General features: G+C 37.3%; 1 protein-coding gene and 1 pseudogene across 1 annotated transcript; both read right to left on the reverse strand.

Annotated features, from left to right (window-relative positions):
* Nucleotides 1–45,301: 45,301 nt before the first annotated feature.
* Nucleotides 45,302–213,097, reverse strand: TUBGCP3 (tubulin gamma complex associated protein 3). Its single transcript, XM_036757300.1, has 22 exons — nucleotides 212,664–213,097; nucleotides 186,373–186,480; nucleotides 168,155–168,222; nucleotides 157,572–157,649; nucleotides 155,984–156,201; nucleotides 146,902–147,074; nucleotides 143,160–143,278; nucleotides 142,020–142,145; nucleotides 133,001–133,069; nucleotides 132,289–132,421; nucleotides 122,747–122,913; nucleotides 109,735–109,845; nucleotides 108,721–108,829; nucleotides 105,624–105,813; nucleotides 103,087–103,222; nucleotides 102,504–102,572; nucleotides 98,140–98,275; nucleotides 76,420–76,508; nucleotides 76,119–76,250; nucleotides 66,717–66,857; nucleotides 50,602–50,718; nucleotides 45,302–46,438 (listed from the first exon to the last, which is right to left on the reverse strand). Exons 1-22 carry the CDS (start codon nucleotides 212,737–212,739, stop codon nucleotides 46,280–46,282), a joined length of 2,724 nt encoding a protein of 907 aa, XP_036613195.1. The 5' UTR covers nucleotides 212,740–213,097; the 3' UTR covers nucleotides 45,302–46,279.
* A 4,298-nt stretch (nucleotides 213,098–217,395) lies between these two features.
* On the reverse strand, nucleotides 217,396–218,001 carry LOC118845541 (annotated as a pseudogene).
* Nucleotides 218,002–288,358: the final 70,357 nt, after the last annotated feature.

The raw sequence follows: 288,358 nt of genomic DNA on the forward strand, positions 1-288,358 counted from the left end.
CAAATCAAAGTCAACCGCAAGTCATGTCATCATTTCCCTAATGTCATGGTTCTCTTTGAAAACGAAGGACAAACACAACCACCACCACCTCAGGACAAGAGTCAGTAGCAAAGATTGCCCCAGGGTGTGGTGGCACATCACCCATAAGCTGGATTTAAGCTTGGTCTTAGGTGTGAAAAATCTCAAGAAAATGAGTCAAGAAAATATCGATATTTGCTTCAACAGAAGCACCAATCTAATTTCTAGTTACAATTTGAGAGTAAGAAACAAGCTGAGTCTCTCCTACCACAATGGAATCAGTACCTCAATGACACCAAACACTATACAGTGTCTGTATTGATGGAGTCTATGAAGCATAGTCTACCAAAATATTTAGCTTCACGATCTGCTGCCATGTGGGCTTAAATAAAGACTATGCACACAGATTCTGCCCCAGGGAGAGTTGTGTTACATAGTTCAAAGTAATATATACATAGAATTGCAAAAAACTTTAGAGGCTGCCTACCCCAAACTTTTAGTTTTATAGATTAGTGAATTAAAGCTTGGGGTAAGTGACTCATCCAAGGTCACACAATGTAAGTGACAGAAGAAGCCTGGGAGTGTTGGCTGACTATAAGCTTGCTCTAAATCAATAGCGTGACTAGGCTGCTTAAAAAAATTAAATTTAAATAAAATTTAAAATCTAATGTAATCAGAGGCTGGATTGAAAGATGGGAGGAGCCAATATGGGTCTGGAAAACAGGGACTTGCATGAGCTCCCCACCAGGTCCCTCCAAAAACCTATAAAAATGGCTATGAACAAATTCTACAACTGTAGAACCCACAAAAGAGCAGAGGGAAGCAGGGATCCAGCCCAGGACAGCCTGGATAGTCGCTAGATGAGGTCTATCGCGCACGGAGCAGAGTGGAGCCCAGAGGGGAGCGGAACCCAGCATGGATGGCGGCAGGACCAACCAGACCAGGAGCCAGGTGAAACAGGCCCTAGTGCCCTGAATCAGTGAGCTGTGGCAGTTACCAGGCTTCTCAACCCACAAACACCAAAAACAACAGAGAAGGTTAGTGGGGAAAGCTGCTGGGACAGAGTGAAAAGACTTCGTGGTTCGGCCACCACCCCAGGGCAGCGGGGATGGTGCAGCTACGGAACTACAACTGCAGTTGCTTCTGGCCCCAGGCCCACCTGGTGTGAGGAATTACCTGGCGGATCAGAGCAGGAGTGCAGAGCCTGCTTAAGATTTGCAACAGGTCTCGGTTGGATGTTCTTGGGGAAGGAGGAGTGCTGGTGTGGAAGAGCTGGCTGTATAGAAATAGCTCTGAAATCAATGGTGCATCCCCTCAAGTTTGGAACAAAGTACTCTTTACAAGCAGCCATACCCGAACGAAAAACTCAAGGGTCAAGTTAGTTGGTTGAGAATATGGCCAGGCAGTGAAAATGGAATCAGATTCAGTCTCAGACTTTGGAATCTTTCTTTCGTGACAAAGAAGACCAAAACATACAGCCAGAAGAAGTCAACAAAGTCAAAGAGCCTACATCAAAAGCCTCCAAGAAAAACATGAACTGGTCTCAGGCCTTGGAGGAGCTCAAAAAGGATTTGGAAAAGCAAGTTAGAGAAGTAGAGGAAAAATTGGGAAGAGAAATGAGAATGATGAGAGAAAACCATGAAAAACAAGTCAATGACTTGCTAAAGGAGACCCAAAAAATACGAAAAAAAATATTGAAGAAAACAACACCTTAAAAAATAGAATAACTCAAATGGCAAAAGAGCTCCAAAAAGCCAATGAGGAGAAGAATGCCTTGAAAGGCAGAATTAGCCAAATGGAAAAGGAGGTCCAAAAGACCAATGAAGAAAATACTACCTTAAAAATTAGGTTGGAGCAAGTGGAAGCTAGTGACTTGATGAGAAATCAAGATATTATAAAACAGAACCAAAGGAATGAAAAAATGGAAGACAATGTGAAACATCTCATTGGAAAAACCACTGACCTGAAAAATAGATCCAGGAGAGATAATTTAAAAATTATTGGACTACCTGAAAGCCATGATCAAAAAAAGAGTATAGATATTATCTTTCAAGAAATTATCAAGGAAAACTGCTGTGATATTCTAGAGCCAGAGGGTAAAATAGAAATTGAAAGAATCCACAGATTGCCTCCTCCAAAAGATCCCAAAAAGAAATCTCCTAGGAATATTGTTGCCAAATTCCAGAGCTCCCAGGTCAAGGAGAAAATACTGCAAGCAGCCAGAAAGAAACAATTTGAATATTGTGGAAAAACAATTAGGATAACACAGGATCTAGCAGCTTCCCTATTAAGGGACTGAAGGGCTTGGAATACGATATTCCAGAGGTCAATGGAGCTAGGATTAAAACCAAGAATCACCTACCCAGCAAAACTGAGTATCACGCTCCAAGGCAAAATATGGATTTTCAATAAAATAGAGGACTTTCAAGCTTTCTCAGTGAAAAGACCAGAGCTGAATAGAAAATTTGACTTTCAAACACAAGAATCAAGAGAAGCATGAAAAGGTAAACAAGAAAAAGAAATCCCAAGGGACTTACTAAAGTAGAACTGTTTTGTTTACATTCCTACATGGAAAGATAATGTGTATGATTCATGAGACCTCAATATCATAGTAGCTGAAAGGAATATGCATATTTATATATGTGTATGTATATATATACATATGTGTGTGTCTATGTATGTATATATATGTATATATATATGTATAGACAGAGGGCACAGGGTGAGTTGAATATGAAGGGATGATATCTAAAAAAATAAAATTAAACTAAGGGATGAGAGAGGAATATATTGAGTGAAGGAGAAAGGGAGAGATAGAATGGGGTAAATTATCTCCCATAAAAGTGGCAAGAAATAGCAGTTCTGTAGGAAGGGAAGAGGAGGCAGGTGAGGGGGAATGTGTGAATCTTCCTCTCATCGGATTTCATCGGAGGAGAGAATGACATACACACTAATTGGGTATCTTACCCCACAGGAAAGAAGGAGGAAGGAGATAAAAAAAGAGGGGAAGATAGAAGGGAGGGCAGACAGGGGGAGGAGGTAATCAAAAGCAAACACTTTTGAAAAGAGACAAGGTCAAGGGGGTAGGATAGGAAGGAGCAAAATATAGTTAGTCTTTCACAACATGAGTATTGTGGAAGGGTTTTACATAATGATACACATGTGGCATATGTTGAATTGCTTGCTTCTTAGGGAGGGTGGGTGGGAAGGGAAAAGGGGAGAGAATTTGGAACTCAAAGTTTTAAAAGCAGATGTTCAAAAAAAAGTTTTTGCATGCAACTAGGAAATAAGATATACAGGCAATGGGGCATAGAAATCTATCTTGCCCTACAAGAAAGTAAGGGAAAAGGGGATGGGAGAGGAGTGGGGTGACAGAAGGGAGAGCTGACTGGGGAACGGGGCAATCAGAATATATGCCATCTTGGAGTGGGGAGAGGGTAGAAATGGGGAGACAATTTGTAATTCAAACTCTTGTGAAAATTAATGCTGAAAACTAAAAATATTAAATAAATAAATAATGATTTAAACTCAAAAAAAGTGTATGTGCGTGCACTTTTTTTTCACTCAGAGAGCCTGGTTGTCAAACATTTACCAGCACACCCCTGTATTACTAAATAAGCATTACTTGCCCTCAGCAAGAGCATAGTTGAAGTGAACAGAAGGAATAAGCCCTTACATAGCAGCCATCATGAGCCAGGAGCTGTGTTAAGTGCTTTACAAATATTATCTCATTTGACTATCACAAAACCCTGAGAGAGAGAGGTGCTGTTACTATCCCTATTTTACAGTGGAGGAAAATAAGGTAAAGAGCCTGAACCCTATGGTCACACAGATTGTATCTGAAGTGAGATTTGAACCCAGATCTTCTTAACTTCAGGCACAGTACTCAATCCACTGTCCCACATAGCTACCACATAGCTACCTATTGTTGTTGTGTGGTTTTGCCTTTCATTCTCAAAGAGGACTATGACATCAGGGAGATGATGACATGACTTGCAGTTGACTTTGATTTGAGTGAGAGAGGGCTGTGCAAGGTCACCAGCCTCACTTTCTCCTCCAGGGCCATCTGGGTCCAGTGGTCTGATATCAAACACTCGGGGAGGCCTGGTGACTACAGGCTATATAATAATAAATGTAATATTACATAAGGTCTATAATGATATCATAATAGTAATAATAATGATAGTAACCCACATCTATATAGCAGTACTTTAAGGCATATAAAGTATTTTGTATCTGTTATCTCATTTGAGCCTCACAGGACCCATTGGTCCTGTGACCATCAAATGACCATCATGCCTCACACTTCATAATATTCTCCTCTGGATCAGCGTAATCTCAATACCTTCTCCACACTCCATTCTCTCTTACACATACCCTTATTCTACTTCACTCTCTGTAGTACCTCAGGCTTCCTCAGAAACACTCAAGAGCCAGATCTCACAATGCCATTCCAAACAAGAATTATGAACATCAGAAAGAATGTCCTGATGCTTTTTTTATAACGGGATAAATAACTATTTTGACATCTATAAGCATTGAATACAGAATTAGAAAGCACTAGGTTCAAGTCACTCTAAAAGTCTATACCACAGATCTAAGGGACTACAGAAACCATCCAGCCCAACCCTCTAATTTTAAAAATTAGATACTGAGACTCGAGGAGGCCGTGTTAACTTGCACAAGATCCCATAAGTAGTAAGCATCCATGATGGATTTTGAACACAAGTCCTCTACATTCAGAACCAATTCTCTTCTCACAGTATCGTGCTCTGACACCTCCTGACTGACTGATCCTGGACAAATTGATCAAGCTTTCAATATCCAAGGAAATCCTCTAAGACTACAAATTGAAGCAGCGGAGCCAAGATGGTCTCATGAAAACAGCGTCTTACCGGAGCTCTCTCACAAGTTCTGTCAGATTCATATAAAAAAGTGAATCTGAGCAGATTTGAGAGAGTTAGAAACCGGAGAAGTCTGAGTGGGGCAAATTTCCGAGCCAGGAGAGTCTGAAAGGCTGAAGGAACGAATCTGTGGGCTGGGAGAGCGTTCGGGGTGCGTAGCTGCTCCAGACGGGACCAAAGCGGAAGCGGCCGTGGGAGACAGGCTGGGGGAAAGCCGGGTGCCCCGAAACCAGCAGAGATCCCCAGGCCTCCCAACACAGGATGGCAGTCTGTGGAAGCAACGAGAGGCAGCGCAATGCCACCGGCTGTGAAACACTAACTCTTGAGGCTTTCGGCCCGAAGGAATGAAATGCAGCTTCTTGAACTTCCGGGAGACATAATGGCCAGGTAAATGGCTCTAATCCCTCCCCTCCCCACCCAGAGAATTCCTCGGAAAAAAAAAAGAATGCTGGAACAGAGGAGAAAGAAGTGGGGCTTCAGTGGCCGAGTAGTGGGAGTACCTGAGTCCCAGAGGGGCAGAGCCAGCAGGGGTCAACACCAAGAGCCCAGACGCACTCTTGCTCCCCCAGGGGAAGTGTAAGACTACGAATTGAAGAGTGGTTGCCTTGGTAGAGAGTTTCCATGCCAGGGGTTCCTTACATCAATAAAATTGCAGATCTGAACAAAAAAAAACATTTTTTTAAATTGTGAACACTGCTCTTTGCCTGGACCAGCTATCTGCCTTTCCTTTGGAGTGGCTTTAACAAGGTTCAAATAATCAGATATACATAGATAAATAGGATACATGGTACAATGTGAGAGGGGTAAAAGGAAAATGCAAAGTTCCTTGAGACAATTTGAATAGGAGGAGATCACTTTCAAGCGGACATATGAGAAAAGACTTCATGGAGAAGAGGACATGGGAGCTGGGCTTGAACCTGAAAGGATTTCCACAGGTAAAAATGAGAAGGGAGTGAACTACAGCCACAGGTGAGGACATGAGCAAATGCCCATTGACAAGAGAATTTCTTTGTTGTTTACTTGTGTCCAACTCTTTGTGACCTCATTTCTGGGTTTCTTGGCAAAGATTTTGGGGTGGTTTGCCATTTCCTTCTCCAGCTCAATTTACAGATGAAGAAACTGAGGCGAACAGGGTTAAGTGACTCACCTAGGGTAACACAGCTAGTGAGTGTCTAAGTCCAGATTTGAACTCATGAGGATAAGTCTTCCTGACTCCAGGACCAGCACTCGATCCACTGCATCATCTAACTGCCCCTGACAGGAGAATACGGGACAAAACTGGGAAATTGCTCATGAAAATGCTGGTACGGAATAACCAAAATTGCTGGTTCCCAAGTAGGTAAGCTAGTAAATACGACCTTCAATTTCTCTGTTGGCTGACTGGCAAGTAATATCTCATCTCTCAGTGAGGGTTGAGGCCTTAATTAATGGGCATTTTCAAATCCCCTGGAAATCCTGGCATAAAAGACATTATACAGTAATAGTGCCAAATATTAAACATGAACATGTAGATAAAGCAGGCAAGCTAATGACATAGTTGATAAAGCATCTGTAGTGGGACGGCCAAAAGCCATATCCTCTGTTGGAAATGAGGCAGGTTTGGCTGTTGCATCTCCAAAGGAAATTAATAAAAATATTTGCAGATTATTATGAAAAACATATTAGCTACGGAAGTGCTAGGGTTTTTTTTTAAAGGAATAAATTCTCTATGAGCGCCCAGTTTACATAGGATATCAAGATGGAGTCAGCCCAGATGCTGATACAGAGTAAAGAGATACTGCCAGCTATTAAATATTCATCCAGGATGTGCTCAAGATGAAACGGTCAACAAACATCGCAGATTTATGAGTGTCTCTAGCTAGCCCCTACTTGCCACTACTTGGACCATCAGAGACCCTACTGTCTTCCATTCATTTTGCAATTGTGACTCCAAGTGGCAAGCTCCAAGGAGTTTAAAATCAGGACTTAAAATTACCTCATCCACTTATTTCACCTTTCAATTTATATTAAGCAACATGATAAGTATGAAATGTGAATTGAGAGGGAATTCTCCAGCTTTCTGGATCTGCATCAAAATTATCAATGAGAAAATAGACCAATGGCCCATTGCAAAGGTGAGAAACCTGCAACCTTGAGGCCACGTGGGGCCTTCTAGGTCCTCAAGTGTGGCCCTTTGATGGAAGGGGCTGCACTTGAGGACCTAGAGGAGCAGGGGTGGGGAACCTGTGGCCTCATCCATAGGAATTGTGTTACTATTCCAGGCTCTAATTACAGCTGTTAGGACCCTCAATACCAAAGCAGACTTTGCTACTCTTATTGTACTGAGAGCTAACCCTCACACAATAGCCTGTGAAAGTATAAAGGCTTGGTGCAAATAGTTTTAAGCTAAAGTAGAAATATTCTTAAGCCAAGGCTCTGCTTTCATAAAAACTTTCTATGTTTTCTTTAGATAACTGTCTCAAACACAGACTTTGATATTCAACAAGGTGTTACGCAAGTCTAACAAAAATCTCATACAGGAATTCCCCAAGAGCAATGGAAAATGTTAACTTAATGATGACAAGGGCTTTTACTGGTTTTTTGTATCCACATAACCTAACATATTGCCTGGCACCTGGTAGGTACTTAATAAATACTTGTTAAATGGATAGATGGAAGGATGGATGGATGGACGGATGGATGGCCTGCAGTGATCCAGGGTTAGTGGGCTATACAATAACAGAGAACAGGTAAATACAGAGCAGATTAGATGCTTATTGCCTCCATCTCTAAAACAGATTGACTTCATCCTTCTAAGAGTATTATAGCTAATTGGTCTTTGACATGGAATGACTGCTTACTATTTTTCCTCTTTTCTGTAGAGGTTACCCAGGTACAACCCAATTTCCTACTTTTTACTATGTGATTTTCAGTAAGTCACTTTCCCTCTTTGAGACTCAGTTTCCATATTAGCAGAAAGAGAATATAAGACTAATCTTTTCATCTTTAATAATCTGTGAGTTTATGAGATACAGTTATGCTCTCAAATATATAAGCTGACTAGCATCCACCCACTTCTCATATGCATAGCCGAGGACTCCCATTTTTTGGACAGTCTATCCTGTTCATAGGCGTTTTCCCTTTTTTCCCAGGACACAGATTTCTCACCCTTATTTCTCCCCACCATAATAACAATAGCCTTTTTTGTTCCCATATATGAGAAATCTATAAGCTATATTCCTACATAAAAATGATCCAAGGCCCGTAGTCCAGCAGCATATTTACTTATTGAGCTCTGTGCCCTTCACAGAGCTAACTTCCGATGTAAAAAGTCTCTGATCTCCAAGAACTTTCCATCTCAGGATGAGAACACAACAACAAACAGGAAAATATAAACAAAATATAGAACAACAGATAACATTTACATGGGCAGCCAGGCGGGCAAAGTGGACAGAGTGCCGGGGCCAGAGTCAGAAAGATGCATCTTCCTGAATTCAAATCTCACCTCAGACACTTCCCAGCTGTGTGACCCTGAGCAAGTCACTTAACCCTGTTTGTCTCAGTTTCTTCACCTGTAAAATCATCTAGAGAAGGAACTGGAAAACTACTCTACCATCCTTGCAAAGAAAACCCCAAAGAAGGTCGTGAAGAGTTAGACACTACCAGACAGCAACAACTTCGCAAAGTTTTACAAATATTTTCTTATTTTTTCTTATTTTCATTTATTTTATTAAATATTTCCCAATTATATGTAAAAATTGTCATTTTTTAAAACCTGAGTTCTAAATTATCTTTTTCCCTCCTATACCTTTTCCCTTCTCAAGGCTAGCACTTTGCAAATATTCTCTTCTTTGATCTTCAAAACCTCTTTGAGACAGGTGTTCTTGGAAACTGAGGCTGAAAGATATTAATCACAAAGTTAGTCAATCACTGAAACTCATTTGAACTCAGGTCTTTACAATTGCAAGTCCAGAACCCTACCCACTGAACCACCTGGTCTCTTCATAGCATAACTATAAATGGTGAATACAACTGATTTTTTTTTTGTCAGCTGGTATGAGCACGCATTTACTCTTTATTGTAGGTAACATCAAAGTTGCCAAAAAGTTGTATCTACCAATTTTTATTTCAATGGTTAAGCCAAGTATGAAACATAAAGAATGTATTCAGATCAACGTTCTCCATCCCTTAACCTTGTTTAAAAATGCATCTCGTTTCAGCAGTGACAAGGTAGAAGAAGGCCATCAGTTCAAGTTCAGAGAAGTCATGTTGTGACCTGATGTGAAGTTTCATTTGATGCCTAATTTTTCATCAAATTGTAAAACTTAACATTATGAGTCCCACTGAACCTATTCCAGCCCTCTTCATCTACCCCAAAGAAATTGGGGCAGTTGAATGGAGCTGATTCAGACCCAACAGCCTCATCCGAATGCACCACTGCGCCCTAATACTACATAGGCTAGAATGACTGACCTTTGCCCAGCTAAAATGCTCTTTGGATGCTGCAAGCTTTATTTTTTTATCCAACCCCCACTACCATCCCTATGACTAACAACTTCCTACCTTATCCCTGCCACATAGGAGAAAATTATACCTAACTCCCACCTCCTGCTCTCTAATTCCCAACCTCCTCATTCATTTCCCACTTGAACCCTACCCACCCATTCATCTATGCCCTCTAGAATTCCTATTTCGTAGTGACCAATCTTCCTTTCAGCTTGGAACTCTTTCTCTCACATTCCTTCTATCCATTAGCCATCACTGAGACATGACTTTCCCTTGATAACATAGTATCCCTGACCCTCCTCTTCATCACTAACACTACCTTCATCTGTACACGCAGATCCAGTGGTCCTAGAGGGGAAATCAAAATACTCTCTGCTCCCCACTGCCACTTCTAAATTCTACTTTTATATCATTCAGTAAGTCCTCATCCTTGAAAGGACACTATCAAAATTTTCTACCCAATCCTAATTATGGTGGTAGTTGAATATTGGTTCTCATATCATTTTCCCTCCTTTTTCAAAGAGTTCAGTAACTAGTTCACTATCTTTCTCTCCTCCTCATATCCTCCCCTTATAGTAGGGGACTTCAACAGCAATACTGATGCTCCCCAAAAGTACCCAGCTTCCCAACTACTCAGTTGTCTTAAATGCCAAAGCCTACTCTGCCATGTTACCTCAACCACAAAAAAGGAATGTCATATGCTGTGTATCACCATCACCATTACCAACACATGCTCCATTTCCTTCATTAAAAACTCTGCCATTCTCCCATCTGCCATAACTTACTATCACGCTCTCTCTGCCTGTGTTTTACACTTCCTAAATCCATTCTGAACCCTCATAGAGACTTCTGCTCCTTTACCTCTCATCTAATGGCCTCCTCAGGCAATTACCCCTGCTGAGACTTTACCTCCTCCTCTCTCCAATCTTGATTTTATACTGAGCCAATTCAACATCACACTCTCGTCCGCTATTGAATCATTTGTCTTTTTGTCCTATCATCTCTTGCCAAACCTCAGTCCTGGATCACTCCTGCTGAGCACCTCCACTCCTTCTCAATTGCTGATGAACAGAGGTGGAGAAAACCACACAACCCTCCTTATCTTACTATGGAGCAGGGGTGGGGGGAGAAGGGAAAGGAAAGTTTGGAAAAGTCTTTATGGGTGAGTGAGATAGGGAATTGTCCTCCATGGAAGAATAAAAAGATCGGCTTGCCGCAGTAGGACCAGTTGAAGTTGGGTAATTAATCTGCGTGCTGAGGGAGTACATTATGAATTGAGTTCTCCAACTTTGGTTTTCCAAGCCAGTCCTTTTATTCTTTCCTAGTTGATTTTGCATCTCATTCCCCACAAAAGTTTTTGCAAACCTTCTCTTCTTCCTTCATGCCTCCCAAGCCTCTCCCTCCTCATCTTTTTAGCCAAGGACCTTGTCTCTGAGAATTACTGAAGAAGAAGAAAATCACCGAGAAAAGTAAAGCTGTCTGATGTGATCTCTTCTCTTCATCTCCAAATCCCTAAATATCTTTCACTGTCTCCTCCTTTTTCCCAGTCTCTAACAATGAGGTGGCCTTTCTCCTTGCTAAGGTCAACTCCTCTACGTGCACCCTTGATTTTCTCTACCTCCTGTCTTGACCAACAGATCGCAACCTCAAGCATTCCCTGTATCAACACTGGCCATTTGTCACCTTTGGCTAGAATGAATGTCCTATGACCTAGTCAGACTGACCTCTTTCTCCCTCATACATTACACTACATTTCTCTTCTCTGTGTCTTTGCACTGGCCGTCCTCCATCCTTCATGGCCCCAAGAAGGCCTTCCTCACTTCTGCTTCATTGAATTCCTCTGTTCCTTCAAGATGCAGCTCAAACACCACCCTTCTACATGAAGCCTTTCTTATATTTAACTACTTTGCTATTTATTTTCTTTATTCTCTCTCTCTTCTCTTCTTTCTTCTCTTTCCTCTCTCCCTCCTCTTTCTCTCTCTCCTCTCTCTCTCATTTTTATTTCTATTACATTTATATATATATATATATATATATATATATATATATATGCATGTATGCATATGTATGCCTTTGTTGTGTAGAAATTGTTTCATGCATTTTAATTGTATTCCCAGTGCTTAGTACAGTGGTCACTTGGTCATTGTTTGGGCTCTGATGGTTCAGATTGAGACCTGTTAAGGACCTTAGCTTGAAAAGTCCAAGGTCCCCCACTGCATCCTGGGCCATCTGCAGTTGTCCCGATCTATACCTGGCCACTGAATTCAGATGGTTCCGGAGGAGAAATTGAGGCTGGTGACTTTGCTCAGCCCTCTTTCACTTAAATCCAATTCACTTACATGTCATGGCATCACAGTCCTCTTTGAGAATGAAAGACCAACAACAGCTTTTCTTCACCTACCCTGGTATAGACATCTATACCCTGATAATGCAAGGCCAGCAGCTATGTCAGGTAGACATCAGACTGAAGGACTTAGAACACCTGAAATACAAACCAGGGGAGCAGATGGTCAGTCCTCAGAGGAATCCATGAGAGATTATATTAAAATAATAGTGACCATAGGTGTAGAAGGAATGTGCTCTAGACTCCAGAGCTAGAAGTAAACTTAAAGAAGGAATTCTTTATTCTATTTGGTGTAATGGACCCCTTTGGCAGTCTGGTGAAATCTAGTCTTCTCAGGAAAATGTTTTTAGATATATAAAATACACAGGATTATAAAAACTTAATATATAGGATTACTAATTATATTGAAATTATCAAAATATTTTTAAAAATAAAAGTGAGTTTACTAATCATAGGTTAAAAACCCCTTTTGTTATTGTTAGAGATGATAATAATAATCTTAGAGGTGATAATCATAGTAGTAGCTATCAGCTAGGTGGCTCGGTGGATAGACCACTGGGCTTGGAATCAGGAAGTCTCATCTTCATGAGTTCAAATCTGCCTTCAGACACTTATTGGGCAAGTCACTTAACCCTATTTGCCTCAATTCTATAAAAATGAGCTGTAGAAGGAAATGGCAAACCATTCCAATATCCTTGCTAAGAAAACCCCAAATGGGGTTGCAAAGAGTTGGACATGACTGAATAACATCATTTATAGAAAGTCTTGAGTTTCACAAAGTGCTTCTTATAGGTCAACTCATCTGATCTTCACAACAGCTCTGTAAAGTAGCTATGATTAGTATTCCCACTTTACAGAAGAAGAAACTGAAGCACAGACAGGTGAAGCCCAGGGTACAGAGCTGCTGAGTGTTTGAGACAAGGTTCAGACTCAGGTCTTCCTAACAGTTAAGTCTTAACACTCTATCCACTCACCATACCACCTCGCTGACTGATAATCTAGTCCTGCACTTTCATATTACAAATGAGGAAACTGAGTCTCTTCTGGACTCAGGGAATGCCATCACACAAATGGAATTAGATATAGCAGGACATTTTTCTGGCTTCAGTAACCAAGAAGGGATATATTCCTACATTCCTCACCTCAGACTCTTCATTCAGCTTCTTACAAAACAAAACTAGGCCCAAGGTTTGCGAAGAACTGAGGGCAAAAAGGGATGAGAAGGTGTCCTCTATAGGAATGTTCAGTGACATGGTCTTTTGGGATATTGTGATCCAGATTTCGGCATTCTTCCCTCTGTCTAGGATTTTTTTTTCCCACAGTCTCTCTCCTGATTTTGAGAGCACCTGTTCAGACAGGTTGGGAGACTCATTCATTTTACTGTTGCTGTGTTCCTGGTGTAGCAAAAAGAGCATTTCCCTGAATTGGGAGTTAGTAGCCTGGGTATGATAATTGTGATTTTTATATTGTTCTGTGTCATAGTTATAATGATATGACTCCAATATGGAATCACATAGGCTGAGAGGTCCTAAAGCATATAGAAAATGACAGACAGTTTTGTACTTTTTCCCACTATCTGACCTATCCTAACCCTGTGTCAAGCAGCTAATGAACTCAGCTTCTGATTGAACAAATATCGTAGTCGACTCTTCTTCTACTGCTTTGGCTAGTCAACTCAAACGCTCACCCAATTTCTGGTCTGGAAAAAGAAACTCCTCTAAGCTTAGCCTGCTATTGAAAAGTGACCCCAGGAATTTTTCCTAATTTCTAATCAGACCACATCTGCATCTGATTAGGAATATGTCCTCCCACATCCAGCATGGGTTACCTGTTCTCAACCATGCCCATTTTTAGGTTCTACCACTTCCTACTTGAATCCTAACTTTGAGCATGTACTTTTCCTGATGTGAGCAGGTGAGTTTCTTGCATCCATGAGGACAAACCTCTGTCTGCCTGTATTGTCATATAGTGTATATATGTTTGAGTTGGTTTGTTTGTTTGGTGTTTTTTGCCTTCTTGCTATGCTGCATAATAACAAAGTTCCTGTTTATTCTAGCTTTCAGAGTTTTGATTTTCCATAAATCCCCAAACCCAAGTTTTTGCTTTAACCCAAGTCATGAAGTCAGATAATGTTCTATCTAGTCTTGGCTCAGCAGAAAAATGGTCATGCAATCTTGGGCATGTATGAGGACATTGTTCCAGATGCTCTCTACACTTGGTCCTATGACACTTCCTCTCCTTTCCCATCTACATTTTCCATCAAACGTTAAAAAAAATTTAACAGTAACTAACAAACACAAATATCCTATACAAAAAAAATCACAAAGAGGTTGCATATGAAACCATGAATTTGTTTTATAGATACATATATGATATGTTATATAAAATATAAATATTATTTATATTTGCCCTGTTTTGATTTTTTTCTATGCATTTTTGAGGGGAGCAGCTAGGTGGCACAGTGGATAGAACACTTGGTCTAGAGTCAGGAAGACTCATCTTCCTGCATTCAAATCTGGCCCCAGACACATACAAACTGTGTGACCCTAGGCAAGTCATTTAACCCTGTTTGCTTCAGTTCCTCATCCACAAAATGAGCTGGAGAAGGAAATGGCAAACCACTCCAGCATCTTTGCCAAGAAAACCCCAAACGGGGTCACGAAGAGTCAGTAACAATAACAAAAATACATTGTTTTCAGTTTATTGATGTTTCTTCCTTCCTTTCTTTCTTTCCGCCTTTCCTTCCTTCTTTTGCAATTCTGTCATTAAGCACTAACTCACCCTCCATTCCTAACAAATAGAGCCAAGCAAAACAGACAGGAGGTATGGCATAGTGGAGAGACAAGTGGCCTTGGAGTTAGAAGGACTTGAATTTAAGGATGACCTCTGACACATATTGGCTCTTTGACCCAGGGCAAATCTCTTTAGAATGCTCTGAACAACTCTCTAAGACTCTAAATTGTAGCATAGGTGGTGACAAGCATTGGTAGAAGAAGATTTCTTACCAGAGGGTTCCCTATGATAATGAAATCATAGGTCCCAAGCAAAATAAACCAACACATTGGCCATGTCTGAAAATGTGTCTTATCATGCTCCTCTAGTCATTCACAGATTGTTGCTCTCAAAGAGGACCAATGATATCAAGAGGATGATGTCTTAACTTGCAAGTGAATTGAATTTAAATGAGGCAGGGCTGTGCAAAATCATCAGCCTCATTCTCTCCTCCAAAGCCATGAGGGTCCAGTGGCAAGATATAGATCAGGATGACAGGCTACCAAAAGGTGGGGGTATACTTCATCAGTTTTCCAAAGTTATGATTAGCTACTGTATCTTGAAACACTTCTCATTAAACAAAATCTAGAATAGGAAAATCTTTTTAAGCAGAAGTTGCTCTGATTATAAGTTAAACTGTAGATTTAAGAAGCAATACTCTGCTGGTCTCTAAATGCAATCTGCAGTCTTAGAAAGATAAATGACACTTGGTTTGCCCTCACCCCACCCATCTTTACCGTTCACTGAGCATCTCACTCATGGACTCTGGAAACAAGTCCTAGAAAGGTCTAATGGTGGTGCTGCATTATTCTGCAGTCTTTTTACCGTGATCTGAATTCCAGAGACAGGATTAAGCAAGAAATGGATGAACTAAATATTATATGAAAACCCTTTCTTGGATTCTGACCCAAAGCAATCAATACTCTGAGCTAAAGCCTCCATGTGGGACAAAACATTAAAGAAATGGTTCTTGCCCACTAGCATCTCTAGGACTCAGGATAAAGAGTGCATTCTTTTTGTATTAAATGCATTAGGAAAATGAAATAGGCAACACGACATTAAGATGATACATGAAGCCACTAATAGAATGGAGTAAGAACGTATCATTTAAATAGGCATTTTCTTAGTACAGTGTTCTGAGAGACCTCACCATTCTGGTTCCTAGCCTAGCTATAACATGACAAGGTCAATAGTAGCCTATGGCAAAAAGATCAAGGGACCTCCCCACCTTATCCAGGTCATGTCCATTCCATACATGAGGATAACAAAACAATCTGGGACCACTGGAGGCAGCTGATAGACATTGAGTGTTATGACACATGGTGTTATTTCAGCTTGTTTGGATAAAGATGCATGCTATGGATTGGCATTTTGGATGTTAAGTTTCAAACATGGAAAACTATGGTTTTCAGACAAGTTTAACAAGAAACAACGTAAGTGTCTCAGGAACCATCTAGAAGTACATAACCTATGTTTCTCTTCTGTTTTTCCATAACTGTTCTGTTCCTGCCTCCCTGACCCTGGGAAAATTCAGAAGTTTGAATGATCAAAGCTCTGAGGATTTCATTGAAAGTCAACTTCAAACATGACCCAGGAGCTCTATAACAAAAGATAGTAGTACTCCTGTGTCTTACAGTTGTCCTCAAACCTCTCTTTGTTACACCAAAGAAGAAAAAAATCCCCGGCCTAATCACACCTTCCATATGAAATCATATTTGGGGTTAGGAGGGACCTTAGATTAAAGATCACCCAATTTAACCCATTCATTTGGTAGAGAACAGGAAATTCAGTGGATAGAGTGTAGGATCTAAAGACAAGGAAACATGAGTTCAAAGGGGACCTCCGACACTTACTGGTCATGTGACTCTGGTAACAGGTTCAAGTGACTTGCCCAGAGTCACACAGCTAGTAAGTATCTGAGGCCAGATTTAAATTCAGGTCTTCCTGACTCCAGACCTGGCGCTCTGTGCCACATAGAAGATGCTTATTCCCTCCCTTTCCCAAAGTGATTTGCCCAAAGTCACATAGCTAGTAATTGGCAAAGCAAAAATTTGAATTCAGGACTTCTGACTCCAAATCCAGTTTCTTTCCACTACACCTCTGTGCTTTCTTATTATTGATAAATTTCAACCACCCTTAGAAGGTTCTTCCAGTGGTATATATCATACCAATCTAATAACTACTGGCCCTTCACTAGAGCCTAAGAATCTTAAAGAGAAAGCAGCTCAAAAGACATGGAAATCTCTTAAAAACAAAATCTCTTAAAAACAAAAAAGTCAAATGATTCCAGTAATTATGTTGACAAGCTGGAATATGACCAGAGGAAAACAATCAGGATGGTAAGGGGATGGAGCATGTTTAACATACAAAAAATATGTATTCCCAATGTGCTAATTCACTGCAGATAGGACTATAAATTGGTCCAACCCCTTTGGAAATCAATCTGGTAATATAGGAATAAAAGAGATACATCCTATGACCTATTTATCCTACTTTTATGTTTATATCCTTAGGAATACTGGAATGAAGAAAAATCTGCCAGTATAAAAATATTCCCAGCAGCCAACTGGAAGTAAACTATGTGACCAGTGATTGGGGAATGACTGAATAAATTGTAATACATGAATGCAAAATAGTATTATTGGGCCTTTGAGCGGAGAGGCAGGAACTGTGATTTTACTCCTATGAGGCAAAAATAGAAATTCTCTCTCCAGATCTCAATTGATTCTCGCTTGTCAATTGTAATCTTAGAGAGGTGTCTGGGGCACTGACCGGTTCGTGTCACACAAGCACTATGTGTCAGAGAGAGGACTGGAACTCAGGGCTTCTTGAATCCAAGGTTAGAGACTACTTACCTAATTGCACCATAAGGAATGACAAACATGAAGAATGAAAAATAATGTAGGAAGACATGAAATGATGAAGAATCTAGAAAGCAGAATTAAAAGAACAACATGAACACTGGCTACAATTAAATAAATGAGGACCAGTTCAAACAGAAATATGACCCATTAAATAAAACTATATACAGTGTTAGCTGGTTAAAGTATTTAGCCATCATTTCCTTTAACAATTAGTAAACCACAGAAACATGCAATTGTAAGTCAATCACTGATTTTAAATTATTGTGATCAATTTTCTGTGCTCTCACCTGGCCACTTTCCTTTCAGATGCAGTTCAAACACCATCTTCTGCATGAAGCCTTTCCTGATCCCCCCAACTATTAGTATCTTCCCTTCCAAACTCACATGTATTTAGCTATTTTGTATTTATTCTTTTTATATTTATTTTGTACATATACATACACATATATGTATATATGAGCCAACAAGGACATATACATATATGCATGTATGTGTATATTGTCCTTATATGTATTATTCATCACTTATATACATATACACATACGTACACATACACGCGTGTATGCACATGTGCATATACATATACATGAATATGTGTGCGTCTATAACCTTGCTGGCTCCCCCATTAGAATGTAAGCACATTGCAAGTATTCATTGGTCTCCATTATGTTTGTGTCCTCAGCACCCAGTATAGTGCCTGGCACATAGTAGCTGCTTAATAAATGTTTATAGTTTGATTGATTTTAGAAGAGATGCTCATTCAGGTATGAGTTGGATTACATGCCTCTGGGGTCAATGAATCAATCGATAAACATATATTAGGGGCCTACTAAGTACACATCTATTAAATGCCAGGCACTATACTGTACACAGAACCCTGAGCTTACAACTCTGAGATTCTGTGATTATCAGCCTCTCTTGAATAATAATAGCCCACTTTTATGTAGCTTCTCATAGTTACAAAGCACTTTACATACATTATCTCACTGTAACAGTCTAGTAACTGCTGTTTTATAAGGCTGGCCCTGAGTCACAAAGTTAAATGATATACTATAGCATCCATTTAAGGTAAGAAGTATGTAATAAATTTTAGAAAGATTTCCATCAAAATCAGTTCAAATTTAAAAAAAAAAGGTTTCCACACTTAAAGTAATGTTACCATTATCTAGAAGCTCACCTATATGGAATACCTAACTCATTTCCCTACAATGATAGGATGGCAGGGGAAAGGGGGGAGTTTATGTTTATTCTACATATCCTTACTGCCTCTAATTCCCATAGACTTCCTTTCCCCAGAGAGAGATAAAGGTAGTTTGGGTTGTTTTTTTTAGTGCCTTTCTCCAGCATTCAGATGCTACTCCAATAAACATCACTTACAACACATCTCAGCAGTAAGGATCTTCCTTCTCTCCACTGAAATCTGCCCAAACTTTTAAATCTACCCCTACCCCTTTTCCCCCACTCTCTATAGACTACCAATGAATGAACCAGATTAGTGCCTTGACTTTCCTTCTCTCGGCACATTTCACATTACAGCATAAACAAAACCTATCAGGGTCTCATATGTGAGATGAGATCTCTGGATGGGAAACAGCCGACGTCCAGCTCCTTGTCAGCCCATGTTAAGCTTAGCTCTAGTCAACTGGTCTTACAATAGTTTTTGCTGCACTTTTATTAAAACCTAAATCAGTTAAAGGCATAGACATATAAATTTATTTTTCTTCTTTAAGAGACACCTGGCAACACGTCCACAGAACAGTATCATAATCACTTAGCCAAATTTCCATCCCATTTTACTCAATTTTCTCGAAAGCAGAGGTACATTTTAGGAGAGTGGCTGGATTATTGTGTAATTCATACTTCTCCCTCCTTTTTTTCCTGTCACAACCACCCTCCACAAACACTCAAGGCATTTTCACTAGCTTAGCTTTTGGAAATAGAGTTTGGACTTTTAAAAATGTGGCTTTGTCGTACTGTTGGCAGAAGCACAGACTTGCTGGTGTGGAAGCACTCTCACCTTGGAGGTGTGCCCCATGTGCAGGGCTCTTCTGCTGGCATTTGAATCCCCAGCACTCAGCACAGTGTCTAGCATGTAGCAAACACTTAATGATGCTCTATCTATCTATCTATCTACCTACTTATCTACATATTGATCTATCAGTCTACATATCTATCTATTTATCTATCCACCCATCTATCTACCTACCTACCTATCTACATGTCTATCTATCTACCCATCCATCCATCTACACATCCGTCAATCTACCTACTTCCCTATCTACCTATCTCCCTATCTGCATATCTATCTATCTATCTATCTATCTATCTATCTATCTATCTACCCATCCATCCATCTACACATCCGTCAATCTACCTACCTCCCTATCTACCTACCTCCCTATCTGCATATCTATCTATCTATCTATCTATCTACCCATCCATCCATCTACACATCCGTCTATCTACCTACCTCCCTATCTGCATATCTATCTATCTATCTATCTATCTATCTATCTATCTATCTATCCATCTATCTACCCATCTATCTACCTACCTTATTTCCCCATGTATAAGACGCACCCCTTTTCAAAAAATTTGGCGTCCAAAAACTGAGTGCATCTTATACAGTGGTTGTAGATTTTTTTACTTGCATTTCCCACTTTTTTGTCCTTTTCTTTGTGCTCATTGTTTTGAATTTGTTACTGATATATTAGGTTACGTTTTGCCACATTCTGCCCAGAACTGGCTCAGAAAAGATTTTCGTACAGTGCTGAATTCAAGTTAAAAGTGATCCAGTTTGCAAAAGTGAATGGAAATCATGCTGCTGAACGTAAGTTTGGTCCTCCTCCAACTGAGAAAACAATCTGAGACTGGCTATGGGAAGAAGAAACCCTACTGAAAATGCCATGGCAGAAGAAGGCCATGAGAGGCAAGTCAGCAAAATGGCTTGATTTAGAGAGGGAATTGAAGATATGGATTGAAGAGCAAAGGGCAATTGGAATTCCTGTGTCCACAAAGATGGTTCAGCATGAGGCAAGAAGAATCGCTAATGAAAAAGAAGTTACTGATTTCAAAGGAGGACACAATTGGTGCTACAGGTTCATGAAACAGAATGGATTAAGCATGCATACATGCACCGGACTTGCCCAAAAGATGCCTGAAAGCTATGAGCCGATGAATAAAACCTGAGTTCAGTAACTTTATGCAATACATTTTTTTTCAAATTTTGGGCCCCAAAATTAAGGTGCATCTTATACATGGGGAAATATGGTATCCATCTATCTATCCATCTTTCTACCTACCTACCAATCTACACATCTATCTACCTACCTATCTACATATCGATCTACCTATCAATCTACGTATCTAACTATCTATCCACCCATCTATCTACCAATCTATCTATCTACCCATCTATCTACATATCTATCTATCTATCTATCTATCTGTCTGTCTATCTATCTATCTATGTTATCTTGCCCATTAGAATGAACAGCTCTTTTGAAGACAGGGAACGCTTTTGTCTTTCTCTGCAATCCCAGTACAATGCCTGACACATAAGAAGAATTTAATAAATGCTTTACCATTCATTCATCTTCTCCAGTGAGATAGGAAGACCAAGTACAGAATAATTCAGTTTGAAAGTGCCCTTTCACTTTCAAGAGTATAGCAGCCACCTCTGCTTTTCTCTTTGTCTTCCCATTCTTAGAAGTCGTAGGAGCATTTATCCAGTTTCACATTTTAGAAGTTGAGGAAATTGGAGCCTAGAGGAAGCGAGAGAATTGTCTAAAGTCCCATAGCCAGTTAGTGGCAAAGCTACATGCATGTCTTCTGGCTTTTGGACTGGCACTCTCTCCGCCACACCAAACTGTCCAACTATCTGCCATCAGAATAAATCTTCATGTATCATTAATTCCACAAACATCTGAACTTTTCTTTGTTTATGGAAAGGGCTAATGAAAAATGTACACCAGTTCTGGGAATAATGTAATCTACTGGTTCCAGAATAGAACCCATGCCTCTGGAAGATCCCCAGTTGTAACTAATTAGTTTCTAATCAAAAAGACCACTAAAATTGTAGTGGCATTGAGTCATCATGTCTGCTTTATGTCTTTTACAAGAGTTAGGGATTGAGGGAAAGGATTGGGGGGAAGATTCCTAAAAATATTTGTTTAAGTCAAGATGGATTTTTTACATCAGCCATACAATTCAATGACCTAAAATGAAAAGTACAAGGTAGTTCTTGTAAGACATTCAATAGGTCTTTATCCTTAAACTGACTGTGTTCTTCTGAGGACAATTAGCAAAAGGCTGGTAGCGTTTTGGAACAGCAGGGAGATGACAAGCTGAAAACACAAATTCCCCAAGAAAAATAACATTACTGGTGCTTCAATGGAGCTTTAGCAGATACAGCATGAATTGAATGCATAAATATCAGAGGAAAAATGTCGTTCTAATACGTAATCATTCAAGGCACTCTAGACAGCTACATTTCTTCTTCATCTCCTTTATCCTATAGGCACTGAAATGCAACTTTTCTCCCTTGTAAGTTTTTTTCAGTCTACAAATAAATTCCTAATTCCTAAATACACAATCTCACAGTTTTTAAAACTTTGGTCACAAAATTGGACATCAGGAAGCCTCACATAAACTAAATCTTCATCATTCAGGAGCAGTTTTTTCTTAGGAAGCTGAAACAGTGTCCTGTGATTTTCTGTTTTTTTTGTTTTGTTTTGTTTTTAGCGGGAAGTAATATATTTTTGATGATACTTCTCTGTCTTCTCCACCTAAATTATAGTTATCGAAGTTGTAGTTATCAGAGGTATATGAGGTACTCAGGGAAGACAAACCTCACAGGTGTGAGGGCTGTTGAGACTTTTTAAGGCTGCTTATCCACCTTTAATGTCTACCTGGTACTCAACTCTCATCCATGACTCCAAGAAGCTGTACCATGCACAGTAGCCGCACCATGGTAAAAATTATCTCAGGAGAAAGGCTAACTCGGGTTGAGGGTAACTGATAGGCCTCGAACCCGTTGGTAAATTCGGAGGAGATGTCAACCCCAAGTATATGAAGACTTCCCCAAAGTGGAATGGGCAGATGAGAACAATTTGTTCCAACAGTCATGACAGTGGCTGAAGTAGGAGCTGTGGGGCACTTAGAGTTTGGTCAAACGTTGAAGACACCAAGATCATCCACTGCACCCTGGGGCCATTGCCAGTCATCCTGACTTTTGTCCTGCCACTGGACTTTGATGACTCTGGAGAAGAGAGTGAGGCTGATGACTTTGTGCAACTCTTCCTTACTGTAATCCAATTCATTCACTAGTCAAGATACCACCCTGTGATGTCACTGCTCCTCCTCAAAAATGAAGGACAAAAACAACTTATAATTATCATGCTGGATAAATCTTAAGCATTCATAAGAGGACATGATCATGATATTTTTGAATTGAATAAGTCTTCAAAAGTCCTCGAGTCACATACCTGTCTCTTCTTCCTCAACCTCATTCTACCTTGTGTGTTGGGTGCCTTGATGCTACTCATCTTAAGTCAAATGTGGGCAGGCAGAGGTTCCCAATGTCCCACACCAACTCCAGACATTAATCATAGTTTGTATAGGGATAGTGATGATGAAAGGATCAACCAAGGTGTCAATAGGACCCCAACAAATACTTAATATGAGAGTGTAGTGAAGAAGTAATGGATTGAAGTCCAGAAACCTGCCTTTTAATTCTGACTCTGTAAATAAATAGCTTTGTGATCTTAGCAAAACTCTTCATCTCTAGGTACCCCGGTTTGCAATGGAAAATGAAGGAGGTAATGGACCTTACCAGCTTCAATAAACTATGATTTTTAAAGTAGTTTTAGCACTTACATGAGAATCTGACCAGAGTGTGATCACATAATCATCCTGAGATGGAGATGAAGACATCATTTCACAACGTATCTGGGCAGAGGGGCAGGATGTCAGATATATGAGGGCCTCATCAGGGTACACACAAAGAGATCAATTTCCCAATATACCCAATATAGAAAAGATGAAGATGGATTTATTTCCAATTGCATTGAAAGGAATGAATGAGATGACAGAGCATAGGAAGCAATGTAGTGATTACCCTCTGCAAGCTTCTCCAAACAAACCTAGAAAATGTACCAGAACAAACCTGATAGGAAAAACCAGAAATTGTCAAGTGGTGACTCCTTTGTCAGTAAAGGGAGATAGACAGGGAGCTGTGTGGACTCCAGACTCTGGGCTGGCCCAGGAGCATATAAGCAGAACACTCCAGTGCCCAAGGAGAGGCTGTGGACCAGTGCAAGAGGAGGTTTCAGATCCATTCTGGAGCACCCTCAGACCAACACCAGTCACTGTGATGGGCCAACTACCCAAGCCTGGACCACAGATCCAGGGTGGAATGAACAGGGGGAAATGGTATTCTCAGTTAGGGAGGCTTTGAGCTATGTACGTTGAAAGGAGGAAGTTCAGAAGCCAGCAGCAGAGTACAACTTATAGCTCAGGTGCAAAGCCAGGTCTCATTTCAAAAGTATTACCTAGTTTACAGAAGTATAATTTGGATAGAATCTCAGACCAAAAGGAAGTCTACAATTCTACCACTCTGCACCAACAGAGCCTTCCAGTTGGTTGATAGGGACAGAGTTCAGCAGAGGTCTACTCTTGTCCAGACTCCAACCCAAGTCAGGAACTTGCAGGGGTTAGACCATGAAGGGAAGAAATCAGATTCTTCCTTGGATCAGACCACTTTGGGACCACTGAGAGTTGCAGGTCCCCAGCCCGTCTTTGAGATCCTGGAATTATACAATACTCCATACCTCAAGAAAGCAACAGGATCATCCCAGACCTTCCCTTTAGAAGGTCTATAGAATTCAGTCCTAAAATCAAGTCCAAAGTCAGGAAGTAGGCTAGAAAAATAGACAAATAAAAAAAGAACCACACCATAACGAGCTATTATGATAAGGACATACAAGACACAAACACAGAAGAAAATGACTCCAAAACATCTACGAGAATTGCCTCCTCAGAATAAAACACAGCTGGGGCACAAACTCAACTAGAATTCCTGGAAGAAATGAATCAAGAATTTAGAATAAAGTTTTTGAATGTTTTTAGAAATGGAATGGAAGTTCTTGAGGAAAAAAAATGGAAAATAAATGAGAGGTATGCAAGAAAGAATTGGAAAAGGAATCATCAGCTTGGCACAAGAGTATAAAATATTTCCCAAAAAACACACTCCTAAAAAATTAGAATGGACCAAATAGAAGCCAATGACTCCATGAGGCAACAAGATATATTAAAACAAAGTCAAAAGGCTGGAAAAATAGAAGAAAATGTTAAGAAATCTCAAAGCAAAAACAAATGATCTGGAAAACAAATCAAGGGGGAAAATTTTAAGAATCATTGTACTATTTGATTCCATGAATAAAGAAAAAACCTAGACCTATTTCAAGAAATCTTTTTAAAAAAAGGCCTAGAGTTCTTAGAACATAGGGCAAAGTAGAAATAGAAAGAATCCACTGGGCATCTTCTGAAAGAAATTCAAAATAAAAACTCTTAGGAAAAATACAGCTAAAATCCACAAGGTTACAGGTTAAAGGAGAATAATGCAAGAAAGATTTTTTAAAATATAGCCAGAAAGAAGGAATTCAAGTACCAAGGAGCCATAATCAGGATCCCAAATGATTTGGCAGCCATCATTCTAAAGGAGCAAAGAACTTTAATATAGTATTCCATAAGGCAAAGGATATGGGCTTACAGCCAAAAAATAACTTACCCAGGAAAAAAGAGTACAGAATACTGCTACAGGGGAAAAAATAGATCTTTAAAGAAATAGAGAACTTCCAAGCATTCCTGATGAAAAAGACTAGAGCTCTGGAAAATCCTTCAAATAAAAACACAGATGAAAAGATATATAAAAAGGTAAACATGAATGAACAATGACAAAAGACTATAAACAAGAATAAAGTTCTAATATTCAAATGTGGAGCGATGATACCTGCATCCCCTCTGCCATATCATCAACGAGGTTCATAGAAGGAGTCTAGTTACAGAAGCTCTGGGAATGGTTTTGTTATATCATGGTGATCTTAAGAAAAGAATGGAAAGAGAGAGGAAGAGGACTGCACTGGAGGAAGAGAAAGGAAGGTTAGGGAAAATTATCCCAGAGAATAAGGGTGCATCTATACAAACCAGGAGGAAGGAGTAGGGGAAGTGGCTTACACTTTAACCTCATTCATCTAAATTGCTCAAAAGAAGGAAGAACACACACACACACACACACACACACACACACACACAGAATTGGATACAGATATACATTTCACTGAACAGGAAAATAGGAGGGAAAGGGGAAATGGTGGGGAAGGGGAATTAGAGGGAGAGTAGATTAAGGGAGGCATTAATCCTAAGCAAAAAACATTCTAAGGATGTACAAAAATATTTATAGCTCTTTTTGAGGTGTTAAAGAATGAGAATCTGTCCATAAATTGGAGACTGGATAACCAAATTATAGTATGTAAATATATAATGGAATATGATTATACTGAACTCTTAACAGGATAATGACCAACCAGGATCCCAGAGAGCTAATGATGAAACATGCTACCCACTTCGTGACAGAGAGATGAAGGACTGAGAATGCAAAATGAAAGAAATTTTTTTAGGACATGGTCAATGTGGAAATTTGTTTTGATTGACTTATACATGCTTGAAACAGGGCTTTTGTTTTTCTTGCTTTCTCAGTAGGAGGGAGTGGGAGAATGCTGAACTTTGTTTGAAAATAGGAATAAAATTTTTAAAAAAGGAATTAATGCTAAGAGTCTGAATGTGAAAGAATGAATGCTAAGTGATGGTGGATTAAAAATATATTAGGAAATTCTTGGTACTTCTCCAAAGCCTGAATGTATGTTTGCCACTCTGCATGTGTAGACAAACACATATACAGACTTCGGAACTGGTCTGCCCCTAAATTTATGTAAGTATGTGTCTGTATGAATGTGTATTGAGACATAGAGAAAGACCACAAGATATAGAGAATAGAGAGCTAGCCTCCAAGTCAGGGGAACCTGGGTTTAAGTCCTGCTTTGACACATTCTAGCTGGGAAAGCCAGGGTAAGTCACTTAACCTCAAAGTGTCCCAGATACCTCTGAGGGTGTAAATTACAGAGCAACTGTTGAACTGCATTGGTAATGCTTATTAATTTTTTAAAATGTCATTAATAAAAGACTAGATTAAAAAAAAGCAGTGGTCCAGGCATGAGCTCAACTGTCAGTCAACCAGTCCAGTCAGACAGTCAGAGGGATTTACTATAGCACTATACAGTTTTCTTCCAAGAATTTTCTATTTCTTACCAGCCATCATTTTGCATTTACACTTTCACTTTAGCTCACTACTTTTCCAAATATTTGAATGGTATGTTTGTTTGTCAATCCGTAAGTATATGCAAACACACACACACACACACACACACACACACTCACTGGAACTGATCTGCTCCTTTATTTTTGTAGGGGAGTGTACACGTCTCATCTAGGACATACCACAGAAAGGATGCAGGAGCAACAGAAGGTTGATGTAGATAAAAGTAGGAGACTTCTCTTAGATGTTGTATATTCCCTGAACATGCGACATTCCAAAATCAAATTACTCAGATTTTAGCAGGTGCTAGAAAGTCAATTTGGTGGCACCAAGAGCATAGAGCACAATTAGGGTTAGACAAGCCCCCCAAGATCAGAAGGGCGGCTTTTGGCTGCAGTGATTAAAGGGGCAGGGTGTAACTGGGGAGCCCATGAACGATGCTAAACTGGTCTATGTGATATGGGAAATGTACATGAGGAAATGCTATGGGTGCACTGAGTGCCGCCCAAGCAAGGAGAACTCTCTGCCCATCACTCAGAATTGGTATAGCAAAGCTGACCCTGATTGACAGAAAGATTATTTAGATGAAACCAAAATTGGTCCTGCCTGGCTACAGGAAATCAAGACATCCCCTCAGCAGTGAACCACGGAAATTAGATCTCAATAAAAGCTCAAGCCAAGTTTGCTAGGAGCTGGCTGGCAACACAGAGCCATTCCCCCTAGAGCAGCCAAAAGGTTCAGGACCAGAGTTTGAGGTTGGCCCCTTTAGGAACTATGCTGGACAGCTAGACAAGCTGAGTGGTATTTTACAGCTCCATTAGACAAGATACAGGCTAGTTTACCTGGAGATGGGGAATCAGAATTTGTTTTTCAGAAACTAAAATCCAATCAAACAGAATCAACAATACACATACATACACATTGACAAATGCACATTCAGAACTTTGTAGAAGTACCACAAATTTCATAACTAATCAATGAAGAAACAATGAGACTGAGTTCACTGCCAAAAAAAATCCACAAAAAACCCCAAAAAACTAGCTCCTGTCTCTATCAATCTTTCTTTGATCCTTATCTCCTAAATTCACAGGACAGCAGACCACGGTGACTATGAGGCTAGGTGAGAGATCCCAAGTGACAATTATATTCTAGTGTTGTTAATAATATTTGAAGAAAACAGCTCAGTGGCCATGCAGAGGGTAGTCTGCTGTGAACTTAGGAATCGTATCCATCTTTCGGTGTAATATATAGAAATCATGTTGTTGTTGTTGAGTCGAATCTGACTCTTCATGACCCCATTTGGGGTTTTCTTGGCAAAGATACTGGAGTGGTTTGCCATGTCCTTCTCCAGCTCATTTTACAAATGAGAAAACTGAGGCAAACAGGGTTAAGTGACTTGCACAGGGTCGCACAGCTAGTTAAGTATCTGAGGCTGGATTTGAACTTAGGTCTTCCTGACACCAGGCCTGGCACTCAATCCACTGTGCCACCTACTTGCCCCCATAGAAACAATACCCACATGTAATATCCGTGTTTTCATGGGTTGCCTATACATACATGCACACATGCATACATATACATATATAGATGTGACTCACGGGTTGCATGGATAGATGTGATCTTAAGTCTAGGACATACCACAGAAAAGATATCTTTAAGAGGAGAGACAAGGGCAAGCACACTAGCTGGGAGCAGAGACAGGAGGCCCCTGTGCTGCTGAGGCAGGGCTGTCTCTTCTCAAGTCTCCAGGCCAGAATTACATGTATCTGCCATACTTCAAACATTTCTGTTCAATAAGCATACTTGAGTCTGGACTGGAAGGAAAGTCAATTCCCTGGTCATTTTGAAGGAGGAAGGTATCCCTAAGCTTACACTCACCAGTTTAACTCCTTCCCACCAAACACTGGTTCTTCCCTACCACCAGAAAGAAAGGATCAGAAATAGGGAATAGCTAGCATTCAAGAAACAGCAAATAGAAATCAGAGAAGTTATACAGATTAGAATATATCAAAGAATACACAAGAGTGAATACATTCTTCTGCAGGACAGAGAGGAGGTCTTAGCTCAAACCAGGAGAGATAGAAAAATTTCACCCACAGGAAGTCCATTCTAGTGGTCTCTAGAATTTTAAGCAAAACCAGGGACATGATGAAGGTGATTTCCCACTTGGGTCTATAATTCCACAAGGCCAGGGACATGATGAAGATGACTTCTCACTTAGGTCTATAATTCCACAAGACCAGGGACATGATGGAGGTGATTTCCACTTAGATCTGTAATCCCACAAGACCAGGGACATGATGGAGGTGATTTCCTGCTTAGGTCTGTAATTCCACAAGACCAGGGTCATGATGAAGATGACTTCTCACTTGGGTCTATACTTCCACAAGACCAGGGACATGATGGAGGTGATTTCCACTTAGATCTGTAATTCCACAAGACCAGGGACATGATGGAAGTGATTTCCCACTTAGGTCTATAATTCCACAAGACCAGGGACATGATGAAGATGACTTCTCACTTAGGTCTATAATTCCACAAGACCAGGGACATGATGGAGGTGATTTCCACTTAGATCTGTAATTCCACAAGACCAGGGACATGATGGAGGTGATTTCCCACTTAGGTCTGTAATTCCACAAGACCAGGGTCATGGTGAAGATGACTTTTCACTTAGGTCTATAATTCCACAAGACCAGGGACATGATGGAGGTGATTTCCTGCTTAGGTCTGTAATTCCACAAGACCAGGGTCATGGTGAAGATGACTTTTCACTTAGGTCTATAATTCCACAAGACCAGGGACATGATGGAGGTGATTTCCTGCTTAGGTCTGTAATTCCACAAGACCAGGGTCATGATGAAGATGACTTCTCACTTAGGTCTATACTTCCACAAGACCAGGGACATGATGGAGGTGATTTCCACTTAGATCTGTAATTCCACAAGACCAGGGTCATGATGAAGATGACTTCTCACTTAGGTCTATACTTCCACAAGACCAGGGACATGATGGAGGTGATTTCCACTTAGATCTGTAATTCCACAAGACCAGGGACATGATGGAAGTGATTTCCCACTTAGGTCTATAATTCCACAAGACCAGGGACATGATGAAGATGACTTCTCACTTAGGTCTATAATTCCACAAGACCAGGGACATGATGGAGGTGATTTCCACTTAGATCTGTAATTCCACAAGACCAGGGACATGATGGAGGTGATTTCCTGCTTAGGTCTGTAATTCCACAAGACCAGGGTCATGGTGAAGATGACTTCTCACTTAGGTCTATAATTCCACAAGACCAGGGACATGATGGAGGTGATTTCCACTTAGATCTGTAATTCCACAAGACCAGGGACAGGATGGAGGTGATTTCCCACTTAGGTCTATAATTCCACAAGACCAGGGTCATGGTGAAGGTGACTTCTCACTTAGGTCTATAATTCCACAAGACCAGGGACATGGTGAAGGTGACTTCTCACTTAGGTCTATAATTCCACAAGACCAGTGTCATGATGAAGGTGACTCCTCACTTAGGTCTATAATTCCGCAAGACCAGGGACATGATTAAGATGATTTCCCACCTAAGTCTGTAATTCCACAAAACCAGGGACATGATGAAGGTGATTTCCCATTTAGGTCTCTAATTCCATAAGACCAGGGACTTGATGAAGGGGATTTCCCACTTGGGTCTATAATTCCACAAGACCAGGGTCATGGTGAAGGTGACTTCACACTTAGGTCTATAATTCCACAAGACTAGGGTCATGATGAAGGTGATTTCCCACATAGGTCTGCAATTCCAAATTCTTCTGCTCTTTCCTCTCAGGAGTATCTTCTCTCCCTATGTGTCTTGAGGAATCTTTGGAACCAACTCAGTCAATCCCTCGTGCAGGTCTGCAATATCACATTCAGCATTCTCTCCACTAATCCAAAGTCACATCTCCCTCTGCATATACAGCAGCATGCAAAATGCCTCAGGCTTCTGTTGAAGCTGGATTATATGGATCAAGTTGTCTGGGCTTCCAAAGGAAATTATGAGTGTGTCAGGAAGAAGATGGTGTGTCCAGGCCCAACAAACTTAATATAAATAAGGTAATAGATCTAGAATCTGAAGGGACCTCAGAAACCATCTTGTCCAACTCCCTCATTTTGCAGTTATGGAGACTGAGGCATTGGATTTGGGTTTTTTGTAGAACTAACTAGAGACTATTCATGGGCAGTTAGGTAGCATAATGAATAGAATGCCAGGCCTGGAGTCAGGAAGACTCCTCTTTCTGAGTTCAAATCTGGCCTCAGACACTAGTTGTGTGACCCTCAGCAAGTCACTTAACCCTGTTTGCCTCAGTTTCTTCATCTGTAAAATAAGCTGGAGAAAGAAATGGCAAATCGCTCCAATATCTGCCAAGAAAATCCCAAACGGGGTCGTGAAGAGTCAGACGTGACTGAAAAATGACTCAACAACTCCAAGAGACTATTCAGAGCATTGGCACAATATTTCAGAGAGGAAGCTGGGGTTCTATGTCTAAATACTTATCATCCATTCCTCCTGGGGAGAGGAAATGACAGTGCTTGCAAGCAGAATCATGGAAGCACTGAAAGGTATAACTTGGAGATGGATCTAGGAAAGTTCGACTTTGGAGATTTTTCCACTGACCAAGTAATGGACGATTCACCTGAGGAAAAAATTCAGCATGAGGGCCAGTGAATTCTCACTACCTGAATGGATGTAGGATATGCCCAAGAAGTGATAAACACAGTCTATCTCAACACCTCCGCACTTTTTCAAGGGCAGTCTCAAAAAATTGGTTTTGATTATTGATATTTCACAACATAATTTGAGGTTTAGAAGCTTCATTCTTATTTTTTTCTTTATTTCCTTTGATATTCTAGAGTAGACCTTTTATTCCTCCAAATGAATTTTGTTATTATTTTTTTTCACTCTGTAAACTCTGTATCCCTTTGGTAGTTTGTATAACACTAAACCTGGAAATTAACTTTAGTAACTTGTAAAATTTTTTGAAGTGGCATAGCCTAGACATGAGAATAAAACAGTCCCACAGCTATTTAAGTTAGACATTTATTTCTTTAAGGAGACTTTTGCAATTAAATCTGCTCAGCTATTGAATATGTTTTGTTTTATGCAAATGTTTTATGCATTTTATAGTTATTTTAAATAGGATTTTCCTATTATTGCCAAGATTTTGTTATTATTAGGTAGAAGTGCACTTGGTTTTGTGAATTTATTTTGTAGAATGCTATTTTGCTGAAACTACTAATTTTCTCAATTAGTTTCTTTGCTGTTTCTTCAGGATTTTCTAAGTAAAAGGTCACATCATCAGTGAACAGGGATTGCTTTGTCTCCTGCTTGCCTTTTTTATGTCTTTAATTCCTTTCATTTGCCCTATTGCTACATAGTATTTCTACAATATCTAATAAGATCTTGGGAAGTGGGCATCTTTATTTTATTTCTGTATTGACTAGAAAAGTTCCTAGTGTTTCTTCATTACACTTCTGTTTTATAGAAATACTTTTCTGTCATATAAAAAAGATTTTCTGTACCTATATTTTGTAAAGTTTTTAGGATGAATATTTTACTTTGTCAAATGATTTTTCTACATTAAATGAGAGAATTGTGGTTTTGGATGTTTTTATTTTTAATATGATTGCTTTGATTGTTTTCCTAAGGTTGAACCATCTTTTTATTCATGGTATAAAACTGACAGTTCATTGATCATTATTAATTTTTTGGATAAATTGTTATAATCTTTCTGCCAGGATTTTATTTTAAATTTTGAATCAGTATTCCTTAAGGTTATCAATCTCTAGTCCCTTGCTTTATCTTTCCCTGATTTTGGTATTAGGGCTACATTTGTTTCATAAAAGAAATATGGGTAGGATGTTTTCTTTCTCAGTTTTGGAGAATAATTTGTGTTGAGTGGTTAGTAATTGTTCTTTAAAAGTTTCTTAGTATTCTGCTGTAAATACATTTTTACTAATAATTGTTTCCCCCGTTGTTAGTTCCTGTATAGCTAGTTCTAGGTGATTTCCTAAGACTGAATTATTTAAAATCACTATTTGGTATTCTGTTAATTTGGGTGTTTTATATTTTTGAAAGTGTTTTCTTCTGGGTTCACAGTTTTCTGGATGTATAATGGCATAGTAGGTTCTGATTAAGTCTTTTATTTCCTTTAAATTCACTGTTCACTCATTTTAAAATTTTGTGTATTTTCTTCCCTCTTCTGATTAAAATCAGGTAAGCTGAATGGGGGGGAGGGTAGAAATGGGGAGAAAATTTGTAATTTAAACTCTTGTGAAAATCAATGCTGAAAACTAAATTAAAAAAAGTGAAACTTTGTTTAAAACAAATCAGGTAAGCTAACAGTTTATCAATGTTGTTATGTTTTTCAAAGAAAGAACTTTTTATTTTGTTTATAAGTCTTGTGAATTTTTTGGTTTCTGATTTGTTTTTCTTTTACATTTATTTTCATGTTATTTGTTGCATTTATAATTTTAAAATGCCTATTCAGTTAATTAATCCTTTTTCTTTTTCTTTTTTTTTTTTTGCAGGGCGGAAGGCAGGGCAATTGGGGTTAAGTGACTTGCCCAAGGTCACACAGCTAGTAAATGTGTCAGGTGTCTGAGGCCGGATTTGAACTCAAGTACTCCTGACTCCAGGGCCAGTGCTCTACTCACTGCGCCACCTAGCTGCCCATTAATCCTTTTTCCTATTTTATTAGTGTACAGTTTTAGGTATATAATTTTTCATCTGACGATTGATGTCGCTATATAACAGAAATGTAAGTTTTTCTATGTTGTATGTTTCCCATTACCATTGTTTTTCATATAATTATTTACATGATGTATTCTTTGGCCCACTCATTATTTAGTTTTATTATTGTTTCCACTTAGCATGTGTGTGTGTGTGTGTGTGTGTGTGTGTGTGTGTGTGTATTCCTTGATTACTATTTTTTAATTGTTATGGTCTATAAAGGATGAATTCAAAATTTCTGCCCCTTATATTTCTTTGAAATTTCTTTACATAGTCTCCTTTTGTTAAAGTACCACATGCTACTGAATATATATTTTTCAGTGGTCCCAATAAAAAGGTTTAGCTCTAAATTCTCCAACAATGGGTTCAATTCTGTGTTCCATTTTGTTTATATTTGTTTGATTTATCCAACTCTAAGAAAGGAACATTATCCTAGCATTATTTGAATGACTATCTATGTCTTTTTGGAATTCAATTAATTTTTCCTTTATGGATTTTGATGGCGCCCTATTTGGGGCATATAAGTTAGATTGGGACAGCTAGGTGACATAGTGGCTAGAGCGCCAGGCTTGGAGTCAGGAAGACCTACTTCAAATCTGGCCTCAGATACTCCCTAGCTGTGTGACCCTGGCCAAGTCACATAATACTGTTTACCTGTTTCCTCATCTATAAAATGAGCTGGAGAAGGAAATGGCAAACTTCTCCCCATTTTGGTGAAGAAAACCTCAAATGGGGCCATGAAGAGCTGGATATGACTGAAATAACTGAACAAAAGTTTAATATTGATACTGTTTTATTATCTATAATCTATAACGTCATGTCCTTGTTTATCTCTTTAGCTTGTGAACATTTTTTTTTTGCTTTGTCTCATAAGAGTATTTCAACTCCTGTTTTTTGAGAATCATATGATCCACAGTAAAATTTGCTCTTGGCTCTCATTTTTATCCTGGGTATGTTTGTGCTTTTAAGAAGTGTCTCTTATAAGCAACAGATTGCAGAATTGTTTTCTAATCCAATCTTTCATTCTCTTTCATTTCAATTTTTTCCATTCATTCATATATATTATGAGTTAGATTGGTGTCTTCTATTTTAAACTCTGATACTGTTTTTATTAGTATTTTTGTTCCCCTTCCTCTTTTAAGTCAATACATATGATTACAATACAATACGATCCCTATTAGCTTTTATTCTACTTTGATGCAACTCTATCGTCACATTGTCTCTCCCCTCAACACCCCCATTTGTCAACTATTCCCCTAGTTTTGTAGTTTTACTTCTTTGATCTATTTTTTTTCATTTATTTTATTTAGTTATCTTATTCTTCGCTCTTTTTCCTTTATTTTTTCCTCTCACTTAGGGGGTTAGTTTGAAATCTCTCCTCTCTGCACCAACTTTTATTTCTTAAGGTTTTGTCAAAAAAAAATAAAAGAATTTCTTTATCTTCTTTATTCTCTACCCTTTCTACCTATTATTAATTTTAATTCTTTGATATATGATCCATCTACTTATTTATTCCTTATTCAACCTTTTTGTATTCCTCATAGAATTCAAACTTATAAAAAATCAAATTTGAAGTCTTCTAGCCAATTTCTATGCTATTGTTTTTTGGGTATTTTCTATTGTGCCTCACTCTTGGAAGTATCCATATATGAAACAGATAATGGGGATTTGCTGTCAAATTTCACTTTCTGTCATCCCCAGGATCTTCCTCTTTCCCATTTACCATTAACCCTTATCTTTTAATTCATGGCCTTCCAGACTTGTGGGTACCAGTTGCCTCCAAGACCTTGCTTTCCCTTCTTCTGAGGCAGGATATTGTCCATGGAGGAAGAACATTCTCTCAGAGGAAGTGTTCTCCCTGTATATCAACTATCACCAGATTAGACTCATTGTAAAATCTCTCTCTCCCATTACGGTCATAGTGGGATACCCTTCCCCCATTGAGTTGAGACTTGCATCTTTCATTCCCCTTTTCCAATTTCTCCCTTTTGATAGTTCATTTATAGGACTCTTTCTTGATGAGAAAATACAAGAGTTATATTGCTTTTATTGTTCGTTCATGGACTTGATGAAGGAATGAAAGATGGCGGGAAGGAGAGAAGGAGGGAAGAAAGGAAGGGAGAAAATGAGGGATGGTGGAAGGAAGAAATCCCCATTATACAGTTGAGGAAAAGGAGGCATGTAGAAGTTAAGTGACCTACAAAGGGTCACAAGACTAGTGTCTGAAGCCAGATTTGAACTCAGGTCTTCCTGATTCCAGGCTCTGCACTCTATCCATTGAGCCATCTAGCTGCCTTTAGATGCAAAAAGTACATCACACATTCCCCTATGTCCTCACTTTCCCTCTCCCTCCTTTTACACCCTCTCATTGTTCTATTTTGTCACACAAAATATGTTGATTCACCTATAAGGCAGTTATGGGATTTGGTCCAAGATATGTGAGACCTCTTCTTCCACCCATTACTTCTCCAGTTTCTTTACATTCTGCTTTCAACAAGCACATTAAAGGAGCCATGAATTGGTACAACTAATTCTGGAAAACAACTTAGAACTGAGTCCAAAAAGTTGCTAAATTGTGTGCACTCTTTGACCCAACAATACTACTAAAAAGCCTATACCCCAAAGAGATCAAAGAGAAAAAAAGATCCTACGTACAAATCTTCAGCATCTTTTTTTTTGTGGTAGCAAAGAACTGGAAATGAAGGAGGCACTCATTAATTGTAGAATGGTTGGGAAAAAAATCTGAATATAATGTAATACCATTATTCTGCAAAAAATCACAAAAGGGATAATTTTGGAGAAACTTGGGAATATTTGCATGAACTGATACAAAGTGAACAGAACCAGGAGAACAGTTTATACAATAACAACATAGTAAAGACAAGCAACATTGAATGACTCAACAACTCTAATCAAAACAAAGACCAGGAATGGTTCCAGAAGACCTATGATGGAGAATGGTACCTGACAGATGAGTGATGGACTCAATAGGTGGAATAAGATATACATTCTGGATACGACCAATGTAGTAATTTTGTTTTGTTTCACTATATTTATTACAAGAGTTTTCTTCTTTCTTTTGTTTTCTCAGCTGAGAGAAGTAAGAGAGAAAATAACGGTTCATTAATTTGTTTAAAGAAAATAAGTTCCACATTTATCTCTATCCCATTACGTACTTTAAAAGGAACTCTTAATAGTTTATCTGTTGAGATTTTTTTTTAAATTCCAGAGATGATCTTTTTTCTTTAAAAAAATAATCACTAGAGATGGAGTAATTTATTTATTCTTTCCTTTGTAGTTGTCTTTATTTACCTTTTATGTATTTCTGTTGTTTGGGGTATTTGTAATTCAAATACTCTGCTCTCTTTCTCTCTTGGTAAGAAAGCCCCAAACGCCATTCTTTTTATTGAATGTCTTTTTTTATTTATTATTTGGCTCAGCTTTGCAGAGTACATCATTTTTAGTTGCATCTTGAGTTCTTTTGCTTTATATTATAGTCACATATTATGCTTGCAACATATATTATATATATTGTGTTGTTATGTGTTATTCCATTACCTTCCACAGTTTGAAGTGGGTAGCATTGTATTACTAGAGTTTCCTTTACATTATATTTGAAGGTCATTCTCTTGGTCACTTGAAAGACATTTATTGTTCATCATTAGAACTGCTAAATTTAACCACCGTGTATCTTAGAGTTTGAAGCATAGGTTGCTTTTGTTTTTTGGTGTCTTTTTTTAGCTTGGAAATGATCTGTGGATTCTTTAAATTGCTAATTTGACTTCCAGGTTATATGAGCAACAAGGTAGAAAACTAGAATTTGTTGTGATCCCCACAACCTCTTAAACCTCTCCAAAAGAGAAATTATGTGCCAAAGATAAAACAACTTCGGCTGTCTCCATGGTCTAGGATATCCAGAATCTAAAAGGTTAAAAAAAAAAACTGAAATCCATAAACTGATGCTTACTGACCTTATGAGTTCACTTAGCATCCCTCCTCTACCTCCTGCACTACTGGCAACAAGGGTGAACTAGCAGATCCAAGGACTTGACACAGGCTTACAACAAAGCCTGCCTCCACACCCCAGTCCCCTCCCTCCTTCTTTCCAATGTCATAGAAATCCTAGCTTGTGAACTCTGGGAATTTGCCTTGGTCAGGAGAGTCAGGCAGCCACAGCCCCTCAGAACCAAAAGCCCGCTGGAGGCCATAACTCCATAGCACTAGAGCTGAAAGCTCCGAACCACCAGTGATATAGGCCAAGGAACCAAGGAACAGAGGGAGTGGGATAGGACATCAGAACAGGACACTGTGTTTCAGTTGGCGGGTGGGGTTGAAGAGGGAGGTGTGTAGAAGACTAAGCTTGAAAGAAAGAGTAAAGCATCCATCTGTGGCAAAATTGGACCATCTAAAAGTTAACTGAGATGCAAATTATTGCCCAGTATGGGAGAAGGCCAAGACACTTTGAGATCCAGTTCCCAAGAAAACCACAATCAGAGAGGGGGTAGTAAATAAGTCAGTGACAGAGGAGAAAGTAAGGAGGAAAAACTGAAATTACCAAATATTTCAAGAACAAGGAAACTCAAAGACCTTTAACATAGAGATAAATTACCAGGAAAAAAAGGTAACAACTGAAGGCAATATGGCCTCTAGATCTAACAAATGAGTTCACACATCTGAATAAATACTGCAAAACAGGAAAATGATCTAACACTCGATGAGTCAGAGGACTCAGTGGAATTTGAGGAGAGGAACCACAACATATTGCTCCTGAGAGAAATGAGAATTATGAAAACAGATTTATAGACTACACAGCAAAAATAATAGGCAGAATAGAAAAACAGAAATCTGCAATGGCAAGCCCCACCAAAGAAACAAAAGAAAGAATAATAGTTTAGGAATGCAAATACACGTAAGTGAAGGATGATTTAGAAGAAAAGCAAAAAACCAGTAACATTAGAAGAAAATATAGCTACTGTGCAAGCAAAACATACTAATCTCAAACACAAGATATATAGAAACAACGTGAATATCACAGGTCTCCCAGAAGAACATGACAGGACAAAACAAAATAAAACCAAAAAGCCCTTAAGAGTATAATGAATAATGCAGAATTTCTGAACATAAAAAATGAAATGGGGGCAGCTAGGTGGCACAGTGAGTAAAGCACTGGCCCTGGAGTCAGGAGGACCGGAGTTCAAATTCGGCATCAAACACTTGACACGTGTACTAGCTGTGTGACCTTGGGCAAGTCACTTAACCCCAATTGCCCTGCCTTCCCCTCTCCAAAAAAAAAAAAAATTAAATGCCAATAGAAAGAATTCACAGATTATCTCCAGGAAAAAAAAACAAAACAAAACAAAACTCAAGGCTGTAAACTGCAGGACACATGGTGGTTAAAATTAATAATTCCATTCAGAAACAAGTTCTGCAAGCAATTAGGACTACTACTTTGTTTTCTGCATTCAGAAATTCTGGGATTTTTTTTTCATTATTCCCCATATTATGGCATTTCAGCTTATATGTTCTGGGCAACCTGTGATCCTTAAGTTGTCTTTGCATGTACTTTCCTTTAAATCAGTGACTTTTGCTTCTACAGAGATGATGTGCTCTTTTAGTAGTATTGACTTTTGCTTTTGTTCTTTCAGATTCTCTTTCACTGAATTATATTTCTAGGTCAAATCTCTGGTTCTCTCATTTGCTTCTTTGGAGACACACCACTGTGTATCCAAATTTTACACAAACATCCACAGATAGATAGACAGACAGATAAAGGCACAAGCATCCTCTTATCTCTTTTTGATTTCTCTTTTAATGGTGGGTTGAAATCCCCCAAAAGTAATAATTCCATAAAAACTAAGCAGAGCCTCAAAGGAAAGGAACTGAATTTCCAAGAGGGCTATATGAATACCGGAAGAGTAGGACTGTGGGTATCTCATGCCCAGATCTCTTCAGGAATGCACTTATATCAACTTTTTTTTTTTTTTTTAGATAATACTCCACAATTTTCTAACATCTTCCTTAGTGTTTTTTCGAAGCGCCAAGCTTGCTCTTTAGACCTTGAACATCCCTCTCCTATCTCTCTGTTGTGCAAAGAAATTGTGTCTGCTAACTAAGGTGGTTTTCTGGGCTTTCTTCTTGGGACCATTTTACATTTATAAATTTCTCTATGAAATGGTCATTTCTTGTCACTTTCCGCTTGGAATTAGAGATCCCTCCTTTCCTGGCTAGGTTTTCAGGAATGTGGACTTACATTGGGACCTCAAATTTGTAATTTGTGTGTCATCAACGATGACGTGTGATGCAACAATTTATAGGACAACTGGTTTTAAAAATCACAAATTGGCTTGTAAATCATGGAGAATTTGGTTATGCTGAAATATTTATCAGGGAATATGGCTGAAACTAATCGTTTAAATGAAATTTGGAGATCAGGGCTTTTAATGACACATGATAGACAATTACCACAGATATATTTAATTGGGGGAGGGGTGCACTTTATGGCAACTAGGTGCCTCAGTGGGTAGAGTACTGGGCCTCAAGTCAAGAAGACCCTAGTTCAGCTCCGGCCACAGACACTTAACAGCTATGTGATTCTAGGCAAATCACTTAACCTGTTTGCCTCACTGTACTAGAGAAAGAATGGGAAACCACTCCAGTATTTCTGCCAAGAAAACCCCACGGATAGGGTTGCAGTGAGTTAAGACATGACTAAACAATGCTTAAACTTAGTTCATAATATAAATTAGTTCAATTTGAATTACTTTCAAATTTGGATAATGGAACTATATAAACGAATTTTAAATGATACAAAACAATGATATATATGAACTCAACATATAAAAATAGTTCTATAACATTTACAAGTTCTTCCCTGATAATTGAAACAATAGTGTTTAAGCATAAAGTAAGTTCTCAGGGGGGTTTTTTGTTTTTGTTTCATTTTTGTGAATGCACGATTTTGGAATGCTGAAATAAAACTCACCTTTAGATTTCTAGGAACATAGTCCGGTTTAGTTAAACGTATGAATACATTTTACATTTTTATTTTTACTCATCAAATCATCTATGAGAGTATGGATTGGTCCAAAGGCCCCGGACCTAAAGGCAGCTAATGGAAATCAAGTGACTTAATGGCATCTTTTCTATGTAGTACCTCGTTTCATTTTCATTGAACAAAACCCTACAAACAGTCTTAGTCCATCAACATGAAGGAGTACATCACAATAAATGATAGGCGATACTGGCCAATGTCACTGAAGTTAACCTAATTATTTATATAACAGAAAGGAGTGTCTAACAGCTTTTAAAGAACTTTTCTTAAAAAGCATAAATGCCTTAAGTCTTAACTTACATTAATCCTCCTGCATTTATTAAGTGTCTAATAGTAGCAGGCATTGTGGCTAGGTGCTGGGAATATAAAGACAAAAAATAAGGTAATCCTTACCTTCAGGGAATTTACATTCTACTGTAGGGATACAACATTCACAGATAAATACAAGATACCTAAAAAATAAACACAAAGGGTGTTTTGTTGTTGTTCTTTTGTGGGAGTGGGGTGGTGGGAGGGCTAACAATAACCATGCTTTGAAGGGAGATAGGGATTCTAAGAGGCAGAAATTAGGGAGCAAATTCTAGGCACTGGGTACAGTCTGTGCAAAGTTATCTAGACAGGAGATGGAATGCCATGCAGGCAACAGCAAGTAGCTACACTTGGTTAGAATATAAAGCGTATGAAGGAAAGTAATGTGCAATCACCCTGGAAAGAAAGGCAGGATCTAGATTATTATTATTAAATGACAGAGAATGTTTATATTTTATCCAAAGGGCAATGAGGAGCCCCTGAAGCTTCTTGAACAGGAAAGTTACATGGTTAGACCTGTGCTTTAGGAATTGCAATTTGGAAGGAAAGAGAATGATTTGGAGAGGGGAGATCCTGGATGCAAGCAGACCAATTAGGAAGTTACTGTTATAATCCAGATCAGAGGTGATGAGGGTCTAAATTTGGGGTATTGGGGGTATTTGTGGTGTGAACACAACAAATGCAGATGTAGAATTTAGGTTTAATATATAGAGTAGAAGAGTAAAGAATCAAGGATGATTCCTATGTTGCAATTGTGGATTACTTGAAGAATGATGTTGCACTTGATAGAAGTTGGGAAGTTTGGGTGGGTTCAATGGGAAAGAGAATGACTTTGGTTTGGGATCTAGCTATTTTGAGATGCAGTAAAATTCAAGACAAGCAGTTGACAATGTGAGAATGGAACACAGAGAGATGAGGAATGGATGTGTTGATTTGGGAGTCATCTATACAGAAAGGATAGATGAATCTATGAAAACTAATGAAATTACTTGGAGAAAGTGAGTGAAGAAAATAAGAGACCAGTGCATAAATCTGGAATATAGCAATGCATAGAAGGCGGGATATGGATGAAAGTTCCTCAAAGGAGACTAAGAAGGATCAGACAGAGAGGATCAAAGAAGGAGTGGTCAAGGGTTCATGATTTAGGAGTAAAGGCTGATACTATAAGTAATTTGGGAGAGCAAGGAATAGTTTACTTATCAGGTTTATGGGAAAGAAAAGAATTCATGACCCAACAAGAGTTAGAGAGCATTACAAAATGCAAAATGGATAATTTTGATTAGGTTAAATTGAAAGGTTTTTGTACAAAAAAAGCCAATGAAACAAAAATTAGGAGAGAAGTAGAAAATTGGGAGAAAATCTTTACAACTAGCTTTAGAGGCCTTTACAAGGCCTCATTTCTAAAATATACAGGGAACTGAGCCAAATATATAGGAACACAAGCCATTCCCCAATTGAGAAATGGTCAAAGGATATGAACAGGCAGTTTTCAGAGGAAGAAATTAAAGCTATCTATAAGCATATGAAAAAATGCTCTAAATCACTACTGATTAGAGAAATGCAAATCAAAACAACTCTTAGATACCACATCTCTCCTGTCAGATTGGCTAAAATAACAAAACAGGAAAATGATAAATGCTGGAGAGGATGTGGGAAAATTGGAACATTGTTACATTGCTGGTGGAGTTGTGAGATGATCCAGCCATTTTGGAGAGTAACTTGGAACTATGCCCAAAGGGCTATAAAAATGTTCATACCCTTTGACCCAGCAATACCACTTCTAGGGTTGTCTCCCAAAGAAATCACACAAGCGGGAAAAGGACCCATATGCACAAATATATTTATAGCGGCTCTTTTTGTGGTAGCCAAGAATTGGAAATCAAAGGGATGCCCATCAATTGGGGAATGGCTGAACAACCTGTGGTATATGAAGGTAATGGAATACTATTGTGCCATAAGAAATGGGGATGATACGGACTTCATAACAACCTGGAAAAACCTACACGACATAATGCTGAGTGAGCGGAGCAGAGCCAGGAGATCATTGTACACAACCACAGATATATGGATTCTGTGAGGACCAACCCTGACAAACTTCGCTCTTCTCAGCAACACAAGGTGCAAGGACGACTCCAAAGGACTCATGATGGAGAATGCTATCTATATCCAGAGAAAGAACTATGAAGTTTGAATGTAGATTGAAGCACACTCCATGCTCGCCTTTTTTCCTTCTGTTTTTGGCTTTTTTTTTTTGGTTCTGTTTCTTCTTTCTCATGATTCATTCCATTGGTCATAATTCTTCTCCACAACTTGACTAGTGTATAAATTAATTCAATGCGAAGTTATATGTAGTAGTTATATGAGATTCCATGCCATCTAGGGAAGGGAGGGGGAGGGAGGGGAGAAAATCTGGAACTCAAAATTATGTAGAACCGTGTGTTGTAAACTAAAAATAAAAATTAAAAAAAAAAAATACTAATCCTCTAATAATTCCACCCCCCCCCAAAAAAAAGAGTATTAAGTGCTATATAGAGATTAAGCAAGATAGGTACAGAAAAAAGGTCATTGGATTGAAAAGAGATCATCCAGGCTTTGGAACAGATTTAGTTAAGTGATAAGATTGGAAGCTAAATTGCCAGAGGCCAGGGTGCAAGAGGTAACAAGTGGCTATAATGAATGTAGGCAGATTTTTTTGTAGGAATGTGGTGGTAAAAGAGAGAAGACATAAGATAAGAGGTTAAAGGGAATGGTAGGTACAAAAAAGAAAATGTTTTTAATATGGGGAGCATTGAACATGTTTGTAGGCAATGGGAAAGCAATAAATTTATAAGGAGAGACTAAAAATCTGGCGGAAACAAGGACTTCATTGACAAAAATGGTTCATGTATACCAAAATACCTATAGCATCATTTTTTGTGGTGGCACAGAACTGGAAACAATATAGATGCTCAGAATTTTTTAAATGGCTTCACAAATTTTCACATAAGAATACAATGGAATATTACTGTGCTTTAAGAAATGGCAAATGTGAAGTATACAGAGAAGCATGGACTTAGATGAACTGATGCAGAGTGAAGTAGAGATATAAATACAAGGTTATAACAATATAAAGGGAAAAACAACCATAATACATTCTAACTTGAACATTGTGAAATTATAAGAACAAAACTTGGCAACAAAGAAGAGCTATGGGAAAACACCTTTCCCAATTCTTTTGTAGGGTTGGGGATCCACAGATATGGAACACTGATTAACAAATCATTTTTGTTCAATGTATTTATTGACTGTTTTTGTCCAATTTTCTTCTTTTTAAACATTTTTGTTGTTATAAGGTATGGGTCTCTGGTGGGGAAAAGGGAATGGGGAGATAAAGGCAATGTAAAAAAAAATTAAAGGTTTTCTTAAGGAAAAAGAAAATTAGGGAAGGATGGTTAAAGACAAAAAGAGGATGGGGTATGGGGTCAAGGGCACAAGTATAGAAGTTGGAGTTGATGTTGATAAGGAGATTCTCTTAGAGTAGACCAAAAAAAGGAGAAAATAGGAGATGAGTGTTGAAGTGATTTGAAGAGTGGCGAGGGAGCTCTTATTGGATGGCCTCAATTTTTTCACTTAAGTATGAGGTGAAGTCCTCTTTGAAGAAGCAATACTGGCAACTCAAGAAGAAAAAGTTTGTAATAGCTGCTGTGGAGAGTATGACAGTGTCAAAAAGGGAAGAATAAAAGGAGGGTAAGGAAACAGCGAAGGCCCAGTTGAAATTGGATAACAAGTTTATAATGGACCATTGTATGGTTTCCAACTGTAATGTTCTGCAGCAATGGAAGTATTAGGGGAGAGGGGAGATGGTAGAAATAATCCAGTGCTGGAGTTCAAAAAGAATGAACAGGAGTTGTAGGACAATGGGGCAAAGGTGTTCAGGGGTATGGAACAGTGCAAAGCTGAACCGGTTAAATAAAGGGTCAAGATTTGGAAGTTTCAATAGCAATATATGGCACTATATTTATAATTTATCCATATTTTGGTGGATTAAAGAATTCATTCTCTATGCTATTTTTAAAACTATTGCCAAATTAAAATTATCATGCCTTCATATTTAAACTATTAAGAATTCTAAACTTCATTGAGAATTTAGTTCTGTATTGCCGTTAGTTGTGAACTTCATTCTCTAATTCAAATTTCTATTTGCAAGGAATTTGGAATAGACAAGATGAGAACAAAGAAATGGATTCTAAGGGAGAAACTACTGAATTTTATTCTTCTTTCTACATATTAAGTTTCATAAGATCTCATTTCCTGACTTTGGAGAACAAATAATAAAAACAGAGTAACATTTTAAATCTAACTTTCTCTGTTCTCCACCACATAAAGTACATAACTCTTTCCAAGACAGTCAAGAAACAGACAATATATTTGAAAGATAAACGTATTTTAATTTTCCTAAACTTTTATGTATGGAACATAATAAATGGAGACTTAAATGACTTGATATAATGATATTTTTACAAAAAAAAAGTCTCTCTAACAGTAATATATAAATATTTACAATGAAAAAATAGCCAAGCCAAAAGGATATTTTCATTATACGAATCAATTTCTTTCTAATACACATCAGAATTTTGAACACAAAATGTTTCAATCACATCTATATTTACACATAACTTCATCTGACAATTTTGAAAACTAAACTTTAATTATTTAAGTGTATTTTTGTTTTATGTTGATTCTATTAGTGTTTTCCATATTTTTGCATATGACTTTTAAAAGTTATCTGAAATAGTAAATCAAATATAAAAATGTAAACCTTGAAGCATGAAAGAAAACAAATGTATGTAAAGTTAATGTATCAAGATACAAAGGTTCTCACACAGGCAAGTACATTACAACATTAAAATCAGTATAATAAAACACTTCATGTATTTTCTTGGTAAGGACAATATTTCAGGATCTGATTGATTTATTATTAACAAAAACTGCCTCCAAAGAGGATGCTTAAAAAAAGTTAATGACATCGCACCTTACTTCAATACCCCACCACTTGTTTTCTCTAAAAGAAATTGTGATTTTTTTCGAAATGATGAATATAAATAAAAGTATAGAACTTAGAAAACTCCAACAAAACATGACATTCTTTAAATACGAAGTTTCAAAAAAATAAATTGGAATAGTGCAAACCAATCTATTAACTTAGTAATATAACAAATATGTTCAATTCCAATGTATAAACAAGATTTGCTTTTTGTATTTCTACCATGATGCCACACATTCACACGTCTGAAGTACTTATGGGCAGACGGAGCTGCAGGCCATTTGGTTTCATTCTTACGTGTGGATCTTTATGTTCAACCAAATATTTAACATCAGATTCAAAACGTGGTTTTGGAATTTGTTCACATATGGGAACTACGGCGCCCTCTAGTGCCCAAAGACATTCGAAGCCTTGGCTCTCTTGCTTTATAATGTTCATTGAAGTCCAATCTAAAGCTAAGAAACCGAAGACTCTCATCAGAACTTGTTGTCAGTAACACCAAAAACTGCTGTACGATACCCTGGAGGAAGTAGAGTAAGAAAGAGTAAACAAGATTCAGCTAAAAAGAAAACACAAAGCAAAAACAAGACAATCACACCCTTAACAATCTTCAAAACTTAGGTCCAAATTTGCAATCTTTTTTTTTGGCTTAGATTCCAGATCAAATAGAACCAAAACAGATCACAGCTTTTGTATCTTGAAAGTTAACAATGGGAAAAAAGCAGTTCAGAAAATTAACCATTTTGTTCCTTCCTCCTCACCTTAAATTCAACAACAGTAACAATGAGCAAGGTAATGAAGCAAAACATGATACAACTTAGTGGTTCTTTAGAGTTAATCTAAAATTCTGAATACAATTTTTTTAAAAAGAAACTCATAGGAGGTTAAGTGAAAAAAATCTATTGCGTAGCTGGAACTTAGTAAATATTCACCGAATGAATACTTAAGAAGCTACTATACTTACTTCAACATTTCAAGGATGTGTGATTTTTGACAGGATGAGTATTTCTTCCACCAATGCAACTCACAAATTTGATTTACTTTTCCTGAGGTGATGTGGTCAAAAAATTCACCACCATTCAGTCAAATTAGTGGTGTGCCTCTCCAAAATTAGCTAGACTTGTCCATAGACAGAAGATGTGTGAACTGTCACTGGGTCTATATTTAAAATGTTTCCAACATGATAAGATCTGCCAAAGCAAGCACCTTGCCAGAATTGCATCTGAGAACTTTGGGTCATGTCTATACTACAATGTAGTGCTGGAGTAAACTTTTAAATTCCACTTACTTCTTCACTAATTATAAAACTATAAAGCGAGTATCTCAAATTTGTAGAGGAACTAATAAAAATGTCTATCAAACAATTCACTTCAAATTATATGTACAATCACTTTTAGTCAATTATTCATATCCATTCTACAAATATTTATTCAGTATATACTTCATGAAAGTCACTGTCAATTTAGAACTAAACCTAAATCCTTGAAAAAGAGGGAAAGCAAACATCAAATATTAACATTAAAGAGACTCTAGAGTTAATGAGATGTGAAGTTTGTTAAATTTTAGGTTTCATCATAACTTTTTTATGGAACAAAGAAGTTCTTAAGAAATCCCTGAATACCATCAAGACTAATAAACTAATGGACATCCATCAGCCTAGGGCATGTTTTGTTGCCCCTAATATGTTTCTCTGATTCCCTAAGGATAAATGCCATCTGAAATGGACCCACTATTAAAGTCTTTATTAATCTTAGCTCTCATTAAAATTTGACCTATCCTCTTCATTTCTGATATGAAAATAAGCACTGAAGGTAAAACAGCATTTTAGGACATTTACAAAAATCAATGTGTGTAGATAAAACTAATCTAAAGCAATACATGTATCATCACTATATACACATATATATTAATTCAACGAATATTTATTGAGCACCTACTATTATGTGTAAATAAAAACAGAAGCATTGAGAGACAAAAAGAATGAGGCATGATCTCTGTCTGCATGGAATTTATGGGCTAGCAGGAGAAAATCTATCAAGGGTACCACCTTCCTTCCAGTCCTCCTCAACTCTTCATTCTTCTTTGAAATCCTATCACTTCTCAAGTTTTGTCCACTCTAGCTCCACAACATTCTCAAATAGATCTCTTTATACCATTCAATCCAAAACTAACCAAAGTTATATAGCCTTGCAACTTCTCCCCAGGACTACTTTAATAGCCTCTTAACTAGTCTCTCTGCCTCATCTCTCCTCTTCAATCCAAATTCCAAATAACTGCCAAATTGACTATTTCTAAAGCACAAGTCACAAGTGTCATGCCTAAAGCATGACACTACGTTGCTCAAGAAACTTCAGTGTTGTCTCCAGAATAAAAACACAAGCTTCTCTGTTTGGTATTTGTCCTTTCCAGATTGACTGTGCTTTCCAGACCTTAACATATTGCAGTTCTGACCAAACAGGCCTACTTACCATCTCCTGTACTTGAGAATCAATCTCCTGTATTTGCATCTTTGTCTAGACATCTCCCCCACCCTCAGCCCCTTCTTCAAAAGTCACCTCGAGCATCGCCTCTTTCCTGCTTAAGGCCTTTCCAATTCCCCCTTTGTTAGCTGCCTCCTAGGGCTGTTGTGAGGATCAAACCAGGTAATATTTGTAGAGTACTGAGGGCGGTGCTGACAAACGTTGTTGTTGCTTCTTCCTGCTTTCACATCTTTAGCATTTCTCTTCTTTTCTCTAATCACATAGCTATGATCCCAGTTCAGGACCTAACGGCCTCTCACACTTAGACTACTGGAACAGCTTTATGATAAGTCTCCCTGTCTCAAGTCTCTCATTTCAATCCATCAACCACATGGCTCCCAATGTGATTTTCTTAAATGCAGGCCTGACCATGCCACTCCCCTACTCATAAAACCACAGCAGAAATTACTTTTCCTTTCTCTCACTCATTACTATTTTAATCTGAGTTTTATAATGTATGCAATTATTAGTACAATAAAACATGGACATAATTTATAAATAAATAAGTGTGCATATATTGGGCATGTGTGCTCAAAATTTTTTCCTGATAGGAATACACAGTAAGAAAAGATCAGAAACCTCGAGTCTAGAACACAGGCCTTATGAAGGAGAGTAGTGAGAGACTATATTAGAGGACTTCAAAGTCAGGTTGTGCCATTTAAACTTGAACTTGGTAGATGATGATAAATCTTTTTTCAGTCCTCTTCCTGATACTCCAGAAATCACAGAGTTCCTGTAAACAATACAACACTCCATGCCAACTTGTTAGATCCCCTATGCCAAGCCACAGAGAGCAACCAAGAATAACTTACAGATAAATGGGAGAAAAAGGGATCCCCACAACTACTGCAGGATGGAGAAAAAGGTCTTCCTGGCCTTCTAAAATGAAATTCCAAACGCATTTTTCTATAGCTACACATGATAGCTGACTTTTATTGCAGAACCATACTTCATAGAATCAGAGTTTTATTTTATATTATTTTTATAATATAATAAACATTATTATTATATTATTATGAGGTAAACATATTTTTGTGATCAGGCCTAGAAAAGCTAACAACCATTTATAGACTTATTCTTATTACGGGGAAAAAAAACAATGGGAGCTTCAAACAAACAAAATATAATACAGGTAAACTATGTGCAAGTCAGTGATTGCCATATATAAAGATACAGTCAGACATACCATGTGTGTGATGAGGAAGCGAAAAGAGAAGAAGGAAAATTAAATTTTTTCCTGTGGAATACTGTTGCTGAAAACGTAGACAGTGATTTCCTATTGAGTGATGAATTTGAAATAAAATGATATGTGAAGCTCATTAAAAGTAAATCTGAATAATTTTTCTTTTTCACAGGTATGGGACTCTGGGTGTGCATTCATTTATGAAGCAATGAATGACAAATAGCTCCTGACACACTACTATTTCAAGCTCCCCTACAAGGAGTACAGAAAGGAACTTTTTCTGTGAAGGAAAGAGATTTATGAATGGTAATGATTTACAAAGAAGATTAAGACTGTAATTTGAGTGCAAGTGAGATTATACTTATTAAGATTAAGATTTTTTTTTACAGTAAAGTAGTAAACAGGACATTATAGTTCCTTTTAAAAATGGGTACAAAGACGTTTTTTAAAATCGCAAATTACTCACTACGTTAACTCCTTTACAACTGCACTGTTTATTTTAATTAGTAATATGGAGTTAAACACCAGGTATCCATTTTGAAAGTCATATTAAAAATAAATTATGTATAGAACTAGCTTATATAGACACTTCATACAAAAGCAGCCTATATTTTAAAAATAATTGTGTATTCCCCACATGATTATTATTATATGTGGTCATTAACATCTTCGCATTTTTCAACAAAAATGCAAAATGGGACAAAATAGGAAAGGGAGAGTTAAAATAAAAAAATATATACAACTAGCATAAAGGTCACCTCTCCTTTTTGTCTCTGAAATGAGGTTTTTGTGATCAGCAACTGTTGGCTGATGTGGAAGATCCAAAATAAGATTTGACGTGAGCAACTCTATCCAAAGGTAGATTAATAAACAAACTAGATTCTGTTAGAATAGCTTATTTTAAAGATGAATTGTTACTGTCAAAAATTTACTACATGACAACAAATGAAAATAATTCTTTGCTACTACTATGTCAAATACCTGGTAAAAATGTGTCAATATTCGCAACTGGGAACACATTTTTGGTATAGATTCTTCAAATTCTCTAATCCTCTTTTCTTCCTCTTCTTCCTCTGCTGCTGTGATTCCCCACTGACCCTGTAAAACACAACATCCTAAATTTCACTGAAAATTCTAATGCTGTCAAATTTAAAAAGAAAAACCACATTCTTAACAATTTTGAAATTACACAATGTGATAAGGCTCATATTATTTCAAACATTCCACCAAATAAGAATTTGCCCATCAAAGCAGTGACTTATCCAAATAACAATGCCAATATTCAAAATATTTATAGAATTCTTCCTTTGAAACTGCTATTATAAGCTAGTTTTTATTAGTCATATGAAAACCTTCCTTTATGGTCAGTCACATCTTGTTTTTGACCAAAAACATTATTCAGTGTGATCATCTAACTTATTAACCAGGTCTGCCTCTATGAATGACTTTTTTTTTTTCCCAAACCAAATCTGCTTGTTAAAGGTGTTTATATACGCTAGAAATTTTAAAGGTAGTCCCAGAAGAGGAAGTCTCAAATGTTTTGAACTATGATAGCATCATTGAAACAAGTCTATATGTATCATCTCCCCACAAGGTAACATTATTTTGAAGCACTCATCTGGAGGTGTTCTGTTATGCTATCTTATTTTTTTTTAATATTATGAACTTTTATTATGTGTAGTTTGTTTAAAAACCTGATTTTTCTCCAATTTTGTTTCTTTTTAATGGGAAACTATGAACTCTTATTATGCACAGATTTAAAAAGTATGCATTTAAATTCAACACAATGGTAACAAAACTTTGTTTTTTTCTGTACCCTCAACTGAACTCCCTTCTGTTCTTTTCTGTGCATTGTATTCTTTAAAATTAATTAATTTTTAGTTTTCAACATTCATTTCCACAAGATTTCTCTCCATCTCTCCCCTCCCCCTAACCCAAGATGGCATGCATTCTGATTAGCCCTTTCTCCAGTCTGCCCTCTATCACCCCACCCCACCCCTCTTATCCTCTTTCCCCTTACTTTCTTGTTGGACAAGATAGATTTCTATACTCCACTGCCTGTATATCTTATTTCCCAGTTGCATGTGAAAACAATTTTTAACATTTCTTTTTAAAACTCTGAGTTTCCAATTTTCTCCCTTCTTCCCTCCCCATCTACCCTCATTGAGAAGGCAAGCAATTCAATATAGGTTGTACATGTGCTGTTATGCAAAACACTTCCATAATAGTCATGTTGTGAAAGACTGTATTTTCCTCCATCCTATCCCGTCCCCCACTTATTCTATTTACTCCTTTGACCCTGTCCCTTTTAAAAAGTGTTTGCTTCTGACTACCCTTCCCCCAATATGCCCTCCCCTCTAACATCCCCTCCTCCAATCCCTTCTCCCCTACTTTCCTGTAGGGTAAGATACCCAATTGAGTGTGTATGTTATTCCCTCCATTCAATGAGAGTAAGGTTCGCGCATTCCTTTTCACTTTCTCCCTCTTCCACTCAATTTTAAAAGCTTTTTCTTGCCTCCTTTATGTGAGATAATTTACGCCATTATATCCCTCCCTCTCTCACACCTTAAATTTATTTTTTAGATATCATCCCTTTATATTCAACCCACCCTGTGCCCTATTTGTCTGTGTGTGTGTGTGTGTGTGTGTGCGTTCCCTCCAACTACCCAAATACTGAGAAAGGTCTCATGAGTTACAAGTATCTTTTCACGTAGGAATATAAACAGTTCAACTTTAAGAAGTCCCTTATGATTTCTCTTTCCTGTTTACCTTTTCATGCTTCGCTTAAGTCTTGTATTTGAAAGTCAAATTTTCTATTCAGCTCTGGTCTTTTCATCAAGAATGCTTGAAAGTCCTCTGTTTCATTGAATGTCCATTTCCCCCCCTGAAGTATTATACTCAGTTTTGCTGGGTAGGTGATTCTTGGTTTTAATTATAGCTCCTTTGACCTCTGGAATATCATATACCAAGCCCTCCAGTCCCTTAACATAGAAGCTGCTAGATCTGCTGTTATCCTGATTGTGTTTCCACAATTGTTTCATTTTGGCTGCTTCCAATATTTTCTCCTTGATTTGGGAACTCTGGAATTTGGCTACAATATTCCTAGGAGTCTTCCTTTTGGGATCTCTTTCAAAAGATGATCAGGGGATTCTTTACATTTCTATTTTACCCTCTGGTTCTAGAACAGGGCTGTCCAACCTTAGGTTTTTATTGAAACAATATACAATATATTTTGATTTGCCATTTCAGTGAGAGCTCTGCAGCTCAGCTGTTTACTAAAGCATTTATGTAAATTTCTATGCTTCTTGATGGGCCGCATAAATCACACTGTAAGCCACATTTTGGACAGCCCGGTTCTAGAATATCAGCACAGTTTTCCTTGACAATTTCTTGAAAGATAATATCAAGGCTCTCTTTTTGATCATGGCTTTCAGGTAGTTCAATAATTTTTAATTTATCTCTCCTGGATCTATTTTCCAGGTCAGTAGTTTTTCCAATGAGATATTTCAAACTGTCTTCTAATTTTTTATTCTTTTGGTTCTGTTTTACCATTTCTTATAGAGTCATTATCTTTCATTTGCTCCATACTAATTTTTTTTAAGATTTTTATTTTTAGTTTATAACACTCAGTTCCACATGATTTTGAATTCCAGATTTTCTTCCTCCCCCTCCTCCCTCCTCCTCCAGACAGCATAGAATCCAATATATATCTTCTACATATAACTTCGCATTAAACTTATTTATACAATAGTCAGATTGTAGAGGAGAATTATGACCAATGGAATGAATCATGACAAAGAAGAAACAAAAACAAAAAAAACAAAAACAACACCAGAAGAAGAGGGGGAAAAAAAACAAAAGAAGAGAAAAAAAAAAGAGAGCAAACAGTTTGCCTCAATCTGCATTCAGACTCCATAGTTCTTTCTCTGGATGTAGATGGCTCTCTCCATCATGAGTCCTCAGGAGTTGTCTTTGAACCTTGTATTGCTGAGAAGAGCTAAGTCTATCAAGGTTAGTCATCACAGAATCAATATATCTGTGGTTGTGTATAATGTTCTCCTAGTTCTGCTCCATTCACTCAGCATTATATCATGTAGGTTTTTCCAGGTTATTATGAAGTCCGTATCTTCTCTATTTCTTAGAGCACAATAGTATTCCATTACATTCATATACCACAACTTGTTCAGCCATTCCCCAATTGATGGGCATCCCCTTGATTTACAATTGTTTGCTACTACAAAAAGAGCCACTATAAATACATTTGTACATATGGGTCCTTTTTCCCACTTGTGTGATATCTTTGGGATACAGCCCTAGAAGTGGTATTGCTGGGTCAAAGGGTATTCACATTTTTATAGCCCTTTGGGCACAGTTCCAAATTGCTCTCCAGAATGGTTGGATCAGTTCACAACTCCACCAGCAATACAACAGTGTTCCAATTTTCCCACATCCTCTCCAGTATTTATCATTTTCCTGTTCTGTCATGTTAGCCAATCTGACAGGAGAAATGCGGTACCTAAGAGTTGCTTTGATTTGCATTTCTCTAATCAGTAGTGATTTCAAGCATTTTTTCATATGCCTATAGATAGTTTGAATTTCTTCCTCTGAAAACTATCTGTTCATATCCTTTGACCATTTCTCAATTGGGGAATAAATTTGGCTCAGTTCCCTGTATATTTTAGAGATGAGGCCTTTATCAGAGATACTGGTTGTAAACATTTTCTCCCAATTTTCTGCTTCTCTCCTAATCTTTGTTGCACTGGCTTATTTTATACAAAAACTTTTCAATTTAACCTAATCAAAATTATCCATTTTGCACTTTGTAATGCTATCTCTTGTTTTGTCATAAATTCTTTCCTTTCCCATAAATGATAGGTAAACTATTCTTTGCTCTCCCAAACTGCTTATAGTATCAGCCTTTCTTCCTAAATCATGAACCCATTTTGACTTTATTTTGGTATATGGTGTAAGATATTGGTCTATGCCCAGTTTCTGCCCTACCATTTTCCAGTTTTCCTAGCAGTTTTTGTGAAATAGTGAATTCTTAGCCCAGAAGCTGGACTCTTTGGGTTTGTCAAAGAGTAGATTGCTATAGTCGTTGACTTCTCCATCTTGTGTACCTATCCCACTGACCCACAACTCTGTTTTTTAGCCAGTACCAGGCAGTTTTGATGACTGCTGCTCTATAGTTCAGTTTAATATCTGGTGTGGCTAGGCCACCTTCTCTAGCATTTCTTTTCATTAATATCCTAGATATTCTAGACCTCTTGTTCTTCCAGATGAATTTTGTTATTATTTTATCCAGCTCTGTAAAATAATTTTTTGGTAATTCGATTGGTATGGCACTGAATAAATTAATTCAGGTAAAATGGTCATTTTTATTATATTAGCTCGGCCTAACCATGAGCAACTGATATTTTTCCATTTATTTAGATCTGACTTTATTTATGTGAAAAGTGTTTTTGTAATTGTGTTTATATAAACCCTGGGTGTGTCTTAGCAGGTAGACTCCCAAATATTTTATAGTGTCTACAGTAACTTTAAATGGAATTTCTCTTTCTATCTCTTGCTGTTGGGCTTTGCTAGTAATATATAGGAATGCCAAGGATTTATGTGGGTTTATTTTACACCCTGCAGCTTTGCTAAAGTTGTTTATTATTTCAAGTAGTTTTTTACTTGATTCTCTAGGATTCTCTAAGTAAATCATCATATCATCTGCAAAAAGTGATAATTTAGTTTCTTCTTTGCCTATTCTAATTCCTTCAATTTCTTTTTCTTCTCTTATTGCTACAGGTAACATTTCTAATACCAACCTGAATAATAGGGGTGATAATGGACATCCTTGTTTCATCCCTGATCTTACTGGGAATGCATCTAGCTTATCCCCATTAAAATTATGCTTGTTGATGGTTTTAGATAGATGCTAATTATAATTTTAAGGAAGCCACCATTTATTACTATGCTTTCTACTGTTTTTAATAGGGATGGGTGTTGTATTTTTTCAAAGGCTTTTTCTGCATCTATTGAGATGATCGTATGGTTTCTGCTGGTTTTGTTGTCGACATAATCAATTATGCTGATAGTTTTCCCAATATTGAACCAGCCTTGCCTTCCTGGAATAAATCCTACCTTGTCATAGTGTATTATTCTCCTGCTAACTTGCTGCAATCTTTTTGCTAATATTTTATTTAAAAGTTTTGCATCAATATTCATTAGGGAAATTGGTCTATAATTTTCTTTCTCTGTTTTGACTCTACCTACTTTGGGTATTAGTACCATATTTGTGTCATAAAAAGAATTTGGTAGGACTTCCTCTTCACCTATTTTCCCAAATAGTCTACAAAGTATAGGAATTAATGGTTCTCTAAATGTTTGATAGAATTCAACATGTAAAACCATCTGGCCCTGGAGATTTTTTCCTAGGGAGTTCATTGGTGGCTTGCTCAATTTCTTTTTCTGATCTGGGGTTATTTAGAAATTTTACTTCCTCTTCTGTTAACCTGGGCAATTTATATTTTTGTAGATATTCATCCATATCCCTAAGGTTGTCAAATTTATGGACATACAATTGGGCAAAATAACTCCTAATTATTGTTTTCATTTCCTCTTCACTGGAGGTATATCCACCCTTTTCATTTTTGATATTGGTAATTTGGTTTTCTTCTTTCTTTTTTTTAATCAAATTGATCAAAGATTTATCAATTTTATTGGTTTTTTAATAAAAACAGTTCTTGGTTTTATTTATTAAATTAACAGTTTTCTTGATTTCAATTTTATTAATCTCTCCTTTGATTTTCAGTATTTCTAAACCTGGTATTTAACTGGGATTTTCAATTTGTTCTTTTTCTAGCTTTTTCAGTTGCATGCCCAATTCATTGATCTCCTTTTTCTCTATTTTATTCATGTAAGCATTTAAAGGTATAAAGGAGACCTAAAAAATACTGAAGAAAATAACACCTTAGAAAAAATAGACTAACCCAAATGGCAAAAGAGATGCCTAAGAACTGCTTTTGCTGCACCCCATGTTCTTTGGCCCACTCATTCTTTAGAATTATATTATTTAGTTTACAATTAATTTTTATTTAATTTTTCCATGGTTCTTTATTACAAACAATTTTTATTGCATCATGATCTGAAAAGTATGCTTTGACTACTTCTGCCTTTCTGTACTAGATTGTGAGGTTTTTATGCCCCAGTACATGGTCAACTTTTTAGTATGTGCCATGTACCACAGAGAAAAAAGTATATTCCTTTTTATCCCCATTCAGTTTTCTTCAGAAGTCTATCATATCTGCCTTTTCTAAAATTCTTTTCACTTCCTTAACTTCTTTCTTGTTTATTTTGAGGTTAGATTTATCAAGTTCAGAGAAGGGGAGGTTGAGGTCCCCCATTATTACAGTTTTGCTGTCTATTTCTTCCTGTAACTCCTTTAACCTCTCCTCTAAGAACCTGCAAGCTATACCACTTGGTGCGTATATGTTAAATAATGATATTGCTTCATTGTTTATGGTGCCTTTTAGCACCACATAGTGTCCTTCCTTATTTCTTTTAGATCTTTGCTTTTGCTTTGTCTGAGATTAGGATTGCTACCCTTGCTTTTTTTTACTTTAGCTGAAGCACAATATGTTCTACTCCAGCCTTTTACCTTTACCCTGTGTGTATCCCCATTTCTGATGTGTTTCGTGTAAACAATATATTGTAAGACTATGGTTTTTAATCCATTCTGCTATCCCCTTCTGTTTTATGGGACAGTTCATCCCATTCACATTCACAGTTATGAATACTATCTGTGTCTTTTTCTCCATCCTATTTCCCCCTTGTTTATGCTTTTATTTCTCCCTTCTCCTCCTCAACAGAGTTTTGCTTTTGACCACAGCCTTCCTCAGTTTACCCTCCCTCTTGATTCCCCTCCCTTATCTTACCTTTTTCCCCTTGCTACTACTTCCTCCCTTTTGAGCACCCCCCTCCCTTTTCTTTCCCCTTTCCCCCGCTACTGCCTGTAGGACAAGTTTGATTTCTATACTTATTAGGGTATGTTATTCCCTTCTTGAACCAAATCCAATGAGAGTGAAGCTCAAATACTGCTCTTCTCCCTCCCTTCTTTCCCTCTACTGTTTTTGTGCCTCTTCATGTGAAGCAATTTACCCTTTTCTACTACCTCCTTACCTCTTCTCCCAGAACCATCCCTTTATATCTCTCAATTATATTTTTTTCATTATATCAGTTATTTTATACTGACACCCACAGCCTATGAATATCCCTTTCAATTGTCATAATAACTATACTATTCTCAAGATTGACATATATATATATATAACATATATAAAACAAAATAATCCTATATAAAGATGTAACTAATTAGACTTATTGATTAACTAGGGGTTCCCCCATGCCCCGTTTGCATTTTTATGTCTCTCTTGAGTTTTATATTTGGAGATCAAATTTTCCATTGAGCTCTGGACTTTTCTTCAGGAAAGTCTGGAATTCCCTTATTTCATTCAATGTCTATCTCCTTGCCTGGAAAATTATGCTCAATTTTGCTGGGTAGCTGATCCTTGGTTGCAGTCCAAGTTCCTTTGCCTTTTGGAATATCATATTCTAATTTATCTTGTCATATAATGTAGAAGCTGAAAGATCCTGTGTGATCCTGACTGTAGTTCCATGATATTTGAATTGTTTCTTTCTAGCTGCTTGTAGTATTTTCTCCTTGATCTGGTAGTTCTGGATTTTGCCTATAATATTTCTTGGAGTTTTCAATTTGGAATCTCTTCCAGGGGGTGATCAGTGGATTTTTTTGATGACGATTTTACCCTCTGGTTCTAGAACCTCCAAGCAATTTTCCTTAAGTATTTCATGGAGGGCAGCTAGGTGGTGCAGTCAGTAGAGCACCGGCCCTAGAGTCAGGAGGACCTGGGTTCAAATCCGGCCTCAGACACTTGACACATGTACTAGCTGTGTGACCTTGGGCAAGTCACTTAACCCCAATTGCCCTGCCAAAAAGCAAAAAAAAAAAAAAAATATTTCATGGAACATACTGTCCAGGCTCTTTTCTTCATCATGGCTTTCAGGTAGATAAATAATTCTTAGATTGTCTTTTCCAGGTCAATTGTTCTTCCAGTCAGATATTTCATGTTTTCTTCTATTTTTTCATTCTTTAGATTTTGTTTGACTGATTCTTGATGTCTCAGAGTCATCAGCTTCTACTTGCCCAATTCTAATTTTTAATGTATTGTTTTCTTCCTTTGTCTCCTTTTCCATTAGGCTGATTTAATTTTCAATGAGACATTTTCTCCATTTATATTTTGATTCTCCTTAACCACTTCACTGATTTTACTTTTTAAAGATTTGTTTTCATCAATGAATTTTTTTCCCATTTTTTTCTTTTACCCCCCCTAATTTGGTTTTTAAAGTCTTCCTTAAGTTCTTCCAGGAATGCTTTTTGGTGTGGAGACCAGTTTACTTTATCTTTTGAGGTTTCAGATATGGGTATACTATCCATACTGTCCTCTTCTGAATTGGTATTTTGATCTTTCCTTTCTCCATAATAGGAATCAATGGTCTTTGGCTTTTCAGCATGTTTTTTCATAGTGGTTTTTTTTTTTTCCTCCTGGCTTCTAAAGTGGATCTCTGTTTCTGAGGCTCAGGGCACTCTGCCCCAAGTTTCTTGTGTTGGAATCTGTGGACCTGCTCACTGGCTTTATGTTCTATGGCCTCTGGTTTCGTGAGGTGTGGGAGAGGAGTGGTCTGGCTGCTGGGAGTCTTCTCTTCCCCAGGACTGCCCTACAGCATGGGTGGTCTCAGCTGTTGTCTGTGCTAGCGTCTGCCACTTCCCCTGGTTGTGCGAAGCCAAGTCTGGGGTCCTGGCCTTGACATCTGTTAGCTCCACCCCCAGGGGCTCAGTTATTCTCGTTCTGCTGAAGTGAGGGCTGCTGGGATACTTCTCTTCCTGCACGAGTCTCCTTCCGCCACCACAGGAAGGGCCCTCTAGCCAACTTCTCTCACTACTGAAGCCCCACTTCTGGCTCCTCTATTTCTCCTGTGGGAGTATTCTCTGGGTTTATTCAAGTGAGGGATAAGAGCTGTTTTACCTGCACATCATGGCTCCCAGAAGTTCAAGAAGGTGAGTTTCAAACCTTTAGACTGTGGGTTGGAGGCCTCCGGGCCAGCTGTTCCCACAGCCACCAGCTCTGCACTGCTGTCTCCCATAGCACTGACAGACTTCCGTCCTGGCCTGAGAGGCCTAGGGCTTCATCACAGCCGTAGCCAGTATTTCTGCCCTGGGCCTGTTCCTGCTGCAGTGTTTCGCTCACCCAGCAACCTCCCAGACCAGGGTGCTGGCTGGATTCCTCTGCTGTTCCCAGGTGGTTCGGTCTGCTGCGGATTTGTGTGCCTGGCATTCCTGCCCCTCTCAGTCTACTAGTGGCTTCTAACTCTCTCAAATCTGCTCAGATTCACTTTTTTAGATGTATCTGACAGAATGTGTGAGAGAGCTCCAGTAGTTCCTTCCTTTCACAGTGCTATCTTGGCTCCACCCCTACATTCTAATTTTTAAGGACTTATTTTTTTCAGTGATCTTTTGGACCTCCTTTTCCATTTGGCCGATTCTGCTTTTTAAGGCATTCTTCTCCTCACTGGCTTTTTGGATCTCTTTTGCCATTTGGGTTAGTCTATTTTTTCTAAGGTGTTATTTTCTTCAGTATTTTTTAGGTCTCCTTTATCAAGCTGTTGACTCATTTTTCATGATTTTCTGGTATCACTGTCATTTCTCTTCCCAATTTTTCCTCTACTTCTCTTACTTGATTTTCAAAATCCTTTTTGAGCTCTTCCATGGCCTGCGACCAATTCATATTTTTCTTGGAGGCTTTTGATGTAGGAGCTTTGACTTTTTGTCTTCTTCTGGTTGTATGTTTTGATCTTCTTTGTCACCAAAGTAAGATTCTATAGGCTGAGTTTTTTTTATGCTGTTTGCTCATTTTCCCAGCCAATTACTTGACTCTTGAGCTCTTGGTAAAGGTAGGACTCTCCTTCCAGAGTGGAGAGTGCTCTATCCCAAGCTTCAGGGATTTTACACAACTGTTTTCAGAGATACTTCTAGTTACGTGTAAATTTTCAGTTCTTCTAAGGTGGTATGATCAAAGGAGAATTGTTTATTCCTCTCCTAGCCTGTGCTCTAGTCTGTGAGTGACCTCAAGCACTCTTTTCTGACTTGGAACTGTGAGGAGGATTACCTCTCCATAGCCACCGAAAGTTCTGCCACTCCAGTATTCCTCCTTACCCCAGGACCTCCACCCAGTACTGTGACCCAGATCCAAGCTGGGCAAAACAAGAGAATCCTGCCTCAAAGCCAGCAAAGAGATCCCTGTAATCCCCCTCTCATCAGTAGCTCAATCCCCCACTGTCTATGGGCCTGGAGCTCTGGAAATAGTTACTGCTGTTGCTGCCACCACTGCCTGCTGCCTCCACCGCCCCAGGGCTGGGGTCCAACCAAGTTCCTCTCTCACCCAGATCCGACAGAGTTTTCCCACTGACTTTTTACATTGTCTTTGGCATTTGTGGGTTGAGAAGTCTGGAAACTGCCACAACTGCCAGTGATTCAGTCCCCTGAGGCCTGCTCTGGCCCTGTGTGTGCCTGCACAGCCCATGCTGGACTGCTCTCAGCTCCCAGCCCAGCACAACAGACTTTTCCTGTCAACCCTTCCAGGCGGTCTTAGACTTGAGATTTGTTTCACTCTGTCATTTTGTGGGTTCTGATGCTCTAGAATTGGTTTAGAGTCATTTTTTACAAGTATTTGGAGGGGTTTGGGGGAAAGCTCAAGCAAGTCCCTGCTTTTACTCCACCCTCTTGGCTCAACTCATCCCCACGACCCCCTCTTATGCTATCTTAAAAAATAAATTAAATTAACTCTATGATACCACTGGATACCCAATTACTAACTTCATAAAGCTGGATGAAACATCAAAGGGATTCTAGTTCAATACTCTCATGTTACAGATGAAGAAAAGCAAGTTCAATGAATAAGTGAATGAAAAAGCATTTATTAAGTTGTAATTCTAGTCAATGTGCAAAGAAAGTGCTGTGAAAAACTCTGGGGGGTTGGGAAGGAGTTACAAATAGAAAAGCAAGACAGTTGTCCCTATTCTAGCACTCACATTTTAATGTGTGGTAAACAGGAACATATACTGTAGATATCAGTTTTAAGTAAAGTGGAAATGCCTAGGAACCCTTGGGGGTAGTGGCAAAGCAGCTTATGTGTCTTCTTTAGGATGACTTTGGTATCTTTGGTGTCTGATCAAGCTCTAAGAACTCCCAAGTGCAGGGGTGGGAACATGCAGCCTGAAGGCCATATGTGGCCTTCTAGGTCCTTGGGCAAAGCCTTTTGACAGAGTCCAAGTTTGACAAAATAAATCCTTTTATTAGAGCTGGCTTCAGCTGCCTTCATGGACGTTGTAACAAATTGTTCTCATCCATCCATTCTGCCGGGGGAAGCCTTCACATGCTTGGGGTAGATACCCCCCAACTCACTGACAGGTTCAAGGCCTATTAGTTACTCTCCACCTGGTTTAGACTATCCACCAAGGTGGTTTACCCATGTATAACTGATGCTTGTGCTACAACTTTCTGGAGCTATGGGGGACACGAAGGCTAGATGAGCAGTCCCGAAAAGGGCTCAGAAAGCCCTCACACCAGAGGTGCTAATCCTCCCTGAACACCCCATCCAGCTCCAGCATGGGTGGCTGATCAGCAGTCGGTGATGGTGGTGGCTAGAAAAGTGGACCATTTCTCCACCAGTGTTGCTCCCCTGAAGGATGGTGGTAGTGGTTGGGCTGGAAGTTGAGCTAGTGGTCTGAGAGATTCTACTATTGATAAAACTCTGGAACTTACCCGTCCATCTGAAGCAGTCAGTTAGCAGTTGTTGTGGCAGACTTTGATTCAACATAATGAAAAACCTAACAACTATAGCTCTCCTAAAGAGGAATGAGCTGCTGAAGGATAGCAGGCTCCCCCTCACTGGAAACCTTTAAGAAGAGACCAAGGTTACACAGGTAGTAAGAGTTAGAGGCAGGATATAAAACTAGGTCCTCTGACACCAGAACCAATGACTCCTACCCATATCCTTTTAACTGTGCTGTTACTTCCAACTAATTTATTCTTTTAAAAAATCTAAAACCAAATGACAAATACTACAATGACTAAATATAGCCTCAAAGAAGAGAGATAAGAATGCCTGTCTCTCCCTTCTTTACTGCGGTATAGAATACTTTAAGAGCGGAGTAGGAATTGTCCTTTATAATCTGGGGAGCTTTTAAAAAGGAAGAGTAAAAATCTAAAAACTCAGAATTTTTTAAAATTATATTTTGTTCCAGAATATTTCTTCTTTTTATGCCTAAATTCATTACCCTAATTTTGACCTCCAGTAGCAGCTTTTGGGTTAAATGTCATCAGGCCTATACTAGCTGGAAGGAGTCTTCTTCCTATGTTTTTGAAGGCTTTTTTTTTCCTGGTTCAAATATCTCCAGAGTATAAATGGAGGTAGCCATCAAATTGAGTCCAATGCACGTCAATATTTAAAATCTGTAACAAACAGATTAGGGCAAGGGTGGGGAAGCTGCAGCCTGGAGGCCACATGTGACCTGCTAGGTCCTTGCATGCAGCCTTTTGACTTAGTCCTAGTTTTATAGAACAAATCCTTTAATCCTGTGAAGTTTGGATTCAGTAAAAGGGCTGCACTTGAGGACCTAGAGGGCCATACGTGGCCTTGAGGCAGAGGTTCCTGTAAAGGCAATCAGTGAATGGGAAGATCTTTCCTGCCCATTTCAGTAGGCTTTGGGGGCGGGGCTCTCAGGGTCCGGGGGGGGGGCAGGGGGGGGATGGCTAGGACTGGAGCCAATGGTAGGCTCCTGAGTTCTGCTCCACGTGATGACATGAAGCCTGTGGTGGGAGGAGCTTGATGAACGGTTGGAGCAGAGCTAAGAGGCAGTTGGTGAGAGCAGTTAAGAGCTGAAGGAGAGAGGAAGCAGTCAGCTAGTTGGAACACAGCTTGGAGATTGCAGCGGAAGTGGCGGCGACGACGACAGGTGCTACAAAAAATCAGGACTGACCCTCGTGGAGACCGTAGAGTGCGGAGCAGGGGCTTGAGGCTAGTGGGTGGTCTTCTTGCTGGAGGGCCCTGACATTGGGGGGGGGGGGGAGGGGGAGGGGGTAGAAGGACCAGTATGGCTTGGCTTGCTGCCATAATGTTTTTCTGTGGCCTCTTGGTCACTATTGTGAGATGGACATACTGGTTTTGGAAGGTTCTTGCCAGGATGTCGAACTGGGGACGCTGGTCTGTGGGTCTGCTACTTTTGAGTTTCAATAAAATCTTTAACTCCTCTGCCTTCTACTTAGAGAATTCCTTATATCCTGTGATTCTGGACCATTCAGGCATATTCATGGTTATCTTTGAAGTCATGAATTCTGCCTTAATGATATAGTTCCCCACTCCTGGATTAGGGTTTGGTTTTGTTGTTGATGTTGATTATCTATGTGAGTGGATGACTCCCCTGAGAAGGAATGGGCATACGAGTCCTGTGCAGTGCACTGAATACACTAAGGTGGTTGGAGTTGTTCAGGTTGGTGTATATGTCCAGAGTCTCTGGAAGCTCTGAAAGAAGTTCATCAGTTCAGTTCATCCTCAACAGAGGGCTAAGGTAGGCTATAAAAAGGTGCAGAGTTCAAGATACTTTTAGTCTGTGAGAGAATCTTATGCTAGGAGTAGCATGGGAAAACTAAGGTTCAGATGGGGCATGAAAGCTGATCCTTAATGTCCCAGGCCACAGAAACCAATGCCAATTTCAAAAGGTAAAGGAAAGGACATAACTGCCAATATTTTTTTATTTTGTTTTACATAGACCAACCAGAAGGAGAAAGGAACAGAGATGACCGGATTGAGGTGAAAGAAAAGGCCAGAGTAGAAAGACCTTCAGATAAGGACAAGGATGCTGAAGACCTCCATCCCAAGAAGGAAACAGTCTGAGAGATCAGAAAGGAAACTGAAAAGTCTCATTCATTTGAGAATTGGCAGAGGTTCAAGACCAGCAAATTGTAAGAAAAGTCTGTTGCCTGAAGCCCATCAGGAGAGACTGTACTGAAGGGACTACAGGAAAGGTACCTGCCCCAAGCCAGAGATTTCCACACTCAAAAAGGCTTAGAGGGCCTAGAAAATTAAGACACAGTCTTGTTGGGTCAAATGGACCAAAGAGTACACTACATTCAATCTAACATTAAGACATGACCTGGAGGAAGCAGAGACAGTTAGAAATAAAGAGGAATGCAGGAAAAATAAGGCCTAGTTTTCAGTAGACCAGGACTTTTATAAACATTGTTAACACTTCTTCTGTCTACTGCAAATTATAATATGTACCATATAACTTAAACTTATGTCCATGCATTGTTTTTAGGGTACAGGGCAAGAAATATTGGAAAATGTCTGTTCCCTACCAGAACCTAAGCTGGATGATTTCCTAACCCAAGAAAAGAACTGATAGTGAGAAAAGCCAAATACCAATGAGGCAAGTGGTGGGATCGCTATTAGAATAAAAAACGTTCATGGAGTTGAGAGGTGTCCTGAATTCCAAGATATCTTAAGTTCTAATGCTATATAGATTCACTTTTCATCTTTGCATGGCAAACTAAAATTCTACCTCATTTTTAAAAGGTTGGTATGATAGAATTCTGAGAAGGGAAAGAGGTCACAGTACTAGAAAGAGAATATACAACGAAGAGTGCCTTTTGCAAGACTTCTGACTACTATCAATAAGAAGAAACAAAATGATGAATTTTGAAGTAACTAAGGAATAAGCAGTCACCATGACTCATTTTGTCACACTTTGCTTTTTTGTCGCCCTCCACTTATTTTGATATATACTTAGTTTATAATCTTTTATATGTCTTCTTGAATATATTCTTCAAATATAATCTCAATTCTCAAATCTTCAAATTTCAACACCAAAATAATAATATTTAGATAGTATTTGAAGTTTACAAGTACTTTCTTCACCATCCTATGAAATAGGTATTGTTACCTGATATAGTATTATTCCCATTTTACACATGAGGAATCTGAGGCTCAAAGAAATTATATAACTTTCCCAGGGTCACAAAGCTAGCTGTTAAATGTTAGAGTTAGGACTCCAAACCAAATCTTTTGACTTCAAGATCAGTGGTCTTACCACTAGCACCATGTTCCCTCACAATGTACACATAAATACCTACCTAATAATTCTGATAGTATTCCTAGCCTGTTAAACAATTTCTTGGATGCAACACCAGTTTCTAGATCCCCTTCTGTGTCCTAAATATGGTTACATAAAGTATACCAAACTAGTCTAGTTACACTATTTATACAAATCTATTTCATTTGAATGAGTTTTATAGGGAACCATCAACTCAGACACACTGGATCACCATGTTATCATCACACCAAATAGAATTAAATATGATAGGGGTTTTGACAGACAGCCAAACTTGCCTTATAGTATTTAGAACCTAGACTTACGAAAGGCATCCTTTTTGGGGGGAGGAGAGGGAAGATATTAAGGTCACTGTCATAAGCATAATAAGTTTCAATATTATACATATCCTGTACTTCTGTGTCTGCTATACAACAAAATTCAAGTTCACTTTACCATGCAGCTTTCTGTATTAACAATGTAATTCACTGAGTACAAAATAAAGTTTATATTGTAGCCAGTCCTAAAAGATGAATTGCAAATAGGATAAATTATAGTTGTTTTGAGTTTGCTTGCATTTATTTTAATATGACAGTGGATTTAATCTTTAAAATCACACTATTTACTAGACATTCAATATGATGATGTGATATCTAAATATCCCATGACCAAAAATTTTAGCAGGAATATCATCAGATTTATTCATGTTTATGACAATGGCAAAGGCTTTTAGAATGAAGCTCCTATTTTCAAAATCCACTCATATTTCTCCAGCATAGTATCTCTCAAAAACTAAAAAGGGCTGCAATTTGCATCAGTGTAGAGAGCACCTACACCAATGAAGTTACTAAAGTCCTCAATAATTGAAGTGCAATTTCAAACCATACCTCAATTTCATTTTGTTTCTTCTTTTCCTCAAATTGCAATCTCCTCTGTAGCTCTTCCAAAGCAGCTCTGTATATTGCATCTTGAGCATTCTGAAGTTCAATAATTTGATCAAATACAGCTCGAAGTTGATTTAAAAGGACCTGGGAAATTAAGAGGTTCAAGATTTCATTTAACTAGCAAGATCAACATGTACCCTAATATTCTTTTTTTTAAAAAAATATCAACATCAACAAAAGGGAAAGGAGAGAGAAAAGACAAATCAATGAATTTAATATGCAATTTTTAAAATCCCAGGATTCACCAAAAAACTCTAATATTAAACGTTAATAAGCATTAATAAAATTGAAAGCAAAACAAATTAAATAGGATTATTTTTAAATAATGAAACACATAAAGAGCTGGCCTTATTATTTATAAAGAGACATACACCAAATTGTATAAAAATGAAAACAGAGAATTTGAAACAATTAAATAAGAAATAAAAGAAAATAAGAGAAACCATTCTGCCAAATTATATGCCAACAAAATGGATAACTTACATGAAATGGATAAATAACTACAAAAACATAAAATACCCAGATTAACAGAAGAACTAGGTTTAAATAAGCCATTATCAACAACAAAAATTAAACAAGCCATTAAATGGACTTCCAAAGTTAAACCTCCAAGACCAGATAAATTTACAAGTACATTCTGTAAACCAAAGAGTAATTAATTCCAATATTATATTAACTGTTTTGGAAAAAAAAAGCTACAAGCAGAAACTTGCTATACCAAACTAAAAAAAATATTATTTTATCAAGTTAGGAAAAAAGTAAAATTCAAATGTAGGAAGAAAAGCTTAAGAAGTTCAAGGGAAATAATGAAAAAAGTGGGAAAGAAGGGGCCTAGCAGTGCTAGATCTCAAAGTATGTTACAAAACAGCAATCATCAAAATGATTTGGTACTGGTTAAAAAACAGAGGTCAATCAGTGTAACATATTAGGCATACAATATTCAGAAACAAATAACCCTAGTACCTTAGTGTTTAACTCAAAGTGTTTGGATACTGGGATAAAGACTTGCTTTTTGACAAAAATTGCTGGGAAAACTGGAAAGCAGTCTAGCAGAAATCATGTACAGCACATCATATGCCAAGTTAAGCTCTAAATAGGATTTCATCTTTTATATCTGTCATGTATCTAAAAAAATTTGAAGAACAAGGGAAAAAATATCTTTCACAACTATGAATAAGAGAGGAGTTGATTCAATAGTTTAAAAGTTTTGTATACAAACAAAACCAATGCAGCCACAGTAGGAAAAAAAAGAGCAATAGGAAAAGGATCTTTGCACCAAGTCTCTTATCCAAAGTAAAAAATAAGATCTTTTATCTGAGATATACAAGGGATTGATTCCAATCATAAGAAAAAGATCCATTCCCCAGTAAATAAATGATCAAATGATATAGCATTTTTCAAAGAAAAAGAAATCCAAGCTACTAACAACCATTCGAAAAAGTGTCCCAAATCACTAATGATTAAAGAAATGGAAATAAAAACTCTGAGGTTTCACCTCATACCCATTACACTGGCAAAGATGACAAAAAGTAAAAATGACAGTTATTGGAGAGGCTGTGAAAAACAGGCACTGTTAGTGGAACTGTGAAATGGTACACACAACTGTTCTGGAAAGCAATTTAGAACAACACCCGAAAAATCACTAAACTGTGCTTACCCTTTTATCCAATGATATCATTACTAAGTTGAAATTCCAAAGTAATTGAAAAAAGAGGAAAAGGACACATATGCAAAAATAATTTATAGTAGCTCACTTTGTAGTGGCAAAAAACTGTAAACTAAAGGGGTGCCATCAATTAAGGAATAGCTAAACAAATTATCATATATTTATGTAATGGAAGATTTAAGTAATAACCAAATGGATGGTTTTAGAGGAACCTGGGAAAACCCAAATGAAATGATACAGAGCAGAGTGAACAGAACCAGAAGTGTATAACAACAGTTTAAGAAAAACAACTTTGCAAGACTCAACTCTGATCAACACAATGATCAGCTTCTGATAATGAAGCAGGCTACCCCCTCCCCCACTGACACTGTGATGATGGAGTCAAGATGTAAAACAGAAAAGAAATACATTTCTGAACATGGACAATGAAGAAGTTTGTTTTTGATTCACTATCCATGTTGACTACAAAGGCTTTGCTCTTCTTTTTGTTGTGCGTACCAACACTACCCACATCCCTCACCCCAGGAAGTGGAATGGGAGAAAGAGGACAGGGATAGGTTAGCAGAAAAACAAAAAGAACAAATGAGCCACTGAAGCACCGCTTTTTTAAAAAATGCCCAGAGGATAGCATGAGGAAGAAAAGAATCACAAATAAGATACAAGTTACAAAGTGAATTTATTACATATTTTAAAAGAAAAGCAAGGTATACATAATAGAGAGCCACAGTTTCATGTACAATCTTTTTTGTTCTATGTACACGGAAATTATTTTATTTGGTGTTTACTGAGTTTAGAATTTTTAAAATTATAAAAGACAAAGGTAATATAACATTACTCAGCTATAAGCAAGAAGGAATGTTTACTTCTTTCTTGTTAGAAAGCATGAACTTATATGAAGTAAACAGAGCCACAAAAACAATAAACACAACTACAACAATGTAAATAGAAAGTACCAAAATAAAACAATTAAAACAAAATGCTGTGAAATCTTAATTTCCAAGCTTGGCACAAAAGAACTGTGAGAAGGTACTAGTTCCCATTATTGCAGAGGTTGGAGACTATGGGTTTGAACACCATATGTCAACTTTTTTTCAATGTGTTGGCTAGCTTTGTTGAACCCTAGGTTTTCAGACATCTATAGCCTGACACCTGAAAGGAAATGTTCTTAAATTCACACAAAGCCATTAGCCAATAAAAAGTGTTCTGTTGTTGTTTACAGAGCTCTGGTATGTCCACCTCTTCCCCTTTTTCATGGGTTGGTACTATATGATCCTTATAGCCATAATGCCCACAGTTCCTTTAAAGATACAAGAATAAATATGCTTCATCTATAGTTCAATTACCATTTGGGAGTGCTATGTTAGTCCTGTGGATATGTCAGTATCTCTTCTTTGTAAGACATTCTAATCTTAACAGATGAGTATTCATTTTATGAGTATTTTATCAAAGAATGTAGGCTTAAAAGCTATTTATTCAACTTGAACAACAGAATACTAATTTCACTTAAAAAACATAAAAGTATTATTAGGTGTCATTTTAATAAAACCTCCCCACCAAAAACCTATTTTTACTGTGGTACAGAGATGATTCTAAGATCTCAAAGTTGACGCCAGAATACCTCAGAAATATAACTAAGACCTGATGGCATATGACTGATAAATGAAAGTGAGTGATACGTCTATGTGGGCATTATGCTGTGGATTGCAGGAGGAAATCGTGTGAACTGGATCAGTAACAGGTCAATAGTATATATTAGGGAAGGGTATTCAGATTTGCAACAAACATTATCTTCCACCTATAACAACCCACACTTTTTCACCAACAGCTACAGGAGAAGGTAACATAATTTGCAAAGCCTGTGATCTTTCACAATCTCTCCTTAGGATCATGGGATATGGGGCTGTAATTAACTTTTAAGATCATTACTTAAAATACCTCCTTTATTAAGAACAAAACTACAGCCCAGATAGGGAAATAGGCTAGACAAGAGCAGAGGGAAGTAGCATTATATATCAAGAAGACACACTATGGGCGGAGCCAAGATGGCAGCTGGAAAGCAGGGACTTGCATAAGCTCCCTACCAGGTCCCTCCAAAAACCTATGAAAAATGACTTTGAACAAATTCTAGAATTGCAGAACCCACAAAAGAGCAAAGGGAAGCTGGGCTCCAGCCCAGGACAGCCTGGATGGTTGCTGGGTGAGGTCTATTGTGCACAGAGCTGGGAGTGGAAGGGAGCAGAGGCCAGTGTGGGGCGCGCCAGGACCAAACAGACCAGAAGCCAGGCAGAACAGGCCCTAGCGTCCTGAGTCAGTGAGTTGTGGCAGTTACCAGACTTCTCAACCCACAAACACCAAAGACAACAGAGAAGGTTAGTGAGAAAAGCTGTGGGGACAGAGTGAAAGGAGTTCTCGGTTCAGCCACCATCCCAGGGGCAGTGGAGGTGGTGCAGCTACAGAACTACAGCTGCAGTTGCTTCAGGCCCCAGGCCCACCTGGTGGGAGGAATTAAGTGGCAGATCAAAGAGGGAGTGCAGAGCCTGCTTAAGATCTGAGTCCAGTCCCGGTTGGGGGTTCTTGGGCAGGGAGGAGCACTGGTGTGGCAGAGCTGGCTGTATAGAAATAGCTCTGAAAACAACAGAGCATCCCCTCAAGCTTGGAACAAAGGGTCTTTACTCTACAAGCAGTCATATCCCGATGAAAAACTCAGTGGTCAAGTAAGTTGACTGGGAACATGGCTAGGCAGCAAAAACACACTCAGATTCAGTCTCAGACTTTGGAATTTTTCTTTGGTGACAAAGAAGACCAAAACTGCCCCGATATTCTAGAACAAGAGGGTAAAATAGAAATGGAAAGAATCCACAGATCGCTTCCTCAAGAAGATCCCAAAAAGAAAACTCCTAGGAATATTGTCGCCAAATTCCAGAGCTCCCAGGTCAAGGAGAAAATACTGCAAGCAGCCAGAAAGAAACAATTTGAATACTGTGGAAAAACAATTAGGATAACACAGGATCTAGCAGCTTCCATATTAAGGGACTGAAGGGCTTGGAATACGATATTCCAGAGGTCAATGGAGCTAGGATTAAAACCTAGAATCACCTACCCAGCAAAACTGAGTATCATGCTCCAAGGCAAAATATGGATTTTCAATAAAATAGAGGACTTTCAAGCTTTCTCAGTGAAAAGACCAGAGTTGAATAGAAAATTTGACTTTCAAACACAAGAATCAAGAGAAGCATGAAAAGGTAAACAAGAAAGAGAAATCAAAAGGGACTTAGTAAAGTTGAACTGTTTTGTTTACATTCCTACATGGAAAGATGATGTATATGATTCATGACACCTCAGTATTAGGGTAGCTGAAGGGAATATGCATATGTGTGTGTATACACACACACACACACACACACACACACACACACACACACACACACATATGTGTGTGTGTGTGTGTGTGTATGTATGCATCTGTGTGTATGTATATATAGAGACAGGGGGCACAGGGTGAGTTGACTATGAAGGGATGATATCTAAAAAAATAAAATCAAATTAAGGGAGGAGAGAGGAATATATCGAGAGAGGGAGAAAGGGAGAGACAGAATGGGGTAAATTATCTCACATAAAAGTGGCAAGAAAAAGTGGTTCTGTAGGAAGGGAAGAGGGGACAGGTGAGGGGGAATGAGTCAATATTGCTCTCATCAGATTTGACCTGAGAAGGGAATACCATACGCACTCAATTGGCTATCTTACCCCACAGGAAAGGAGGAGGAAGAAGATAAAAAATGGGGGATGATAGAAGGGAGGGCAGATAGGGGGAGGAGGTAATCAAAAACAAACACTTTTGAAAAGGGACAGGGTCAAGGGAGAAAATTCAATAAAGGGGGATAGGTTAGGAAGGAGCAAAATATAGTTAGTCTTTCACAACATGAGTATTGTGGAAGGGTTTTACATAATGATACGCATGTGGCCTATGTTGAATTGCTTGCCTTCTTAGGGAGGGTGGGTGGGGAGGGGAGAGGGGAGAGAATTTGGAACTCAAAGTTTTAAAAACAGATGTTCAAAAACAAAACAAAAAAAAATGTTTTTGCATGCAACTAGGAAATAAGATGCACAGGCAATGGAGCATAGAAATTTATCTTGCCGTACAAGAAAGTAAAGGAAAAGGGGATGGGAGAGGAGTGGGGTGACAGAAGGGAGGGCTGACTGGGGAACGGGGCAACCAGAATATATGCCATCTTGGAGTGGGCAGGAGGGTAGAAATGGGGAGAAAATTCATAATTCAAACTCCTGTGAAAATCAATGCTGAAAACTAAATATATTAAATAAATTAAATTTAAAAAAAGAAGATACACTATGTGGAAGTACACTAATGAAAGTGGGGAGGCATACTAGAGAGCATTTGGTTAAGAATCAATAAAAGGAAAAGAGAAGGGAAACTGTGGTGGTGGTACATTACAAAGCACCAGGCGAAAAGAAATAGGGTGATGATTTCCTATGCAGATGAAAGTGTTTGTATGGTGATAGGTTATCCTGGTGATAGGACTTCAACTATCCAGACATTTTTTTTCTCAATTACAGTCAAAGCACCTGACAAATTCCTAACTTTAATGCTAATTTGATCTTTTAGGAAGCAGAGGGGGAGCAACAAGGTAAAACGCTATTACATGCTTGATTTTGATCAATAAGGAACAACTGGTTGAAACAGAAATTACTGAAACTACAGAAGGAAGTGACCACTTCATCTTAGAATTTGTGATAGATTATCAGGGAAGAAGATGCCCAAGATAGTCTGACTCATTTGCTAGACCCTCTGGGACAGAAGAATGTAAGAAAGGATACTTAGCATCCCGTAGGCTAAGATTCTCTAGGGGAATGTGGCTCAAAATGGATGAGACGCTCTTAAAAATGAAATTTTGACAAAATGAAAATATATTCTAATAAGTGGGAAAAAAGAGTTGTTGAAATGTGGCAACACGGTAGCCTCACTGACCAACTCAAACTTTCAAATGACATGTATGAAATGCAAATAGGTATGTGAGTATTAATTCAAAAGAGTGGTACTATAATTACATCACGAAGGCAGAAACACAAGATGAGCTGAGATTTCTAATGAATATCAATGGCAACCAAAGGGGCTCTTCAACAAAATGTTAGGGGCAAGAAAAAGATCAAAATAGGACTGAAATCAACGCTGGAGTTGGAGGGCAGGGGGACAGGAAATGAGACAAATCTAATGGACATCAAAAAGATACCGAACTATTTTCTTCCACTTTTTTCTAAGCAGTAATTATTAAAGGTTTAGTATGTACTATTCACTGTGGTAGGCACTCTATCCAAAAGAATGATCTTCAAAACTGGAAAGGGAATAATGCCAAAGACAGGAGGATATACTACAATTGTGGGTACTTAGCAACCCTCAACGAGTTCAAGTTACTAGACTTAGAAGCACTATATTTCAAAATGTGTTGATGTTAATGCTATTGCTGAGTCACTATTTATGATCTTTTAAAACATGAAAAAAAAAGATTTTGAAGAACTATGGATGGGCAAATAATATTCCTGCTTTCAAAAAGGGAAGAAATTAGATTCTTCAAAATGGAGGATAGCAACCTTGGCTTTACTTCCTGACAAAATTCTAGAATACATGTTTGTGACCACTTTGAAAGAGAACAAACATCTCACCTTGAGCCACATCTTGAGAACACTGTGCAAGTAATCACTACAGGCTGAGAAAGACGTAACAAAATAACCTATGCTAGGATAATCTCATTATACTTTTTTTGGATAAAATTACTAGAGTAGATCAGGAAAATGTGGTAGAGTATACTTAGATATCAGCAAACATTCTCATAACATCTTTTTGAATAAGACAGAAAGATGTCAGTCAACATGTCTCAAAAATTATGAAATTTCTCTGCATTCATGCTCTATCCAGAGTTAATCTAGGTTTAGTCTAGCATCTTAAGAGATTCAGAATCAACTTGAGTCTTATCTTTTTTAGTCATGAATTTAACTGCCCCACTGATTTTTGCTGTATTTCTAAGTCAAACCATCTGTGCACAGCTGAGATTTCCTAAAGGTAGAACCCTATATTGCTATGAAGGAAGACATCCTTGAGTTATAGAATTTCACTGCAAAATTGCCTTTGTTTTTAATTAACAAGTAAATACATGTGACCAGAATATTCCATTCTTTAAATCATGCTAGATAACTGTACTATATTTTAGAGAATCTAGGTAAGATGAGCAACCTAGAAGAAAAGCAGCTTAGCAAAACATTAGACACAGTGACTAAAATAATATAAAAGGAAAGAAAAAGAAGATAAGGGAGAAAAGGAGGGAAAGGGATAGAGAAATAGAGGAGAAAAAGAGAGGAAGGAAGGAAGGGAGGAGGGGAGGGAGAAAGGGAAGGAAGAAAGGAAAGAGGGAAGGAGGAAGGGAGGCAGGAAGGGAGGGAGGGAAGGTACGCTGGAATGAGCAAGCCCAGTCCCAAAGAAGAGATAAGAAAATATACTACCCTCTTTTCTTTGCAAAAATAGGGTACATTTGTTGGTGGAAAAAGCATATTGTTAAATTCAGTTGATGTGTTGGGCTTTGCTGAAATGTTTTTCTTTTTTTCTTAGTCTTTGTTACAAGGGATGGCTCTCTGAGAAGGAAACATTTGTAAATGAAGGTAACATAAAAAACATTAAAAAATTTTAAGAGACCTGGCAAAAAGTTCTATAGCATGCTTTTTTTTTTGCATGTATGCATTTAGTTTATCTTAGAGATTATCTTCTTCCTACTATGATGCCTCATCATGGTGAAGAGATGGCACTATGCAAAGTCTGGCAAGTCCCATACCAGAAATAAAAAGGTTTCAAGAAGAGGCCTAGTGATAAACTATGTGTCTCATTAGAACAACCTAGCTAAGTTTAGAAAATCTTGTTATTAGGGGTAGCTTTAGGGTGACGAATTCCTTAGCCATAGCAATTCATGAAGACTGTCAATATGGCGCAGAGGGGTTTTCAATCTGTTTCAGTGGAGGAAGTAACCACTCTGACATAATCACAGATCTTTGGTGTAGATATCTTAACTAAATTCTATACTTCTCCATATCAAAAATGCTGACAATGAGAGAAAATGGGAAAAAGTAGATAAGGCAGTCATCAGAAGAATAAAAATGCAATCTGAAAATAAATATCTTCTATAACATGGAAACAGAGTTCTGGATGTACTCATATTAGTATTCTAAATTCTGATACAGATAACATTTTGTTTTGTTCTAGTATTGTTATTTTAAGTTGTTTTGTTCTAGTATTGCCCTTCCTAACTCAAAATCATCTTTGATGATTAATCGGTCCATCAAAGAAACTAAACTTAAAACATCCTTTTTCTATTTTGAAGAATATAATAGCATATTATTATTACACTTAAGGAGATGAATAGGTATTATTATTCTTTACCATTTTAATATCTATTTTAGACATTTTAGAGCATGTTCTTCTTGTTTCAGTACTATTGTTCCACTGCTGTTCAGTAACAGTGTAACTTGAACATCAAACTTTAGTAAAAATGTTTTAATTATTATTAATGTAGCTGCACAGAAGTGATTCTTACAATTTTTTACGTGGTACAAATCAAGGAAAGAAAGCATCATCCACATCTTTTTTTAAGAAATCTGAAATATGAGATAGAAAGCCTTACTCTGGAGTCACTGTCCAGCAGACATCTAGAGATGATGGTGTCCAAGAACACCTCATGAGCTGCAATGATGTGATCCAAATCTTGAGCCTGTTGGACTTTGTTCCAAAGTTCATCCCATGAACATTCAAGTACCTTGGAGGGTAGGGAGGAGGAGAGAAATCGGAACTGATTGAGTTGTATACTCTAACCCTTTAAAACAGACAAAATAACACTTTTTTTAGATACTTATTTCATACATATCTAGCACAACACCCTACTTGCTTAAACCAAAAAAAAAAAAAATTGGATGGTTAAATTGTACCTCAAATGTAATATAATACTGCATTTGATGAATGAAATGGACCATTTCTGATGCCAGAATGTGACACTGATGCAGCACCCCAGAGAACTCTGTAAAAGAAGCCAAAGAATTTATATGTTAAATACCAAACTCAGATGCACTTAAAACCAGCACTATAATGTCCTTCTCCCTTATGTGTCAAGGAATCACAAGCTATAAAGCTACCCTGTTCTAAAAAGGAAAAGACCTCTCTATAATCAATTTATGTGGAATACAAACTAAACAATGGCTTGACCATCTAATCAAGCAGCATCATATGATCCCTTAGGACCGGAAGTATTGTTTCCCAAGCCTAAAAGATAAGTGAAACAAAATAAAATTGTACATAACATTTAGTCATTAAAATCTTGTACCAATACCCTCCAGCTCCTTGAACAAACACTGGCCCTACTTCATAGGTTCTTTACAATTAGTATACCTACTGTGCATGAAACATTTACTATTCCCCTAGCTATTTGGAGATAAAAATGACATTTCTTCAAGGAACTGAAAAATGACCTTGCCACCGAGAGAAATACGAACCTTTGAAACAGGTTAAGGATGAGTTCAGAGTCTGCTTTTATTCTTTATACGATTATAAAACCATCAAAAGGTTTGAAGGTCACCACTGAGCAGCAGTTCTCTACTCACCACTGTTAATTTCTGGTACAAAGACCATAACAGCATATTATGTTACACTAAAGTATGTGATGGATTAAATCAAAGATAAACTCACTAGAGTAATAATTACAAGAAAATGGGTCAAATTGGACATTTTTTAAAATCCACCCACCCGATCCCTTTTTTTGTTGGCTATTCAAGTAATCAAATAGTATATACTTATATTTTTGATAAAGTTAACTGTTTAAGAAATCATTGTTCTATTATTTCTCCAACATTACTACATAACCTATATTAAAGCTAAAAATAAGTTTAAAGGAAGTGGTTTATCAGTTGTGATTCTGTTTAACAGGTACAATAAATTTTAATACTTAAATTTCAGCGGGATTTGTTAATAACTAAAGTATGAACATATATTAAAAATATTTGTGTTTGTTGATGTATCTTATTTTAAACCAGTTTTCTAAAGGAAGTGATTAAGAATCCTTACAGAGGTTTTGGTGTGCTGATAGTCTGAGTTTTGTGAGTGGTCAACAAAAGAGACATGGTCATTGCATACCCTCTGTTTATAATCTTTAACAAATAAACATTGAGACACAGGCATAAAGTATATATTCAGAACTCTATAAATATTCAACATTCACAAAGACAGAATAATAAGACTATATACATGTTCTTCGTACAAAATACAAATTGATATTTATAATGTGCATATTTAGCAAAACAAAAGAGAGAGGCAAAAAGGAAGGGAACATCATTGGGCTTCCAGGTGATCAGGCTTCATAGGAAAATGCAGAATTGTTGAAGATCCTTAAAAGACAGAAAGAGGCTGATAATATAGCAAAGAAAGTTATTTTATTCAAATATATCTAAGTAGGTATGGAAATATCTAGTTAGATAAAAGCACAGTTTAAAATTATAGTGTAGACTATACTGGTTACTTTCACGAGGATTTTTTTTCCAAGTGCTTTATAGAATCGCAAAATATCAGAGATAGAAGGCATCTTAGAGGTCAGCAAAATAATACTCTCATTTTCCTAGGTTAGGGAAAATTGAAACATTAAGAGGCAAAGTGACTTATCCAAGATCAGCAGCAAAGGCAGGACCAGAACCTGGTCTTCTTGCTTCTAGGTCAGTGTTTTTTCACTACTACAGCTGACCCCCTTACCAAAACCAGAGGTTTTATGTACCGGGAATTCTAAACATTTTAGAAATTAATTACTAGAGGAGAAAGATGCTAATTTCAGTACTCAATACTCAAGTCTTTTTCATAAGTCATAACCCACAACACAGAGCCCACTATCCTCTAAGCATATAGGTATGCCTATATAATGTTGCCCTAAGCTATGTCATTTAGCAAATTACACCATTGATGCATCATAACCAGAGCCAACCCATGAATTTATATGAGCTCACTATAATATTACACAGCTGACTGTCCATTTGCAACACTTATAATACTGTTCCTATAGAACTACTTGTCTTCTGCCATCCTCATAACATCATTTTAAATCACATCTTGTTTCCATGGGAATCAATTACCTATAGCTTCCACTCAATTCAACAAATATTAATATGCAGTGCCTACCACGTGCAAGGCAATATACTAGTGCTAAAGGTATGAAGATAAAAATGAAGAAGTGTCTGTACTCAAGGAAGTTACATTCTACTGGGGGAATGCAACAGATATATGGGAGATGAGACAAACTGAGGAGGAAAAGACCCTACCAGGAAGATCAAAAAAGCTTCCCACACAAGTTGTCACACGGACTTCAAATCCCATCCAGCTATCCAACTGAATCATCTTGCTATCAGTCATGATGCTGCACTCTCTAGACCATCAAACTTCCAGAGACCAGAACCAAGAGGAGTTAATTCACTCAGTTTGGTAATGCCTACCTTGATGTTAAATTGTCCTGATTGGTTACTGAGTGTAAATTCACATATGCCACTATAACTAGGTGACCTCAGACAAGGTCATGCTTCACATCCAGATATATTATATACATTCCAGCCATCTTTTTGCCAATTTGCCTGCCAATGCATACCTACCCTGCCTTTTAACTTCTTGCTCTGAGAACTATAATCAAAGCAATACTACCATTAAAATACTACATTTGAAGGACAAAGTCTATCAAGTGCCCTATGGATTCACTCCTCTTCCTTATAATTTCCCAGACCAAAGTATGCTTCCCTAAAACCTCTACTATGACATAGGCTCCTCAAGGGCAACAGGGATTAGCTCACTTCTGCATTTTTATCCCTAATGTTTAGCCAAGTGCATGATACACAGTAAATGCTTTTCATCCATTCTTTCATTCACTGAAGAAAAATAAGGATTCTAGGAAGTAAAGGGAGTAAATTATAAGCATGGAAGGCAGCTTTTATAAAAGCATAGCAGTGGACATTTATAGTATCATTTTATAAGTACATTAACAAATGAAAATCATCCATCACTTTTCTACCCACCTTATAGTTTATCACTATTCAAAGGTATTTTGTTAAGAGGAAAAAGGTTTAGTATTAACTAAGAAAATGGTGTTGTAGAACTGCACTATGAGAAAGAAAGGCAACAACTGTAGTCAATAGCCCTGAAGAGACTACCAGCTTCTCTCTCAGATTGATGCTGAATTCAAGTGCATACAAGTGCCAAGATGCAGGGCTTTTATTGTTTCTATTTGTGAAACCAACCTTATTACTAGTTGTACTTTTTGGAATAAGAGGCCTGCACCTGTAATTTCACCTGCATGAGGCCTTCCCATTATGGAAATTCTCTCCACCATTGCAGATCAGATCAACTACTCATCTACAGTTTAAAGTCTTAGATGCACAGATTTTCAGTTACTAGCCCATTACAAAGCTGATATCAGGGGAAACCCAGGTTTCCCAACTCTAAGGTTGCTCTTTATCCAATCAGTCCAGCCAACTAATATTAGCTTATACAGTGATACAGTGTTTACAAAGTTTCCACATTTATCACTTGATCCTCAAAACCCTATTAGGTTTGGAAAGTCAAAGGATTTTTATTCGTATTTCACAGATGAGGAAACAGAAAGGCAAAGAAATTAAGGGACTTGGCCATTGTGGCATAGCTAATAAATTAGCAAAGATTCGAAGTGGAATTTGAACCTTATGACAAGCCCCAATACTCTTTCTACTTCACTGTAAGGCATCCCCAGGAGAAAGCCAACACAAATTGTCCAGGACTATGACATGGCAGACTCTTTAATGGGTCAGTCAAGCTGTCCCTCTATTTTTCTCTTTGTATTTGTCTTCCCTCTCTTGTAAGTTGGCCTATCCAGGAAGCAGAGGAAGAGGGAAGAGAAGGTATGAGTCTTAGGCAAAGAAAGTACCCAAAAGACTTAACTGAAATCAACACTTTAAAAGGTCAGTGAAGTATGTAGTATGAGGATACCTTTGGAGTTGTTCCTTCTCTTTTAGCATATATTGGTTTAAGAAGGTACTGGCTGCTAACATGTAATGCTGTTGGTAACAAAGATTTCATTATTCACCTTCTGCTGGAATATTTATATTAAAATGTTAATTAAGTACATTTCTAGCAATGAATCACTGCTCGGGAACCATATTTTTAATGCTTTTCCATCCGGAAAATACGCGTTTATCTCTATCTCTAATGGATTTCTCTATTTATGACAAAACATTTTCTGTATTTTAGTTTTTTTGCTTATGTTATAGTCAATATTTTTTAGGTTCTCTTTTGGAGCACCTCTAATGAATAAGAGTCAAAATGGCAAACTCTTTTTCTGACCTGGAGATCAGTACACGTTTCAGTCAAAATTTCATCTTTGAGGTTCTTCAAGTCAGGTACCTCTGACTTTCCTTTCCTAATTCTATGAGGAACTAGATACAACATACATCTAACAGGTAAAAATGGATCCTAGTAGGTCACAACTACTCTACTATGAATTCTCTGTCCTCCATACTGCTGTACTACCAGTCACTCTGGGTTGCTTATACTCAATCTTTTAGCTAAAATGTTTATAAGAGAAAAATCAACACATATTATAGAATACAACCCATAAGGCTATTTCAGATGTTCCATAAGATAAAGATGCAACAGTTCCATATAAATCCATATAGATATAATATTATAATCCACAAGATTTAGGTGCAATAATTCATGAATTCACGCCTCATTTAACGATTCCAATGATCCCCGTTTTCAAAAGCTATGATAGCCAATGTTAATTCATCAATATGTTATGTCTCCTTTGAAACCATTTCAAAACATCAAGTACTAATAATACATTTTCTAGAAACATACCACTTCTTGGGGCCAAAACCTCTTCTCTATTAAGAATACAGGGAATATCTCTAATATTACATTTCTAAAGTAAAGTATCTAATACTGATAAACTTAGAGTTAATTTGTGCAGATATTAGCAAAAACAAAAAATAGATCTGATAAAATGTCATATCAAAGTACTGACATGACATTTTTTTTCTATGTAGAATTCACTGAATGCCAATGTGAGAAGTCAGGTAAAAACTACAAATAAACTACATATAGAGTTAATAGTTTAATATACTGTTGCATAATAATTCTTAGAGAAAAAAAATCCATTTTCATACCATCTCCTGATCTTCTTCAGAAAGAACCCTCCAAAAATGTTTTAAGCTTATGTTTATTTTATTTAACATTTATTTATTTAACATTTATTTTATAAAGAAAAGCTCCAAAACACAGCCAAATCATGACCTTTCTGGATTTCAGTTTCCTTACTGATAAAATTATGTGATTTTAATAAATTACTTCTAATGTTCCTTCATTCTTTCTAGTTCTAATTTCTACGCAAAGCTACCAAATGATATTTGGGAACAATTATTATGGCATCAGAAGTGCACAAAAATGATCCAACCGACAAATAACTATGCCTTAAATGCTACTAAGTTAGCATGAACTTGTAGATTTAATTCTACATGGAAAATGGGGGGGAAATGAGCTGTTTCTTCTCTGGTTTATTTGATCAAAAATTAGATAGTAATACTCATTTGTAATTCTCTCCTGCCCTCTAGGGGTTGCTTAAAGAACTTCAAATGTATTAAGTTTTTAAACATTTCAGCTAGTCCAACATGTCCTAGGTCACATTTTCATTGCTGATTTAAAATCTTAGTTTTCAAACATCACTTTATTTGATTTTGATGCATGATGCTTTTAAAACAGAGAATAAAGCAAATGCAGACCAATCTCGCAGCAGTTATAAAGAAGTAAAGGTTTATTTTTAATATTTTTATAATAAGAATTTTTTAAAAAAAATTAATCAAGGACCAATGTTATTTCCTGTCAAGCTTCATACATTATCACAGACTACATGTGAACAGAGTGTGGAAGTTGAAGGGAAACAATAACTTCCCCAGAATTACTTATTGATGGAACTTGAAGGTAGGTTCAATTTAACGAATATTCATAGTATCTGCTATGTGCAGACACTGTGAGATCAGTTGAAAGCACATGTCTTTAAAGTTCCAAGAAAAAGACCTCCATTCCAGGAACTTCTCTTATTATTTTCCCTGACTCTAACTTAAAGTATGTCAAAATTGCACTTTAAGTATATTACTGAAGACAAAATAAAAGGTTAAAATGAAGAAATAGTTCTTATATTATGTAATGTCACCTTGCAATACAATAAAAGCTCATTAACTTAAATCTCATTAGTTCAGGCTGTGTCAGTTGGGCAAATTTTGTACCATATAAAGAAATATTCTACTAGGTAAATTAATAGTACAAGTTTCCTTGGACCAGGTGTAACTTATTTAATAAAACAAATTGTTTTCAAGAGTTTTAGCAAAGTTTAAACAAATGGATATAACCAGTTATAAATGAGTCATCTATTTATTAAAATATATTTAGCAGAACTTGTAGTTGGAAACATTATTAGTGCTTAGTTTCAGTTAGTCTATATATTTCAATTAAATAAAACTTTGAAATATCCTGAGTCAAGCTTTTCACTAGTTAGGAATGTTTTTTTCCCCTCAAATAGTATAAAATAAACACAGGTTTTATTAAGTCCCTCATTTGTATTCACTTCTCAAGTAAATTATAAGATAATCAAGGCACTGGGATAATTTTTAGATTTTACTCTTGAACTTTCTATATCATTTTTATAGCCTTCCTCTGAAATATGCATAACTTCAATTGAACTTGTTCAATACAGAACAAAAGAAAAATGCAGTAAAAGTCTAAAGCAGGGTGGTAAAACTATTTTACAATTGTCAAGTACTAATAGGAAAACAAATCAGTCAAGATTACACCCAAAAAAAATTTAATCTAGATAATTCTCTTAGGAAAATATAAAACATTCAATTTACCTACTTTTTAAATTAAAGAAACTCATACTTAAATTTTTTCATTATTGCCAGGAGTAGAGAAAGAAGAAATTAAATAAGAAGGTAGAAAGAAAGATTAAAACAATGAAGAAACAGTAATGAGCAAAGGGAAAAGAAAAAATTGTAATTAAATACACACACACACACACACACACACATCCAGACAGAGGGGAAAAGAGCAGAAGAAAGGATTTAAAAAAAAAGTAGGGCAAAGGAAAAGAGTGGTATATAATAGGTTATGAGTATGAGTTATAGCTTATTAACTTCATTAGGAATGTGAACTTCAGTCACCAGTTGCTGTTTATTGCTAAAAGTAGGACTAGTTCATTACGAATGTGAGCTTAAGATTTATCAGTTGTCTTCTACTGTTCATTAATTGAATAAGATTTCAATTCCATTTAAAAATTATTAAGTAACTACTATGTGTAGGAACTGACCCATCAGAGGGAGGGGTCTATGACTGGGGGAAGAGTGAAGAAGCTACAGCAGTATGGTGGAAAAAGTCTGGAGATTCAGAAATGGAGCCAGGAGAGAAATTAGAGATTAGAGGACAATAAATCTAGAACTAGAAAGGTCTGCAGAAACCACCCAGTCCAACCCCCTCATTTTACATGCAAGGAAACTGAGAGCCCAGGGCAGCTAAGTGAATTGAATCACACTGGTGATAAGTGTCAGATGTAGGATTTGAAAACAGGTCCTTTGACTCCAGAGACAGTGTTTTTTCTATTATATTCCGCTGCACCAGAGACTTCCACAGCAATTATTTACCATGAAAACTCAATAAAATCAAGCCAAGGATCAGTGAGTCAATAGCCTTTGTCAAAATGGTGACAAAAAAAAATTTTTTTTTCTTCTAATGGCCTTTTCTCAATCTTCATCCTTCTTGAGTGCTCTACAATATTTTATACTGTTGACAATGTACTTCTGCTGGGTACCTGCTACAATTTCCTCCACAACTCCGTAAGTTCCTTCACAGTTTCCCTGGTGGACCTTCATCTGTAAAAGCATACTAACCAAGGATGACTCATAAGTTCTGTTCTAGGCCCTCTTTGTGAATTCATTAGCTCTCTCAAGGATTCAAATATCATCTCTATTCTGATTCTCAGATCTATGTGTTCGCCCTTAGTCTCTCAATACCATGCTTTATCAACATCAACCACTATGTTACCGAACATTTCAAACTAGATGTCTGTATTAGCAAGGCAATAAACCCAACATGATGATAATTGTGAACATGCCAATGTAATTCTGTATCACGGAATAGGAGAAACTCCATATAGAAGGTAGAAGAAGTAAAACATTTATTCAGACACCAGAGGGTCAAATCCTATAACCAATAAGTCCAACCCATCCAACCAGCAAGCAACTCCCAAAACCAGGAAGCTCAGCTTTATCATAACAGCAAGGAACTTAAAACACAACATCACAGCATGGAGCCTGGCCATCCCATAACCTTCGGCCCCTCTGCTGGAGCCTTCCCACAAAAACACTCACAGCACAACACACGTCTGCTCTTCCCTCAGCTCTAACTGCTCTTTCAGCATTTCCTGTGACACATTTTCCTTTTCCCCTCAGCAAGCTCCTCCTACCACATGTGACTTAGACTTCCTGTGACATAAACAGGTCTCGTGGCCTATTAATGGGTGGGAAAGATCTTCAAATCTAAATTGTTATTACAATGTCCCATAAGAATCTCAAACTCAACATGTCTAAAACTCATTATCTTTTCCCCAAGACCTGAGTGTCTTAATTATTTCACCCTCTCAGTCACCTAGATTTCCTACATTTCTCATCTTCTATCCTTCATACTGATTGTCTCTCATGCTTAGAATGCTTTCCTACCTCACTTCTGCATCTTAAAATGTGTAGCTTCTTTCAAAAAAAAAAAAAACCTAAATGCCCAAAAATCAATCCCTGTCAAGAGGTCATTCCTGGTACCCCAGCTTCTATTACTTTCTGGTCTCAGGTTACCTTTCATATACTCTGTATTCAGCTAATATTAGTTATTTAAATACATAATGCTCACCACATTAGAGTGTAACTTACATGAAAGCAGCAATGACTATCTTTTTTTTCTTTGTATCTCCAGAATTTAACAAAGTATCTAACACATAATAAGCATTTAATAAATCCTTGTTGACTGATTAATTAAGATATTTTGGAGCTTGATGTCTCATTTATTTTGTTTCAAATGCCACTAAAATTGCTATGAAATTAGAGGTGGGGGAAAGGAACAAGCATTTATTAAATGCCCACCCTATACGAGTCACTGTACTAAGTTTTTTTATAAATATTATCTCATTTGATATTCACAACAACCCTAGAAGGTAGGTACTATTAGTATCCCCATTGTACAAGTGAGAAAACTGAGGCATACATAGGTTAAGTCACTTGTCCAGGGTCATATAGCTAGCAAGTGTCTGAGATCACATTTGAACTCAGGTATTGCTGGCTCTACTCCCAGTATCCTATCTACTAGGCCATATAGCTCATCTGTCTCTAAATGGATGAATAGAATAGAAAAATTTTTAACTCTAAATGATTTGATCAACAACAGAAAAAATGAATTTTGCATGCAAATAAAAAAAACTAGAAAAGTAAAAACAAAAAACAAAAGAAATTTACAAATAACACCAAAGTAGGAATTCTAAAAATCAAATTAGACTGACAAAATGAAAGCAAAAAAGAGCCATTGAAAGCTATTAAATAAAATTAGAAGCTGTTTTAAAAAACAATACAATTGATAAACAATTAACTAGTCTGATTAAAAAGAGTAGAAAATCAAACCAGTTCTATAACAATGAAAAAGAATAACTCTTAAAAATTGAAGATAAAATAAAGGAAACATTAGAAACTATTTGACCCAATTATATGCTAACATAACTGATAACTTAGACGAAATGAATGCTTACTAAAATATAAAATATTTGGATTAACAGAGTTACATTATTTAAATAAGAATATGAGAAAGAGAAATTGAACAAGTCAACAAGTTAAGTTATACATGAACTCCCAAAGAATGGGGTGAAAAACCCACAGGACCAAAATGGATTAAGAAAATAACTTCTATCAAACATAAAAAAATTAAATTAAATATTACATAAACTGTTTACAAAAATAGAAAAAAAAACCCTTCAAACTCTTTCTGTGATACAAATAAAATTCAGATACATGAAAACCGGACAAAGGCAAAACTGAGAAAGAAAACTATAGAACAATATCCTCAATGAACATTAATATTAAAAAAAATTAAAATATTAGCAAGTAGGCTAAACCATATAATGTAGGGTTAGTCTAATATACATAAACTATAAATGTGGTAGAGTATATTAATAAGAAAAATAACCACATGAACAACATGATCACTAGATGCTAAAAAGACTTGATAAAATCCAACATGTTTCCATTAAAAAAGAAAAGAAAGACAAGGAATAAGTGGGCTTTTCCACAATATGGTAAGTAGTATCTAAGTAAAAGCAAGAGCCTTCATTACAAAGTGATGGAAAAAATCCAAAGACCTTTCCAATAAGCTTGGGGTAAAGCAATGACATCTATTATCACCACTACTATTTGATTCAGCGTTAGAAACACCAGCTATAACATAAGAAGTAAAAGAGAAATTAAGAGAATAAAATTAGAGGAGAAACAAAATGATCACTTTTTGTAGGTGACATGGTGCTCTAGCTAGAGAATCCTAAAAGGTAAAATGAAAAAAAAAATGGGAAATCCAAATTAAAGCAAGTCTGAAGTTTCACTTCACATCCATAAGATTGTCAATGACAAAACACGAAAATGTCAATCATTATAGAGGCTATGGGGGGTAAAAAAAGGCACATTAATTCACTGTTGGTGGAACTAAAAAAATAGACAGCCTTTCTGGAAAGCAATTTGAAACCATGTCAAAAAAGCCAGCATGTTCTACAAAACTGTGTCTATCCTTTAAAAACCCTTTAATACTTACCATTAGGCCAATATACCAAACAGATCTAAGAAAGAAAAAAGATCTACGCCTACAAAAATATTTATAGCAGTATTTTTTCCTAGTACTAGTAGTATCAGCAAAGAACTGAAAACTAAGTGGGGAGGTGCCTATCTACTGGGGAATCATTTAGAAAATTATGTTATATGAATATAATATCATTGCAATATAAGAAATGAAGAAATGGACTATTTCAAAGAAACCTAGGATGACTTGTATAAAGTTAAGGAGAGGAAAGTGAGCAAGACCAGAAGAACAAATTTATACAATAACATCATAAAAACAATTTGGAGAGGCTTAAAAACTGTGGTAAGTGCAACGACCAACCATGATTCCAGGGCACTGTTAACAACTCATGCTACCCACATCTTGAAAAATAAGATACACATTTTTAAATATAGACAATGTGGGAATTTGTTTCACTTGATATATTCATTACAAGGACTTGGTTTTTCTTTTTTATTTTCCAGTGGAGTCTCCTCATGGAAAAGTTCAGGGGAGGAAGAGAGGTTCCTCTGAATTTAGTTTTCTTTTATTCTAAAGACTGAATCAAGGAGTGTCTCAAATTAAAAAAAAAAAACTTGTAAAGTATGTTGCTTGAATGTCCATAGTTTAGAGTTCTATAACTTAATTTTTATTATGGTATATCATGTAAGATAAGTGACATTCTTTTTATGATGAACATAAGACTTTATATTTAAGATGACATTGCCATAGATAAGGGTGACCACAAAAGGATTATTCTCTTAACACTCTATTTATGAAAGCAACAATTCACCACAAAAAGCCAAAGTGTCATCATTTCTTTGTTCTTATATGTGTTTTCTGCATTTTTGTATACTGTCATAAATACATATGTCTATTTGTACCCGGTGATTTATGAGTCTAAAAGTTACCTTTTTAAGCTTATAGTATCATGGGAAAGAAGCTGTCAAAATATTAGTTCTTCAAGTCATTTCCCACTAGACTCCCAACTATATAAACACTCTACTTTGCATCTGCTGCTCTGCCTGGTTTCAACTCCAGGGAACAAGGAGTGCCCATCCCAGACAAGGTCATCACTTCTAATCTCACCAGCAGGCTGCTAACTCAAGTTTTAACTGAAATCACCCTCCTGAACCTCCTCTTCCCTCTCACTAGAGGACTGAAGGGTGGGATACCAAATGCCTTCCAATGCCTTTCTTTGTAAATGGTAGAAACTGACTTCTGGTTTCAACTCCAAGAAACAGAGTGCCCCCACGGAAAGTACCTCCTGGTACCTCCTCCTGCCCCACTTTCCTGCCTCCTTTTATGTGTTATCTCTCCCTTTAGACTGTAAGCACTCTGAGGGAAGGAACTGTCTTTCATTTTATTACTTGTATCACCAGCACTTAGTACAATGCCTAGCACATAATAGACATTTAATAAATAGACATATAGCAAGCAAGGCTATCTTTTAATATAAAGGAAAATAATAAAAGCAAAAATGTTAGTTCATTATCAAGATACTGACAAACTAATATCCAGACCACAAAAATTCATTCTTACTGATTGATGACTATATACTCTTACAATTGCTACAGAACTCTTATCTTTAAATGCTAAAAATAATAATGAAGTAAGAATGAAGCTTTATTCTGAAAAAATAAGACGATATGATGACAAAATATTTATATAATATAAAACTGATCTAAATCAGAAAATATTAAAGATACCAGTATGGAGAAAGAACAACAGTTCCTGTGAAAGTTTCTCTCTTAAGAATTGGTCTATTCTTCCATTCCAAAAAAAATAAAAAATGCAATGGGAAGGAACAACTACATACAAATTGAAATAACTTTTAAATGTTCATCTAAAAAAGATAATAAGCTATTCTTACTCCTGCCAACATCTGAGGAACATAAACAACTGTTAAACATGACATTCTGATGTAATACAAAAACCAAAGGGTTGCTGAAGGTAGATAGATCTTTCAAATGCTGGAGTTTCTAATGTCTCTGACAGAAGACTGATGTGACTGATATATCATTAGTACCATAAGCATGGATAAATTTGGGAAGAAGCTATACCTTGTTTTCCTCTTTTCCAATCCTGTTAACTCTGTGCTATCATAATAATTAGTCTACTCTCTTAAAACAAGGTTGGGAGTGGTAGGGGTGTTAAGAGAAAAATCAGAAAAGATCTTTTGCAGAAAGTGAGGTTTTAGCTGAAGCTTTTTTTAAAAAAATTAACTTTATGTAGGCCAAGCTAATATACTAAAAAGGAGAATTCTACCTAAATTAATTTACTTATTCAGTGCCATACCAATCAAACCACCAAAAATTATTTTATAGAGCTAGAAGAAATAATAATAAAATTCAGCTGGAAGAACAAAAGGTCCAGAAATCAAGGGAATTAACGAAAAGAAATGCAAGGGAAGGTGGCCTAGCCATACCAGATCTTAAATTATATTATGAAAGCAACAATCATCAAAACTACTTGGTATTGGCTAAGAAATAAGAGTGGTACATCAGTGGAATAGGTTAGGCACAAAAGACATGGTAGTCAATGACTATAGTAATAGACTGTTTGATAGACCCAAAGACTCCAGGCAGAAACTAGGTAAAGACCAACATCTTGCACCGTATACCAAAATAAATTCAAAATAAGTACATGATTTAGATATAAAGGCTGATACTATAAGCAAGCTGGGAGAGCAAGAAATAGTTTAGCTGTCAGATTTCTAGAGAACAGAAGAATTTATGACCAAATAAAAGACAGGGAACATTATGAAATGCAAAATGGATAACTGTGATTACATTTAATTGAAAAGTTTTTGTAGAAACAAAGCCAATGCAACCAAGATTATGAGGGAAGCAGAAAACTGGGAAAGAATTTTTATAACCAGTGTCTCTGATAAACGCCTCATCTCTAAAATATATAGAGAACTGAGTCAAATTTATAAGACTATAAGTCGTTCCCCAATTGATAAAAGGTCAAAGGATATGAACAGGCAATTTTCAGAGGAAGAAATTAAAGCTATCTACTCATATGAAAAAATGCTCTAAATCACTATTGATTAGAGAAATGCAAATGAAAACAACTCTGAGGTGCCACATCACACATATCAGATTGGCTAACATAACAAAACAGAAAAATGATAAATGCTGAAGATGTGGGAAAACTGAAACACTAATGCATTGTTGGTGGAGTTGTAAACTGATCCTGGAGGGCAATTTGGAATTACTGCCTAAAGGGCTATAAAACTCTGTATACTCTTAGATCCAGCAATACTACTACTAAGTCTGTATCCCAAAGATATCATAAAAACAGGAAAAGGACCTACATGAACAAAAATATTTATAGCAGCTCTTTTTGTGGTGGCAAAGAACTGGAAATTGAGGGGATGCCCATCAGCTGGAGAGTGGTTGAAGACGTTGCGGTATATGAATGTACTGGAATACTATCATGCTATAAGAAATGATGAGCAGGCAGACTTCAGAAAAACCTGGAAAGATTTAATATGAATTGATGCTGAGTGAAGTGAGCAGAACCAGGAAAACACTGTACACAGTAACAGCCACAGTGTGCAATAATTAACTTTGATAGACTTATCTCTTCTTAGCTATACAAGGATCTAAGACAACTCCAAAAGACTCATGATGGAAAATGCTGTCCACATCCAGAAAGAGAACTATGGAGTCTGAATGCAGAGCAAAGCTTATTATTTGCTCTTTTTTTTCTTCCTTTTCATGGTTTGTCCCATTGGTTCTAGTTCTTCTTTACAACATGACCAATGTGAAAATAGGTATAATATGAAGGCATATGTAGAGCCTCTATCAAATTACACACTGTCTTGGGGTGGGGAGAGGGGAAAGAGGGGAAGAAAATTTGGAATTCAAAATCTTATGATTGATCTGATTTTTGAATCAGTTCTTTATCTATATTGAGTATGAAGCCTTTATCAGAAAAACTTCTATTAAGATTTTTCCCCAGTTAACTGTTTCCATTCTAATTTTAACTGCACTGATTTTGTTTGTTAAAACTTTTAAATTTTATATAATCAAAACTGCCCATTTCATCTTCTGTGATTATTTATATCACTTGTTCAGTCATGAGCAACAGCTATAAAGTACAATTTCTTCCTTGTTCTTTTACTTTGCTTATAATGTCATCTTCTTTGACAAAGTCACTTATATATTTGGCATTGTCTTGGCATATGATGTGAGATGCTGGTCTATAAACCAGCTATGTTATAAGGACTGCTTCATAGTTTTCCTAGTAGTTTTGTCAAACAGTGAGTTCTTATGTCAGTAGCTAGGTTACGGGAATACCTAATAGTTGCGTTTATTGAACACTAGACTACTCTTTCTGTCTCCTCTGTATGTCATATATCTAATCTGCTCCACTGACCAACCTCTATTTTTAATCAGTACTACATGATGTTAACGGTTACTACTTTGTAGTACAGTTTGAAATCTAGTATTGCTATGCTCCCTTCTTTCTCCCTTTTTTTAATTACTTCCCTTAAGATTCTTAACCTTTTGTCCCTCTAGATAACTTTCACTGGTTTTTTTTTTATTTTTTTCCTAGCATTATGAAATAATCCTTTGTTAGTATGACTAATATGGCAGTTAAATAAGTAAATTAATTTAGATAGCATTATCTTTTAAATTATATTGGCATGACCTACTCAGGAACAACAAATATTGCTTTAATTACTTAGGCCTCTTATTTCTGTAAACAGTGTTTTGTAGTTGGATTCATGTAAGTGTGGCTTGACAGACTCCTAAATGTTTTATACATTGTCGTTATTTTGAATGAAATTTCTCTTTCTATCTACTGTTTTGTTTGAAACATAAAGGAAGGCTGAAGATTTATGAGAATTTATTTTATACCCTGAAGTTATTGTTCAAATTTGTTAGTTGACTTTTTAGAGTCTCAGTAAATCAACATAGCTACAAAAAGTAATAATTATATTTCTTCTATGCCTATGCTTATTCTCAATTTCTCTTTCTTATCTTATTGCTATAATTGGCATTTCTATCACTATGTTAAATGGCAGTGTTGATAATGATGAGTTTTATTATATCTCTGATCTTACTGAAAAAGTTTCTAACTTTTTTCATTATATATAATGTTTGCTCCTGGTTTAAGATAGATATTATTTACTGAATCTCGAAGGAACCCGGGTAAGCAAGTAGTAAGTGTATTCCAGGCAAAAGGACAGCCAATGAAAACACAGAGTCAGAAGATGGAACATCATGTGCAAAGAATAGCAGGAATGCCAGCATGGCTGGATCAAGGAATACAAAGAGGGGAATAAATGTAAGAAAACTGGAAAGGTAGGAAGGGACCAGGTTGTGAAAGGTTTTAAATATCAAACAGGATTTTGAATTTAATCCTGAAAGTAATAGAGTCACTAGAGTTTATTAAGCAGGGAAGAGTGAGAACTGCTCTGATCCACACTTTCAGAAAATCACTTTGTCAAATGAAGAGGATGGATTGGAACTGGGAGGAACTGGGGGTGGAGATGGCAGAGAAACCAACTAGATAGCTATTGCAATAGTCCAAGCCTGAGATGATAAGGGTCTTCAGCAGGATGAAAGATGTGTGAAAAGAAAGATAGGGAAACTTATAAGAAACACTGTCAAGGTAGAAACAAGACATAACAACAGATTAGATATGTGGGGTGAGTAAATGTGAAGTGTTAAAGATGACACCAATGTTGCAAGCCTGGGTGACTTGGAATATATGTGGAGCCATCAAAAGTAATGAGAAGGTTTTGAAGAGGAGATGGTTTAGGAGAAAGATAAGTTCTTTTGGACATGCTGAGTTTGAAATATCTATGGGACAACCAGTTTGGGACATACAAAAGGCAGTGACAGGAAATTAGAACTCAGAGCTGAATATACAGATCTGAGAATCATCTGCACCACAGATAACTGAACCTGTGGGAGCAGATGAGATTACCAAGTGAGATAGTATAAAGGGAGAAGAGGGCTCAGAATAAGGCCTTAGGGAATGGAATCAAGCGTATATGAAATATGTTTGCCTTAGCAAGAAGGGCCACTTCTTTATGCTGAGGAAGGAATGAAGGAGGAGATAGTGCGGGAAGGCATCTGAGTGATTCAAGGTGATGAGGAGGGCAAAAAAGAGCTCTTGTTCAATGTGCTCAAGTTTCGATAAAATATGAGGAAAGTTCCTTACCTAAAAGGGTGAGAGGAGTAACGGGTACCATGGCAAGCTTGAAGAGGGATGAAAAGGTTTGGAACAGCTACTGTGGTGAGTGGAGTGATAAAGTGATTATGAAGGTATATAAGTAGTATCTTGCTTCAATTAGTTAAGATTAGATAACATAAATTTACAGTGGATCCAGTCAGTATGGTGGTATGATTTTTCTCAGTATTTTTTCTCAGTATTACATTATCTTTGAACCCTTAAACCTGATAGGCCTTTAACCTAGTAATAAAGAGAAATTCTCAAACCCTTTCTTCAAGAAGTAATAGTTTCTTTTCCATTATGTCACATCACTATGAGATAAGGTTGTATAAGGTTTCCTTAGAGGTTTCCTGAAATACCTTATGTAGCCAAAAAAAAACTCATTAGTATAGAAAAATATATGCAAATTTTAAAACTTTAAAATAAGTTATCTACTCACTGATTTACTTGTTAACTAATAGCTAACAAATCATCGATCCAAAAGCGTGACAAACTGACGATCAAATTTATATGTGGCTTTGTAAAACTGAAAGTTAATATTCTAAGAATAATTTAATGTTATGGTTTTTGAACCACAACAAAATTAATAAAATAATCTTAAGTAGATGTGATGGAAGCAAGAGAAGGAGGAGCGGCGGAAGCAGAACCAGCAGAAGCCAAAGCAGAAGACGCTGAAGGAGCAGGCACTACTGAGAGCAGGACTGACCCCAGAACCAGCTTCCTGGAGAGTGCTGAGCATGGGCTTGAGGCCAGTGGGTGTGCAGAGCTGGCTCCAGCCACAGGGGTCTGGAAGTGGGGTAGCTCTGTGGCTGCTTCCAGAGCTCCAGCTGTGGTTGCTTCCGGCCCCAGGCCCACCCGGTGGGAAGAATTAAGCGGTGGATCAGAGCAGGAATGCAGAGCCTGCTGGAACGTGGGTCCTGGTCTGGGCTGGCGGTTCCTAGGGGAAGAGGAGCACTGGTGTGACAGAGCCTGCTGTGTAGAGGTATCTCTGAAAACAGCTACTAGGAGAGCCTGGATGGTTGCCAGGAAGGGTATATCGCATGATGCTGGAAGCGGAGAGCAGCCCAGCTTGGGCCGGGACAGACCAGACCCAGAGTCAGCCAGCCAGAACAGGCCTTGGGGCCATGAATGAGTAAGCTGTGGCAGTTACCAGACTTCTCAACTCACAAACGCCAAAGAGCAGGTTAGAGGGAAACTGGGAGATGGAATACAGAGCAGTCCCACCACCAACCCCTGGGGTGGAGAAAGTGGTGTGGCAGTGGCAGCAGCAGGATGCTCCTGAGGCTGCTTCCAGAGCTCCAGCATCAGCTGCTTCCTGAGTCCCTGGCTCACATGGTGGAAGGAATCTAGCAACACATCAGAGCGGGAGTGCAAGGAGTGCTCTGTGGGCACAAAGGCAGATTCTCTTGCTGTGCCCTGCTTGGATCTGGTTTGTGGTCCTGGTTGGCAGTTCCTGGGGGAGGAACAGCACTGCTGGGACAGAGGCTGGGGTGACAGTGGAGTAGAAGTGGCTCTGAAAACAGCAGCACTTGGACCCTAAAGCTTGGAACAAAGTACTCTCTACTCTACAAGCAGTCATATCCTGACAAAAAGCTCAAGGGTCAAGTAGTTGCCTGGGAACATGAACAGGCAGCAAAAACGAACTCAGACTCAAAATCAAACTCTAGATTGCTTTTTTGGTGACAAAGAAGATCAAAACATAGAGCCAGAAGAAGTCAACAATGTCAAAGAGCCTACATCAAAAACCTCCAAGAAAAACATGAATTGGGCTCAGGCCATGGAAGAGCTCAAAAAGGATTTAGAAAAGCAAATAAGAGAAGCAGAGGAAAAACTGGGAAGAGAAATGAGAGTGATGTGAGAAAACCATGGAAAACAAGTCAACGAGCTGCTAAACGAGACCCAAAAAAATACTGAAGAAAATAACATCTTGAAAAAATAGACTAACTCAAATGGCAAAAGAGCTCCAAAAAGCCAATGAGGAGAAGAATGCCTTGAAAGGCAGAATTAGCCAAATGGAAAAGGAGGTCCAAAAGACCACTGAAGAAAATACTACCTTAAAAATGAGATTGGAGCAAGTGGAAGCTAGTGACTTGAGGAGAAATCAAGATATTATAAAACAGAACCAAAGGAATGAAAACATGGAAGACAATGTGAAATATCCCATAGGAAAAACCACTGACCTGAAAAATAGATCCAGGAAAGATAATTTAAAAGTTATTGGACTACCTGAAAGCCATGATCAAAAAAGAGCTTAGCCATCATCTTTCAAGAAATTATCAAGGAAAACTGCCCTGATATTCTAGAACCAGAGGGTAAAACAGAAATGAAAAGAATCCACAGATTGCCTCCTCAAATAGATCCCAAAAAGAAAACTCCTAGGAATATTGTCGCCAAATTCCAGAGCTCCCAGATCAAGGAGAAAATACCGCAAGCAGCCAGAAAGAAACAATTTGAGCATTGTGGAAACACAATCAGAATAACACAAGATCTAGCAGCTTCTACATCAACAGATCAAAGGACCTGGAATACAATATTCCAGAGGTCAATGGAGCTAGGATTAAAACCTAGAATCACCTACCCAGCAAAACTGAGTATCATGCTCCAAGGCAAAATATGGACTTGCAATAAAATAGAGGACCTTCAAGCTTTCTCAGTGAAAAGATCAGAGCTGAATAGAAAATTTGACTTTCAAACACAAGAATCAAGAGAAGCATGAAAAGGTAAACAAGAAAGAGAATTCATAAGGGACTTACTAAAGTTGAACTGTTTTGTTTACATTCCTACATGGAAAGATGATGTATGTAATGCATGAGACCATTCTCAGTATTAGAGCAGATGAAGGGAATATACATATATATAGACAGAGGGCATAGGGTGAGTTAAATATGAAGGGATGATATCTAAAAAAATGAAATAAATTTAAGGGGTGAGAGAGGAATATATTGAGAGAGGGAGAAAGGGAGAGACAGAATGGGGTAAATTATCTTGCATAAAAGTGGCAAGAAAAAGCAGTTCTGTAGGAAGGGAAGAGGGGAAAGGTGAGGGGGAATGAGTGAATCTTACTCTCATCGGATTCAACTTTAGGAAGGAATAACATACACACTCAATTGGGTATCTTACTCCACAGGAAAAATAAGGGGAAGCGGATAAAAAAGGGGAAATGATAGAAGGGAGGATAGATGGAGGGAGGAGGTAATCAAAAGCAAACACTTTTGAAAAGGGACAGGGTCAAGGGAGAAAATTGAATAAAGAGGGACAGGATAGGACGGAAGGAAATATAGTTAGCCTTTCACAACATGAGTATTGTGGAAGTGTTTTACATAATGATACATGTGTGATCTATTTGAATTGCTTGACTTCCTAGGGAGGATGGGTGGGAAGGGAAGAGGGGAGAGAATTTGGAAGTCAAAGTTTTAAAAGCAGTTGTTTTTTGCATGCAGCTGGGAAACAAGATATACAGGCAATGGGGCATAGAAATCTATTCTGCCCTACAAGAAAATAAGGGCAAAGGGGATGGCGGGGGAGTGGAATAACAGAAGGGAGGGCTCACTGGGAAACGAGACAATCAGAACATATGCCATCTTGGAACGGGAGGGGAGGGTAGAAATGGGGAGAAAATTTGTAACTCAAAACCTTGTGGAAATTAGGAAAAAGAGAAGCAAAATACAGAAGCTTAAAAATGAGCATGAATTATATGTATATATGTACATATATATATATATATATACACATATATATATATATACATATGTATATGCATTTAAACAGTAAAAAAAAATTGTTAAAATTGTTTAAAAAAATAAGAAATGTAACTGATAAACTTGTAAAATATGTTCAAGATATGAACTCTAATCAACCATAAGGAGACATTTTCCAAAAAAAGTTTATTAATTTACATTTCTGAAGTAAAACAATAAATGGCAGAATGAAAATAAACCAAAAACAAAAGGTTTACAGCAAATTAGTGACCTGGATATGAACTCAGAGAAATAATCATCCACACTACTATCTATACTGACTTGCTGTTTTGTGCAGATGACAGTCCCATCTCCATGCTTCTGCACTGACTAACCTTCATGTCTGGAATATACACTCCCTCTCTGCTTACCTCCACCTCTAAGAATCCTGGTTTTCCTTCAAGTATCAGTTCTAGCTCTACTTTCTATATAAAGTCCTTCCTGATTCCCTAGAAAAATAGCACCATCTGTCTCAAAACTACATTGCATTCATTAGGTGTATACTATACTTAGATATGCACATACTGTCTTCCCTATTAGAATGTAAGCTGACTGACGACAGATATTTCACTTTTGTCTTTCAATCCCCAGAACTTAACCTAGTGCCTGGCACAGAGCAAATTTTAATAAATGTTTAATGACTTAACTGAATATTTCAGCGTAAACTAAATTAAATTTCCTCAAAAGTAGAAATAGAAAAAGAAACTAGCAATAATTTTTAACTTTAGTCATATTATTCATTCTTTTTTTAAGAATTCAGTAAAAACAGTCTGAATCAGCTGTAAAACAGATTTATCTATAAAAGAAAATTTGGTAAAACACTAGTTTATATTTTACCTGGCATATTTTTCAGGAGTTTTGCATTGCACATATGTCCTTTCCGTATGTCAGTGAGGATATATTCCATCCGTTTAGCTCGCCAAAGAAAGTTAAACACCCTTAGATAGTGACTCATGCACTCTCTAGTAAACACCTGAAAAGAACAGCACATAGTCTTAAAGTATTGCTGACATCTACAAAGACGTTTTATGTCTTAGCAGTTTTATAAAGAAAACGTATTAACATAATCTACTACAAGTAAAATGGCAGTACAACCAATATAACTATGAACGAGAACCGCATTATTAAAATCCTATTGGAACATAACTTGTTCTTCCATAAATTTGGATATCCCAAAGGTAAGATACTTTATATTTGGCTCTGGGATAGATAAATTGCCACACTAAGGCATTCATTCACCATTAACCAGAACTTACTGTTCTCATATATAACGTTCCACCTACAATAGGGATCTTTGTACAGGCTATTGTCCTTGCCTGGAATGTTCTTCATTTCACCTCTGAGAACTACAACTTCAAATATCAGTTCAAGTGCTAGATCCTAGGAAAAGTCTTTCATAATTTCCCCAATTGTTACTATTTCCTACCACCATCTACAAAATTAGACATTTTGTATTTACTTCTATGTATATGTGGTATTTTCTTCAATTAAATGTAAACTCCTTGAGGGCAAGGACTATTTTTTTTTGTTTTTCTCTTTGTATTTCTAGTACTTAACACAGTGTTTGGCATATAACAATTGCTTGTTGAACCTGAAGTGGTCAGCAGTATTTCTGTAGCAGTCAAATTTATGTCAAGGACGCAAGGTGTTTTAGTGAGAACACTGGATAAAAAGATTTGGGAGATACAGCTTCTAGTTCTAATACTTAGTCTTTCACTGGGAGACCCTGGACAAATCACTTTACCTCTCTAAACTGCAGTTTCTTCACCCAAAAAAGGTGGAAGCTGGACTAGAAAAGCTCTAGGGTACCATCTATCTCTAAAATTCTATATATGAGTCTTTGTTTATTTTTGTGCATGGCACAATTGTTGATGCTAAAAGAGATCAGAGAAAAGAGAACAAGGACTGGAAAGAATGTAGAAGGCTTCTTGGATAAGATTGACCTTGAATGTAAAAGAATGGGTAAAAAGACGTTTTAAATAACTTTATTGAGATCTTTTCTTTTTATATCCTCTATATTTGCCAATTCATCATCTGTCTTTCCCCTCCCAGAGAGTGATCCCTTATTAAAAAAAAAAAATTTAAGGGTAAAAAACAGTTCTGCCAAACTAAACAACATATTTAAAAATTCTGACATATGCACTATTCTACACACATAATCTGCCTACCTCTGCAAAGGGGCGGAGAGGTACCTTCTTGTATCTTTTGGGAGTGCCAAATTTTATCATCATAATTTTGCAGCATTCAGGTTCGGATGAATATAGTCCCAAGAGTTAAACTGATGTTTATAAAGTATGTAAAACTATATAAAAGCTGTATGTACCCTTTGCCCATTTCCCACCAACATGTCTAGATCTCTAAAGAAGAAGTCCACATAGGACTGGGGATCATTCTGTAATAATCCTTTTCTTAAGGTTTGCTATGATCAGTAAATTCAGCCTGCTGTTGATTAGCTAGGCTGGTCTTCAGAAAGCAAAAGCAGTCTGTTAACAGAACTATAACTCCAGAAAGCAGGATCATTATCTGTTATCACAAGTTCCATCTATATGATCAGCTGAACTTCTTTACTGATAAAAATCAATAATACTTCTCTTTTTAAATACTTTCTTGTTCATAATTCTTCATTGGTAAAGTGTGACAGCTCATTTTAGCCCACTATTCGTCTCTACACTGTCATTTAAATAATCTGCAATTTTCTAGAGATTGTGGGATTCCACTGTTTCAGAGCCACAAAATATCATATAGACATTGGTGGTTTAAAAAGCTTTCTTTTGTTTTTTACTCCAGAAAGAAGCTTGGGGTAATAAATGAAATCCATCTGGTGTTGTTTCTCCTACAAAATTTGGGATCCAGCTCTTTGTCCATTTGCAGTGTCTAACTGTAGTGAGAACAATCCCCTAGACACCATTCCTCATGCAACTAACCCAAGTTAGGCTAGTTTTTCCCTAAGAGAAAACAAAGGTGTCTCTAAGATTAGATTGGCCCAGAGGTCTATAATGTTCCAGTCTAATTTCTCCTGACATAGCTTCCTGATCATGAATAGGCATGCGGAGTTCACAGATGTGAAGTTGAGGCTCTTCAGACTTGGAGGATATCACCAATACAGAACATCCCATGACCATACAAGTCACCACAATCTGCTATGCTGTCCAGACATGTTTCCATATGCAGAAATGGTGGAGTCTATGTCCACCCAAACTAAGTTTTGGCATATCTTTGTTGAATCAAGGTCCACCTCAGATAACACCTCTTTCATAAAATCTTGTTTGATAATCTCCCTGGAAGTAATTTTTTGCTCTTCTGTGGTCCTGAGCTACTGTGCTTGTATTTATACTGTATCATTTCTCTCCGTTACAAAAATATAAGTCCCTGGAATGAATGTGAGGACTACATCTCGTACATCTTCATATGTTCTGCAATGTCTACCATATAATAAATAATAAACATATGTTCAATTAAATTTGAAACTCCTATATTGCTGTTAGCAATTTAATATCTTTTTTATTCAAAATCTCGTAATACTCAAGGACCATCATTATAAATACTAATTCTCACCATGCCAGTATTATAGATATCAATGTAGTAGACAAGTCGGAATGTATACTGAACATGAACATGTTTCAAATCACTTCGTGATATGTGTTTTTCTTGTTCTCTATTTTCCAAAAGACGGAATGCAGAAGAAATTCTAGTTTTCACCAAGTATTCAAAGAGTTTCTCTATAATGTTAAATGAACAACAATATATGCCTTTGCACTGTTATTCAGTCCTGTGACATTATGAAATAATTTAGAGATCACACATATAGATAATGTTCAGTGATTTAAGAGATTTTCTCCACAGGATACCTATTTCTCTAGGCACTTAAACTTCTGTGAAGCATTCTTCTAATTTAATATGGTATCCTTTATACTAACGCAAAAATATCAAACATACATCATATAACTTGAGTACTTGCAATTACATTTCCTTTACATTAAATCTGAGATTATTTTCTAAACCTTATAGGAAAACCTAATCTCTGCTTGATTTTAGCCAGAAAAAAAATGTATAGGAAAAATATGCATAGATTGTACATAAAATAGAAAAAGCCATGTTATTTAGAATGAAGCACTTAACAAAATGTACTTTAGTATGCTATTCAGGAAAGATAACTAAATGTTTATAAGCTAAGTGTGCTAGTAAAGTTGAATTTAAGAATAAATTATGTAATTTTAATTCTTACGTAAGACAAGTTAACAGTACCAATTTAGGAATTTAAAGACAGAAAAATTTCACTAACGGTCAATTATTTCACAAAATTAATATTATGCCAGTAGCACAGGAGCTATTAACCTGATATATCATGCTAGAAGGGACACTAACATGACTATGGCAATTCTGATAATCTTATATATAGTGATTTAAATTTTAGAAGTATAAGAAACCAGTGTGATTCAGAGCATTAGGATTAGGGCTCTTCTACAATTTCTAGGTAGATAATCAGATGTCCAAGTAATAATATTAGTTTTAATTATATTGCAATATAAAGTTTTGCTAAGTAAAGATATCAAATAGATAATTTTTGGATCTTTTGATTATAAGTTCTAAAAGATACTAGTCAATAACAATATGTTAAAGTCTTTGCAAAAAATAGTCATGTTAAGAAGAGCTACTTCTGCCTTTAACTAAATATCTGTAAGAAGACAACCATGCTGGTCAAACTTTTGTTCGTTGATAAGTGTTAAAAGAAATAGTACATTTCTTTATATATGGTAAAAAGCACTTTGAACAATAGTACAGCTATTTTCTCATCAGTTCAAATGAATACTACATATCAAATTTTATTTAAGTAGTACAAATACGATTCCCCTGAAATACATTTTATAGTTCCTTGCAAATTATCCCAAATTAGTTGCTACAGTCTAGGAATAATGGAACAAAATGAACAATCCATTTATTAAGTACTTGCTGAAATCTACAAGAGAACAAATGATTTATTTTTTAAAAGAATGTTTTTAATAATGGGGCATTTTAGCACTCATTAATAATTTAAAGAAATTGAAGTTTTGGCTTAAGTGTTCATTCAATAGGTATATCCCAGACGCCAAGTGATCATTTTAATCAGAAGTTCTTAGAGTTGAAAGGCCATTTAAAAATAACAAAATATTTAGCCATCTAAGCAACTATGAATGCTATACAAATATACAAAATTATCTTACAGTTGCAATTGGTCCATCAACATGATAGTCCAGGCTGAACACATCCCATCCAGTATCACCTGGAGATACCTAGTATGAAAAAAAAAATACTGCTAAAGATCTTATTTATTTTCCCTAAGGAGAAAACTAAGCAAAATAATGAGTAAACTGTAAAAATTGTTATAATGTGGGTAACAGTAGATAGATTTTGTTTTGTAAGTGGGTAAGTTTTGGGTTAATTTCCATTTTTTTCTATTGACAAAAAACATATAGAATTAAGATATGCTTCACATGATTTAAAAAAAACACTTCAAACCACAAAAAGCAAAAAACTACTTATCTTGATTTTTATTACAAATGAACAATTAAATTTTCTTTCTGATGATTATCATGTCTCTGAAAAATCTAATCTACCACTAAACACAACAATTTGATGATAAATTACATGCACCATCTTATAATCTGTTCCCTGCCCAGCCCTCAAAATACTTTAAGTGCCAGTAAAAGTATTAGATGCAACATTCTGTTTTAGCACAAAATTCATCCTGATAATCTTTTTTGTAACTGGCAAACAACGTTTTAAATAGGGACAAGGTTAAAATACCTCCAGAAGTCTAACATCCAGTCGTTTAAGGATTTCAGGACTGTCAAACTGTGCATTAGTTGCCCTGACAGCAGTTTCAAGAATTCCTGTCAAGTTATGCTGATACAAAGTGGTAGCTGGACGGACAAGCTCTGGTCTGACAGATAAAAAGACACATTTAAAGAAATAATTAGGTGCCTAAAAAGTATTTTGATAACTAAAGCATCACAACACAGGATAAATTTACCTGGTTTTAAGATATCTTCAATTATTTCAAACATTATCACCAAAATCTACTCCCAATCCTTGGCATACCTCAAAACAAATTTAATTTTAATTCACTTTAAGTATTCAAATATCACAACCCCCAAATGGCTATAAATTGCTCCATTATAAGATGTCTGCATTTCCAAATGCCTACTCATCATATATACTTCCAAATAATTAAGATATTATTTTTACCCGTTAGAATTCATTTGTTCAATAAAGATTCACTAAGCATGATTATGTGTTAGGTAGAGATTTAAAAACTTAAGAATAAAGCCTTTCATCATCAATTATAAACATATCCCTTCCATTTCATAAGGCCTATAGGTACTAACTGGTCTCCTGACATACATATATACACACATGTACATAGATATGTGTATGTATATATCTATACACACACAAACAGGCTTTGCCATCACACACACACAGACACACACAGACATACACACACACACACACACACACACACACACAGAGAAACAAAAAAAGAGTTAGTTTGTCAATTCCTCTATAACAAATTTAAAGAAGATGTAAGTATCGAATTCCCTAAAGAAATATAAAAACATACCTTTACAGAGAAATTTAAATACCTTAGCATAATAAACTTATTTTATAGCTCTAGATTATACCAAATGTACAAAATTCAAACTTTATATTACAAATGATGATTTTTACACACACACACATACTCACTCACTCACGTACTCACACACAGCAGTTAGGTGGCACAATGGACAGAGTGCTAGGCCTAGAGTCAGGGAGACATGAATTCAAATCTGCTCTCAGACACACTGACTAGATGTGTTCTGGGTAAGTCACTTTACCTCTGTTTGCCTCAGTTTCCTCATCTGTAAAATGGCAAAATAATAGCACCTAGCTCCGAGGGTTGTTATGAAGATCAAATGAGATGCTAATTACAGCACCCTTAGCACAGTGCCTGGCACACAGTGAGTGCTATATAAGTGTCAGTAACCATCATTATCATTGTTATTGTTGTTATGTATGTTAGAGTGGCTTCTGTAACCACAAAGCCACATCTTTTAAACAGGTGCTGTTAAAAGTTTCAAATATATCAACTCAGAAAGTCTTGGCATCTCATATTCCCAAGTTCACACAAAACAAAATTTTATAACAATCAAAGGCTGTTTCACCCTCGAAAGAACTTTTTTTTTCACTACATGGTTCAAAAAGCATATTGACCTTATACTTAGCACCTTATAGATAGTAACTATTTTCAGAGAAGTCACCATGGTCAATATAGTATTAAAAGATGCTGCCAAATGCAGCTGTACTATAGCATACTATAGATCTTACGGTTTACAACACTCATAATGACCAACCTTCTTTTTCACACTTAAATCTGCCCTCTGATTAGCAAGTTAGACTACAATACCTGGCATAGCACCTTAATTCCTATGGACTTGAATCAAGAAGCAATTTAAAATCCTGATGCCCTCAAGTAAAACACTAAAACACACACACACACACACACACAGGACTAAGTAATTTTCATTCCAGTTACATTCCAGCTTGAGTAACTAAGTACCTATGAGATCTATCCCCATAGTCTGGATCATTTCTAGAACAATGAAAAATTCTTGTACTGATCCAGAGTAAGACATACTAACTTCCAGATTAGGAACATTACTCTGGAAGCAAACCTGCCAAGTAGAATGTCAATACACTACAAAAAGAAGTTGGTATTACTTAACAATGAACTGTCAATGCAAACCAAAAATGTGGTTTTCAAAACTTACCTAAGTTTTCTTTTTTGGTGCCTTTTGTGATGAACTAAAGTTAAAGTTAATGCTGAATTTATGTCACAACTCTATATATAATTTTGTATACTGTTATACTGTATACTCAGTGGAATGTAAACTTAATGGCAAGAACTGTTTCATTTTTGTCTCTGCATCCCTAACACCTTTTTTTAGTGCCTGGAACATGGTAGGTACTCCATAAATGACTGTTGGCTTGGATACTGAAATATATATATATGCTGAAGCAGTAAAATTAAGACTCACAGCTTACACTTCATCATCCCAAAAATTTTATTTTGGCAACCATCAACAAAGATAACAAGGTGGTTTCTTTTAAATATCTTGTAATTCTATTTTTACTTTTTAAATTTTGCTTAAAAATATATCTCGCATAAAAGCAAATCATTGAGTTTTCCTCTTGATTATACTTAAATATTCTTATAAGCAAGTCATATGAGTTACACTAAAAGAGTTTACTTTTAAAACACCAATTAGAAGCATAAGAAATATATATTCATATTTTCTTACTTAAGCAAGTCCATTAAGTGCCTTATAAAATCTCCTTGACCAAGAAGTAAATATCGCCGCATAGCCTGCATATGCTCCAACAAACTGTATTTTTTATTAAGAACATCCAATAAGTATTTGCTGGTCTCAAAATAAGCTGCATCAATTTTTCCCTGAAATGCATTTTCCAAATCTGTGAATAAGTCTGCAGCTGCAACACAAAAAAGAAAAGTATATATGTATACTTTATTTGCATTTTAAACAAGATAAGAAACTAAAAAGACATACACACACACACACACACACACACACACACACACACACACGAAATCATAACCATTTCATCATTACCAAGTAGAGTCACTGGTTACTTTCAAATAATCTAACACCCAGTTGAATTTACAGCAGGCTGGTATATTTTACACAGTATCTACGGCTGATAAATTAATAGAAAAACAGATAAGTGTACGATAAGTAGAAACCTGTGGCGCTTGAAATCATAGATACTGCAGTTCAAATAACGTCCCCTAAAAATAAGCATCCTGATTTCATTAAAAATACAATGCAAAGTAAGACGTTACTGACCTACTACTATTTAAGAACCCAGAGACTGATGTAATAAGGTATTCTCACCTATATGTCAATCCAATGGAAATGAACCTCACAAGAACAGCATTATAAACTCCAGCTATTATAAAGCAAGTGTTACTCCCAAATTCTACCACTATGGCTTCTGCAAACTAAAAGGAAACTATATAAAAGATGTCTTTGGGGAATGTATTTAAGCAAACTTGGAAATAATGCGAAAATCCAGGGTTAATTCAAAAAATATTTTATTTGTTCTTCACACTAATAGGTCCATACATTTTTGTCTTTTATATTTTAAAGTAATCGGAATCTTTTCCTTGCTTTTTTTTCCACTTTTAAGGAATACAAATGTTAAAAAAGCAGTTTTATCTACTTATTAAGAACAGCTAAATTCAAAAGTCAGTGGGAAGGGGGACTTTTTGAAGGTGATAAAAACATCCTGTGTGATGTTAATCTTCAACTGTTTAGTCACATTCAATAAAAATTCAACTCAATAGCTTTTAAGTAACTACTATAAAATACTATGCTAAGTGTTGGAGACAGAAAGAAGATGTAAGACACGGCTCTGCCTTCATGGAGCAAACAATTCAAAGAAAGGATCAAATTTTACATAGTTAGGATACAAGGCAGAAGGCAATAACTACAAAGGAAGGCACAAAAGGAGGTGACAAAGGTTTCTTAGGGAAGGCGGTACCTAAATTTCAACAAGTGGAAATAAGTGATTGGAGAATGGAGAACAGAAATTTTCATTTACGGTGATGGCATGAGCAAATGCAGAGACAGGAGAAGTCAGGCTGACAACAGGGGCCAGTAAATGGTTCAGTTTAACTGGAACACTGAAAATAGCCACAGAAATCTATTTAGCTGGAAAAGAGACATCTATTTAGTTGGGGGGCGGAGGGGAGGGAAGCTTGGAAAAGGCCATAAATGCCAGCATGCAGAGTTTATTTAGTAATAATGGATAAATATTGAAGACTGTTGAGTAGAAGAAATCAGCACAGTTCACTAGGAAGATAATTTCAACAGCAGCATAAAAGATGAACTCGAAAGGGAAGATACAAATAAGAGAAAGATCAATAAATCGATCAGCAAGTATTCATGAAGTCCTTCTTTTGTGCCAGGCATTGTGTTAGGCAATGAAGATACAAGGACTAAAAATGAAACAATCCCTACTCAAAAGGAGTTTACATTCTAATGAGGAGACAAGTATATATAGAAATATATGCAGCATAAAGTGACTAAATACAAATAAATACACAGTAATTAAATATAAGGCCATTTGGAAAGGACACAAGCAGTTGAAGCGTTCAGAAAAGGCTTCATGCAAAAGGTGGTGCTAGAACTGTCTTGGAGGAAGAGAGAAAACTCTGTAAGACAGGAGATAAAGAAACGGCATAAAGAAAAGTTATGAAAAGGCATGGAGCATGGTCACTACAAAATGCATGGAGATAAGAGATGGAATGTTAAACATTAGGAATGACGAATGCCAACTTTGCTGGATCACAATGTGTGGGAGGAAAAATATTGTTTAAAGAGGCTATAAATACAGGTTAGGGCTAAGTTTGATAGGGCTTTAAGAGCTAAATAGGGGTGCTTACATTCTATCCTAGAGTGAACAGAAAATCAGTGGATTTGCTTCAATTAGGAGAGTCACAAGGGCAGATCTGTGCTCAGGAGTAGTGAGAAACTTGAAGCAAAGAGATTAATTGGGAGGCTGTTGGAATAATTAAATAAGAGGTGATGAGGGAGATCCGATGAGCACATAAATATTTGTTTGAATTTACTTCCTTTTTTTAATAGGCAATAAAACAAGGTGTAACTGAAGGGACACTGGGGTAGGACTCAGGAATCCTAGATTTTAGTGCCAGTTCTGTCATTAATCTCAATGTATGACTTTCGTGTTTCCGAATCTATAAAATGATGGCAATGAATTCGATTTCTCAGGTTCCTTCCAGTTGAAGATGTCACTGAAAAAGTGTATAAAGAGAAAAAAGAAAAGAAAATCAAAGTCAGAGCATGGGGGGCACAGTCAGAGAATGTGACGTGGATAATATCCCTGCAAAGCAGAGTTGAGGAAGAGTCAGACAAGAAGAGCTAAAAGAGAACAATGCCACAAAAAATCCAAAGAGGAGAGGGCATCCAAAAGAAAAGGTGGCCAAGCATCAAATGGGGCTCAGTTCATGAAGGATGAGAATTTGACTTGGAGGATAAGTTAAGATTTGCTTTGGTTGTTATACCTTGAAAAGAAACTTACAAATTATCCAAAATAGAATTGACTGCCATACTTTTAAAAAAATGTATAAACATAAATTTGTATAAATTTATATAAAGATATATACTCATAAATGCTATAAAAAATTAGTAAAAGAAAAAAAAACATTGTATCCAGATTGTAGTTAATGAAAAATATCTTAATAAATACAGTACTTAGTAAACTACATGATTTTTATTCTCAAGACTTCAAAAAGCATACTCAATAGCTGTGAAATGAAGAGTTAAGAAGATGGTTTTAGCATCTGAATCATCATACCATCTTTTGGAGACTCTGTAGACTTTGTCACAGCTATCATCTTTGCAGTTGGTGTTTGATCATGACAAACCTGATGCAAGAAATTAATAGATTTTCCTATCAGAAGAACCTAAACAAGGACAAAAAATCCTGTGGTTATCTTCATGGAAATGATAATAATCTCCCAAACTGCGCACATACACACGCAACATTCCAAAACTCTTAGCATTATTAACACTTAAAAGTGCATTAAGACACCATACACAAATACACACACCAAGATTATATATAGAATATATACAAATACATATGTAATACCTAAAATACAAATTTACTCATGTAAAAACCTAATACAATGCTAATAGGTAGTTCATTTTTTTTAAACCACACTTATGATTTATTTCATTGGACCTCCCAGTGAGGACCTCCTCCCAAAATAAGTGCACAACTACTCTGCAACTTGAGTCTTAGAGAGTTTGCCTGGAGCACTAAAAGATTAAGTGACAACCAGGGCCACAATCAGAACATTTGAGAGGCAGAACTTGAATTCAAGTCTTCCTGTCTCCAAGGCCAACTATTCATTAGGCTATGCTATCTTCTGATATTTCTGATTTCTAACATATTCTATAGTGACAAAAAAAATCAGCTGGTTTACAAGGCATTCATAATATCATCCAACTGCTAGGCAAGAAAATGAAATATCCACATAATGAAGCTAGTTCCCCTCTCTCTCTCTCTCTCTCTCTCTCTATCTATCTATCTATCTATCTATCTATATATATATATGTGTGTGTGTGTGTGTATATATATATACACTTACACATATATATGTATATATGTGTTTATATGTATATACATATATATGTATACACATATATGTGTATATGTATATACATATATGTGTGTGTGTATATATGTATGTGTGTGTGTGTGTGTGTGTGTGTATATATACTTATTAAAAAATAACATTAGTACAAAGAGCAATAAAGCATTACACTGAACCATTAAATAATACAGAAGCTCTTCTAGCCATACCTTTCTGGACTGGTCCATTGTAATAAAAGAAGGAATCATAGATTTTCTTAACGTATACTTGTCATGCCATAGCCGATCAGTTTTAACTGTAGGATCTGAAGCTACAAAAAACTGAGAAGGGAAAAGGGAAAAACAGACATCTCAAATATTAAGAAATATTATTATTTAGAGTAAAACTATGTCTAGAACATATGGAGAATACTATTCTGGTTAGCTATGATTTGTAGATAGTTTAAAGTTTATCCTTTAAGTAACAACACTCTTTAGAAATGTTAAACATTTTGAACAGAAATCTTCCTAAAATATATTACACATTTCCTCACATTCTTAACCTAAACAGCTATTTCTGCACTTAACTGAGCCTTCACTTCCTTCTGGATTGGCATTATGATTTGTTTTCATACTGTGATATAAAATAGTAATGATTTCAAAACTTCATGAAAAGTACATGCCTTTTTCCCCCGCAGGTGTGTCTACTATAATTTTACTGAATTCATCCTACTGTAGGGTAACACCCCTCACTAGGGCAGGGTGACTGCTTGTAGCAAGCCTTTCCCTTTTCAATGTGTTGATTCTAATCTGTTGTGGATTTTGTTTGAAGATAAGCAAGCTTGTAAGAGGTGTGCATCAAGAGTTAGGCTGTGTTAAGGCTTACAAATAAAGTACATGAGCATTACCCTGACTTTATATTAATAGGTTTATCTCACACTCCTCCTTTTTCCATACTTTATGCATCAGCCAAATCAGAACCTATTATCAGAACGTGATTATCAGAATTCATTCCATTCTACAATAATAACCAGTCGTTAAACAAAGTTCTCAAATATTGTTACATCTTGTAAAGAAGTTTGAATGCCCGTGTATAGAAGACATCATGTTGGAGGAGTACCTTAAAGGTAAGCATTTTGCTCTACCAATTTAAATGTTTTATAGTCAATAATAAAAACAATGAATCTACTCTCTACACCTTTTGGTCAATTGCATGAATTCAAAGAAAAGATGATGCAGGCTAAGTGGCGTAGAGGATAAAGCGCCAAGCCTGGAGTCAGGAAGATCTATCTACTTGAGTTCAAATCTGGCCTCAGATACTTAATAGTTGTCTGACTCTAGGTCTTAACCCTGTTTGCCTCAGTTTCTCATCTGTAAAATTATCGGGAAAAGGAAACGGCAAACCACTCCAGTACCTTTACCAAGAAAACCTCAAATGGGATCACGAAGAGTCAGACACGAATGAAATGACTGAACAACTGTATAGGATCGCTTATAAAAGCCTGTACTTTTTCTGCCTTATAATTTCACCAAGGATAGCCAAAAGGTTTAAGTAGCTTATTTTCCTAAAGACTTTATAGAGATGAGAAAGTAAGCATATGATATTGTAATTCTTGATATGCTCATGACCAGCATTTTTGGATAACAAAATTTACAATTTTTCCACGCCTCCCCTCTTATATCCATCTTAAGAACTGATCAATACCTTCACCTCATTTAGCCAATGATTATTTATTAAGTACTTACTATGTACCAGAACAGAGAATACAAATATGAGCAAAAGGATAGCCCCTGCCCTCAAAGACCGCACATTATAATGGATTGAAGATATCACATAAAAAGAGGTCAAGGGGTGGAGGGGTGGGGGTGATGGAACATACTCAAGAGTAATGACATGATGGAGAAGTCTGGATTGCAGCCTGGTGAAAAACGAAGAGATGGCTGGACTGGCCACCCTCCTTAAATGAAAGTTCTAAAAGAGGCCATCAATCAGTGGGAGGAACAAGAGTAACTACGGGCACTTCTGAAGTACAAATTCCATGGCTGCAGTGATGTTGTGAGATAAAGAGTTTTCTAGGGTATAACAGAGGAATCTGGACGGCAGCCTAGTGAGAAAGGAAGAGATGACTGGTCTAGGTGTCCTCCTCAAATGTAGCTTGTCACCCTCAAAAGAAACCTATTTTATTAATATTTAGCCTAGCCCAGATGTTTTTCCATCTTTTCCCATGTTCATCTGCTTTTTGTCCTCCTTCCAATTTCATTCTTAAACACTCTTGGGATAGCTTTACTTAGCTGTATCTCTTATCAGGTTTTCTATAAATTACTTCCTACTCTTTTATAAAGTTTCAGGTTGTCTTTACATGCACAATAAAACCAATTTCCTTAATCCTTTATTTCTAACTCCAAGGGGAATATGTAACAGGTCCTTCTATTGAGCTTCAACTCATTTTTGTCTTCTAGTTTTGTATAAAGTGAAACCATAAGGATTAATACAATTCAGTTCCTCCAGTATATGTACTCACTATTGGTGACTGGACACAAGACTAACATTTAGAGTACCAACAGCTAAATTAATGTTTATAGATTATCTAAAAATACTAGGTCTCTTTTCTGACACCTGGACACCATCACTAGAGTAGACCTGCTAGGACACAGAGCCATTTTGTATTTTTGCATCAATGGGTTGCCAAGACCAAATAAGTCATTACCAAGTGGTCAGCCTACTGGGTGATTCACCATTCTGTAAATGGCTAGGTGGATCCCTGGAAAGTCATCTTTTGTCAATAGTACAAGTATTATAATGACTGAGGAGCTCAACTTAAGATTCCTAACTTCAATGCTACTTCTAACTACTAATGTATATGCTAATAAATATTTACTGAATAGAATTTGTGTCATCTATTTTCACTACTCAGAGGCTTTGATTAATCCCTGGCTATGGATTACATTCTACATGGTATTAATTCTTATGTATTTCAGATATAGATATGTGCATACTACAAAACCCACAATGTGAAATCTCCATTTATAATAGTCTCTGTCAAATGCAATTTGACAGGGCAGATAGTACAGTGGAGAGAGTGACGGGCCTGGAGTTAGGAAGACTCATCTTCCTGAGTTCAAATCTGGCCACAAATACTTACTAGCTGTGTGACTCTGAGCAAGTCATTTAACCCTGTTTGCTCTGTTTCCTCATCTGTAAAATGAGTTGGAGAAAGAAATAGCAAACCACTCAAATGAGGTCATGAAGAGTCAGACACAACTGAAAAACAACTCAACAACAACAAGAAGCTCCTTATTGCTGCTAGAATCAAACGAGAACTCGTGTTTGGCATTTAAAGCCCTTTACTATCTGACTCTAACTTATATTTCTGAATTATTATGTATTACTGCTCTTTTGTGTTCTACATTCCATTTACTATATGCAACACTGCATTTTCAATCTTCCAGCCCCTGCACAGCTTATACACCTTGCTCTCCTTCTTTACCTTTTCCTCCCAAAATTCCTAAGTCTACCTACTTTAAGGTTCAAGTGCCATCTCCCACATGAAGATTTTCTTGATCACTTCAAATTTGTTGTTGTTGTTGTTGTTCAGTCATCTCTGACTCTTCATGGCCCTATTTGGGGTTTTCTTGGCAAGATACTGCAGTGGTTTGCCACTTCCTTCTCCAGCTCATTTTACAGATAAGGAAACTGAGGCAAACAGGGTAAAGTGACTTGCCCAGGGTCAGAGAGCTAGTAAGTATCTGAGGACAGATTTGAACTCTGGCAGATGAGTCTTCCTGACTTTAGACCTGGCACACTCTCCACTACGCCACTTAGCTGTACTCCCTCCACCCCCAAATTACTTTGTACTAAACTTTGAATATATTTACTACTTATCTACTTTTTTTCAATATAATTCATTCAAAATATGCTTACCATAGTAGCACTTAGAAAGCATTTGGTAAATGCTTGCCGTAATAAACAATCAGAATAAAGTTTGAATTAATGTTTGTGCCTATATTTGCTATATTTATTTCAGATACACATCTTAAAAACAGCAGTATGACTAAATCCTAAGTATACAATACATATCTAGTCACTCAAATACCATTTTTATTTATGATTTTCAATTTTTACTCTGTTCTTGTTATTAAAAGAAAGTAAAAAGTGAGGGGTAATGTAGATTACTGAGGAATCATACTAAGGGATATCAGTATCCACATACTGGAAATGAGCATATCTAGTAGGAAAAGAAGGGTTTCTTTTTTTGGATATCTATCTCTAAATGAAATTAAAGGCACTTTAAAAATCAAATTCAACCACAGAGAAAACTACATCTAAGCAAGCAATACAAAAAACAGAAAAGAGTTCAGAAAGTAGGAGACTATGCTAAATCTTAAAGTACCAAGGTGAGCTATATGACATTCCCCCTTCTGTTTTGGTCAGGTTTTACTAAACATGGAATGACTAGTTCTAGAGTTGTCCTACATTTGGTACTCTTATTTTTTCACATATAACTTCTAACTTTAGTAGCAGATCAACTTCAGGATCAAGGTTACTAACTTTAACAACTAATGAAATCGAGAGGATCAACAGTGAATGATGACCATCAGTTTGAGCCTCAGCAATTGTATTTGTTTCTTAACCTTCTTTCAGATTTCTTTAAACCTGACTAAAAATAGCATTCCACAAAACAGTTCTTTAGTCTTATTGTCTAAACATTTCAATATTTGTGTTCTAATCAGCTATGTGACAATGGCTTTATCTCTCTGGATTTCAGGTGAGGGTATTAAGCTAAATAGTTCAATGTCCCTTCCAACTCTGATATACATCCAACTTGTATATTCTATATATACGTATGTATGTATATATACAAATATATGTGCATATATATCACATGTAATATATTCTTCATAATATGTCTGTGGCACTTCATCAACTTATTCCTAAAATATTAAATAAAGAGAAAAATGAATCAAGGGAGAGCAAAATTCATCTCTTTTACCCTGTAAAACTATTAACACAAAGAAAAATCTCAGATTTTAAAATAAGAACATCCTAAATAGAAAAATCCTTATAAATAATAAATCTTATAGTGCCAATACTACAAAAGCAAATTTTTTCAAATAAGATATAACTTTTAGCAAAATATTTCTTACTTAGGATATTATCAGTTTATACAGAGATTATAAGTTATCACAGAATTTGAAATTGGAAGGGTCCTCTAATTTTATTGATAAGCATCAGAGACATTAGGTGACTGGCCAAAGGTTCCATGAGTAACAAAGTACACAGTAGGTCCACTGCCTCCAAAGGCAGTGCTTTCTAGACAATATTACATTAGGTAAACAATACATTTTAGAATTTAAAGGACGCTAGACGACCTTGCTTGCTCCAAAATATGCCCCCCCACTAGCTTTCCGTGGTGCCATTCTCCCCTAGACGGTCTCGAATATTCCCAAATAGAGTTATTACTCCAGTTAGATAAAGTCAGGTCATTTTGTCAACCAAAACACTCTTCCATTTGGAAAGTCATTATTGCTAGGTTGCCGACTTTAGATATATCCCCTACTCCTACCCTTTACCCTTTTCTGAAATACCCCATATCTATACTCTTCCTTGCTAGAAACTTTTCCTCATTAACTGGGTCCTTGTCGGCCTATCACATGAGAAGTGAGAAATCAACAGGATACATTTGAGAAGCATATGGCCCTCTTCCACATTATGGAATGACCTTGCTGTACAGGACTAACCCAGGCCTGAATGTACCAAACTAAGAAGGAGCATCAAGAATGTAGAATAACTTGGGTCCAGGGGTATTTCTCACAGGATCACTGTCTGTCATAGTCTAATGATTATTTTACTCAAGGTCTAGACCAGGGGTTCTTAACCTAGGATTTGTAAACTTTTTTTTGTTTCTTATTTTATATTTTATTATATTTTATTTTATTTTATGTTAATAACTATATTTCCTTTATTTTATTATTTTTATATTTATTTTATTTGTATTTTATTTATTATAAATATATTTCTATTTATTTATTATTTATTTTATTGCTAATAACTATATTTCGATATAATTGGTTCTCTTAATAATCTTATGTATTTTATGCAGCTAAAAATATTATTTTAAAAGATCCATAGGTGTTTTATCAGACTGCCAAAGGGGTCCAGGATACTTTAGAAAAAAAAAAAAACCTCTACTTTAGACTCACGCACATATTTATACTATCTCATTGGAGAACCAGTGGTATCCCTCTCAGTTGACTGTAATCTATCCCACTATATTTCTTCTTTCCCTGACCTTCCCTTCACTAAATCCAGTCAGCTCTCATAAATTAAAAGCCTTACCTCGGGTGCAATAAAATGTACACATAACAAAAGATTACTGCTTTAGCCCCATTTGCCTAGTCTAGCTCTTCTAGGGAAGTCTCTAAACACACAAGAACAGATACAATAAGCTAGGATGATAATTGTTTCCAAAAGCCTAAGATTCAAATACATATCACCTTTAAGGAGACAAGACAGGGACTGTCCCTAGACTTCCCTAATTAGCAAGTAAACTTTCAATATTATGGAGCTGGTGTTTTAGCACAGAGAACCTGGCCCCAAGGGCTGTGGGTACTTAGTATTGGCATATGAAGATAAAGACCAATTTCAGTTTCAGCAAAATAAGAGATGACTTTGACAAGAGTCCAGGAACAGATTTCAGCAACAGTAAAATTTTGTTGACAAATTTTCAAGCAGCAGTCTTGGTTTTACTCATAATGGCAAGCAACTACATTAAGAGTCAGTAAATATCATTTTAAATATTTTCAAAGGTTGACTTGCCACATACCTTTTTCCCTCTGTACTCTGAGGATGACTTCATTTTACCATCCACCCAGTAGCTTACTCTCCCCCTCTCACTTTTGTATTTGTATCACCAATCCTTAGGACCAGGCTTAACACACAGTAGTACTTAATTTTTTTTCATTCATTCATGTTTTCTTATACCTGTGCCTAGGATATTTAGTGGAATAAAGGGTATTTTCTAACACTATCCTTCATAGTAGTTATATAGATTCAGATTGTGCTAATAAGGTCATGGTCTTGTGTTTAATCCTTCTATTAGCTAGTTAATGAATTGATATACATATTTAAGACTCCACTCACAGTAGACATTGATAATACACACCTTAAAGGTTTTTTTTTTTAAAGAAACGAACAAAGCAAATCACTTGAAGCCAAAACTCCTCATCTTTACAGATACTTAAAGTGTTTGTCAAAACAATTATTAATACATAGTCAATGCCAAAAATTTAGACATCAGAAAGGAAAATTTTAAAGCAGACTTATTTGGTTTACATTAACTATTTAATTTTGAATATATAACTAAAGTCCACTTTGAAAGACATAAGGGATTGCATGAGGCTATCAATGCTTTAGTAGATTACATTATATTCTATAAAAATAAAAAACCTTTAGCCCAGCAAGAGTAATCTAAAAGGTTACTCAACCAACAAACTATACGTGTCATTGTTCTGTAGCTTGCCACTCAGCATATTAGATTAATTGCATTTACAGTATTTATCTGCTATTCATTTAAACAGAAGAGCTAGTTTTTACAGACAACACACTAATTTATCCTGGTAATTGGAGTGCAGACGGATTTTTATCAGTGTGAACAATGAGAAAATTTAATTTAAAAAAGAAAAAAACCTCAGACAATTCAGTCATCTTTAGAAGTTATGAAAGCATTGCTTCATCTAAGGGCAAAGTAACATGCAATTACTCTACCTAGAAAACATCTAGTTGCAAACACAAAGAGGCATAGGTACATTTTAGATTATAATTAATCCTGTGAAAAATATATAGTTATAGAGAAAAAAATCAAGGTCAGAATATAATTGCGATATGCTTTTATTTTATTGATGCATTTTCCACTCAAGGTTCTTTAATTTTCACCATTATGTCAAACACAGAAAGAACTGAGAAAAAAACATAATTGTACCATGATTTCTCATTAACTGTTGGACAAATGCCAAGGCCTTCTTACTAAAAACAGAAATAAAAAGGGTAATTTTCTTAGCAAGCAACTTAGTTTCTAAGAATCAGATCCATTAATACAGACCCTTAAAAGATCCCAACTTCAACTTGTCAATCAAGTAGATGACTAATGTGAAGAGATTTCTCCAAAGGCCACACCTTGAGAAAATAAAATAGCCTTTGGATAAGAAGAATGGGTGATTGGTCACCCCTTTTTTGAATAATAAAAGACTTTTTACAGGGAAAATTTCAAAACTAGAGTAATTCTTGGCTGGAAAAAAAGTGCTGAAATAAAAACTTAAGTCTTAAACGGATTCAAAGGCAAATTCTGAAGTTCTGTAATCTGATTGTCTCTATTTCACAGATCTTCATGTTCAAAAGAAATTGATGAAAATTTTTTTACCTCTGTATATAAGTATAGTTCAACATGAAATCATCTATTCTAAACTAAATAAATACAACACTAGTTTCCTTCCTTCTGTTTCTCTCCTCTTCCTCTCTCTCTCCTCTCATCCTCAAAATGCCTAACTTCTTTTCAGCTTTGGCAAGGGGTTGAACAATCTTGATAACTAAGTCACTTTATTTCTGCTTCATATATATAATCATCATGACCAATAGAGAGGATTTATAAGTTATTCTATCAACAAAATAGGTATACCCTTGTAGGCAGCCAAATGGTGAAATGGGTAGAATGCCAACACCTGGAGTCAGGAAGATCTGAGTTCAAATCCAACCTCAGACACTTAATGGCTATCTGACCCTGGGCAAGTCTCTTAACCTCTGTTTGCCAGTTTCTTCAACTATAAAATGAGGATTAATAATAGCACCTACTTCTCCAGGTTGTTGTGGGGACCAAATGAGATAATAATTGTAAAACATTTAACACAATGCCTGGAACATCTGAGTACTATATAAATATTAGCTATTACTAAAAGTGGAATTTCTTCTTTATTGCTTTTCTGAGATACTTCAAGTCAAGCTAATGGAAAATTTTGGCAGAATAACTAGAAAATTTTCCCATATAAGGGAGGAAAAGGGTCAAAAGATAATCTATGTAATCAAGAAGGGATAAAAGGATCAATTTCTACCATCTAAAAATATTGTGTTACTAGGAGAAACAGCTAATACAACTAAAGAAAATATCATGGTACAGATTGATAGCCACATCATCCTAGAAACCATACAAAAGCAAATAAACACATAAAACAGATGAACACAAGAACTAACAAGGAAAAAAGTACTAATTTTTATGTAAAATACATGGGGCATTATTTACAATTTTCTTTTAATGGTATTTTACCAAAGAAAATCCTACAATAGGCTAAAAACAAGAGTAATGCTGTTTACTAATAATAATAAACAAAGACCAAAATGGCTATTTGTAAAATCATGGCAACTCATTAGAAGTCTATAATTGAAAAACATAAGCCATAACAGAGACCATAGCTGTTTGACATTGTGGGAAGCAAAGATTGAAATTCCATCCCATCTCCCATCCCAGATAGTAACAACTCATACTTATATAGCATTCATAAAGAAAATACTTTTGTGAAGTAATACAAGTATTATTATTCTCATTTTACAGATAGGTAAACTGAGGCTAGGAGAAGTTAAGTGACTTATCCATAGTTACATGACTAATAAGATCTAAGGCTGGATATGAAGCCAATTCCTACTGGCATTTTAAGATTTGCAAAGTGCTTTATGTACATCATTTCAACTGATCCTCACAATAATCCTATTATGCAAATGCTACATATATTATTACTCCTTTTTGCAGATGAAGAAACTGAGGCCGAGAAAAGTCAAGGGGTTTGCTCAGGATTATGCAGTAGAGTCTGAGTTAGGGTTCAAATCTAGTTCTCCTGACTCCAGTTTCAACACCCTATTCACTACATTATATAGCATGCTACCTCTCAAAAGGCACAAAGAAATACAGTTAGCTACATCATATATAGAGTTCAAACTACTAAAAATATATAATTTTGAAATAGCAGTGTTAAATAAATGTACAAACTATCCATCCCGTGGAACGGTCGCACTCAGCTTGTCATTACACTGTAAATATATGCCATTAGAACAAAAGCTACTCAAATGAATGAAGTATTCCATTTAAATATACAAAGAATAGTATTCATGGTCTCCTGGACTAACAAGAAAGAGACCCAACACTAAAGTTTCACAAATCTAGCACTATAACTTCACAAATCAGGGTAAACCTAATGTCAAGTATAATTTATATGTGCTATTATTTTAAATAAGGTATTGTTTTCTTTATGCTATGTTTGTAGAGTGGGATGAAACAAAGAGGTTCCTAAGGAAGCATTCCATATTTATGATATCCTTGTGTTATCAACCCAGTATCACTAAGCCTCCACCAAAAACATTAGTAAATTTGGAAGTATCTTCATTAGGTTCATCCTACACACACACACACACACACACACACACATACCCTCAAGGTATTTAGGAGGGGGAAGAAAAGGTCTGGATAACACAGAGATTAGATCATCTATCACTAAATAAGACCTGACTCTAGATTAAGGCTCATTTTTTAAAAATGAGATTGATAAAAAAAAAATTCAAGCTATGTTCCTCTTAAGAAAGAAAATCAGAATTTAGTAACTACATCCAAAGAAGCTAAGTTGGCTACTTTGGGAATAGCTAACCCCCCCGCCCAAAAAAAATTAGGAACGATGTTACACATTCTACAATATTTTATTATTTTTAATTATAATTATATTTTCAGAAAAACATTTATATGTAGTATAATTATTTACCTTTTGCTAATAAATACATATAGCTACACATTTACAAATATTTCCATATTTCGAAATAAATCAATGTCAATAAAATAATAAATAAAAGGCTTTTCATTTGTGGTCCACTAGGTCATACTCTTTCTCAAAAAGTAACATTTAATACACAATCATTAAGTACACAAAATATGACAATACAATAAGAATATATCAACATCCTGGAATTATGCATTCAATTCTATTTTCTTTACCTCAACAGCTCTAAACATTCCAGCAAGCTTATAAATGATCCATGAGAAAACTAAAATTATGTAATATGGTTGTAATTTTTTAAAAGGCCACAATATTCATATTAAATAATCAATAATTGTTTTCAAAATAGCTACCATCTCATCCTATAAATAAAGAACAAGTAGCAAAGATAACTCTAACAAAGGAAATACTCTACCAAATCCTACTACCACAAAAGTTATAACAGCTAAGAACCAAGAAGGAAGAATTTAAGTTGGCACATCTGATGAATTAGAAAGTTTTGTTATGAGTCAAATGTAAAACTCTAGCTCAAATTCCATTTCTTCCACTAAGATTTTTATTAATAAGCAAATAAAAGTTCAGTTCACATTTAGCTACTAAAAATGAAGGATCTCTCTCACTAAATTTATTTTAACATTGAAATATCTGAAATCTCAACCCCTAGTTGTGAGCTGTTAAACAGTAGAATGCATTACAAATTCATGCTATATAATTTCCAATCCTTCATTGGGGATAAAAGAAAAAAGTCATTTACCTCAAAAATTTACTTTCTCCTGGAAAGCAATGCCATAAAAGCTAAAAGGAGAAGTTATCTAGGAGGAGAGGATGACCTCTGCTGTCAAAAGATACAGGGATAGGAATATAAACATAGCTAGTAAATATGAAGGAATGTAAGGAAGAAGAGAGAACACTAACAACAATGCAGTAAGGTGAATCAGGAAAAGAGTCACAGAGAACCGAGCATGTTACCTGACAGCACTGCGTGAAGACAGGGATTCTGAGAGGGAGGAATGAAGAGAGCCTATAGAAGACACTGGGCATGGCTTACTTATATTAAAGCTGGGGGTAGGAGACAGATTGTCAAGTTTGGGTTATAGCTATTCCAGTTTGCCTAAAATGAAAAGGAGTAACATTAAATGGGTATGGCATGGTAACTGAGCCAGAATGGAGAAAGTCTTAAAGGCTGGACTTAAGAGTTTCTGAGGAGCGTAATAGTCAGACCTTATACCTGTGAAGATGATTTTTTTTAGCAGTATGGCAGATGGTGTAGAGAAACTGAAAGCTGAAGACTGAGAGGTGATAGAGACCTAAAATAGGGTAATGGCAATCTAAGAGGAGAGAATCAGAGAGACAAAATGTTGTGGAGGTAAAATCCCTAAGACTTGGAAAATTTGTTAACTGCAATAGATGAGGGAGAAGAAAGACTTAAGGACAGTATCGAGGACATAAAACCGCATCACCAAAAGGATGATGGTGTTTTTCACAAAATAGCAAAGTTTGAGGGAGAGGTAAGCTTAAGGAAAATAATGTTCCATTTAGGTCATGTTGAGCTTAACATGCCTAAGGAACATCTAGCATAAAGTTAGTGATATAGAAGTGAAGTTGATCAGAAGAATCAGGGATACATATATGGACGTGGGAATCATAAGAATAAAGAAGATAACTGAAGCTATGGAGTAAGAAAATCACAAAAGGAGAGGATACAGGCTCAAGTAGCAGAGCTGAGACTAGAAATCAAGTCTCGCAACTTCATCTCAATTGTTCTTTTCAGTAAGTCTGGCTGTCTAATATTTTTATTTACACTTAAAAATGCAATACTGCAATATTTAGTGAAAAAGGAAAGAAAGGCAAAGACCCTGGTGTCCTAAATCCTAACCCTATCAAAACACCTCACTGCACTACCTAAATTTCTAAAATTAGTCCATAATCATTCTCATGTTGTCATACATGAAGCATCTAAGTGGTGTTGTTTTTAGGGATGAAAAAACGAAGGCTCAGAGAATTTTAAGTAACCTGATATTCAGACAACTTCAAATGTGCATCTCTGACTCCCAACTTTCTCAAGTCAGATATAACAGGGACTTTCATTGAGTACCCAAGTGTCTTCAGAATCACCTGAAGACATAACCTGCTTACACTAAAATTTCTGCTCAAACTTTATGTACCAAATGTTTGTGTAATCTCAGGCAAATCACTTATCTCTTGAGCACTCTGATTTCTACACTTATAAAAACTAAGATAAGATCTGAATTCTAATAACCTCAAAGATGTATGAATATGAGATAATAAGATAGCAAAGTATTTTGAAAAATACAACGCCCTATAAAAATATAAAGTGATATTAAGGGAAATATAACAGTAAAAATTATGAATGACAGTAAAAAGGCTAATTACCTCCCAGGTATTATATACCTGAAAATACTGTATCATTACTTACTTCATGGTATGTATCTTCCAGCTCTCCATCATATATCCAACGGTAAAGAAAATTCAAAACAGGATGCGATACCAAACTGAGAATATGTTGTACTAGGGATCTCATGTATGGATCTCCTGTTTTAGTATAGGCATGGACTGCTGAAGCTAGTTCGCCACCTTTCCTTCCTGGGGGAAAAACATTAATTTTTAGAGATCAAGACTGATCAATTTTAACATGTGTGCTAGGTAGCAAGTATGACTAAAACTGACCAAAGAGAAAGATCACCTAATAATAGTCTTAATTCTGGTAAAAGCTATGCAACTAAAGTCTCTCTTTCAATTCGCATAACTAAATTGTGATTTTTCAATACTGCTTGAGCTATTTTTGGGTGGAAAGTTATATTACCTTGAATTATTCACAAATAGTAAATTCTTTCTGAAGAGACTCATTACATTTGATTACAAGCTAAAATTCAAGTCTTTTAAAATGTAGACTCAACAAAAGTAAAGTTGCTAACAAATATTTAAATGAAGATATACAAGATGGCATTAGATTCTGAAATTTCAAATTTTCATCTTCATGGAAAGCACTGCAAATAATTTTTTACCCATGCTGCCAGTATGAAAATAATTTTAGGTTTTCTTGAGAGTGCTCTTCAAGGATAATTCAAATTAATAATAATTAAAATTAGTTTCTATTATTTATAAGAAATCACTGATTGACCATTTTAACTTTGCTTAATACTTAAGAGACGTTAAAAATTTGACATGAAATTGCACCAAACTTTTAAAATGTTTTAAGTTCCATTTAAAATATAAACAAAATTCAAAGATTTGTAGACTTTCTTAAAGTATGACACATTATTCTACTATCTATTTTTTATTGCTTCTAAGTCAGGTCACTACATTCCCCAACAGTTTAACTTTTCAAAACAAAAGCATAAATTCACAGTCTGTGCTTCTTCCCAGATGAAGAAAAACATAATAAATCAATTAATTGTAACATTCACTTAAAATGGAATTTCAAAGTGTTTTTGGTTGATCAGAAGAATAAAAAGGTTATTTTTTAAGGTAGTATTGGACTCCACAGAAAAAATGAAAAATGTACCACAGTCATCTCTAAATATGTCCTCCCCGCAACTTCCTGTTCACACAAAGGACTTAACCTCTTAATACATGTCTCTTGAGCTGAACTGAAATCAAAATGATGGAAAAAAGGAAATACCCCTCAAAGGACTAATTTTCATTTTGGACATCTGTATGCATGGACATATGGACATAATCATATTTCTACATATAAACAGTCCTGATATTTCAAACTGAAACTTCATACTTACAAATCACACTGTTAGTCACAAAGCAACTACAGAAAAAAAAAGTAGGTTAAACAACAACAACGAAAAAAAGTTTTAATTAACATTAAAAGGTGTAAGCATTTTTTTTAAATTGTGAAACTAGACTTCTGTTTCAGCAGAAATCTAAGGATTTCTTTTCGCCATGTTGGTAACTAGGACTTCCTGTTGCTTTAAAAAAAATTTCCAACCCCACACAGTCAAATCTATTAACTTTCATTCACTCACTCTTTCAATAAGCATTTACTAATAACCAAGCACTGGCTTGAACAACACTGCACTAAGGAATAAAAAAAGCAAAAGGAGAACATAGACCTTCCCTTTCAGAATTCCCAATTCAGTTTGAGAAAAAAAATGAACAAAACAATTTTTTAAATAGTTCTAGAACAACAGATAAGTTCTGTGAAATACTATGTGCCAAAGTCTAAAAAGGCTGAAGGCTTAAGAAATTCCAAATAAAGAAAATATATTTTGAGGTAATTAGAAGTTTTCATGGGGTTATAGGATCATAGATCCAGAGCTAAAAAGAGGCTATCTAGCCCAATGTCTTCATTTTACAAATGATATAACTGAAACCCAATGAAAATAAATGCCTGGTCAAAAGTCAAAAAGTAGTACGCATCAGAGGTAGGATCTGAATCCATAATCTCCTACTCCAGAGTCCATGCTCTTGAGCTGTGTCTTGGGTAACGGCAGATCATAGAAGGTGGCATTCCAGGCAGAGGAAAAAAGTGGCAGAGGTTATGTCTGGGGACATTTTATGGTGGAAAGAAGCTAAGGATTCGATGAGAATGAGCTTGACCTGAGCATGGTGGCACATGTGTGTGGTCCCAGTTACTAAGGAGGGTAAGCCTGGCACATTTCTTGAGTTCAAGAGCTCTAAGCTGATGGGCTATGCTAATCAGGTGGCCACATTAAGGTTAGCTTTAATGGATGAGCTCCCAGGAGCAAGGGACCACCAGATTTACCTGAGGAGGGAACAAAACCACCCAGGTCAGAAATAAAACAGGTCAAAGTTCCTGTGCCAATATGAGTGCGATTAGTCATTTCACTTCCAGCCTAGGCAAGATGGGGAAAAGGAAGGAAGGAGTTAAGGAGGGTAAGAAAAAGGAAGGAAGGGTGGGAGGGAGGGAGAAAGGAAGGAATCGTTATAGTTATTTAAGAGTACCTTACATTTATACAGTTTTTAAGAATCCTCAAGTATTTTAAAATATCTCACTTGAAAGTAGAAGAATTAAATGTTCAACATATAGTAAAATCTTCAGAGAATGAGACGTTCTGATAAAGAAAAATTTAGGATTAAACTATACGATAGTTGTGAAAACACTATGGTCAGGAAAAGCAATACCCAAAATGTCTATTAAATGAAAACATTTTATAACTAATGTATGTTTTTCAAGTCAAAAAGATATTTTTCAAATGAAAATACAAGAAATATCCACATTTGTAACTTGAGATAGGACTTTTTAATACTTTATGTAATAAATCCTAATTACATTCACTCTTTTGTTTGTTCTAGGGGTTATATTTTAAATTACAGAATCAGTAAATATTATTCTATTCCACACAAAAATTTCATAAACAGCAAATTTAGTAACAAAAAAGTAAATGAGGCGATGTTTCCTCTAATTATTACTGATTAGTTCAATTATATTTCTTTTAAAAATTCTTATTCTCTTAAGATTAGATTATGGACAACAGATCAATAAAGGGAAAGGAATAAAAGTTTGTGTTAGCTTGCTCACTTTCCTACTAAGATAGAAATTAGACTCAAGTATACTAGATACTGGAAGGTATAAAAATATGAAACTGCAATGGTTCCTTGTAGATATAACTAATAAACAAACATGTATTAAACACCCATGTGCCAGGCACTGTGCTAAGTGATCAGGATATACAAAATAAAAGTCCTCATTCTCAAGTAATTTACACTCTGGTTTCATTAACTAAAGTTTATGGCAACTAGTTCAACAAACTGTTGAAAAATATGATTCAAGATAAAGAAATTTTAAGGAGGCAAAAATGTTTATAAACTATTCAAAAGATATATCTATAATCATAAATGCTGGAAGACTGGGTTTCCCTGTCTTCCACCCAGGCTTGAAATACAAGGCCTATTCATGGGTTCCATCACACTCCTAATGGGAAGAAAAGTTTTATCAGACTCTTAAGTGGGCTAGCTCAGTGACCAACAAAGAAGAAAAAGAATAAATATGGGGGGTGGGGGGCGGGGAATAATATTATGTGCAGCCGCTTCAGCCTAACCTGGTTAAACAAGCAAACAAAATAGGAAAAATGGAAAATGAACAACATGGAAACTTACTCTGACCTTCATCATTTCTTGGAGACATTTAACCAAAGTGAAATAGCCACACAACATGGAGCCTGAAAAAGCTCAGAAAACACCAAAGTGCAAACCCAAGATGAAATACAGGCAACCAAGGACAACATTTATTTAGAGGACAAATGTATCCGCAAAAAATTACACAAGATGATGATGACATTCTCCATCATTAAGAAGCATCACCTCATAAAAAAATAAAACATAACTAAAAAAATTATTTTTTAAAATTTTTATTATATTTTTATATTTATAATATAAAAATAAGAATACAGGTGATTTCTATAATGAAAAAAAAGTGAGCCAAAGAAACAATTTCAAAGGAGATTCATTAAAGAATATATCTTGAAAGTCACACAACTAATTGTAACATGAGTACACTACAGGGCAATGAAAGCTATCCTACACAAAGTCCAAGTAAAAGGATTCCCTATTGATACTGAGATTCTCCAAATATTCCTCTTCAAAAATGATACATTAGGGTAGGGCCAAGATGGCAGAGTAAAAGCAGGGACTTGCTTGAGCTCTCCCCTAAACCCCTCCAAAAACCTGTAAAAAATGACTCTAAACAAATTCTAGAGCAGCAGAACCCACAAAATGACAGGAACAATTTCCAGTCCAAGACAACCTGGAAGGTCGACAGAAAAGGTTTCTTGTACTGGGCTGGAAGAGGAGTCCAGCATGGGCCGTGCTGGCACAGCCATGGCCAGAACAGGTGTCAGGGAACTGAATCACTGGCAGCTGTGACAGTTTCCAGACCTCTCAACCCCTAAACGCTAAAGATAACTTAAAATGTCAGCAGGAAAAGTGTGTGGGTGAGAAAAGAGTATTGTCTAGCCCCAGCCCCAGCCCCAGAGTAGAAAGAGGAGCATGATCAGGTCCCAGCCCTGGGCAGCAGTAGCAGTAGCAGTAGCAGCAGCAGCAGTGACTGTTTCCAGAGCTCTCTGCCCACAGACAGTGCAAGGATCAAGTGGCTGATCAGAGGGGGATTGCAGCAATCTCTTTGCTGGTGCTGAAGCAGGATTCTCTTGCTTTGCTTTGCCTGGATTTGGGTCATAGTCCTGGGTGGTGGTCCTGGGGCAATGAGGAGGACTGTAGTGGTAGAAACTGTGGTGGCATTGAAGAAGGAATCCTCTTCACAGTTCCAAGTCAGAAAAAAGTGCTTGAGGTCACTCACAGACCAGGAGAGGAGTAAAACCTCTCCTTTGATCATGCCACCTAAGAAGAATTAAAAAACTACAGTTCCCTAGCAGTACCTCTGAAAACAGCTGCCCAAAACCCTTGAAGCTTGGGACTGTATACCCTCCACATTTGAAGTAGAGGTCTACCTTAACAAAGAGTTAAAAAGTTAAGTAACTGTCTGGGAAAATGAGCAGACAGCATAAAAAAAAAAAAAAACTCAGACTATAGAATCTTTTCTGACAAAGAAGATCAAAACATACAAACAGAAGAAGGCAACAAAGTCTATAACTTCTACATCTAAAGCCTCCAGGAAAAATATGAATTGGTCTCAGGCCATGGAAAAGCTCAAAAAGGATTTGGAAAATCAACTAAGAGAAGTAGGGAAAAACTGGGAAAAGAAATGAGAGTGAAGCAAGAAAATCAGGAAAAACGAGTCAATAGCTTAGTAAAGGAAACCCAAAAAAATACTTAAGAAAATAACACCTTAAAAAAATGGACTAACCCAAATGGCAAAAGAGGTCCAAAAAGCCAATGAGAAGAAGAACACTTTAAAAAGCAGAACCGGCCAAATGGAAAAGGAGGTCCAAAAGATCACTGAAGAAAATAATTCCTTAAAAATTAGGATGGAGCAAATGGAAGATAATGACTCTACAAGCAATCAAGAAATTATAAAACAGAACCAAAAGAATAAAAAATTAGAAGACAATTTGAAATATTTCATTGGAAAAAACAACTGACCTGAAAAAGAGATCCAGGAGAGATAATTTTAAAATTACTGGACTACCTGAAAGCCATGATCAAAAAAAGAGCCTAAATATTACCTTTCAAGAAATTATCAAGGAAAACTGCCCTGATATTCTAGAACCAGAGGGTAAAATAGAAATTGAAAGAATCCCTGATTGCTTCTTGAAAGAGATCCCAAAAGGAAAACTCCTAGGAATACTGTAGCCAAATTCCAGAATTTCCAGGTGAAGAAGAAAATATTGCAAGCAGTCAGAAAGAAACAATTTGAGTATTGTGGAAACACAATCAGGATAACACAACATCTAGCAGCTTCTACATTAAGGGATCAAAGGGCTTGGAATATGATATTCCAGAGGTCAAAGGAGCAAGGATTAAAACCAAGAATCAACTACCCAGCAAAACTGAGTATAATACTCAGAGGGAAAAATAGACATTCAATGACATAGAGGACTTTCAAGCACTCTTGATGAAAAAAACCACAGCTGAATAGAAAATTTGACTTTCAAATATAAGAATCAAGAGAAGCATGAAAAGATAAACAGGAAAGAGAAATCATAAGGGATTTCTTAAAGTTGAACTGTTTATATTCCTACATGGAAAGATGATATTTGTAACTCATGAGATCTTTCTCAGTATTAGGGTAGTTGAAGGGAATATATATATATATACAGACAGAGGGCACAGGGTGAGTTAAACATGAAGGGATGATATCTAAAAAAAACTAAGGGGTGAAAGAGAACTATACTGGGAGAAGGAGAAAGGAAGAGATAGAATGGGTAAATTATCTCACATAAAAGTGGCAAGAAAAAGCTGTTATAATAGAAGGGAAGAGGGGGGAGGTGAAAGGGAATGAGTGAACCTTACTCTCATTGGATTTGGCTTAAGGAGGGCATAACATACACACTCAATTGGGTATCTTACCCTACAGGAAAGTAGAAGGGAAAAGGATGGAGGGGGAGGGGGAGGGATAACAGAAGGGAGGGCAGATTGGGGGAGGGGGTAGTCAGAAGCAAACATTTTTGAAAAGGACAGGGTCAAAGATTAAAATATAATAAATGGGGGGCTGGATAGGATGGAGGGAAATATAGTCTTTCACAACATGACTACTGTGGATGCGTTTTGCATAATGATACATGTATAACACTATATTCAATTCCTTGCCTTCTCAATGAGGGTGGGTAGGGAGGGAAGAAGGAAGAGAATCAGGAACTCAAAGTTTTAAAAACAAATGTTAAAAATTGTTTTACACGCAACTTGGAAATAAGATATACAGGCAATGGGGTATAGAAATCTATCTTGCTCTGCAAGAAAGTAAGGGGGAAGGGTATAAGGAGGGGTGGTAGAAGGGAGGGCAGCCTGGAGAAAGCACTAATCAGAATGCATGCCATCTTGGGGTGGGGGAGAGGGGACAGATGGGGAGAAAATTTGTCACTCAAAATCTTGTGGAACTGAATTTGGAAAACTAAAAGTGAATTAAATTACTCTTTAAAAAATCAATTCAAAAAATATATAACTATTGTAGCCAAATTCCAGAGTTCCCAGGCCAAGGAGAAAATATTGCAAGCAGCCAGAAAGAAATGATTCAAGTACTGTGGAAACACAATCAGGATAACACAGCTTCTACAATATCAGATTGGAGGGCTTGGAAAATGATATTTCAGAGTCAAAAGAGCAAAGATTAAAACCAAGAATCACCTACCCAGCAAAACAGCATAATCCTTCAGGGGAAAAGTGGACATTTAATGAAATAGAGGACATTCAAGCATTCTTGATAAAAAGATTAGAAAATCTGACTTTCAAATGCAAGACTCAAGAGAAACATGAAAAAGTAAACAGGCTGTTGTTACATTTGTCCTTCGTTTTTGAAGAGGACCATGACATCAGGAAAATGATGCCATGATTTGCAGCTGACTTTGATTTGAGTGAGGGAGGGCTGTGCGAGGTCACCAGCCTCACTTTTCCTCCTGAGCCATCTGGGTCCAATGGTCTAATATTCATCAAGATGACTAGAGATGGCCCAGGATGCAAGGGGAGAAACTGGCACTTTCAGGCAAAGGCCTTTTCAGGTTCTCACTTTCAGTGAGGTAATGCCCATTCAGCGAATAGGCCTCCTTAAGGAGTGAGTCAAGGGATGGCCCCTTGAATAAAAAAATAAAAATAAATAAAACTGGGAAGGGAAGACCCTCAGGATTGCTAGTCAAAAGAAAAACAATTACCACTGACATTCCCTCTGAACAACTGGGAAATAAGATATACAGGCAATGGAGTATAGAAATTTATCTTGCCCTACAGGAAAATAGAAGGGATGGGGATGAGAGAAGGGAAGGAGGGTATCAGAAGGGAGGGACAGGGGTAATCAAAATCTTTTGGAAGTGATTGTTGAAAACTAAAAATAAATTAATAAGAAAAATTTTAAAAAGAAAGATGACATATTAACTGCATCAAGTCCTAGATCTTTACAGACCTGCCTACATGAAATCAACAGTAATGAAATAGAGACTAATCTTTTCCATCTATGTTGAAAAGACAAAGCAGATGAAAAATGCCTATGACTATTAAGTGCAATTGAACCATCAGCTTCCTACACTAGTCTATCAACATTAAAATCTTGGACATGCATTGTAGGTGGATGACAAGGATCTAGGTCCTGAGTTGAACAGGTAAAGGAAATTAGGTTTGGGGAGCACTTAGAAAATGGCACAGTACTTTGAACTACCCCAAATTGCTCATTATCGCACATCTCTTTAATACCAATATTCTAAACTATTTTCCTGATAAATCTAGAATAATACAGTCTCAGAGGACTAAAAATAACAATTCAAAAGGCAATAGTGGTCATAAAACAGGCTATAGAATGTTGCAAACAATGACTTACATGTAAGAAGTCAAATAAAAGATATTATCAATAATAAGAAAGAAATGAAAATGAAAGATGAACAATCAAGTGGTACAACAGTACTCCTGACATATTCAAAGTATTAGAAGAGACCCTTCAGTACATTAGGAAGATCCTTTATAAGGAACTAGTAGAAAGAATAATCTTTGTGCAACAAAAATCATAAAAGAGGAAAAGATACAGAGGCAATACCTATGACAACGAAATCACCAATTCAAAGTTCTAAAGCTTTTACGCAACAAAAATTACAGAAGAAGGAAAAATGTGGAGGGAATACCCATGACAACGAAATCACTGATCCAAAGTACAAAAATTCTTCAGTACAGAAATCCGTATACACCTTGCAAAAAGATAGACAAATAATTAGCTGATAAAATCCTTACCGAAATGCTTTTATAACTCAATATAATTTTTAACTTCTTGATAACCAGAAATTTCTTGAGAGTACTTCATTATACTATATTTTATGTTTCTATATATAATTACAATATTTATAAAGCCTTAGGCTTATAGATATCAGCAAAAGGATGAAATAAGTCTTTCTTGTCATACTCCATACTTGTCAGACGCCACCAGAACTCACGATTGTTTGTACTAGACAAGCTCTTTGAGGGCAAATTTTTTTATATTCCCTAATACAGTGCTTTGAAGAGAACTCAAAAGTAAGAAGGAAAGCATGAAGGAGGTTTAGGTACAAAATAAAAGAATGTCAGGAAGAACAACAGAGAAAAGTAGAAGAAATTAAAATTATTCAAACTGGAAAATATAAGACTACAGTCTTTTCTAACTGGATTTTATTTTATAATCCTTCATGCAATACTGAGAAGATTCTCAGGACTAGGAAGGTTCTACTCTATTCTGTGAGAGCTCATTTATTTTTTGTTTTGGATCTGTAATTTAATCTGTGCAAGAAACTTATCCTGTGGAAACTCCTTCCACTGATGCAAATTGGCCACTCATTTGTAATTTAAATGGTATTACAAGCCTTATTGACTTTAAGATGGAGCAAGTATGAGAAGAATACTTTCTAAGAAATGAAAAAAGACCTTGACAGTGATCAACCAGTGCTGCAAGGGTCTTCAACCTTATTTTAGGATCATATGTCCAGACTAGGAGACGACGAAGTGTTAAGCTGCTTTCAAGTCCCAAATTTACACCTTGATCATCCTCTAGCTGAAGCTGGTGAATAAAAGAGAGAGACACAAAGTAAGAACTATCATTTCAAAAAACTTAACTAATGTGTTACATAATTTCCTGTTTTATTTAAATTGATTCTATGAAATCCATTCTTGATGTTTTTTGATGTGTGGATGAGTTTTACTGAACTTTTTTTGTTCAATTCTGTACTTACTGTTAAAAATGATCACTTTCTGGGAAGGGACATAAAAGGAAATATAATTGATAATAAAACAAAAGATAATATTTTTAAGGAAGAAAATGACAAAAGTAAGGGCTCAGTTTGGGGAAAGTCCACTAATTGTTTCAAGACACAAAGAATGCATTAAATATAGGGAAATAAGGAACCTTAACTATGCCATAGGATTTCCTAAATGTGTTCCTAAAATGGAACGGAATATGCCAAAACTAGATGGTTTCTCCAAGCCACAGTGAAAAATTTTGCAAACAAGATTTTTATTTTTAAAACGGGCTGATAATAAAAAAATCTAATTTAAAATATTCTACCCAGCTACAGTTATTATGCATTTGAAACACTAAATAGTAGGGAACTAAAAAGAAAAAATCTAAATGTCATTTTACCTGGGAGTGTAAAACAGAGAGTAGTCTATAGTATTCTTTAAGTTCTTGATGTAAGGCAGCACAAAAGCTCTGTATAGAAAAAAAAAGTACAACAAATCTATTTGTAGGATAATTTTTAAAGCAGACTAGAATATTCATATACTTAATTATATAGAAGTCTTTGAAGCAATAGCATCTTGTGGTTTTCACCTTAATTCATTCTTAAATTATGTTAAATTTTATAACACATGAGATTCACTTTGGTTTAAATCTTCATTAATATATGCCATAACTGATGATATAAAATGCTATACACCTCCAAACATGCAACTGACAGACTAATGCAGAAATTTGTTTTGCATGACTTTATGTGTATAATGGGTATGATATCTCTTAACATATCAATGAGTGTGAGAGGGAATAGAGGGAGAAAATTTGGAACTGAAAATAAAAATTAAATTTCAAAATTATATTAAAAAAAAGATACATCATAAAATCACTCTCCTCTCAACTTCACCTCCAAGTTGGATTGCTTTAATTCTTCCTGTCCTCTCCACCCTCTCTCTTTCAAAGGTCTGGAAAATGTCAGATTTCCCATCTTCCCATCAGTATCCTAGCAGTATCCTAAGGACAGCAGAAGCTGGCAGCACTGTCTGCATTATGAGTCAAGGGAAAACTGGACACAAGATTCACCACATTCAAGGGGAACTTCTTGAGTATATCATGAATGAGAGAAAAGGATAACCAGCAACTAGGATCTGTAATTTATCCCTTTACCACCTGCGCTCCATAAATTTGAGCCCATTTTCCCCTGGACTCTATATATTCTTGTAAGAGTCACAGACTTTTAGGAGGGATATTTTATACCAACCTTTCTTACTAAACTACCTTAATAAACACCCCTTTCTAAAAGTTACTTGAGGCTAACCAGATTGATGTTCAACTGTCTTGGGAGGAAGCACACAAGTGGAGGTTCAAGACAATGTCATTAGAAAACCACCTCCAGCTCGTCAGGGTACCCCCCATAACCATGAAGGGAAGACGTATCCTTTCTCTGAACCCACAGGGCTCTATGACACAGAAAAGGCTAAGAATCCCTGGTTTAAGTCCTTAGAGCCTTAGAGCCTCTTACCTAAGCTGTTACAGTGGCCTCCTACTTGGTTTCCTTTCCTAAAGTTTCTCTTCAATCCAATCCATTCTCTATATAGATGCCAGAGTTTTCCTTAAGTGCAGATCTGAATGTATTAATCTCCTACTCAATAAATTCTGGTAGCTCTCTAGTCCCTCTAAGACTAAACAGAAATTAGCTGGGTTTAAATCCTTCACAACCTAGCTCCAACCTATCCTTCCAGCCCCATAATACATCACCTCTATCCCTACCCCACACTCCAGCCAAAAAAAGCACTAGACTTCCCTCTGTTCTTTCCATAGGGTACTCTTCCACCAGTCTGCACTGGCTATCCCCAGTGCCTGGGAGGTACTTCTTTTCTCACCTATATTAATAGGACTGCTCACTTCCAGTAAGATGTAGATCAAGATTTCTAAACAAATTTTTTCCTGATTCCCTCAACTGCTAATGTCCCCTCTCCCTAACTTTGCTGTTATTATTGTTCAGTCTTTTTCATTCATGCCCAACTCTTTAGGACCCCATTTTGGGGTTTTCTTGGCAAAGATTCTAGAGTGGTTTGCAATTTCCTTCTCCAGTCCATTTTACAGATGAGGCACTGAAGCAAGCAGGGTTAAGTGGCTTGCCCAGGATCTCCCATTGTCTGGGGCCAAATTCAAATTCATGGAGATCAATCTTCCTGATTCCAAGCCCAGCGCTCTATCCATTGCACCACCCAGCTGTAGTCTCTCCCTAGTCTGTATTTAACTACGTCACATTTATTTCATACTTACACAGTTATTCCTTCCACATTGCAACTTTCCCCATCACAGTTGCAATATATCACAGGTTGGCATAAGAAATTAAATGGGAATTTTAGGGGAGTTTTGCAGAAGCCACAGATGACACACGATGGACAGCAGACAACACAGAAAAAGTTTAGAAGCTCAGAAATGCTTAAAATATGTGTCAATATTGTATAATATCAGCCCAAATTTTACAATAAGGTATTATAAACACCCCATAAAAGAAAAAGAAAAAATTCAGACTTCTTTTCTGGTACAAAAGGATGGCCAAAAACTGTTATGCAGATTTTCCAGATCACAGCAGGCGGCACCCCAACCCCTGTGACGAGGAAGGGATAACTATATATGTATATGCTGTCTCTCCCTGATGTAGCATAAATTTTTTGAGGATTAAAAATTGATTTATTGTTTTGCATGTTCCCAGTGCTTTACACTGATCCTGGCATGTCACAGGCACTTAATAAAGGTTAGCTGACTAAATGAAGATAGACTGCACTCTAGGCATGGAGGTATACCTTGCATGAATTCATGGAGGTAGGGGAAATGTCACATTCAAGGAATATCTGTAACCCAGTTTAGCTGGAACATAGAATGCAGTAAAAGGAATATAATGGAATAAATAAGAAACATATTTGGGACTAACTGCCTTAAATAGTGGGCTAAATTTATAATTTTGCCTAGTGGCAAAAGAGAATCCCTCAAGCTTTTTAGCAGGAGAATTGCATAGTCAAATAATATGTATTAAGTCTGGAAAAGAAGACTACAGCCAGATGACTGAATGAAAAAGCATTTATTAAGTACTTACTATATGCAAAGCAATAGGAATATAAATAGAAAAGTCAATTCTGCTTTCGAGACACATACTATTTGGAGAAAAAATTAGTATAAATAATGAATCCTCTGGAGTGGCTGCATATATTTGAATTTGTACTATCAAAGTTATAATTATGTAAAATATGATCATTGCTTCCAGCCCAATGGAAATATGCATTGAATTCTAATAAAGCTACCACTTCAGGAGATTTATTATTTGCACTAATTGGGACCTAGCTGTATAGAAGTGTAAAACGCAACTATACAATAGAAAGGCCTAGTGGTCCTTAGGGTACAACAGGATAGACGGTAATGCATCTTCTTTATCGTCACTGCCATTAGGAAAAGCACTTCCATTTCTGAAATTGAGCCATATGATGGTGATGGTGATTGGGAAGGGATTTTAAAAATGTCAAACACAGGGGTCTATATTTGATCCAAAACAACAGAGCTTGTAGAGCAGGCATGTGACAGTCAGTCCCGTGATTTAACAATATCAATTTAGTAGCTAGGTGGAGGATGGATTAGAACTGGGAAAGACTGGAGAATGGGGGATTAATCAGGAGACTACTGTAAGGGTCCGGACAAGAGTTGATGGAGGTGAACAGAGAAAAGGTAATGAATAAAAGATGTTGAAGAGGCAACACAAGAGCTGACAACTGAAAGAATAATAACAGCTAACATGTATATAATGCTTACTATATTTCAGGCATTGTGCTAATTGCTTTACAATTATCATCACATTTGATCCTCACAATAACCCTGAGAGGTAAATGCTATTATTATCCCATTTTTCAGATAAGTAAATTGAGGCAAACAAGGTTAAGTGATTTGACCAGAGTCACACCACTAGTAAGCATCTAAGACCAGATATGAACTCAAGTTTAAATGACTCCAGGCCCAGCACTCTAGCCACAGTGCCACCTAGCTGCCCCAATGAATGAATAAATGAATGAATATGTGAAGTGCGAGAGAATAAGGAATGCTTTATACTTCCAGCACTTAACACTGTGCCTGGCACAAAGTAATCACTTAATAATGCTTGATGACTAATATACTCGCAGTACTCCAAAAAGTTCTCAACAAGCTAGAACAATAAGCTAGAACCACTAGCCTGAAGCTAACAAATTTAAATTTAGTAGGGGTTAACATAAAGTTCTGAACTCAAATTCAAAACATCAACTGTACAAGAAAAAGGCTAAAATAGCTACTGCTAAAAAAAATCTATTATTCTTTTTTAAAAAAAGTTTCAGTGAAATTTTAATACCAATTGTGTGACATGGAAGTTAAAAAGGCTAACGTACACACAGCCTACATTAACAAAACATTAACCTGCTTAAAAAAGGAGAAGGGTTTTACACAAACAAGAACTAGGTTCTTGTTTGGTCAGGCCTATTCCAAAGTAATGTCAAATTCTGTTCACCATTTAGAACAGACATTGATAAGCTCAACCATAGAGGCCAATAAGGATGGTGAAACAGTTTGAAAAACATGTCATATAAAAATGAGTTGATATTAGTAGTGATGGGAAATAAAAGGCTATTTTAAGGCAAGAGAGAATGGAGAAAGACAGAACATAACATACTTTAATTACTTTTTTTTTAATTTAAATTTATTTAACATGTTTAGTTTTCAGCATTGATTTTCACAAGAGTTTGAATTACAAATTTTCTCCCCATTTCTACCCTCCCCCCCACTCCAAGATGGCATATATTCTGGTTGCCCTGTTCCCCAGTCAGCCCTCCCCTCTATTATCCCACTCCCCTCCCATCCCCTTTTCCCTTCCTTTCTTGTAGGGCAAGATAAATTTCTATGCCCCATTGCCTGTGTATCTTATTTTCTAGTTGCATGCGAAAACTTTTTTTTTTTGTTTTTGAACATGTTTTTAAAACTTTGAGTTCCAAATTCTCTCCCCTCTTCCCTTCTCACCCACTCTCCCTAAGAAGTCAATTACTTTTAAGACTGTAAGGTAGAAAAGGGCTTAAATTTATTCTACTTGGCCCAGATGCTAGAATCAGGAGGTACAGGCAGAAAAATTACAGGAAGATAGATTTTAGTTAAAAATAATGAAAATTTCCTAAAAATGAAAACTATCCCAAACTGAGATGCCCTGATTTGGTATGAATTTAGATGCATTTAATTCCTTGCCACGTTGTAAGCTTTAACGTACTGTGTAAACGTTAGGCATTATTATTATTATATATCAGTAATTATCATATAGGTACATATGTTATATACATGTTATTAAACAATAGCTGCTTAACAAACATTTGTCAAATGAAATGACAACCTTTGAAAAGCCTGAAATCTTAATAGATGCTTAAAATGTTTTCTATAGAAGGCAAGCATTTCCACTGAAGAACTGAAAACCTATTCCAACAGTATACAGTGGTTCAGGGCCCATCATTTTAAATCTCTGTAAAGCACTCTAATACTAAGTACTTCAGCAATGGTCAATAAATGTATAATGACAATGATGACAGAATGATTGTCCTAGAGTAATCTCCACAAAAGTCCTCCTGTGATGCTTCATGATGATGTGAAGGCGACTCTGGGTTCTTAAAAACTACCGTATAACTTCTGTCAGGTTCTACCAGGCTGGAAAGTACTCCAGTACAGGACCAGCAACAAACCATAACAACTTTCTGACAACTAGCTAAGTACGGCGAGACTCAACAGCAGCAAGCTGTCCACTAAAGGATGGGTTTTTTGGCTATGGTGATCCATGACACAAAAAAGTAGTAAATGAGCCTCAGTCTTACGTGGCCTCTCCTGCTTCTACAGTATAGTTGACAAGGTAGTAGAAAAGGGAACAAAAAGTGCTAAGAATCAGTTTTTCGACTATTTAAAAGATTAATTTAAATGCTGGCACTTCATCTTCCGAGTTGATTATCTGACTATGCACAGACAGATGATTTTAAAATAATCTCCATTTTGGTAAGCAGTTGCTTCCAGTCTACTAAAATAAGAGTCAATTTAAGTGGTCATTTTTTTTCTGTGAAGTCATTTGAGGCTTGCCTTTTTTAGATTTTGCTTCCAATGCATTTTCTGACTCTTCTTTAAAAAACCATTCCTGATATACAGGTGGGAGGCAGAATTACACAAGATGAAAGACATGGTCTTCAACAGAGGAGAGAATACCCAAACCAATGAGATCAAATTAGTTCATCCAAGTCTCTCATTATGGTAAATTACTGAACTGAACTTTAAAAAAAAAGGAAAGAAGCTAGATGACATTCATTGAATTTTATGTATATTAGCCGGTATTTTCAAGAACACTAATATGTAAAAAAATTTGTCTCAAGAGCTAATATTCTTTGGAAATTTAACAATACTAGTTTGAGAACTAACCATCACATTACGTTTCAAAAATAAAAATCCCTCTCTCTTCCTCTCTAAAATCATCCATCTTCACCTTTCCAATCTACTACCAAATCTTAAGGCAAAAACAAACACTGTTTTAAAAAATCAACTAAAAGACATTCCTGAACTGACTGGTAACTAATCTCATAAGTTTTAAGAACATAGAGAATGTGAGTATACTGATTTTCTTATAAAACCAGCATTAATGACACAAAGCTTACTTCCAAGGAATGAATTCAGAGTTGAGAGTCTAGATCTGAAACTTAACTTCAGTATTTACTAGTTATTGAGCACAAATAACTCAACATCTTTAAGCCTCAGCTTCTTCGTATGTAACATGAAATGATACCCCTTGTCCTATCTGCCCCCCAAGTGTTTTATAAACTCTCTAGCATTATATCAGTCATAGCTTAATACTATACGTGGCAAAGTTTTGCACTGACCATTCTCCATGCCTGAAATGCACTCCCTTACTCACATATACCTCAACCAACCCCTCTCTTCCTTCAGTCTACAGCATTAAGCCTTTCCTAATCTTTTAAAATGCTAGTGCCCTCCCCAACAATTACCTTGTACTTATTCTGTGTATACGCATATACATCAGTTCTGAGAACAGGGATTATATCTCATTCTGTACACCTGTATCTCTAGAACCTAGCATGAGTGCCTGGGACAGAGTAGATGCTTAAAAATGTTTCCAGACTAATAGATTGCAAGCACCTAAGACTTTATCAGTATGGAGATTCCCATCAGTGATACAAGTATAATCCCCTCAAGATCAACAGTGTCTCCACATCTATATCACTGAAAGATTCATCCACTGGTGGCCACCTCTCTGGTAATCGGCCTCTCCCAGGTCCTCCAATAAAAACCACCCTGTCTCTGGATCAATGTTTGCAGTCTTTCTAGCTTGGGAGAATCTGCCAGGCTTGAGTTCTGGTGTCACGCCCTTCTAAAATCCAGGATCACTGCTGGCCACGAGGCTGAATTAGAGTAGGACTCAGAGTGGAGAATACTATTGCATAATAAAGATATGCTAGGTTATAACATATATAATACATCATTAAATGTATTTGAGAATAGAAGTTCTCTAGAGAAATGAAAAACTACTTTCTCCTGCCTTGGCTCAATGAGGCCACTATATAAAAATGAAAATATCTCCAATTCTCAGGAAGCACTTTCTTTTCAAATAATAGGAATAAAATCAAGGTTATCGAATATAGGCATGACTAAAGTATTTATGGATTTACCCACTGTATTATACAGTTTCCTTTCTAGTGATCAGGAATTACAAAGAAATTATTTAAAATAGCAAAAAATATAAAAACTAAACTTTAAGAGTGAAAAACTGCTGGACTAGGAATGAGAACATTAGGAATACCTTTGTCATCTATTAACCATGTGACTTGGGTAACTCATTTAACCTCTTTAAAGCTCCATTTCCTTATAACAACATTTCCCCTGTCTACTTCATGAAACTCTTCAGAGGATCAAAAGACAGAACATGTGAAAGCATTCTGAAAACCATAATAAAAAAAAAATCTTTCGCACAGGTCTGCTTAGTTTTTTTCATCATGCTATCATGGTGTTTCACTTGCTTTGTATCTAACACATGGTTCAAACACACCTGCAACCTAGGAAAAAAAAACTGGACTGAATCAGGAAGATGTAAACTAGAATAATTTACAATGAAATTATCAAGAGTTCAATGCAATTTCCCTATAGTAAGTAGTAACAGAAGCTCATAAAATCACAGAATGTTAGAACTGAGAAAGACAGAAGTCATCTAATGTAAGTCTGTATTGTAGATGACAAAAATTAATTCCATACAGATTAAATAAAAAACCCAGTCACACTGCTAATCAAGAGCAAAACAACTCATCTACAATATTTTGATTCTAGAGGATATTTCAATGCACAAACAGGAATTTCAAAATAAAACTACTGACACTAAATTAATTAATGAATTGTAATAAAAATTACTTCTCTGTTTAGTTTACATTTACAAATCAACCTGGGTAGCTACTGTATACCATAATGTATTAAATAAATATATAATATTTGAAAGGCAAATTTAGACTTCTTTTCTACTTCACTTCTTAGGGCCTCAATTTCTTCACCTGAAAATTGAAGGAGTTAGTGTAAATGATTTCTAAGGCCCCTATCAATTCTAAAATTCAATGATTTTGCTTCTTCAATTTTCCTAGAGCGCTTGTCATGATCTTTCTTTGCCCCTATCATATTCCACCTTTTATCATACTTACCTGTGTACATAGCTCACTCTCTCCCCTTCCCACAATTAAATTATAAACTACTTGAGGAAAGAAAAATGTGTCTATTCTCATCTTTATATCCTTGTCAGTGACAGAGTGGATAGAGTACTGGGCCTAGAGTCAGAATGATCTAAGTTCAAATACAGCCTTGGACACTTACTGGCTGTGCAACTGTGGCCAAGTGACTTAACCTCTATCTACCTCAGTTTTCTCAACTGCAAATAATGATAGCATCAGCCTCACAGGATTTTCTGTGAGGATCAAATGAGATAATCTGCATAAAGAGCTCAGCATAGTACCTGGCACATGGCAGGTACTTAACAAGTGCTTGTTTGCTCTCTCCCATACCTATCACACTTTGCTTGAATTTCTTGAATCAGAAAACATGAATGTCACTTTTTTGCTCGATACATGTATAAATGAAATTGTTCACTTAAGACTCAGAATGAATAGACTAGCCCCAGCTCAGATTTTTTTAATCCATGGTTCTGATATTTAATACAAGCAAAACCTACACATGCAACTCTGCATTTCACTTAGCTATTGCATCAAAAAGTTTTTTTAAGAAATACTGATTTTGAATCAAATTCTTTTCCTTTTCACAGTGGGAAATAAGGGGGAGGAAGCAGTTCTCAAAGTGAAAGAAACCAAAAAAGTACTTATATTTGTAATAAACATACCTGACCTACAAGTCCAAATGCTCGATCTAAACTCCTCTGGTCGGTGTATTTTCTAATTTTATTATGCAGCCATCCTAACTCAGCAAGTCTTATTGTCGTATCTCTCAAAGATCTGGTTAGGTTTGCCTAAAAATGCAACATACCAGTAGTTAACAATTAAAAATCTATGTTTAAAAACTAGAATTTTTAAAATCACATTTCTCAAGTATTAATGCTGATAACTCTTTAATAGCAGTCTGAAGGTGGAATAAATTGCTTCAACAGGTTAAAAACTAAAATTAGTAAATACATCATCCTTAAAAATGTACGTAAATGTATCAAGTAGACACAAGACTAAGAGATAAATAGTTTAAAGATAATGATAAAATAGCCCCATAGGTTGGCTTTAAAAGACTCATTCTCAAACAATATTAGAAAAGATTATGTACTTCACACTTTTTTTTCCTTCTTGCTCCTGCTCAATAATTATTTGTTGAATGAATTTCTCTGTAATTCTATAACTAGTGTGCAATCCATTCTTCAGTCATCCCCCTAAGGAACTGGCAACCTGTACCCAAATGTACACTTACTTCTCTACCTGGCCCCAAGTCCATTTAGATGGTTTATGTGACCAAAGTTGGCATGGTCGATTTTTAAAGGAAAGGATGAAATACTGGGCTGACATCTTCCCTTCTTCTTTATTAACTGGATAAAATAAAACAATTCTATCTGTGCCTCAAATGTAATCTCAAATCAGTGGCAAAGACACTAACATCAGAAACAACATAATCAAACTTTGTGGCACTGGTACTCAAAGTTGAAAGGTAGAGTTACACTAGTGAGAAGTAAAATAGAAGACCAAGTACTCAACTAAACAAAAAACTACTTCAAACTAGTCATTATAGTCAAGCCAGCTTTGAATATTGTCTTGATCTGTCCCAAAAACAAAGGCAAGTAAATTTCTAAGATCAGCTCTCCCAACCCACTGCCTGAATCCCACATTTCAAGACAAGTTAAGGGACAAAGCCTACTATGAGCGTGGGCACCATCACATCAATTTCTATAAGTCACTTTTTCCCTAATCCCCAAAACGTATTACACAACCCCAAAGGCAGGCCCCAGACATTTTTCCTTTTCAAATGTTGCAATATGTAACTATACCTTTCCTTCAACTTTATAGCAATTTTCAGAATTGCTCATTTTGATGTATTTGCCATCTATTCCCTGGAAGACGTATAAAATATCTCTTACAAGGGCTGCTTCAGTTATTTCTATAGCACCTAGAAAAGAACAATGTTAAAGTTTATTTAAAAGCAGAGTTACTTCATTTAAGAAAAAAAAACAAATTTTAAATTACATCTGACAAGAAACTTCTGTCTATATAATTTACAAAAAAAAGTAAAATGGACTTAAATGAAAAAGAAGAAATAGGGTTAACAAAAATGAACTTTATGAGAGAAGGAAATCCTAGAAACTGAGGTGTTTCCAAAGAAGAGAATGGAATCGCTTCCTAAAGGTCTTTTTTTTAATTAAACAGGAAAAAATACCAGAACAAATATTTATTCTACCAATATAGTTTCCAGGAAATATAGGGAGGGAGGAAAGAATTTAATAACTTTTTGGACATAGTTCCATCAATACCAAAATATTTGTGGTGGCATTTCTGTGGTAGCTAGGAATTTGAAAACAAAAAGGTGCCCATCAATAGAAGAAAAGCTAAACAATATAAATAACAGCCAATATAAGGAATTTAGAAATACAAGAAGATTTTTACAAAAGAAGACTTTTTCAAACTTAAAGAAGGCAAAACAAGGAGAACATTATCAAGCATGACTACAACACAAAAAGTACACTGAAAGGCAGTTGACCTCTCGAAATAGACTCTAGACCTCTTGGGCAGGGACAGCTCTATACCCAAGTTCAGCAGGAAGAAGCTATGGAGGACAAGACCTTCGCCCATTACCCCAAGATTTTGAGCCTCATTTGATGGAGGAGGGAATGACGATATTGTTCTGTATACTTATTTTTGTTCTATCTTCCCTGTACTGTCATACTGTTATGGTATTTTGGCACCAGTTTCCCATTGACCTATGTAATGGATACAAAGATCTGTGGCCACTCTGGTGATGAGATGTTATCTTAGGTGTTTTGCAAAGGGGATGTATTTATTTTGAGGCGATTTTGCTGTACTTAAGAAATGTTAATGCCTACTCAGACACTAGTAGCCTATGTACTGGATGTGAAAGATCTTGGGGCTGAATGTGGTGATAATGTTATTGAAGATCTTTCTCACCCATTCAATAGGCCTCAGTTGGGGCCAGTTAAAAGAGGCAGGCCCATACCTTTGTGATGCCAATCAGTGATTAAAGATCTTTCCCACACTCTTTTGCCTATGGGCTGTGAAGCCCTTGGGCCTTAAAAAGAACATATACACCCAGAAGGTAGCTATTGAGATCTGAGAATTGTGAAGTCAGAAGAGAAGCCAGACTTCAGAATTCGGCCCAAGGAGAAGGAGTAAGAGCTCTGAGTCCACAGAGCTGCAGAAGAGAGTGCTGAGGGGAGAGTGGAAACCAGAGAGCTACAGACCAGAGGACTGAGCGGGGAGAGGACACAGGCAGTTAGGATTTGTGAGTGACTGTTTGTCAGGACGACTTGGCTCTTTGCTATAATGCTGTGTTTTAATCTCCTTGTTGCTACATTGACGTGGGCTTACTGGTTCTGGAATATAATTACTGCTATATCGAATTGGAATTGCTGGTTCTGGGATTTGATTCTTTGGTGCCTCAATAAATGTTATACTTCCTCTGCCTTCTATCTAGAGAGTTTTTCATACTTTGAAATTCTGAATCATACAGACATGTTCATGGTCATCCTCTAGGTCATGAATCTTGCCTTACTGATATGAGGTGAGAGGAAAATTCATTCTCAGCATATGAACAGTGTAAAGACATGGAGACAGGAAATTAAGTGTCATGTCTGAGCAAGAGTAAGGTCAGTTTGGCTGGACCACAATGTGGGGGAAAGAGAATAGGAAGGCGAGAAAAGTAAGTTGTCTCCAGGATGTAAAGGGCTTTAAAGGCCAAAGGAGTTCATGCTGGATCCTAGAAATAATGAGGAGCCAGTAGAGTTTACTAAGTATAGGGGCAGGAGACTCCTCTACTAAGTATAGGAATCATGTACTGAAATGGTTCCTGTACTTTAGAAAAATCACTTTAGTAGTCATACGAAGTATAGTTTGAGGAAAGACTTGAGGCAATTAAGAGGTTGTTGTAATAGTTGTAGAAGAAAGCAAATAACTCAGCACTGTACTGGGGCCTATACTGGTTCAAGAACACAGGTCTCTTGAATCAACATTCAGTGCTCTTTCCATCATACAGTCCTCAAAAAAGCTAAGATTCTGGTTGGGAACCTTACCAAAACACCGGCATCGGGAAGACCCTTCATTCATGCAGTAAAGATTCATGGTCATATGATTATACAGGGCTCTAAGACAGCAACAAGGGCCAGGATCTAACTTCTCTAAGTCTCCTTACATTTAATCTATGCTCAAGCCAATATGTACTGCCTGCCTAGCCCTGTGTATTTCTTGCCCTTTCCTATCTCTGGACCTTTGTCACACGATTCTCCCTCTGCTGGTAGGACGCCCCCCTTCCAAGAACTGAAATCTCATCCATGCTCTTCAAAAGCTAGCTAAAATGCTACCCTCTCTTCCATGAAGCCTTCTTGGAAACTCTCAATGGATCACGGTCTTTCCAGCTTTAGATCTGATCTACACTTTGTCTATACCTTTCTTATGAACTATGTGACTTTTTTTAACAACAGTGTCAAAGAGTTTGGTGTACTGGAAATCGCTGGGTTTGTAATAAAGAGCTCTTGGTTCATATCCCAAATCCGATCAAATCTTGATGATGATTCTTCTTTCTGCTATAACTACTCATGAAATGGCATAAAAAGTGTTTAAGCGCTACAATCGGAATAGTCAAAATGGATCCACATTTGTCCTTGAAAAATTTAATATAAAATATTCTAACTGTATTTGTCTTATTTGTATGTGCTAGGATCACGTCCTTTCTATGCTTTCCATCTCTTTCAGCACCTAGCACAGTATTCTGCACGTAGGCATTTAATTAAAGACGTTTAAATGATTAAGTGGGAGCTGGAATAAGCAGAGCGGACAGAGTAGTCTGCAAGCTAAGAGATCTTATAGCCAAGGTGCAGTTTGCATAAAAATGGGGTTTGCAAGTACCATAATTCTTGAGGTTGAATCCAAGGTCAGGGTCCAGGATACAGGCCAAATTAAGAGGACATGAGCAAGGTTTTTAGTCTGAGCAGGTGGGTTACTTTCAGAATTCGGAAGTCAAAGCTGAACCAGTAGGCACAGACTGAAGCAGAGTTTGAGCATTTAGGCAAAGATCTGAGTTTAAATTTCTAATAATGCAAGAGGAGATAGTTAAGGAATGGAATTCAGACTGAGAGAATGGGAAAAGATCTGGATCCCCAAACCTCGAAAAAGCCAAAACAGCCGCAAAGTACGATTGCTAATTCTAAGCCATATATTGTATGACCTCCACTCTGATTTTAAGCAACCTTCCTATTATGGGCAGATAAAGGACAGCAGATCAAGGAAGGATTCTTAGAGGTGCTAGTGATTTTTCAAAACAGGGTTAGGTTCTCTGAATGCTCAAATTTCTAACTGGCACACTATACCCTTATATTCTAGACAATTCCAAGTAATACCTGGGGGATTCTCAAGGTCTAAAGGTTAATTTCTGAGAAATACACATTTCATCCATTTTTCTATTTTTAATGTCACCACATTTATGATTTAGTAATGATCTGCACCACCATGATTTAGCAATTCATTGCAGATTTAGAAAAATTATAGCAACATATCCTTACTCACCACTTGTATCGGCATCTCTTCTTAATCTAGTCACATTACGAGAAACAGTGTTTGGCAGGCCTTTTGAGGTAGCGGTTTGTAAAGAAGGCTGATTTGCAGTTAATGTCCATGCAAGACGTGACCCCAACTGCTGTCGAAAGCCATCTCCTACTCCTGTGGTTTGATAAGATTGTCTAAAAAGATGAAAACACATTTTACATTTACAACTAACCAGTAACTGTAATGAAAAGATAAAATAGGAAGATTCTAAAAAAAAAAATAGTTACAGTTTGATATGGGAAATAAACAATTTCTATAGAGATTAATGCAGTTGATCTAGGACCCCAAGACTGCCCCAAATCAGCTGTTCCAAAGTAGGCCCTAGGATTAAACTTCCTTGGAATTCTTCAAGTGGAAGAACAAGGAGGGGACATAGCTTTGATGAGATTCCCAGCCTAAGACCGAACCAGCCACCAGTACTGAGTCCTAAACTTAAGCTCCATGAAAGGAGAGAATGTCTTAATTACCTAAGTATCTTCCTCAGCAACTAGCACAGCACTTTGTTCATATTAGGTACATAATAAATCATTGCTGAAATAATATTCTGATTTTCAGCCACATATTAAACGTACCAGATTATCTCATGCACAAAAAGTGAGTAGCTTTTTATTTATTTTACTTTTTTTTTTTTGGAAGGGGGAAGGCAGGGCAATTGGGGTTAAGTGACTTGCCCAAGGTCACACAGCTAGCGCATGTGTCAAGTGTCTGAAGCTGGATTTGAACTCAGGTCCTTCTGACTCCAGGGCTGGTGCTCTACTCACTGCGCCACCTAGCTGCCCTAAGCAGCTATTTATTGACTTTAAAAAGAGAAATCTATTCTGTACCTATATGTGAAAATCATGTAGCTGATAGACACTTGTCACCTTTGCAGTGTGCTGTATCATTCATTTGTCACTACCACTCCTTTGCCTATGTTCACATACCAATAAAAAAAAGGATATGGTGAATCTATTACTATCTTATGCCTGTCCAGCACTTAACACAGTTCCTGGAATACAGCAGCTTCTTAAATGTTTACTGACTATCTCAAGCATGTTTGAGAGGTTCTGAAGTTCTGTTTATTTTTAATTTTCATTCTGAACTTAACACCTAAAAAGTTAATTTCCATATACATGAACACAAAAAGAAGACTAAATGAAACCATGATTTTTCTTTTCATAATGCTTACTTTTTAAAGTGTATTATAAATTCTGCATATGATTTTCAAAACTGCCCTGCTTCTCTGTGATTTCTAATTAATTTTCATATGGACATTTTAAAAAATACTTCAGTGGTCCTTTTTTTTCGTCATCTATTGGTAACCCTTATCTTCCATCCCCACCCCTCCAAAGAAACAAGGGGGAAAAAAAACTTGAGTAAATAAGGATAGCCAAGGAAAATGAATCCACACAATGGACACATGCAAAAAGCTTACCTTTCTGCACTTTCGTAATATCAATTAAATTGGGACTTTTGTACTATTTTGAGTTTTTTTTGCAGGGGGGAAGGCAGGGCAATTGGAGTTCAGTGACTTGCCCAAGGTCACACAGCTAGTAAATGTGTCAAGTGTTTGAGGCTGGATTTGAACTCAGGTACTCCTCACTCCAGGGCCAGTGCTCTACTCACTTCGCCACCTAGCTGCCCCTTTTCTACTGTTTTAGAATGCTAAATTAATTGTCTTTGATTGAGCCTTACTAGGTGCTAAGTCCAAGTGGGTGTGAAGCCCCCAGAGGCCTAAGGGGAGTTGCTAAGACCACAGCCAATAGCATGCACCGAAGTTTTGGTAGCTCAGATAAAGGTTGATGAAGTCCAAAGACTGTATTAAAAGACAGAACAGAGCTATTTGCTTGGGGCTCTCACTCTTGGAGGAGTGTTGATGTGGAGACTCTGGGCAGCCGTAGTAAAGAGCCCTCCAGCTTATGAACCCAGATGTTGATGCCTTCTCGGTAACTATGAATTGTATTTGGTCTGTTTATAATGCATCTTTGTAATCTGTTTGTATTTGCTCTGAAGTTTAGGGCGCTGGCTTTTTCCCCTGAACTAAGTGAATGATATATGTATATGTTGGATTAAAGTAAGATTATTAACCTCTTAACATTACTTTCCTTAGTAAAGCAGATCAAAGAACCTGTGCTGGCAGCATTCTTATTTCATACATCATCTGACACCACAGTTGGTCACTGCTTTGATCAAGTCTTAAGAATTTCAGAGTTGTTTATTTTATTTTTTTAACATGTTGCTGAGCTTGTATAAACTGTTCTCCTGGTTCTGGTCACCATTTTGCAAAGGATTTCTAATTTATATTGCACAGCATCTTCTGAAATTATCTCTTAATAATTTCCTACAATGCAATAAAATTCCATCAAATTAACATTCCAAATTTGGCCATTATTCAATTATCAGAGAGGCAATCTAAGACTTAACCTCATAAATTCTAGTTCTTTGTTTTATTTTCTTCCTTTCCAATATCTTCGGGATGAGGGAGTGTGTTCTTCTTTCAACTATTTCCATCCTGGTATCTTCTCTCTTAACCTCTTCCCCAACCTCCTTAATTCTCTTTTGTGTGAGAGTGTGTGTGTGTGTGTGTCGAGTGTGTGTGTGTGTGTGCGTGTGTGAGCGCGCGCGTGTTTCTTTGGATGAGAGTGAGGTTCATGTGATGACTGCTCCCCTTAACCCTTTCTTCCATGTTTGTATTCTTCTTCTTCTCACATCCAATTGTGGGAATTAGCAGATTCTACTCCATTCTTTATTATTCCTTCATATACTTGTTGGGTTCCACATATTTAAAAGTTTCTCTTGGTTTCTGTTTTCCATTTACCTTCCTTTCTTTTTCCCCTTTTAAAATCCTCAGAACCAAACCACTTCAACTCCAGGAGCTGCTTTTCTTATTTAATGCCCTCAATACTCTTTAAAGACTTAAAGGTTCTAAAGGGAAACTAGCTTCTTCTTATCTCTGTATTAGAATAGTGGCACTACACTGGCATAAAGTTCCCACCAACAGCTCAGATAATTTACATTTCTAGGTTTCACAAGACTTCTATTTGCATCTCAAAATACCTATTTAGTTTTGGTGAATCATCAATGCTAGAAAATCCTCTATCCCATTAAAGATTTCCTCCTCCCCCTTCTGTTTTATTCAGCTATGCAGGGTAACATAGTTGTAAGGCTGAATCTGTAGTCTTACAAAACTCAAAACCTTGGATTCCTCTTTAATCCTTGACCTTTACTCCAAATTCATACACTAGTGAATGGAACTGGAAAAAAAATCTTAAAAACAGGCTGACGATGGATTTACCCTGCATAATCTCACCTGAGCTCGCACTCCAACAAAGCAATGGTAGTGCATGACCCTAATCATGTCACTCTCCCACTCACCAGAGCAGCCACTCCAAACCTTTTCATCCCACCTAAAGCCTTGCATGCCACTCCACCCCCTCAGCTAAAGAACGTATCTCATACTTCACTGAAAAATAGAGGCCATTTATTGAGAGCCCCATTCCATCATGGTCAACTCATATTCATGCCCACTTTCTATCTCATCTTCAATCTCTCCTACAAACACATCCTCGTCTGTCCGGTTCCAACTATCATCCTATCATCCTTCACTTGCCCTACCCTACCCAGCTAAACTCCTTGACAGAGGCATCTACCACTACCTCCACTTTTCTAACTCAATTCTAAATCCTTTCGGGTCTGGCTTCTGACTACTTTATTCAACTGAAATTGTTCTCTCCAAAGAAACTAATTATGTCTTAATTGCCAAATCTAATATCCTATTCTCATTCCTTATCCTTCACCTCTCTGTGACCTCTGACAAATGAGATCACTTCCTTTTCTTGGATACTCTCACCTCTCTAGGTTTTCATGACATTGCTCTCTTCTAAACACTCTTCTCCCTAGATATCATATCTTTTGAGGATACCATCATCTTCCAAGGATTCATTTTCTTTTCTATGAAGATGACAGCAACATCTAAATATCCAATTCTAACCTTTCAGATGACCCCTAACATCATCAAAAGCTTTTTTATACTGGATATCTTAATATACTTCTCAATTCAGCATGTTCAAACCACAACTTATATTTCCCTCAAAACTTCACTTCTTCCAGGGCAGAGATAGTGCAGTGGATAGAGTATCAGCCCTGGAATCAGAAGAACCTGAATTCAAATCCGGCCTCACATACTTGCTAACTGCGTAACCCTGGGCAAGTCACTTAACCCTGTTTGCCTTGGTTTCCTCATCTATAAAATGAACTGGAGAAGGAAACGGTAAACTGCTCTGGTATCTCTGCCAGGAAAACCACAAGGAGTCACATACAACTCCACAACAACAATATAGTTATAGTTTAGTTGAAGCATGTTAGATTCTGCATCAGCTCTTTATTTTAACTCTGTGTGTGCCTTTCTATTTCAAGTGTCTCTTGTACACAACATACTGTTGGATTCTAGCTTTTAATTCATTTTGCCATCTATTGCAGTTATATGGGTTAGCTCCTCCCATTCACAATTGGGATTACTGTGTATTTAGCCTCCTCCCTATTTTCTTCTGTTTATCCTTCTCTCTCTCTCTCTCTCTCTCTCTCTCTCTCCTCCCACCTCTTCTCCCCCATTTCCCTATTGGGTAAGATAGATTCCTATGCCCAATAGAGAGTACGTGTGTGTATATATGTGTGTGCATTTGTTCTTTCCTCTTTGAACCAATTCCAATGAAAGTGAGGTTAAAGCATTGAAGCATGCCAAACTCCCCCCCTCCGGCTTCTGCTTCACTGTAAAAGCTCATCCTTTTGCACCTCTTTTATGTGAGATAATTTTCTCCTTTCTTCCTCTTTTTCCCAGTATATCTCTTTCTCATCCCTCTTTTTTTTGGGGGGGGGAGGGGAAGAGAACCATCCTATCATAGTCAACACACATCCATGCCCTCTGTGTATATACACCTTCTAACTGCCCTAATAATGATAAACTTCTTAGAAGTTATATGTATCATCTTCCCATATAGAAACATTACTCTATTGGGTCCTTTATGATTTACTCTTTCTTGTTTATATTCTTATGCTTCTCTTGAGTCTTCCGTTTGAATGTTAAATTTTCGTTTCTGGTTTTGTTTTTTTCGGTTTTTGGCAGGGCAATTGGGGTTAAGTGACTTGCCCAAAGTCACACGTGTCAAGTGTCTGAGGCCAGATTTGAAATCAGGTCCTCCTGACTCCAGGGCTGGTGCTCTACTCACTGAGCCACCTAGCTGCCCCAAATGTTAAATTTGCTACTAAGCTCTGGTCTTTTCCTCAATAATGCTTGAAAGTCCTCAATTTCATTAAATATCCATTTTTTCCCCTAAAGGATTATACTGAGTAAAATTCTTGGTTTTCATCCTAGCTTCTTTGCCTGCTAGACTATCATATTCTAAGCCCTCTGCTCCTTTAACATGGTAACTGCTAAGTCTTGTGTGATTCTGACTGTGGCTCTATGGTATTTGAATGTTTTCTTTCACTCTGCTTGAAACACTGTCTCTTTGAGCTGAGAGCTCTGAATTCGAATACAATATCCCTGGGAATTTTCATTTTGTGATCTCTTTGCCTTGGAACTGATAATAGGGCCCCTGCTTCCTTGTGACCAGGCCCTAGCAATCCTCTCCACCGTGAAACTGCCACCCAGGACTGTGTGTGTATTGGCAATAGTTGCTAATAAGCACCAATTGAACCCAGTGTCAGTCAAAGGGTCCCCTGTAATCTCTTTCTGACCAGCTGTTCCACCTTCTTACCCTCTCAGGGCTGAAAGCTTCCAAAGCTGCTGCTGCTGCTACATTTGTGGATTCTGGACAGGTTTCCACTCTGTTATCAATAACCTCTCCTGATCAATTCCTAAGTTTTCATAGGCTGGGAAAAAAATGCTTTACTCTAATCTTTTGTTAGCTGTATGGCTCCAAATTTTGATTTGAGGCATTATTTCAAAGTTTTTTAGAAGGGAATGTTGAGAGAGTTTCAGCTGGGTTGCCTTTAATTCACCATCTTGGCTCTTCTCCCACTGTACTACATTTCTGATCATAGGAGAAGAAACAAGTGTCCCCTCAGAACCATAATATTTTCAAAGGGTATTGAGGAAGTTAAATAAGAAAAGCAGAGGTCCTAGAGTGAACTGATTCTGTTCTGAGGATTTTAAGAAGTGAAAGAGAAGGGAGGATGAATGGAATACAGTAGTGCAGAAAGAAGGCAAAAGTGGAAGAGACTTGATATTTCTCATAATCTGGATGAATGAGATACAAAAGTGGAGGAAGAAGTGCACAAATGAGCTTCACTCTTATCTGAAGTAGACAAAAGTGTTAAATGGCCAGAAACATACATATGCACACACAGAGAAGTTCAGTATATAAATGCATCAGGCTTAATAGGGAAACAAGTAAGGAGAGGGAGAGAAGGTGTTTAGGGCGAAGATAATTCTGGGAAACGAAATCACAAGTAAAACAAATGTCCTGATCCTGAAGGCAGAACTAGCCTGGTAGAGGTGTGTGTGTGGCGGGGGGGGGGGGGGGGGGGGGGGGGGGGGGGGCAGGTGAAGAGAGATAGAGGAGTAGAGCTAGCACCTCCTATGTGGCCAGGCACTGTGTTAAGTACTTTACAAATACTATCTCACTTGATCCTCACAACAACCCTGGGAGGGACAGAAGAAGGGAGGTGATCTTACTATCCCCATTTTACAGTTGAGGAACCTGAGCCAAACAGAGGTTTAGGGATTTGCAGACTGATTCAGCTTGTAAGTGTCTGAGACCAAATTTGAATCCAGATCTTCCTGACCAGATGTCCTCTACCCATTAAGCTCCAAAGTTAGGAAAAAAAAAAAGGATAAAGAAAAGAACTGTACTCTGATGGTGTGCTGTCAACTGGGGAATCAATAATTTGGATATATAAATATAGTGGAATGTTATTGTACTGTGAGAAATTGTGAAAGAGCATTTCAGAGAATCCAGCAAAGTATGGATTGATGTGCAATGAAGTAAGCAGAATCAGAAGAAAAACTTATACAAGAATAGTAACATGGTAAAGAAAAACAACTCTGAAAGATTTATGAAATATGACCAAAGTAACTTGAGTCAGGAGGATGTGAGTTCAAATCCAGCCTCAGATACTTTACACTTACAAGCTATGTGCCCCTGTGGAAGTCACTTAACCTTAATTGGAAGGAAGGAAAGAAGGAAGAAAGGAAGGAAGGAAGGAAGGAAGGAAGGAAGGAAGGAAGGAAGGAAGGAAGGAAGGAAGATGACCAAAGCACTGACCAACAATGTCATCAGAGGTAAAGCCCATGTCCTAAAACAGAAGTAATGACCTTAAAGTGCAGAATGCCATACATTTTTAGACATGGAAACACAAATAAAAATTAACATGTTAAATTTATATTAATTTTTTAAAAGGTGTAAGAGATTCAGTTTCAAATATTTTTCCCTTCTCCTTTGAATATAGAAATGCTTTTTTTTGTTTATTAAATTCATAATAAAAAATGTTTTTAATTCTATTGCCTTCTCTCTGTTGATTATTTCCAGTTTATCCTGTACATATCTTGTTTAAATATAGCTGTTTCCTTACAATCTCCCTCATTAGAATATGAGTTCCTTGAGAGGAGGGACTACCTTTTCGCTTCTTTGTATTCCCAGCATTTAGCACAGTGCCTAAAGTATAGTATGCATTTAATAAATGTTTACTAACTTAAAAAAAGACAAGAACTGCCCTTGTAACTGTGTGTGAAATTATAAAAAGAGAAAAGCTATTAAATATTTTAACATTCTCTATTACTTCATATTCTCATTCTCTAAATTTTTTGGTTAAATATGGCATTATGTTAAACAGAATGGTTTACTAATGCTTAGTTATTATGATAATTCCATGCCAAATTAATATGTGGTCAAAGTGTTACAGATATTACTTTATAGACCTGCCAAAAATACTACACTCACTAGTGGTACTGATCTTTGTTTTTAGTAATTAAGTCTTTTAGGCTTAATGGCAGCAATAAAATTTTTGAATCCCATGACATAAAAGTTTAACGATAACTTTTAATTTGTAATTTTATTCAATTTAGTAAACATTGATTTATAGGGATTTACTATCCACTTAGTACCTGAAGAACTAGATTGTATTTAGTCTCTATACAAGATAAAAAAAAAGGCAGACTCAGACCTCACAGAAATTACAATCTAGTAAAATTACCAAAACATTTCAGTTCATACTCCACAATACCATACAAAAATTTTAAATGATATCCTGTTATAATATAGTATGTTATAAAATGTTAAGATACACCCAGGAACTATATGAAAACAATTATAAAACACTTTTCACACAAATAAAGATAGATCTAAACAATAAGAGAAATAGTAATTGCTCATGGGTAGGCCAACCCAATATAAAAAAATGAAAAGCTTTTCACCTCCAGAGAAACAACTGATACAGTCTAAATACAGACCAAGGCACACTTTTTTTTTATTTTATTTTTCTTGAGTTCTTTTGTCTGTTTTCTTTTGCAACATGGCAAATGTGTTTTGTATGATATCGTAACTGATATCACATTTCTTGCCTTTAGAACAGATAGGAGGAGTAAAAGGGAGAGAATTCAGAAATCAAAAAATTTTAATGAATGTTAAAATAAATAATAAATTCCAAAATAAGTTTTTAAAAAGAATTAAATAACAGGGGAAAAAATATTGCTTGGTATTCACAAGGAACAGTGCTTGAGCCTCAGATTTGATACTGCATTAAAAAGAGTACTCAAAAACAATATTTTCCTCTCTCTAATATTACTGATTTTGAAGAATAAATGTGATTTTATTTTCTCTGTAATTCACTGCATAGTAATTAGTATTATTTGGTAAAGTCTGTTTTTAAATTGGATCCTTGAACAATATACATTTTTGTTAGGAGGTAAATCAATATTCTGAAAACATGAAAGCGGTACAAACTTCTACTTAATATATCCAAGGATCTAAAAGTGGCTTAACATTAGGACTCTCAAAGACAAGTTGCCTAAATAAAAGATTTTTTGGTTCACCACCAGGCAACCAAAGTTTAAGTTTGGATTTACCCTGGAAGGAGAGACTGTGGTGTTGGTATTGGACCATTCAGAGCATACATGCTTATGCTGCTGATTCCACTGCTTCCCATGCTTCCAGAACTTTGTGCAGACTGGGTGTTCCGATCTTGGTAATTCAGTGGGAGGCTCTGAGGTCTGGCATAATAGTAAGGAGTTGAATGGGCATCTCTTGGTAATGCTTGAGCAAATAGTGTGGCGTAACTAGAAACCTTTAAAAAAAAAAAAGGAAAATTCTAATTAAGAGCATAATAAGTTATTAACATTTTCTTCAAAATATTTGCTGACAAAATTCAGATTCCTATATCCCTTCCATTTGTGCACTTGAGTGTTTAGCTTGCTAAAAAAGTAAATGAGTTGCTAATTCAAATTCAAGTAATCTATACAAAAATTGGTAAAAATTTAAAAAGATGGTTAAATTCTATGAATAATTATGTCAAATAGTTGAATGTTGGAAACACTTACTTAACCAGAATTCAAGCAAACATAACACTCAAAACACATCTTTTTTCAATATGGTCTAGTGAAATCTGCTTGCTCTAAAAGATCAAAATCCCAAATTCTTATATTTGAATATTCAAATGGCTTTTAAAGGGCACAGGGCAGTCAAATAGTACATTCAGAGAAGAGATTTCAAAAGTATATCCGAAATCACATATCTGCAAACATCACTAATATAGTATAGGTTATGACCACAATGACAAGTCTGAGCTACCAGAATCCTAAAATGACTAAGGGTAGAGTAACAGAAAGAAGTGTACTAAGCATCAGGAAACAAGGGTATGACACTATCATATGTGACTCCGGGCAAGTCAATTAACTTCTCTGAGCTTCAGTTTCTTCATCTAAAAAAAGAAGGAAAGTGGAATAGAAGTCCTCAAAGTTACTTCTGACTCTAAAAATTCTGTGATTTTAGGTTTAACGTTCTACATTCTCAAAATCTGTCATTCAATTCAAACTCATTAAAAAATAAGTAATTCATTAATGGTTTATGGTGTCACACAGTGAACCAAGTGTGTATTTAACCAGGAAATTCCACTTCCCCAACATCTTTTTTTTTAATGGGGGTGAGGGGAGAAGGGCTATTATATCAATTTTGAAAAAAATAAAATAAAATTTAAATAAAAATTGATTAAATGGCACATTAAAGGTTATTACATATCTCATATATATTATTGCCTTTGCTCCTGAAAACAGTGCTATGATGTGCTACTACTATCCTCATTTTACAAATGGGGAAACTGAAGCTGAAAGTGATCACATGACTAGCCACAGTCACAACAGCAAGGATTAAGACCTAAATCTTTATGACTCTAAGTCCAGCATGCTATCACCTTTACTTGTATATCAAATTATAAAGGTAGCTTTGATATTTTTTAAATTGTAAATTCCCAAACTTTCCATGAATTGACAGATTTCCTACTTTCTCATATACTTTTGCCACCTGCACTTCTTATTTGTTTACCCCACTTTAAATTTGGTGTGATAAGATCTCCCTTTGCCCTTTTACCACCACCAAAAAAAATATCTAATGGCTCTTTGAAAAGACAACAAGAAGCTGGACTAAAATAAAAACATTTACCTTATTTGGTTGCTTTCGTGGATCTTCACTGAGACTAAGCAGGAGGTAGAGTATTGACCATTTATTTTTCAAAACTCCCTGTTGAAAAGAAATCATTAAGACCAATTTTTTAAATTTCACTTAATGAATCTCATAGTTTTATTTTCCTAATTCCAAACTATTACTTTCAAAAACAACTATTACATCCAAACACATAGTAAAATCTCATAAAGGTGTTCAGTTCTAAATATTTCAAGTTCTTATTTACCAGAAATAGGAGTTATCATTGTTCCAGAGATAATGCCCTTTAAAGATCAGTAATATATACCCTTATAACATTTTCTCTCAAAGCACTGTAATAAAAATAATTTTTCATCTATCATCATACCCTTGAAAAAGAAAAGTTTCTTTCCCCTTTCCATATCTGACAACTTTTTAAAAAAAAATCAACTTTCTAGCTTACTGGCTATATAGAAGGTAAAGTGATTGTCATATCTGAACATTTTCCTCCCTTTCTAACCACTTCCTTCTTACAACATACAAATAAATACTTTAAATTTTTTTAATGTTAGAAACAATGTTCCTATGTTGTGGTGTATCTTGTAAGACAGTGATGAGTCTAAACATCTCAATTTCAGTTGTGAAGAAGAAGTAAGATATTATGCAATAAAAAGAGCACTAAATTTGGCATCAGAGGACTGGCTCAAATCCAAGGCAATGCCTCTTTTTTTAATCTAAATTTTATTTTTTTTTATACTAAAACACTCAAAAAGGTGCATTTTCATTCATACAGGAGATGACAAAGAGAGGCATCTTTGTAAAACCATGAACTCCTTCAATCTCTTGCTTTTCTTCAAATATGTAGCCAATTCTACACGTTACTTTCAAAATTGTCCTGTGTATCTACGCTTCTAAACTTCATTTTACTCTTCTGTGCAGTTTGAACAATTGTTACAGTGGCCTCACTATTGCTAACTCTCCTCAAACTGCGCCTTTCCCCCTTTCTTCTTATTCTAGGTTAATTGAGGAAGACAATGCTTCTGACTACCAAATCAGTAAGAAAATATCTATAAAGCCCTTACCATAGTGCCTGGCACATGCAGGCACTATAAATATAAAGCTTCTTTCTTTCCCCTTTCCCCTTCTCTACCACTTTCTGGTTCTAAGTTTCTCCATGTGTCAAATGAGAAGGTTAGAACAGGTGATCTCTATCTTCCAGCTATAAATCTTTAATCCTATAATCCTATACAAAATAAATTAAAGCTCAAGTGAAAAGACTTCTAAAACTTAAAAAAAAAATTGCCCAGGAGATTATCAATAGGAAGGAACCACATAAACAAACTAAAAAAACAAACTGATTTACAAGCATAATAGTAAACCTATCTTAAATGTTTTTATCTTGGATTTATATGCCACCTTTGTTATGAGGAGGTCAAAACAAGCTACTATAGTCATAGGGGCCTTTGTCATATGGATCCACAAAAAGGGGAAAGAAAGAGAATAAGCATTTTTATATGGCATTTACTATGTTCCACATGCCATGCTAAATACTTTTATAAATATTATTTCATTTGATTCTCACAACAACCCTGCAAGTAGCTGCTATTATTATCCCCATTTGACAGTGGAGGAAACTAAGACAGACAATGGTTAAGAGACTTGCCCAGAGTCACATAGCTACTAAGTATCTGAGGCCAGATTTGAGGCCAGTCTTGGTAACTCCTGGACCAACAATCTCTATTGCACCATCAGCTGCTTCAAATAGCAAACAAATATATAAATCTATAAAAAACGATAAAATATTTATATTACAAAAGAATTCCTCAATTTACAAAATTGTTTACCCAAAGTTTTCCTTACAAAGTAAACTTTCTTCAAGCGTTCAATACATGGTGTGACATACAAAACATTTAATTTATATACTAATCTTCAAGATCTCATCTTCTGTTCTTGAAAAGGTTTACATTAGTCCTAAATATTCATAGCAGCAGTTTTTATAATATCAAAAACCTAGAAATAAGGCATCCCCATCAATTGGGGAATACCTGAACAACGTGAGGTCCGAGAACGTAATGGAGTATTACTGTGCCATAAGAAACAATGAATGTGGTGAATACAGATATAGCAGTAAGGCAAAATTCATGACCTCAGAGAGGGCCATGGACATGCCTGAGTGGTTTGGAATCGCAAAGTATAAGGAATTCTCTAGGTTGAAGGCAGAGGAAGTATAACATTTATTTAGACTCCAGAGGTTCAGATTCAAGGACCAATGTCCCCAATTTGATATTGTAGCAAATAATATTCCAAAACCGATAGGCCCACCTCACTGTAGTAACAAGGAAATTATAACAAAATATCATAGCAAGGAACCAAACCATACTGTAGCCTCCCCTCAATGCTAGGGCCTTCCTATAAAAAGATCACTCACGAATCCTAACTCTCTGCTCAGCACTCTCTCTTGCAACTCTGTTGACTCCCAGTTCCTTGATCTCTACAACTCTCCGTTCTGCATTCTCAACGCTGGCTCTCTGCCGCTGAATCCTGCTGCTCTCTGCTCCACTGCTCCCAGTTCCCATTCTCAATCTTGCTGCTCCCAGTTCTGCTATTCCTAGTTCTGGGTTCTCTTTTCATTCAGTCCTAGCTGTCATCTGATTAACTAGAACTCAGCGCATGTACCATTGGCTTTGATCCTAGCAACTCCCCGTAGGGCCCTGAGGGCTTCATGCCCACATGGGTTTAGCACCTAGTAATAAGGGCTTGAGGCCTACTTACAAAAAAAGATATAATCAGGCCTTCCCACCTAGGCCCACCTGAGCCCTACTGAATGGAAGATCTTTGACCAGATTAATACTACCACAGAGATGCATGAAAAAACTTACATAAAATGATGCAATATTAAGTAAGCAGAATCAGGAAAACAATGTACACAATGACAGCAATGTAAAGGGAAAGAGCAAAACACACAAAACTATGAAAATATAACAACCAAATCTGGTCCCTTCCTTCAATGCAAAACTGAAAGACTATGAATGTGGAACACTACAGATAACATAAAACATTTTCAATGTGTTGGATAGTTTTGCTGTACTGTTTTTCTACTTATTTTTAATACTCTGTTAGAAGGGATGACTCTATGAGAAGAGGAAAGGAAAGGGACATATTGGGAAATGCAGTTAATGTAAAAATAAAGCATATCTATCAAAAAAAATTTTTAAATACAGTGAGGCAAAATTCTATAAAGAATCCTATTTCCCATTGACAAATATTTAAAAAATGAGGATGAAGGAAAAAATGTTGTCAAAGAACAATAAAATAATGCAGCAAATGTTTTTAAATACCATATTTAAAGGAAGAGGTAAACCTATCTTTATGTTTTATGCTTAAAATATTATTGCCCAATTTTTATTTTTTCTAACCAACACCATGATCTCTCTGAATCCTCTTGCACTGCCTTGCCCCTGCAAAGGACCTGCAAGTCCATTTTGTTTTCTGAGATTTGGATTTGTGTCCTTGAGAACTGCATGTAAATGTAATTTTTGTAAATAATTTAAAATGTACTAAGAACACTACTTAAAGGATATCACAAAATTACAGAATTTGGTAGTTATACAGGACATCAATGCAACCCAGACACAAAAGGAATACCTACTAGAACATACCCCAGAAGTGCTCATTCAGCTTCCTTTTAAAAGAAAGAAGCCATCAGTTCTCAAAGCGACCCACTCTACTTGTGTATAACGCTAATTGTTAGAAAGTTTTAATCTGGCATAAAGCCTAAAGAGGCTAGATTCTCTATTCCAAACCTTCTCTTTCTTCAAGTCTCCCATACCACCTCTCCTCACACTCTTTGAGCAGAACACCTGGCCTCATATTTTACTGAGAAAATAGAGCTATACCTTCCATTCCCCTCTAATCCCCTATTCTATATCTCGGACCCCTCTGACACTATTCCCTATCCTTTCCTCATTTAATCTCTGATAAGGGATAGCCCTTCTCACCAAGGCCAATGTCTATACTGATACCCTTGATCCCTCCCCTCTCATCTCCTCTGACAGACTGCCCCAAAATCATAACACTCTTCTAATCTTTAATTTTTCCTATATTCCTTACTGTCTACCAGCACGCTCAAGGCTCCTCCATTCTGAAAAAACCCTTGTTTAATCCTATTATTACCAGTTAGTGTATGGCACATAGTAAGTGCTTAATAAATGCTTGTTGAATGACTACCATTACCTCAAGCAATAATCCTGTAGCTCTCCTCTCTTTCACAGCCAAACTCTTTGAAAAAGCTGTATGTCCTCAATGTCTCCATTTTCTCAGTCAAATGGGGGAAATAACATGCAAAAACTATTTACAAACAAGTTAAATACAAGATAAATTAGAGATAATCATCAGAGGTAAGGCAGTCTAACTAAGAGAGATCAGAAAGGTTGGAACTCGAAGGCAGGCAGGGAAGTCAGGACGCAGACATAAAGAAGAGAATTCCAGGCGTGGAAACAGCCAGCAAAAATGCCCAGAGTCTGAAGATGAAATGTTATATGCGGGAAAAAGCAAGGAAACCAGCAGAACTGGATCACAGAGTATGTGAGGATGAGAAAATTCTAACAAGACTGGAAAGTTAATGGGCTAGGTTATGAAAGGCTTCATTTCTTTTTATGTTGTACTTATTTGTAAATGTACTTTCTATACTTAACATGTAGATTCCTTGAAAATAAACTTCATTCTTTGTACTGATATCCTCAGAGCCTAGCAAAGCGTCTGGCATATAGTAGGTGCTTAGTATTTATTGATTGCCAAGATAGTTTCAATAGCCTTGTTTGTCTTCCTCCTTAAGTTTCTCCCTTTTCCAATCCATCTGTTTTACATGGTCGCCAAAAGTGATATTCCCTAAGCACCAGCATGATCACATCACTGCCTAGTTAATAAACTCCACTGGTTCTCTATTACCTCTAGAATCAAATAAAAATTCCTTTTTGATGTTTAGGGCCCTCTGCAGCCTGATTCCAATCTACCTTTCCAGTCTTATTTCTCTTCAACATACTCTACTTTTTTGTTGTTTTTTGTTGTTTATCATAACACACCTTCAGTTTTTGTACAAGCTGGTTTCCATACCTGGATTCCACTCTTTGCTTGCCTCTACCATTTAAATTCCTAGTTTCCTTCAATGTCACCTAACTTACATGAGGCTTTCACTGATCCCTCCCTAGCTCTTCATCCCTCCATCAAAAAATTAATCTAAATGTATTTTGTATATGTTTATACATACATATGTATACATGTTGTATCCCAATAAAAAGTAAGCTTATTGAAAGCAGGGATTGTTTCATTTTTGCCTTTGTATTACCACTGCCTAGCACAGTGCCTGTACTTAATAAATAGTATTTAATGAAAAATAGTACTTAATTTTTAAAAAGTACTTAAATCCTGAGTGAGGGAATTTTAAGATATTAAAATTCATATTATTACAAATTAGAAGGTAGCTTTTCATTTAAAAATATTCACTAGCATTCTCTGAATGGCAAGACCCCTTCATGAATATAAATAATTTTGTTTATGCAACTACTGAATAAAGTTATAGAAGCATATAGAACAACATTCTTTCCAAATACAAAATTGTGACATGTACCCTCTCATCAAATTATAATAGAGTAAAATCAAAGCTGCCTCTTGCCATGTTTATTACATATTAGACTTGAATCCACATGAAGTTATATGTTAATATTTAGAAGATTAGAGTGTGTTTTCTTTTAGTAAAAGTATCTTTAAAATTTCCAATGTTAAAATCACCCAAATTTACAATGGAAAATAGTAAGAGAATTCCTTTCCAATTCTAGGACTCTGGGATTTATAATACTAAAAATGTGTAGTATATATGTGGCCAGAAAAAATTATGTTGAAAAGAAACAGTGAATCATATATCATGTAAATATGTGAATCACATGTGAAGCCATATATTTAAAGGAACCTAAATCCAGCTGCTCTGAAAACTTAGAAAAATGTTAAGATTTGGGATCCCTAGCTCAAAGGTCCCCTAGGTAATACCATAGCATTGGGACAGAATAGCATATAAATGACAAGCTAGATATATTATTGCTTTTCTTTCCTTTCCCCTCCCTTCCAATGTTCTTATAGCTTATAACACTCTTAATGGTTGCCCATACTTAACAACTACCCCACACCCCAGTGTCTTGTACAATATAATGATGATAATCATGCACAAGACCCCTAGCATCTACACTAAATAAAAGAGTGATGCCACACTATTACCCTTCAAAAGGGTCCTGGAATTAAAGTTCATAAGAAATTTGAGAGGGGTTATCAGAGAGAAAGGGAAGAGAGTAGCTAAGATCTGATCTGAAGTTATTATTTCCAAGTTAATCAGATGATTAAAGGTCAAAAGTTTACAAAAGCCAAAAAATAAAATTTCTGAATGTTTAATCTGTGATAAAGTATTATTTCAGCAAATAATGTATTCATCATATTACAATTTTAAATTTTAACAAAATTTGTGATTCATCATATTCAGACAATCATTAGCTATAAAAATTTTGTTGAATTAGATGGATTATATTATTATTATTATTATTATTATGAAATATATGGATACAAAAATTTTCTGTTGAATTATATGGATATACTTAAGAAATTAAATGCACTTTTTAAAAAATGAAGTAATTAAAGACATGTCTGACACCTCTTTCTCACCAAATTCCTTGCTCTTGGAAAACAACGGTATCAGAATTTCAGAGATGAGTTAAATTCAAATAAGACTAGGCCACACTGGCATCTACCTACCCAGGTTAGATATAAAACTCAAAGAAAAATCAATAGGAATTTGGTTCATCATTACATTTATACAAATGATATGAATCTCAGAAAAACTTAAATTCCATATACTTGAATCTGTTAACAAATCATGTCTTTATGTCCTGCTCAAGACTTAAACAGACAAAACCCTTGCTCCCACCAATGTGGAAGTTACTGTGTTTTGTCTTGTTTTGTTTTTTATTGGAGTTTGGGGGGAAATTGTGGGTTTAGAAGTAAAAGACAAAAGCTGTGAGAAGCAAGTGCCTTCAGTCAAGCACTTTAAGATTTCCAGAACTGGCCAGGTCTACCTGCCCAGTGGAGCCCTGTTCAAAAAGAGCTTGACTTATATTGCATTCATTTTTTTTTACCTTGAACACAATCCATTCCAGACTAAGGTATGTGGTTCCTAATTTTACGAAGATTGGAAATTTTACCAGAGATTAATTTGTGTTAATAAGCATCTTCTTTTGAAAATTCAAATACCTATACAAGGCTTTTTAGTCATTCAGCCTTCAGTAACTGAATCATTTAAGAGATCAAAAAGAACCATGGAGATCATCTACTTCAACCAACCCCTCCCCAGTTTTATGGATGAGATTCATCCATATATAATCTATCCAAAGCAATACAACTAGTTATTGGCAAAACAGTATTAGGCCTCCAGTCTCTTGATTTCAAGTTCAGAGCAAGTCCTATTTAAACTGTCTTAAAAATGTTTAGCTGAGATCAAAGGAATTTGTGCTTGGGAAGGTGGAAGGGAAAATAAGACATTTACGAACAAAGAACACTTTAGAGCAGTTGCTGTCAAACTCAAATAGAAACAGAGGCTACCAAACAGTATATGAAGGCCCCTGCCGGCCACAAACTGACTTAGAAAACCATGTTAACTTTACCTATATTTTATTGTATTTTTACTTATTTTGTTAAATATTTCCCAACAACATTTTAATCTGCTTCTGGATGTACTCAGAGAGTTATAGGCACTCTGGCAGCTCAAGTGGACATCTCTACTTTAGAGTACAGGAAAGCTTAAGTGGGGTATCAGAGAGGAAGACCTAGACTGCATAACCAAGTTATTAGATAGTCTGGACAGTACAAAGTGGAGAAAAAGCACACAATAGTAATGGTACATCAAGTATGAATTTTTTAATTTCACATAGAAATATTTATAGATACTCCCAAGATACAAACCTAACAATACAAAAAAAAAAAAAAAGTGGGGAGGAGTAGGCAGAAAGTTAGAAATGGTCATTGTTACTTTCCCAGAGAGGCCCATGCCACCACCAGTTTTCCAAATGTTATCCCTTGAGCTATAGAGTCTGCTAAACAAGTTAAAAAGTACATTTCAGACCAGGAGTAGGCACACACATACACTATTTATCTACTTATTCTAGAGAGAGCTGTGACAGAAAATGTTCTGCTAGAATCTGTCAAGCCATCTCACTGGGATGTCAAAGATCCATGTTGTCAGAAACAAAATGCCAACAACATTTAGTACACTCTCTCAAGTACTCAAATGCATCTGTAATTCCACCAATTTGGGAACTCCCTTCCATGATGCAGGTCACAATGTCCAGTGTGCTACCCTTCGTATATTCAAATGCCATCCAGGTCCAACAATAATGGCAACAGTCTCCAGAGAAGCAAATAATAAACTCCGACCAACCATATACTTAGCACCAGTCGATAAAAGAAGAGAAAAGAGAAAGGGGGTAAAAGAGGAAGGATACTTAATTTTTGTGGGGGTCAAAGATACCCCCAATACAAAACACTTTAAGCAATCTAGTAAAGCCAATCAACCCCTTCTCAGAACGCTTTTAAATGCTTAAAATAAAATACATAGGATTACAGAGAAAACCAATTATTTAGAATGAAAGTTATTAAAAAATGCTAAGTTCATATACCCCAGTTAAGAAGTCCTAAAGAGTAAGAATATACAAGTTTTATTTTATAGATTTATTTGTATTTTTTATGAATATGTTCTATTCTTATTTTTATTCGAAACTTCATGAGATTTAAAATTTTAACGTCGGAACACAGCCCTTTCAAGTAGGAAATGTTCTGTGTATGACTGATACACTTATCCAACCTAGGCTCACTTGGCAGAGTTTTTTTCAAGAGTATACTTTGCATCTTCAGAACTTCAGGCTTAGGTATATGATTACTGGAAATAAAGCCTTGGTACTTTCTTTTTAAGGACAAATGATAAATTGTAAAAATGGGGAAAGAAGCAAGGAAAGCAGATGAGACTATGCTTTGAAACAGATTACAATACTGCCCATATAAGCAAATACGGGAGAAGATTCTCCCTTTTTGCTTCTCAAATAAAGTCAAAAGGAGGCTAAAATTTTAGATTAAATGGTCTAATATTGCTTAACCAAAAAGAAAAGTGATTTCTAAGATTCTTCCCAGTAGAATATAAACTCCTTGATGGCAAGGACTGTTTCACTGTTGTCTTTGTATCCCAAATGTCTATTATGGTGCCTTACACAAAACAGGCACTCAATGTTTTATTAATTGAATTGGATTTATTAAATATAAAATTAGTTTTTTATTCAAATGAGGTATAACCAAAAATCTCATCACCACTGTAGCAGGTTATTCTCATTCTTTTGTGTATGTGTGTTTCTGTGGGTATGGGTGTCTGTGTGTGTGTGCGTGTGTGTTTAAATTAAGAAATATGGAAGGAATACCTTTCAAATGCTGTTAAATTTAACACAGAAGTAATAAAGTTCTGTGGCAATGAGGCAGAGTGGATAGCTGGCCCATTAGCCTTGGAGTTCAATTGAATCATCAATTAAATGGAATTGAACAGCTAGTCCACTTAAGCCAAATCTCAAAGATGAAGAGTCTCTGAAAAGAAATGAAATAAATGTCTAATTATTTATCATCTTACCCTCAACTCAATGAATTTGTCTAGTGAACATGATTAAATTTCAGATCACAATTATATATACAAAAATCTTTGAAAAGGATTAAGAAAGGTTTTAAAAAATAATCTGAGAGAGATACAAAAAGTTCTAAGAAAGGAAAATTTGGAGTTGATGAAAGAAACAAAAAAGTATCCTGTATTATAATCCCACGTTAATGATCAACTAAAATAAGAGGAAAAACAGTAATAATTTTGAGATTTTAAGAAACAAATGCAAACCAATTTGAGGAGGCTCCCCTTTTGAAGAGCCAATTTCACGATGCTAAATTTATTTGGATCTATACACTGGCAGACATTTTTAGAAAAAAAATTTTAATTAAGAAACCTTTAACCTTCAAGCATAAACAAGTCTCATAACTCATAAAAGCTCAAAAGCAAAGGACATTTTTTTAAACTCTAAATCAATATATCAATACATTTTAGGGTCCATTATCCTAAAAATAAAGTACAGTTAGACATATAAGCTTTTATTATTACAAATAAATAAGTCAACCTTTTTCCCCATCTCCTTCCTTCCTATAATGACTTCAAGCAATTATACACAAACCAAATGTGTAAATACTACTGATTTATTCCAAATTTTCTATCCAAGCTAGTGGCTTTCCTTTCATCCCAAAGCAATTTAGCATTAGACCCAAATAAAGTACATACATACTTCTAATGCAGTAAAGCTCCCCACTCAAGACATACAAGATGATGGAAGGTCGCCACAGCACTCTCCCTGGACCAGCCCTAGGCTCTTAATAAACCACAGTCTAAAATTAAAAGCCATTACCCAATACAGATGTGGCTAGTATGATACCACAAAAATTGTTCTTGTACCACTAGCATCCTTAGTATCAGTGAAATAGCTTTCATATAATACCTGTGAATGGAGTTTCCTGTGGAGTTCTGAAAATAACGCAGCATCTGCTTCCCTTCTTTGTCGAACAACTAAAAAGGTAGAAAATCTTTTTTAAAAAAAGCATTTACATGTATTACAATTCATTTTTATAATAACATTTCACTTATTAACAATCCTATCATTTGGATATTGAATATTTTTACTTCTGGATATTTCACTGTATTATTAAACATGTGTGTGTGTGTGTGTGTGTGTGAGACTGGGTTTTTCTTTTCATTTAACAAGAGGAAAAATTTTTATCAATTTCTTCAAATAGATCCATGTTAAAAAGCTATGACTTATACAAATCTCTCGCAACCCTATTTAACCACATCCTAGAAAAGCTTCAGTAATATTTTAAGATAGTTTCAAAACCATTCCAAATGTAGGGGTGCTCTAAGACAATTTTAGATTGTTCTAGATAAAAGACAGGAGATATGCTGAAAGATCATGACTGACCCCAGAACCCCAGGTAGGACCTAGAATTAATCCAACTACACACACACACACACACACACACACACACACAACCATCAGGCTAAGAGTCAGCCTAGATGAAGAATATATTGTGTAGGTCTCGCTTCCAGAGTTTATGACCAACATCAATCACAATTCGAATTGGTATTCAAACCAAGGCAGGAAAAAAATGCAAAAAAAAAAAAAACCCACTCTGGAATAAATCATAATTAATTCTCTCTAAATACTCATCAGATAATTACCTCTAGAAGACAGTATAACACAAGTAGTTTTTTAAATTATTTTCTAATTTTCACCAAGGTTATAATAAATACTTATTCTATATATTAAATTAATAAATAAGTATTTACTAAGTGCTTTCTATGTACAAAACATTGTATTAAGTCCTGGGAATAGAGACAGAAAAGTAAGGCAGTCCCTGCTCTCAAGGAACTCAGATTCTAATGGCAAAGAAGACAACATGTATAGATTTCAAGAGTAAGACAGATGGAAAGGTCCTAGGGTTCTTAGAGTATAGCTGCAAAGCATATGGTAATGCTGCTTCTTTAATGCAATTTCCACTGATAGAAATTGATCCATTTAATTCATTGATAGAACTTTCTTTACAGAACATTCAGCATTTATGTCTGCAACACTTGGAAAACAGAGGACAGTGCTTTGCACATAGTAGGCACTTAATGCTTATTGAATTGTATGAACTGGTGTTAAACCCTTCAAGTAAGCTTGTAATAGAGGCTCCTTTTTTAGTATATATTGGAATATAGCTCTTGAGTACAAGATTCAAGCAGGCACATTTTGAAATATAAGCATATAATATAAACATTTTCTGGTTTTTAAGCCTTGGTGACAGAACATCTTAAGAGAGCATTTATATTTTTCGTTTAAAAAAAAAGAAAGCTCTTTAGCAGTCTGGAGTAGTATTTCAGATGACTGTATATCAACATGGCAGTTGCTTCCCAGGATGATTTCAGGGAATGAACTAAAATTACAATTGGTTGGGAAGGTGGGAAGGGGGCAAGGCATTGCCATTTCCAGACTTTGGAACTTAGTGACCATTGGTAATAGTTGGTGATAGCAGCGATGAGGGAAGTAGGCCCCTTTTACACAGGGATTGTCCCTTTCAATAATGGTATTGGGATTCAGGGCCAGTGATACAGGTGGCAATGCTATTCGCAAGGTTCTTGGGTTCAGAGTCCTGAGCGATCTTTACCAGTATCTGAGAGGTGGTGGCTGTGGTCTGACACGCCTGGTACATGCTCCCTCCTCTCTCTCCCTCAGCCTAATCCACTGACTTAATGTGGAACAGAGGTAGATAAACGGCACTGAATTAACTCGAGGAATTTTGAGTGTGGTTCTGAAAATAACGTGCCAGCTTTCCAAGTCTGCCTAAGTGTGACAAAGCTGCTCACCAGGAGATTATTCACATGGTGATGAACACTTGGGTCACGGCAACTCATGAAAGAAAAAAGATCCCGGAATATTGGGTAGCCCTGACTTGTACTTTTGTAGTGGGAGTTGCCAAGTAGAAGAAAAAGAGGTGAAAAAAAGAGATAAAATTTAGTAAATTTATGTCAAAAGAAACAAATATAACCTACATATTCAAGTTCTAGAATGCAGCAATATTTTAAATTTGAAAGAGACTCACGCATTTGAAATTATGAAGTCCTGACGTAATAATGATCTTAAATGAGTGAACCTGGCCAAGTCCCGTCATCTCTTTGAATCTCAGTTCCTCATTTGTAAAATGAAAGGATAGATAAAAAAAGACCTTTAAGGTAACTTACAGCTCTAAATCTTTGATTCTGTGATGATTCAGAAAAATTTCCAGGATCCTGAAAGTACCTTCAGGTCACGAACTTGAGCTATCATATCACTTTCCATAAGCAGTAATTCCAGTTAAGGGGCAGCCAGGTGGCTCAGTGAGTACAGCACCAGCCCTGGAGTCAGGAGGACCTGAGTTCAAATACAGCCTCAGACACCTGACATACTTACCAGCTGTGCAACCTTGGGAAAGTCACTTAACCCCAACTGCTCTGCTTTCCCCCCTCAAAAAAAAAAGTTACAGTTTAAATCAGATTTTCTTATATAATAAAAGTTCTTTAATGATCTTATTCCATGTTGATATACAGTCATCTGAAATACTACTCCAAACTGCTAAAAAGCTTTTTTTTTAAATGAAAAATATAAATGCTCTATTAAGATGCTCTTTTGCCAAGGCTTAAAAACCAGAATATGCCCATGTTATATGCTTATATTTCAAAATGTGCCTGTTTGGATCTTGTACTCAAAAACTGTATTCAAATTGCACAATAAAACATACACTAAAAAAGGAACCTCTATTACAAGCTTACATATAGGTTTTAACACCAGTTCATACAATTCAACAAGTATGTATTAAGTGCCTACTATGTGCAAAGCACTGTGCTAGACACTGAGATTAGAATAAGGATACAGACTACATTATGATTTCTTTTATTTTAGGAACTCCCAGAAGCAAAAGCTGTACCAATGCAGGTTAACCCCTTCTTGGCCATTTATAGTCAGAGAGTTGCCTAGACTGCAGTGGTGTCAAACCCAGAGGCCTCAAGGTTGTTAGAAAGCCACAGATTAACATCACCTATGCTGTATTATATTTTTATTTATTTTGTTAAACATTTTTCCATTACTTTTTGAGGTTTTCTGGTGTCAGAGATTGACCCTTGCGGCCAAGAACACTGAAAGGTTAAGTGAATTGCCTAGGATTATACAGCCAATATGTGTCAGAGGCAGTAGAAACACAAATAACAACCACCCAAAAAAACAGTCCATGGCCCCATTCTCCTGGGAAAATACAACATGAAACAAAGAAAAGTCAATACTAAAATAATTTGATGAAGAAATCACTATTTGGAAAGGCTTTGGATAATAGATAGCAAAAGCTTACCAAAAAAAAATGTATTTTTTTAAACTCATTTATTCTACCCTTAAGATCTGCCTATAATCCCTGGACAATGTTCAGTAGTCATTCTAAAAACTGAATTATTGTTGCTTTGTTTAAATTGATACAGATCCAAAGCTGTAACAAGATTTGTGCAGGGATAGTGCAGGTGAAAAATGATAAGAGGGAAACACAAGGAGGTAAAGTCAGAATGACATAAACATTAGGATGATAGTTTTCAAAAGAAAAGTTCTACTATATAATCTTTACATTATGTATGTACCCAAGTAAAAATTCAGTATTCCAAATTTGATTCCTGGACTCTATTTTTGGTCTCTTTACAATGATATCACACATGCTTAATTTATTTTAATTAACTTAATTCATCATTTCAAAAAATAGCATTCCTAATGAAATAAAATAATTTGAATAAAAGAAAGTTGTTTCACAGCATCTATCCATCTTATATTTCAAGTCAATACCCTAAAAACACACATCCTAGAATAAGCAGATGAAACACACACAACAAAAGGTAATGCATTATGAAGAGAAGCGGCTAAATTAACTATTTTTCGTAATATTCTAGAGATTGCAGTTTCATGAAAGGATGTGGGATTCTTCATAAGCAAAATAAATCCAAAAGGATTTCAACATTTTTAGAAGTTGAGGAGGAAACTCATTCTAGGAATGAGGGACAGAAAAACAGATGGGAAATAGTGTCAAATGTGAAGAACAGCCAGAAGGCTAGTTTGGCTTACGTGTAGAAAGTGTGAAGGGGAATAATCTATAATGAGACTGGCAAGGTAGACTGCTGCCAAGTTGTGAAAGGTGCCAAATAAATGCCAAATAAAGATTTTTATACCAGAGACAATAAGGAGATACTGATGCTTATTTAAACAGGAGAATGATATGGTCAAATCTGTACTTTAGAAATGTCCATTTAGCAGAAGTGTGAAAGATAAGGAGAGAGGGAGGCAAATTAAGAGGCTATCAAAATGATAGTCCAGAGAAGAAGAGATGAGATCTGAATACGAGTGGCAGCCATGTGGGTAGAGAGACTGGGAAAAGCATAAAAGATAACTATAGAATAAATAACAAGGTTAAGTGTGTGGGGTGGAGAAGTAAGGAGTTTAGGATAATACAAGGTTGAAAACCTGAATCTATATGGATGATGGTACCCTCAACAGAAACAGAAATTTGAAAGAGAGGTAGGATAAACAGTTGTTTTGGACATACTGGGTTTGAGATACATATAGCGGAGGTGGGAGAGGGAACCAGCATTTATTAAGCACCTACTAATGTCTAGGCACAGTGCTAAGTGCTTTACAGATATTACATCAGTTGACTGAGCCTAGCAACAACTCAAGGAGATAGGTGCTATTACAATCCCCATTTTACAAGTGAGGAAACTAAGGCAGACAGAGATTAAGCTACTTGCCCAAGGTCAAGATCAGTAAATATCTGAGATCAGATTTGAACTCAGGTGTTCTTGACTCCAGGCCCAGCACGCTATTCACTGTGACACCTGATATACCAAAAGACAGAATGCAGAGAAAGAAAACAAGAAGGTCAAGTATAGAACTGTGATATGCAGTTAAGGAGTAGGATACAGATGATCACATTGCAAAGAAGTCAGATAAGTAGCAGAACCAAGTGCAAGAGAGCAATGTCAGTAGAAGCCAAAGAAGGGGGTGTATATACAAGAAGACAAGGTAGTCAACAGCATCAATTGTTGAAGAGAGGTCAAGAAAGATGACTGAAAAAAATAAGCAATAATGGAATAAAATAAGATACTAATAGACCATGCAGCATATAACTAAAAAATTCACTGAACAATAACATGTAAAGGGTACTCAGCAAGGATACAACACTAGTTCAGATAGATATGGCCTCTTTTTGTCCACATATAAAAATGCATCTGTTCAGTTGGGTGTTGGGTCAAATCGGAATGATAACTCACAGTGAAGGAGGCTATCTATCAAGCATCAAGTCTGAGGGGGACTAACTACTTGTGGACTGGTGTTTTCATGTCCCAGGTGATCATGAAGCCACATCAAAAATCTGGATTCTGGTCATCTGGACTATTCAAGTCTCAGGACAGTGACCCTGTCTTTTAAGGAAGAACAAGTCTAGCTCACAGGGCAATGACCCTAAAAGATGTTACTCCTACCACAAGGATAAAGGGGAAAATTGAGGTGGGGGTTCAGTGCACATGGCTATACCAGGTCTGAAGGAAAATGGACTAAAATCCACCTAGGGTCAGTACAGTACCCACAAAGATCACTGAAGGCAAGGATCCAGAAAAACAAAACCAACAGTCCCCCAAGACAAGGAGGTAGAAGCAATCTTGGAGCTCAACCTTGGGGATGTGTCCATCAGCAAATGAAAAACCAGAAAATAACGGGCAACTAGGTGGCACAGTGAGTAGAGCACTGGCCCTGGAGTCAGGAGGACCTGAGTTCAAATCCAGCCTCAGACACTTGACACACTTTTACCAGCTGTGTGACCTTGGGCAAGTCACTCAACCCCAATTGCCTTCCCTTCTCCCCTCCAAGAAACAAAAAACAAAACAAAACAAAAAAAAACAGGAAATGAGCAATAGAATACTGTACTATTCCTCTCTCCTCCCACCCCAAATAGAGGTCAAAACATCAAAAATTCAAGAAAAAAAAACTTTAATAAAAAAACCAAAACACAAGAATATAAATCAGGAGAAGATCCTAAAGCAAGTAGAAAGTATAGGTGATAAATCATCAAAGAGAATACAAAGCCCTCTTAAATATTCCAAGACAAAGGAAATTTAGAACAAGAAAAAACTTCAGAATGGTTTAACAGAGAAATGAAACAAAAAAATAAAGGAAAAGAAAAGGAAATTAGAAATGACTATAGGTCAGAACTTATAGCTCTCAAAGAGGAATTTTAAAATAACAACTGAGGAATGACTGAGTAAGCTGTGGTAATGTCTGGAATACCATTGTACTCTAAGAAATGAGGAAAATGATGATTCCAAAGACACAGGGAAAAAATGAATTGAATTGATTCAGAGGGAAGCAAACAGAACCAGAAAAAATAATTTCTACTATAACATCAATAGTATAAAAATGAACAACTTTGAAGACTATTAAAAACTGAAGAAATGAGCAAAACCAAGAAGATAATGTATACAACAAAACTGTAGACAAAATTTTGAAAAGCTCTTAAGAACTATGATCAACACAGCAACCATCCATAAATCCAAAAGATTGAGAATAAAAGATACTATCTACCTGCTAACAGAGGTAACAGATTTAGGATGCAGAACGTCCATCCCTCCCTACCTCCCTCACAGAGAAGGCAAGCAATTTAATGTAGATTCTATATATGCAGCAGAAGCCACAAAAGAAGAGAGTGAAACAATTTTCCAGCCCAAGATAATCTAAAAGGTCAGCAGGAAAGATCTGTCATATTGGGATGAGAGTAGAGCATAGTCCTGAGCAGGCAATGCCCTGACAAGCCAGCAGCAGGCCATGGGGGCAACTGAATGAGCTGATAGATGTTAAAGGGGTTAAACAATCGGCCAGGAAATTACAGGGGCCCCATTGCTGGCACTAGATGCAAGACTCTGTTGTACTGCCCATACGTGGATCTTGGTTGCAGTCCTGGTTTGCAGTCCCAGAGTGAGGAAGAGCACTAGAATACCAGAGCTTGCAGTTTCAAGGAAGTAGGGACCCTGGATACAGTTCCAAGATGAAAAAAGGTGCTTGTGGTTGCTTACAGACCAGAGCACAGGCTAGGAGAGTAGTAAACAAACTTCTCTTTAGATTATACTATGTTGTAAGACCTGAAAACTTACAGACCCTTAGAACTCCAAAAAAAGCTGCACAAAAAATCTGAAGCATGGGACAGTGCCCCCTCCTCAGAAGCAGAACTCAACTTCAACATAAAGTTAAAAGTCAAGAAAGATGCTGGGAAAATAAGAGAAAAAAACCTGACCATAGAAGGTTACTGTAGTCATAAGGAAGAACAAAATACAAACTCAGAAGAGAGAACAAAGTCAAAACTGTTATATTGAAAAGCCTCAAAGAAAAATGTGACTTGGTCTCAGGCCCAAAAAGAATTCCTGGAAAAGCTCAAAAATATTTTTAAAAATCAAGTAAGAGAGGTAGAGAGAAAATTGGGAAGAGAAATTAAAGTGATGCAAGAAAATCATGAAAAAATAATCAACAGCTCGGTAAAGGAGACGTTAAAAAAAAATACAGAAAGAATAAGCCAAATGGTTTGGAGGCAAAAAAATCCAATGAAGAGAAAAACTCCTTAAAAAGCTGAATTGGTCAAATGGAAAAGGAGGTAGAAAAGCTCACTGAAGAAAATAATTCCTTAAAAAAATAGAATTGAGCAAGTAGAAGCTAATGACTCCTTAAGACATCAAGAAAAAAAATAAAACAAAATCAAAAGAATGAAAAAATAGAAGAAACTGTGAAATATCTCATTGGAAAAACAACTGACCTGGAAAACAGACAAAGGAAAGATAATTTAAGAATTATTAGACTACCTGACTGTCATGATTTAATTTTTTTTAAATGGCCTAGACATCATCTTTCAAGAAATTATCAAGGAAAATTGCCCTGATAGTCTAGAACCAGAAGGTAAAACAGACACTGAAAGACTCTAACAAATAACCTCCTGAAAGAGATGGCAAAATGGAAAGTCCTGAGAATGTTATTACCAAATTCCAGAGCTCCCAAGTCAAAGAAAAAATATTACAAGCTGCCAGAAAATGTAAATCAATAGACCAGACCAACAAATTAGATAAGGGGAGCTAGGGAGAGAGAGAGAAACAGAAAGAGAGGAAAAAAAAAAAGAATTTAGAATGACACCAAAGTTAAAAGTTTGGGAGACTGGGAGGATGATGGTGTTTACTTTAAGGTATAATATGGGCACCTGGAGATTTGAGACTGCAAGTCAGCAGAGAGGTTAGGATTGGATAAGTATATCTGAGAATTATTAGCATAGAAATGCTAACGGAGCATCTATTGGAACAGATAGATCACCAAGTGAAATAGTATCAAGGAAGAAGAGAAGAGGGCCAGGACAGAGCCAGGACACACACGGTTAATGGGTATGACCTGGATGAAGTTCCAGTAAAGGAGACAAAGAAAGAGTGGTCAGATAGATAGGAGGAGAATTAAGCGAGAACAGTACTCTTAAAACCTAGAGAGAAGAAAGCATCAGGGACGTGACTGACAGTATCAAAGGCTCAGAGGAAGACAGAAAAAGTCATTGGATTTGGCAATTAACAGATTATTGGTAACTTTGTAGAGATCAGTTTCAGCTGAATGGAGACTGGTGATCAGGAAATGGAGATCAAGGAGAACAGATAGGAGATGGTAGCACTACCGTAAGGCATCCTCCTCTCCTCTTCCAACTCACATCAGAGGTGGAGACCTGACATGAGATATACTCCAGTATGGTGGTGGACTCTCCTACAGCACCTCTGAGTCACAGCTGCTGCTGCTACTATCACTATTCTGGTGATCCAATATTCTTTTGACAATTCTAGTATCTTTCCCCTCCTTCATATCACAACTCTGTTGCCTCCAGAATAACTGTGTCTCCTCTATGTATACTTCAAATAATCTGGATGTTTTTTACATCTTTGTTCTCTTAAGTGCCATTCCTACCTGTCCTATTAAGCACATCTGGAACTGTGAGGTTAAGGTACAAGTATGATAGTTCTACTGTCAAGGATATGGTGAAAAGTCACGTTTACAGATTTTTTCCATTTTTCTCCTGTTTGGTGTCCTACTTCCACCTTTACATGCCCTTGGGGTGACTTTGATTAAGTGATCAGCTGAGAAGCTTTAAATTCTTTTTTATCTTCCACTGATAAAATTGTTGTCCAGTTCTCATTTTTCATTGCTAACTGCCACTGTAAACTATTTTTTTCTACCTAGTAGGTGTTAAATGTTTGTTAACTTGAATTTTGAAAATATCCTTATCACATCCTAACTCAAGATTTTGGGTTTTTTTAATTTTATAACTATATCAAAAGAGGAGTAGTATATGACCAAAATCCATCGCCCAATAAGGTATGTGATCAAAGGCTATGAATAAGCAGTTTTCAAAAGAATTGCAAACTATTAACAATCATATGAAAGAATGCTCCTAATCACTAATAATAAGAGAAATGCAAATCACAACAGCCCTGAGGATTAAACTCACACTCTGCAAATAGGCAGAAATGACAAAAGATGTGAATAGTCAATGCTAGAGAAATCTGTGAAAAGGTAAAAACACAGAAATGCATTTTTGGTGGAACTATTAGTCAAAACATTTTAAAAAGCAATCTGGAATTGTGTAAATAAGGTTGACTAAAATGTCCACACCTTTTGACTCAGAGATTCTGCTACTAGTATATAACACAAAGGGGTTACTAATGAAAAGCAACATACATTCATTCATTCATTCTTTTATTATTTGTTTATTCATAACACGCACCAAAATATTTATAGCAGCACTTTTTGTGGTGGCAAAGAACTGGAAACAAAGTAGATAGATGCTCATCTATTAACAAATTGTTAAACAAATCACAGTATATATCAATGATAGATATAATAGAATATTTCATGATATACAGTATATTTAATAAAACATATCAATGCTAAAAGAAACAACAAATATGATGAATAGAGAGAAGCATGAAGTAAGCAAAGCCAAGATAACAAAATACACAGTAATGATCACAATGTAAATAGAAAGAACCACAAAACAACTGAAAATGAATGTTGCAAAATTACAAAAAGCAAGCATGGTCCTACGGACTATATGTGAGAAAAGATTCCCCCCACACATCTCTACAGAGCTATAGGGGTCTAGGGGAGTGGAACACTGCATATATTATTATACCATTAGATTTTTTGCATGTATTAATCAGCTATGCTGATTTTCTCCATCTTTTTTTGTTTTTTTATTTTTCATTTTCAACATTCGCTTCCACAAGATTCTGAGTTCCAAATTTTCTCCCCATCTCTCCCCTCCCCCCATCCCAAGACTGCATACATTCTGATTACCCCTTCCCCCAATCTGCCCTCCCTTCTATCATCCCTCCCTTCTCTTATCCTATTCCTGTTCTATTTTCCTATAGGGTAAGATAGATTTCTATATCCCACTGCCTGTATATGTTATTTCCCAGTTGCATGTAAAAACAACTTTTAACATTCGTTTTTAAAACTCTGAGTGCCATATTCTCTCCCTTTCTCCCTCCCCACCCACCCTCATTGAGAAGGCAAGCAATTCAATATAGGTTATACATGTATAGTCATAAAAAACACTTCCATAGCAGTCATGTTGTGAAAAACTAACTATATTTCCCTCCATCCTATCCCACCCCCCAACCCACATTTATTCTATTCTCTCCTTTGGCTTTGTCCCTCCTCAAAAGTGTTTGCTTCTGATTACCTCTTCCCCCATTCTGCCCTCCCTTTTATTATCCACCCCCCACTTTTCTGTACAGTAAAATAGATTTCCATATCCAATTGAGTGTGTATATTATTCCCTCCTTAAGCCAAATCTGATGAGATTAAGGTTCGCTCATTTCCTCTCACCTCCCTTATCTCCGCCTCCAAGGTAAAAGCTTTTTCTTGCCTCTTTTATGTGAGATAATTTACCCCATTCTACCTCTCCCTTTCTCTTTCTCCCAGTATATTCCTCTTTCACCCCCTTCATTTTACTTTTTAGATATCATCCCTTCACAGTCAAACACCTGTGCCCTCCAACTATCCTGATAATGAAAAAGGTCTATGAGTTACAATATCATCTTTCCATGTAGGAATGTAAACAGTTCAACTTTAATAAGTCCCTTATGATCTCTCTCTTTCCTGTTTACCTTTTCATGCTTCTCTTGAGTCTTGTATTTGGAAGTCAAATTTTCTATTCAGCTCTGGTCTTTTCATCAAGAATACTTGAAAGTCCTCTATCTCATTGAATATCCCTTTTCCCCTCTCATTGATTACACTCAGTTTTGCTGGGTAAGTAGTTCTTGGTTTTAATCCTAGCTCCTTTCACCTCTGGAATATCATATTCCAAGCCCTCCAATCCCTTAATGTAGAAGCTGCTAAATCTTATGTTATCCTGATTGTGTTTCTACAATATTTGAATTGTTTCTTTCTGGCTGTTTGCAATATTTTCTCCTTGACCTAGGAACTCTGGAATGCGGCTGGAAGTTTTCCTTTTGGGATCTCTTTCAGGAGGTGATTGGTAGATTCTTTCAATTTCTATTTTACCCTATGGTTCTAGAATATTGGGGTAGTTTTCCTTGATAATTTCTTGAAAGATGATGTCTACGCTCTTTTCTTAATCATGGTTTTCAGGTAGTCCAGTAATTTTTAAATGCTCTCTCCTGGATCTATTTTCCAGGTCAGTTGTTTTTCCCATGACATGTTTCACATTGTCTTTTATCTTTTGATTGTTTTGGTTTTGTTTTAAAATTTCTTGATTTCTCATAAAGTCATTAGCTTCCATTTGCTCCATTCTAATTTTTAAGTAATTATTTTCTTCAGTGAGTTTTTGGACTGCCTTTTCCATTTGACCAATTCTGCTTTTTAAGGCATTCTCCTCATCGGCTTTTTGGACCTCTTTTGCCATTTGGTCTATTTTTAAGGTGCTATTTTCTTCAGTATTTTTTTAGGGTCTCCTTACTTGTTTTTCATGATTTTCTTGCATCACTCTCATTTCTCTTCCCAACTTTTCCTCTACTTCTCTTATTTCATTTTCAAAATCCTTTTTGAGTTCTTCCATGGCCTGAGACCAGGTGTAGAATGGGCACCTGGAGATCTGAGACTGCAAGTCAGCAGAGAGGTTAGGATTGGATAAGTATAACTGAGAATCATTAGCATAGAAATGCTAATATTCACTTTGGATATAGGAGCTGTGACTTTATTATCTTCTTCTGAGTGTATGATTTGATCTTCCTTCTTACCAAAGTAAGTTTCTACAGTGTGAGTTTTTTTCCTCTGTTTGTTCATTTTCCCAGCCAATTATATGACTTTTTAACTCTGTTAACGTAGGGCTCTACTTCCAGTGTGAAGGGCATACCGTCCCAAGCTTCAGGAGTTTTGTGCAGCTGTTTTCAGAGATACTTCTAGGGACCTGTAAGTTTTCATTTCTTCCGAGGTTGTATGGTCTAAAGAGAGATGTTTATTCCTCTCCTGGCCTGGGCTCTGGTCAGTGAGTGATCACAAGCACTCTTTTCTGCCCTGGAACTGTGGGGAGGGTTCCCTCTCCACTGCTGTCACAAGCTCTGCTATGCCAGTGCTCCTCCTCATCCCAGGACTGCAACCTAGATCCAAGTATGGGGAAAGCAAAAGAGTCCTGCCTCAGTGCTATCCCTGTGATCACCTTTTGATCAGTTGTTCTATCCCCTTACCATCTGTAGGCTGAGCTCCAGAAGCTGCCGTGCTGCCCCTGCCCCAGGGCTGGACTGCACACTTCCCTCTCCCACGTCCAACAAACACACCATTCCTACAGACCTTCTAAGTTGTCTCTGGCATTTGTGGGTTGAGCACTCTGGAAACCATCATATCACAACTGCCTGCGATTCAGTCCCCTGAAGACTGCTCTGCATTTGCTGGGTCCCAGTCTGTGCTGACGTGGCTTGCACTATACTGTGTTCCTCTCCCAGTCCAGTGCAACAGACCTTTTCCTGTTGACCTTCTATGTTGTCTTGGGCTGAAATTTTGTTTCACTCTATCTTTTTGTGGATTCTGCTGCTCTAGGATCTGTTCAGAGTCACTTTTTACAGGTATCTGGAGGGGTCTGGAGGAGAGGTCAAGCAGGCTCCTGTCTATACTCTACCTTCTTGGCTCTGCCCCCCTCTTTCTTTTGTTTTAAAAAAAAAAAGTCCTTGTTCTATGGGATGGCTCTCAGGGAAGGAGAGATATATACAGGGGAAATTAGGCAATATAAAAACAAAAGATAAATATTTTTAAACAAATGGAGAATTAGCAGCAATAACAGTAAAAGAACAATAATAGTAGCAGGGTACAGTAGCGGAAGAGAAAAAGGGGTAGGTACAATAAATGTTGCAAAGGTAGAATCCACAGAACTTGCCAACAGCTTAGGTATGTTGGGGAGGGGAGTGAAAGAGTAAAGAATCTAGGACACAACTAGGGTAAAAGCCTGGGTGACTGGGACGGTGATGACACCCTTGACAAAGATAGGAAAGTTAAGAAGAGAGAAGGGTTTTGGGGAAATGATAATGAGTTCAGTAGATATCAATGGGACTTCCAGTTCAAGATGTCCAAGAGGCAGCTGGAAATGAAAGACTAGATGTCAAGAGTTAGGTTAGCAATAGACATTTAGATCTGAGAATCATCTGCATAAAGATGGAAACTAAATCCACAGGAGTTGGTGAGATCACCAAGCAAAACAGTATATATAGAGAAAAAAGGCCCAGGTCAGAGCCTTGGGGAATACCTCATCATCTATGTTAGCAGGAGCAACCTGGATGAGGATCTGGCAAAGAAGACTGAGGAGTGGTCAGAATAGAAGGCCCTGATACAAAGTATTGAAGAATTCAACTAAAAATTATCAGCTTAATGGTTTAGTGAAAAGAACCCAGAGCTTGGTGTCTTACTAATAATATAACCAAGGGAAATTAAATTAACCTCTCTGAACTTCAGTTTCCTCTTCTTTTCACAAGGCTACAGAAAGGAAAGCACTTTAAAGACTCTAAATCAGCATAAACATAAAGCTATTGTTATTTTAGTCTTTCAAATCCACAAATTAAAAGCTATAATGCCCTATATTAACACATTTTATACAAAAAAGTAACAAAACTGATTTAAAACTTTTAACTATAAAGTTAATTTTTAATCAATCATTTTTAGCTATTTTTACTATCTTTATCTTTACAAAACCAAAAATGTTAACAAAATGGTAGGTTTTGTTTACCACTATTGACCATATTCTTAAAGCAACGTACTGAAAATAATGCACAAAATAGGTAATGTGTTTGTTGTGTGGCTACAATACAGCAGTAATTTACTGCTAAATAGGAAAAATATTAAACTGTGCTGATATTTAGGAAATGATATTAACTTATTATTCATATTCATCTACACTTTTAAACAGTCTTGAGATACAATATACTATACTTCCTAATTTAGGCGAAAATAAAAACTTATACTTTCTGGTGCATGTAATTCTTTTAAACAACTTATTTACTTTTTTTTAAACAATCCACACCTGTAATTTTACTCATTTAGAGGAGAACTACTGAGGATATCTCATTGATTCAAATCAGAAAATGTCACAAAACTTTTAAGTCTTACAGAGATGCCTGGGTGTACCTAAGAGGTTAACTGAAGTGCCTTGCCCAGAGTCATAGTCAGTAGGTAGAAGAGGGAGGCAAGACTTAAAACCACACCTTCCCAACTCTCAGACTTGTTCTCTATACACTATGCCATAAAGCTTCTCCCTTGGCATTCATATTAATAGCAAATAATAACAACTATCAAATATGTGAAGGTAACATTTCACTCATTATGATTTTGTGTGTGAATTCCCTCCAGTAATAAAGATTACCACCACCTATTAATTAGTAGATGAATCCTAGGGAGTCGCTATATACAGAGAGGCTAAGTGACCTGCCCTCAGGGGTGAAATTAAAGCCCATTCTTTATGACTACAACTCTAGTATTCTCTATTAACTATAAACATGAAATACTAACATTTGACAGGTTGTCATGTGGAGAAGACTTATTCTGTTACTTGGACCAACACTAGTTACAGGAAGGCAGATTAGAAATGAACATGAAAAACTTAATGACTCAAATTGTCCAAGAATAGGAGGCTGTCACCTCAAATTCTGAGTCTTCATCACTAGAGATAAATGATTCTTAATTCACAATTAGTTAAGGAAAGTCCAAGATACGTATTTCAGTTGGTAAATTTTATTCATGAAACCAAAAAAAAACCACAAGAGTATATTAGTATGAATGTACAGGAAATATGGCAGCTAGCTAACTTCTCTTTCCACAGTTAATATAGATCTTAGTCAAATTTTTATCTCAGCTGTGCTCCAATATGTATTGTACTATATGAGCCATAAAGCCCTGAAATATACATCTGTAAAGGACACTAGTTGCTCACAATCATCTTGCATATTATGGAAGTGTTCAATGTCATTTTTCTGAATTGCTACCTCAAGACAAGAGAGACTACAATGCCTTTTTAACGCTTATTATCATCAGATCTAGAAGGAATAATCCATCCTTACTAGACACACAACAGAACAAGGGCTTAATGTTTATTTCTTTACTTTGGTCCTTCACACAATATATGTACTCTAAATATCCACTGCCTATCTATTGCAGTACATACCTGGACTGGGGAATCATTTAGTTATGGAGATATTTGCTACTGATCAGGTGGCCAATGGTTCCAATCCAATTCACTAGCATAATAGCTGGATATCAAAGAGCTCTGTCCCCAAGAGTCACACTCTTTCTCACCAAATTTTCTCACAATCCTGCCATAATGCTCTGAATGCCCATAGTACTATGAAAATTTACAATTAATATGGAGAATGGAGAGCTCCTCATAGAGGAAACTCGTTTCACTCACCTCAATCAAGGCTGTTGATACCAGAAACAGCAGCTGCTAGACACTGTGACATGCCCTTAATTCAGCTAGCTTGGTCAGGGTGCGGGGGACCCTGGAAGGATAGTATTCCTAGTAGACAGGTTCTCTTAAAACCCAGGTAATTTAGAATCAAAAATCTAAGCCCTTATGGAAACCACATGCTTGGTTAAAGGGCAAAGATACAGAATATTACCTTTTCTTTGACAAGTATTCCACTAATAATATACCTACTCATGAACGTGAATTATATATCAATGTATTTATTTTCTGTAGTTCTTGTACCACAGTAAACTGACACTAGAAAGCATTATCATGCAAGTAAACTCTCCATGGATAACACAATATAAATCATAAAAATACCTTATTTACCCATGCATAAGACACACCCTTTCTCAAAAAATTTGGGATCTAAAAGCTGGGTGCATCTTATACAGTGGTTGTAGATTTTTTTACTTGCATTTCCCGCTTTTTCGCACTTGTTTTTGCATTCATTGTTGTAGTTTTTTTTTATTTGCATTTCCCACTTTTTCATGCTTGTTGTCTTTGCGCTCATTGTTTCACTTTTGTTACTGGTATATTAGGTTACACTTTGCCATGTTCTGCCCAAAAATGGCTCAGAAAAGATTTTTATACAGTGCTGAATTCAAGTTAAAAGTGATCCAGTTTGCAAAAGTGAATGGAAATTATGCTGCTAAACGTAAGTTTGGTCCTCCTCCAACTGAGAAAACAATCCGAGCCTGGCTACAGGAAGAAGAAACCCTACTGAAAAAGCCACGGCAGAAGAAGGCCATGAGAGGAAAGTCAGCAAAATGGCCTGATTTAGAGAGGGAATTGAAGATAGGGATTGAAGACCAAAGGGCAACTGGAATTCCTGTGTCCACAAAGATGGCTCAGTACGAGGCAAGAAGAACTGCTGATGAAAAAGAAGTTACTGATTTCAAAGGAGGACACAATTGGTGCTTCAGGTTCATGAAATGGAATGGACTGAACATGCATACACGCACCAGACTTGCCCAAAAGATGCCTGAAAGCTATGAGCCGATGAATAAAACCTGAGTTCAATAACTTCACGTAATACATTTGTTTTCAAATTTCGGGCCCCCAAATTAAGGTGCATCTCATACATGGGGAAATATGGTACATTAAGAATCAAATTTTTCCAAGTTTTTCACTGCATTTTCCACTTTTATAACTAAATGGAAGGTAGCTGGGTTGGCACAGTAGATAACAGCGCTGGACCTAGAGTCAGGAAGACCTAAGTTCAAATCCAGCCACAAGCATTTACTAGCTGCATTACTCTGAGCAAGTTGGTATGCCTCAGTTTCCTTAACTATAAAATGAGGGAAATTATAGCACCTACCTTCTAGAATTGATTTGAGGATCAAATGATATAATATTCACAAAGTGCTTACCACAGTGCCGAACATATAGTAGGCACTTAATAAGTGCTTGTTTCCTTCTTGCCTTTTAGCAATCATTTACTGTTTAAATATCTAGAATCCTTTCAGATTTAATTTTCCTCTTACTTGGTTAATGCTTCAACCAGAATTCATTAAAAATACCACTTATAGATGGGAGATTTAACTTTGATCCTTACAATTGTATAAGTGCTTTCACCAGCATTAATGTTAGGTTTACTATGTACAAGAAGAATGATGCACCCTTGTAAGAGGTCATTTGATATTTTATGTTACCTGGACATCATGGTGGCAGCACATTACATACAGGTCTTAAGATATTTAAAAATTAAATTTAAAAATAAAACAAAACTAGAGCTACATTTAGCTTTTAAGCTCATCTCACATTTAAAATTACCTAACTTCAATTACTGAATATAGTAACAACTAAAAAGAAGTATCTCACATTATTCTAATTATAAATAGCTGCCTGGATTGTTTCTATTTTTAACAAGATTGGGGGGAGGGGGGGGGGATTAGGGGAGAAGATAATCAGGGTTAAGTTATTTGCCCAGGGTCACACAGCTAATAAGTCTGAGGCCAAATTTGAAATCAGATCCTCTTGACCCCAGGGCCAGTGCTCTGTCCACTGTGCCTCTGGCTGCCCTAACAAGATTAAAATTCAGTTAGAAAGACTAGTTGATTACTAACACATGAAAAAAGTATACTTATTCCTTTAGAAGCACCTGGTAATCTAAAAAATGGCAAAAATTAATAAAAATACATACGTTCTTTCTTGATTTTTTCAGCCACTAGAAATTCATCTCTTTCAACGGTTGGGGCAAAGTTGCTACCAATAACTCGAACTGCATATTGAAATTGTTGGGCTGCATCAGCTGAAAGAGAAAATATATATAATTAATCTGTTTGAAGAAAATTAAAAGGCTCCTGAATAAACACAATATTTCCCTATCAAATTAGTTTTGACTTAATGTTTCTAAGGAAGAACCATGAAATCAGTGGCCTAAATGCTTTAGGTAACTAGGTCTACTCTCTCAAGGAACAGAAATATTTATTGAATTACTAGTATTTACTGAATGAGCATGTAAAGGCAATCAGTGAATGGGAAGATCTTTCCCACCCATTCACTGGGCTTCTGGCGCAGGGCTCTCAGGCTCCTGGGGGGAGGGGCTAAGACTGGAGCCAATGGTAGGCGCCTGAGGTCTGGTCCACATGATGACATGAAGCCTGTGGTGGGAGGAGCTTGCTGAAAGGTTGGAGCAGAGCTAAGAGGCAGTTGGTGAGGCAGTTGGTGAGAGCAGTTGGGAGCTGAAGGAGAGAGGAAGCAGTTAGCTAGCTGGAACACAGCTTGGAGACCTGAGGCGGAAGTGGCAGTGACAGCGGCAGGCACTACAAAAAAAGCAGGACTGACCCTCGTGGAAACTGGAGAGTAATGAGCAGGGGCTTGAGGCCAGTGGGTGGTCTTCTTGCTGAAGGGCCCTGGCATTGGGGGGGAAGTACCAGGATGGCTTGGCTTGCTACCATAATGTTTTTCTGTGGCCTCCTGGTCACTATTGTGAGATGAACATACTGGTTTTGGAAGGTTCTTGCCAGGATACTGAATTGGGGACATGAGTCTGTGGGTCTGCTACTTTTGAGTTTCAATAAATGCTTTAACTCCTCTGCCTTCTACTTAGAGAATTCCTTATATCCTGCAATTCTGGACCATTCAGGCATATTCATGGTTATCTTTGAAGTCATGAATTCTGCCTTAATGATATAGAGCATTAGCCAAACTTCTTATTTTTGAGTCTCATTATGATATGTAAATTGGTTTGGCCTTACATCTAGATACAGTGAAATTATATTTTAAACTAAGATTAGACTCAAAAGGCAGCACAGAATATGAGGCAAAAATCATATATAGCCAAAATTATCCTTGAAAAACCCTTAAATTGGCTAAACCACAGGATGTATGAAAGGAAACAACGTGAAATAAGACAAGAAAGACAGGAAGGGACCAGATTAAGAACAGCTTTAAATGACAACAGTTTATATTCGATCCTAAAGGTAATATAGGGAACCATTGGAGCAGTTGTGTTACATGATTGTATTGTTAATGATTGTTAATGCATTTTTTGCTTGATGAGAATATCTTTCCCATCCATTAATAGGCCCATGTGACCTGCTTAAGTCACATGGAAGCCTAAGTCACATGAACCTGGGTCACAAGGGTTGTGACACCTTCTGACCCTGAAGAAGTGTATATATACTCAGAGGTTGGCATTTTGCTTTGGGGCTCACTCACAGGAAGAGTGTTCATGTGATGTACCCAGATAAGACTCTGAGCAGCTGTTAAGGAGCACCCCCAGCTTTGAAAACCCAGATGTTGGTGCTTCTCTCTCTCTAGTAACTATGTATGTATTGCTATGGACAGACAGAAGCCCAGTCTGCTGATTTGTATTATTTGCTCTGTTTATATAATTTCTGCTTGTATTTGCTCTGAAGTTCTTATACATACATACATACATACATATATATATGTTTGATTAAAGTAAGATTGTTGACTCCTTTAAAGTTGTTTTCTTTTAGAAAAGCTTATCAAAGAATCTGTGGTAGCAGCCCTCCTGCGGGCTAGTGTTATTGGTCTTACATCCCCCACAGCAGCTGCAAGCAACATTGTTGTTACAATGATCCAACCTACTACTTTATAAGAATATCAATTTGGTAGCAGTGTGGAAGATGGATTAGAGTAGGGACACACTTGAGCCAGGGAGTCCAAATACAAGGGTACTCTAGACTTCTGGGTCACATAACCAAAATGATGGAGGACTAGCCATTTTCTCCAATACTCAAAACCTCTCTAACTTCTAAACCTAAAAATTCACAAGCAATAAAGCAATGTTATCTATCTCTACCATCTAGGACACCAAGAATCCTAACAAGTTAATAATTCTGTGAATTCACAAAAGAGAAAACAAATCCCCTCCCACTATCATCATTTGCCCCACCCCCCCCCCCCTTATCATGAGGGCTTCCCACTCACAGGCTTACAACAGAACTCAACTCTACTCTCCCACTTCTCCCACTGCCATGGAAAACCAAGGCAGAAGCTTACTCTGGAACAGCAGCACAGTAGCAACCTTGCCCAAACTATGAACTACTTGAAAATCAAAATGGACCAAACAGAAGGCAATGATCCCATGAGACAACAAGTAATAAAAGACTGAAAAAAAAGAAGAAAATATAAGATATCTCAGAGCAGAAATAACTGACCTAGTAAACAAACTGAGGAGAAAAACATTTTAAAGTCAGTGGACTACTTAAATGCCATGACCAAAAAAAGAGCCTACACATCATATCTTGAGAAATCTTAAAAGAAAACTACCCAGACCTTTTAAAACCAAATGATAAAGTGGACATGGCCAATGAGGGAATTTGTTTTGCTTGACTATACACATTTGTAACAAGGGTTTTGTTTTTCTTTGTATCTCAACTGGGCATAGGGTTAGAGTGAAAGGGAAAGAAGATGGATTTTTTAAAAAATTAAGTATATTTTTAAAAAGAAATTTCATTTAGAAATTTTGCTTTATCTGCTTTTCTAATATTTAGGTTCAAGAAGATAACTGGATTTTAACAGCATTAGGACTTGCCATTAAACTAGAAAATCTTTTACAGATTTTGAGAGAAATGATGAAAGAAAAATCTGATGACTGTAAGATGGTAAATTTGTTTTTTTCTCAGCCCACTCTTTCTTCATAGCTTCTTCTCCTTGCTCCCAAAAAGCCATGGAATACAGGGCAGTCAAACTAGAGAGGCTATGTCAAGATGAATCTGGGCAATTTGAAAGTCAATAGGTCACCAGGGAAATTTGAGGACCTTATAATGCAACTCAGGCAGAGGCATGAAAAGGTAGAAACCACTCCTACAGATGAGTACTATTCAAAATATCAGTTACATGGAATAGCAGAAGTGGGCAGAAAAGCCTGGGGAAAATAAGGACATCTAATTTTCGTCCTGGGCCACACATACCCTAATGCAGGCTACATGACTACTAACATTGAATGAATGAAATTGGAGACAGTAAACTCTAGTCCTTCCAATGAGATGGGAGATCACCATGATCTCGTCTCCAATAAGATGGAAAAAGTCTTCTCTGCCCTGCCAATACACCATTCAGATCCCTGTACACTGTCACCTGACTTACAGATACAATCTAAGGAACCTGGGCTTTGCCACCACCCTGAAACTGAACTCTTAGGAGCGGTCTTTCCAGCAACTGCAACTGACCTTTTGTTTATGCTGAATACCCCAATTAAGAGAGTTCCTTGAGAGTAAAGGCAGTCTCACTTTTTCCACATATATCCTAAGCACTTAGCACAGTACTTGGTCCATACATCTCAAATGTTTAATAAGTACTTAATTCATCCTACCTGAAATGCTTTGAAAGCTAAATATTTATATGAACTGAATACTAGGATGTGGTATCTCTGACTCAGATGCAAACTGTGGCTAGTCTTTGTTCATCTAAATTATTTGGAAAACTACGCTGGTGTTGTTCTTACTACACACACACACACACACACACACACACACACACTCTCTCTCTCTCTCTCTCTCTCTCTCTCAACTCACTCTATCAATCTCTCTCTCTCATCTGCCCTCCCCATTTCAGTCAATCAGTCAAACAGCATGAGGAAAGACAGAGGCAGAAAGTAACATATTATATTTATGAGGGCAACAAAGAAACTCCTAGATGAAGAATTTCTTCCAGGAAATAATGAAAATTAAGAAAATAGGTAAATGGGGTAAGATTGTATAAGGCTTTTAAAATCAAAAGGTCTGGTTTAACCAATAGAGAACCATCAAAGATTTTTAAGTGGGTATTATGAAAGCAAGTGCTTTTGGAAATCAAATCTGGGAAGACTGATAAAAAGGTCACTACAATAGTCCGGGCAGAATCAGCAAGAACAAAACTAAAGCTTGATGTAAGGAAAAACTTCTATCAGTTAGAACAGTCAATCAACAAACATGTATTAAGCATTTACTATATGTTAGGCACAGTGCTTAACTCTGATGACACTAAGAAAAACAAAAGCACTACTATGTTTAAGGGCCTCCAATTCTAATAAGGGAGGTAGCATCCACATAACCAGGAACAAACAAATATATAATATAAATGGAAAGTAATCTCAAAAGGGAGTGGGGATAGAGGAGAGGAGACCAGGTAAGGCCTCCCACAGAAGTGTGATTTGAAGTGCATCTTAAGGAAAGCCAGGGAAGCCAGGAGAATATTACAGGTATAGGGGATAGTCAGAGGATAAGACGTAGATTTTTTTGGATGTGGCCAACATATGAATTTACTTTGCTTAACTATGCAGATTTGTTACCAAAGGTTGAGTTTTTTCCTCCCAATGGGAAGGGATTGGTGAGAAAGAAAATAGATTTTTGTTAATTGAAAAAGAAATTTTTAAATAAAGGAGTCCCCATATATGCCAAATTTATAGCTCTCCTTTCTGTAAGATCAAAGAACTGAGGATAAAGATGTTCCTCTGTTGCAACAATTCGGCTAGCAGCTGTTGTGGGGGTGAAAGACCAACACAAGCCCAACAACAAAGACCCTGCCAGCACAGGTTTTTTGATCTGCCTTACTAAGGAAAGTAATGTTAGGGGGTTAACAATCTTATTTCAATCCAACATACAAATATCATTCACTTAGTTCAGGGGGAAAAGCCAGCACCCTGAACTTCAGAGCAAATACAAACAAATTACAAATATACATTATAAACAGACCACATACAACTCATAGTTACCAAGAAACCAACAACTGAGTTCAGGAGCTGAGGAGCTCTTAACAACGGCTGGTCCAGAGCCATAGGCCACTCCTCCTGTGCCTCAGAGCCCCAAGCAAATAGCTCTGTTCTCTCTTTTTATACACTCTTTAGCTGTCATCAAATGTCATCTGAGTGACCAGAACTTAGTCTCCTACAATTGGCTCTGGTCATAGCAACTCCTCTTAGGACCCTGAGGGCTTCACACCCACATAGGCTTAGCACCTAGTAGACATAGGTTTGGGCTCGGGGCTTTGCACCTAGTAAGGCTCAATCAAAGACACTTAATTAATTTATCATTCTAAAACAGTAAAACAAGTCCCAACTTAATTGATATTACACCCTCAAATGAGGAATGGATGAACAAGTTGTAAATGCAAAGGAATGTTACTGTGCTGTGAGAAAAATATAAATACAGCAAAGTATGAGAAGACACATGAACAACAAGGCAAAGTTGAAACAAAACCAAAAAAGAATTACATACAGTAACTATAGCAATGTAATGGGAAAGAACAACAATAAAATAATTGAAACAATAATGTGAAATCATAATGAACAAGCTTGGCCCTAAGGGATAGAAAAAGGTTATTTCTCTGTAGAAGAGGAGGAGGTAGGGAGGTGGTATAAGGAGGAGGGACAGCATGGAATGCTGTACGTGACACCTTCGATCAGCTAGTTTTGCTGAACTCTCTTTTGTTCCCTTTTCAAAAATTCTTTGTTATAAGGAAGAATACACTGAAAAATGCAGCTGATATAAAAACAAAAGATAGCAATAAAAAGTTTCAAAACATTCATTTTTTTGCATGAACTTCCCCAGTAAATTACTACACAAGACTCCATTTAAATTTTCTGGCCTGTATTACCTCTAGAATTTTTAGTCATCTTTGCATAATTCTCTTGGCCTCAGACAGACAACAGTTTTTTGCTGTTTCTGTCATGTTTATTTAAATGGCAAAACAAGTCTGTTCCTTCACATTGTCCTACTCACGTATCCAGAATTCTATGGTTCCTTTGGGGAAAAACACAATGGTCATTAAGAAAGCAATATGTATAAATTTTTTAAATCAATTAATAAGAATTTATTAAGCAACTACTAAGTGCCAAGTACTATGCAAGACCATGGGGGAAAAAATAACTAGTCTCTACTCTCATGTAACTTACTTTCTACCAAAGAAACTAATAAGTACACATAAAAAAGTATACACAAGGTAAATTTGGAATTATGCTAATAATAAAGCAGGGTGGAAAAGGAATTAATAAAAACCTCATGAAGGAACTAAAACACTGAATTATTTCATTCCTAGAAGACAAAAAGGGGGAGGTGAGAGGGGGTGGAGGCAAGATGGGAGCTAGAAAGCAAGGACTCCCTTAAGCTCCCCGCCAGGTCCCTCCAAACACCTATAAAAATGGCTCTGAGCTACAGAACCCATGAAATAGCAAGGGAAGCAGGGCTCCAGTCCAGAGCAGCCTGGATGGTCGCTGGGAATAGTATATCGCAAGGAGCTGGGAGCGGAGCAGAGCAGAGCCCAGTGTGGGCCGCGCCAGGATGAACCAGACCAGGAGCCTGTCTGAACAGGCATAGTGCCCTGAATCAGTGAGCTGTGAGAGTTACCAGACTTCTCAACCCACAAACACCAAAGACAACAGAGAAGGTTAGTGGGAAAAGCTGCTGGGACAGAGTGAAAGGAGTTCCCCATTCAGCCACTACCCTGGCGCAGTGGAGGTGGTGCAGCTCTGAAGCTACTTCTAGAGCTACAGCTACAGTTACTTACGGCCCCAGGCCCACCTGGTGGGAAGAATTAAGCTGCAGATTAGAACAGGAGTGCAGAGTCTGCTTGGATCTGACTAGGGTGAGGGTTGGCGGTTCTTGGAGGAGGAGGAGGAACACTGGTGTGGCAGAGCTTGCTGTGTAAAGTAGCTCTGAAAATAGTAGCACAGCCCCTAAAGTGGGGACAAAGTACTCTCTACTCTACAAACAGTCATACCCTGACAGAAAACTCAAGGGTCAAGTAGTTGGCTGGGAACATGAACAGGCAGTGAAAACGGACCCAGATTCAGACTCAGACTTGGGAATCTTTTTTTGGTGACAAAGAAGGCCAAAACATACAGCCAGAAGAAATCAACAAAGTATGAAAGCATGCATCAAAAGCCTCCAAGAAAAATATGAATTGGGCTCAGGCCGTGGAAGAGCTCAAAATGGATTTGCAAAAGCAAATAAGAGAAGTAGAGGAAAAATTGGGAAGAGAAATGAGAGTGATGTGAGAAAACCATGACAAATAAGTCAATGACTTGCTAAAGGAGACCCAAAAAAATACTGAAGAAAATGACACCTTAAAAAAATAGACTAACTCAAATGGCAAAAGAGCTCCAAATAGCCAATGAGGAGAAGAATGCCTTGAAAGGCAGAATTAGCCAAATGAAAAAGGAGGTCCAAAAGACCACTGAAGAAAATACTACCTTAAAAATTAGACCGGAGCAAGTGGAAGCTAGTGACTTGATGAGAAATCAAGATATTATAAAACACAACCAAAGGAATGAAAAAATGAAAGACAATGTGAAATACCTCATTGGAAAAACCACTGACCTGGAAAATAGATCCAGGAGAGAGAATTTAAAAATTATTGGACTACCTGAAAGCCATGATCAAAAAAAAAAAGAGTCTAGATATCATCTTTCAAGAAATTATCAAGGAAAACTTCCCTGAATTCTAGAGCCAGAAGGTAAAATAGGAATGGAAAGAATCCACAGATCGCCTCCTCAAAAAGATCCCAAAAAGAAAATTCCTAGGAATACTGTCACCAAATTCCAGACCTCCCAGATCACGGAGAAAATATTGCAAGCAGCCAGAAAGAAACAATTTGAATATTGTGGAAACACAATCAGGATAACACAGGATCTAGCAGCTTCTACATTAAGGGATCAAAGGGCTTGGAATATGATATTCTGGAGGTCAATGGAGCTAGGATTAAAACCAAGAATCACATACCAGCAAAACTGAGTATTATGCCCCAAGGCAAAATATGGATTTTCAATAGAGGACTTTCAAGCTTTCTCAATGAAAAGACCAGAGCTGAATAGAAAATTCGACTTTCAAACACAAGAATCAAGAGAAGCATGAAAAGGTAAACAACAAAGAGAAATCGTGAGGGACTTACTAAAGTTGAACCGTTTTGTTTACATTCCTACACGGAAAGATAATGTGTGTAATTCATGAGAACTCAATATTAGGGTAGCTGAAGGGAATGCATGCATAATATATAGACAGAGGGCACAGGGTGAGTTGACTATGAAAGGATGATATCTTTTAAAAAATCAAATTATGGGATGAGAGAGGAATATATTGAGAGACGGAGAACGGAAGACATAGAATGGGGTAAATTATCTCACGTAAAAGTGGAAAGACAAAGCAGTTCATTGGAAGGGAGGAGGGGGCAGGTGAGGGGGAATGAATGAATCTTGCTCTCATCGGATTTGACTTGAGGAGAGAATAACACACACTCAACTGGGTATCTTACCCCACAGGAAAGAAGGAGGAAGGGGATTAAAAAAAAGGGGGGATGATAGAAGGGAGGGCAGATGGGGGAGGAGGTAATCAAAAGCAAACACTTTTGAAAAGGGACAGGGTCAAGGGAGAAAACTGAATAAAGGGGGCCTGGACAGGAGGGAGCAAAATATAGTTAGTCTTTCACAACATGAGCATTGTGGAAGGGTTTTGTATAATGATAGGCATGTGGCCTATGTTGAATTGCTTGCCTTCTTAGGGAGGGTGGGTGGGAAGGGAAGAGGGGAGGGAATTTGGAACTCAAAGTTTTAAAAAGCAAATGTTAAAAAAAAAAAGTTGTTTTTGCATGCAACTGGGAAATAAGCTATATAGGCAATGGAGAATAGAAATCTATTTTGCCCTACAAGAAAGTAAGGGAAAAGGGGAGGGGGAGGTAAGTGGGGAGACAGAAGGGAGGGCCAACTGGGGAAAGGGGCATTCAGAATATATGGGGGGAGGGTAGAAATGGGGAGAAAAATTTGCAATTCAAAATCTTGTGGAACTCAATGCTGAAAACTCAAAATATTAAATAAATAATAATAATTAAAGTAAAAAAAAACTTACCCCCACCCTTTTTTGATCACAAAGTTCAATTGACTTAATTTTACACATTAAATACTAATGCATTCTTTAAAAAAAAAGGGGGAGGAGAGATAAAGATGACAAGTGGTACTTACAAATATAACTAAATGAAACTTAAGGTGCACTAACATATTGTATTGTATTTATTCAAGTACAGATCTGTCAAATGAGTGAAGATTGGGATCTAAAAAAGTCCAGACAGTGGGCCTGACAGGAAAAAGAAAACATTTTCTTGCTTTCCCAATAAATTTTCATGGAAATATATTTCCATTAAATGCTGGGTTAACTTGGCTGTAAGAAACACATCCTTTTGGCCTACAAGGTAGAAAAAAGAATATGGCTGGGTGAAAATTTTTGAAGAAAATGAAAAAGACCCATAGATATAATGACATATAAAAAACTAGCTATGTAATGCATATTTTATACTGAAGAAAAAAAAGCAAAATCTCTGTCTAAAAATATTAACTTTATTAAAAGACAATTGATTTAGATGTATGTAATTATAATCGCACGAGTCATGAATCAAATATTTCACATTTTCAACTGAGCTCTTATTGATGAGAAAAATTATGAGTAACTAGGATAAGAAACCTTTATGTGACTCATCAGCTCCTGGCTCCACTCTGGACTTCTCTCCTCCAGCTGCCTTCTCATCCAAAAGATAAATAAATGCCCCTACCCTGTGACCCTCTGACTGATGGGTAAGTCCTTGGGCTAACTAATATTTCATGAGGCACACAGACTATGCTTACTTTACCTCTAAGTTTGCTTTTCACTATCTAAGATTCTCTTTTTCCTTACCACAACCATCACTGCTCCCTTTTCATGTGTTATTTTCTCCCATTAGAGTGTAAGTTCCTTGATGGTAGGGACTGTCTTTTTTGCTTATATTTGTATCCTCAACACTCAGCATAGTGCTTGACATACATAAGCACTGTATGTCAGTGCTTACATACAGTAAGCTCTTAATGCATTATCTACATATCACATTAGATAGTGAATTTCATGAATTAAAAGGTTTTTTAAGCCACCTACAAAACTAGCATTAAAAGATGAATAATCCAATACTTAGAAATTAAATATATGGTAGCTTCAAGAAAGTAATTTCATGATGAGCAGGTAGACTTCAGAAAAACCTGGAAAGACTTACATGAACTGATACCAAGTGAAATGAGCAGAAACAAGTGAACACTGAACACAGTAACAACCACATTGTGTGATGATCAACTTTGATAGACTTAGCTCTTCTTAGCAATGCAAGGATCTAAGACAACTCCAAAAGATTCATGATGGAAAATGCTATCCACATCCAGAGAAAGAACTGTGGAGTTTAAATGCAGACCAAAGAATACTATTTGCTCAGTCTTTTTTTGTTGTTTTGTTTTTTCTTTCTCATGGTTTCTCCCATTCGTTTTAATTCTTCTTTACAACATGGCTAATGTGAAAATATGTTTAATAAGAATATGCATGTAGCACCTTTATCAGACTGCACACCATCTTGAGGACAGAGTAGGGGAGGGAGGGGCAGAAAATTTAAAACTCAAAAGCTCATGGAAGTAAATGCTGAAAACTAAAATTAAATAAATTAATTTAAAAGAATAAAAAAACAAGCAATTTCAAAAATGTCCTAAATGTAACCTACAACCTGTACGTACGCCCAGAGACAGTAGCAGAAGGGGATAGATTTGAACATAAAACAGCAGCCACTGAAGAGACCACTAACAATAGCAGAGCAAATGAGATCCAGTATCAGGGATTCTCCCATGCTTAGCTTTTCACCTTAGCTCCATGTTTCCCACCATCCAGATGACCCTTGCCTATGCTTCCAAAACAGCTTTTTGATCCCCACCATCTTTCACTGCCTTGCTTCTAGTTCTTCTTGTTCCTGACTCACTTGGATTCTCCTTTCAAATTAAGGCTTAGCACCCTTTCCATTCAGTCTTGCAGTCTCTTAGAAGACCATAATTTTGTCTAAACTGTCCCCCAGATTCACCACAATTTTTACATGATAGCCATATTAATGAATTTCTAAAGCATAAAGTCAGAAAACTTAGCATTTCAATTGGTTTACTTAAGAAAAAATAGCTAAATATTGGACAATGTAAAAAGTCTGGTGACATTAAAGAAATAACTACACTGCTTAACATTTTTGGCTTAATGAAAATTAAGTGACATCAACTAAACATCACCATGGCCATGAGGAATAATACAAAATCAACAGCATCCCTGATGGCTGACAGAATTTTATGTTGAGGAAATAGAAGAGTATTTCCTTCTTCCTCTGTCTTCTAATCCCTCTCCCTCCTCCAATAGGCACAGGGCTGTGACCTATTTCCTTCAAGCCCCACCCAAGGATTTGGGTTTTCTAGAGTAAAAAGAGAAAGGAAACAATTCACAATTGGCACCATCTGCTCCTCCACGTAATTTCTGGCTCCTTGGCTAGCATCCCTGACAATGTAGAACAACAGCCTACATACAGATGAATTGTCTTATTTTTTTAATGAATAATTGTTTTCAAACAACGCTAAACATTAAAACTCATATTTTATATGAAATGCATATTTCACATTTCTGACATATTTTATGTTTTGGGCTGCAGGAGAAGGGGTTGCACTAAATGTGTGATTGAGTCAAGAAAGTATATTCTCAGTGTGTAAACTCTCTCTATAGCTCATCTACAGATGAACAATTCAACTGTAAGTTACTGTTTTAAAGATTTACCTCATTGAGTTACAGAGTTCCTAAACAATGAACTTGGCTTGATGTGAATTTGCAAGTATATAGAAATGATCTCTAACAATTGGCTTTTACACCAGGCCAAATTTAAATCTGAGATGTAAATCCTGGAAAAATTTTCCCCTAAACTGTGATTAGTGAAATTTGCTGTTTGAGATAAAAGCTCATAGGACTGTAACTGATTTTATTTACAGTTGTCTAATGGATCATAATAATCCATCCATAATCAATAGCCAACAATCCACTATCTGAGAGAAATGCCGCAAGCTACTCAGAGAGAAGGGACTCAGGTAGAGTTCTGCATCGGGAAAAGCCAAGAGGGAAATTTTGGCTTCAGTCTAAGATGGAATCCTCCTGTAAGAAATGGGAGGAGGAGTTTTGTTTCCACAGAACTAAAGGTGTACTTCCCCACCCCACCCCCCCCACGCCAGCTTTAGCAGAAACCAGGCCTCAAGGTAGGTCAGGTGAGAGGTCAGAGGCTTGTATGCATGCGCATGCTTTTTGAGAAGGCAATCAGGGGTATTAGAGAGGCCAAACTGCTTGAACCAGTTCAAGCTTATCTAGGATCTGGTCTTGGTCAAGAATCCAGGCCTACTGATTTGCATAATTTGTATATGTTAAAGAGGGAAAGTAGGGGAAGTAAAAGAATGTAGTTTAATCCTAAACTAAGACAAGGAAAATCTAATTAACTTCACTTTTCCTTCTGTATCCTTATTATCCTACCTATACAAACTGTGTAACCTAGGAAAACTATATAAAACATAAAGATTGTAAACTAACCATAACTCTAGCAGGAGTGGAGGGAATGGTTACCCCTGCTCCTGCAGCTATATCAGTGTGAGTGTTCCAGTGAGCACTATACCCGCTCTCTTGAGGAGCGTAATAAAATGCTTTCCTCTGCCCACTCTGGTCCTGAGTTCTTTGGGTGAGAATGGGCAAATCACATGGATCTTCCTAAGGTCAAGTGAAGGTAAGCAATGAGCAGTGGAAGCTTGTCTCAGGCTTACTCCTGGATCTTGCCTTGGGGTGTCCTGTGATCCCCACTGCGGTGTTAAGAGGGCTACCACTCCGGATTCCCTTGGAGAACCCTGTGGTCTACACAGCCTTCTTAAGGGGACATCACTTGGGACTTCCAGCCCTGTCTCAGGAGCCTTGTGATCTTACCACCATCTTAAGGGGCCATCACTTGGGTCCTCCTTAAGGTCTGACCCCTAGGAGGCCCTGTGATCCCCACAGATTAAGGGGGGGCTATCACTTGGTCTTCCTCTGGGAGTCCTGTGGTCTGTACAGCCTTCCCTAGGGATTATCACAGGGTTCTTCCTCAGGACTTTGGCCCTGCCTAGGAAGTCCAGTGATTCCCAAAGCCGCATGTTCTCACAATTTGGGGAAGTCCAGTGATCCACAAAATGGCATTTCTCACACTCCTGACTCAGTTTCCCCACTGTGTTCATAAGTCTGGCTATGAGGTGGAATTGATACTGCCTGGTTGGAAAACTGAATTATCTGAATTCTAAGGATGTTTTATCCTGTCATATTTGGTATAAATCTTGTCCCTGCTTTATCCTTTTATAGCAGATTTCTATAATCAGAGAAAATGGTCAGTAAAAGATATAAACACAATGAAAGTGTGTAAGATCTTGCTGTTTTGACCTAAACGCACAGTCATTCCATATCCCAAATTACTGAAATTAAATCAGAAACATCCTCAGTTTGGTTTGGGGAAAGAGAATTTCAGTATAATCAATTTTCTTGGAGGGAGGTAACCTATTTGGCCTAATCATTATTTAAGTATCCTCCAAAGTCTTTTGTTATAATTGGGGTAAAACGCAGTCTATGGCAAATTCATTTGTGTAACAACTGAACCCAGGGGTGAAAAACTTCTACCTGCAACTGTGTTATTACTTCCCAAAAGCATCTGATCCTCCTATAGGAATTGGAATCAGAGTGGAAACTTTTGAGAAAGTAACAAGATGGAATAATCCTGCAAGTCAAATGTAAATTATTTTAATGGGCCTCTTGCACTTTTACTTCTTCCAATATTTGGGCCCTACAGACTTACTGGTCATATTTGTGTCATCCAGACTACAGGCCATTCACTTACAGTTGGTAATAAACAGTGGATACCAGCCTATGTCCACCCCATGATCCCCTGGATGCAGCCTGTGCTCAGTGCCAATCAAACTCCTCCCAGGGACCCCATCAAGGCCAGGACAGCAAAAAAAAAAAAAAAAAAAAAAAAAAAAAGCAGGCACAGCTCTATGCCCCTTGCAGGCAGGAAGCAGTTTCAGAAGCCAAGACCTTCACCCTTACCCTAAAAGAATTTGGGTCCCATTTGTTTGAGGGGGGAATGGTGGGGGTGGGATCTGAACCCATGTCGTTGGGATCTGGATCCCAAAAAGGAAAAGCCCCTGGACTTTCTCACATGGCCCAGTCTCTGGCATTCACTTGAGGCATCATCCATCCCAGTAATCCATTCAACTGGCCTTTCAGTGTGTCCCCACGCCCAGCCCTTCATTCTCTGTTACCTCAAACCCAGCCCAATCTTCACTGTCTGTTACCTCCAGACCACCCCAGGCTAGTGGCCACTCCTAGATCACATCCAGATCTTCCCACAGTCTTTCTATATAAAAGGTCCATCTTGCCCCCATTAAATTGTGCAGATCCCTTAAGAATGTGGCCTGCTTGTCAAACAAGCATCACAAATATGGGGATTCTTAAAATCTTACCCAGCCCAATTGGTGTTTTAATAAACTTTGTCTCTGATTGAAAAAAAAAAAAAAAAGAAAGATCTACCTCAGGCACTGAAAGGTCAAACATTTGTCCCTTATCATACAATATATGTCACAGAGGCTAGACTTGAAACCAGGTACTTCCAATTCCAAGGTTAGCATTCTATATATTATGCCACCTTTCTTCTCATTTGATGCTAGTGTTTAATATTTATGCTATTTTGGTGATGCAATTATTTTTCAAATGTTCTTAAATACATCTTTATGCCTCTTCCACTTTATTTCTACTTCTGTAATCAAATTTCTGACAACAAAACATGTTACTTGGAACACATCCTATTCACTAACTGAAATCATATAGGAAAGAAAATAGATTAATATTTCTTATAAACATTGCTCCAATAATTTCTTATAAGCATTGCTCATAATCTTTCATAAAGATCAGTGTCCTTAACTCTTTAGTATGTACTGCTTTAATCAAATAATCACAAGCCCCTACTAGACTGCCTACCTACATGCAGAGAAGGGGTAGGATGGACAGAAAAGCCAAATGAGAAAAAAAGGATGACAAATTTTGGAAGAGAGGAAAGGGAGGGCTTAAGTAGAATGGGTGATGCTGGGATGCCACATGACGGCACAAAATTGAATGTCTAAGGATGTGCAGGAGTGGGAAAATGAGACTAGGCCATAAAATAGGGAAAAGATTCAGGGACGGGGACAGGGGGCGGGGGGGGCGCATTACAATGTGACATGAGTCTTAAGATGTCTGAGAAAAAAATATATCAAGATTAATTTAGAAGACTGTATAACTCGGCTTCTCAATTCAATCCAGTTTGCTAGCCCACTCCAGTCAGGTTATTTCCCTATCAAATCCCTGCCCTCTGGGGTATAGTGGGTAAGAGCTGGACTTAGAGTCAGGAAAACCTTGATTTCATAAGAAAAATGATCCACTATACAATCCTTGTTATTGAATTAAAGATGCTATTTTTAATGTTGTTTGTGCTAGTAACTCTATTCAAAGTCAAATACTCAGGGGCGCTTGGAAAAAATTATGGTGCCATGTTTCAGAAAGGCCATCATTTTCTACTTGCAGTAAAAGATTTGTGGGCTATAGAATTAGCCCACAAAAACAGATCTTAGCACAGATTATTTCAATTCAATTCAACAAACATTTATTAAGCACCTATTGTAAATAAGACAGGTCCTAAGAGCTGAGAATAAAAGGAAAAAATCAAAATAGCCTCTGACCTCAAGAAGCTTAATAAAACAAGTACACAAATGAATAAATACAAGATAAGGAAAGACAAAGAAAACTAAGAAGTGAGTGGAGGAAGGGAACCAGGAAACTTCCCATAGATGGCATATGGGCTGAGCCTTGAAGAAAGACAAGAATTATCACAGGAGAATTCCAAGCAGTTGTCAGAATGTCAAGCTCAGGAAATAGCTAGTAGGCCAGTTGGGCTGCAACATAAAATGTATGCCCAGAAATTCATATGAAGTGAGATAGGAACAGTAGATGAGAGCCTTCTTGTGGAGGGCTTTAAATGCCAGATTAGGGTTGTTGGTATTTTATCCTAGAGGCTACAAGGTGCTATTGGAGATTTCTGAACAAGAGAGTGGCAAGGTCTGATCTGTAAGTTAGGAATAATAATTTGGCAGTAGTATGGAAGATGGAGTAGAGACCACTAGGAATGGACATGTAAGTGGAAAGAAGAGAAGGGACTCAAAGTTCTCCTAGAGATAGAGTCAACAAGACTTGGCAAGCAAAGTATCAAAGATGATTCCAAAGTAATACAAAGTAATATAAAGAGAAGAGGTGGTACCCTACCCACAAAAAGGGAAGCTTGGGAGAATGGAATTAATTGAAGAATAGGTGAGGACAGCAAAAGATGATGCTCCATTTGAACATAATAAGTTTGAGATGCCAATGGACAGTGCCAGAAGACACTGGCAATGCTAGAGCACAGGAAAGAGATTTAGGCTACATCATAGATTTGGGAATCATATTCAGATGAGATAGTCGTTGAACTCATACAGCCTGATGAAATCACCGAGAGAGTAAAAAGCCCAAAAGCACTGAAGGATACCCATCCCTAGGTAGGAGATGGACGATGACCTAGCAAAAGAGATTGCAAAGACGCAGACAGGTGGAGAAAGCAATGTCACAAAAGCCAAATCATAAACTATATTCTGGATAATGCTGATAAATCAAATTACAATAATAGTTATAGTTACAACTATTTTCTAGAGCAAAAGAAAAGCTTTTGAGAGAAAACAACTTTCACCATTTGATCCATTAATTTTTCAGAAAGGCAAACCATATTACACTAGCTAAGAGGTTACAGAGTTACACATTCTTGTTTAATCTTCCTTTCAAAGTAGAGGCAAATGACCAAAAGGCAAACCAATGGGAAATTTTTCAAGAAACTAAGTTCCAAAGCCAATAATGGGATCAGTACCTATTCAACTCAATAGCCTACTATTTGGATGTACAACATCATAATAACTCAAATTCCTTATGTCTCTAAGACAGCATGAAAAAGTTAAATTGCATACTCTACTTAATGCAGGAAAGTATTATAGAAAAATTTTCATTTAAGAAGTTAGATATTTAAGGCAGGCCTGTGCAACATGTCACCCAAGAACAACTTGCAGCCCTCGAATGTATATTAGGCAGCCTGCAAAAGGATTTTGGGCAGCCCACAAAAAATGCAGAGGATGTAGGACAGGCCTGCACAACATACCATCAGCAGGGTATGTGTTGTGTAAGCCTGACTTAAGGTTTCTGGCATTCACTGTTTGAAAAACTGGGCTACCTAGAACTCATGCCCAAAGGGTTTCACAGAATGCAGTATTTACTATATAAGTGTTGTAAAGCCAATCAGTAAGTGAAAGATCTTTCCTACCCATGCAATAGGCCTCAGGTGGGGCCAACAAAGGGAGGCCTGATTGGAGGCAGGCCCACACCCTTTCACTAACTAGATGTGAGGCGCCAGGCCCACACCATTTTGCCAGTTAAGTCCATGTGGGCATGAAGCCCTCAGGGCCCTAAGGGAACTTGCTAAGACCAAAGACAACGGTATGTGCATTGAGTTCTAGCCAATCAGATGCCATCCAGGACTGTATATAAAGAGAGCCCAGAACTGAGAGTAACAGGATTCAGAAGCAGACATCAAGAGGACATTGAGGCAGCAAGAGCTATAGGAATCAGAGTTCAGCCCAAGGAGAAAGCGCAGGAACTAGGAGTCTACAGAGCTGGAGAAGAGAGTGCTCAGCAGAGAGTTAGGATTTGTGAGTGATTGTTTACAAGAAGGCCCTAGCAGGGCGGAATGTTACAGGATGACTTGGCTCCCTGCTATAATATTGTGTTATAATTTCCTTGTTGCTACATTGAGGTGGGCTTCGGAATATTATAGTAACATGGAATTGGAATTACTGATCCTGGGATTGGATTCTCTAGTGTCTAAATAAATGTTATACTTCCTCTCCCTTCTACCTAGAGAATTTCTTATACTTTGTGATTTTGAACCAGTCAGGTATGTTCACAGTCATCCTAGAATTCATGAATCTTGTCTTACTGATATAGTGTATACACAAACATGCATATACATGTAGTTCTTCAATGTCTACAACAATAAAGTCCAAACTCCTTAGTCTGGAGAATCTGAGACTCTCCAATATCTGTCCTCAGAAACCACCTTTCTATTCTTAATGCCAACTCTTCATTTTCCCAAACCCTCCATTCTAACTAGATTGAAATAGTCTCCCAGCATGTCTTGGGCCTTTCTATCCTCAAACCTTCACTCATATTACTTTTCCCATGGGCAAGTTGTTACCTTCCATCTCATCCATCATTCAAGAGGTAATCAAATCCATTCCCTACCCCTCACCCTTTCCCATGAAGGCATCTTAACCCATGTCAGCCCAGTTTTTTCATCTCTTATACAATAGTCTAATCATTACTTTGGAAATTAATCAAATGTTTCCTCTAATATTGCTGAACTGAACTCTTCTCTATAGTATTGTTATTTGTATATTTATGCTTTATCTGCTTGGACTATAAACTGCTTGAGGACAGGAGCTGCATCTTACACTTTTTTGCACTTGCCAAAGAACTAAAGCATACTAACTTACACACTGCAAATGCCCAGTAACATGATAAACTGATCAATAAATTTAATAGCCCGAAGGAATTAATCCTTCTCTCTCATTTTCTGGACAATAAAGTAAAGAAATAAAACTTCTACAAAGTCATAAAATAAAATGTACTGGGATGTACCAGTAAATATATATGTGTATGTATATATGTGTGTGTGTATATGCACACATATTTACATATGTGAACTGCTAGATGGCAAGAGGATATACATGGATACAGGATGACTTTATCCCTATATGTCACACATATCCCAGTTCATAGGTATGTCAAAGTTTAAAAGCTAGCAAACACTGGCGTAACTCACTTTTTACATTATGAAGCACAAGTACCACAAACTAAAAAATACTTTGTTTTGGAAAGACCCACAAAGTCAGTTATAGTAGTTTACAAATACACTTTAAAGAGAGGCAGAGCCAAGATGGCTGAGTAAAGGCAAAGACTTGCCTGAGCTCTCCCCCAAATTCCCCCCTATACCTTTTAAAAATTGACTCTAAACAAATTCTGGAGCAGCAGAACCCAAAAAAAGAGGGAACGAAACAAATTTCCAACCCAAGACAGTGTAACAGCAAGCAAAGTGGGATTTTTCACTATTTTTTTCTTTTAGAGTGCTTCTCAGCATTAAGGTAATTAAGTGCCTTTGATTAAGCCTTGCTTTTGATTAAATCAAGAGTCTTTGATGGCCTGCTTAAGTCACAAGAAAGCCCAAGTCACATGAGTTTGAGTCACATGGTTGTGATGCCCTTTGACCCTGAAATGTATATATACTCTGAGGATAGCATTTTGCTTTGGGGCTCACTCACTGGAAGAATGTTCATGTGTTTTGGCTCTGGGTAGCCATTAAGAAGCCCCCCAGTTTTGAAAACCCAGATGTCAGTGCTTCTCTCTCTGGTAACTATGTATGTATTGTCTTGGTGTGGTACCAATTAGATTTGAAGATCTTTCCCACCCATTAATAGGCCATGTGACCTGCTTATGTCACAGGATGCCTAAGTTACATGGTAGGAGGAGCTTCCTGACAGGAAAAGGAAGTTATGTCACAGGAAATGGAGAGAGAGAGATGTTATGGCTGTTAATGGCCACCCTCATGACTGTTAGAACTGAACAGGCTGACTTATCTGTACTTTGAGTTTGTTTTGGGAAGACCCCAGCAGGGGGTTGGAGAGGTTTTCAGATGGCAAGGTTACAGTCTGTGATATGGTGTTTTAAGTTCCTTGCTGTTATGATAAAGTGGGTTGACTGGCTGTGGGAGCTGAACATTTGGTTATGGGATATGGTTTTCTGGTGTCTGAATAAATGTTATACTTCTTTTACCTTCTTTATGGAGAGTCTCTCATATTTTGAGATACAGAACTACATGGGCATATTCACGATTATCATTGATGTTGTGTTTATTGCCTTACTGGTACACTTGGTCAGACAGTTAGAAGCCTTGTCTGTTGATCTGTGTTTATTTTCTCTGTTTATAATTTCTGCTTGTAAATTCTGTTTGTATTTTCTCTGAAGTTCAGGGTGCTAACTTTTTCCCCTGAACTAATTAAATTACATATGTATGTTTAATTAAATTAAGATTGTTAACCCCTTAAAGTTGCTTTCCTATAGAAAAGCAGATCAAAGAACCTGCGCTAGCAGCCCTCTTGTGTGCTGGTGTTACTGGCCTTACACCTCCACAGCAGCTACAAGCAACATTGTTGTTACAGACTGTCAGCAGAAAGGTCTGCTGCACTGGAGTGAGAGCAGAGTACAGCCCAGCATAGATCACACCAGCTCACAATAGACCCCAGCAAACCCAGAGCAGGCCTCAGGATGACTGAATTACTGACAGCAGCGGTGGTTTCCAGACCTCTCAGTTCACAGGCTTCAAAGACAACTCAGAAGATCAGCAAGAAAGGTCTGTCACACCTCAGTGAGAGTGGAACACAGTCCAGCACGGGCTGCACCAAGACAGCCCAGGCCACAACAAACCAGAAGCAGGCCTTGGGAGTGATTGAATCAGTACTGGCAGTGGCTGCCCATGGCCACAGATGGTAAGAGGGTCAGAAGGAGATTATAAGGGTCTCTTTGCTACCACTGAGGCAGGACTTTGTTACTTTACCCATACTCAGATCCAGTTCACAATCATGCGTGGCAATTCTGGGTGGCAGTCACAGGGTGAAGAGGAACACCAGCATAACAAAGATTGTGGCCACAGTTAGGGCACAAAAGGATGTTTGTGGTCACTCACAGACCAAATGGCACAGGCCAGGAGAGGAATAAACACCTTTCCTGAGATTATACCACCTTGGAAGAACTGAAAACTTACAGGTCCCTAGAAGTATCTCTGAAAACAGCTGCACAAAATTCCTGAAGCTTGAGACAGTGCACCATCCACCCTAGAAGCAGAACCCTATTTTAACAAAGAGTGAAAAGTCAAGTAATACGCTGGTAATGAGCAAACACCAGAAAAACTCTGACCACAGAAAGCTACTATGGTGACAAAGAAGATCAAATCATACACTCAGAAAACAATAAAGCCAAAGCTCCTACATCCAAAACCTCCAAGAAAAATATGAATTGGTTACAGGCCATGGAAGTGCTCAAAAAGAATTTTGAAAATCAAGTAAGAAAAGTATAGGAAAAAATTGTGAAGAGAAATGGAAAGTGATACAAGAAAATTATGATAAAAGAGTCAACAGCTTGGTAAAGGAGACACAAAAAAAATTTAAAAAATAACACCTTAAAAAACAGACTAGACCAAATGGTAAAAGAGGTCCAAAAAGCCAATGAGAAGAATGCCTTAAAAAGCAGAATTGGCCAAATGGAAAAGGAGGTACAAAAGCTAACTGAAGAAAATAATTGCTTAAAAACTAGAATGGAGCAAATGGAAGCTAATGACTTTATGAGAATCAAGAAACAATAAAAAAAAACCAAAAGAATAAAAAATAAACAACAATGTAAAATATCTCATTGGAAAAGCAACTGACCTGGAAAACAGATCCAGAAGAGGTAATTTAAAAATTAGCGGAGTACCTGAAAGCCATGATCAAAAAAAGAACTTAGACATCATCTTTCAAGAAATTATCAAGGAAAACTGCCCTGATATTCTAGAACCAGAGGGTCAAACAGAAAATGAAAGAATCTAATGATCACCTTCTGAAAAAGATCCCAAAATGAAAACACTCAGGAATATTATAGCCAAATTCCAGACTTTACAGGTCAAGGAGAAAATATTGCAAGCAGCCAGAAAGAAACAATTCAAGTATTGTGGAGCCCCACTCAGGATAATACAAGATTTAGCAGCTTCTACATTAAAGGATCAGAGGGCTTAGAAGAAAAGGAGCCAGAAATTACAACTAAGAATCACTTATCCAGCAAAACTGAGTATAATCCTTTAGGGGAAAAGCTAGACATTCAATGAAACAGAGGACTTTCAAGCATTCTTAATGAAAAGACCACAGCTGAGTAGAAGTAGAAAATTTGACTTTCAAATACAAGACTCAAGAGAAGCATAAAAGGGTAAACAGAAACAGGAAATCATAAGGGACTTAATAAGATTAAACTGTTTACATTCCTGCATGGCAAGATGATGTTTGTAAGACCTTTCTCATTATTAGGGTGGTTAGAAGGAGTCTATACAGAAAGAGGTGTGAGTTGAATATGAAGGGATGATATCTAAAAAATAAAATTAAGGGGTGAGTGAAGAATGTACTGGAAGAAAGAGAAAGGGAGAGATAGAATGGGGTAAATTGTCTCACACAAAAGAAGATAGAGCTTTTACAGTGAAGGGGAAGAGGAGGGATGTAAGGGGGGAAGTAAGGGGGAGTGAGTGAATCTTACCCTCATCAAAATTGGCTCAAAGAGGGAATAACATAAATACTTAATTGGGTATAGAAATCTATCCTACTATACAGGAAAGGAGGGGAAATGGGGGTGGGGGTAGGGTGATAGAAGGGAGGGCAGACTGGAGGAGGGGGTAATTAGCTGAAAAACACTTTAGAGACAGAATGAAAGGAGAGAGAGAAGAGAACAAAGATGGGATAGGATGGCGGGAAATACAGTTAGCAATAGTAACTGTGAAAAAAAATTTGAAGCAAGTTTCTCAAATAAAGGCCTCATTTCTCAAGCATCTAGAGAACTGAGTAAAATTTATAAAAATAACAGCCATTCCCCAATTAATAAATGATCAAAAGATACGATCAGTTTTCAGATGAAATAATCAAAGCCATCTATAGTCATATTAAAAAAATACTCTAATTCACTATTGATTGAAGAAAAGCAAATTAAAACAATTTTGAGGTACTACCTCATACCTATTAAATTGGTTAATAGGACACAAAAGGCAAATGACAAATGGTGGAGGGGATGTGGGGAAAAAGAGACACTACTGTACTGTTGTTAGAGTTGTGAACTGATTCAATCATTCTGTAGAGCAATTTGGAACTATGCCCAAAAGGCTATAAAACCTAGCAATACCACTACTAGGTCTGTATCCCAAAAGAGGAAAAAAAAAATAAAAAGGAAAAGGACCTATATGTACAAAAATACTTATAGCAGCTCTTTCTTGGAAGCAAAGAAAAAGGAATTGAGGGGGATGCTCATCCATTGGGGAATGACTGAGCAAGTTGTGGTATGTGATTATGATGGAATACTATTATACTATAAGAAATGATGAGCAGGATGCTCTCAGAAAAACCTGGGAAGACTTGAATGGACTGACTGAAAGTGAAATGTACTGTGTACAAAGTACCAGCAACACTGTAAGACAATCAGCTGTAAATGACTTAGCTACTCTCAACAATATGACAACCCAAAACAACTCTGAAGGACTTGTGATGAAAAATGCTATCCATCCCCAGAGAAAGAACTAATGGTGTTTGAACACAGATTGAAGCATACTTCTTTTTACTTTCTTTATTTTTCTTGAGTTTTTTTAGTGTCTGTATTTTCTTTTACATTACTATTATGGATGTTTTACACGACTATACATATATAACCTATATTGAATTGCTTGTCTTCTCAATGGGGGAGGGGGATAAGGAGAGAGGAAGAAAATTTGGAACACAAAGTTTTAAAAACAAATGTTAAAAATTGTATTTACATGTAACTGGGGAAAAATAAAATACTAAATAAAAGAAGCCGACCTGAAATATATATATATACATATACACATACACATACATACACACACACACACACATACACACTTTAAAAACAATTTAGAGTGCCTTTGTTATTCCATCAAAATCAAATCCTCAAAAAGGGCACTGTTGTGAAAAGATGGTATCAAGTAATTCGTTACATACCACTCAAATGTCAATTACACAAACTCCAGTAATTACTACAGACTAAATATAGACAAAAATGTCTAACTAGATAAACATTTTAACCAGGACTCAGATAAATTGTATCTAAACATGCCACGCCATGAACCCTACATCACCAGAAGCAGTATAGCACAATGGAATGAATGCTGGATCTAGAGAGGACCTGGTTTCCTATCTCTGTTCTGCCACTTTAGGTGATCTTTAAGCAAGCCATCTCACATCTCTGCAATTCCCTCTGCAACTATGCTCCTCCATCTGTAAAGTCAGGAGATTGGTCTCAAGCTCGAAGGTCATTCCAGTTCTAAGCCTATGATCCTGTAAATATTTTAAACAAAATGTAGCAACTGATCATTCCTTTTCTCTGTTGAATGAAACAGAAAATACTACTAAAATTCATCAGCACATAGGAGCACAAATTAAAATGCAAGTGTATCACCTCACTTATCCACATAACCTTAGTTATCCAAAACACAGCAAAGAACCTGGAAGTAAGCAAAAAATGCCCCTAAGTGACAAAATTTGTCAATGTGTTCATATCTGAACCTCTAAGGCTCTTATTCAGAGTCTATTTATTCTAAATTAAAACAGTTCTAACAAATTTGGCTAATTTTGCCAGACCACAGTTGACTAAAAGCAATAAATTAGAATAATGAATTATTAATTAATAAATTATCAGAAATCCTGGAGAAAGGTACACACTGAAAATAGTGAAAAGTGGACAATGATGGTAAGAAAAAAGCAAAAAGACTATGAAAACTCAGTTTACATAGTGCAGAATGGCACAACAGAAAAAGGGATGGATTTGAAGTTACTAAGACCTATATGTGAACTGCACTTATTGACTAGGGACGAATCATCTAAACTTAGTAGGACTGTTTCTTCATCTGCAGAATGGGGTTAAAAACACCTACAGAACCTACCTCAAAGAGCTGTCTGAGCTCAAATGAGACAATTATGTAAAATGATTTTGAAACCTATAAAGTTCAGGTATTATACTTAGGGGCAAATAGCCCAGCACCCTTCCACAGCCCCAGAGAACATAAGTCACTGTAGCAATTGATTATCATAATGATGATTTAAGTCACTAGGAAAAGGTTAAATTTTGTCCAGCCTATCTGTTTGAGAGGCAGCGACACAAGTAACGGTATTTTGTAAAGATCATCAAAAATGGTTAAATTTTTAAAAGCATCAGTGCTAAATGGGCGAAGTTTCATTTAGCTGGAAAATCCACTTACGTGAAAGCCAATTTCTTATTCTTATTTCCTAGGATCTAAGAATTCATTAATGTAGGTAATCCCTGGGTGAAGGTAAATCATAAGATCACAAGCCCTCCATACCTAAACAGTTTCATGAGTTGCTTCAGGCAAAAAAAAATTCCTCCACCTGGCAGGCAACCTTCTAGGAAGCTACTGAAATTTAAGTAGGTTTGTCTTACAATTTTCATGACTGGATCTATAATCAAAGCCTTTACAGAAAATAAGGGGAGGGGGTGTTCTTTAGTCTTGCTTTTTTAATATTGTTTTTTGTTTCATGTTTGTGATTGCGATAGTCCAAAAAATTCGGTAGCCACGGCCACCTATAGTGTGTGGCGTGTCCTAAGCAGTCCCATTCATCCTTCTGTCTCTTTAGAGTCCCTCACCCAGTGGCTGAGCCATGGAACCAGTTCAGTTTTACCTATGGGGGGGAGAAAAAGAAAAAACCTTCCACCCTCCAACAATGTGACCATGTTTTGGTCACGGGTGGCTGTCACGTAGAAGCCACTCCTGCGCAGCTGTGGGAACTCACCCATCCAACCCCACCCACCAAGTTTCCCAGAACCGGAGGAGTCTGCCCTCCCCTCCTCATTACGTGACCCACCCACCCCCACCCCCAAAAAGGGGAATAAATTCTCCGCCCGCCTCCACGGTCACCCCCTTCCAGAGACACGAGAACGGGCCGGGGCGAGCTCCAAGCACAGTGACTCAGCGGACCCCTCCCATGCCCCCACCCCACGGCGGCTCCAGCGCGGGCAGAGGCAGCAAGGCTAAGGGGCGCCCCGGCCTCTCCGCCCCACCCCGCGGCGGACCCAGGCCTCTGCAACGGCGGGGAGGGCCCCGCGCCCCGGGGAGGAGGGGGGCGAAGGGGGTGGTGCAGCCTCCCTCCTTCCCCCAGGCGCGCGCCCCCCTCCCTCAGGCACGCGCTTCCCCCTCGCGCGCGGTTACCTTCGCTCTTGCCCAGAATCCGGCAGCACAGGTTCTGCAGCAGAACGTTCGGGGACTTCTGGTCCGGAGTCGCCATCCTCGCGCCGGGGCTGAAGCGGGACGGGGGAGGGAGAGTGGAAGCGCGCGCCCACGGGGAGGGGGAGGGGGGGGACCGCCGCCACCACCCCCCCGCCCCCGCCCTCTCCGCTTCTTTCACCTGACTCCTGCCCCTTCTTCACCCCGCGGCGCGTACCGGAGGCTCCACCGCTGGGCTCGCCCTCACACCTGGCCGGCCTACCCGCCTCCCTTCTCCCGCCCACCCACGCGGGTCTACGGGCACCCTCCCCCGCCGGCCGCTAGCCTAACGGTTGGGGACAGCGCGTAACCGCGGCGCCATTTTAACAGAACCCGCCGAAACTACCGGCAACCCCCACAATGCTTAGCTCCCTCACACCGCGCCCCCCTCCTCCCAGGCTCCTTGAGTGCAACTGTTTAAAGCCTCCCCCTCCCGTCGCCGTACATCCTCCCCTCGGCTTCTCCAGCCGGGTGGGCAAAGGTTCCGCCAGAGGAATTCTCTCATTTCCCCTCTCATAAATTGGACGAGAAGGGCTCTCCCTCTCTTAGGTGCAGCTTGTGCTGGATGTGATTCTGACTTATTTATTGAGATCAAGGGAGTGGTGGCCGGTTGAAGCCTTCCAGTCCAACGATTTTTTAATTTATTTTGCATTTATGGTATCTTCTCATTTTTTTCCTATTATCCATTAATTTCAACACTACACTTGGTGGCAACAGAAGATACGTTGTTAAAATGGGAGTTTGAAAAAACTTCCATCCCATTATTGGTTAAACCCTAGAATAACGAGTGTGGAAATGAACTTCAAAGAGCAACGACTCCAATGCCCTCATTTGATATATGGGGAAACTGTGAACCAGAGAGGTTAAAATGACTTACCTAAGGGCACCCAGATAAATAGCAGTGCCAATATTAAAACCGCACCATGCTGCAATGCTGTGCATAGGACCATTCTTATGCATAGGCAAAGCAAGCCGCCCAGACTGTGTACTCACCTTTCACCGATCCCAAAATATTTCCCCAATTAAACATCCACAACCCCTAAAATTCCTACTATACCTTTGATTTAACACCCATAAAGTGCCCTTTACCATTCAACAGAGAGGAACTGTACCATTGTGGATACATGCTGCCTTCTAGTCAGGCAGACTTAGTTTGAGTCCTTGCCTCTGACTCTGCACAAGTAATTTAACTTTTCAGCGTCCCTGGCTAATTCATTTAACAGACATTAACATTTCTATTTCAAGTAGTTTTTCAGATTAGCCTTAGTAAAGAACTTGCACTTGAAAATATACAGAACAAATCTTGTCACTTCCCTACTCAAAAATCCTTCAGTGATTCTTTATTGCCTACAGAACTACAGAACAGATGCCTTGAATTGGCTACTTCGTATATATTTTCTATTTACTTTATGTGTTCGTGTATTCTGATAAAATGTAATTTCTTTGAAGGAAAGGACTGTTTCCTTTTTTATGTTTGTATCCTCTTTGAGAAGTGGTTGACATGTAGTAGGCTCTTAATAAATGTTTGTTGATTGATTTATTAGCATATTATTCAAATCCCTCCATGATACTACCCCAATTTACCATTCAGTTCAATTCAGCAAATATTTGTTAAAGTAGTGTAGTACAAAGTAAGTAGTGTACAAAGTCAGTCAATAAACAAAGGCTAGCCACTATGGCAAATACAAAACTTTAGTATTATATAATTCCTACTCTCATACATTTTATAGTCAAGTAAGGAGATAGGATACATATTCAAATGATTGTAATCAAAAATGATACATAATAAGTTCATGAGAGGTATAAGCAAAATATTATGTAAGGTCCAAAGGAAAAGCACCTTGGGAAAAGATGTATTTAAATTGAGCTTTATAGGATTTGTAGGAATTCAAGGGCTGGACCAATGATTATGTTCCCATAGAATGTTGTATATACCTCTCTCATGACACCTCTTTCTATGTTATATTATGGTTTCAAGGACTATTAGGACATTAGATTATAGATGTCAAGATATCATATTATCCAAGCTACTTGTTTTTCTTTATCAGAAACCTAAAGGCTCTGCATTTGGCAATCATGCAGCTTTGCCTCCTGCGTAGTCTGCAAGAAGTAATCCTGGAGACCTACTTTATTCCACTATTTAGTCTACTACCCCCCTTCCAAGAGTCAATGTTTGAGGACCATATACCCTGCCATTACTAACCAAGGTCCATGAGACTTTTCCACCTGCCTTGCTTCTTGGTCTTCCAGTACTACTAAATTCTCTGAACCTTGTTTGTGTTGTTTCCTCAAATTAGAATATGAGAGCGTTAAGAAAAGGGGCCATCTTGCTTTTCTAATTGTACCTATCACAGTTCTAGACATATTGTAACTCCTTAATAAATGTTTTTCATTCATTGGAGCAGGGTTTTAAGGGAAATGGCACACCCCCTCCCCTTCCCATTCTCATGTTAGCTAATGTTTTATAGTGTGTCTCTGGGACAACCAGGAAAAGTTTTGTTTTAACCCTTTTAGGAATTCAAAGTGATTTTTCTTTGGTTCAAAATATCTTCTTGTGTATTATATTTCAGTTGTGGTGATGATCTTTTGATATCTACTTGACATTCACAGGAGTAACTACTCCTACTAAATGGTATTTCTGTCATATAAATATATACATCTATACATAGAAGCATTTGGGATAAAACTTATTAGGGATTTCTAAAGTCTGTCTGTCAGCAAGCATAAACTTTGTTTTCCCTAAAGGAGTCAAAGGATAGGTACATCTTTAACATTAAGACCTTTAGGCAGTTACAAAAGAAATATAAATAGTAGGCTAATATATCCTTAGAACAATGACTCTGATGAGGGTGTGAGCAAGCAGTTCAAAATATTTGTCAGTTGCAGAATTTTAACGGCTGGGAGATTTGACAGATATTTTTTCTCTTACAAAATAGTTGAATTAATTGGAGGCATCTTATGAATATTGCTCCTTTTTTTTTTTGGATGGATAAATCAGGGAGTTTTTTATACTTGGCCCTGGAAAGAATAATCCTCTCTATAGTCATTTCCTCTAAACGAGGACAGCAAGGGAAATGATGCCATTTTTTTAAGATATGGAAATGGTGGGTTGGATTTGTTTCTTTTCCCATAACTAGCCTGCTTAGGATGCAGTTAGATCCCGCCTTTCAGGCAGAACTCCATCTGAATGGCCTCACATTCTAGCTATGGCCTGCACTTCAAGCCCCCTATACAGGACTAAGCAGGTCAGTTGATGAAGTTTAAGTGGGAGATTGGGAGTGACTCCACATGCTGTCCGGATAAATAGGCTGGAAAGGTTCTCAAAGATGATGGAAAGAGTTACAATGACCACCATGTAGCCACAATCTGCTAGCGGCTACTGTGGGGGTGAAAGACCAACACAAGACCAACAACAGGAAGGCTGCTAGCACAGGTTCTTTGGTCTGCTTTTCTAAGGAAAGCAACTTTAAGGGGTTAATAATCTCAGTTTAATCAAACATACATGTATCATTCATTTAGTTCAGGGGGAAAGGATCCATGGCTGTTTATTTTGGATTTTGTTAAGCCAAGGATCCTGGAGGGGTGGATTATGTAATGGTAAGCAAAATGGGACTTTTCACTGTTCTTTGTTTGAATGGGGCAGGTACTGTGGGATCTTTTTTGTCTTGGAGTGTTTCTCAGCACTAAGACAATCTCGAGTCTTTGAATTGTGTTTGATGTGGTGCTGGTGGTTGGAGCTTTCCCACATTCTTGGTGTTGGTGATTTCTCACACTCTAAATAGTGAGCCTTGAGTCCCCAGGGCTCCAAGACCAGAATATAAGATCCGAGGTTGGCATTTGACTTTTGGGGCTCGCTCATGGAAGGAGTGTTGAGGCTCTGGGCAAGCTGTTGTAACTGCCCCTCAGCTTTGCTAACCCAGACCCATTGGTTATTCCCTGTTAACTATGTATTGTGATTTGATCAGACAAGGTCTGTCTGTTGATGTTTGTAATTTCTGTTTGTATTTGCCTTGAAGTTCAGGAGGCTGATCTTTTTCCCCTGAACTAAGTGAATGATATATGTATATTTAACTAAACTGAGACTGTTAACCCCTTAAAATTGCTTTCCTTAGAAAAGCAGATCAAAGAATCTGTGCTAGCAGCCTTCTTGTTGTTGGTCTTGTGTTGGTCTTTCATCCCCACAATAGCTGCTAGTCACATTGTTGCTACACACCACCATGTTAGGTGGGCAAAAGATGATGATGATGATTATACTTTCTATCAAAAGGAGTTTTCGTATGGCTTTTAGTACATGAGGTAGATAAGATTGATTATGAGCCCATGGGGATAATAGTGAAATTGTATTTAGGGTATCTGGGATCAGAGCAGTAATGGCATTTCTACCCTGGCAAAAGTTAGGATATTCCTGAAAGCCTCTATCCTTTTTGGTTGTTTCTCTACTCCACCTAGTCATTCACCTTCCTCACCTAGCTATTCCCCAATACCTGATTGTTCAGAGACATCCAAGTTTGTTCGGGTTTTTTTGCAGTCAAAAATATATATTCTTTTCACATAACTATCACATAAATTGAAACTAAATGTGGGGGGGGCACCTAAGAGGACGAAAACAAATTCAGGTACAGAGGAGAGAAGTACTCTTTGTCTACAACTTTCAACATCTTTAAAAATTAGATTTTTGTCAAGTGTCTTTTCCAGAATAGATAGAATAGACCAGGGAATATGGGTTTAGTTGAGTTTTCAAGGCTTTAGAAAACTCCATTTCCAGCAGTTCATGGAGTGACATTCCATCATGAGCATACACCCAGTTCTTACCCGCCCAGTTGTAGCGTTTGGGACCACTGGATGGAGAAGACAATCAGATCTGCTTGTTGGGGGTCTGTTTGTTGATCACATAGGTTCCCAGGTCTCCACCCAGTTTTACTGTTAGAACACCATTCCCAAATGAAACATTGTAATCCTTGGATGTGAAAGGCTTGTCTCCAAGATCTTCAAAAAAATGAGTCCAGGGTTTCCTCCGAAAATTTTTCATAAGTGGCTTCATCTAGTGAGTTTTTGTCACCCAATGTTCCTGTTTTCCTCAAATTCATCAGATGAACACTCTACTTTTTTAACTTTGGAATCTGGCCTCTGAAGCCCTGGAACTGAGAACTCCACTGTCCTGGAGACCAGGAAGCCACAGCTCTAGCCCCTGCTCCCAAAGCCAGAGGGCCTACCTAGGCTGGAGGGCTGCTGCAGGCCTCTGTGGTGCCGCCCGTGCTAGCGCTCCCAGCCTGGGCCTCTACATGTTCCTTGCAAGCCTGACAGCACAGCTCCAACATCCAAGTTTTTATATCCAGATTTGAGGAACTGTTGAAATCAGTTGCTCTAGGGTAAGGGTAAGGGCCAAGGTTTCCCTGAGCCTAGGGTGTCTTTAACTGCAGGACTGAAGGGGAGACCAAGGACAATATGCCTGAATTACTGTGGCTTGGAAAGGAAATGGAGTCACTAAACATTAGGAGTTACTAGCTATGGTTAACCAGGTTACTATTACACCGCACATATTCCTATTTTATTTGAGAGGGATTTTTTGGGTGGGGTGGAGGAGACCACTAAAAGAAGAAGTACCTTTGCCCATGTGAAGGTGAGTGGAAGACCCCCTGTTTTGATCCCAGTTGTAGTGGCTGCCCAGGGGAATGTATTGTAGACATAGATATTATGAGTTCTTGGGACTCAGTACCTAGATGAGGCTTGTGTTAGTTTCTATGTTAGTTATCATGGGCAGAACTAAGTGGAAGCTTTTGTAGCTGCCTAAACCATCCCATGTAGTGAAAACTAAACAATATTAAACGAAAGGTTGAAGAAGGGGAGTGTGTCAAAGACATTTCCTTCTTACTAATTCGATGAAGATGAAGTACTTCTTTATACAAATTGCTTGCGTAATACCCTTTTTTGTCCTATGAGGCAACTAGATGGCTCAGTGGATAGAGCACTGGGTTTGGAGTTAGGAACACCTGAGTTCAGATTCAGCCTTGAACACTCACTAGCTATGTGCCCTGGACAAGTCACTTAACTACCTAAGACTTAATCCAATGGAGAAGAAAATGGCAAACTATTCCACTATCTTTGCCAGGAAAACCTCATATGGGATCATGAAGAGTTGGACACAATTTAAAGACTGAACAACAAATGGCTAGTGAAGAAGGCAGATGGTATCTGGTAACTTACAAATACAAACAGTGTCTGTATACCCAGGACGTAGAACAGATTATTTAATACTGAATAAAGTTGTTAATGCTGTCTGCTGCAACTGTTCCTGACCTTGTCAAGCATAGTGGGCCAGATAGCACACACTCTGAGTTAGCAGTATGGGGTTATTGATCTTAACAATACCATCTCCGTTCTGAGATAAGACTTCTATCTGGGAAGACTCATTTAAATTCTCCTTCATGTTGCCACGAGTTATTATGAAGATAATTGGTGGGTGAAAAGGTCCCTACTTTGTGATATTCACCATTGAATTAATAACATAATGTTAACTAGATCAGATAGAGTCATGCTGACAGAGGGCCTAGATCAAATGTGGCTCATATGAGAAATAAGGTGTAGGAAACTGACCCTAAGAAAAAAAAATTCAGAGGCCAACCCTCTCAACTAAGTTTTGGAGAACATGCTTAGTTGAAGGAGAGAACTCAGTTTGTTCTGGATTTAGATGATGATAATAATAATGACTGGTATTTATTTTACTTTGACCTTTGCAAATTATTTTACAAATATTAACTCATTTGATACTCACAACAACCCTGGGAAGTAAGTGTTATTATTATCCCCAATTTGCAAATGAAGAAACTGAGGTTAAGGGTGATTGCCCAGGGTCACAGAGCTAGTAAGTGTCTGAAATTAGACTTGAACTCAGGACTTCCTAACTCTAGGTCCAGAATTCTATCCATTGGGTCACATAGCTAATATTTGCTACCCTTAAGAATAAAAAAGAAAACTAAGAGTGTTATTGGACTCTTCAGGTTAAGGAGAACCCATATTCCCACCTAATTTTTATGGCCTGTATTTGTCAACTTACTTATAATTCTGCCTCTTTTGAGTGAGGGCCAGAACAGGCACCCAGCAGTCTCCCTTTGAGCCCTTAAGATCTTGTGGTGCTTCATGTTCTCAGATGTTTCTGTCTATAATGACAAAACTGAGTAAAGCCTTCGGTAGGCACCAGGGATAGCCATAAGCTTCCTGAAGTAATCATCCATTACACTACATTTGAAAAGCTGGTGCTTCTGTATTCTTGGGCTCTGGCTGCTACTGAAAGGATGTCACAGGAACATGCTATGATCTTTCGTCCTGTTGCCTATTGTTCTCTGGGTAATGTAAGATGGATCCAGTGACAAGATGGGCAGGGCAAAAAGGACTTCTGTTGTTCAATGGAAATGTTACTGGTGAGGTTGCACTCACCTGGACACTTCAGATTTTAGTAGTGCCCTTCATGAACAAACTGGTGTTTCCAGAAGCTAAACCTGCCAGGCACTGCGCCAGTGAAGACATCTAGGTGATGCAATGGGTAGAACACTAGGCCTGGAGTCAGGAAGACCTGAGTATAAATCCCAACCCTAGATGCTTGCTGTTATGACCCTGAGCCTGTCATTTAACCTCTCCCTCTTTCTGTTCCTTTAAATATATGATAGAGATTAATAAATAGCACCTACCTCACAGAGTTGTTGTGAAGATCAAATAAGATATTTGTAAAGCCTTTAGCCCAGTACCTGGCACATGGTAAGCACTTAATGAATGCTTGTTTCCTTCCTTCCTGTGCTGGCTCCTCTGCTAGACCATTGGACTACTGCCTATGAAGACTTAGCCTTTGAGGAACATTGCTTCACTTGGTTTACTATTGGTCCTGTCCATTATGAGGATAGGATAGGCTGCTGTCCCTCAGTAGCCATTGATCTGATAGCTAGGAACATCCTAAGGAAACCTTATCACAAATCTTACTAGTGAGGCCAAGCTGAAGGTTATATGACTGGTTTGTGAGGGAGCCTTAACGGATAGAGATGATAACATTTTTATTTATACTGATTCCTGTAGGTATGGGTTTAGCTGAGAGTTCTGGGGCCAGGAGAAAAATAATTGGGCAAAAAAGGCTCTCCACTTTGGGACCAGGAACAATGGAGAATTTTCACTGATGCCTACTATTGGATATGGCTATTTGTGAGACATCTTAGTGTCCATCAGAGGCATTATATGCCTTCTGTTAAAGTGAATAACCAGTTTGATGCCTTCAAAAAGTCAGCAAAGATTGCGGAATAGGTCCATTATCAGTGTGGACTTGAAAGATATGATGACATTTTGTAGTATGTACAGAACCATATTATTCCCTTAACCAAGAATCATTCCTCTATTTGTGCTTAATGATTCTCCTTCTGCTAATTAGTATGTCATAATGCCACATAATTTTCAACTTGCCTCTGATGGGCAAATCATTCATATTTTCCTTCTTATGTTGAAAGGCAAAAAGTTTGCCCTAGATTGCTGGGTCAGTTAAATATATTACTGGGGCAGCCATTATCAAGTCCCTTGCAGACCACATCTCTCTTCAACGAATTTTTGTACATCTTGGTCCATTTGGCCAATTCTATTTTTAAGGAGTCCTTCTCTTCAGTGGATTTTTGTACCCCTTTTACCATTTGGCCTATTCTGTTTTGTTTTATCACCTCTGATGAGAATAACCATGTTACTGTAAAAAAAAAAAAAGGTCCAAGATCATAACTGTCAGTATTTCATTCACTGTGTTTTCCATCCCCAGGCAACTGGTATCATGAAATGTAATGGACGACAGCTTCATCATCATACTCTTGATCATTAAAGTTGTGTATCATCTCCCAGAGATGATATCTTTGTAAAGTCAGTGCTACCCCAAGAAGCAGGAAGTCTCTTTACCTGAAAAGTTTCTTGTATGCAGTCTTCAAGAGTCTTGCCTGATGAGAATGAAACACTTTTTAATGTAGTCTCAACTGTTCCTCTGTGGCCCTTTCTTATTACATCTTCTTTGCAGAGTCAACTGAGCCTCAAGGTTTCTCCTCTTCACAGGGTTCTATACAACCAGGGAAAGTAGTTCAAGGCCCCTTTAATTGACAGGTTTCTTTTCCTATGGGATAGTTTGGACAGCTCCTTCCTAGAAAAGGTTTAGGAGACCAAAGAATAAAAATCCAGAACCAGGAGAATGTTGTACACAGTAAAAGCAATATTGGATAACGATCAGCTGTGAATGACTTAGCTATTCTCAACGATAAAACAATAAAAGACAATTCTGAAAGACTCATGATGAAGAATGCTGTCTACCACCAGCAAAAGAACTGATGGAGTCTAAGTGCAGATCAAAGCATACTTTTTTTAGAAACTTCGTTTTTCTTGTTTGTTTGTTTTTTTAGTCTGTATTTTCTTTAGCAACCTGACATATATGGAAATATGTTTTGGATGACTACACATGTAGAACCTACCTCAAATTGTTTGCCTAAGTGAGGGGGAGGGAGAGAATTTGGAACTCAAAATTTTTTTAAAAATCAATGTTAAAAAATTTACATTTAATTGGAAAAATATTTTTTTAAATTGTGTAGGAGGGGAATGAAACTTATTTTTTTACAACAATGATGAGTGGGAGTTCCCTTGGAAAAAAGGGAATCCTTTGTACAACTTGGTAGTAATTTTGATTCCTTTGCTAGAGATAAAGGGTTATCATCATCCAGTCCCTGAGAAGGAGGGTTGTCCTTCATTAGAGTCCTAAAAAGGAACCAAAATTTGACACTATTCTCTTGATAGGCTCCTAGAAAAGGAAAGGTTTTGGCAGGAATGGTTGGAATGATGTTGTTTTAATGCTTAGTTCTTGTTGAGTTTTAATTGTATTTTATGGTCCATTGGTGTTTATGATATTTTGAACCTTGAATCTATTGGACTGGCCTAACTTAGGCCTGACCTAGAATATATTCATATCAATGTACACATACATACATATAGTGTATATATATATACACATAATTTAATATACATATACAACTTGTATACTATATGTAAATGTGTATTTATATATGTATATGCACATATATATATATATATATATATATATATATAAGGAAATCTTTGCTTTTCAATGTCTCAAATTCTTTCATATTTACTGGGGGAAACCTTAAAAAGAAACTGTGATAAGTCATTTGAAGGAGAAAAGTAAATTAGCTTCCCGTAGGAGTAGAGTAATAATGTTACTGGTTCATCATCTTTAAAGATGCTCCACCCCAGTTAATTATACTTAAGCATAGATTGTCCCTTCTGCTTATAAAACTTTCCTTCATTCATATTAAGGATAGGAATACTTAAAAGGTATTTTGAATTTTAAAATAACTTTCACTTTTCTCCTTGGCATTTTGCACAGCTACCTCAATTACTGATTTTATACACATGAATGAATTGATAGGCCATTTCTTCCTCTAAATATGTGTTGTGTTGTCTCTGCAGCTTTAGGTTTTGTATTACTTCTGCTTAGTGAAGAAAAACATTTCCTCTTTGTAAGTTTTTGAAAGAGAATATAGTCACACAAATGAGTGAGCCAGTCACCTAGGAAGTATCAGCCTTGAAGTTTGTACACACCAATGATATAACTTATAATTTTAGAGGACTGTCTGAAATTCAGGTTAACTGCCTTGTTCATAACTTGTAAATGTCAGAGGCAGAACTTGAATCCTTGACTCCAAAGTCCAACAACCCAAACTCTCAAGTTTGTATATGGAAACTGAATCCCAAAGCCCATTGGTATGGGTGTCTTTCCTCATTCATGGAGTTCCAAGACTCTGGGAAGAAGTCAACATGATGGAGACTGCCAGCTCCTCTCATATCAGTCTCTTCCCAGAATTTTTCCCTTCAGTAACCTGAAGTGGGAGTTGACATCTTCCACTTTCTCTCTCAAACATGGAAGCCAGGGCCACCAGAAGTGACTGAAGAGCCTGAAGAGACACAAGAGCCCAAAGAGCCTGAGGAGACTCAAAAAGACTTGAAGAGGTTGGAGGTCTTTGGGAATCAGAATACACACACATACATACACGCATACGCACATTTATATATTACTACATTTGCAAATTTATTCTTATTGTATATTACACTATAATGTTATAATTATATAATATATTACATGTAATATATTATAAGTAAGTTATAATATATTACATGTAATATATTATAAGTAAATTATAATATATTACTATATTGTTACAATTTATACAATTATAATAGTATGTTATTAATATTACTCTATGTAATACAGAATATTATATTAGTATATACTATTATGTTATAATATATTTGTGTTATATGTATAATTAAAATAACATAAACACATTTGTAAATGTAGTTCAAATTTATACCTGGTTCATGTGCATAATGTAGAGTGGAAACATTTTTTTTAAAAATTTCTCATGTGTTATTCATATTAACTCCAGTAGAAACTTAGTAAAACTGATACTACTTGTGACTTTTTCTTCTATTACATTGCTCTTAAAGCCTGCATTCTCATTTTTACTGCATTTCTTACTCTTTTGTTTGGAATGCTGTTTTAAATATTTGGGAATACTCAATAACCCCAGTGCTTGATGAAATGATGAGAACATTAATACTCATTGTTTGTTCTGAAATTATTCCCAAAGAGAACAAAAAAGTTCTTGTGTTATGTTTAAAACCTTCTTTAGACATGCATAAGTACTATATAGGAATCCCAGACAACTTTGTTTTGTCTGTACTCACTTTACACAGTTTTGGGTGTACAAATACAATAAAGCATAACTGGGATTCAATCTGGGTATTTGATTTCTCCTATTATCTCATCACATGTAAGATCAGCTGCATTCACAGATGTGAAGGCCAAGATAAATTACCAAAATATCCTGAGAACCTGCCTACTGGCTCTCTATCAATCCTTTTATCCCTCTAATCTGATAACAGGAATTAGAACCTCTTGGTTACTCAAAGCTCTCTGAGGGAAAATTCTGCTAGATTAAATTCAATATTTAAAGGCCCAGTGACATCCATTCTTTAATTGGACTTAAGAGTCAGGAGAGGTTGGTTCAAATCTCAGCTTTGACACTAATTAGTTATGTAACTGTTTTCAGACTCATTTAACCTGTTTGACCTTAGGCAAGTCACCTAATCTCCTTGGGTCTCAGACTTCTCATCAATAAAATGGCTGGACTGAATGAAGCCTAAAGCCCTTTTTTTCTCCTTCTGTCTAGCATTCTTTCCACTGTCCTAGAGGGAACAGAGAATAGGGACTGGACCTGTGATCTCATTTGTGTAGGGGTCTCCCAGGGAGAAAACCTCTACCTATCCAAGTGAGCCTCATCTTAGATACACAGATTATAACAGATTTAGGACTAGACCTGTCTAGTCTATGCTGCTTCCTAAATGTTTGAAACAACCAGTGCAATTGCCTTGAAGCAACTGTATAAACATTTAAGTCATATTTGCCAAAAAAACACACAAACAAAAAAAGAACCCAAACACTCTATGTCCCCCTAGTTCTCTGGTTTTGCTGTTTCCAAATGTCTTTTCTAGTCTCCTAAGTCGGAAAAGATGCTCCAACATTATTTATACTTATCATTCTCACTGAGATACCATAGTACTGAATAAAATAAAATTCTTGAGCCAGAAAAAACATTTGAAGGTGATCCAGGTCAACTCACTAACTGCTGGATGGAATGTCCTACAACATTCTAACAAGACATAATCAAACCTCCATTTGAACACCTGCAATGACAACAAGCTCACTTTTGGCTCTGAGCCCTACCAAATACGTACAATATATCATACAAGTTTAACCAATAGACATTGATAGCTATTCACAGGAAAGTCCCACACTCACCCTATATCCATACATATTCATACAATACCCATTGTCCATACATAAACCAGTGAGGCAAAAGTGTTAAGTGCTATGCTTTCTAGAGTTACCTGAGAGTTTGGAAACTTCTATAATTTAGCTCCACCCCTCCCTACAGGGCAGATGCCACTCATTGCTAGGAATATGTCAATTAAGAGGTACAGCAATTAGAATTTACCACTATACCTCCACCCAGCTCCTCTGAATGTAATATTTCAATGAGTGTCAGTTACACAGCCTTAGCACAATGGAGTTGTTTCCCAGCAGAAGCAAATACACATATTGGAATGTGAAATACATGTTTACTCTATGTAGAGTAAATTAGTAAAAAAGCAACAATACCAAGAGAATACAGTACATAATAAAATACATAAAATATCTACTGTGCAGTTTGAAGCTTGCTGCTCTCCCAAATCCTTTATGTGTCCCCAGACATTGAGCCAATCTGGATCCAGGAGCTATAGGCAACAATCTATTTGAGACCTCCATTGATGAGGCAAAGTAGTGTAATAATTCAATTCTCATGGGACATTTGATTCATGGTCATGTGGTACAGACAACAGAAACTCTGGAACCAAAGTCTCAACTCATTCACAGATGGGAGAACAAAACAGGATCTGATGCAAACTAAACTCAGGAAAGTTGGTGTCTCCCCTACCTCAGCTGTGTAACCACTAGTGGGAACCTCTGATTTCTTTTAGCCACAGAGAGCCTGTCACAGAGCAGAGAGGGTGAAATTGACAGCTAACTCCAGCAAGGAGTCATATCACCATTGAAAATCCTTGTGTCTCTTTATTCTAGTTATTAATTTTTTTTCAATTAACTAAAATCTACTTTCTTTCTTTCCCAAAAAGTTGCAAAGACAAGGGGAGAAAGCTTTTTTAATAAATGTGTATGGTCAAACAAAACAAATTTCTGTATTGGCTATGCTGCCCACCCTACCCTGCCCCCCACCACCACAAATGTCTCAGTCTATACTTTGAGTTCATCACTTCTTTGTCAAGATGTGGGTGCATGTTTCATCATAACTCCTCTGGAATTCATTTGGTCATTGATTTGCTCAGAGTTCTTAAGTCTTTCAAAGCTGTTTTTTGCTGTATATGGGGACTTTATACTTATTGATAGCTTCCTTGGGGTATAAGCCCAGTAACAGACTCACTAGTTTAAAGGATATGAACATTTTAGTCACTTTATTAGCTTAATTACAAGTTGCTTCACAAAATGATTAAGCTATTTCACAGCTCCACCAATAATTAGTGTGTCTCTTATTCCACAAACCCCCTAACATTTAAGTTTGTCATTTTTGTCATCTTTGCCAATCTACAGGGTGTAAGGTGAAACTTTGGGGTTGTTTTGATTTGCATTTCTCTTTTTATTAGTGATTTGCAGCATTCTTTCATGTGGTCATTAATACTTTGCAATTCTTTTTTTGAGAACTGTTTTTTATGTGCTTTGGTAGGTCAGTCCCCAGATATTTTATGCGTTTTGTATTTGGGACAAGATTTCTTTTTCTGTTTTTACTTTATTATTATATAAAAAATGCTGTTGCTCTTTGAGAATTTATTCTGTAGCCTGCAACTTTGCTGAAGCTATTATCTCAATCAATATCCTTGCTGATTCCTTAGAATGGTCCATGTTTACTATCATATCATCAGCAATTAGTGATAATTTTATCTCCTCTTTATCTATCTTTAGGCCTTTGATTTAAGGTTGTAGTATATCCCCACTGCATATGATGTTTGCTTTTGGTTTTAAATAGATGCTTTTATATTAAAAAATGGCCCTCTGTGCCTATACTTTATAGTGATTTTAGCATGAAAAAGTACTGTATTTTGTCAAAGCCTTTTTCCATATCTATTAGGATGATCATGTTGTTTGGGATGTTTTGGTTTTGAATATGATTATATTCATTGTTTTCTTAATGTTGAACCATCCTTGCATCCATGGTATGAATACCACCTGGTCATAATGAATGATATGGGATTTTGCTTATCATTTTTCCTGCTTTTATCTGGTCATTTCTTTCCCTCTTTTTTACCTTCTCAATTATCAAGCAGGTTCCCTTTGTTTTCTTTCCCTTCAACTAGTCTTGTTGATCAGTAATGGGGTTTTTTTGTGTTTTTTTTTACTTAATTTTCCCCCTCCCTTTACGTTGAGGATTTCTCTCACTCTTTTCGTTATCCATCCCCTCTTTTTGTCTAGACCCTCATTCTCTAGGTCATGACTCCTATTATTATTATTTGTGTTTGTTGTTTCAGTAATTTGGGGTTTTTTTTTGTTGGTTTTTTTTGGTGGTTTGTTTTGATTTTTTTTTTTTGCAAAGATACTGGGGTGGTTTGCCATTTTCTTCTCCAGCTCATTTTCACAAATGAGTAAACTAAGGTAAACGGGCTTAGGTGACTTGCCCAGGGTCACACAGCTAATACATATATGAGACCAGATTTCAACTCAGGTCTTCCTCAATACAGGCCCAGTAGTCTCTCCAATGTGCCACCATCTGCTCTCTCTCTATTATTTGCATTTCTCATGTAATTAAAACTTCTGAAATATCCTTTCTGGGCTCTCCCTTCTAGGCTATTTCTGCCATTGTCTTATAAAACTTCCCCCTCAGTTTCTCCTTTTCAATTGTGCCTCACTCCCAGAACAATGACAATTCCTGCAAGTGACAGACAAAACATTGCCCCATGGTAGTACTTTGTTCAAGTCCCTTAGCCCATCACTGATCTGTACCCTCCCCCGGTTACTTTTTTTCCCTAATTGCCTCAAAATCTCCTCCATGCCCTCCCACTCCTCTAGGTGCCATTTGCCCCAGAGAGTTCCAACCCCACCCCACTTCCCTCCCAGGTAGGACAAGTGCTCTTTTAATCACCAAATCCCCCAGACAGCAACCAGCACAAGGTCTCCATATCCCTTCATAGATTGAAGAGATTTCAGAGCCCTTTAAAAGCAAGAACTGTTTTTTAAATTTTATTTTGCCTTTCTTTATATCCCAGTGTTTAGCTCAGTACCTGGCATATAGTAGGTGCTTAATAAATGCTTATTGACTTGATTTGTAAACTTGGATGGGGGAAAACTGCGTATTTATTTTCACTACCTTTTTAAAAAAATTTTCCTTTACATTGTCTTTTCTTCGTCTTGGTCCAGGGGTGTGAGAGAAAACAATTCAGGATTGATGATTATTGCCTGGGATTCAGAGTATTCTGAGGGGTTCATGAGTATAAGAAGTTAGAAAGCGTATGAGAAGAGATCTAAAACAAAGAACAGTTTGTTAACAGTAAAATAGGGACTCTGCAAAGATAGCTGCACATGTATATATATATATATATATATATATATATATATATATATAGTATACATATGTATATATTTATATATGTATATATATGCATATTGTTTTATATATATATATATATATGTTTGTGTGTGTGTTATGCATTTAAGAACATTCTGAGGAAAGGTCCATAAGCTTCCCCAGAATGGACCCTCTGTCTCCCAAAAAGGTCCAGAACCCTTGATTTAGATGAGAGGAGAGATGGTGACTTGAAGATAGAAGAAAAGGTTTGGGAGTGTATCCACTTATCATGATTATTTAACTTATTCCAGAATCATTTAGCAGAATTTAAGGAAGTGTGAAAAGTGGCAGGGGGTAATCTAGGGTTGAGGTTAGGCAAGATGTAGAACAAGAGGATAAAAGATTTGAAGATAGCGTATGGTTGAAAAGTTGAAGTGCAGGGTCATGATTTTGAAGGGAGAAAGATGTGGTTAGAGCAGGGGTGATGACCTGGGGAAGGTGATAGAGGGGTGGTGAATGGATGTCATAATAAGAATGAAGAATAGATTTGGGAGGAGTCAGTTAGGAAATGGCACAGAAGGATGGTAGGTAATGGTCTGAGAGAGGAACAACAGAGTTCTGTATCATTAAGGTAACCAACCCAATTATGGATGTTGGAGATCAAATATATTCCTCTGTTTGGCTAAGGTGGTATGAAGGTTTAGCACATAGGAACAGAGGAGATGGATGGATTGAGGGGCCAAATTTTATGAGGAGATAACATTTATATTGAATTCCCCAAATATAAGGGCAATGTTGGAGATGAGATGAAGGTTGTGCCCCAGGTGATAATTTCCTTGAAAAAAGAGTGAAAATAACCTGAGGTTGGCCAATGAGAGCAACTGAGATCTAAATAAAGTCATACAAACTGATGGAATGAATCTCAAAGGAAGAAAGGTTTCTGAATGATTACAGAAGTGACAATATCTGGATAGGGAACTGAGAAATAACTGTCTTTTCTTCCTCTTGGCCCAGTGTACTGGGAGAAAACATGAGAGAAAACAATTCGGGATTGCTAATTGTTGCCTGAGATTCAGAGTGTTTTCAGGGGTTCATGAGTATAAGAAGATAGAGTGTGAGAAAAAGAGATCTAAAACAAAGAACAGTTTATTAATAGCAAAATAGGGATTCTGTAGAGATAGCTTAGTAATTTTTTCACCTATGCTTATTTCACTTATTTATTTGTCAAGTCTTATTGCTATAGCTAGAATTTCTCAAATTCTGTGTAACAGTAGTGGTGGGAGTAGAAAGTCTTGTCTCGTAACTGTTCTTTCTGGGAAAGCCTCTCCCACTGCATTCCATATAATCCTCCTCTTGGTTTCAAATAATACTTGTTAACATGTAAAGAAAAAAATCCTTCCATTACAATAATTTTTGATAGGTTTTTTAAAAAAATGAATGGCTTGCATTTTATCAGTCTTTTTTCTGCATCTATTGACTTAAAAGTGTTTTCATAGCATTACATCTTGATATGATTTATTATGTTATTGAGAAAAGGAAAGAGGAGAATGTCCATTAAAATCTATCCTCAAATCTTCCACCATATTTTACTGAGCCTTCACATGTAAAACTTAGGTGTACCCTTCATGATCATCTAGGCAATGGCCAACAGAGTGCCTGAAAAAATGGAATACCACCAAAAAAAATACAATTTAGCTTGTGAGATAAAAAGGTATTTAATTTGAACTGTCAGCAATTCTAAGGCATAAGGTAAATTCTTACCTCAAAGATGAATTTCTAAGCCAAGTACAAGCTAAAACCAATATAGCACATCACTATGGGGGAGATACAGACACATCTATTAAAGATGACTTCTAAGATGAAGATAGAATTCCTAAAAATAATTTTTAAAATATAAAATATAATTATTCCTGAAAAGAGAGAAGCAATGGGGCCACATAGATTTTCCAGCTCCTAGCAGAGAGTCAAAAAATAGAAAAGGAAAGAGAAAACGCTGCTGGTAGTATCTCAGTTTCCCAAAAGCATAGCCTTCTACCCATCATTACCTACAGAGAAATTGAAGAATCATAATGTTCCATACTACTTCATATTCCAAAACAGAAGAGGAGTATGGAAGAAAAAAGACTTTGTGTCTTGAATCCCAATTACTACTGCTGGTCACATTAGACCAATTGTCCCAAACCTTCCCCTCAGATCCTCACATAAAGATGAGGTAATATCTTCTTTTTTTTTTAACTTTCCAAACTCTATAGGTCTAAAGATCAATGGAAATGAAGTCCCCTTTCCAAGGAAGGTCTCAATTTTGAATGAAAGGGGGTCCTGTCCAATTAATAAACAGAAAATTGACCCCTTAATCTATGACCCATTGGTAATAGCCTACCTTGAGACTTATTGCCTTTGCTTAAGCTGAGCAAGGGAGGAGTGAATAATATATCCCATCTCTCCCAATTTCAAATAGGCAGAAAGTAATTTGCAGTTACTTTATTACAATATTGCCAAAGATAGATGAGCAGGCAGACTAAGAACAATACTATTTTCCTAATACTGGCACCTCTTTGCATTCCTGGTATAAATTCTACTATGTCATCCTGGCTAATATTTTAAAAATAAAATGTTGTATTTTATTTAATATTTTTGCTCTGATATTCATCAGTGATATTTTCCCATAGTTCTAACCCACTATCAAATCCTTACAAAATTTGGCTATCAGCACCATACAGAAAGGCCTTACAGAAAAAGCAAAGTGAAGTATTATCTTCTTTTTCTGAAAAGCTTAGATTGTATAGCAAGACTTAGACAGGATATGAGAGCCATCTTCAGATTTTTTAATGGATTTTCCTAGGCCAGAAGGACTAGATTTGTTCTAATTGGTCCCACAGGGCAGAATAAGGAGCAATGGGTTGAAGTTACAAGGAGGCAGATTCAACTTGATTTAAGGAAAAGAATTTAGAACTGTCAAAAAGTGGACTATCTCAGGAGGTAATGGGTAGCCCCTCACTGGAGGTTTTTAAGGACAGACTGAATGACTGCTATCAGAGATTTTGTAGAAGTGTTTATTTTTCAAGTGTGGCTGGATGAAATATCTGCTTTTCCTGAGCTTCTGGGATTCTGGGTTTCATTTGTTTTTTGAATATTTGATAGAATTCATTTGGCCACAGTATCTTTTTTTAGAAAGAAGATCATTAATGAGTTGCTCATTTTCTTTAGCTTACCTATTTCCTGTTTTGTCTATTTGACTATTTTATTTTACGTATATATATATATATACACACAGACACACACACACACACACATAAATATATATATATCAATTTACTTTGTATTTTGTTGTGTCAGTATATGGCTTGTGGAAATGTCTCATTTTCTTTATTTCTTTTTCATTTGTGGTGATCTCACTCAATCAATACGCATTAATTAAGCACTGAGCCTATGCCAAGTACTATGCTAAGCACTGGAGAAAGAAAGATAAAATTAAACAGTCCTGGACCTAAAGGAACTTGTATCCTTTAGGGGGAAAAGTGAAAACAATATGTACATACAAAATCACATGCAAAATAAATACAAGGTAATGGGGGGAAGGGCAGTAGTATCTGGGGGAAATCAGGAAAGGATTCATGTGAAAGGTGGTATTTTATGTGAATTTGGAGGGAAAAAGGAATACTAAAAAAACCAGAAACGAGGAGGGTACGTATTCCAAGAATTGAGTAGTGCCAGGGCCATGACATAGAGATAGGAGTTGGGGTGCAATGTGTGAGCCAGTCTGCATAGCCTACGAAGTACGGAAAGGGAAATGACATACAAGTCCTTGTTGTGAAGGGTTTTAAAAGCCAGACATAGGGATTTTTGTGTTTTATTCTAAAGCAATGAGGAATAATTGGAGTTGAGTGAGGGAGGGATGGGGCAGGTAGGTGGCAGAGTAGATGGAATCCCAGGTCAAATCTGCCCTCAGATGGTTATTAGCTATGTGACCCTGGGCAAGTCACTTCATCCTGTTTGCCTTAGTTTCCTCATCTGTAAAATGAGATGGAGAAGGAAATGGCAAACCACTCCAGTACCTTTGCCAAGAAGACCCTAAATGGGGTCACAAAGAGTCAGACATGACTGAAATAACTGAACCACCTCCATGACAACAAAAGGGAATGATATGGTCAGACACCCACTTTAGGAAAAATCACTTTAGCAGCTCTCTGGAAGATTCATTGGAGTGGAGAGAGACATAAGGCATGGAGATCAATCAAAAGTCTATTGTAATAATCCAGACAAGAGGTGATGAGGACCTCAACTATGGGAATAGGCATGGCAGGGGCATGGATATAGAGGGACAGATATAAGACAGGTTATGGAAGTAGAAACAACAAAATTTGGCAACTAATTGGGTACATAGGATAAAACAGTAAGGAGTTAAAAATAATCCTGAGGCTTTAATCCTGAGTCACTGGAATGATGATGGTACCCTTGACAAAAATAGGGAAGTTCAGAAAGTCAACTCTAGAAAATAAATTACTAAAGAACCCACAGAGGTTATGGCAGAAAGTTTTACACTGTCAACTCTGAAAAATAAAATAAAATACCAAAGAGCTCACAGAGGTTATAGGCAAAATGCCTTCTTTATTCCATTGGAGGAGGGAAACTAGACGTGTGTTGGGACCTGGTCTAGGACCAAGCCGACCCAAGGCAGTGACGCTAAGTCTTGATACATATAGAAGTGGCAAGACAAAGAATTAAGCCAGTGGGAGATGTAATGGCAACAATGTGGCAAGTTTGACTAATGACAGAAAGTCTATTCATAGCAGGTCTTCAAGACTAGAATGTGGCTCCTGCAGGTGCTTGCTGAAGCTGGGGGATCACCTGGGGCTGGTTTGAGCCAATTCTATGATTTAGCTGCAGCAGAGTTGATCCAGAGGGTATGCACAAAGGACTGCTGTTATGCCAAGCTCAGGGCACAACTTTCTTGCTGGACCTTAGCTCTAGATAGTGAGGCATCTCCTAATAAGAAGAAAAGAGAGGAATGAAAAGAGAGGAGTGGTTTTGGTGTAGGGATCCTGACAAGAAGAAGGGTAGGTTTGGGAGGAAAGAATAAATTTTGCTTTGGATATGATTAAATTGAGATGCCTATGAGACATTCAGCCTGAAATGTCCAAAAGGTATTTGGAGGAGTACACATCTCTGGAGAGAGATTAAGGCTGGATATATAGATCTGAGAATAACCTCCATAGAAATAATAATTAAACCCATATAAACTAATGAAGCTACCAAATGAGAGTATACAGAGAAAAGAAGTCATCTCAAAAAAGGGATTTGGTGGACACTCACAGTTACGGAATGTAATGTGGGCAGTAAATCAGCAAAGGATATCGAGGAGCAGCTAGACAGCTAGAAAGAGAACAAAGAAATAGCAGCGTTATGAAAACATAAATGGGAGGGAGTGTCCAGTATGAAAAAGTGGTCAATGGTGACAAGTGGTGCAGAGAGGACAAGAAAGAGAAGGACTGAGAAGAGGCCATAAGATTTGGCTTTGTAAATATCATTGGTTACCTTGGAGAAAAGTGTTTTAGTTGAATTATGAAGTCAGAAGAGAAATTTAAAAGAGTTGAGAAGCAAGTGAAAAGAGAGGTGGGAGCACAGGCATACAAGATGCATAGGATAAATGCTTTAGGATTTGGTAGAGTCTGGTGGAAATTTTTTTAAAGATAGGAATACTTGCGCATGTTTGTATTCAGTAGGAAAGGAATCAGTAGATAAGGAGGGATTGAAGATTAAAGAGAGAACAGAGATAATTGTATGGGGCAATCTGCTAGAGAAGATGAGAGCAAGAGTATGTGTAAGAGAGTTGACTTTGGTGAGAGGAAGGTCCACCTCTTCATCACAGACTGGAATAAAGGATGATAGAATGGAGAAGACATCAAGGGGATTTGAGATGTTTAAAACTTCTTCAGAGGGAGCCGTGTTCTAGATCTTTTGCTTTAAAATAACTTGGGTAAAAATGTTTGTATTGAAAAAAATGTCTTTGCTTGAGGGCAATAAAAGTTTTTTTTTGCAATTTCCTGAAAACAATTCAGTCTGGTCTCCTCCTTTTCAATTCTGGGCCTATCTCCTTTCATTTAACGTCCATATGATCTGCTCAGCTATACATACTGTTGGATGAACTCTCTAGGATACCCATTAAGATGCATGTTGAAATCTGGGAAATAGACATTCTTTGTTATCCAAAGTCCTTTGAGTAACAAGTCAAGCTCCTCTTCCAAGAGATTCTGCAATGTCCTAGGGCTTGATGTAATTAACACAATGTCTTATGCAAATAGGGACATTTGTATGAACTTACTATCCCTAGGAATGAATCTCTCTTTGACCAGGACTCTAACTAGTCTCCTCCATTAGGTAGATATTTTTGGCAAGCATATATCACCCTGTTTTATGCCTTTAGATTCATTATTGGGGGTGATTGGACAGGGTTATTTCTGTTATTACGTCTTCCAGTGAACCTTGAAGGATTTTCGTATATAAATGGGAGACTCCTTGTTATAAAGGAGTTGATTTGTTCTACCAAAACGAATGTTTTTTCATAATCAACAAATATTAAGTACAATGGGATCTGACATACTCCTTATGATAGAAAAACAAGTTCAAAGGCACAACAAGTTTAAAAGGTGTCACTAGAGTTTTCAAACACATCCCAAGGTTGATGGAGCAGAGGTTCATACAATTGCCATCTCAGAGACATGATCTAGGCTATCTCAGAAAGGCCTTAGCACCAGATAAGCTTGAAGCTAAAACCTGCCTGATCCACCCTCCCTAGCTCTGCTTCTGAGTTTCCAGACTTTGCCACCATTCCTCACCTGCCATCTTACCCTGGAACATCCCTCCACCATGCCAGACTCCTTTTTTCCATTGTTGAGTTTTTCCCAGGGCCTCTATTTTTGGGGGGAGACCAGGCCAAGCAACCTACATTCCCCTCTCAGATGTACTTTTAACTCTCTGCATTTCACTACCACTCTCCATTTCCCCTACTCTTTACCTTCTTTTTGTGTATTATCTGCCCCCACCCCCCATTAGAATGGCAATCTTTGTTTTTGCTTGTATTTTTATGCCTACCACTTAACACATTGTGTTCAGTTGTTCAGTCATGTACAACTCTTCATGACCCTGTCAACCATAATATCCACTGGGTTTTCTTGGCAAAGATAATGGAGTGGTTTGCCATTTCTTTCTGTAGTGGATTAATGCTGACAGAGGTTAAGTGACTTGCCCAGGGCCACATAACTAGTAACTGTCTGAGGCCATATTTGAACCTAGGTCTTCCTGATTCCAGGCCCAGTGTACTATCCACTGAGCCACATAGCTACCTAAAACATAGTAAGTGCTTTATAAATGCTCGTTGGCTATATTCCTGCAAGTTTGCATTCTGGGCCAGATATGCAGAGTAAGCCCACATCAGACAAGTCTCCCAGAAAATTCCAAACAAAGGAGCTCTACCCTTCCCACAACCCAGAAGCTTACCTGGGCCTGAGTCTATCAAATGCTCTGTGGTAGAAACTAGTCCTACAACTACTGATGACAGGAACTATTCTTCATCCTCCATAGAACCACTGGCTACACAACATTCACATATACACATATAGCAACTTTAACCCAGCCCAGGCAAAGATATCTCTATCACTTTACCTAGTTATGGTGCTATTAAGCAAGATATTACTTGTTCCTTTACCACCACCACACCACCCCTGGCCATGGTGCTGACAAAAGAATATATGAAGTAAAAAGGGTACCATAAATAGGGCTTGCCACTGTTTAGCTTTCTTTTAATGGTATATTGTAACATACCTGCCATGCTTCCTCTACATTCTTAGAGGGATTGACATGGTGAAAACCAAGAATTAGATTTTTTTTTGTCTATTTTGTTGCTAATGAATGAAGAGGCTGCTAATGACTCAGTAGATAATGCACTGAGCCTGGAATCAGAAGGAATTGAGTTTAAACCTGGTCTCAGACACTTACTAGCTATGTGACCCTGGGCAAATCACTTAACTTCCACTTACCTCAGTTTCCTAAACCATAAAATGGTGACAATATTAGCACCTACCTCACAGCATTGGAGTTTTTAGTGAGAATCAAATGAAATATTTATTTAAAAAAATAAATACTCAGCACAGTGCCTAGCATGTAGTAAGAGCTTTAAAAATCCTTATTCCCTCCCGCTTCCCTTTCTCAAATGAACAAGAACTTAGATAACAATTCTGGCTAATGTTAGATGCTAACCTGATGTTAAATCACAGAATCATAGAGTTGGATGGGACCTCAGTGAGCCTCTAACTCACCCTATACCCAAAAAGTGGCTATCCAGACTCTGCTTAAAGATCACCAATAGTAGGTTCCCTCACTACCTCCTGATGGCAGACCATTCTATCTATGAAGGCTGTAATTATTAGGAAGTTTTCCCAGAAATCAAGCCTCAATCTGTTTATTTGTCATTTCTACCTATGGCTCCTGGTTCTACTCTCCAGGGCCAAACAAAACAAATCTAGTCCATGTGACAGTCCTCCAAATACTTGAATATAGCTATCATATCCTTCTTGGATCTTCTCTTTCTCGTTCCTTCAACTGATGCTCATAGTCTTTTATTATTCTGATTGCTGTCCTCTGGTCATTCCACCTTATCAGTGTCCTTCCTAAATTATGGTGCCAGGAAGTGAATGCATCATACCAGACATCATCTGATCAGGATAGAGTACAATGGGATATCTCTGAATCAGTTCATATAAGTCTTCCTGGAGCTCTGAATCTGTCCCTTTAGCCATTTATTTCAACATAATAATAAGAATCTGTTATATGTGTGTATTGTAATTTATTCAATCATTTCCCAATTGATAGGCACTTGCTTTGTTTCTAGTTTGTTTGTTTTTTTAACAGAAAGTGCTGCTATAAATCTCCTTTCTATCTTTAATCTCTTTGAGCATTATGCCTAGTGGTGGTATTGCTCCATAAAAGGATTTTTGGATTGTGTACAAACTTTCCAACTCTTCTATTTGAAGCTCTTTTTTCTCCTTCAAATTATTTCCTAATTTCATTTTTATTTCTTGCTTCATTTCTTCTGGCCTACCCACTTTTTAGAGTCCTGTGGCCAAGCCATTCTTTTTGAGGGGACTCTAATTGAATTTATTGTAGAGTTGTTATCTTCTTCTGGTTTTACCTCTTTTGTGTCTCTGAACCCATAGTATTCATATATTTGGAGTTTTCCTCTGTTCACTCATATTTCCAACTTTAGTCTTGGACTAGGACCTTGTGCTGGGCCAGGCTCTGCCCCTTTCTGTAATCTTAGATGGCTTGGCTAGGCTGCCTTTGGTTCCATCCTCTCAATAGTCTGTGTGCCCCTACCACTATAGATGTAGATGGGGCTGGAACTTGATCTTGCCCCCTTCCACAATCCCTGAATTCTTTCTATGTCTCCTGATGGTCCGACCTGAATGTTAGCCTTAGTTGGTCTCTATTTGTTTCTCTTTATGCAATTAACAATCAGAAATCAGTTCTGTCCCTAGTTGTGGCACTGATAGGTCCTGATCAGATATGATTATACTGGTGTCAGTCTTCCTACAAGTCATCTCTTTATGTGCTTACTGATTGGGCTGGACCTCTGCTCCTTCCATGGCTCCAAATGCTCCGAGGCATGCACCGGTAAGGTCCGTCTCCCTATGTAGTAACCTGTTAGGGGTTGGTTCTGACTCTGGATGCTTCTCTGATAGGCCAGTTTTAAGATCCTGATGGTTTCAAGTCCTTTTAATGGGAGCAAAGTTGGTTTCACTTTCTCTTGAATGTCCCTGTATATTTTAGTCCTCATCTAATGGAGGTTTAACTAGCTTCCAATCTCCACCCCCTCCCCCCTCAGTGAGTTTTTATGGATACAGCACCTGCTGGCCATGGGCACATCTTTTCACCATAAGGACCACACAGGGCTAATGTCCTTTTCACTAAGTCAAGCTCCTTGGGCATTCCTGCTCAGAGACTCCACAGGATTTAGGCTCTGCTTGCAGAGTTTCTGCTGGCTTCTACCTCCTCTGGTGTAAGCCCTCTCTGAGCACCTACACCATCTTCTTATACAGTACTGGATGAGGGAAAGGAGCTTACCAGTTTTTTCCCTTTGGTCTTCTTGATCATTGTCTGATCTAGTACCATTTTAGATTTTTGCCTGGGTGTTTATGACAGAGTTAGGCTTTCCTCAGACCTTTTATGTTGCCATCTTAGTCTGAAGTCCTTGATCTATACATTTCTTTGACCATGCTCTTGCTGCCCAATGATAAGTTTGCCCATAGGCAAGGGACTCTGGGCAAAATATATTCTCCAGGGTCATCAGATGCTGTATCCATAAGCATGTCCTGAGCCATTCATCCACTGTAAGATCATGTAGCTCCCATCAATTAATTGGGGGTGGCGGGGCAGCACAGAGGGGAATCCTGGTCCTCAGAGGCAAGGAGACTTGTGTCTAAAATGTCTAAATAATGAGCTGCATATTAACAGGGTCCTACTCTATTCGCATCTTGTCATCCTTCATGAAAAGGAACTTCCCATTTAGTATTCGAATCCAAATATCTAAACAAAGGACTGATAGAACCAAGGTACAATAGGAAATTAGCATATTATTCCAAATTTATTTTTATTGTTGAAGTTCTGCTTATTTTCCTAAATATGCTTAGGTGTTTTCCCTGTACAAAAAAATCCAATAAGATATTCAGATGAAATATTAAACTTGTGTTTTATTCTAAGTAAATACCAGTTCACCTAGGGACTGTGTCCTTCATGACCACTGCCAAGTTCTGCTCAGCATCTGATTGGGGCAAAGAGTAAATGGGCTAATGATATTAAATCAATATCAAAGCAGGATTGAAAATAGTCTTATATTAGGCTTCCACAATGACAACGTCAAGTATGCCATAATATTTTAAAATGATGTTGTGGCCCCTGCCAACCACAGATCTAAAAATGCAGTTCTAGCAAATTAAATAAGAGATTTTCTCACTCTGTGACATCATAGGTAATCACAATATTGAGTAACAAGGACAAATTTTCTTCCAGGACTTGTGAATTATATCAGATACAGCAGGGATGTGTCCAATTTACATGGATGATTCACAGTTAAAGAAACTTTGGGAAAGCATTCATTCAGGCAACCATAAATGAGGCTAGATTATATATGGTACCTGGGAAAGCCTACAGATATTTTCCAGTATTAACCAAAGGTATTAAGAGTTTGGCACTTCTTTTCAAACTGTAGGCAAATCGTAGAATCATGAGACTGGGAGAACCTTGAGATTCTAGTCTATTCTCTTCCATTTTAGCAGGATAAATTAAAAACATCTGAGACAAATAAAAATCAATCCTATTTTTAAAGATGTTCAGAGAAGGTGACTTCACAGCCTCCCTCAGCAACCAATTCTGACACACACAAGAAATTATTCCACATATGAGCTGAGTTTCTTAACCTCGTCTCTAATAATTCTTAATCAGAGGATTCTTCCATATGTCTAATATGAATTCTTACCATCTTTAAAGGCCCAGATCACATCCTAACTCCTCTCTGAATCCTGTCCTGACCATTGCAAACCAAACTGATCCTAGGATCAAAACAAGATAGATTTGCATTGAAAGAGACATAGAATCCAACCCCTCATTCCACAGATAAAGATATTGAAGCCCTGGAAGCCTAAGAGACTTACTTGACTCAAACAACAAGCAAATAAGTAGGCAGCTGTGGCACAGTGGGTAGAGCATTGGACTTGGAGTCAATAAGTTAAAATCCTCCTTCAGATACTTACTAGCCATGTGACCTTGGGCAAATCACTTAACCTCTCTTGGCCTTAGTTTCTTCACTGTAAAATTGAGATAATAATAGTACCACCTCATAAGGTTGTTTTGAGAATCAAATGGAATAACATATATAAATTGTTTGCAAACTTTAAACCTCAAATGCTAGCACTTATTGTATTTGATTCATGATCTGACCTCATATCTTCCCAACTCCAACCCAGCATTTTATCCATTGTACCATCTAGCTGCCTGATCTCTTCCTTCTCTGGACTTAAACAAAGTCATATTCATGCCTTTTGTTTTTGCATCACAATTATTTCATGAAATACCTTGCCTGTCTTCCAATAGCCCTTCTAACTCTGACTGAATGGTGAACATTGTGAGTCATTTTTTGCCACTTTGTATGGTATGAGGTGAAATCTCAGGGTTGCTTTAATTTGCAATTTTCTAACTTTTAGTGATTTGGAGTTCTCGTAGCTTCCTGCCATTGGATAGCCAAAGGCTTGGCCATGCCCACTGGCGGTCCTTTAAAAATCAGGACATTCTCTCTAGATAGTCATTCATGGCAGGGGACAGCACTTAAGGATGGGAGCTCTATGAGTCATTTATAAGAAAAGAAGAACCTAGCATCTCAGAGGGGGCAATTATTTCTCAACTCTCATGAAAGAGAAGTTTTTCTCTCCTCTTCCCACTCAACTGTTATATATCAAAGTGATTTTCCTAAAGTACAGGTCTAACCATGTCCATCCCCTCTTCAGTACATTCCAGTGATGCCCTATTGCTTCCAGGATCAAATATAAAATCCCTTGTTTGTGTTTTGAAGCACTTCAAAATTTGGCCCCTTCCCATTTTTACGCCCTTCTTAATACCTTACTCTCTCCCATATACTCTATGACTTTGGCCTCTTTGCTATCCCTCACAAAATGTATACTATTTACCAACTCCAGGCCTTTTCAATGGCAGTCCTCTGTGCCTGGGATTCTCTGCTTCCTGGTTTTCCTGGTTTGCTTCAAGTCTCAGCTAAAGCCCCATCTTCTGCAAGAAGTTTTTCTTAGTGCTTCTTAATCTTAGTGCCTTCTGTCTGAGAGTGTCTCCAATTTGTCCTGTATGTATCTTGCCTGAGTGTGGTTGTTTGCATTTTGTATTCACCATTAGATTATAAGCTCCTTGAGAGCAGGGACTTTTTTTGCCTTATTCAGTATCCCCAGCATGTAAAACAGTGCCGGGCTCGTGCTAGGTACTTAAATGCTTGTTGAGTTGACCCCATCATCTTGATGTGGTTACCCGCCCAATCAGAGACACCCATCAGGGTATAGGCTGAAACAGTCATAGTACAGACCTAAGCAACTGTGTACATTGAGAGAGTGAGCCCTAATAACTGGAAGTTGAGCTATGAAAAATAACAGGCTGGGGGAATCCAGATGGTACAGCATGGACTGAACTGCTCCCAATGGGAACAAAAAGAGGACACCACAAGAAGGAAAAGGACATAAAGTCCCTGATGTGCCAAGGGCATGAGATGCCTGAGCCAGACAAGTTCCCTAGGTGTGTGTTTCTCTACTGGTGTACTGTGTGTGTGTGTGTGTGTGTGTGTGTGTGTGTGTCTGTGTGTGTCTGTATGTATCCATGTGTGTGTATGCGTGCATATGCATGTGTGTGTGTGTCCATTCTTCCCATTGACACGGTGTATATATGTGACAGAGTGTGCACCAATAGTATTTGTAACAATTATTCTAAAAATGCCAGCTCAGTAAATGCTTTTTCTTTGCACTATTGTGTTATCTGCTTTACTATTAAAGGTTAACACAGTAGTGGAGGCTCATGAGCTAAAGTTTCGGGAATTTAGAAACACAGAGTACTTTCATCCTGGGTTGTGTGTACCCTGGGGTACCCATCCTGAGAGTTTGAATTAGAAGTAGCCCAGAGAGGGTAGTCTACAAAATCAAAGCAAAGAAATTAGTTGATGACTGACCTTGGCCTAGAGTTAATAGTAGCATCTTCAATTTCAAGGACTGAAAAATTTCTGTATGAATTATAATCAGTCTTTATATTTTAAAAATTATTATTAAAAATAAAATTATTATAGATACCACATAGCATCTGCTAAATCTAATATAAGGTAGAGTGCTTCTTGATGTGGAATTATGTTTTATTTTTCTGATAAGATAAATTGATGAAAAATAATTTAAAATCATTTTACTTTAAGAATTTTGTAAATATATTATGTAAACATATACTTTTAGTAAATGAGATGGAATTTAGGTATTTCACTGGTTCAATATCATTTGGGCTGGGAAATACTGGTCTTAAAAAGCAAAATGCTCATACATTTACCTGCTACAGTTTCCCTAGGTCAGTCGATTTCTATCAGTTTGTTTTTAGAGAAGAATTCAGTGTCATTTGCAAATCTGAAGATTTTACCATGTACTCTCTATTCCGTTCATCTATGGAAAAGTTGAATAGAGATTTTTGCCATCACTTATCACTAGGGAGTCAAACTGTTACATTTCAAAATCCAGAAACACTCATAAAAATATTCCCTCTAGTCCCATAGTAATGCAGAACAAAACAAAACAAAATCTTTTACACAGAATCTATCAATGGTTTTTTGAAAGTCCAAGTAGATTATGTACAATAACTGTCCCCTTTCCACATGCATATTTATTATTTCTCTACCCCCCACTTGCCGAAAAGAACTTTGATAGACTAACGGAGTTTTTAAAATTATTATACTTATGTAATGAGATTATGCACTACTAGTATCCCTCTAGAAGCTTCAAGAGATTTCTTCCTACTCTCTTTCAGAGAAGTCTGAGAAATAGTCTGGGTGGTCATTTATATAGGCTGCCACAGAGAACAGAATGGAGCTATCCAAATTCTTAAAGTCTCAGTAGGATGGGCTGACATGAATAGGAGACACAATGTCCAAGTTCTATTGGGAGAGGAGAGGTAAATATTTAGGGACTTTCCATGAAATAACATAGAGCAGAAGATAGTCTCAGAACAATCTAAGAAAGAAACATTCCTACTGCCAAATAAAGAGAACTTTGGTATAGGGAGTGAGGTTATGATATTTGAATATGAAATAGCAGAAAATTTAAATTGATGGAGAAATTCAATGCCCTGGAACATACAAAAATTTGGCCCACTGTGATCTGAAGTGACCAGGTAATCATGTCATCATAAGAGTTAGTATCCGAAAAGGAAGAAACTAGTGCCATCTACTAAAGTAGAGTCCAACAATGGGGAATAGTGAAGAAATGCTCAGGACAGCAATCACAGTGAGAAGAACCTACAATGCCTACTGCTAGGGAAGAACAATGCCAGTTGTGAGAAATTCCCAGGAATGGAGGACAGTGACAACAGAATATGGAGCAACCATAGGAAGAGAATTAGCAGGGAAGAATAAAGAGGTATAGAACACAAGTATAGAACAAATCCAACCTGAGATAGTACTCTAAGTCATAAGGACAGTATGTGTCCATGGAGTGAGTGAGGGTTGTCTGCTCAGGGGTCAAGAGTGGCCCACTGTGGTAGGGTTCTTGAATTTCTATAGGTTTGGATGTAAGTTCTTTCTGTATACTTTACTGTTTAAATGAACTGTTCTATGATTTAAAGCATCGCAAGACCGAACACTGGAAAGAGAATCTGGTGTCCACCTCTGTATGCAAATTAGACATTGAAATTCCCGTATTCCACCTGAGTGGGGAAAATAAGTCACACAAGTGAGAGACCTCCAAAGTTTACCTGGGCTATCCATGTCAAGAAGGAATTTCTGACGTCTTCAATTTATTTCATGTAAAATTGACATACCTATCATTGAATAACAGGGATTCAGCATGGTACAGTGAAAAGAGTAATAGATTTGGAATCAAATGACCTCGGTTCAAAGCTTGGTTCTGCCATTAACTACCTGTGTGACACTGGCCAAATCATTTAACATTTTCTTGCCTGTAAAATGAAAGGGTTGGACTAAATGACCTTTACACTCCATTGAAGATCTAAATCTATGCTTCTCTGAAAAATACACCTTGTTAGGGAAACCATGTTGTCTCTTTCCCATGAAGATAAGTTCATTTATGTGCTCAAAGAGTCTTTTTTATTATTATTACTGTTGTTGTTGTCGTTATAGATTCTGATTCCTGACTAGGGAGTAAGCCTTGCCAGGTTATAGTTCTGAGTCTCCTTTGAAACACTCAAAGAGGAGAGTAAGATTATATCAGTGTCCATTCAGCAATGGTCAGGAGACAGGCTGCTCTTATTCTGAATGATGTATTCTTTAGACAGAAATAACTCAAATGAAGAATAATTCATCAGATTCACAGAAATATCCCTAAGAGCTTCCATCTATACAGACCCACAGAGAGACAGCCCTACTTCACTGTCAGGTCAGGTAAAAATATAAATATTTATAATATATATAAATTTTAAATTTTTAGAATTTTTAAATATATACATATATGTGTATGTATGTATATATCCATACATAAATCCATACATATGCATGTATGCAATTCTTTTCCAAGTCCTCCTATAAATCCACCACAAGGGACCTACCTAACATGTTGGACTTCTCTTGATATTGAATATATAATAATGACTTCCAAGTACTAGTAGATCCAAGGAGGCGTAATTGGAAAAGCAACTGAGGCCCAAAACCCAAGCTCAGCTCCACCTAGGCCAACACATGTACTTTAGCTGCCATGTGCTTGCAGTCTGCCATTTCTGGAAGCCCAGGGAGAGAGCACTACTTATTACATATTGAACTGAAGGAAGAAAGAAAATCTCAAAACTTTCTCTCCTCTTTAATTGATGCAATACCTTGCCCCCTTCCACTATCATGGAACAGGCTAAAGATGAAGGGTCTGCCCAGGATTCTTTATGTCACCCTAAAGGTCCAAGCCCTTTCGGAATTGAACCATGTGCTCCTGGAAGTAGCCAACACACTTTCATGCAGTGTCCTCCATCCAGTACAACCACCACTACACACAGACACAAATACCGTACACAAGCTATTCACTTGTTACCGCTTTGAACTATGTTATTGGTCTTTGACCTATAGTTCTCTTTTTCTGAGCATGCATTTCTCTTTACATGGCTTCTCCCATGTAATCCTGTCCACCACTCACACTTCTATTATGACTTGGGTTACCCTCAACTTCACCTCTTCTGTGACTCTAATGTTCTATACCTCATAGCCATGCAACTTTACCTGAAGAAAATTAGTGTTCATTTTTTTAAAGGTGGGCTTTTCTTTCAGGGAAAAGCTTAGGATCATTCAAAGAAGCATGCAATTTTCCAACCAAATTTTTTTTTTTAAATGCAATTTATTTATTTAACATATTTGGTTTTCAGCATTGATTTTCACAACATTTTGAATTACGAATTTTCTCCCCATTTCTACCCTCCCCCCCACTCCAAGATGGCTTATATTCTGGTTGCCCTGTTCCCCAGTCAGCCCTCCCCTCTATCACCCCCCTCCCCTCTCATCCCCTTTTCCCTGCCTTTCTTGTAGGGCAAGATAAATTTCTACACCCCATTGCCTGTGTATCTTATTTTTTAGTTGCATATAAAAATTTTTTTGTTTTTGAACATCTGATTTTAAAACTTTGAGTTCCAAATTCTCTTCCCTCTTCCCTTCCCACCCACCCTCCCTAAGAAGTTGAGCAATTCAACCTAGGCCACACATGTATTATTATGTATAACCCTTCCACAATACTCATGTTGTGAAAGGCTAACTACATTTTGCTCCTTCCCAACCCATCCCGCTTTATTGAATTTTCTCCCTTGACCCTGTCCCCTTTCCAAAGTGTTTGTTTTGATTACCTCCACTCCCATCTGCCCTCCCCTCCATCATCCCCCGCCTTTTATTTTTTTTTATTTTTTTTTATCTTCCTCCCTCTTCTTTCCTGTGGGGTAAGATACCCAACTGAGTATGTATGGTATTCCCCCTCAGGCCAAATCTGATGAGAGCAAGGTTCACTCATTCCCCCCTCACCTGCCCTCTCCCCTCCTCCCATAGAACTGCTTCCTCTTGCCACCTTTATTCGAGATAATCCACCCCATTCTATCTCTCCCTATCTCCCTCTCTCAGTATGTTACTCTCTCATCCCTTAATTTCATTTTATTTCTTTTAGATATCTTCCCTTCATCTTCAACTCACCCTGTGTCTGCTCTCTCTCTTTTACATATATATATATAAACATATATATATATACACATACATACACATACATACATATATACATACATACACATTCACTTATATATATACATAAACATATGTATGTGTATATATATATATATATATATATATATTTGCATATTCCCTTCAACTACCCTAATACTGAGGTCTCATGAATCATACTCATCATCTTTCCATGTAGGAATGTAAACAAAACAGTTCAACTTTAGTAAGTCCCTTGCAATTTCCGTTTCTTGATTACCTTTTCATGCTTCTCTTGATTCTTGTGTTTGAAAGTCAAATTTTCTATTCAGTTCTGGTCTTTTCACTGAGAAAGCTTGAAAGTCCTCTATTTTATTGAAACTCCATATTTTGCCCTGGAACATGATACTCAGTTTTGCTGGGTAGGTGATTCTAGGTTTTAATCCTAGCTCCATTGACCTCCGGAATATCGCATTCCAAGCCCTTCGATCTCTTAATGTAGAAGCTGCCAGATCTTGGGTTATTCTGATTGGGTTTCCACAATACTCAAATTGTTTCTTTCTGGCTGCTTGCAGTATTTTCTCCTTGATCTGGGAGCTCTGGAATTTGGCAACAATATTCCTAGGAGATTTCTTTTTGGGATCTATTTGAGGAGGCGATCGATGGATTCTTTCAATTTCTATTTTGCCCTGTGGCTCTAGAATATCAGGGCAGTTCTCCTTGATAATTTCCTGAAAGATGGTATCTAGGCTCTTTTTTTGATCATGGCTTTCAGGTAGTCCAATAATTTTTAAATTATCTCTCCTGGATCTATTTTCCAGGTCAGTGGTTTTACCAAGGAGATATTTCACATTGTCTTCCATTTTTTCATTCCTCTGGTTCTGTTTTATAATATCTTGATTTCTCATAAAGTCACTAGCTTCCACTTGCTCCAATCTAATTTTTAAAGTAGTATTTTCTTCAGTGGTCTTTTGGACCTCCTTTTCCATTTGGCTAATTCTGCCTTTCAAGGCATTCTTCTCCTCATTGGCTTTTTGGAGCTCTTTTGCCATTTGAGTTAGTCTGTTTTTTAAGGTGTTGTTTTCTTCAGTGTATTTTTCAGTATTTTTTTGGGTCTCCTTTAGCAAGTCATTGACTTGTTTTTCATGGTTTTCTCGCATCCTTCTCATTTCTCTTCCCAATTTTTCCTCTACTTCTCTGACTTGCTTTTCCAAATCCTTTTTGAGTTCTTCTATGGCCTGGGGCCAGTTCATGTTTTTCTTGGAGGCTTTTGTTGTAGGCTCTATGACTTTGTTGTCTTCTTTAGGCTGTATCTTTTGGTCTTCTTTGTCACCAAAGAAAGAATCCAAAGTCTGAGACTGAATCTGGGCGCATTTTCACTGCCTGGCCATATTCCCAACCAACTAACTTGACCCTTGAGTTTTTCAGTGGGATATGACTGCTTGTAGACTAACGAGTTCTATGTTCTACGTTTGGGGGGGAGGTGCCAGCTCTGTCAGAGCCGCACTCCTCCTTCCCCAAGGACCCCCAGTCCAGACTGGGCTTAGATCTTCAGCAGGCCGTTGCACTCCTGCTCTGATCTGCCACTTAATTCCTCCCACCAGGTGGGCCTGGAGCCAGAAGTAACAACAGCTGTAGCTGCCCCACCTCCACTGCCCCTGGGGCTGGAAGCCGAACCGCGAACTCCTTCCACTCCCGCAGCTTTTCCCACTAACCTTCTCCGCAGTCTTTGGTGTTTGTGGGTCGAGGGGTCTGGTAACCGCCGCAGCTCACATATTCAGGGCGCTAGGGCCCCCTCCGCCCGGCTTCTGGTCTGGATGGTCCACGCCGCTCAGGCTGGGCTCTGCTCCACTCTGTTCCCAGCTCCCAGCTCCCAGCTCCGTGTGGAATAGACCTCACCCAGAGACCATCCTGGCTGTCCTGGGCTGGAGCCCTGCTTCCCTCTGCTGTTCTGTGGGTTCTGCCATTCTAGAATTGGTTCAGAGCCATTTTTATAGGTTTTTGGAGGGACTGGGGTACGGAGCTCACTCTAGTCCGTGCTTACCAGCAGCCATCTTGGCCCCGCCCCCTTTCCAACCAAATTTTACCCTATTTTATTCAGTTTTAGGCCTAACTTATTTTTATTATTTATAAAAATATTTGTAGTAGTAAGGCAGCATGTGGTTGTTGATGAAAATTAGGGCTCAGTGGAAGAAATTGCCTGCCACATCTATGGATATGGGAAGAATTCATGACCAATCAAGAGAGAGTGGTTCCCAAGAAATAATATGCATAATTTTGTTTACATAAAATTTTTAAAATTTTGTATGAACAAAAGCAATGCAGCTAATATTAGATTAAAAAGCAGGAAACTGGGGGAAAGGGAATCTCACAGTAAGTTTTTCTGATAAATATCTCATTTCTAAAATATATCTGGAACTGAGTCAAATTTCCAAGAATAAGAGTTATTCCCCAATTAATAAATGGTCAGAAGATATAAATAGGCAAATTTAGAGGAGGAAATCAAAGCCATATAAAAAAATGCTCTAAATCACTAATAATTAGAGAAACACAAATTTCAAAAATTCTAAGGTCCCAAGTCACATTCATTAAATTAGCTAAGATGACAAAAAAGAAAGAAAACAACAAAAGCTGGAGGGGGTATGGGAAAATAGTTACACTAATGCACCATTGATGAAGTTGTGAAATACTATAACCATTCCAAAAAGCATTTTAGAACTCTGCCCAAAAAGCTATACCCTTTAACCTAGCAATCCCACTACTAGCTCTATACTCCCAAAGAGATCAAAAGAAAAAAAGAAGAAAGGATAAACATGTATAAAAATATTTATAGTAGCTCTTTTTATGGTAGCAAAGAATTGGGAACTGAAGGGATGCCCATCTATTGATGAGTGGCTGAACAAGTTACAGTTTATGAATGTGATGTAATTGTGCTGTAAGAAATAATGAAGGAAATGGTTTCAGAAAAACCTGGGAAGTCTTGTAATAACTGGTGAAAGTGAAGTGAACAAAATCAGGAAAACAATTTATATATTAACAGCAATATTGTGAAGATGATCAATTTTGAAAGAATCCATAATTCTGATCAACAAATTGACCAGCCACAATTCCAAAGCACTCATCATGAAACATGCTATCCATCTGCAGATACAGAACCGATGAACTCAGAGGGCAGATTGAAGCATATTTTCTTTTTTTTTCTTTTTTTGGGAACATAGCTAATGCAGAAATTTGTTTTACATAATTATACATATTAGTAATGGGTTTTGTTTTTCTTATCTTCTCAATGGGTAAGGAGAAAGAAGGGAAGGAGGAGGGAGAACATCTGTAACTGGAAAATAGAATTGAGAGAAAAATAAAAATATAAAAACACGAAGTTAAAAATATATAAAATAAAATATATTTTAAAAGAAAGGAAAGAGAGCTCAGAATCCTGCAAACCTGGGTTCAGGTTCTGCCTCTGATACATATTTATTATATGATCCTGGGCAAGTCACTTAACTTCTCAATGTCCCCAAGAAACTATCTAAAAATTGCAAAATGAGTGCTTTCTAACATGGAAAGTCTTACATGAACTGATGGTGAGTGAAATGAGTAGAATCAGGAGAACATTATACGTAGGAATGGCAACATTGTGAGATGGTCAACTATGATAGACTTCACTCTTTTCGGAAATAACAATGGTCCAAGACAATTCCAAAAGACTCATGATGGAAAATGGTATCCATATTCAGAGATAGAACTATGGAGTCTGAGTGCAGATTGAAGCATACTATTTTCACTTTTTTTGTTTTCCTGTTTTTTCTCTTTTATTCTGTTTCTTCTTTCACAAAATGACTAATGTGGGACTATATTTAACATGACCATACATGTATAACCTATATCAGATTGCTTGCCATCTTTGATCGGGGTTGGGGGGGCAGGGCAAGAGGAAATTGGGAGAAGGGAAGGAGAGAGAAGAAAAATTTGGAACTCAAAGTCTTAAAAAATATTGAAAACTATCTCTACATGTAATTGGAAAAAAATAAAATACTATTTACCAAAAAAAAGTGCTTACTACATTGTTAGATGGAGTTTGCTCACTGGTTACTCTCTATGCCAATGAAATTGGTATAAATCTGTTCCAAAAAACATATGTTTATAATGACAATAATAACTCACATTTATATAGCCTTGCCAGATTTACATAGCACTTTTCTTTCAATAACCTGGTAAAACACTGTCCATGATGCCCTCCTTTACCTGTGAGAACACATGGAGATCAAATGACTTGATATATGTGGTGTCTAATATATAGACCTAGTACAAATCATTGAGTCATTTGCTGTTCAATTTCCTTACTGGTCAAATAGGTACAAAAATGTCTGTCATTTGATCAACCATTTTGTAGTTTCTCTTTGCCACTGCCGTGGTCCAAATGCTGCTGCTTGTTGGAAATCAATACTGACATATAACCAGCACGTGCCTAGAAAAAAAAAGAGAGATTGGTAAGGAAATAGAGGGACACTCTTTTCCACTATTCCCATAAAGGGACCTCTCCTAGGCTTAAAGCTGAAATTCGAACTCATCGTTAAATTTGAGCAGAAAATGATTTCATAAAGCTATGTAGATAATAGCATGCTTCCAGTATCTATCAAAATAATAGAAAGTCATTTCCTTTCTGTTGATTTATGTATGTGTTGCCTTTTAAAAAGCAGAAGGAGCTTTACAATAAATACCTAAGTAGATGTTAGAGAAGAAGAGAGGAGATGAATGATATTCTTAACCACTGCATCTAGCAATATTTTTTTATATTCATTTTGACATTGATTTGACATGTAACAATTTTTTTATATATACTGATTCAAAAAGGACGCACTTTTGCAGGCAAGGAGAAAATTTTCCTATGCAGTAAGTTCTTACCTATGCATGATTTTCTCTATATTGTCAATTTATCTCCTTGACAGGGAAAGAGAAATTTTTTGCATGATTGAACACCTGTTTACCCTATGAGTCTGCTCTACTTCCAGATACTCAGTTTGTCACAAAGCTCAGTGTTTTGTCTCCTTAAGACACCTTTCTCCTTAGCCAGTATCATCTTCTAACCTGCATAGTCCCAAGCTCCTCTGGTCCTCTAAGGTCTATGACCAAAGCATGCAATAAAGCCAAAAATCATAAATTTTTTGCAAGTTAAGTACTGCATTGAGGTGTTGATTAATTAAAATAGTCCATGTTTTAATCAAAAGTAACTAAGTGAGATTTTGCACTGGATCTGCTAAAGATAAAGAAAGGCAAGGGTCACTTGGTGACTTGAGCTATTTCATAATCTTCTATATGATTATAAACTACAGCAAGAGCATTAATTGTATGTAAAAACAGTAATTTCAAGGCTATTCCATGTCAATACACTTTTGGAAGGAATTCGTGCTAATACTTTCTTGAAATTTTGATGGTGGAATCTATCATAGCGAGAAAAACAGATGATTTTTCTACTCTTTGAGTTGTTCCAAACAACATGAGGTGATAGTATTAGCAGAAAGAGTATTTTATTATTCAAGGGAGCTCAAACGCTAGCTGGCAAATGAAAAAGTAATCACTTGAAAGCATATAACCTGTACCATTTTTCTTGTCATGGAAAAAAAAACAAAAATGGGATAGGAAAGCATTAGGACCTCAAGGGAAGAAAACAACTGTTTCTTTGTAAATAGAATAATGGTTATGAGAACTTGCCTTTGGCACAGAAAGTATCCCACACAGATGATGCACCACTGATGATTATAAAAAATTGCCTAAGATCAAAAAAAGGAAAAACATTAAAAGGAATTAACCATCTGAAACACTGACTTCAGCCATTTAATCACACCTGCAAACCCTACTTATAATCCCCTAGGTGTAAGGTATTTATTATTGATGGATTGCAGAAACCGTATAATGATACAATTTCCTTATATGGAAGCTCTTATCTATACCCCATTCATTGGGAATGAGAATGGCTCATGTAAAATGGAGGAAGTGTTCTGAAATACCTATCAGCGTTTTGCAATTAATAAAAGGATTTAAAGCCTGAGGTATATTAATTTTGATCATGTTCCCATTGCCAAGTGAAAAGATCTGTCAGATATCTACCCTGGTCATTTTTTAGCCCTGCTTGGTCATTACTCAAAAATGCTTCTCTGCTGGTTTAAAAATATGCTCTCACAGTATATGCAGGGGTAAAGAGGAGAAAGAATATTGTAACAGTGGGCCCCAGATTGCAATGGTGGGCTCTTCTGCCACATTCATGGGAATGAAATTTATCACTAGTAATGGGGTTGGAAGGCCATTGCTGCTCACCTTGTTGTCTATATCATCTCTTCCAGGGACATTTCTAGTGACCCTCAGATTCCTTCATTTTACAGACAAGGAAACTGAGACACAGAGAGATCAAATGACAGGTCACACAGTAATTTTTTAAAAAGCAGGATTTGTACCCAGAACCTCCGATTCCAAAACCAGTACTCTTTCCATTGTAATATGATGTCATGCTGCATCTCTTGCTTCCTCTTCCAACACACAGGTTACACATGTGCACACATGGAAGATTCCTACATTTATCATCAAGTTTACCATGTAGAATTTTATAACTTCTATTATCAAATTGTATTATATTACTTAATTTCATTATATCTATTATTTATAAATTCTATTATCAAAACTTACCATGTAGAATTTTATAAATTCTAAGGACAATAGTGAAAAATTATTATTTAAATTACTTATAAGCTCTCTACCATTAACTGCATAATATAAAAGAGTATGAGAGAGGGTGATAAAATGCTTTTGTGATCTGGGTCTCCCATATGTCTCCCATTTCATCTCATTACTCCTGAATTTAGTCTCTGCTTCAGCCAAGAAAGTCTGCCTAATTATCTCATTATCCTATTAGAATGTAAACTCATTGTTGTGAACTGATCCAACCATTCTGGAGAACAATTTGGAACTATGCCCAAAGGGCTATAAAAATGTGCATACCCTTTGACCCTGCAATACCACTTCTAGGGCTGTATCCCAAAGAGATCATAAAATGGGAAAAAGACCCACATATGCAAAAATATTTATAGTGGCTCTTTTTGTAGTAGCAAAGAACTGGAGATCAAGGGGATGCGCATCAATTGGGGAATGGCTGAACAAGTTGTGGTATATGAATGTAATGGAATACTATTGTGCTCTAAGAAATAGAGAAGATAGGGACTTCACAATAACCTGGAAAAACCTACATGATATAATGCTGAGTGAATGGAGCAGAACTAGGAGAACATTGTACATAATAACAGACATAGTGTGAGATGACTGACTTAGACTTAAGTCTTCTCAGCAATGCAAGGACCTAAACAATTCCAAAAGACTCATGATGTAAAATGCCATCCACATCCAGAAAAAGAAATATGGAGTCTGAATGCAGATTGAAGTAGTTTTTTTTTGTTTTGTTTTGTTTTATGTTTTTCTTTCTCATGGTTATTCCCATTCATTCTAATTCTTCTATACAACATGAATAATGTGAAAATGTTTAATAGGAATGTATATGTAGAGCCTGTATCAGATTGCATGCTGGGGAAGGGTGATGGGAGGGAGAGGGAGAAAATTTAAAACTCACAATCTAAAATGGTTTAGGGAGCTCTAAGCTGGAATCACTGGCAATTCTAATCTCAGAATTACTGGTTTTTAGAAATAGCTTTTGTGATTACATTTTTTTAGTTATTTATAAGAGTCTTGGCTTCTATTTTGCTTACATTTAGTAGAAATGAAGGAAAATAAAAATAAAGTAACTGAAAGGTTTGCTTTATTTTAAAGCTTGTAATTGGAAAATGAGCTCTTTTTTTTTTTCAAGGAAAAAATGGGACCATGCAGTTTCTCAAAGTTAATCCAGCCTTCATTCTCACTCATTTTGTCCTTTGGCTCCAACTTATTTGCATTTTCTTTCCAAAATAGCTAGACACCTAAAGATTGCCATTCAGTTGCACAGTATAACCTGAAGCTTTTCTCTGTAGAAGACTTCAACCAAACTCTTCCAAGTGATTATGCATCCCATTTTGAAGGCTATTAAGAATTTTAGGGTTTAATGGAACAATGTCATCCACAATTTTTGACCTTACATTTCTTCTTGAAAGGAATGTTGTTAATCTTGTTAACAAAAGTATTCTTCCCATATTATTCCTAAGGTCATGGAATCATATTTTCAGAGCTTTATAGTAAGAAGGAGCCTGTTAGGAATGGGCCTGACTCACATCGGTGCCCTGTTAGTCAGGGGTTTGATTTTAGAATAAAATGAGGAATTCATAGATCATTCAACAGTTAATAAAAAGGTATTTTTACTTAGCCATAGAACTAAAAGAATATTCAGTAAGGATACTTCAGCACTTAACTTGTGTAGAAGGTCCGCCTTCAATTTCCATCAACTCTGAAAGGTCAATGTCTTTCATGGAAAAACTAGCCTAAGCCATGTTGTGGAATAAGGAAGGAATCCTAGTAGAAGGTAGTCCTACCATAAGACCTTAGGAGCCACATTTTGCAGATAAGAAGACTGAGACACAGGGAAGTTAAATGACTTTCACAATGTCACCAACTAGTGTCTAGGTTAGGGTTTCATCTCAGGGCCTCCTAATTATGAGTTTAGCTGATATTGAAGACCAATCTCAGGAAAATGGAGATGAGGCTTAGTGGGCTCAAATAAACAAATGTTTTAAAAGAGAAGTTATAGAAAGGATATCTTCAAAGAAATGCATGATCAAAAAAGGCAAATTGGTCGCATGTTGAGAGTGAAGTAAAACCAATGGACAGCCCATGTGTTCCATTGTTATCTTCCCAATTCAAGAGAATGCAAGAAGGTCATCCAGAATGTTGAATTCTCCAGTGGCAAACTCACATGAGGATATGGAAGTGAGCCACAGGATAGGCTGACATGGATGGATTATAATCTTCTTCATTAAAGGAATGATGAATAACATCATAGATAACATCACAGCATATAAGATAAAAAAGCCAACAATCAATAAACATTTATTAAGTGCCTACTATGTGCCAGGTGCTATGTTACACACTGGGACTACAAAAAGAAGATAGTCCCTGCCCTCAGGTAGCTTACCATGTTAACTCAAAAGGAAACTGAAAAGCAAAAGGGTGGGGAGGAGATGTAAGGGCATGATGGGGAGGTCAGAGAGGTCCCAAAGTTGAGCAGCTAGGTAGGACATGAGGAGATGTCTGAGCTGGGCTCACTCCTTAAATGAAGGTTTGGAGTTCATGGCCCCACCTTCCAATCAGAGAGACAGAGGGTAGTAATGACTATAGTACCAAGGCTCATGGGATCTTCCAAGGTGATGAGGTTAGCCAGACAATGGACTTCCTGGGGCATGGTGAAGCCAATCAGAGAAGTCCCAAAGTAGCGCACAAGGTAAGAAATACCAGGCAATGAGGTGTGTGATGTTTAAGAAACCCGAGGCTTTTGTTCCAAAAGGTCTTTTTGTTGAGTCATGATGAGTCCAACTTTCTCCTTGGTATAACTACAGAATGGACTTCTATAAAAGGAATGACCAGAATGTTTTATATAAAGAGACAGATTCCCCTTTCTGTCACCTTCCCTCTCACCATTCCTTTCCATCCCTGAACACATGCATTAGCTAATCTAATGAAACTTAATGCTCTAAAGGGAGAAGACTGAAAGAGTCCTCTGAGGCTGTCCTTTTCCCTGGTAACAGGTACATTTTAACAGTGCTCTTGAAGCAATGCCCCTGGCTTTGTTACTTAAACCAAAAGGGTTACTCTGATTTTGTAAGGATATTATTGGTTTTTCATGACCTCTTAAACTCTACCATGTAGATAGTCAGCTACTCAACCTAGATCACTGATAGGCGCTGTCTCTGTGTGTTTGGACCCAGCACTTCTATATACTGCTCCCCTCCCACATAACCTGCTCAGCACATAAAACCCCCAAGTGGTGTAACACATTGAATAAGTATGCTAACTTTACATTATAGAGTGGGCTGTTGTTACAGGTTTCTTGTCTGAAAGCATAAAATATACATGGTATTCCAGAAGTCATAGTGTAGTTTTAAGCATTAGTAATGGGACCAACCTTCTACTGGCTGCTGTTTGAAGTAGGGTGACCAACTCATACTCAGCTAACAAATATTCATGGAGGACCCATTATATGTAAAACATTGTTCCCAACGTTGTTGGGGAAAGCTACACAATCCCTATTCTAAAGATCATAACAATTTATTTGGGGGATGAATGGCCACATCAATAGATAACTAGTTAACGTAAAAGCAGTACGAAGTAAATGCCAAATGGCTGGTACAGATAATAAATGGTAAAGGAATTCAGAGGAGAGAGAATCACTTTTTAGCTATGGTATCTGAGGTATTTTTCTAGAAGAAAGTGAGGCAGGGAAAAGAGTACTAGATCTGGAGTTGGAGGATTCAAATCCTAAGTGCTACACTTACTACTGTGTGACTTGGGTCAAGCCCCTTCATCTCTCCAGCCCTCAGTTTCTTCATCTTTAAAGTGAGTGGGTTGGAACAGATGGCCTCTAAGCTTTAGACCAATTATAAGTCTATGATCCTATTATGGTAAATGGGCCTACGAAAGATGGGCATGATTTGGATGAGGAAGGAGGTGGTGATGGTGGTGATGGTAGATTCCGGGTGAGCAAATAATATAAGCAAAGTTTACAGAGGAAGAGGAAATTGGGCTGGAGCAGAGAGTTTGTGTAAGGGTATGATAATACCTTATTATTAGATATTAGATATTAGCCTGGGAAGTTTATTGGAACCATCTATGAAGGGTTTTATGTACCAGACTAAGGGATTTGTATCTTGTCACATATTAGGCAATGAAAATGAAGGTTTTTGAGCAGAGCGACATGGTAAAAGCAGTATTTTAGGAAGATTGAGGTGGAAGTGATAGTTAGGATGGATAACAATTATTGTAACAAGTTCACTTCCCACGTAATGTCTACAAAGTGTTTTTCATATATTATTTCATCCAGCCTTCATATCAGCAGCTTTCATAGGGTATACAAATTGTTTCCATTTTACAGATAACGAAACCAAGGTTTCAAAAAGTTAGATGATTTGTTCATTGTTTCAAAGGCCCTTAGTAGCAGGACTAGGATTAGAACTCAGTACTCTAACCAATTGGTAGACTACTGCAGTATTCTAGTTAGTCATTTGGTGGTAGTGGCTTTCTAGAGAGAAGGGAAATGTATAGAGATAAAGAGATAGAGTAAAAGAGGCTTTATGTCCTTTGTGGCCAGGGAATGAACCCTGAGAAAATGCATATAGGTGTTGTGAATTGTGAACATGTCTTGCTCTAGAGGAGACATTTCAAGTCAGATTTTTTTTATAACTTTTCTCTGAATCTTCTGTGACCTTATAAAGGTAACAAACAACACTGAAACAGAATTCAAAGTATGGATTATATAGAAAACACCTTGCTATCAGTTTGATGAACTAACTCCTTATAACTAGGAATTGTAAACAGTAGTTAGGCTCCTGGCCAGCTAGGGGGCACAGTGAATAGAGTGCCAGGCATGGAGTCAGGAAGACTCCTCTCTTCCTGAGTTTGAATCTGGCCTCAGACATTTATTAGCTGCATGACCATGACATGTCATGTCATGTCATATCAAGTCACATAATCCTGTTTGCCTCAGTTCTTCATCTGTAAATTGAGCTGGAGAAGAAAAGAGCAAACCACTCCAGTATCTTTGCCAAGAAAACCCCAAATAGGGTCACAATGAGTCCAATACAACTGAAAAATGATTGGACAACAAACAACAAAAGTTAGGCTCCTAATGAACTCTAGAGAGTCTTCCCCAGAGGAAATTCTATCTACCAGATACCTTCCCTGAAATTTATGGTCTTAAAGAATTGCCTAGGAAGAATGACTGGCAGGTTAAACAATTTATTCAGCGTCAGCCAGTATGCATAAGTCTGAGGTAGTATTTAACTTGGACCTTTCTGTCTTAGCTTTCTTTTATACCAGCTAGTCCTACAATAAATTTTTAAGATAGAATTTCTCATTTAAAATAAGTAGTTTATGGGGGTAGTTAGGTGGCGCAGTAAGTAGAGCACCGGCCCTGGGGTCAACCTGAGTTCAAATCCAGCCTCAGACACTTGACATACTAGCTGTGTGACCTTGGGCAAGTCACTTGACCCTAATTGCGCTGTCTTCCCCCCTCCAAAAAAATTTTAAAAAATAAGTAATATATGTACTGGGGAGATAAAAGGGTCGATCCTGTAGCCAAAGAGAGGAAAAACCAGTGGCCAACCCATTTGATCTATTTGTCTCCAAGCCTGTCAAGTGATCTAGAAGAAGGCGCCTAGCACATTGGGTGGATGCCCTATAGTAGATTTATGGAAGGACATGGACAAGAGTCATACAAGATGGATAAACTTGGATGACTTGCAATATGCATCCTCGGAATGGTACCTACATAAAGTAGATTGTAGATATATCTAAGTATTGGATGTCTAAGTACTGGATGCCAGGGACTAATAGCTGAAAAATATTTTGTAATGTACCCAGTTTTCTTCTTCAAAGTAAAAACTCAAAGGCCTTATTTTACCCAGCAAATTGGAATGTAGATACGACTATATCATATCTTTAACCAGCTATTATAACTATTGTGCTTGGTTCAGTGTTAATCACAACATTCTCTTTTATGTACATAAAAGAGAGAATGAGAGATAAGAGACAGAGACAGAGAGAGACTTGGAGAGAGACAACAAGAGTAGGGAGGTGAAGGGGGAAAAGAAAAGGGAGAGGGAGACAACACTACAGAGAGTTCAATAACCAACAAATATTACCCTGAATCTAGCTCAATGACTTGGGGCAAATGTTTATGAAATATTCATCTAACACAGGAATTCTTTAACCTGGGGTCTCTGAACTTGTTCTTTAAAAAAAAAATTATAATTGTATTCAATATGATTGGTGTCTTTTGTAACCATTTATATTTTATTTTATGCATTTGAAAACATTCTGAGAAAGGGTCCATAGGTTTCACCAGATGCCCAAAGGAGTCCATGACACACCCAAAAAAGTAAAGACTCCTGTATCAGCATAGGGGCAGCTACTGTAGTCTCTAGGATGATCTTTTAAGTTGTGCATCATTACACTTTGTTGAGAGGTTTTTTTTGTTGTTTTAAATCAATAAATATGTTGTTTGAGCATCTGCCATGGCCCTGAGAGACAGCTATTAGATATTTTGGGAATCTGTTTACATTAATAGATCACTCTGCTGCCTCACTTCCCTCAATCAAACCTAACTGTTCTTGAGATGAGCAGGACAATTGCTCTAGGTCATATTTTAGTAGGATCCTATTCCAGAGCAAAATTGTCCCTCCATAATCCCTTCATGGAGTGGGAGATAGGGAGGACAGGAAGGAAGAGGCAAGAATGGAGGCTTGGAGGAATGTTTTCTTACTGAGCTTTCACAGTGGCCTCCATGACTCTTCTAAAACCTACACTTGTGTATAGGTCCACAATCTTTCCCCCATCCCCCATTCTCCATAAGGAGTGAATATAAGACTTCAGAAAAATAAAAAGTAGCTACTCATCAAAAGAGACTAGAGACCTCTGATTGACATCATACTATTTCTTTTCTTTTGAATTTATTTCATTTTTGATTTATGGAATAATACAAGTATTTCCACAAAATAATATAATAACGAAGATGATTACACATGAAACTACAAATCTACTATGTACAACTTGATATTCCTTTTAAATATACAACAAAGTTATTATGTAAATTTTTTCTTTTCCTTTTTTTCCCCCTTTCCATCTCCCTCTTGTCACCCTAGAGATGGCCACCATTAGAAACAAATAGGTGTGTGTTATAACAACAATGTTGGTAGCAGCTGCCGTGAAGGTGAAAGACCCAACAAGACCAGGAACAAGAGCACACAGAAAGGCTGTTAGCATGAGTTCTTTGATCTGCTTTTCTAAGGAAAGCAACTTTAAGGGGTTAACAATCTCACTTTAATCAAACATACATATATCATTCACTTAGTTCAGGGGGAAAAGCCAGCACCCTGAACTTCAGAGAGAATACAAACAGAAATTACAAACATACATTACATAAACGGAGCAAATAATACAAACCAGTCTATCTATAGCAATACATAGTTACCAGAGAAGCACCAACATCTGGGTTTTTCCAAAGGGGGCGGGTCCAGCAGCTACCCAGAGTCTCCACATCAACACTCTTCCAGCGAGTGAGAGCCCCAAACAAAATGCTAATCTCTGAGTTTATATACCTTTCTTAGGGCTGGAATGCTTCACACCTAATCAGCAAAAGGGTAGGGGCCTGGAGCTTAGCACCTAGCAAAACTTAATCAAAGGCACTTGATTATTTTAGCATTCTAAAAGAGAAAACAGTAAAAAAGTCCCACCATAATTACCAATATATGTGTGTGTGTACATATATATAGATACACATACATATATACATATGTGTGTATATATATGTATACATATATATGTGAAATATCAGTTCTTTCTCTGGATGCAGATAGTATCTTTCTCATATGTCCTTTATATGTCTGGGTATTTATTCACTAAAAGTCCTTCTTAAAGCAATATTGCTGTTACTGGATGCAATCATACCATTTCAAATGGTGACTCTTTATCAAATGTGATGCTAAAGTGATGCTGAATTTTTAAAAACAAAAACATTTTTCCTGACTTGGGTTTATTTCTTAATCTTTGTGGCGGTGTTTTATAATAAGATGGATGGTGATTTTATCAGCCTAAGGCACTCCCAGTGGAGAAATTCCTTCCACTGATGAAGACATCTTTAGATCGTAGATCTAAAGTTGAAAGGGACTTTGGAAGTAACCTAGCACATTTTACAGATGAGAAAACTGAGGATCAGAGAGGAGACATGACTTCCTCAAGATCACACGGGTAGTAAGTAATAGAACTGGGATTCAAATTCAGATCCTCTAACTCTATATTTAGCACTCTTTTGCAAAATTCCCTTGGGCACTGAGAGAGTAAGTGCTTTGTGGTCACAGAACTAGTATATGTAAGAGGCAAAACTTAAACCCAGGTCTTCCTGACTCCAAAGTTGGCCTTTATTCAGTTCACCATCCTGCCTTTCTTCTTTCATTACATTAAAAAAATGCTTTTGCTTTATCGAGTTTATAATTTTCTTTCCCAATCCAGTTAGATATGCAGGTGCACTAGGACCACTATCTATCAGGACATCCATCTCCCTCTGCAAAATGAGTTAGGCTGGTTTTCTCCTGAAAGATGAAAAGCTGTCACCAGGATTTGATCAGCCCAGATTTCCCAAGATCAAGTCTGCCTCTCTTCCTTGTAGTCTATGGCTTTCTGGTCACCTAATAGCATCAAAGACCCACCAATGTGAGCCAGAGCCCTTCAGACTTAGCAGACTCCCAGGACCACATAAGTTACCACATCCTATTATATGTTTTCCATATGAAGAGGAAGGGGCTGTCTGTCCAAGCTAAGTTGTGGAATTTCCTTGCTGAATATCCTTTCTAAAATATGACTAAGAAAGCTACCTTTTGTAAACATTCAAATGACTTATGAAAGTCTCATTTTATTCCAACATCAAACCTGACCTAACAAGATATTGACCTGAGTCAGACTCATACTAAACAGTAGGTCAAATAAACACTTGTTCCTTTGTTTTTTCAATAGAAATTAGAGGCTATGTGGAATAGTGGATAGGAAGACCTTAATTCAAGTCATAACTGTCACATACTGACTATGTGACAGAAGCAAATTGCTTAACCTCTTATACCTTTAGGCAATTCTCTAAGACTATAAATGGCAGCCAATATGCTGACTTGCATTAGTAAAGGGAGTTTTCTCACCTGGGAGATCCCTATTCCAGTGAAATCATTAATCTCTAGTCCCATCCTAATGAAAATATAAACTAGATGAGTTGAATAAAATACATTTAAGTAATGTTAAGGTCATTTCTATCAGGATGTTCCTGTGGAATAAGTGGCAGCACAAACCTGACTGTTTAGAAATGTTTCGATCAGTGTCTGAATGTCTGAACAAATAGGTATTATACCTAGGATTAGCCACTTAGCAAAGCAGGTCATTCATTTCAGATGTTTACAATCTTCAAAGACAGTAAAGGAGGAAGAAGGAAAGAGAGAAAACCTTCTCACTGATCAAAATTAAGTCAGGGTTTGAAATAAATTCTGAGTTGAAAAGTGTCTAGGAGTGGAGTGGCATGAGAATTAGTATCTTATATACTGATCTCATGTTTTTTGCTTTGAATATGAATACAAAAGGAGAGGACTTGATATGGGTGTTAGTTGTTGCTTAGAAAAGAGCATATATATTGCAGAATGCAATAGTTCCTGGTCAGGCAAACGAAGCTAGATAGAAGACATTGTAAGAAACTGGAAAAAGAGTTGAAATTCTGCTTAATTGTTAAATACAAAGGTAGATGCAAACAGCACCAGTATTGGAAATATGATTTTGGTCTGTGCTAGCAAGCTGAATAGCCAGAATCCTAACTTGGACTCCGCAGCTCAAATCCTTCTTCCTTTTCCTGCCTCAAAGGATATTTATTCTAACAAATTTAAGTAAATGATAGTTAGGCAATTTTGAAAACAAAGACATTCTCCTCTCCTGATTTGGAAGAGTTTATAAGTAAAGCAGCAAAATATGTTCCTTGTCCTTTGCTGGAAGCTACTGAGGGAGATAGTGAAAGGGAGGTATGGAACACATCAGACCTGAAAATACCAGCTCCTTAAAATTTTTAAACAAGGTGCAGATGTTGTGATCTAGTGGTCTTGGGTACCCCAAAATGCAAGGGCAAAGGATGATGGTCTGCCTTGAAAGAAATCAACCATTCAAGCCTTCTTTCAGCCCAAGTAATTTATTAAAATATCTGTTGGGGTAGGTGAGATTCCTGGTGAGCCTGTGTATTTGGTAGGGACAAGACTAACTTTTTTTACAGGGAAAAAGATTCTGGGAAGATTTAGATGAGATCAAGGAGTGGCAAATAGCCTGGGATGGTCTGGAGGTAACTGAGAAGGGGTCTAGACAGGATTAAGGGGTGGGAAGTAGCCTGGGGTCATCCGGAGGTAACAGACAATGAAGGGCTGGGCTAAGTCTGAAGTAACAGGGAATTGAAAGTTGGGCTGGGTCAGAGGTAACAGAGAATTGAAGGTTAGGCTGGGTCAGGACCACAATAAAAAGGCAGTTGAAAGGATTAGTGAGTATCTAGGTGGGGATGTATGGGAAAGTTCAGGGGCTGGGTTGTATTTTGGGGGTCCAGATCCCATACCAGGTCACAGAGACTCATTTCTATCTACCCTATCCTAAAGAATAACCTTGCTCAATACCTTGTTATGTCATGTAATAGGTTTAGCTTAAAATAAGATAATGAAGATCGGATCACCTACTGATCTTATTGATTCTCTCTAAAGAGGCACCCTTTGCCCAGAAAATACTGCAACCCTTCCCTGTCATTCCTATATTTTTGACTAACATGTTTCCTTAAAGTGTTGCTAAAAATTGCAAGCATCTCAGCAGTAACTTAATAAACACCATATTTTTCACTAGCAAGAAGCAAATCAAGAAAGAAGAGTCAGCGCCCACATTAACTGACTTGCTGCAAAACCCTTCACTGCACAAGCAATGAAGTCAAAGTTGTTCGAATTATAGAAAGATGAAGCAAAGCATCCATGGACAGAAGTTGAAGGGTCAGAGGTTATATTACTGGGATCAAATGGAAATTGGGTAAGAATGAGGATCACATTACAAATCTAAGTGGACTAGAGGAGGTGACATCTGAGGTTCAAGAATCAAAAGTTTGGCACCAGATACACAACAAGTTATTAAGTTAAACAAAGAGTATTCCAATTTGTCACCCTAGCATTTCTTTGCCTCCCTGAACGGGAGGATTTAAAGCAGACATTATCTCCTGCCACTTTCCCCCTGAGTTCCTCTCAGCTGGAGAGCTCCTGTTATCCTTATTATCTTGCATAGCAACCATCAGATCTGTAACTAGGTGAGGGAAGCTGAGGCTTGGCTCCAGGTGCTAACACTAAGAAGGGGGGTACACTTTCTTCCCATAGCAGTCCAGAGACTGCTCTCTCTATACTTTTCAGTTCTCTACTAGCCCATGTATTTGGAAAGGGGAGGACAGCCCCAGGAAGGTGTAAGCAGAGGAAAGGGAAGTGACAGGTTTCTTCTCCCATCACAACTGATCAAACTGCCTCGCAGAGGACCTACCTATGCTCTGGTCTTGGCTTCCAGATGAAGTTATTTCAGAGGCTGGGATTCTTACTTATGACTCAGGAAACCGTGAACTCTAAACCAAGAAGACATTTTTCTCCTCCCAGGGAACATCTCCAGTCTTCAGGTACTGAAGACTGAGCTTGGTGGGGTAGCTGATAAAAGGCCCCTACCAATGTAAGAATACAAAGGGAATAGATCAGCTCCAAGATCCTCTCTTCCAACCTATTTCTTTTCTACCCCACTAGTTTCTGAAGGTAACCTCTAGGTCTGTATAAGTCAAGGATTTTCTTCATAAGAAATACTTTCTGTACTTCTACTAGTATTGGTACTGAGCATAAATCCAGTGGGTTAAATCTATGCCACTTCACACAAGGTACAGCAAGAACCAGTGAAATGCAAGGAGATTGTGAATTGAGGAATGGAATGGTAGCCAGTTGACCATCTGGTCACCTACTAATTAAACAGTGGGAAAATCTCTCACTCAGAGTCCGCTATCTAGGAGTGGAGATGTATGATCCTCACTGCATCCATCCTCCAACTGACTGGCCCCACACATCATGATCCTCTGTTGGCACCCTGCTCCTGCTCCAACTCTGGTGAACATCAGGCCACTGGACCCAGATGGCTCTGGAGGAAAAAGTGAGGCTGGTGACCTTGCACAGCCCTCCCCCACTCAAATCAAAGTCAACTGCAAGTCATGCCATCCTCTTCAAGAACGAAGGACAAATACAACAACCATCCCAGGGATCTCTCACTTTTGTGTACCCTTCTGTTGGAGCTTAGTTTCCCCCATTTCAAGGTTCCCACACTACTCTTTCCTCCTCTACTTCTTCCCAGAGATTGGAGAAGTCATCAATTGGAATCTTCTTTGGATTTGCCATAGGACAAATCCCTTAAAGGGATAGGCTAATCCCACCCACATATGATATTAGGATCACATACTTGAAGTAAGAAGGGATATTAGAAACAATATAGTCTAAACCCTTCATTTTACAAATGAGGAAATGAACTTAAGAGGTTAAATAACCTGCCCAGGATCACATATCTGAGACAGAATTCGAATTCAGGTATTCCTAACTCTAAGCCCAAAGCTCTGTTCTTTAAACCATGGCTGTACCTCATAGAGCCACGGGGACCTGAGATCCTGTGTCATATCTTTCTTGAGCAAAGCCTGGAGCAGCAGCAACGTGAACATGTGACCAACCAAGGTGGATCCCTAAAACTTCCCAAGAACATGCTCCAAGTGAATTCACTGCCCCACTCTACTGCAAAACTATATTTGTCTTGGACTTCAAATTCTTGAGTGTGTCTCTTGTGAAACCTTAAAGTTGACCTATTTGACCTAGTTGGTCCCACTGGAGGTCCTGGACCAGGGCCCAAAGCTGCTGGCATGAGCTACAAATGAGCCTTTCCTCTGGTGGAGCCAGGAGAACCACTTATTGATGTATTCAGATCAAAGCAATTATCAAATTCCTGGTGGATTTGTTGTAGGAACCCTTCAAAACCTATTGGCAGAAGGTGGTTGCATGTCAAGTAGGGGTCACCAAGAAGATAACTTTTCCATCAACCAGGAGAACAGGAATAGCATTTGGTATGCCCATAGTAGAACTCCTAAGTATGGAGGTCAAAGAATAAATTCAGCCAATTGATTAACTGTGAAATATCCATGACCCAGACAGAAAACTCCTTAAGTATTCTCTCCAATCTGCTACATCCCTTTTCAGTGTCATTTTGGATTCATAGGTAGACATTTTCTTTTTGCAGGGTGGACACCCTGCCCCAAAATATCATATTCTTGCTAACACTATGGCCCAACTTTAGCTATAGGATATTCTGGACCTGGAGTTCTGAAAACCCCTACTAGAGAATGTCTTCCATAGCTTCCAGTTCTTGCAAATCTGGAAATAGACACTAGCCTGGGGTTTAGCAAGATTTGCGTTGTTTTCCCCATCCTGACGCTGGAGTTGACAGGGCTACCACTGCACAAGTTCCATGGTGGTACTGACTGAAGCCTTCTCACATTGGAGAGTGGGCAAGTGGTTTCAGGTACATTGTTTCCTGCAAAGGCAGTGCGGTAAGAGTGGAGGTAAAGACTATCTTTTGAGCCAACTCTTATGAGTCAATTCTTTTTTTTAATATTTTATTTTTTCTGATTATATGTAAAAACAATTTTAACATTCATTTTTTAAAGTTTTGAGTTCCAAATACGCTCCTTCCCTCCCTCTTTTCCCCCCTCCTTGAGAAAGCAAGCAATTTGATACATAGACTATACACATACAGTCATGCAAAACATATTTCTATAGTAGCCAAGTTCCAAAAGAAAATACAGGCCAAAACAAATAAAGAAAAGAAACATAAAGAAAGTTTAAAAAGTACACTTTGATCTGCATTCAGACTCCATCAGTTCTTTCTCTGGAGGTATAGTATTTTTCATCATAAGTCCTTCAGAATTGTTTTAGATCATTATATTGCTGAGAATAGCTAAGTCATTCAGAGTTGATCACAGTACAATGTTGTTACTATGTACAATGTTCTCCTGTTTCTGCTCACTTCACTTTGTATCAGTTCATGTAAGTCTTTCCAGGTTTTTCTAAAAGCATCTTGCTTATCGTTTTTTATAGCACAACAGTATTCAATCACAATGTTATACCACAACTTGTTTAGCCATTCCCCAATCGATGGGCAGCCCCTCAATTTCCTATTCTTTACTATCACAAAAAAGCTGCTATAAATAAATTTTTGAACACATAGGTCCTTTTCCTTTTTCTTTGATCTCTTTGGGATACAGACCTAGCAGTGATATTGCTGGGTATGCGCAATTTTATAGCCCTTTAGGGCATAGTTCCAAATTGCTCCCCGGAATGGTTGGATCAGTTAACAACTCCACCACCAGTGCATTAGTGTTTCTGCGCCAACTCTTAAAGGAAGCTTTTACTGATTCCCCCTACTTGTTAAGTGCTCTCTCTCTCTCTCTCCCCCCCCCATCATATAGTTGCATATGAATTTGAGGGTAGAAACATTTTATCCTCCCAGTAGAATGTAAGCTCCTTGAGGTCAGGGATTACTTTCTGTTTTGTCTTTGTATCCCTAGAACACAGCACCTCTTCTTGCTTATAGGAGGTGATTAATACCTGTATTTTAGATTTGATTATATTGAATTGACATAAATAAGCCATGGGCTTAGAGCAAAAAGAGTTAGAAGCAAATGTAGTATCTGATGCAGAAGTAAAGGTTTTAAGAATATAGAATCACAGATTTTTAGCTAGAAGTAACCTTAGAGGTTGAGAGTAGGTTTTATTTTAATCCCATATTGGCTGGGTTCCAATTTAGACTTAGAATTGAAATAAGATATTGCTCAGACATTAAAATATCAAATTCACTACATATAGCTGACTCAGAGCCCCCACCCCATGGGTGTCTTCCACCTTCTTAAAGGACTTCTCACTATAGGCATAGTATAGTGTGACTCCATGTTTTATTTAATTGCCTAAAATAAAATTCAAAGCAAATTTAAAAACTACATCTGATCTCCTCCCAGTCTCTTCTGTTTATATAGGAAAGACTCCTGGTTCACGGACAGCTTCAACTCATAAAGGATAAGAGATACTCTCAATTCTCCTACTCCAAGTTTTGGCTTATGAGTTAAAGAAAGGAGAGGAGGAGATTTCCTATAGTTCAATAGCCATAAGAATTCTAGGAAACATAGTTCCTACTCATTCCAGGTGACATTTGTCTGTCACATCTGCACTTGATTATAAGTGGTTCTTCATTACTCTAATATTTCTTCATCATGTTTATTGCTCCAGCCAGCATAGTTGCTACCTCTGCTTCCCACGTATCTATCTCCTCCTGAAGTCTCACTGGCAAGAGTAAATGAGAGGAATTGGAGAAAACAGAGCATACAGTACAGATAGCATCCTTTATACAGCTCCTTCATCCAGAGCAGACGCAGGGCAAGCCTCCTTTCAATATTCTCTCTATCACATAAAAGGTAGGAGCAATCTCATTTCTGATGGAACATATCAAAATTTGTGCTCCATCTTTTGCCCTCTGTGAATCATTCCCTGAGTAGAGGTACCAAGAAACACAAGAGTATGACAACAAATAAGCAACAAGGTATTGGTCTAGGCAATGAGTATTCATAAAAGTCACATTCACCATTCCATGGACATATGTGATTTTTAAATCTCAGCTATACATGGCTAAACTCCACCTCACATCTTCCTTCAGCTGATATATAGCACCTGCTACTACCCTCATTTTCTTTCATGGATCCATATCAAAGCAAGAAAGAAACCAGACTAGAAAGCAAGCCTCTTTTTACAGTGTCACATCATTTTTTCACTTTAAAGAACTTGTGCTACTTTAACATATTACTTCATACTCCCTTTAGAGCACAGATCTGCAGTTGAGATTAACCATCACAAGATGGCAACCTTGCTCATTTACTGACTATTTCTTTGGTCATAACAACCTCTGATACAAAAGAAAATACAAAATGACCCTCAATCCTGAGTATCACCTTTCTGTTTCTGCAGAGGTGGTAACAATATAGCAAAGAAAAAAAAAGGAGGGCAGAGTGTAGCAAGAATCACATTTTTAAAGATTGTCTATAAAATTAACTTGGCTGTTGTTACTCTAAATGGCCCCATGAGCAATGAGTAGATGTACTACTGAAGGACCTAAATCATATTGATTGTAACATTCTTGGTATAATTGAAGCCAGAAGACAAAAGGAAGATGGAGCTAAATGGAAAGGTGGTTTACAAATTCTCCTTGGAGAAGTAAAAGTGTTAGAAGAATGAGTTTTATCATATACCCAGAGGCAACAAGAAACATTTGTTCATCTCACATTGCAATGCCCATGATATGTGTTTGTTAAAACAAGCAAATAAAAAAACACTATGAAAATAATTGCAGCTTATGTGCAACATCTGTCGCAGCAGATGAAGAGGTAAAGAAATTCCATGAAGAATTTGATAAGACCCTCCAAATTAAATCAACATATATTTTGATAGGGACAAATGCAAAAGTGGGAATATGTGAAGAGAGCAAAAAGTGTTAGAAAATAAGGCTTATGAGTACTTATGAGAGATTAAACAAACTTGTAGACTAGAAGGCACTGGTTATGGCAAGTCCTGCCTAACATCTCAAAAAATGAAATTGATTATATTTGAACAGATGGAAAATAACTTGTTACCACTAGAGTGAATATTAATTTTGATAAATACAGAGAAGAAAGAATAAACATTAGAAAAAAAAGATATGGCATACAATTAAAACAATTCCAACTTGATGTTTTTAAACAAGGTAGTTGCTTGTTTAAAAGAACTGAAAATATAGGCTGTGCGGTATAGTGGGTGGAGAACTGGTCTCAGAATTCTGACTGTCCCAAATACTGGCTGTGTAATCCCGGGCAAGTCACTTTTTTTAGTGCCAAAGGAGAATCTCTAAAAGTACAAGCTGCATAAGTAAACATGGCAACCTGCACTGATAAAGGTAATTTCTTCATCTGAGAGCTCCCTATGTACATGAAATCACAGGTCTGCTCCCTATGCCTATCCTTATCCTTCTTTCCACTAAAAATGGGAAACAGATAAAGTAAAGGACATTGAAACTGATATAAATTCCATAAGGATGTCCAAATGGTATAATCAATTACAGTAACAAGAAGACTCAAAGAGTACAAAATCTGCCTTAGTCATTAATAATCTTTAATAATCCAGTTTTAGAAAAGAAGATTAAACTGATTACAATTTATTCAGTCATTTCAGTTGTGACTAACTCTGCATGACCCTGTTTGCGGTTTTCTTGGCAAAGATAATGGAGTAGTTTGTCATTTCCTTCCCCGCTCATTTTACAGTTGAGGAAACTGAAGAAAACAAGGTTAAGTGACTTGCCCAGGATCACACAGCTAGTAAGTGTCTGAGGCCAGATTTGAACTCAGGAAGATGAGTCGTCTTAACTCCAGGTCTGTTCCTCTATCCTCACTGCACCAAACTGATTTCAAAAGAATTAAAAAATATAGTGCCGTTGTATTTACAAGAAAATTCAATCAAGTTTTTTTTAAAAGCATAATTAATACTTATACTACACAAATTATTTTCAAAAGTGTGAAAGACAATACTCTACCAAGCTCTTTGTGAACCAAATACAGGATGTCCCAAAAGTGTTAGTACAGTCTTAAACTTTATACTGAATAGGTCAATTATTGAAAATCTTAAAATATTTGTAGGTAACATTAAAATTCTATATAACCATCATCTTGTAATTTGTAAAACCTTTCATCAACTGCTGTTCAATGACTAACAGGATTGTACTTGTAAGTCTAGGTTTAAGACCATCCAGAGCATGGAGTTTTGATGTTACTCTACAAGAAAAACTCTAATGGAAATAGATCCAGTGATTGTAAAGGACCTCCTCTACTGATCCACTAGTTTGAGAAAATATCATCTAGAAACAGTCCCACAGACAATGCATAATGATAGGGTTCCTTGTCTTGTTAAAATTAATATTTATTACTCAAAATTCACAAAACTAAAAAAGAGCAAAAGAAATTTAAATAAGTAAGCTTCCAAAATATTTTTGGTAATTTTGTAGCATTTATTCTTCTGAAATTATCAAAGCCGAAAATTGAACTAAGATCTTTGGAACAGACTACATAGTACTTATCCTATACTATGAAATGATAAAGCAAAGAAAGAGATCTACAAGCTAATATTAAAAAATAGTGAGTTGAAGATTTTAAATAAAATTCTGGCAAAATAATTTATTATGTATCCAAAATATTATTCTCTGTAATCTTGTTGAATTTATATAAGCTATATTGACCAGACCTGATGCAGGCCAGTCCAGTAGTTCAAATTCAAAAAGTCTGAGTGAGGGCTTTGGAATCTCAGCTATTGGACAGAGGACACTGGGAAGCTATGTCAATGGCCCAAACATTTAATTCCCAGAGATAATTAAATCTCAAGGTTTGTTTCAATACCTTTAATTTGTTTTTACTTTTTTTTTTCAATCACTAAGCATTTATTTTCTCCCTTCAATTTTACTTTCCCCAGGGACAAAAAAAAAGAAAGAAAGAAAAAACCCTTGGAACAAAAATTAATAGTCAAGCAAAATAAATTTCTGTGTTTCTGTCTTTTAGGGGAAAGCTAACCCGTCTTGCAAAGAGCAAGGCTTTACTATATTGTTCCCACTACACCAGGGATACAAAGACAGTTCAACATTTAAAAAAAATTAGTGTAATTAATCATAGTATAAACACAAGCATATTATATTGTTATATGCAAAAAAAAGCCTTTAACAAAATATAGTACTGGTTTATGCTAAAAAAAAACCTACAAAGAATAATCACTGAAGAACCTTTTTAAAAATAGGGTCAAAAGTATCTTATCTAAAATCAAAAGGTACCATTTGTGCAATAGGAAAACAGTAGAACAGAAGGCATAAAGTAAGAATGCTCCCTTTCCTTTTCATTATGTCCCTAGTTCTAGAAATGTTAGCAATAGTGACAAAACAGGATTAAGAAATTTAAAACGTAAAGATAGGTAAAGAGGACAGAAAATCATTCCTATTTTCTGCTAGCATCATGGTTTACTAAGAAAGTCCTGGAGAAGAAGCAAAGAAACTAACTGAGCCAATTAAAAACTTCAATAAAAGTAGCAAGATACAAAATAAACCCACATAAATCAACAGCATTTCTATGTAGAATAACAAAATCTAAGAGGAAAAAGAGAAATGAAAATCTCATTCAAAATAATTATGAAAAAGTATAGGGGCAGCAAGGTGGCACAGTGAGTAGAGCACCGGCCCTAGAGTCAGGGGGACCTGAGTTCAAATCCAGACTCGGACACTTGACACTTACTAGCTGTGTAACCTTGGGCAAATCACTTAACCCCAATTGCTTTGCCTTCCCGCCTCCAAAAAAAGTGTAAAATACATGGGAATCAATCTACCAAGGCACATAGAATCAGAATGATGCAATTACAAATATTCCTTAAAGAAATAAAGAACGACTTAAATAACTAAAGAAAGATATTCAGTATTCATGGCTAGCCCATATCAACATAATAAAATTGACAAAAATATCTAAATCAATTTAGAGATTTGGTTCTGCATCAAACTATCAAGTGGAAACTTTATAAAACTAGACAAAATAATAACAAAATTCACTTAGAGGAACCGCCTTGGATCTCAAGAGAAACATGGAGGGAGGAGATAAAAGGGGATAAAAATGACAAGGAAATAACAACAAAGAAAAGGTAGAGATGAAGGGAGGAATAGCACTTCCAGGTCTCAAATTATATTATGTGGCAATAATCATGAAAACCATTTAGTACTAGTTTAAAAAATGGAAAAATATACAGATCAGTGGGAATAGACTAGACAAGAATCAGGAGTGTTCAATAAACCCCAGGACGAATTACCTGGGTAAGAACTCCTTCTTTTACAAAATTGGATAGCAATGTGACAGACACTTACAATGGATAAGTGACCTGAATGTTAAAAATTATAACTGGACTGGAGCCATATGACAAATTCCTCCAATTCAATAATAAGAGAGATGCAGATCAAAGCAACTGTTTTATGTCATACACAGTAAATTGATACGATGGTCAAAGATGAAAATATTCGATGATGCAGGGACAATTGAAGGTTAGGCACACTAGTTCAATATTGGTGGAGGAGATATAATTGGCCCAATCATTCCGGATACAAATTTGGAATTATGTCCCCTCAAATGACAAAATATCCTTACTCCTTGGATAAGAGCTCCTAATGTCAAAGCATGTACAAAGAGGAGTTCAGAGACAAAAAGAAAGTTCTCATATATACCAAAAGATTCATAGCTGCCTTTTTGTTTTGGCTCATTGGCTCATTGACTAAAGAATGGCTAGACAAAGTCCAGATCCCTTGTTCCCCTATATTATGGCTTTAGTCCCTTGCCATTCTCTAGCTTCAGGGCCATGGGCATGATCTCTTCTCCCCAAGAGGCTGGCATTGCTCAGAAACTCTTAGAAAATACCTCTTCTCTGAAAGTCTAGATTGCTGGATTCTGAGATCACATTACATAGAAAATCAGGTGGCTGGTGTAGAATTCCCACCATTTGGATCACATATTTTCCCTTTCTATGGCTGTCAAATGGTTCAAAATTCATATTACTGCCTCTCTGAGGCTGGAGACAGAAATATGGGATCTCAAGAACTTTCTTCTCAGGCTGTGTGGATGAGTGTGTGCTTCAACCATGTGCCTCCTTGTAATGTTAATGGAATAGGAAGATCTTTCCTGTCCATTAATAGGCCTGTGTGACCTGCTTTGAGCTCTGGCCCAGCTCACAGCTGTGATACAGCCTGAGTCACATGGAGCCTGAGTCACATGGAGCCCACTGTGGGGAGAGCTTGCCCAACAGAAAAAAAGAGTGGGAAGTGAGAATGAGGCAGAGCTGAGGGAGAGAAGCTAGCATCAGTGGGCAAAGGGAGGAATTTTCCTGGGAGAACTTATTTGTGGGGAGGCCTAACAAAATGAACACTTAAGATGTCGGTGCTCCCTGGATTAGTGATGGAAACAAACTTTTTTGTTACCATGGTAAATTTTGCTTTCTGGTATCTGAATAAATATTTTGGTTTTGTCTTGGAGGAAGAGAGTTTATTATATTTTGCAAATCTACCCTGGAAATAGGTATGCATATTCATAGCAGCTGCTATGGGTATTGTACTGGCGTTACACTCCTCCCCAAGGCAATGAATGGTGGCTCCTAGAAATGGAGGGAGGGTCTCTGGGACCCTAGCTCTTCTACCTTCTTTGGATCTTGCAGACAAAATGAAATAGGTTAAAAGGAGGGTTGTTGTTGTTTGTTGTTGTTGTGTTTGTCCTTTGTTTTTGAAGAGGACCATGACATTAGGGAAATGACGACATGACTTGCAGTTGACTCTGATGGGAGCAAGGGAAGGCTGTGCAAAGTCACCAGCCTCACTTTCTGCTCCTGGAGAAGAAAAGGAGGCTAAATCTATGATGAAGACTCCTTTTTCTGTAGACCAGTCCAAAGGACGGCTTCTCCCATAAGGTCATCAGAGTGAGGTAACCAGATCCTCTTATGGGCAGCCCCAGTAACTGGGACTTGATGAAAAAGGGTTCTATCAAAGCAGTTAGTAAATCCCTGAACTTCACTTTTTGCTGAAGTCTTTGGGATAGTTTGTAGCCCAGAAACAGCATGGACTTCTCACAGGTGACACTCATCTGTTTGTCATGGTGAACACTTATATAAAGACATAAGGTATTTTGAACAGATAGCAATAACAGTCTCCCCTGTATGACCAGATTTCTTTTAGGCCCTGGGCTTATTGGCTTATGAATATTTTTATGACTGTGAGATGCTAATACAAAATATTGATGCTACTTATACCTTAGACAGATAACCTTTCTACCATACCATGAGAATTAGTACATTCAGTGTGCATGGCCAATAACTTCTCAGATGTTACTCTTCTGATCTTAAATAGTTAATGTACCAGCCACAGGACCTAACTTTCTTTCAAGCAGAATATGGCTATTCATCACATTAATGAAATTTCCTTTTGAACCTGCTCAGCATATCATTTTTGTGCTGACTTTCACTGGCAACTTTTAAACTTTTTGCCCTTTGAAAGAGCTTATATTGCTTGTTCCAAATTATACACCAATAATGCTGCAATGTCTAACAGATATGTTTAGATCTTCAAAGAGAAAAACATTGCATTCATCCATTTCTTTTAAAAATATGTATGGTACATATACTTATTTTTCTTATTAAATAACCAAGTTGTTTTTCAGTTCAATTCAATTCCTCGAGAATTTATTAAATGCCTACTCTATGCCATGCATTGTGCCAAAATGCTAGAGATATAAAAACAAAAACAAAACAGTATCTGCCTTCAAAAAGCTCACATTCTGTTAAAGGGAAACATGCATACATTAATTTTTAATACTATTTTTGTTTTTCTCCAATTATATATAAAAACAATTTTTTAACATTTGCTTTTTTAAATTTTGAGTTCCAAATTCTCTCCCTCCTCTTCTTCCTTCCCCCTACCCTGAAACAGTGAACAATTTGACAATTTACAATCAAGCAGAGAAACATATAAGCATTTAAGTAAATACAATATATATATATACAAAATAAATTTAAAAAGTCATTTCTATGTTGGAGGGACTAAGAATGGGGGAAATCAAGAAGCGTTTCTTATAGGGGTTAGCGCTTAAATGGAGCCTTAGAGAAAGGAGATCCTCCATATTGAGTCCACCTCATGTAATGGAGGCCCTTCTGTATATTTCTGCCCTTTTTCCCACCACTGCCCCAGCAGAAGTGAGGCTACTCAGGACTAGGGATCGCTCTTGTTTCATGGGTTTCCGTAACCAAAGAATTTGTCGTGAAATGGTCAGCCTGCCCAATTTAAGAATGAGGAAAAGTTTAGAATTTCAGCTAGGGTCACTGAACGACAAATCAATCATTTGAAAAATGAACACTTTTGCCTACCAGTTGTGTCCCTAAGGACAAACTTGTGTTGGTTTGTTTTTTTTGATTACTCTTCCCCTAAATTGTTTGAATTTACCACTTGTTTTTGATATCATGTAGCTAAAACCTCACATGCAAAGCAGAGAGCCTTCTCCAATATTGGAACTAAGCAACCAGCACAGCACCCACTGCAGTTAATGGGTACATAGTGAACTCTTAGTAAATATTTTGGTGAGCTACCCAACAATACAACCTGCCCTAGACACCAAGATATTCAAGAGTTAAGTTAATTAAAACCTATTCTCTCCATGGGACCAAAGTAATTCATTAGAAAATGAGTAATTCAAATGATTGGAGTGGGGAGGGGAACAGGCAGTAGAAAGCAACTGACTAATAGGGAAAGCTAATAAGTAGAGAAGTACCCAGTTTGTGATGGGGTCCATAACAGCTAGAGAGCTGGAAAGAAATAGCATTCATTGTGTTGTTGACTTGTTTTAGTTTGATTCTTCATGACCCCATTTGGGATCTTCTTGGCAAAAATACTACAGTGGTTTGCCATTTCCTTCTCCAACTCATTTTTACAGAGGAGGAAACTGAGGCAAACAAGATTAAGTGACTTGCTCAAGGTCACAAAGCTAGTAAATGTCTGAGGCTAGATTTGAACTCACGAAGATGAGTCTTCCTAATTCCAAGTCCAGTGCTCTATCCACTACACCACCTAACTACCTGGTCCTCAAATACAACTCCTTCATTTTACAGGTGAGAAAGCTGAGACCTACAGTGGTGAAGCAATTTACCCAATGTTATGCAAGTGATTAAATGGCAGTTTGGACCTAAGGTCCTCTGCTTCCAAATCCATTGTTTTTTGGAAGGTGTTCCTATCACACCATGCTGCCTTCCAAATTCTACTTACTCTCTTGGTTCCTAGTGACCTTTCTCCTTCGCTATCTTCCTCTAAATCTACAGTGTTCTCTGAGGGAATGAATGGTGGAAGACTACAAGAATCCATAGCTTCTACCAACATTTCCTGTATATATGGAGTCTGCTAGAATTGCTAACAGCCTAGCGTGATTTGAATAATCTCATGACATTGCCTTAAAAAAGAGATTCATTAACTCTTGAGAGAGATGATTGAGAGAAATCTGGGTGCTTTATTGCTACTGAACAAATGAGAAGTGCTCCCTTGAGTGGGAGCTTACCAGAGGGAGAAAGGAACAAAATTTATAATCACCTGAACATGCTGACAGAGACTGTCTAGACTCTAATAGCTGGGGAGGAGAATCGGCAACTATTGCCTGAACACACCAGAAGCTGGTAGGCACAGTGGCAAAGGGAAATGGGATTGAGGGAAGGGAAATTTCTGTTCTGGTACTGCTATCACTAGGAGTTGCCTCTCTTGTCATACGGGGAAAGAACTAATGTTTTTCCCTTCTAACAATTGTGCTTAGGAACTGAGAAGTATCTGCCTCGGCAGTGGCTTTCATGCTTGCTGGACAAAAGACAACTTGGCAGCTGAAAGAGAGATCTACACCTGGGCCCCTGCTGGGACCAACTACAGGAGAGAACTAACTCCCTGATGACACCTTCCCAAGACGCGAACGTACCCAAGAAGCCCCATCTGGCAACTACTGCTGGAAGCAGACATGGGAGGAACTAGGGAAATCTCTAGAGCTCTACACTGCTGTCTGCTCATTCAAAATGATTTATTTTGTCACCACACCATCCCTTAAAAAAAAACTCTTTTGTAATACTGTAAACTTTTTTTGCTTTCAAGTGAGGAACCAGTCTCATTTTACCAGGAGTACATGTTTACATTTCCCCAGGTTTGTTGGGTGAAAACTATGAGTCAAGAGGGTAAGAATGCCCCAAAGTACACCTTTATAAAAAGAAAGAGTTCTGACATAAATGTTACATAAATAACCTTACTTTGGGGTCTTAAGGATCCACAAGCCAAAAGTGCACAATCAAGCATCTTTGCCGCTGCATATATTCCCGAGTACTTTTTCCCCATCTGGAGTTTCTGTAATTTTTTTTTTGGCGGGAGGGAGTATAATATGTTCCATGATCTGGATCTGTCTTCATTTCCTTCTATTAATTACTGTTATCTCTATATTTGCTCAGATTTGTCTTGAATTTTTGAACTTGGTTTTTCAAAGTATCAGCCATATATTCTAATGTGATGCTGTCATATTCCAACAAAGGTTCCAATCATTCAAAGGCCATTTAATTAAATAGCATAGAGACAAGAAAGACTCACACATACATGCACACACACACACATACACACACACACACACACACACACACATACACACACACACCTTGAAATAACCTTCCACAGATTACCATGTCCCTCACCTGCTGGGGAAAGGGGAGAGAAACACGCCAGGAAATATGCCTGGTGGGTCACAAACAAAGTGAACACAAGACTTGGGGCACACACACAGGTGACATGTATGGCCAGAGTAGATATGTTAAGGAGCACATATACAGAAAGAGCATGTAGAGACATGTAAGTAAGGAATATTTGTGCAAGGCATATGTGTGGTGAAAGTAAATTGTAGTGGGGCAGAGCCAAGATGGCGGAGTGAAAGCAAGGATTCACCTGAGCTCTCCACCAAACCCCTTCAAATACCTTCAGAAAGTGACTCTGAACAAATTCTAGAGTGGCAGAAAACCACAGAGACAGGGTGAGGCATATTTCCAGCTCAAGACAACCTGGAAGGTCAAGAGAAAGGGTTCATTGCACCAGGCTGAGAGAGGAACACAGTCCAGTGCAGGCTTCACAGTGCAGACCCCACCCCAACAAAGCCAGAGCAGACATTGGAGGACTGAATCACTGACAGCAGTGGCAGTTTCCAGACCTCTCAGCCCACAGATGCCAGAGATAACTTAGAAGGCCAGCAGGAGGGGTCTGTCAGAACTGGATGAGAGAGAGAAGTGCAGTCTGGCACAGGACATGCCAATATAACCATGGCCCCAGCAAACCAGAGCAGGCCTTGGGAGTGACTGAATCGGCAGTAGGGGTGGTTGCTCCTGGAGCTATCAGCCCACAGACAGAATGTGTGAAAGTCACCTATTTAGACTTCCAGGAGGCAAGATGGCAAAGTAAGCAGAAAGTCACTCTCACCTTCCCTTACTGATCTTGAAAAACCCAGAAAATATTGCCCCAAGAAAAACCCTGAAATAGTGGAGACAGCAGAAAGACAAGGTGCAGCAGTCTTTTAGTTTGAGAGGCTACAAGGATTAAGGGAAAAGTCCCTCTTGCTGTGGCTGAAGGAGACCAGTACAGGACAGGAGGCATTCTAGCAAGCCAGCAGGAAGCCCCACCTCAAAAAACCAGCGGGAGATCCTGAGCCCCAGGATGGTGGAGCAGGCAAGCACCAAAACCACTCACACACTCACCACCACAACCAGTCTCCAGCTGCCAGCACCTGAGGCCGAGGCACATGAAACCCATAACCAGGTCCCTAGTCCCCAGCACAAGAAGCCTGGGATAGTGTCCCCTGTGCCCCAGAAGCAGAGATCAACTTTAAATGCTAAAAAAAGGCAAACAACTTGAGTAAAAAGCAACAAAGAAAAACAATGGCCATAGAGAAGTATTTTGGTGACAGAAAAGATCAAAATACAAATTCAGGAGAGGACAACATTATCAATATACCCACATCTGAAACCTCAAAAGGGAATATAAACTGGTCTAAAGTCCAAAAAGACTTCTTGGAAGAGCTCAAGAAGGATTTTAAAAGTCAAATAAGAGAGGTAGAAGAAAAATTGAATAATCCTTTTAAAAATACAATTGACAAAATGAAAAAAAAAGGACACTGAAGAAAACAGCTCCTTAAAAAGTAGAATTGGGGGTGGAGCCAAGATGGCAACTGGAAAGCAGGGACCTGTGTAAGCTCTCCTCCAAATCCCTCCAAATACCTGTAAAAAATGGCTCTGAACAAATTCTAGAGCTGTGGAACCCATGAAGTAGCAGAGGGAAACAAGTCTCCAGCCCAGGAGAGCCTGGATGGTCGCCTGGAAGGGGTCTATTGCACGGTGTTGAGAGAGGAGGGCAGCCTAGTGTGGGCCGTGCCAGGACAGAACAGACCTGGAATCAGCCATCCAGGACAGGTCTTAGGGCCTTGAAACAGTGAGCAGTGGCAGTTACCAGACTTCTCAACCCACAAACGCCAAAGAGCAGGTTAGGGGGAAACTGCGGAATCAAGTTCAGAGCGGTCCAGCTGCCAGTTCTGGGGGTGAAGGAGGTGGTGCAGCATCAGCCACTTCATGAATCCCTGGCTTACACAGTGGGAAGAATCTAGCAGCAGATCAGAGTAGGAGTACAAGGAGCGCTTTGTGGGCAAAAAGGCAGATTCTCTTGCCGTGCCCTGTGTGGATCTGTATTGTGGTCCTGGTTGGCGGTTCCTGGGAGAGGAGGAGCACTGCTGGGACAGAGCCTGGGATGATGGTGGAGTAGAAGTAGCTCTGAAAACAGTAGTGCTTGGACCCTAAAGCTTGGGACAGAGTACTCTCTACTCTATAAGCAGTCATATCCTAATAAAAAGCTGAAAGGTCAAGTAGCTGGCTGGGAACATGGCCAGGCAGTGAAAACAGACTCAGATATGGTCTCAGACTTTGGAATCTTTCTTTGGTGACAAAGAAGACCAAAACATACAGCTAGAAGAAGTCAACAAAGTCAAAGAGCCTACATCAAAAGCCTCCAAGAAAAACATGAATTGGGCTCAGGCCATGGAAGAGCTCAAAAAGGATTTGGAAAAGCAAGTAAAAAAAGTAGAGGAGAAATTGGGAAGAGAAATGAGAGTGATGCAGGAAAACAATGAAAAACAAGTCAATGGCTTGCTAGAGGAGACCCAAAAAAATACTGAAGAAAATAACACCTTAAAAAATAGACTAACTCAAATGGCAAAAGAGCTCCAAAAAGCCAATGAGGAGAAGAATGCCTTGAATGGCAGAATTAGCCAAATGGAAAAGGAAGTCCAAAAGACCACTGAAGAAAATGCCACCTTAAAAATTAGATTGGAGCAAGTGGAAGCTAGTGACTTTATGAGAAATCAAGATATTATAAAACAGAACCAAAGGAATGAAAAAGTAGAAGACAATGTCAAATATCTCATGGGAAAAACCACTGACTTAGAAAATAGATCCAGGAGAGATAATTTAAAAATTATTAGACTACCTGAAAGCCATGATCAAAAAAGAGCCTAGATATCATCTTTCAAGAAATTATCAAGGAAAACTGCCCTGATATTCTAGAACCAGAGGGTAAAATAGAAATCGAAAGAAGCCACCAATCACCTCTTGAAAAAGATCCCAAAAAGAAAACTCCTAGGAATATTGTCGCCAAATTCCAGAGCTACCAGATCAAGGAGAAAATACTGCAAGCAGCCAGAAAGAGACAATTTGAGTATTGTGGAAACACAATAAGGATAATACAAGATCTAGCAGCTTCTACATTAAGGGATCGAAGGACTTGGAATATGATATTCTGGAGGTCAATGGAGCTAGGATTAAAACCAAGAATCACTTACCCAGTAAAACTGAGTATCATGCTCTAAGGCAAAATATGAGTTTTCAATAAAATAGAGAACTTTTGAAGCTTTCTCCGTGAAAAGACCAGAGCTGAATAGAAAATTTGACTTTCAAACACAAGAATCAAGAGAAGCATGACAAGGTAAACAAGAAAGAGAATTCATAAGGGACTTACTAAAGTTGAACTGTTTTGTTTACATTCCTACATGGAAAGATGATGTGTGTAATTCATGAGACCTTTATCAGTATTAGGGGAGTTGAAGGGAATATAGGCAGAGGGCACAGGATGAATTGATTATGAAGGGATGATATCTAAAAAAATGAAATAAATTTAGGGGATAAGAAAGGAATATATTGAGAGAGGGAGAAAGGGAGAGTTAGAATGGGGTAAATTATCTCACATAAAAGTGGCAAGAAAAAGCAGTTCTGTTGGAAGGGAAGAGGGGGAAGGCAAGGGTGAATGAGTGAATCATATTCTCACTGGATGAAACTTGAGGAAGGAATAACATACACACTCAATTGGGTATCTTACTCCACAGGAAAGTAAGGGGAAGGTGATAAAAAGGGGGGATGATAGAAGGGAGGGCAGATGGGGGAGGAGGTAATCAAAAGCAAATACCTCTGAAAAGGGACAGGGTCAAGGAAGAAAATTGAATGAAGGGATACAGGAAAAGATGGAAGGAAATATAGTTAGTCTTTCACAACATGAGCATTGTGGAAGTGTTTTCATAATGATGCATGTGTGGCCTATGTTGAATTGCTTGCCTTCCTAGGGAGGATGGGTGGGAAGGGAAGAAGGGAGAGAATTTGGAACTCAAAGTTTTAAAAGCTATCCTGCCCTACAAGAAAATAAGGGGAAAAGGGATGGGGGAGGGGAGTGAAGTGAAAGAGGGGAGGGCTGACTAGGAAACGAGGTAATTAGAATATAAGCCATCTTGGAATGGGGGGGAGGGTAGAAAAGGGGAGAAAATTTGTAACTCAAAATCTTGTGGAAATCAATGTTGAAAACTAAAATATTAAATACATTTAAATAAATTGGAGAAAGAAAGAAAGAAAGAAAGGAAGGAAGGAAGGAAGGAAGGAAGGAAGGAAGGAAGGAAGGAAGGAAGGAAGGAAGGAAGGAAGGAAAGAAGGAAGGAAGGAAGAAAGGAAGGAAGGAAGGAAGGAAGGAAGGAAATAAGGGAGGAAGGAAGGAAGGAAGGAAGGAAGGAAGGAAGGAAGGAAGGAAGGAAGGAAGGAAGAATAAGTAGAATTGGCCAAATGGAAAAGGAAGTACAAAAGCTAACTAAAGAAAAAATTCATTAAAAATTAGAATTGGGCAAGTGGAAGCTAATGGCTTTATGAGACATCTAGATCCAGTCAAACAAAATCAAAAGAATGAAAAGATAGAAGAAAACATAAAATACCTCATTGAAAAACAATTCACCTGGAAAATAGATCCAGGTGATAAATAGGTGAAAATCCAGGTGAAAATAGAAAATTTAAGAATTATTGGTCTACCTGCAAGCCATGATCAAAAAAAAAAAGAGCCTGGATAGCATCTTTCAAAAAAATTGTCAAGGAAAATCAACCTGAAGTGCTAAAACCAGACAGTAAAATAAATCATCAAAAGAATCCACTGATCACCAATCACCTCCTGAAATCCCAAATTGAAAATGCCAAGGAATATTGTAGCCAAATTCCAGAATTATCAGGTCAAAGAGAAAATACTGCAAGCAGCCAAAAAGAAACAATTCAAATATTGTGGAACCACAGTCAGGATTATGTAGGACCTTGCAGCTTCTATATTAAAAAGTCAGAGGGCTTAGAATATGATATTCTGTAAGGCAAAGGAGCTTGGATTATAATGAAGGATCAACTACTGAGCAAAATTGAGTATAATCTTTCAAGGGAGGAGATGGACATTCAATGAAATAGGGAACTTCCAGACTTTTCTGATGAAAAGACCAGAGCTCAATGGAAAACTTGATCTTCAAATACAAGACTGAAGAGAGGCACAAGAAAAAAAACATTCTATAAAGGCAAACTGTTTACATTCCTACACGGGAAGATGACACTTATAACCCTTCAGAACTGTATCTTATTTACAACATTTAGAAGGCATATACATAGATAGAGGGGGTAGGTTTAAGGCAACTTTGATGTGATGATAAAAAACTGAATTAAGTGATGAAAAGTGATTGTAAGGGGAGAAGGGGAAAGAAGGAGGCAGAAAAGGATAAATTACATTACACGAAGAGGCACAAAGACATATTGCAGTAGAGGGAAAAAAAAGAAAGGAGATGAGCATTGTTTGGACTTTACTCTCATTGGATTTGGCTCAAGGAGGGAATAACGCACTCAGTTAGGTATAGAAAACTAACTTACCCTATAGGCAGTAGGAAGAGAAAGGGGGGAAAGGAGGAGATGGGGATAGAAAGGAGGGCAGATTGAGGGAGGCGGTGGCCAAAAGCAAAACTCTAGTGAAGAGGGAAAGGGAGAAGGGAGAAAGAAAAGCATAAATGGGAGGGGAGCAAGAGAAAGACGCAGATAATAATCATAATTGTGAATGTGAATGGGATGAATTCTCTCATAAAACAAAAGTGGATATCATAATGGATTAAAAACCACAATCCTACAATATGTTGTTTACAAGAAACACTTTTGAAACAGAGGGATACACACAGGGTAAAGGTAAAAGGCTGGAATAGAATATATTATGCTTCAGCTAAAGTAAAAAAAAAAAGCAGGGTTAGCAATCCTGATCCTCAACAAAGCAAAAGCAAAAATAGATCTAATTAAAAGAGATAAGGAAGGAAACTACATCCTGCTAAAAGGCACCATAGACAATGAAGTAATATCATTACTAAACATATATGAACCAAGGGATATAACATCCAAATTCCTAGAGGAGAAGTCAAGGGAGTTACAGGAAGAAATAGACAGCAAAACTATACTAGTGGGATACCTTAATCTCCCCCTCTCTGAACTAGATAAATCTAACCATAAAACAAACAAGAAAGAAGTTAAGGAGATGAATATTAGTTTAGAAAATTTAGATATGGGAGACCTCTGGAGAAAACTGAATAGAGATAGAAAGGAATATACCTTTTTCTCAACAGTACATTGAACAAACAAAAAATTGACCATGTACTAGGGCATAAAAACCTCACAAGCCAATGCAGAAAGGCAGAAACATTAAATGAATCCTTTTCAGATCATGATACAGTAAAAAATATATGTAATAAAAGGCCATAGGAAGATAGACTAAAAATTAATTGGAAACTAAATAATCTAATCTAAAGAATGAGTGGGTCAAACAATAAATCATAGAAATTATCATAGAAACAATAACTTCATACAAGAGAATGGCAATAATGAGACAACATACCAAAACTTATGAGATGCAGCTAAAGTGGGAAGTTTTGTATCTCTAAATGCTTACGTGAATAAAATAGAGAAAGAAGAGATCAATGAATTGGGCATGAAACTAAAAAAGTTAGAAAAAGAACAAATTAAAAACCTCCAATTAAACACCAAATTAGAAATACTGAAAAGCAAAGGAGAGATTAGTGAAAATGAAATTAAGAAAACTATTTAATAAATAAAACTAAGAGCTGGTTTTATGATTAAAACTACTAAAATAGATAAACCTTTGGTTAATTTGATTTAAAAAAGAAAGAAGAAAACCAAATTACCAGTATCAAAAATGAAAAGGGTGAATTCACCACTAATTAAAGAGGAAATTAAAACAACAATTAGGAGCTATTTTGCCCAACTGTATTTCAATAAATTCTGTAATCTTTGTGAAATGGATGAATATTTACAAAAATATAAATTGCCCAGATTAACAGAAGAGGAGAGAAAATACCCAAATAACCCATTTCAGGAAAAGAAATTTAACAAGCCACCAATGAATTCCCTAAGAAAAAGTATCCAGGGCCAGATGGATTTACAAGTGAATTCTATCAAACATTTGAATAATAATTAATTCCAGTACTATGTAAACTATTTGGGAAAATAGGCAAAGAAGGAGTCTTATCAAATTCTTTTTATGGCACAAATATCGTGTTAATACCTAAACCAGGAAGAGCCAAAACAGAGAAAGAAAAGAGAAAGACTAATTTCCCTAATGAATATAGATGTAAAAATTTTAAATAAAATATTAGCAAAGAGGTTACAGAAATTTATCACAAGAATAATACACCATGACCAGGTAGGATTTATACCAAGAATGCTATCAGCATAATTGACCATATCAACAACAAAAGTAACAGAAATCATATGATTATCTCAAAAGATGCAGAAAAAACTTTTGACAAAATACATCCATTATTAAAAACACTAGAGAGCAAAGGAATAAATGGAGTCCTCCTTAAAATGATAAGTAGCCTCTCTCTAAAACCATCAGCAGGCATTATATGTAATGGGGATAAGCTAGAAGCATTTCCAATAAGATCAGGGGTGAAACAATGATGCCCATTATCACCACAGTTATTCAATATGGTACTAGAAATGTTAGCTTTAACAATAAGAGAAGAAAAAGAAATTGAAGGAATTAGAATAAGCAAGGAAGAAACAAAGCTGTCACTCTTTGCAGATGATACGATGATGTACTTAGAGAATCCTAGAGAATCAAGTAAAAAACTGCTTGAAATAATAAACAACTTTAGCAAAGTTGCAGGATATAAAATAAACCCACATAAATCATTGGCATTTCTATATACTACTAACAAAGCCTAGCACTAAGGGATAGAAAGAGAAATTCCATTCCAAGTTACTGGAGCCATTATAAAATACTTGGGAGTCTACCTACCAGGACAAACCCAGGAACCATATGAACACAAATACAAAAACATTTTTCACACAAATAAAGTCAGATCTAAATAACTGGAAAAACATCATTCACTCATGGGTGGGCTGAACTAATTAAAATAATAAAAATGACAATTCTACCTGAATTATTTTACTTATTCAGTGCCATACCAAACTACCAAAAAATATTTTATAGAGCTAGAAAAAATAATAACAAAATTCATCTGGAAGAGCAAAAGCTCCAGAATATCAAGGGAATTAATAAAAAGAAATGCAAAGGAAGGTAGCCTAGCCATACCTGATCTTAAATTGTATTATAAAGCAGCAATCATCAGAACTATTTGGTACCATCTAAGAAACAGAGTGGTGGGTAAGTAGAATAGATTAGGTTCACGAGACATCGTATCAATGAGTATAGTAATCTACTGTATGATAAACCCAAAGACTCTAGCTTCTGGGATAAGAACTCACTATTTGAGAAAAACTGTTGGGAAAACTGGAAAATATTATGACAAAAACTAGGCATACACCAACATCTTACACCATATACCAAAATAAAGTCAAAATGGGTATACAATTTAGATATAAAGGCTCATACTATAAGCAAGACACACCTCATATAAAGAACTGAGTCAAATTTATAGGAATACAAGTCATTCCCCAATTGATAAATGGTCAAAGGATATGAAGAAATTAAAGCTATCTATAGTCACATGAAAAAATGTTTTAAATCACCGTTGACTAGAGAGATGCAAATCAAAACAACTCTGAGGTACCACAACATACCTATCAGATTGGCTAACATGACAAAACAGGAAAATGATAAATGCTGGAGAAGATGTGGGAAAATTGGAACACTAATGCATTGTTGGTAGAGTTGTGAACTGATCCAACCGTTTGGGAGAACAATTTGGAACTAGGCCCAAAGGGCTATAAAAATATGCATACCCTCAGAGGACAAGTGGTACTAGGGCAGCCTGGACAGGTGACTCCCATCTCCACCATGAAGCAGCTTTCCTCTGTAATCTATGTTCCCATCAGTCTCATCCTCCTGTCTGTGTCCTTCTATGCAACTTGCTTAGCAGAAACACACAACCCCTCATCAGTTCCTTCTCCTGTGTCAGACTTGGCATTCATAGCACAGTGCTCTAATGTAGATTTCTGCTCTAAGGCTGCCCAGTGCTGTAAGCATGGAATGGATGAAGATGGTTGGATTGCAGCAGCTATTGGCTGGAGTCTCTGGTTTCTCACACTCATTTTGCTCTGTGTGGGTAAACTGAGAAAGATCACACCTGATGAATTCAAGTACACACAAGCATGAGATTTGGGACTCAATAGACAAGACTATCAAACTCCACCAGTTTCTTAAATGGAGGGAAGAGAACAGTCTTGAAATAACATTCAACTTCCAAT

This window comes from Trichosurus vulpecula, chromosome 4 (genome assembly GCF_011100635.1).
Source record: "Trichosurus vulpecula isolate mTriVul1 chromosome 4, mTriVul1.pri, whole genome shotgun sequence".
Classification (NCBI taxonomy): domain Eukaryota; kingdom Metazoa; phylum Chordata; class Mammalia; order Diprotodontia; family Phalangeridae; genus Trichosurus; species Trichosurus vulpecula.

Coding starts and splice junctions, on each gene's coding strand:
- TUBGCP3 (XM_036757300.1), bottom strand. CDS start 212,739: ATGGCGACTCCGGACCAGAAGTCCCCGAACGTTCTGCTGCAGAACCTG. Junction 156,202..157,571: donor CACGAAAGCAACCAAATAAG/GTAAATGTTTTT, acceptor TTTTTTTTAAAG/GTTTCTAGTTACGCCACACT. Junction 105,814..108,720: donor TACAGAGTCTCCAAAAGATG/GTATGATGATTC, acceptor TTTGTGTTGCAG/CTGCAGACTTATTCACAGAT.